Raw genomic sequence first — 288358 nt, 5'->3', positions numbered from 1 at the left:
AATGATAGAGCTGGGGCTGTCTACTGGAGAGTGCCGTACTTAGTTTTCATAGCTTCGTAAATTATAATTGAAACAAAACTACAAATAAAACTTTTGTAGACACATATAATTACAGTATTCCATAGTATTAAAAATTGTTTGTATAATTGGAATTTGAACCGCCGACCTCTCGCTTGCCAGTCCGACGCTCAACCATTAAATCTAAGCAGGCTCAACTCTTTTATATATATATAGATTCAACAGGAATATTTTTAGGAAATGAATATGAAAATTCTTTTCATTATGTACTTAAGATCAGATTATTATTTGTCTATATTTTTAAAGGAGTTGTTGATTGTCGAATATCGGATTACTATATCCCATTACCATAACAACAATTTAGAGAAAATGCTTCTATTTTACTATTTTCCTGTTCGGTTCCTGTTTAATTCGGAAAATTTAAGCTCAATCCTTTTTCCACTGCATACATCAGACTTCAAGCGGCTTTCAGAAGACAGCAAAGTATCCGCACAAACAATTAATGAGCAAACAGGCAACACACACACACTCACATGAACCCACACACACTCACGCACGTACACATACTGGCAATCCCCCCTCACACTTCGCACAGAAACTTTATTTTAAATTGTGTAGATTAAAAGCCTCATAGTTTAGTGCCCCATGTAGCATACGTAGATGGACTCTTTGGGGATGAGGCGCGAGTGCAGCAGAAAGAGACAGAGGCATGCGGTAGTGTGGCGAGTGTGAGAGCGAGAAAGAGAGAGAGAGAGAGAGAGGGAGAGAGAGAGTGAGTGACAACTGAAGCAGCTCAGACGACGGAGACGTCTCGCGCGCTGTCACTTTTGACAAATTGTCAGCGGCATTGGCAGCGACTTTGATGGGTTGTTGGCTGTTTGCTGAATTTGAAAGATAGCCGGACTGATTAATGTGATAGTTTTGGAAACCTCTTGAGCTTGTGGCGTAAAATTAATTAAAAAATTCTGTGGAGCTCGACGAGAACCCCGCCCGCCACCGAGCACGTGACGCACTAAGCTGAGCTGAGGAGTCAATAATAGTATTAGGGCAACAGTAAGGAGCACACATATCCTCTGACGGGCTGTCAGCGCCCGAGGGCACAAAACTGGCAACTGGCTACGTATCTTTTTATTTCATTTTTTATCCTGAAAACATATTGTTCGGTTATTTGTTTTTAACTATTTTACAATTCCACGTATTCCATGTGCCAAAATGTAACAACTGCCGAGCGACCGTCCGTCATCTTGGGTAAACAGCGTTCATTGGCAGCAACAACAACAATAACAACCCCTGAGATGGCACAACACAAAGACAGATGAAATTTAATAACACTAATAAAGCTATAGGGCCCAGAGCACGGGCAAGCAACAACAAGACTTTGGCGCAGGCGTATAATAAATCAATTAACGTACAATCAATGGGCTCTTGCAACAACAACAGCAACAAGAGTAACTGCAACATCAAATGTTAGATTAGTAGGGAGCAAGGGGCTCGGCTCTGGCTCTGGCTCTGGCTCAGGCTCAGTCGTAGGCTCAGGATCGTTGTATTTATTGTTTACAGTTCCGGCTGGACGAGCGTGCAAAGGACGCGCAACGCCGTGTATGAACCATGACAGACAGAGCGCGTCCGTCTAAGAAAATAGAGAGAGAGAGAGGACGCGAGGGCACAAGCAGGATTATAAGAAAGAAGCGAGTGCGGCAGTGTCGAGTTCGGGGTCGCCAGTTGGGGCTGGGGCGCATTGCACAGGAAATGGCAGGCGCCGACGTTGCGCACGCGCTTAAACAGTTTCAATTAGCGCCCGTCCCGGCATCGGCATCGGCTTACTCCTTTGTTGATCCCTTTTTATGCGTAGCTGCCCATATAGGACAACATCTGGCTCATATCCTGTGGCACCCGCACACGACGCCTAGCGCAAGGCGTGCCGCGAGCACTCTAATTTTTGCCAAAGGCTAAATGCTATATGTTAAATGTTATTTGTTTCCATTTCTCTTGGATTCGTTACCTAATTGATAAAGTTGAATACAAATTGAGCTAGCATATAATATATGCCTTCATGTTATTTCCTGTACTCATCGCAAATGGGTAGAAAGGGTATACCCAGAGTTGAGCACGGGGCTTCTCCGGCAGGTATGTATATTTTTGGTAAGCATCAACAGGTTTTCAGAAGCTATGAATGCAGCTAATTCAGTTATTCAACATCGTAATTTAAGTTCGTTTATGGCCTTTAATTTTTATATTTTCATGTATTGACACTCGTTTTGTAGACCAATAATAAATAAATAAAATAAACATAATATTATAATATGGAAAAATTGAAAATTAATTAAGAGTAATTGTGACTCGTGAAGATAATAACAATAAAGTACCGAATTATTAACCGTGCAGAAATAGTTCAGCATTCAGAATAAGTAAATTAACCAAGAACTTGTGAAACAGTAAAATCAACTCAAATTTCGAAAACCTGAAAAGCACTCAATTTTCACATATTGTATAACATAACATGCAATAACGCCTAAGAGTGCAAAAAACAACCCCCTACCACAGCGAGCGATGATCGCAACGCAAAGTGCTGCATACTTTTGAGCGGGTTTCAAAAACTAAAAGCAAAATTCAAATAAATGTGAACTGTAGATGGCGCGAAATAATATTTAAAGCCTACGAATTTCATGTAGTTTAGAAACTATCTGATGCAATTTATAATTTTACAATAGTAATACGAATTTCCATGCAATCTTTAATCGCTTTAATATTTAGGAGGATGTTCTAGTAAAAATTGTTGAAATAATTAAATCATTCAAATAACTCATTTTATCACTAAAAATTCATAAAGGAAATAAGAATTTTAAAGTTCAGTCAAGTATACTGATAATACCTTGAAGACAGTTAATGCTTGATTCAAGTAATTGTACATTTTTGCTCTCTGTGTAGGCGATAGATATTGACAATAAAGCTTGACAGAGTCTTCATTTTGACTACATCATAAAATGGTCACAACATACGCACAATCACACCCATACCCACACACACACACACACACACATACACAGATAGATAGAATTGAAACAATCGAAGCACTAATACAACTAACGAAGTGGACACAGGCCAGTGGCAGTGGTTGCAGCTTGAATCCCATATGACATGACGATAGCGACGACGTCCACGCGACCCTTAGTGAAAGCCTTGGCCGCCGCAGCCATAGTCCCGGCCATATGCAAAGTGGGCCGAGCGTGTGTGAAGGAGGGGCGGTAGGGCGAGCGGGCTTACAAATGAAAGCAAAAGTGAAACTATGCGATAGCAGGGAAAGGGGGGTACGGCTGGCCAGTGGCTGGGTGCGTCGTCGGTGGCTAAGTGGAACACCCATAAAATGTGATGGTAGCTACGTACAAAGCATGGGCAAAATATGGTCAGGAGTTAAATAAATGAACGGATGAATGAATAAAGGCCACCGCATGTTACACAAGAGTCTGTGTAGTCTCCGTGCAAGTTAGTGTGCGTGTGCGTGTGTGTGTGCTTGTGTTCACTCTAGTTTACTTTGGGATTTATGAATGCTTTATGGCGGATGTCTGGACAAGGTCTGTGAAGAAGGTCGGTGGATTCTGTGTAACCCAACTAATTTATTGCCAACTTCCGGTAAGGCGAATAATTTTGTTTAGTTTTTGGTGTTGATAATGAACGAATGTCCAACAAAAAAAGGCAGACGGACGAGGGCTAACGACAGCCCCCCATCCCCTCTCCACCCAAAAAACTCTCTTAAGCATGCGGTGCTTTTGAAAGGGTTGAAAACTGGACTCGCCTTTGCTTGCTTTGCTGCCTGAAGCTCACGACTTTGGTTTGAATTGGTCGACTGATTCTCATTGCCCTCGACTGCTGACCACCATTGACTTTTACATAGCAGCCACCCTTTGGGAAAGGGTTTAGTTAGCAGCAGCAAGGTGGGTGTGGGTGTGGAAGTGGAAGGTTGTGGGTGTGGGTGGATGTCCAGCTGACCAACCCCAAGCTTTTGGGTAATGGGCGCTGCTCATTTAATTTTCGGATATTTTCGCATAAAAGTTGCCATGAATTTATTGCTTTTTAAATAAATAAATGACCAAATAAAGTGGAGAAATGTGTGTGTGTGTGTGTAGGGTTGAGCCCAACGCTCAACATAAGGGAGCTGCCTCTTGTAGTTGTGGCGCAACTAATTGAAAGCCACTCAAGTGTGTGCCACACTAAGCGCAGCCTTTACGCCCGCCTTTGTCGGCGCGGCCAGATGTGAAAGAGGGGCGTGGTGGGGGTTGGGCTAGAGCAGCTGAACATGCTCTGCCTACTTGAAAGAATCAAAATAAATATTTAATTAAAATATGTATTGAAAGATGCCAAGGGGTTGCTAATCAAGCAACATTTTTCGAAACTTTCGCCCTGACTTGGTATTTTTGTAATTTTTGGCACATTACATACCCAGTGTGTATTCCCCAACCCTAGACACGAGCAGGCACACATACACACACACGCACACACACACGCACACACATACGCACACACACATGTGCCGTATCTTTCGTATTTGCGCTCTGTTGACTTACAGTAAAAAGCTTTCAGCAGCAGCGCAACCTCAAAATCGTCTGCCATAACTAATTAATGCTACACTAATAGTGAATACCCCCTGCCCGGTCTGCCCGACCCAACGAACCATCGCTCTCTGCCTGCCAGCAAAATTTGTTGTTATTGCATTTGTTTTTGTTTTTTTTTAGACGCCCCTAGAAGCTGAGGCAGCCAACCACAGCCACGCTGGAGGCCGCACCACCATCGCATCAAACCGAACCGCCACTAGGGGGCGCCACTTAGAGACGCGCCCGACGTAGCTGCCAAACAGGCAACAGCAAATGAAAAGCACGAAAACTTTCGTTTTTCTATTTTTCACAATTTTCATTGCATTGCATTTATTTTTGTTCCACCCCGCATAGCCGGTCCATGCCCGACCTACGCTACGAGCTGGAGTCTCTTCTATGTAGAAGGCGACGACCAGGATGAGCACAAGGACAAGGACGAGCAGGATTTTAAAGGGGGGGGGGGGTGATGATGGGGGCAGGGGTTGGCTGAAAGTCGTTGCTGTTGCTTTTGCACTTGCAATATTGTTGGGGGCAAAAAAGTCTGCGCATGTTCCCTACCAATTGAATACGTAAAAATGAAACAAAAACTAGAAGAGTGATAAAGCGAATGATGCTGCCCGCCGAGGAGCAGCGGGGTGGGTGGGTGGCCTAGACTAGAGCACAAAAATGGCGGCAGACGGCGCTAAAACTGAATGCATTGCAACGGCTGCTAAAGCCGCTGCAATTGCTGGGAAAATAACAAAAATAATATTTATAAAACATAATAAAATAAAGTATAATACAATTAAATAAAATATTTGCTAATAAATTGACAGTGAAACTCCAATACATATACGCCATGTTAGCCAACAAGAAGCTAAGATGCAACCAAAAACAAAGTGAGGTGTCAATGCATACACGTCATGTTGGCCAGACTCAACATATTTTCAGATTCATTTTAATCCCGTCATGCGGCGTATTCGATATTTGTGCTTATAGCTATAAATATATTATATAATATTTTAATTTACGCCTCACATTGGGATATATCGCATAGAATAACTACATCTTCCACCAAATGCTTCTTTGGTAGTTCCGTTGTTGATCTATTTTTGCCGAAGTATTTAAAATATCATACAATTTTAAATTGTTTAGTTTTGATTCACAAAATCAAAAACAAATAACTTCTTTCCACAATCATTCACTTTTCGCTCAATTGTTCCAATCAGAATTATATCAGAACTATTGTTCGTTTTTGGAACATTTTTTTGATGATTATTGGAAAATTTGATTAAAATATATTTTAAAATATTACTATTATTATTATTTTTATGTATTATAATTATTTTTTTTATTATTATTTTTTTAGTTATATTTTTTGTTTTTAATTGTATTATATTTATTTTATATTTAAACACTTATTTAAAAATAAAAATGTTATTCCGATCGATCGTTTCCATGTCTTTGACATCGGACGTCAGCTGATCTAGCAAAGCTTTAAAACTGAGTAACTGAGTAAAATTTAACTCATATTTATAAAACAAACTCATATAAATCGACTTATCCATACCTGTTCTTGCTGTTGTGCTATGTGTGGTTGGCAATTGTGAGCGTGCGCGACAAATGGTTTCTCTAAACTAAATGAACCCAAACGTAGCTGATGCTGCATAAAATAAGAAAAATTGTCACCCACAAGTATGCGCACAGTCGGCAAATGCCACACACCGCGCGTAGACGCCACCGAGTCTGTCAGTCAGGCAGCCAGCCAGTGGCATACGGCCGCAAAGTGCAGCATGATAGGTGGCCGGGACGGATTGGGAACTCTGGGGGGCGGCTGCCACCCACACAGCATGCAGGTCTCACCCTAAAAAAAAACTATCAAGCCTTTGCCGCACGTCGTCGGTGGCCCTCTTCCAATCAGCGGATCCCATTTTTCTCCAGAGTAGAAAAAGGCGCAGAAATAAACTAGAAAAACGACTGCTCCGCCCGCTGCAACAGAGCGTCCAAAGTGGCGTCGGGGGATGTGTGCGGCTCTCCGTCGCTATTTGTTGCAACTGTGTGTGCGGCACTCGGTTCAACTGAGCAAAAACAGAGACTAAGCAGGCGGCATCATGAGTGCGCCGAGCAATTTACTCAGAGCGAGCGCTCCAACGCAGCTGCTGCTCAACTGTGCTAGGGTTGTCACCTCTTCTGAAAATATACAAAACAATAATTATAATAATATAAACAAAAAGCAACTGAATTATCTAGCTAGGTTAAATAAGGGTCTTCGTTAACTACATTTGCTATAAATCTAAAATGTATTTCGTTACAGGGTAGTCAACGGCTCGGCTGTATTATTATGAGTAAACAGATGTTATATACATTTTAGTCACACTCAATTTATATAGCTTAAAAGCCTTTCAATATATTTTTATTGCGTTCAATGTATATTTTAAATAAAATGTGCGGCCAAGAAAAGTGGGCGGTGCTTGTGCCCATTGAATCATCGAAACGGTGACAACCCTGTTTCGCTGAGTTTATGTCAAATGCAAATTGAGTGCAAATTGTATGTTGCTCCCGTTTTACGCACTCAACTGTAATTGGGCGCATGTTCTGATTTCTGATACCCTGTAAGCAAAGACTAAAGGGTAAGATTGCACAAATGTTAAAGACAAAAAAAAATACATTTTATAAAATATATTTGATTACATATTTTACTGCCAAATACAAATGTTTTTATGCAATCTAATGCGTGGAGCAAAATATATGAAATTTTTTAAAGAGAATCGAATGAAAAAACAATTTTTTAAATTGTTTTTTAAGTGTACTGCAAATAATTTGCTTTAAAGATTTTTAAAGAAATCTTTAAGATTATTTTATAATTAAAAAAGAAAAATAGGAATCAATTTTAAAATCAATTTACAAATAGTTTTCGAAACTGTCTGTTACGGCTAATAGCAAAAATGAAATCTGTTCCGGTTAATAGCAAAAATCAAAAGAAATTTTAAAATCATTTGCAGCTTGAACTTTAGCTATGTCTTTTATACAGGATATTTTAAAGTCGTTGACACTCTTAGATACTTGCCTTAATCCGTTATTGTCGTTGCTGCATTTATGCGGCACGTGCCACTAAATGTAAACAAGCCACAAAATTGAAGCGCCTGAAAGCTCTACGGGCGGAAGTTGAATGGCAGAAGGCAAGTATTCCTGAAGACAGTCGGGAATGGATGGAATGCAAATTATAAAGTCCACGATTCTTTGCGCAATTCAGATCGGTAAAGTATGAACACTGTGTGGCATATCATAGCTGACTAAAGTCCAACGGGTATTTCCAAGCCCTTTAAAAGAGCCTTCCCATTTGCATAAGCGGCTCCAAGGGGACTGAGGCCCAAGGACCGTGCCTGGACCCCACATTTCCACAGCTGCTCATTTGCCTATAAGCCATTGAACTGAATCGAACGGAACTTGCCAACCTCATATGCGTGCGCGCGCGGACACGCAGAAACCGCCCTAAATGCCGCCCACTTCGCCCGACCCCCTTCACCGTCCCGCTGCTGCAGAGCAGCACACATCGCACAGCGCTTCACAGCTCGCACCTTGTCTGAGTTTTGGGTTTGGAACTTGCTTAACTGGTTTGATTTAGTCTAGTTTTCCGCCGAAGAAGGGGCAACCGGAAAAGCGAACGGCACGGGCGCACAGATCGCTCTGCTGTGTGAAAAACCATTTAAAATTGCTGCGAAAAAAGCAACAAATGTTCCAGCTGAAAATGGCGGAAAGGTTTGCTGGCATGGCAAGGGGATGGCTACACATACACATGTAGGACACGCAGGACACACAGGACACGTAGGACTCGCATCGCGTTGCGTTAAATTAAAACGCGCATGTTGCACACAATAATTGCCGGGTAGTAAATACAATAACAGCAATGCGGAGCAAGAGCCGGCCAAAGCTTTTTCTAATCATTAACACACACACACAGGCAGACACACAGACACACCTATACACTTATTTGAAAACTTGAAAATTAGAAATGCCCATCAGAAGTACGCGGCGTATGTGGCCCAAGCCCCGGCCCCGGCCAATTGGCGTCGCATCGCTCCCGCCCCTTTGGGCTGCTAAAGTTGGAAAAGGTCGCATTGACATCGGCCGTTTTGTGTGCAAGGATAATGCTGATGATGGTCTGCCTTTTGCTGAGCCCTGCTGCTGCCTTTCTCCGAAGGCCAAAGCTGAATTTCAAGCTCGCGCTGCCACGATATGGTAGAACGCTGAGTGGGCGGGGCAGTGGAGCAGTTGGTAGATTGTGTGTTGCTGCACATGTGAAAACAACCGCGTTGTTGTTGCCACAGTCGTGGCCTGACAACGGCACAGTGGTCCGCGCTCGTTGTCTTGGTCACTCAAAATGCCAGTGTTGATTAAGATTTTTAAAGTCGTTATTGCATATGAATTGACAAACCAAGGGTGGTCAACGCCCAAGGCACAAGTGTGGATCAGCATGTGAATTGCATAGAGATGCGTTGCTTAAAATTATGTTTTTTGTTTATCAATTAGCTGTGTAGAAGGGGAGTTATAAAAAAGTTAACTCCTTTTCATAGATCTGTGTAGAATCCTTTATTGTGAAGTGTTTAATCCATGCGAAAATAGGAAGGCTCTAGATTATTTGGGCTGAAGTGAAATTTTAGATCAATCGACATTCAACCCATTTTTTAAACTCTAAAGTTTTAAAACGAATTAATTAATTACAGAAACAAAAACAATATTTGTAAATGACCCGAATAACTGCATTTGGGTAATAAAAACACATTTATGTAGACGTTCGAGTGAGTGTGTATGGATGGACATTAGATATTTGTTCCATAAAGAATCGTTTCTGGATAGTTTTAAACATTAAATGAATCCAGAGAAATAGCCATATCTTGCATCTATAAATTAGTGCTAATGAGCACTAGTTAATTTAAAGCTCTCCCTACAGTGGTTGCAAAAAGTACTTGCACAAAATCAATAGCAGTGTATTTGCGTGCAATTAACCACTGTGCCGCACTTGTTTAAAAATAATACATATGTATATAGAAAATAAAGAACAATCAATTTAAATAGAGATGTGCTCGGCACTTGCATATTTAAGTACAGTCTCGTCTGCTCTCGTTCTCGCACACACGCACACACACACACACATCGACATATATATAGATATTTGTATATTTACATTCACATTTGTACTCATTCCACTCGATCCACATTCACTCACCTCCAATCAAAACTATCGCTGGCTAAGGACTAGTATGTTAAGCAATTCGTGTGGATGGGGCCGGGTGCTGTGTGTGCGGGGTTAAGTATGTGGTGGGTGAGGGGTGGGGCGTGGAGGGCGGCAGGCGGCAGGCGTTTGTCTAGCTAACGTTTGCAACTTTTGCTACCCGCAATGTTTCAAGTCGAAACACAGCTACAAACTAATGCGGCAAATGGCGCTGGCTATGCGATAGTTTTCCCAATAGTTTAAAATCCATTTTATATGCAAAACTACAACACGCACACACACACTAACACACACACACACACTCGCACACAGTCGCTCTCAACTCTCTGCTCAGCTTTTAAGTTGTATATAGTTTGAGCGGCGTTTTGTATGCTCTAAGTATGCATGCGACTATATATATGTATATGTGTGTGTATGGATGTATATATGTATAAATCTGCCAACTATGGCGATATATATATATATATATATATATATATATATATATAAATATATATGCATACATATATGTATGTATGTACATGCGAGCGTGTAGGTTTAAGCTCTGAATGTTTCTTGTATATTATGTAAAATGTTGCAGCGAACAATTTGTTGGTGGATGGTTGCCGTTGCCGTTGCTGCTGTTGCTGTTGCTGCTGTTGCTACTGTTTTGTTGCTGTTGTTGTTGTTTATGATAATGAGCACTTCGCTCATGTGGGCCACACACACACACACACATAGACACACAACTGGCGCACACATTAATATAGCCATCTCGCTTCATTTGCCAAACAGTTGCCCCCTCCGTCGACCATGTGGGCGGCTTTTTTGGGTGGTTTTCTCATCTCTCTGGCTGTGCGCTCGCACAACCCGTTTGATAATGATGCAAAATTTATGTATTTTGTGTAGAAATGAAACCTGATTTTCAGACCGGCCAAACTGAGTGAAAACTGTAACTGAAAACAGGGAAATGAGTTAATGTTGATGAGTTGAGCGCGCGGCGCACAACCCTTGACCAAGTGACCAGCTAAAAGCAAAAGGGGTTGACCATAAAGTGCCCCAATGACTGCTTGCGTGCCCCAAACGTGCGCCCCTCACCCCTTAGTCCACATACAAGTGCTCATTTGATTTCTAAAAATTTTGGGTTTTCTTCGCGCGCGCCTTTTTTTTTTCGCGGAGTCAAATCCGCAGTGAGTGGAGGTTTGAGCTGCCAGCACTGACCAAAGCTAGTCCACTCGTGGTTATTGCTGAGCATTTGGTTGCGTTTCCGTTTCCGTTTACAGTCGAGGCGCGCGCGCACGCACACACAGACACACGCACACAAACACACATATAAATTTATCGTCGCTTTTAATTGTTGCATAAATCTGTAAACACACACATGTAATCCGTTCGGGAGCGCTCGCTCAACATTTTTGCGCTCAAACTCAATTTCCCTTTTGAGTTATTTAAACCAAAACACACACATGTGTTGCGGCTCGGCATGCGTGTGCCTGTGTGCCTGTGCGCCTGTGTGCGTGTGTGTGTGAGTCTCCTGTATGTACGCCCACACGCATACACAGGCTGGCAGACAGACAGAGCGACGTTGATGCGGCGTCGCCGCTGCTTTGAAAATTTGAAAAGTTTTTTGTGTGAAAATTTCGAAAATTTTCACCGAGCATTCTGTGTGCGTGTTATCATTTGCAATTGTGCTGTTAACCGGTTCAAAGCGCACGCATGTAGCAGCAGCAGCAGTAACTCCACAGCAACAACAGCAACAACATTAACGGACACGGACACGGACTTGATCTGGTCGTGTGGCACACAGCTTCGTACTTCGGCATTTTGCAGCTCGTCGTGCTCGTTTCTCGTACATTGTTCGTGCGGTTCTCGTTGGTCGCGTGCGCCTTTTTTGAGGTGTGTGGGGCACGGGGCTAGGGCCGCTCGGCAAGTGCAACAATACGGGCGCAACACAAATCGGGCACGCTCAAAGCGGCTTCGTATTGCCGAATGCAGTTGGAGCCATCACGGGGCACCATTGGCCGCATCCGCATTGGCATCGGCATCGGCAGCAACGGCAACGGCAACGGCAAAGTCAGCATCGGCAGCATCATCATCAACAACACCAGCAGCATCTGGAGCTAGAGCTCCATGTGTCACTTTGCATTCTGACCACTTACTCGCCGGCCGCGTTTCCGTTCCGCTCCGGGCGTTTAATTGTCGTCTATTTGATTAGTCGTACATATTCGTAAGCGCAACAATATAAAGCGGCCATCAATTCAAATCAATTTTAACCGTCAATCGCCATCGCCAGTCGTCGACATAAATTACAATTTTAATATAATTTCTTTTTTTTTTGTCTCCCATAATAAACGCAATTGTGTGTGCAATTTTTTGTGTTTGTGTGCCGTTCATAAATGTTGATTTCTTGGTGGCCTGATCAACTAAAGGCAATAACAACAACAACTGCAACTGCATACAGTGCCTGCAAACAGATCAGCAGTCAGAAATCTTTCAACTAAAGTAACAAATTTGCTAGTTAAATAATTTGAAACGCATCAAAACAGCCTCAATCAACTTCAGCAAACTCCTGGCCAAAGGTGAGTTTTCCTATTTTCATAATTTTCTTTCACAATTAGCAAAATTTGCTCGATTGCACGCAAAAAGTTGAGAACTAAGAATTTACTTTGTTAAATTAATTTACTGTTTAGTTTTGCACAAATTCTGTGATTGAGCCTCAAATTTATAAAGTAGTCGCAAAACTATTTCGGGTTTTATGTTAGGTGCAGACAGTTATTCAAGCTCTCTTTTCTCTTGTTTTAATTTATTTTTAAATAATTTAGTTATATTTTATGTGAGTTATTATTTAAATAAATATTTCTGTCTATTTAAAATTCTTTTGGAATTTGGAAAATATTTGTTTAACTACTTTCATTTCAAAAAAGTGTTTCTCTATTGACATTTATGAATTTGAAATTTGTTAAATAACCTTTTTAATTTAGTTTCATTAATTTTCCTTTACCCAACATCACAAAAAAGAGTTCGACAATTTTGAATTTGATTTTGCTCGGTTGATTTTTGTTTTACTACAAAATTTCCGCAGTCAGAATAACTTAAATTACATTTATTGCTCACATATGTCACATAAATCCGAAGAATTTCGAAAGTTGGTGCTATAAATACATTGGAATGCCTTTATAGATATATGTATATCATGTATTTGTATATTATATGTTACTATATATTTATCGTTGCATTGGGCAGCATATGGCTGCCATATTGTGTGTTGGATCAGTGACGAATTAAGAATTTCAAAATAAATATTGAAATGATTTTTGTTGGCGTAAAGTGCTCATAGTCCAAAGAAGTCATATATAAATGAGCTAGAAAAAATATATATAAAGGTATTCGATCAGGCTGTTGGATTTAGCGTTTACTCTGTACAAATTGTGCCTTGTAAATAGAAATGCAGCTCGAAGATTGCCAAAAAGCGTTAGCCACACAATTAACTCAATGATTAAAGCAAAATAATAAAAAGTATGCATGTTATTTCATATTGAAGCCATTCAGATAAACATTTAATGACCCACTTCACATGTCAATATGCATACGCGAAATGGACGCAATGAACAATTTTTACTTAATGTAATTAATTAAAGTTTAACGTTTTCATTTCGGGCTGACAGACGGCCAACAAAATCAAGTACAAACAACAGCAACAAAATTGAATACAGCAGCAGCAGCAGCAGCAGCAGTCCGTTTAATATGATACCTTCGAAAACTCATCGGTGAACCGCACTTATGCACCGCAAGTTCTACCGCGAAATTGATAATTCAACGGTTAACCCAACGGTCAACCAACTAAAAAAATAAAAAAACGCAACAAAAAAATAAAAAAGCCAAAGAAAAAAGCAAATAACACCGAGCAAACCGCGGGAGAGCGCGCAAAAAATTGGCACGCTGGTGTAAAACGTTTAAATCAACTGTGTAGGCAGGCAACAACAACAACAGAGCAGCAACAAAATAAAAAAAACCCACGCAACAACATGATATATTTTAAAACAAATAAAAAAGAACAACAAGCAAAAAACTGGAGAATAAATAAAAATAAAATGCAAATACAAACAAAAAGTAGGCAACAAATATTATGCATATAATCAACACACAACAACAGCAATGGGAACGGGAACGGGTGAAGGGGTGGGGGAAGGGGAAGGGGATCATACGAACTCACCACTCAAGTTGTTTGTTTTTTTTTTTGTGCGAGGCGTGGGCGTACATGTGGGCGTGGCTCTGGCTTTGACTGTATTTGAAAGTGGTCAACCAACTCGTTGACCGCAAAAGAGAAAAAATAATATAAATAAAATAAACACAAATGCACAAGAGCACACACGCACGTGTGCTTGTGCATGTGTGGTTGTATGCGTGTATGCCAGGGCCAGTCAAATCAAAAACAAAATAAAATTGCAACAACAACAGCAACAGCAGCCAACATGGATAACGATATCATGGCCAGCGCAGCCGGCGCTCAAATGTAGGCAACACATTTTGTTGCATTGCATTCCGTCGGCCTGCTCCATACATAATGTTTAATTAAATTATATTTAATTTAAATACATACATATATTTATTGCTAATGCGCAGTTGTGCTCCAGCTGCCATACATTAGCCAATTAATGAATTTCATGCAGCTTAGAAAAGCCACAATAAAAGAATTTTCCTATGTTAGAAATAGTAAAAAAAAATAACATTTTTTTGTGATCTCTGTGCATTGAATTGTCCTCTAGGGCATAAATGAGATTTTGTTTCAAGTGTTAACTTAATTTGCGCAAAAATATAATTTACAGAGTTTTTAGTAGGAATTCTTTGGGTCTTGTAGGCATTCCGAATCATCGGTAAATCGACACTCAGATATTTTCTATATTAATTTTTCTGCAAAAGTTCATGTGTTCTGTGAAAAATGTTGTTTCCGGCTAATACAAAACTGCATGGAGTCCATAACTGATAGAGATTGAATATGGAGCTGGGCCTGGGGCTGGTATTGGGGCCGCTGAGGTGGAAAGTGTGCTGGGGGTTGCTTGCAATTTATTTTGCATTGTGTTGTTATTGTTGTAGATTTCGTCTGGTTTGTTTTTGTGCGAATGCAACTTTTATCGATTTAAATTAAAAACGCATTGCTGCAAATTGTAAAAATTATCTGTGCGTCTGTCTTTGTGACTGGGCTCATCATGTGACTGCGCATTTGTATGGGCGTGCATGTGTGTGTGTGTGCGTGTGCGTGTGTGTGTGTGCCAGGAAACGCCAACACATTAAGTTGGTAAGCCATTGGACATGGCCTGGCGGCTGTCGGTGGCCATTGCCGGCATATCCATGCCCATGTCATTGGCCGGAGCTGTGCGGAAAATCGCATTTTCTCATTTGGCTTCTGTCATGCAAAAATATCAAAAGCGCGCTGCGAAAATCTCGTTTATTTTTTACACGCATTTCTGACATTCTCCGTAGCACAGCAGACACTGCCTCAATTCCCTGATACACACACACACACCAACGCAATCACACACATTATCCACACAACACACATCGCGCCCAATGAGCTCAATTCCCGAGACGTAACCCAAACTTCAACAGAGCTCGAAATCTGACCTGAACCTTCTTAAATAGCTTACGAAATTGGCTTAAAGCTTATGCAAAATTCTTGTCATTTTTCGCATTTGGCATAAACAATCCCAAGAACAATTTAAGTAACGAAAAATGTCTGGAGAATTAGCAAAAGTTATCCGTATTTGGTGTCTAGTACGCCAAATGGGACTGAATATAATATAACATCATAATTGATAAACTTGAGCATACGTAGTTACAAATAATGATAATCTTAATATTACCACAAAAAGTTATTAATTTATTAGGAAAACCAAACAAAATATATTATATATATATATTTTGAATATATATATATATATATATATATATATATATATATACATAATATATTTTTTATGGTTTTCCTATTAAATTAATAACTTTATATATATATATATATATATATATATATATTAAATCACATCAGAAATAACAATACCAAGTTGATAGGCAATTGTTATTTTCCACATTTATGAAGTATGAGTTTTCTGGTGCTTACATTATTCTTTCATATCAAATAGCTGCTTTTAGATATTAAGTTGGAAAGATAACATTTGTCGATGTCTGTACTATACTTGAATTCAATATTTGAAATATTTTGGCATTTTCCATACCATTTGAAGTTGCTATTCTTCGACTGGAACTGGCTCCTTTAGGATGCGCTCATTCATACGGACACACAAACAGACAGACGGACATGAATAGATTGAGTGATGCTGATCGTGAATATATGTATATGCTTTATGGTGTCGGAGATGCTTCCTACTGCCTACATCTGCACAAAAACATTATACCTTTTTACTCATTTTCAATAGGTTCAGATTATAATAATACTAGCGGGTATAACCCGGCCTTGCCCGTGGCACGTATGTTATAAAATCAATGTTTTCTAAAAGCTTTGAAAATGATTTTGAAACTGATCGGACGGGAATCAAACAAACTTAAAATTCACCAAAAAAAACTTTGAAATGCATTTTCCACCGAAGGAGGTTAGGTTTTTTCGAAAAATGTGAAACACTTCTCAAATGATTTTTCTTATAGATCTTTGAAAATAAATTTGAGCACAAAACGTCATCCACCAAATCTTCGACCCCCATTTGCACCAAGGAAGGATGGATTTTTCGCAAAGTGTGAAACACCCCTCAAATAAATTTGAACAAAGATCTTTGAAAATAAGTTTGGGGCCGATCGATGGTAAACAAAAAACTTTCATACAACCGTTTTCCGCCAATTTACCTCTGTTTCGGGTGGAATTTCCCAAATCGCTGAAATACGTGTTTATTAAGTTCTTATGGAGAGCTTTGAAAATAAGTTTGAAGCAAATCGGTCACAACTTAAAACTTCGCCCAAAAAATCTTTGAATCGCATTCCCCCCGAAGAAGTTTGAATTCTGCGAAAAGTGAAAAACACGTCTCAAATGAATTTTCATATAGATACTTGGAAATGAATTTGAGGGCGAAACGTCACCCACCAAATTTTTGACCCCCATTTCCACCAAGGAGGCATGCATTTTCCAAAAAGTGGGAAACACCCCTCAAATGAATTTGAACAAAGATCTTTGAAAAGATCTTTGGGGCCGATCGGATGGTAAACAAAAAAGTTACATACAAACGTTTTTCGCGATTTTTCCACACTTGCGGGTGGAATTTCCCGAAACCCCGTCTTAACGTGCACCTACATCACATAAGGTAGCTACAGTGAAAATTTCAGCTTCCTAGCTCTTACGGTTTGGGCTGTGCGTTGATCACCAATCAGTCAGTCAGTCAGTCAGTCAGTCAGTCAGTCAGTCAGTCAGTCAGTCAGTCAGTCAGTCAGTCAGTCAGTCAGTCAGTCAGTCAGTCAGGACAAACAGTTTTATATATAGAGATTTATAAAAATTTGTAACCTATAAATGAGAATATTTCGGGAAGTGTTTTTATACATAGCTAAAGAGATGGATATACATATGTATATGTAAAGGTATTGGTATAAATATAGGTATTGGTATTGGCATAAGTATAGATAGATGCATTTAATAAGGATATTGTGACTGCCAACGATGTACAAAATCTATATGGACGCAAGTATAAAACAGAAGTGAATATCATAATTTGAAATGTGTGTCTGCAGATGGTTTTAACTTTGGTTAAGCAGTTAATGTCCTGTGCCTTAATGAGCAGCCGCTACGACGCCAGCCAGGGGAAAATATTGAATATTCACTCACACACACAATCGCACAGTCGCTGCAGCAGCAGCGGCAACAACACACAATTAATAAGAATTACAAGTTATACAGCCCACCCACACACGCACACACACACACATGGACACGACCGGCCTTCTGCATCCCAGTGCATGCTGCAAGCTCTGCGTGGGCAGCCGCCAACAGCAGCCGCACAAGTGCTAATGACTTAATAAATCATCGCGTGCGACAAAGAAATATATGATGGTCCTGTCGAATGGCCCTGGCTGCTGCTGCTGCTGCTAGTGCTGGTGGTGCTGGTGACCGCAGTCAGGAAGAGCGGCCAAAATGCATAATTCAATGAATATCCGCAAATTCCTTTAATCCTCAATATTCATTAAAATATGCCTGCTGGCAGCGATCAGCGCTGTGATTCCTCCTGCTGCCGTTGCTGCCGCTGCTGCTGCTGCATCCTTGTTCGTTTGGCGCAGTTTCAATTAAGAGAATTTAAAAAAATCACTTCGTCCACGCCGGCCCCCCTTTGACTCGTGTAGTTTATTAAGCGGCGACCAAAAGCGCGCTCCAAAGGATTCGATACTATCGCTGGTGTTGGTGGTGTTGCCGCTGTCGCTGCTGCTGCTGCTGCTGCTGGTGGTAGTGGCGGTGGCGGCGGTCATGTATACAGGTCATTACATCTTTATGTGCTTAAGTACATAATGTACACATACTTCTGCATACATAAAGAGTTGCAGTGCCGCATACATGTACCTATATACAATATATATGTGCAATATATGTATGGGTACATATGGCATAAAGCGGCCAGCTTAATCATCAACTTAAATGTGTTGTGCGGCAAAGGATTTAATACGTATGAGTATCCCTATCAAACAGCTCTTAATGCTGCTGCAGCTATTGCTGTTGCTGCTGCTACTGCTGCCACTGCTGTTGATGCTACTGCTGCTTGATGCGGTCATTTGCACGTTACAAAAATTAATTCGATTTGCTGCCTCGGCGGTCGTTTTAATCGCTTACCATGCGGCGCATTTAATGAAAGGACACAGACGCCAGGATACCTAGTAGACGGCAGTGTACGGCAGCCAGCCGGCAAATAAGAGACAGCATCAGGCAGCAATGGGCAGCGGGAGGGTAGAATGGGTAGAATGCAATTAAAAATGTAAAACGTGAGCAAAATGCATAATGAGCTCTCGAGCAACACTTCATTAACGCATTTTCTTTGCCTGCCAAATGCACGCCAAAATCCGGTAAGCAAGGCCAACAGCAAATCAGCGATTCACAGGCAAAAACGGCATCAGAGTTAACACCTACACGCGCACACACGCAAACACACGCACAATTGAAGCACCTGCTGCACAGTCCCCCTTCAAACAACCGCAAACAGATCAGCTGGCCAACGATAACTGTCAGGCCTTGGGTGCTGCGTCCGGACTGCGCATTGATAGGCGACAAAATGTTAACAAGCTGTTTAAAAATTGGCAAACTGGCCAACAAAAATCACACAACGCACATCAATGTGGCCGTCAAAATAAGCCCCATGCACCATGTTCGACTTGTGAATACGCTAAGAAACGTAGGATGAATCTTAAACAACTGGGAATATGTAGGAAAATGCGCGGGCTGCTCATTTGCCAAATATATAGCATAATAAAGTATGATATTAACATTTGAATGTGTCAAGAGAAGTTGTAGAACAATGCGTTAGGCTCTTTGCAGCTTGGGGAATGAATATTATTCTTCTGGGGCGGGCTTTATACTAATTAGAGCTGAATAAAAATGTATAAAAATATAAGCACAACAACTATCACTGCTTTTGTGACTTTAACGTCAACGAAGTGGATTAAAATTAAGAAGGAAATTATAAATGTACTTTAATTATTGTCAAATATATAATGCTGAAAATCAAAGTGCAATTCGCGTTAACTCCAGGCTGATACAGGGCCAATTGCACAAATAAGAAAACCCCGTTTCTTTATTAAAGAAACACAAATTCAAATTGAACACAAATTTTGTACCTTTACGGGCGTTTGATCCCTGAAGTTCGTGCCGACGCAACGTTGGTCTAGCGACCGGCTACATCCATGTTGATGTTTTTCATATAAACTTTGACCACGTAGGCCCCATTTGGAGTTCGAATTTTTCGGAAGCTAAAATAAACATTTTAGCTACCTAATTCTTGTGGCTTGGACGCTGCGCTGACCGCCAATCAGTCAGACACTTAGCCAGGACAAACTCTTGTCCATATATATATAAAAGACAGACAATCTATAAGATTGATTATAATCCAATTTTTTAAGCAAATGTAAACAAAAAACATATTTTCGAAGCATACAAAACAATCACTTTTATGGTTTTTTTCTGGGTTTTAGGTAAAAGTAACTTTGAAGCACAAGAAACACAAGATTACCGGAATATAACCCCGCTTCTCTCTATATTTTTGGCTGTCAAAATTCAACATGAATCGAATATTGATTAAATTCATATAGCTGATAAACGCGAACAATATATGCAGCTAGTGACCCTGTGAGTGTAGTGTAAAAAGAGGCAACTGGCACTACTTGACCAGCGTCATAAATTTACATGCCAAACAAAGAGGCCGACAAAAAAAAGGAACAAATGAAAAAAAAAAATGCAAAAACAAGCAGTAAAACCAGCAACAGCTTCTGTGGGCCGCGAGTGGTGATGTTGTTGCTGTTGTTGCTGTTGTCAGCGTTGGAAGGCAGCGCCGTTCGTGGCCTCAATGTTGGCCTCAAAATGCAAAACCTTAAAAAGGAACAAGAAGGCTCAAGCCCAGCCACCCCAGCCTGGGGCGCGGCGAATGTGAATGCGAATCAGCCGGGGACATGGGCCTTCTTGTAAGCGAGCATTGTCAACAAGTTTGACTGCAATGAACACGTTGAATGTTGCAAACAGCGAGAGGTGGAAAGGGGATATGGACGCGGCGGTGGCGTTGGCGGTGGGGGGCAAAGGGCGCGTTGCCTGAGTCCGGGTCTACGCGCCCTGCACGAGCTTGCATTTTTTATGGATTGCACTGCGTTTTCTTTCGTCTATTTTTTATTAATACCGTTTCCTGTTTCGCTGTGTTTTCTTTCGTTTCGTTTCGTTTTTTTTTTTTTTATTGATTTTTTGTGTTCATTTTGCTGCGCTTTTCGCACATTACGCATACGCGGCGTGTGCAGCGGAAACCAGGCGACTGACCAAACGCGTCCTTGTTGCCCCCGGTTGCCCCCGGTTGCCTCCTGCGCCTCCTGGCTTGTTTGTGAAGCTCTGCGTTTGTACAGCTGTCAGCCCCTCGTTTGCTCTCACACCTTCAACCCGGCTGTTGTCCGGTTGCTGCCGCTGTTGCTGTTGTTGCTGTTTCTGTTGTTGCTGTTGCTGATGCTGATGAGGTAGGCCGAACGTAACAACAGCAACAGGAACCGGGAACAGGCGCAGCAACAACAACGCCTGCTTCGGTTATTGTTATAGCAATGCTGGACACGCGCGTTGCCAGAGTGTTTATTATGCCACAACCCGTGGATTGCGGGCCGGACGGATGGACGGCAGGACGGCTGGACGGCTGGACTGTGCATTGTCCGTTGTTGCCGAAGACTGCAATGCAATTTTTCCTGTACCCTCTTTTTTTTTTGTATTATTTTGAGTCCTGCCGCTGTCGATGGCCACCGCCAAACAACTCACCTGAGCAAGGTTCTCCCCGGCACCACCGCCGCTGGCTGTCAATACAGCCGCCCCACTAATTGTGGCTCGCGTGTTTAATCTGATACCCTGTAACACAGAATAGGAACGTATGCTATTGCATTTCAAAGGAATGCAGTTTCAAGCTTAAATCTATGAAGAGTCTTTGATAAACGCTACAATGAATAATAAATGCCTTTCGTTTTGGTATCAGACTTGGCTTGAAGCAGACTGCTACGGGGTATCTGCTGGCTGTGCACACTCCACGTGTGCATTCGCAGTTGCGTTTTGTTTGCCCTTTTGTTGGTGGTAACCACATATTTGGTTGCTGATTTTTGGTTTCGTAATTTTTTATACCCGCAACTTTGTCCCTGTTGTTGCATTTGATTGGCGTTGTTTTCGCTTTTATATGTGTGTGTATGTGTGTGCTTGTGTGTATGGGTGTGTGTTTGCTGGTTTTCCCCCATTATAATTTTTTTCTCGCTGCCTCTACAAATTATAAACGTGTTCAGCATACAACACTTTTGTACACGCCGTTGTTCTTTTTATTTTTTTTTTGCTACTTACAGGGAAACTGCTGTGTAAATTGGTAATTTGTGTGTTTTTCATTGATCAACAAACACAATACAATTTCCTAAGCTTTAGGCTAGTGAAATCAGTATTAATAGTATCACAAATCTTAAGCTTGCCAGCTTAATGTTGCTTATTCTTTATTTAATTAACAACAAACACGAAGTTGTAAATATATAAAAAAAATCTAGATCTTAATATATACAAAAATAATAGCAAGGCTTAATTTTTGGCTTGCCACTCATTGAAAGCTTAAACTTGTTGCGATTTGTAATGCAAAGAAAATCTCTATATATAAAACTGTTTGTCCTGACTGACTAACTGACTGATTGGTGATCAACGCACAGCCCAAACCGTAAGAGCTAGGAAGCTGAAATTTTCACTGTAGTTACCTTATGTGATGTAGGTGCTCGTTAAGACGGGGTTTCGGGAAATTCCACCCGCAACAGTGGTAAATTGGCGGAAAACGGTTGTATGAAAGATTTTTGTTTAACACCCGATCGGCCCCAAACTCATTTTCAGAGATATTTGTTCAAATTCATTTGAGGAGTGTTTCACACTTTTTAAAAAATCCATAACTCCTTGGTGCAAATAGGGGTCGAAGATTTGGTGGATGACGTTTTGTGTTCAAATTTATTTCCAAAGATCTATAAGAAAAATCATTTGAGACGTGTTTCACATTTTTCGCAAAATCTAAACTCCTTCGGTGGAAAATGCATTTCAAAGAAGAGCTCGATGAGACTACCCGAGCGTCGGAGACTCCGATTCATATGTCACCACTTATCGGTCCCATCCACGTGGAAGAGGTAATCAACGCCGTCAAAGTTCTTCCTAGAACTAAAGCTCCGGGCCACACCGCCCTGAAGGCCCTGCCAATGCGCGCGCTCCTTTTTATAACCTTGATTTTCAACGCCATATTAAGGACGCAACACTTTCCTGCCCAGTGGAAGTTAGCGGGGATCCATATGATCCATAAGTCGGGCAAGCCGGAATATGACCCTAAGTCATATCGGCCGATCAGTCCCCTGTCTTCCTTGTCGAAGGTCTGGGAAAGACTGATTGTCGCCCGACTAGCAAGACGTATGGATCACATGGCCATCCTTCCTGATCACCAATTTGGGTTAAGGGGACGGAGAGCACGACACAGGAGACGCCCCAGAGTCCACCGACTACCCAAGTGACGATGCAGCCTTATTCAAAAAAGCCGCTTTTAACGTTGGTCCACGATAAAGCCTGAGGACTCAAAAAGGCTTGGCGAAACATTACCTAAGCCAACTGTGTTGTAATAAAAATGTATGATATTTTTGATCCAATACAATAAACAAACAAACAAAAAAAAAAATTTTTTTGTGAATTTTGAGATTTGTCCGATTTCCATAAAAGTTGTTTGATTCCCGTCCGATCAGTTTCAAAATCATTTTCAAAGCTTTTTGAAAACATTGATTTTATAACATACGTGCCACGGGCAAGGCCAGGTTATACCCGCTAGTTGATTTATATATGTACTTGCTAGCAACTATTCTATATGATATTGGCGCTTTTGGCTGTCTTGAGGTCAAGTTAAAGGGGAATTACAATTGCTTTCGAGACTTCTACCAATAAAAAAGGTGCCTTTTTTACAAGTCTGTGCAGCTTAACGTACAGCTCTATCAGATATAAGTATACAATAGTTCAGTACTGCATTCTAAAATAAGCTCTAAAATAAACTCCATTTCAATAGATTTCAATAACGCGCTGAGGTTTGCCTTTGGCTTTGTTATGTCTATAATATATAGTAAATGAATATGTTGTGTGTGTTAAAAGATATAAGTAGCAATTCGGTAAAGCTCGATTTTATTTCCATTTCCATTTAGGGCTATAACTGAGCTGTTCGATATTCCCTTCTTGAAATCTTGCAAAAATTTGTGGACAATATAATTGCCGCCACATTGCCATAAGTTGCATGAGTAGTAATATTGGGTCAATTAGTATGCAAAATGCCGAATATTAATTCTAATGTATGAATTTCTTGAAAGAGTGGCTATATTTCCGATCCGTCTCCTTCTAAATAAACTAATCTCTTAGATTAAAAACAACTGTTGAACGCTTTCTTTTAAAGTTCAAAGTTAAAATGAAATAAATTATAAAATATTGAATCGTTAGCAAAGGACAGAGCTGATGCATATTAAAGGAGACACAACTTTTGCTTTGCAGCATCACATACAAAAAAAAAAAATATATAAATAATTGTATTTCCATGATTTGGTCCTGAGGTGCAAGATAAAATTGAATATGTGTGAGTGTGTGCGGGTGTGCATGTGTGAATTGTGTGCCAAAAATCGACAAAATATTTACAACGAGAGTAGAAAACAGAAACAACAAGGGCAACAACAAAATCAAACCAAAGGCTTTTTAGGTCTACCAATATTATTCCACACAACTTCAAACCCACAAAACGTTGGTTAGTTTTTGGTAATAACTTCAAATCTGCACTTGCCACTTTGTTTCTGCCACAGCAATAGCAACAACAAGCAAGGGAAGCCCAAAAACCGAAATGCAGTTGGCAAAAAGTGCATGCACACACGCACGCACACACGCACACACGCACACACTGAGGCACCCATTTGTATAGGCTTAAAATAGAAACAGCATCGAATTTGCGTGTCGACATTTTGTTTTTGTTTTTTTTTTGGCCATGTGTGTGTGTGGGAGTGTCCGTGTGGATATGTAAAAATAATTTAACTAAAAATTGCACACAAAAATGTTGGCACCGGTTTGGCTCGGCCAGAGCACTGCACCGCACAATTCATGTCTCCCCCCCCTCGCCCATCATGACCAGGTTTATTTTATTTAGCGTGCGTGTGTGTGTGTGCGCTTTTTTTAGGCAGTCTGTTGGGCTCCTCTCTGGGGCAACAACACATACCGCAAAATGCTGTGGGCGGCATTTGTGGCGCAGTTGGTGCCACACGAGGGGTGGGCTGCTAATATTCGGAAAGGGGTGGCAACTGCGTGATTTGCAAAAACGAAACGAAATGCAGCGCAAAACATACGCAAAATCAGTGCCGCAAAAATATAAAACCAGGCAAAAGCAGCAGCAACAACAAAGCCCTGCTCAAATAATACAACAACAAAAATAAATAAATAAAAAAAAAATAAACAGAACCCAGCACCAAACTGACCACACGCACACACACACACACTCCCACACACACACACACTACTTGGAGCTGGGTGAATGCATAGCTGCACTGGGCCTGCCAGCGACGGGGGCGGAGTCCAATGGACGCCAACAATTGAGTCGAGTGCAAAATGGCAAATTGAGAGCCAGATCCAAAACGGCTCCAACTTGCTTGCAACCCTTGGCCGGAGTGAAATGTGTGTGCTCCGTGTGCACGAGCTTGTGGGGATGGTGGGGGCCATCGGGGCTGGGGTTGGCCGGGAATGCTTAATTTGCTAATTGAGAGACGTTGAGTCGAGTCGGGTCGCCGTTGAGTGAGTGACTCTGCGAGTTGAGTGAGTTTTCAGCAAATTAAAAACCAGGCAACTCACATCATGCAGATCACACACAAAACCACGCACACACGCGCGCGCACAGGAGCATAAAAAAATGAATGCGCCGCGTTAAAACTCAGCATCAAAGGCGGCAACGACTCAAACGGTCTACACAATTGCCCAGAGACAAATGTAAACGATGCTTTATGGCACACACTCACGCACACACACATGTTGAGTGTGGCATGTGTGTAATTTATACCGAGATCCAATGAAATTTTGGTTATCTAGACGCCGCAAACCTGGCGCTGTTGTTCCACACACACGCAACTCGAGAAGGTGCGCGAGGCAAAACGTGGCAGCGACTCAATTGGAAACGGAAACAGTAACAGCACACACACACACACGCACACACATGTGGCCGGACAATCACAACACACAGGCACACACACACACGCACACACAAACGGCAACTCAGTTTTAGACACGCGCGACGCGTTTGCAGTTGCGGTGGCGCCCCAAACAACGCCAAAGCCCGCAAATAAAATCAAAGAAAATAAGAAAAAAAAAGTTATAATAATAATGATAAATCAAATAAGAAATTTGTGCATAAAAAGTGTTTGCGGCAAAAGTTGTGCTGAGTTCAAAAAAAGTAAAAATATGTAAGTCCTATACAACTGAAGACACACGATGTTTGTGTAAACAGGATCTACTCAATATATAAAGACCAAAACAAAGTGAACAAAATGTCCTAAGAGTGTTGCATTTTCTGAGTAGTAAAATGAAGTGTGTAATGTTAATCTTACTATGTGAAGTGAGTAAAGTGTCGTATCTTCAATATCAAATTGTACAATAATCACAAAGTTAGCCTACGACTCACGCCCGGAACTCTATTATATAATACAATTACATGCCGCGGCATATCAGCGCACCTAGCGCAAACGGTGTCACGTTTAAAGTTGAAATACCAAAGCCACAATAAACATAAACAAATCAAATCTAGCTGGTATTAAGCGGCTTTGCCCGGGCCAAGTACCAATTATGTATGAGATTTCCAATTAAACGTATCTTTTCCATAAATGTTCTGCCCGCTGGTAATTATAATTATTGTCGTTCTGAGAGTGAGGAGAGTGGAGAGTGGAGTTTCCGCTTGAAGTTGCTTTCATAGAAATATTTGAAAATGGGATTAAATGATTTTGTGCGAAGTGTGACGTTTTAAATAAATTTACACAATAAAAATTTGCGTGAGGTCAATCGGCAGTTTTTCTTACATTTTCTGAACTGAATAAAATTTCATGTGCTGTAGATCATCGAAACATTTAGATCTTACAATAATTGAGAAACATGCATCATTTTATTTTAATTAAATATTTTTGAAAGGTAGTCTGAAACTAATGATAAGGTAAACAAAGAACTTAAAGGCAACAATTTTCCGCGAATTTTCCAAACTTGCGGGTGGAATTTTCCAAGACCCCGTCTTGGCGTGCAATCTCATCACATTAAGTAACTGCAGTAAACAAATCAGCCTCCCAGCGCTTAGGGTTGGTCTTTGCGTTGATCACCAATCAGTCAGTCAATCAGTCAGTCTGTTAGCTAGTCAGGACAAACTGTTTTATATAAAGAGATATAGATTAAGGAAAAAAAAACAACATTTTTACAGACAATCACAATAATTTGATCCTCTGTGCCGCCTCAAGGAGTATATTTTTGTAGTATTAAATTTGTTGTTTTTATGCATTTCTGTTGTTGTTTGCTGTTGTTGTTATTGATATTGAATGAAATTTAATTGCCATAAACAAACGTGGCTACCAGCTTACGTGAATGCGCATGAATCATGTGCATCTCTCATATTTTTGCCTTGCTGCCCCCGATGTGTATTTATAAAGACATAAAAACCGAAAGGCGCAAGATAAACGCCATAAAATCAAAATATGATGCATTTCAAAGGCGGCCGCGTGCTGCGTCGCAGCGTTTGCCATGCTGAAACCCGGGTGGTCCAGCGGTTCGGTATGCCGCTCCATCAGCCAAAGCTGGAGTCCACCGTTCAACTGCCAAACGGTTGGCAGATGGCAGCATGAAGACGCGGGGTATTTTTTCTTCTTTATTTTTTTTTTTTTTTTAAATTTTTTATGGTTAAACTTGTGCGTGGCAGTTTGTGGAGCACAGTGTGTGACTGCGTTTGACCATACGTCATACAAAGTGCATGGCACAGTCGGCCCTTCAACCACAAAAACAATGTGCAGCCCCAGCCCCAACTTCTGATTGAAGCCCCCAACGCCAATGCCAATCTCAATGATGGTGGTCTGTGGCAATGTGTGCAGCCAGGTGGGTGGGTTGGGGGTCAGGAGAAACTGATGCCTGGCAAATGCTTAACGTTGCAGGTGGGCGCCCAACTGCGGATGCAGAGGTCGAGCAATCAACAGCAATTTGGCAAATCCCAGACGCTGCCCACACCAACACAGGCTATGGCACTGGATTGCTGGGGACATCCGTGTCAAAACAATGTACGCACTAGAAGTCATTTAATTTGTTAAACTCGGTGATTTGGACAAACTCAACAAGCTTTCGTGTGTGTGCGTATGTGTGTGTGCGCGTGTGTGTGTGTGCGTGTGCGTGTTGGCATTAAAGTTGGGGAGAGACCCCAAGCCAGCCAAGGTATCAAGCAAGGCAGTAAAAGGCCAGAGTGTTGCATCCGACAATGGTGACAACATGCATATGACAATATTCACACTGGGCAACATGTTTATGTTTCGATACGGCTATGGAAAAATGGCTGAAGTCGTTCTGATGCGTGTAGTTGCCGTCGATTTATAAATATGTATTCCATATTCTTTCAGTTCTTTCAAGTTATTTCAAAATACTTTTCAGAAATATTATCTTTTATTGACAATATATCCGTAAAATAAATGATAATGAAACAATTTCTATAGTCGAATAGCTTAAAGATCATTAACAAGATCAAGTATGAAACACACGAATTTATAGGATTAAACAAGATATATCTATAATTGAAGACAACTAAATACATAAAGATAGCATCGGAAAACTGGCATACCAGAGTCTTATAGATAGATATTGTGATAGAAAGATAATGATCAAGAAAGATATAATAACCGAGACGATTATAGCAGACTGTAAGAGATGGCTTATCATTTGCCAGGCCAGAGGCAGAAAATGCAGATGTCCAGTGTTATCCAAAGGCGCCAGCAATCCGTACGGAACAGACACGCATCACAAAAAGGGGCTGGCATATGAAGTGGGCGTGGATGGAGGCAACAAGGGTTGCAGGCGTCTCGTAGCCCATTGCTATTGCTATCATTGGTGATGCTGTTGCAATTCAAGCTGCATTCATTGCATCATTTATGCATTTAAGACCCAGGGGCATATCGTAGGAGGAGGATGGCCGGGTGGGAGGTGTAGGATGAGGGGTCGTGCCGGGCGCCGGATATGCAAATTATGTTATGTGTCAAGTAACCGGAAAATTCATTTTAATTGCCGTAGAAAAACAATATTGCAATCACTCACAAACACTGACACACACACACACACACACGGAGAGACAGAGTAGAAGGAGGTGTGGGCGTGGCATTTCACATTTGACTACATCAGAGGGGCGGCGGCGGCAGTTGCTTGAGGTGCTAATAAACTGTTAATGGGCGTTACTGGTACCCAACCCGTATCCTTGGGTTTTGGCATTGGCTTTGCCCAAATCGCTTAAAATGCATTAGAAAAATGAACAGTGTTTGGGGTTATTTTGTGGGCGGGCATTCTGTATTAGGTGCCAGTGGGCATGGCTGGCTGTGGGTCCAGCCACATGCATGCTCACCGCAAACGAGCCACTCAACGAGTATTTCAAAATAACAGACAGCCGCAGGCTGGCTGACCATCAAAACCAAATGAAACCAAACCAAACCAAACCAAAGCCGACTTCATCAACAGTAACAGCAACAACAGCACTGAAAACAACAAAATCATCAACAAGTTTAGCTGCAAACTGCAAACTGCAATTGCAGCAACAGCAACACCAAAAGCAACACCAACAGCAACGGCAGCAGCTGCTCAAAATGCAATTTTTCACTTTACGCAGAAGCCTGTGCAAAATCCAATCAAGCCTCAAAAATGTTAAAGGCCTCCACCGGCCTCTGCTGGCTGCAAATGCGACTCCCATAGCTGCTTTGCCCTGTTGAAGGGCGGCGGCTTAAATGCAAAAGCCAAAGCAAGCTGCGGGCAGGCGCAAACAAACAAGAAGGACTCCAACAGTAACTCGAAACTCGAATCTCGAACTCGAACACGTACTCGGAGAAACAACGACAGCAATCTGCACTTGTTACGCCATTTAAAGCTTAAAAATAACAAACACAGCTGCCCAATGCCACAACTGAAACAACGCACACTTAACACCCTTCTTTAGGTTATCAGAATCGTCTATGGTCGAGAGTGAATCTTGATTATTGAGAACTAGGTTTTAAATCTTTAGTAAGAATGGATCGATAAATATGGCGGAGAGTGCAAAGTTCTAAACTACACATACTAACTAACTCTTACCTGGGTCAAAAATCGCTCTAACTTTAGTCAGATTCAAGCCGCTTAAATTCCCATGATACATAATTACTACTCTCATTAAATATATAATATTTTATCTTTATGGGGGTTCGATTCCCAAACTGCGTACTCAGAAAGCCAACTTAGTATACTTATTTGATGTTGCCTTTCAAATTAAAATCCACTCATTACCCTTAAATTAATAATAAACAATATAGATAATTTATATAATCCTTAACTGAAATGAACTGAAACTTATTCTTGAACTAAAAGAAAAGAATATTATTTGTTTAATTTAAGAAATGTGTGAAATGATATAGTTCCCAACGATGAGGAATTAATATCCAGCAACAAGCATTATTATTTCCAAATGCTTTTAAAAACTTAAAGGAATTATATTTTTAGATAGCCTTTAGACAGTTTGCATTATTTTAAGTTTCAATGATTGTTTTTTCAAACTTGTTTTTTAGTTGACTATGAGAAACGATTAAAAAAGCAATCTCTTTATACACATGCTGCATCACAGCGTCATTAGGCCTAATGTTGGTTAGGGGAGGAAGTCGGCAACTTGGCCAGCTAGTCAGCAGTCAGCAGTCAGGGGTGACACCGCTGGACACCTCGGCCAGATAATTCAATGGACACAAAATGTCGTCACATTGTCGTCTCGAGGCCAACACCAGATCCAACACCAGCTCCCAGCTGCAGCTCCAGGCTGGATGTGGCTGCACTTCGTTGTTACGTCGTGTGATGGCATCTCGTTTGGCATCGTTTTGTTTCTTCGTCGTTTATCAAATAGCCAACGGGGCCGCCGTTGGGCGACGCGTCGGCTAAGTGACAAGCAAAACCGCGAATTGACCAGAGAAAGTCCAACTCCAGTTGCGGCAGTTGCTTTTCGGTGTCCTACACGCGTCCACACACACACACACACATAGCACACCAAGGACAGCAAGGACACACACTGGAGACGGGCGAAGGACGAAGGATTGCATGCACACGCAGCTAGCCAGAACGTCAGCCACTGCACGTCGTTAATGGAGGAGGCACTGCACTGGACGAGCCAAAGTACCCGTGCCCGCAACGGAACGGGATAAGGGACCCAGACGAAGGACGAGGATGAGAACGAGTAGCAAAAGATGCGTGCATCGTTTTCGGCTTTCAGTTTTACGTTGCGTGTGCCTTTACCCCTGCTCTTGCCCCTGGTGGCTGGTGGCTGGTGTCTGGTGGTTCGACTGGTTGTTGGCGCCTGGTGCCAGCGAGCATTGTTTTGGCCCAAAGTTGACCAAAAACTTGGGATTGTTGGATGCTCGTTTTTGGTTTTCTGGCTAGCCAGCCGGTCAGCAAAAAGGGAGGGCGGCCGGAAGGATTGCATTGCAATGCATTGCACTGCATCGTCCCCAAATGCAGCAAGTCCTTTTTTGCTGCATTTTGGCCGACTACGTTAACCGGCAGCCGGTCGTAGAGTAGCGGCATGAGCATGGCGTGACTCAGAGGCGTCTGTATCAATTTATGGTTGAATTTGGTCTCTTCTCTTTGGCTGTTGATTTCTGCTAAGTCCTGGCGTGTGCGTGCCTGCGAGTGCCTGCGTGTGTGTGAGTGCGTGTGCGTGCGTGCTTGGATGTGCGTTGGATTGTATGTGTTGAAGTCTAGGAAATGTTCTCGGCATGCCGGAAATAAGTTTGCTGCCCGCAAAGTTAGTTGATTTAGGCATTAAAGCGAATCCATTGGTCCAGCCTCTGGCCAGCATCGTCCTTCGTCCTTCGTCCTGCAAAGCTCACAAGGCACTTGAGCGTTTATAAACAATGTATGGCTTAATTTGCTGTTAGTTAGTAGCAAATGTTGTTAATTTAGAGGCCGAGACCAGAGCCAGACAATATTAACAGATGCTCCTACAAGGATGCTATTTTAGATAATTTGTGTCTGTAGTTCCGCAAAAATACCAAAGGCCACAGCAACTTCAGATAATAAATTAAAGGATATTGGACGCTGCTTCCAAAAACTAGCCCCTTAGCAATAAGTGAGAATTTGATCCCGACCCCAAAGTTGGCACAAACCAATATGGTCAAATAACTCCAATAATGCTTTGGGCTTAAGTTACTTAGTTTTTGTTGCTGAGCCTACCTCTAAAGCTGTTTATTATGAAACAGGTGTTTTTGTAGAAAAATATGATTCGAGCTTTGGTTCGATTGCTTTTTGGGAAACAGGTTTGGATCCGAGTACACATAAAATTGAAAATTCTGGCTCGGAACAGTGAGATAGTCGACCCAAAAATCTTCAGTGTCTTGTTGGCATTTCGGCGCAGCACTTTCTATGAGTGTAGTTCTATGCCAATATAATGAGGGAAAAATACTATCTTGAGCCGATGCTCTGTCCAGCAAGACATCAAGGCCATGCTAGCTAAGTGTCACTTGCCCATTGGCTCATTGTAAGGAAATAAGAGCGAAAATCGTTAAAGGCTGTCTCGAGGACTCAATTAACCAAAACCAGAAGAATTCAATCAGACAGGGCTAGACGCATTGGTTACGTTTGAGGGCACGTTTTAAAAGGATTGATATGCTGCTCCTCAATATAGCTGGTGTTCAAATTACCCGTCATTCTGGTCGTTACAGCAACCGCTTCGCAAAATCCCAACTGTGAATCTGCCACATTGAAAGATCCCTTAACTTATGTTCTTTAAAGTTTACACTAAGCAACATATATAGCCTTCACTCTATCCTAGCAGTTAGGACTCTGCGAATATTCAAGTGATATATTATAAAAAGGTGATCGGAACAACGCAAAAATCTATATATTTTAAAAACTTAATTTTGTTCGATTAAGCTCTAATCAAGAAAGTCATTTGGGCTAGGAGGAGCATCTTCTCGTACCCTAGAAATTTCGTAACATAAGGGTGAATAAAACTTTCTAAAATGAAGATTAATTTGTGCTTGTGAACTACGGAAATTAAAACAAATCCAATTTGAACTAATACTTTGTGTTGGAATAACTATATTTTTACCTGTGCCACATTCAAATTAGATATATTCCAATAAAATTATATGAAACCGAAGCGATGTTAAGATGGATTTACTCTACGTTAAACCCAGTTTTAAAAATAAATTTAAATCTAAGACGTTCTTCATTTTGGAAATGTTTTAACACAATATGTTGAATTTCAAACAGCAAAAAACCTGCTAGTATTCAAAAACACACAAACATACTTTGTCTCTCGCTGCCTCTCTCTCTCTCTTATCCACACACATAGCTAAGCACACACGCATAAATGAAATACCACAGATGGGGAATAAAAACCCAAAGTCCAATTAAAATTTAACTACATCAAAGTAGCAGCAGCAGCCGCATCAGTAGCTGTTTTAGATGAGACATCCCCGACACCTACACACACACACACACACACGCATGTGTATATACAATATATGTATATATATGGCTATAATATTTAACAAGTTTTGTATTTTGGGTTCGGGTGCGGATTGTGTTCGTGTGCTCTGTGGGAGCACAACAGCTGGACACGGACATGGACATGCCAACTATGAACGAAAAAACGAAGCACGCTCACACCCACACATACACAATGACCATACAACTCACACACACACAAACACTAACACACACCTACACTCTTAGAGTATCCATGGCATGTCGAAATTGCGCAGCTTTACGGCAAATGCCGCAAATTGAAACAATTTACATGTTGTACATGTGTGTGGGGCCATCAAAGGGTTAAGCTTGCGTGTAAACCGTCTGTACATGAGCGTGTGTGTGCGTGTCTGTGTGTGTGTGTATGTGTGTGTGTGTGTGTTTGCCCGCTATTGATACCAATGCACGATTGAGCATCGCCGCCGTCGCCTCTCTAACAAAACCATGAATTTTGATTTAGCCCCAAGCCTGAAAGTTGCCTCTGACCAGAAAAAGCCGGCCAAAAAAAAGGACAGTCGCGCACAAAAAACAAAATAACAAAAAAGGACAATAGCAAAAACAACAACGAGGTGACAAGCCGCGCGTGACCCGTTGCCCAGCTTTCCAAAACTTGCAGTTACCCAACGTTGATGGCGACGGCAAGCTCGGATTATGGCGCGCTTCTCCAGCGGAGTTTCAGCTGCTCCTCACATTAAATTTTTTTCTTTTCTTTTCCGTTGGCCACAATTTAATAAAGTGCGGCTTGACCAACTGTTGTGATACGCTTCGCAATGGACACTAGCCACATGGGCCATAGCTTCGAAGCAGACGAACGATAAAATATCATCCATATGGGACTTTTCTTGCAATTGCGAGTTACTTTCTTAACTTTTTCACAATTTCCCAAACAGTATAAACCATTTTTCACTTTCTTTAGCTCTGAAGTGAGCCTTTGGGCTCCAACTTGACATCATCTTGCACTTATTAAATGTTTTTCTTCGCGTTTTCCTTGACCAACTATTGGTATTAATATTATTCCAAGCTGAAATACGCCTCTCTCTGCGATTTATACAACCTTCTTAATACGACAGTATATTTGAATAGCGCCTCTCTCTGCGATTCACACATTCTTAATAAGGTAAGGCCACGCACTAACAGATATAGTATAAGATGAAAGTAAAAGGCCTTCAGCTAGGAATCTTATGCCTGTTATGTTGGGCAGGTCATTAAGCACCCCGCAAGAGCAGACGCAACTGTTGCCCGACTGTCGCTGCTGTCTCATTCCGCGTATTGCTCCGTAATAACCTTTATAAAGTAAATTTACAATAAAAGGCAAATGGTGAATGAGGAATGGCGAGTGGCGGTTGGTAAATGGTAAATGGAGAGTGGAGAATGGAGCATGGAAAATGTCGGATGGCGAAATGGCTGCGACACGCAGCAGCAGCCTCCATTGTCCATTTTCTGCCGGCTTGGCTATTTTTTGCTGCCATTTCTCTTGCTGCTTTTTGGTGCTTTGCTGCCCACGCGCCGACACGTTTGGCTTCCGTTGGATTTTCGCCGCGATTTCCTTTTGCGCTGTTCACGTCGCGCAATGACCATACCCATGCCCAGTCCCAATCCCAATTGCCAGCTGTCGTTTTTTGTGCTCGTTGGCCAAAAGTCAACCCATGAGCTGTGGCATTTTTAAGTAATTTTTATCGTCGGACTGAGGTCTGGGGAAATTGGGGGAAAATCGGGCCAACTGGACAGTTGGATATTTGGACAGTTGGGCAGCTGGACAACTGTTTGTGGCGTCGTTGGGGGCGTGGTTCGCGCAAAAGAAATCTGCAGCTAGGAATTTTAAAGTTGTTACACGACCAGCAACAATGAAAACTCCGCCTACAAGGTCAGCGGATGCGGTCAGTACACTTCCTACCATCCGCCCAGCCTGCTCCAGTGCGTACCCGTTTGAGCTGGCGACGGGGTGTGGCACACAGTGCAAAAACTGGCAGTGACTAATGATGATGGTGATGTTGGGTTGACGCTTGGACAACGGGCGAGCAGAGTCTAGTGTCGACAAGTGACAAAATATGCAAGTATCAAACCACAAATTCTCACCCGTGAGTCCACAATCATTTTGACACTGGTTACTGCGAGGCGCAGTGCATGTGAATGCGGATGCGAATACGGATGAGGACTAGATTTGCGTTTGGATAGTTGCATGCCACAGCTAGCCACATGTCCTGTGCCAGTTCCTGTTGCCGTTCCTGTCTGATACCCCCGTTGCAACGTCCTTTGTCGCGTTGCAGGAAATTGAAAAGTGCAACGCAAATTGCGTTCCGCTGAAGGTTGCACGCTCAACGTTCAACGTTCCACATTCAACGTTCAGCATTGACCATGGCGCATCCTCATGGTCGCCATTGCCCTCGCGTCGAGTGGTTGACAATTGATTTGTGTTTATGTGTGCTGTCCGGTCTGCTCACTTGGATGCCGCACAGCCAGAGCACGGATTCGCCCGGACCAGGCACCGTGGCCCTAGCCATGGCCATGAAAAATGCCGGTTGACTGTGATTTAAAGACATTAACATGATGGGTCCGCAAATTTCATGGACGGCACAAGCTGAAATTTAAGTCAATTTAATCCCACTCCATCCCCGGCTCTAAGATACGCTGCTATAGATGGGCCAAATTTGCACACTATTTGGAATTTTACAAACTTAAATGATTGAATCTTAATTATCATATCTAAATTTCGTAGTGTTATACGTGCTTGATTTTTAGAATGATTTATAAATATATTTGTTGCTGAAAGCTGCTGGCGATAATTTAGTTAGAAATCCCTAGGAAAATTTGTTGGTTCTTTAAATTATTATGTGGTTTATGTAAGTGCTACCAGAATTTTACTGCAAAGATCTTTTCTGGTATACGCCTTTTCAGTTTGACCACATTTTGGCACACTTTCCATTGAACTTTTATTTATTTCTTTAGCTTTATTCTTTAGTTTTCATTCACGCGATGACCATGTTTGATCCTTATTAATATTTCACGTTGTTAAATTAGTTTGGGGAATATCTGCTTATTTCACAAGCAGTGCTACTAGATATTGTCCTACAAAAAATGTTAAGTATAAGTACATAGTTAAATAATGAATAATATAATTAGTTACAGCGCAGGGAAGTAAATTTTATATATGTTTTTTTAGTGTACCTACAAGATCGATCTGTATCTAAGATATTTTGTTTCGTAATACCAAAAGTCTAATCTATGGCATTTTATCCGATTGTTTTGTCTTTTTCAGCTGTTTAGTCAGCGAGCGAATTTTGTTAATCCAACCAACGTTTGGGCAAATCAGACAAAATTGTTCGCCTAAAAAAAGTGCAAGCTCACGCTCAAGGACATCTGGAGCAGTTTGAGCAGGAGCCGCCGCATTATACGCACCAACACTTGCACCACTCGCAGCACCAGCAGCACCAGCAGCACCACTCGCAGCAGCAGCAGCTGCATCACCAGCACCCCTACAACAACCACTACAGCACACAGCAGCATCACAGCAACAGCCACTACAACAACAACAACAACAACAACAACGGCCACAAAATGCATTTGACAACCACGAGCAGCAATTCGACGGCATCGAATGCCAATAGCAACAACAACAACAACAGCAACAACAATAACAACAATAACAACACAGCTAACAACAACAACTCCAGCAGCAGCAACAACAACACAAGCAACACAAATGGCACCAATAACAACAACAACAACAACAACAGCTCAAGCAGCAACAACAACACCGAACAGAACACGCCCCCAACACCCGCCCAGCTACTAAACGAGGCATACACCAAAATGACCTCGGACATATTGGCTGAACGCACCTTGGGCGATTTCCTCACCGAGCATCCCGGCGAGCTAATAAGAACAAGCAGCCCGCTCTTCGTCTGCACCGTCCTGCCACCGCACTGGCGCTCCAATAAGACGCTGCCGGTGGCCTTCAAGGTCGTCTCTCTGGGTGACATCATGGACGGCACCATGGTCACGGTTCGCGCTGGCAACGATGAGAACTACTGCGCCGAGCTGCGCAACTGCACAGCCGTCATGAAGAACCAGGTGGCCAAGTTCAACGATCTACGATTTGTCGGACGCAGTGGCAGGGGTAAGTTTCATGCCATATCCATATATATCCATGCAATATAAAAATAAATGAAGAACAGGCAACGGCCAACGGACAAACTTTCTGACATGTCATGCAGCCAGTCATGCACGAAAGTCAACAAGACAGGTCAAGGATCGGCCTTCGGCTAGATCTCAGAAAAATTCAATGAATATTCAGTTTTTGCAATACAATTCTGCAAAACGGTTATGAGCCGAACAGGTGCGAGCTCGGCATTCAGATTTATTTTGAACAATTCGAAAAAAACCAACCCTCAACCCGAAGTAAGCCTTAATTTCTCACTCATGCTTTATGGAACTTTGCTTTAGGCAAATATATCTGATGGTTACCTATTTTTCATTTGAATAGTAGTATAGAAAAATGAATCGGATAATCGGATTTATATGAAAGTCTGTACAATATTCTCTGAAACTCTGTCTCTGAACAGTTTGCCCACGTCACAATAATTTGATGCTCATTTCCCTCGCTTCAGTCATTTCGTGACCGAAAACTATTTTAAGTGCTTCTTTATAAGTGTAACATAAATATAATATATATAAAGCTGAATACATGTATTTATAGAAGTCAGTAGCCGCTGGTTGTAGTCGGGGCTTTCCTTTGTGGCTGAAATGCACTCGAAACAATTTGTTCAATTATCGCCCCCCGTTCACGCCGCTGTCCGCTGAGTGGCAAAAGTTTTGAGTGTGCTCTCCATCTCTTGTCCAAGTATTATTCAGCCACTTTTTGCACTCTGGCATCGTTTTATCTTTGCCTTTTTTCCCCGACATTTTTTTTCCACGCAGCTATCCTTTTGTATCCTTTTCTAACCGCTTGTAAAACGCTGCACAAAATTGTCAGCAGTTCATTAGCAGACGAGTTCCGAAGACTTGACATCAGTTCCGGGTGCCCAGACCCAGTCCCCCATCCACGAGACTTTACCTTAAAGTGTTTAATAGACTGCCAGGCGAAATGGACTGTTAACTGTGCGCGGGTTATGTCAGATTGAAGTTAAAAGACGACTTTTGACACGGCCAGATAGTCAGCATGGGAAATTTAATACATACGATTTAAAGAAGCCATAACTTGTTCTCGCTTGAGTCAAAACAATAAAGCAATGGGTACCGTAATTGTCTTAAATTAGCGCCAACTTCAGGCAGATACATCTTAAATCTTCTATCTTCACCTCGTTACGATAATATCAATGCCAAAACAATACCATTAAACGACTGAAGTTGCCCAAAACTAAGTTTGGGCTGTGAGTGGATCACCAATCAGTCATTCGGTCAGTCAGGACAAACACTTTTATGTATTTGTATAGAGTAAACTTTATAAATACAGGCATAAATGAAATGGTGATTTATTCAAACGAATCAAAACGGAATCAGCTAAACTCTGTTTGCATACAGACATAGGCAGACACTGCGGAGCTTGAAGAGATACAGATGAACAGGCAGAAAATGAGAGAGAGAGAGAGAGAGAGAGAGAGGGACTTACGCATCCGCTGCTGTAAAACCGCAAAAACCAAAGCTTTAACTGCGGCATTTGTGACAGGGCGAGCGACGTTTAACCGGGACCTGCACCAAAGTCTGCCGAATGTGCTGCAGGATTCATGCACTGTCATTCAGTGGGCATGCCAATAGACGCGTCCGTCTTCTCATTTCTCACATCCGTATATGGATTCGCATTGAGGCGTTTAATTGTAAATTTCCATTCATTTAGGCCGTCTGGCAGCCCGAGAGACGCAGAACAACGTCAACGTCCTGGCTAACAAGCCGCTGCGTACCGTGTCGTCGATGCTCGCGCAGACGGCTTGCCCCGTGGCTAACATGAACTAGCTTTACGCATTCACGTTCTCGTTGTGACAGCACAAAACGGGGGGGAAAGTTATGTGTTTCATTTGATTTGCATGCCCATTGTTATATTGGATTCCTTTTGTTATAAATTGGCGACTGTTTCTTTTTCGTTTGATTAATTCGCTGCTGACGCTCAGCATTTCTGTGACAACCACAACACAGCTCTCACACTGAAGTGCATAATCGATATTCTAAGATTCAGTTGGTTACTTTGGCTATTAATTGCAACGGTTGTGGTTTGGTGCTTTGTTTCTGGTTTTGCTTCTGCTTCTGCTTCTGCTTCTGCTGCTGGTCCTGATTCGGCTCGGCAACGCTGCGTATGATTGATTTGTGTGTTTGCATTCCGCTAACCGTTGGCTGCCTGGCTTCGCGGCCGCCATTTTGTTTTAGCTTCTGCTGCTGTCGCCTGCTAATTACAATAGCAAAATAGGAAATGCACATCCACAAACTCACCCCCTCTTCCCTACCACATCTGCTGGTGTTTTCTCCTACCCTTTGGGTGTATCGTGTGCGCGCGTCATGCAATTTAATTACCCGGGCATCGATTTATTTGGCCCCTGCGCTCTGCACTAGGCTACACTTTTAATTAGCAAAGTGCCATGCACATGCACGCAATAACACACACAAACGCATACACACACACGCACACACACACATATACACACACACGCGCACAGAGCATTCGGGGCAGAGGTGAAGGTTGCGCAGGGGCTGTTGGTGCCAGTTGGCGATTGTTACGAGAGTTGCCGCCAAAAGCAAGTTTCGCGTCGATAACTTCTCCATCGCATCATATCACAAAGTGACGCAGCACAGCGTACCGCACCACACCGCACCGCACCACACCACGCGCACCACACCACTCCGAACCACATCAACATTATCGATAAAGATAGCATGTTAAGCTTAGGGTTCGCAGCGTTGAGGTTTTTATTTACACAACTTTCCCAAGCCATTTAAGACAGCCGCAAAATGAACTGCACAAGCCCCCTTCCCACCAAGCCAGCCAAGGCAAACAATCGAAAGTGAAAGGCGGCGTTTCCCCAAAAAATTGTATAAAAAGACAAACGACAAAAAGGGCGCACGTTCCGAGTGTTTGGCTGTGGCCCAGAGTTCGGGGCCGAGACCCAGGCCGTGTCTGGAGTAAGCCAAGACAAATGCCTGGCAAAAGTCAAGACCCCAAGCTGTTAAAAGAAGGCGGCGTTAAAAAGGCAAGACACAAAAATGAAAAGAAAAACAAAAAATAATACAATATACAAATAAAAAAACTTCTACGAACTGACACCTTGACTGCGCCAAGGCCTGGGTTTCAGGATCTGTGTGGAGAGGCGCCACACCCCATTCGTACATTTTTGAATGCGTACACCCAATTTGTTTTTGGCTTTTGGGTCCTTATTGTTGTTGTGTTTTCGTGCTGAAAATGTTGTGGGTAAATGTGCGGCGATTGAGTTTTGGCTTTGGAGTTTGAAGAAAGCAACAGGCAGGCATTAAACTGTGTCACACTCAAAATGAACTCACTTATAGAGATCGCTCTTTGATAAGGCGCATGTTAATCAGCTATATACATTTAAATTAGACGCATATACAACAATAGTTTTAGCCTTAGGGCTGAGCTATTCAAGGCAATTTTATCTATATAGTGGGCTCTAAAAACACACAGATTTAAAAGATAACAACAATTTAATTGCAGTTATACATGTATGTATTTATATAAGTATATAAATGCATATTTGTAATTTTGTACTTACCTGTAAATTCACACGCACGCTCATTTCACCGTCATACATCATTAGGCGGGAGGCATAAAAACAGAAAAACAGAGAAAATGTTTATTGCAGTTTGCTTGATAAAATACATACATACGTACATACGTACATACACACATACATACATACATACATACATACATACATACATACATACATACATCCATACATACCCACACACACAAATACACACATATATGCACTTTCCCGTGGCAAGTCTTATACTTACAATTTTAGATATAACAGTTTCATCCAGCCCGTGGAAAATTCAAACCTTGATAATCTTGATATTTGAAAAAGGTTCAAAATCCTTGAAATTAAGAACAAAAAGATGCAATTAACTGCGTTTGCGCATGTTAGTCTTGTGGTGATAAACTTGAAGCCAAAAACTAAACTATCGTTCGTTAAACCTTTGACCCGAAATTTCCCTTCAAGAGCGGCGTATTTGGCAAAAAACGTATCAAAGCTAATCGAATGGTAAACAAACGCCAATTTGCCACTGTTTTGGATTGGATTCCCAAATTCGCTGCAGCTGCAGTTTGAAGCCAATCGGATAAAACTTACAACTTCCATATAATATCTATGAATCGCATTTTCCACATATTTTAAAATTTTACTATTTATGATCTATGTTTAATTATTTTAATGCATAATATTACATTCAGATTACTTTTCCTTCGGGTATTTAAGTGTTCCATCCACAAGGGAAGATTATTTGTTCAGCTTGTTCAGCCACCTCTCCTTCGAAGAGTAGGCATTTTGTGTGTGGCATTAAAATCAAAGCTGTTGACAAATAACTGAAATCCTTGTTGCAAATCCTTGGCAATTTACAGAACAAGCGTCATAAATCAATTGGGTAAAGAAAGGCATACAAAGCACACACGTGTCGTGCGAGTAAGTGGGGGTCTCTCAGCGTGCCGGGTGTGGGCAGCAAAGACAAAGTGAAGTGGGCCCACACACACACACACACACACACACACCATGTCTCTGCCTGTCTGTCAATGCGTGTGGCTGTGTCACAAATCACAAGAAGGCACACACGCACACACACAGACACGCACACAAAGGCAACTTGGGCACATCATCGTTTTCGTGGCTTAAAATTACAATTTGCAGATTATTTGCAATTAAATTTTTGGCTCATCTCCAAAAGTTTCAATATTTTTGTTTAAATATTTGCCTCGTTTGTCATATTTTGCCTGTCTTGGCAAACTCACGCGCACACGCACGCACACACACACTCTGCAGGGGTACATATATTGGTTTATCATTTTTTTTTTCGTCAGCCATTTGAAATTTCTCTTTACTTTGTGTTTACCTGTGTACACTAAGTCCTTAAAAGCTTTCTGAGCCTTCTAATCCAGCCAGTAAGTCGGCTAACACAAAAACGCATTTGTGGCTTATTTGGTTTCCCGTCGAATTTTCCTCACGGTTTTTTCTTCATTGTTTTTCTTTTTTCTTATTGAAAATTGTTGATTTATGAGGCTTACAGCATTCAATAAAAAGTGTTTTGTTCACCGATTAGGCATTGTTAGGGGTCAACAGCTTTGGGAAATTTATCAGAGTAGATCCTATCAAATCGAATCTATAAATAAAATAATTCCCCTCGCATTCATGTGTGTGCTGGGGTTAAACTTAAAATATTAGCTGAAATCAACTAACCTGTAGGGTGTTTAAAAAAATAAAAATTTTAATATATTTTAATATGACTTCACAACAATTAAGTGCACATCATTTATAACATTTATTAAACTAAAATTTGCCTGCTCGAAAAATAATTATGAAAATAAATTTAATTTAAAATAATATTGAATAAAATTGATTAGTCATTAAATAATATTATATAATATTGTAATTGAACAGTATATTAAATTTAAATATGGGCAATATTGAATTTGAAATATGGCAATCTCATAAATGCTGCAAGAAAAGAATAGAGTTAAGCCTTTGCTTAAAATATCTGCACAAAAGTCTTGCTTATTCCAAGAACATTTCAGATCTCTGATTGTGACAGCTCAAATCGATAAACCACTTTCAAGTCTTTTTTTTACCGAAATTGTATTTGTTTCAAATGCTTTAATCGTTGTAAAACCCCCAAATGATCCCACTCCGAATTAGATTATAAAAGAATTGCCGAAAAATAGCACGACAATGAACAAAACTTGACGGCAATAAAGACAAAGTGTCATAGGACAAAGTGCAAAAGCATTTTGCTGCGGCAGGGCAGTCGGACAACGGGGCAGAAGGGCAGTGGGCGTCGCCACTAGAAATTACTGCAGACAGACTCTAGATGAAGTTCATTTTTTATGGCAAGCATCTAGCCCGAGAAGCTGCTCGAAACTGGGAAGCAAGATGACAACCAGGCAGCTTAAGAATGAAGAAAAGTGCGACCCCAAGGCGGAGATTAAAACCAAAATTAAGGCGGCATTGTTAGCAATGGGCGCAGTGGAGTGTGGCAGCAACATGTGTAAGCCTCCGACGCTGTGGATCTTGGGGTCTTCGCGTGTGTGTGTGTGTGTGTGTGTGTGTGGTTTATTGTGGTGCGTGCCGAAATGATTTACGCTTTGTTTGTCAACTTAAAAAGCAAACGGCGGCAACAGGCAAAGCCCTTGAAGACATTGCACATACGCCGCGTTGTCATTGACAGACAAAACAAAAAAGGCAAAACGGCTACGATTCAAGTGCTAGGTGGGGTGCGGTAAGAAGGTAAAGGGATGGTGTGGTGTGGGCTCCCCCCACAAGGGTGACAGTTTTCGCAGTTGTTAGTCGAGAACAGGAGTTGGCTGAAATGCTTTTAATTGAATCGCAGCATCGTCGTGGGCCTGGCAACACTTGACAATAGCAAAAAGAAGTCAGCCAAGTGGCTGGGACAGTCCTTCTCCAAGTCAGGCTGGTTAGGTAGAGAGGTAGGCGTAACAAGTTAATTAAAAGAAAACTGTGTGGCACAAATGAAATAAATCTTAGCTTTCAACTGCCAGTGAAGCGACGTGTGTGTGTGTGTGTGTCATGTGTTGTAGACAATGAGTTCGAATTGTAATTAATTCTAAGAAGGGAAGAGGGGGTGGGTGGATACCAAACGCGATCTATTAATAATAAATTAATTTTTAAATCATATGATAATAAGTATAAAGAGGTATATAATATGAATAAAATACGCTCAAAAGCAATTAGTATGCAATACATATGGGAAAAGAAATGTCTATGTGAAAATTAATTGAAGACATAAATCAACAATTTTATATTGTTAAGAATTAAATCGATTAATTGACTAATTAAACAATTCGGATAAATTCAAAATGCGAAAAAGGAGTGGAAAAATGACAACCAAAAAATAAAAATAAATGCGACAAACTTGATTGGCACGAAAGAACCTCTAAAAACTGGCTGACATGTGCCTGTTAGAAGCTAATTTCCGGTCTCCTCGGAGCCCGCCAAGCCCTGTTGTAAGTCCCATTTAATCTGATGCTATGATCATTAGCCTTAAATGCCAGCCAGCCTGTTTATATTATTGTGCCATAGTAAACAAATCGCTTTGATTTTTACGATGTGACAATCGACCGATGTTTTGAGGCCGTGAATGTGGCTACATGCGTGTGTAGAATACATTCGAAGAGCTGCCAGTCATAAATTTGTTAAATTGAGTTTCGTTTTCTTTTTGTGTGTTTGGCCTCGTTCCAGGAAAGAGCTTCACATTAACCATCACAGTGTCAACGAATCCACCACATATAGCTACATATAACAAGGCGATCAAAGTAACCGTCGATGGGCCCCGCGAGCCGCGCTCCAAAACCAGTAAGTATAAATAGCAGTCAATGGGCCGTGCCCGATAGGCCGTGCCCTGTGGCCAGGAGCATACTTATTGCACTCACTACACAAGCTGCAAAACTGCAAGAACAAATTAATTTATTTTAGCAATGAATGAGACTTTATTAAAGCACTCAGCACAGACATACACACAAGAGCACACCTTTCACCTCGTTTGTTCATTTTTATACCCTGGACTCATTGAAATTTGGTAAATAAAAGGGTATACTATTTCTGGGCAAGTGCATGTAACTGGGTACAGAAAATATCTCCCACACCATAATATATATTCTTGATGAGCACGATTTGAATTTTGATGTATATATATTTATAAATCTTATCTAGTTTAACTTTTTATCAACGTCTCACCCACTTTCATAATACTGATATATATCGATTTCGAAAGAAAAGTTGCCGGGTAGATCTCAGGAAATATAAGAGCAAGAGACTTCTAATTTGGTATGTGTGCGTGTTACATAAGATTGGAACTACAAACACAGAAGTTAAATAAAGCACAGCCGCTGTATAGGAAAAAGTACGCATGTTTGTAATGGCAGCTCGGCGCTGAGTATATGATATCTTCTAGTCGGGCACTCTCGGCTAGCGCGCTATTACTTGTGAAGTCTGTTGTCGTTGCAGAGTGTTCAATATGCATTGTCGACTCAACGTTTAGCATCTGCAAATGCATATTTATAAGCATGCAAATATTTTACTTTGCATATGTTAAGGCAGACCAGCTCAGACTCGGATCCAGACTAACAACAACAGTTGCAGAAGTTGTAGTTGTTTGTCTTGTTGTCATTGTTGCTAGTGTAATCTGTTGAGTCCGAGAACAACAATTCAATCCATGGCATGATTTATATCCTTAGCAGCCAGACTGCAACACTCTGGCCTCTGGCTGCGAAAACACAGAGACCTCAGGGCTCTGCGGCATAAGCACGCACACAGTCGCACGGGGGCACACACACGCACACACATATAAACGAGAGTTAGGTTTAAGCTGCTGCTACCAACATCAGACAAAAGGTTATTATTTTATAATGAATACAATCTGCCGTAGAGCTGCATAATGGGAGACAGCTCATAGCTGTAAAACAAGAGCCCAGGCCGAGTGAGAGAGACTGGTAGAAAGAGAGAGAGAGAGAGGGGAGAGGGAACGTGAAGGTGATAGAAAGCGTGCAGCATAAAACAGTATGACCAAATATGGCTTTCAACTAGATATCTAACACATATTTTGTTTCTATAGGCACTAAAGAAATGTAGTAGAGACTAATAGGAGTGAAAAATACCCAATGCATAGCTGCTGTTGCAAATATTTAAACCTTCTTCTATACCTCTATACACAAAAAAACACATCCAAATGCACATACATATGAAGTAGCGGGTGGGCTAGTTCTTCGTCTGGGAACTGCAGTCTTTTTAAATCCTTTTTAAATTTTCAGTACCTGCTAATAATACCAAAGCGGATGGCGCTACCTTCAAAAATGAGTTTTTATCATTTTATGCGAGACTGGGAAAAGGAATTTAAAAATAAAGTATTCTTAATCATATTCAAGAACCTACATACCAAGTTGGTTGTATTTAACTCATTAAATCTACCAAGTTTATAAATCGATATTTATCGATATTATGAAAATGGAAGGATAGCTCTTGCATGCCTAGATCGACTTAGTTAATCGTACTAATCCGTTGTATATACTTCAAGAAGGCCCCTTTGTGCCGATTTTCAATGGCTTCCCGGTGTGTTAGGATAAGAAAGTTTGCAGTGAGGTAAACCCGACTGGACAATACTCTGTTCACAGTTCGATAGCAGCTTACCAATGGTGGAAAGGAGTCTTGTAACTTAGTTGCTAAGTCAAAGCCTTTTCTATTGGCAAGCTTCTATAAGAAACCAATTAAAATGATAAGACATATTAACAGGAGGGTACTTTTTAACAGTATGAATGCATATCTATCATCAACATTTTGGGTTCTTTTGAATTGATTATTCATGCACACATACACACACACATAAAATAACTACAAAAGAACATTAAGTTAAGGACAGAAAATTAAAACTGAAAAAAACTTAGTGTTATCCCTTTTAGGGCAACAACAACAATTTCACTTTGCATTTGGCCAGCGACCGTTCCACTTCTCCACGGATCCCCTATCCGGCTTCCGGATGCCGCCAATTGGCAACTGTCAGAGTGAGTACCATCTAACCAATATCCTGCATACATTGTAATTCATAAACTTGTCTCATCATTGATGCAACTTGCATTTTGCATTCGTTGTTGAACATTTTGTTTTCTAATTTTCGGTTTTTCATTTACCACTCTGGGGTAACAGTATATGCAAAAAAAAAAACAAAAAAAAAAACCGCATGCTACCAAAAAATACATGTTCGGTTGAAGGTGGGTCTTGGGCAAAAGGTGAGCTGTGTGGACTGTGTGGTGTGCCCCAATGCAACCGCACAAAATCACACGAAGCGGTTAGGTGGCAGGCTTAAAAAAAAGGAACAATAACACAAACAACGTCAGGTTTTAAACTGCGGCCAGACAAAACCAACAAAAAGTGTTACTATAATTAAACCTATACAGTTTAATGAAAAAAAAAAACACAACTATACAATATATAATAAAAATAAATCTTGACATCAATTTTTCACGCTTTAGGCAACTGAATTAATTGGCCGCTTAATTATATATATTAATATTTTTGTTAATAAAACTTTGCGTGCGCCAAAAAGTTGGCAACAAAAACAAGAACATTGCAAGCAGTAATTCGCGACTGCTTAATGCTCTGTTCACAATTATATGATACCAAACTTGGTTACGAATAGGATTCAGAGAACTTTAATTTCATCTTTCTGATGTCATGTTATGATTCGTAGACGTACAAGCCAGAGTTGTGACGCTTACTTAACAACTGTGTTGAATGTAGATTGTTGGCTGAAATACTCTTTATTTACTAGGGCAACAGGGTATTGTCGTTGCAATTGACATTTCGCTTTACCTTGCCCTAAATTATTATTGTTGTTGCTGTTATTGCGAGCTGCGCTGCTATTAAACTGTTGGCCACTTTATTTAACCAAAGTTTACTATACAAACAAATAAACGTTGGTCAACGCCAACAACAACAGTAACAATGACAATCGACAAACGGCACAAAAAGCAGGCGTCAAAAATGTGTATAACTCGTGTTATTTATCTGTCTGTGTGTACGTAACTTTAACTATGTTTGCCTGCGCGTGTGTATGTGGGTGTGTGTGTGTGTGTATGAGTGTGTTTGTCGCCATTTTGTATTGTTGTTTCTGTGCGCGAGTTAAAGCGCATAAATCATGGCACACACACGAATTATTATTTAAATTCAAAGCAACAAAAGCGCTAACAAACATTGTACACAGGTATTTATACCTATACATAAAAAGGACTGACTGACTGGTTGTCTGACTGTCTGACAGATTGCTGTGTCCTTACTGTCCGAGAGGAAAGCCCTAAAAGCAAAAGTTGAAATCTGCTTTCTTTTGGGACGAAAGTCGGCTTGAGGTAAATGAAAAACTTAAAGAACAACGCAGCCACAGAAGCCCAAGCCTGCTTGGCTTGGTTGTCTAAGCGTCGGACCAGCACAAGATGGATCGCCGGTACAAAATAAGCAGCAATTGTCATTATTTATATTTCATTAATATGTGGTTACACACAGATAAAACGATATAATAATACATTGTCGCCCGACAAAGTCGATTGCATAGCATAGTAGGCTTAAGGTCTGTACATTGAGCACGATCTTTGCGGATTGAACCCCCGCGAAATTTGTTTAAAAAATAAAAGAGGTTTTATTTAGATATGTTTCGTTTGATCCGACCGACGCCGGGTTATTTCCTTTAGTACATATAAGTGGGTGAGAGTCATAAATCAATAATTAAAATTGTGGGCAAGTTTTTTGCTGTGTCTGCATTGTTAGGGTATTTAATTTAATAATACATTTAAAAATGAATTTATATAAAATTTGATGTTTCAATTTAAATAGAGATTTAATTGGCGTACAACAACGACAAAGCCTGCATTTAATCGTTAGTCAAACGTGACAGTAACTTAAATTTAACCTTTTTTCGTGATATTTTTTATATATTCACTTTTGTTCTATAAACTGAAATAATTACCAGCGGTGCCTTTAAACAAATATCAAATGCAATTCAATCAGCATACAAAATGGCCTGCCAATGACTGTCAATTTGCACTTGTTCTCAGTGGCAGTACCCCTGCAGTGCCCGGCAGCTCCTGCCCCCTGCCACGCCCAGTGGCCGGTGTCCAGGCCCCAAGCCATACCCCGCTTGTCTAGCGTGAAGCGCACAAATCAAAATGCAAATTACGCGATTTACAGGCTGACATTTGCCAGGCGACATTGCAATCTATGACTGTTACTCATTTATATGCACGTATATTTATAAATATATACATAAATATATATATACATATATATATACCTTTATGTGCATATATGTACTTGTACATATGTGACTGTGTGTATATTTGTGTAGTTGGCCACACTATATGCAATGAATATATGTGTGCGTGTGTAAATAATGATTACTGAAAGCGTCTGTTGTTACTGATTACCCATAATTTAATTGTAAATATGCAAAAAGCAAAATAACCTGAATTATTTATTAACAAATTTTATTGACAGTCGCTGCTTGACTTAATTACTGGCATATATTTTATTAATTTCGCAAAATACAAAATATAACGATAAACATTAAAAATCAAGTTACGTGCACACACCATCACACATTGTCAATGGCTGGTAAAGAGCGACGTTTCCTAGAGTTGGGAAAATACCAGTCCATCAGAACTGAGAACTATTTATAGTGTTCCTTATGAAATGTCAACGTTAAATGGACTTATGAACTGACTGCCTGCTAAACGTTCAAAGTTTTTCTTAAGGTCTTCTTATTCGCCGGCTGATTTCTATAAAAAATTCAAGATTGAGCGGGTAGTAGCCAGAGCAGTAGACAGTAAAAGATCGAGATACCACGCAAATCGATTTGTATTAAAGATTCTTGGTCCTGTTTGGCATCGCAAAGCATCTTCTGAGTCGAAAGTGAGCTAAGACCGGACCTTCGAGTGAGAGAAAGCCAAGCGTCGGATCAACAAGCGAGAGGTCGCTGGCTAAAACTGAGCTGCAGTTTTTAATTTATATACTTGTTTACTAAAGCACCTTTAAATGTCTGAAGTTTGCACGAATGTGTATTTGAAATACATTGAAATTTTTAACATAATTTAGAAATATGCGGGCAGCGTCGGGCTATTTTTTTTTAAGAAGGTTGGAATTTGAATAAATCATAAAACATTTTGAGACTTAATTAATAAAATGTAAACATGATAGTCATTAGCTAAAATGTGTCCGATAAATCAATGCAAGAGCTAAGTACAGAGTACAATTCGGGTTAGCTTTCCTTGGAAGTTGACTGTAGTCGGCATATATTTGCGAAATACCCACATTTGGGTTGGCTTTGCGAATGTATAAACCGTTCTGACTTGTTAATAATTAAGTAACAAAATTTGCGCAGAGAAAGTCAATCGGTGTGACAACAAACATCAGACAGCAGACCGAAACACCAACAACAACAAGCAACAACAGCAACATCAACAGCAACAAACTGTACACAAAAAGCAACGTAATTAATGGAGGTAGAAGCATTTAAGCCAATAGCATTAATAAAGCCACCACAAAATCAATATCCGGATACGAAAATGCGCCCGTCGCCTATAAAAACTAATTAATAATTTCCGAATGGGCTATTAATTAAGCCTAATTATCTGTGCATGAGTCTGGACCCGCAACGTGGTCTGTACATCATCCGTAACCCCAGTTATCCCCTTCCCTCCACGCCCCCTCCATCAGCCCTGCCCACGATATGGGCCTAACATTGGCATTTTCGGGATCGTGTCCACGCCAAGCGGCCATTGCGCGCACCTTTTACGTTTACATTGAAACCATTTTGGCCGCTGACCGTCGCATCAGAGATTCGTTTGTAATTTTTATGCACAGCTCTAGCTGAAGTCCCGCATAATGGCCATGATGGAGCTGCAATTAGCGGCCCACATGTGCCATAAATTTGAAAGCCGTAGACGCGTAACACGGGCGACCTTTCGGGCGATGGCCGATGGCTGGATTGGGGGTTCACTTATTGACAATAATTGTATACAGTGTGGCGAAACGATAAAGACATTTTTTGCGAACCGATTCGCTTACCCGCTTCGGCTCGGTTTGAGGTACTTTGTTGCATTTGATTTCGTTTAGTTGCTGATTTTGCCATCGATTTCGGTTTGCACTTTTGAGTTCTGCACACATGTCGTATACTTCATCTGCTGAGTATTCTAGTTTTTATCACGTTCTTCTCTTTGTTTGTTTTTTCTCATCTCACGCACACACATAAATCTAACACGTATATAAAAACATAAACAAAAACAAAAACAAAAAAATCAAAATCGATACCAACAACAAAGATATGTCCCAATTTGGTTTAGGTGCCAGCAACACGCATTGGGGCTACGGATCGGCGGCATCTGCATACTCGCCGTACTTAGCTAGCAGCGGACTATCCTCCTGCACTACGCCCACCTCAGCGCAGTTTAACAATCCAGCGTTGGGCTTCACCTGTTCCTCCAATGACCAAAGCAACAATCAGGACTTTGGGGGCGCCACCAATCGCGACTGTGTGCCAAGTAAGTCAATAGTTTTTTTTTTCGATTTTTTCATAATCGATATATATCGAAAAATGTCAATATATATCGATAAAATTATTTTAATTTAATTTTCTATTGTTGAATCAGTTGCTTATTAAATTTGTATTTTATTTATTTTTGATTGCCAAATGTCAATGGGGCTCATTCTAGATTTAGATTCGATGTGAAAAGAACATTTATATACTTTTCGACTCCTTTCCGTTTTGGTGTTCTTGAGTCCGAGTGAGTCCGAATCGTTTTCAAATAATAATTATTGAGTGTCCCAACGAAAAACAATTACTTTTAGCAGCCTCAATTCAAACTAGAACGGTTTCATTTAAATAGTTTTTGTTATGCTTGTTCAAGTTTTTCTTGAACAATAATTATGCAGGAAAGGTTACTCGCTAAAATAAATATCATGAAGAATGAAATGAAATTTATTTTACAGGCTTGTCTATATATTTTGGTTGATTTTACCAATTGCTTCTCATTCCTTTAAATAACGACTAGATTGTATGGGAAGCGAAATAAGGAACAGACCCGTATATAATATTTTTATATTAGTTAGTGTTTCAATAATCTTAAGTCTTTAGAGTGTAAATCAATAGATTAAGTCTTTTATTTTCGTCTTCCAAGTCTGAGATAAAAATTCATTTTTTAAATACATTTCTTTCCTAATTTCTATTCATACTTACTTTGTTTATTTGGCGCAGTGCTGCCAGACTCGACAGCCAGCGATTTGGATCAGCATCTCAGTAGTCTGGTCGGATCCTCCAGTGGCCAGATGTCGCATCATAGCTTGTTGGGCGCCAGTGGCCAGACATCCATTACATCGACGGTGAATGGGGCGGGCGCCGGCAGCGGGGCAACCGCTGGAAGTGCAACGGGCGCTGGCGGCGGCGGTGGTGCCAACTCGATTCTGGTGCCACGATATCATACCAACGCTAGCAATGAGTACAACGTGCATTCCAGCCAGAACGGGCCGCGCAGCCTGAGTGACAGCTCGCAGGCCGAGTCGCCGGTGCAGGAGGATCTGCTGTCCACCAATACACCCAACCTGGGCAGCGGCAGTGGCGCCGGTGCGAGCAATGGCGGCGCCGCCAACGGTGCTGCTAGTGCTGCTGGCGCTGGCAGCGGTACCTCAGCAGGTGCATCGGCTGTCGCTGGAAATCCCGCCATGCTGGGCGCCAACCAAAACTTTCCGGGCATTGTTAACCAGGCTCAGCATGCCTCTGCCTCGGCCTATGGCGGCGGCGTTGGTGTTGGCGTCGGCGGCGGGCATGGCGGCGGTGCTGGGGCCACGGCCGCCAGCTGCAATGGATCGCTCTACCCGGTGCTCCCGGCCAGCCTGCTCTACTCGCAGCTATATACCGCCGCCAATCAGTCGGCGCACGGCTTTCATTCGCACACGCTGCCGGCGCATGCGTCGCCCAACTCCTCCGTGCATGGGGAGCTGCAGAGCGTAATGGATCACATCAGCAATGTCGGCGTACGGCAGCAGCATAACATTATGACCGGCGGGGGCGTGGCGCATCCAGGCGATCTAACATTGATTGGCAACTGCGGCGCGTCGGTGAGGAACATCGAAGATGGAAACACAAATCGTCAGGTGGCCGCGCTCGCTGCCCATCGCGGCCACCATAACCCAACTGACAACGGGGGCAGCGTCTGGAGGCCATATTGAGGTCAGGTTCTGTGGTGCGGCTCCGCAGTTCTTTAGTGCCACGAGCACGTCGAGGGGCAAGCGGCGGAGAAGCAGCACGAGCATCTGCAAGGCAGCGGGAATAGGGACTTGGGTGGGGATATGGGTGGGGATGGGAATGGGGCTGGAAGTGGAAGTGGGAATGGGTGTGGGGGTGTGGGTTACTGAGTGTACATTTCTGTATATACTTTTCTAGGCCGTACGAGACATAATTATTTTTTTTTGTATGCCAATGATAAGAGAGAAGAATCTTTTAGTAGAATTTGTTGGAGTTCTCAAAACTCAAAACTAATATAAAAAAAAAACTAAACAAAACTTATTTATGTTTGTATAGCGCACCAGTATAGTCAAATGTTAAGCATGAAAAGAAAACCAAAGTAAGAACCACTATAAATAATTAAACTAGCAAATGGATGTTGCGAAAAACGTTTTTAGAATCGCTTTCGTCTCAAATTCGCAACGATTTCGACCCGATTTCGCTACTAAAAAGCTTGATGTCCTGTCGAAATCGTTACGCGCTTGAGCAGCTAAGAATGTTTGCAATAGATTTTTAGATACTTTTAACTACTCGTCTGTAGTTCACAGATGAAACTACATTTTAGGCAGCATTGGGTCTGCGCCTCCCAAAGAGAAGCAGCAGTCCCAGGCCCACGGATTTCCCGAGCCATACAACTACACAGAAGCTAGTCATAGAAACGAATCCCCGGAAAAAAACCACAAAGACATTACGAATTCTAGATTCGTAAAGCAAAGCGAATTTGAAGCAGTCGATAGAAATGCAAGTATCTAATAGAAACGATGACAATTTTTCTCGTAGTTCTCAATGTTTATGATATAGGACGTCTTAAATTTGATGTGTTTAGTTTTTCTTAATCTAATTTGTTTTTTTTTTTTGGTTTTACAAATGTAACATACTGTATAGAAGGGATTAGAAAGAAACAGATAAGGTGGTTAAGAAGGTAATGCGAAGAGCCGTTGTATATGAGTTCCTAAGCCGTAATCCATGTTCGTGAATTTGTTTACTGTTTTCATGTGCTTCGATATGCGTGTATGTACTTTAAATGTGTATAAATCTGTGCAATGTAAGCTAAATACTATTTAATATATATATATATATATATATATATATATATATATATATATATATATATATATATATATATATATATGTATACGTAATATATATACAATTAATTATGTCATACTTGATGCAAAACCCAAAACTTTGCAGCACTTATAAATAAATGTAATAACTTTTTTTTGTCTAGTACATAAAACTTTACCAAGTAAGTGAACAGCAGCATTATTGGCAAAAAGTTTCAGAATTACTGTTTTGATGATAATGACGATGATAACGATGATGATGCTGGTGATGCTGATGATGAAGAATCAGCTCCATTTACACTCGCTTATCAAACAAGGTGTAAGAGATCCAAAGAAACGATTTCATTACGATCTGATGCATCATAGTATTACACAGAACTCAGACACATACACATACACACAACGCACACACACACATACACCATCGCGATCTTTAAGATCTTTAAGATCTTCTAAAGTTGTCCAAAACAAAAAAAAAACATTCGCCACATAAGAGCCACAACCAAGTGGTATTAGTCTTAGAGATCAACTTATTTGCAAATGTCCAGTAGCACTTTTTTTTTTTAAATCAAAGTTGAAATTAAATGAATATAATATTAAAAACTGATCGTAAAGTACGTATAATTGATGTATACCAGCATGAAAAAAATAGCAATAAAAACAACAAAAAAATAACTATGTGTATAAATAGAAAAAAAAACGATGTAAAATCTGCTTAAAGAATTTGAATTTTGCATACTATAACTATATATGTACACACATATATATATGTATACCGATTTTTGTGCAGTAACATTTCCATGTAATAAATTGAAATATATGTAATGCAAAATTTGATTTCAAACAAAAGATTTCAAGAGAATACAAGAAAACAAATTGAAGACATAAACAAAAAGATCACGACAATTTAATTAAACGAATACATTAATAAAATCATTATGGAAATTAATAACAACTATGTGTTTTCTTTTAAGGGGTGTGGCTTATTGGAAGGGTTTTTGGTATAGGGCATCGGGTGCAATCGACTGCGCCATACTCTGTTCGCAGTCGAAACAGACGAAATGAGTGTAGCATAATTTTATGACAGACAATTGGGTTAAATGATATTTTGCCATCCTAGTTGGGTCCTTCAGGTCTTTTCAATTTCTGGCACATTAACATTGATTTGATCTACGGAACAGGTTTGAAGTAGTCTAGCTGCAAAATGTTGTGGACTTTAAAGCTTTAAACTTTAAACTGTGACACGCAAAAGCAAAGAAATAATTGGAATGAGGGCTTTATTTGGTAAAGCAAAACCGTTGAGTCTGGCAGCTGGTTTCGTACATCCTTACGAAAGGTGTGCAATACAAATTGCTTGCCACTTTTTACGACACAATCGGGACAATTGGCAAAGGTAAAATTATATTGAGGACGGTGCGCAGCATCTAGCTGTGGTTTAGATTGGCGGGCTACGTAATTTTCCGCTCAATTTATTTCACATTGCGGCATCCAATTAAGCTGCAAACCAGCAGCCAGTCGTGACCAGGACCGGCACCCGGACCACCGAGCCAGACAATGGCTTATGGGATACGCTTTCGCGTTTATTTCTATCTTCTGTTCGCCATGTGCGCTCTTTGTGAGTCCATAAGAGGCAGCGCGCAAGATACGCGAGCGGAACGCGATTGAAGGTGTGGCTGCAGACGTAGGTGGAGGCGCAGCTTTACAGATGAGTGGAAATCGAGCCGAAATGGTAACAAGTATCAAGAAATAACCGCAATAGGTTAGTTAGCTCTTGCCCCGACTGAGACTCCGATACGGAAAGTGCTCACAGAGCAATCTCTACTCCATATTCCAAACGCCATGCAACAGACCTTGGATTTTACTTTATTTTTGTCTGGTGCAACTTTTAATTATTTTATTTGTGCCTACTTATAAGAATTCTAAAGATGGCTTGCATAGCAAATTAGCAGTCAGGCGGCGCCTTAAAGTATGCAGCAGCAACTCCCCCAAATGCTATCGCTGGGTATGTGTGTGTGTGTGTGTGTGTGTGGGGGGTGAATAATTAAAAATGTTACCCATTACTTGCGTCGCTTGATAAAATTTCAAACAAGCACACATATACACACGCATTTGGAGGATACTCAAGAGTAGCTAAGCTGCCGGGAGACTGCGAAACCACTTGAGATGCTGTCTGCGAATCCCCCAGCAAGCAAATTTCTCATTCAAACTTAGAGTGATACGCAACCCCCCCTCCCCACACTCAGTACATTTTTCTCTCTCTTTCGCTTTTATTCACTCTGCCCGTCTTTATCGTGTCTCGCATATTAACACTTTTCATATGAGCAACAAAGAGTCCCTTGGCAACCGCATTGACTGATTGACTGACTGAGTGACTGAGCGACTGAGCTGAAGCTGAACGGCGCTAAATAACTGGCTCACTGAATGCTGTTTTTTGTTGTCATACAGTTAGACTCAGTTGAGTCTTTAGTAGAGAGACGATATCGTATTACTGACACATTCATTTAAAACAAAGTTTTAAAATTGACTATATTTATTGTCTTATCGACGCATCGGTTCCAGAACATTTACCAACTCGAGGTTCTTGATTAGCTTGTCACTGTTTTTCAATAATATTTGAAATTTTTACTATAGATCAATTTAATAAAAGAAGTCATTTATTCGTAAAATTCAAGAGCCAAGTCTACTCCGCGCATTCCTTATTTCTGAAAGTTCCGGTTGTTATTAAACATTTGATAAATTGTCTTTTTATAAAAATGTATGAATATTTAAAGCTCTCTGATAAACATTATAAGCTTCCAAATCATTAAAATACACAAAATAAAATTCAACTAAAATACTTAAAAAATATATTTGATACATTTTAATTTGCTTTCAAAGCATTTTGTAAATGTTTCTTAAAGATAAAGTTTGTCACTTAGCTAGAGCCTTATAAAGGGAATATCTGAATATATTGTTGTACATGACCCACAAGCCAATTTATATTTTCGGCCGCTTTATTAGGATAAAGACGATGCCGAGTGTAATTTGACACAAAGAAACAACAAAAATATACATTTTAATTGAATAACGGAGTAAAATAGATGAATATGTTAAATATAACAAGTACGTTAATCAGTAAAAGGCTTAAAAAATGTTGTAAAAAACAACAACATCATATGTCTAAATGGGGCTGTTGAGAATTTGCTTGAACAACCCTCAGGTACTTAGCTTTCCATCATAATGACGACAATCATCTTTTTGAGACGCTTCATTTGCCGAAATTTTGTTGTGTCAATTATGCAGGCGATGCGCATGTTTGTGTGTGTGTGTGTGTACATAAATTTTATTATGATACCAATTAAAACCACTCACATGGCAGCTCATGTGTGTGTCTCGCGTGTTTCTTGAGGGAAGAAACCAGGCGCTCGCTTAATTAGCAACACCTACAACAAATTCCACGCACACACCCCCCCACGCCCCGAGTCTTAGCAGCGCATTTAAAAGCAGCAAAACAAACTTTTTAATTATGTGCTAATATATTTAGCTTGTTTATGTAGCAACCACCCACTGCGCTTTCAGTTCGCATCATTGACGCAGTCGAACTGAACCGAAAAAAAGACAAATATAAAAATACATAAATATACTTGTAGAGTGTTCTAGTCGGGAGTGCCCGACTAAGGGATACCCTAAGCCTGGCTTCGAGCTGCCGTTACCAGCATTTGAACTTTCTCCCGTACATATATTCACAAAAGCACACACATAAGTACATAAGCACACGGTGCCGACTTTGCACTTAACGCTGCCCTTGAGCTTCGTCTTCAACCAGCCACACACTTTTGGTCTAGAATATGTAACTACTGTGTTTAGAGTGAGATCCTTTTCAAGATTTCATGGCCCAAATATGACATGCGACCGCGTGAATATACCTAAGCGTATGGCTCTACCTTCAAAATGAGTTGTTCTTCAATTTTGAGTGGAGCGGGGGAGGGTATGCAAAAAGTAAAATATTTTTTTTATTATGTATATTCCATCAAAGAACTTACATATTAAGCTTGGCGTATCTGGATTCTATATTCTTTGAATTATGCTTTAAAACTCAAGTCTTAAAATCGATATTTATCGATAATCTGATAAAAAGTGAACAATTCGTTTTGAATATGGTAAGCTATCTAGCTTTTGTAGATTTCGAGATGTATACGTTTTAATGGAGAGCCGGACAGACAGACAAAGCTAGATCGAATCAGTTCACCCTCCTTTGCAAGATGCTTCCTTCTGCCTGTTACTTACACTTGCACAAAATCATAATACCCCTTTTGACCATTTTCAATGGGTTCGGTGTATGCAAAAAATACAAACAAATACTTGAAAGCCCACAAACAACAACAACAACAACAACTAACACATGAACAATGCAACTAAGGAGAAATCTCCCGAATGGCTACCAAATGGACTCTGATGCAGGTGAATGGCCAGCAAAATATTGCAGTGATTTTGGTCGGCACAAATTATGCGGCAGCTCGCTCGTCTCTGCATTTGTAAATCTGTTGCCGTTACTCTCAACGCGCAAATATTTAACGGCTGCTACATATTTGCACCCCGCCGCATACACATGCAAACGCTCGCACACACACACACACACACACACACACTCGCACGCAGTACAGGCTGCTGGCTAAAAGGTATGAAAACATTCTTTGCTGCGGTTTCCATTGTTTTTCTACATTTCCGTTTTGTTGGCGTGTTGCATTTTTGGCATTCGCGCTTTGATAGCCTCCACGTGTGGCAATGGCAATCGCAGGACGCAGGTCGCTGGTTTTTCGGTTCACCGTTTGCCAAATGAAAGGATAAATGAGCTCGGAGTTTAATTTCTCTGTGCATTATTTGCTGTATCTGGCATTTGTCTTTGGTTAAATCGAATGCCAAATTGCAATTCAAGCAATGCACAAAGAAACCCCACGGTTTATCCCGGAATATACGATAAAGTTCAATCATATCTGTCTGTTCATGTAATTCATGATATTTTTAACAAAAAATTCTAAACATTTATATTTTATTAAGAGCTCAAACCATGACCGCGACGTCAGCAATCTGCAAAAGCGGTTCAGCTTTAAAAGAGTTTTGAATGCTTTAAAACAAAATAGAGCATTTACTGTGATGTGAACTTGTGAAGTTCTGCTGCCAAATGTAAATATATATTTAGCAGACCCTACTACAAGATATCTGGGCCTTATCCTGGGCTTCCAGCTAAAGTTTTGCAGCCTGAATAGCTGCAGACGAATGGGTTTGGCATTTTGGAAGACGCAGCCGTTTGTCTCTTCATCTAAACAATTTATACACAGATCAATACCTCGGTTTTGCATTATGGTATTCACAATTGAGCAATTTCCATATTGGCTATAAGGCACTTGTATCGATTTAAGTAATATATATAAACACATCAATATCAAAGCCTGGATCAAATTAACCTTTAAATAGCATCACTAGCATGGAAAAGGAGCCTGCACTCATCAACCGAACGCACCTACTAAGATTATAAACAATTCCTTTATCAACTAATTGAAATGCAGTTCATCTGCACATATTCTGTTTATCTGAGCGTCCCCCAGCCCGGCCGCTTGACCAGTCGACAAGCAATCATCGGCCACATTTGTGTTTAGTGTTGGCATTGCAATTTTTCGACAGGGCAAATAGATGCGTCAAAGGAGGCCAGGGCGGGTGTTGGGTGGTGGGAGAGGGTAGTGCTGTGTAGGGTGTAGGGTGTGGGGTGTGGACAAAATTGTCAGACAAATCAAACTCAACTCACAGCGATTGGAGCACGTTTTCAATATGGTTTGTTAGTGTGGCCACCAGTAAGGCTGGCGGCGTTGCTGCTGGTGATGCGGATGATGTGGATGCGCGCTGGGCCATGTGTGTACGTGGTGGGGAGGGAGTTGGGTGTCACCCTATTTAGAGGGCTGCTGATTTGGTTTTTGGTTAGTTTTTCGAGCATGGCCCGAAATGCCGAATATTGATTTGAATCAATTAATTCGTGCGGTTGTCGCTGGAATTACTCCCTCGAATCTAATTAATTTTAATGCACGAATACATACACAAAATTATACACATCAATACACAGACACACGCACACCCACACATACACACACACACACACACACTCGCACACGCACACTTGCACACACATCTGGGCGACACTTTGGCAACATTTTAGTTAGACGCAACGAACGAAAATTTATATTGAAGTCGAATTATGCAATTTGCTACTAAATTGATTGCATTTGCACAGCGGCAGGTTTGTTTGGCAAAGAAAGAGACAGGCTAACAAGGGAAACAGTGAAGGCAGATAATTGAATGTAGGATACAGACTAACTAACTACTTATATACATATACGCTTAGAGCGAGATGCTATTTTCATTTCAATTATTAAATAACAAACAAGAATACTCCTGTCGAGTATGCCAGAATAGGAGATACCCTGAACCCATCGCCAAGATGCCCTTACAAACACTCGAACTGCCTTTTTCACATTCACACACACACAAGTGTGGGAAACGCATTTAGTATTAACATCGGGGTTTTTAATCCGATCCATACGCAATACTCACAAATGTCTCACCCAAGTGTGTGTATATACTTAGCAAAATACTCTACCTTAGAAAAGAGTTAGTGTTTCAAGTATTGCTGGGAAATCTGTTAATACTGAACGAAAATATCTAGCTTTTTCAGTTTCCCAGATCAACGCGTTCATACAAACAGATGGATAGCCCGACATGTCAAGCTCGACTCAGCTCGCGGTTCAGTTCCAATCCAGATTATACAGACTTAATAGGATCGGAAATGCTTTCCTCTGCCTGTGACATTCACATGAACAAAAATCTTATACCCTTCTTAGACATTTTCAATGGGCTCAGGGCTCAGTAAAAAACAACAACCGCAGACAGCATGGGAAGGCCTTCAACATTGTTTGTGTCTTGAGTGTTATGATTTTATTTTTATTAATGCAGATCAGGTGTGATATCTGAATATAAAAGTGTTCAAATAAAATCTTAACCAAGCTTGTTATTTTGTCGCCCATTCAATTATCTGTTATATACCATACACTTCACCTGAAAGCTATCCCCCTGTGGCTTTCCCCTCTTTTGTCTACGATAATGCAACCGTGAATAAAATGAACTCTCGCCGACTACAGTAAACTCTTACTGCAAGCAACGATAATTTGAATTTGTTTTTGTTATGCAACTGATTTTATGTCATATATAACTTTTTTCCATCTCTGGTGTAGTGCTTAATGATTCTGACATGTACCGTCCTTATAAAATATACAAATTCAGTATCAGCAGCCGAGCCGATATGCATAGCCGGTTCCGTCTGTTGGTTGTCTAAACTTGGATTTCAGTTTAAAAGTTCTCGTGACGAACACGCATAGGTCCGTCCGGAATGGGCCAGATCGGTTCCCTATATCATATAGCTGCTATTGGAATAAGCGAAAATTGAGTTTTTGCATAGAAAAATTTATATCTTATATGTAATGTGTGTATGTACATAAAATAATTACGCGTAATTACATTTTTTGACAATAACATATTTACATGCACATCTATATAAAAATAAGAATTCAGACCTGGGCTCAGCTTAACTTCCAGTGCTCGGCTTTGCACGGTCAACATGTGTTTCTTGCCCAATCAGCCAGTCGGCTTCAGATTCATCCGAGAATACAGGGTATCTTCACTCGTATAAGCTCTGTCGATGGTTATTTAAAGGAAACAAAGTCCACAGACATTCTTTTTGCGCATTTTATATTTTAAATTGGCGGCAAAATTCATATTTCATATTTAATAAAATGCGCTGCATGCATTATTATTATATTCATTATATTAAGCATATTTCTATTATTTTCGGCCAGAGGCATTCAAACAGTTAAACATTCAAAGCGCTGACCACTCCAGCCAAACGCACAAAAAGCGAAACTCGTTTCGCTCACCACACAAAAGGTTAACCCACACACACACACATTCACAAGCGCGCGCACACACATACACACGCAGCCACAAAAATACGGCAAAACAAATATTGTTGTTGTTGTCCATGTTTTTGGCAGCTGCAGCCGCGACTATGGCACCAAAAATGATTTTGATTTTTGGCAATTGCGAAATAAATGCGATCATTTTAAAACAAAATGGCAACAAAAATGCATGAGTGTGTCTTTGTGTGAGTGCGTGCGTGTGCGTTTATGTGTGTGCATATGTACACATATGTGATATGATTTGAATACATTTTGGGGACCCAGGCAGAGAATGATTTGAAAATCGTTTTGCGGTTTTTACGAGTTGCAAATCATTTTAATTAAAATATCAAAATTAGAAAATGGAAAATGATTACATTATTCATTAGTTTTCATTACGCATGTTTATTTATTAGCAAACATTTGTGGCTCGTTGCACTTTTCGATGCGCTCACTGCAGCACGCCTGGCGCCATCTAGCGGCGCCTGTTGCGCACAAATAAAAAAGCCAGCTACAAAAAAAAATTATAAATACTTCACGATTTTCATAAGCAGCCGCATCGAGAAAAGCTTGCAAAGTTTTCTTAACTTTCCTTCGCTCGAAGAAAGCGAACCAAAAAAAAGATAATAATAATGCTTGCGAAATGCCTGTGGGTGGCCCGTTTGTGTGTGCATGTGCATGTGTTTGTGTGTGTGTGTGCGTGGGTATTTCAGCGCGTCTGCGCATAACTTTAACTTAGACATTCACCCCCTTTCACCCGGAATCACGACCCGTTTGGCTTCTCGGCGCCCCAAGTCGAAGACGTTGGCCAAGGCGGCAACTTTGCGTCGTTGGCGGAATTTTTTTTGCATCTTCCGTTTGCTTGCCAGTTGAGTTTTTCCAGCTCTGTTGTCGCGGAAAGCTAACAGATGGCGCCAGCTAAAAAGCTTTGCGCTGCTTCAATTTTTATATAAATATTTTTCTTCGTTTTATTTGCTTTGTGTGCATATATTTTTGGCAAATATATCCATAAGAATTAATAACTGATTGTTCTCAAATATCGCCATTATTTCACACACACACACCGACGCACACACTCATGATTCTGTTAAGGGTAAGTCGCACACACACATACACACACTCGCTAAGTAACGCCTCATCTCTATTCGAGCGTAAGGCATTTCGACCAATTATAAGTTGTGGTTAACCGCAACATTTATTCAAGAAAATGTTCAGCATGTGCCTGACTGGGCGTGCGTGCGAGTGGGCAGGCAATAGTTCCAGAGAGCCGGGCTGGGTTGGCTGAGCGCGCTGGAATTGGGTTTGAGGTTGAGTGAGTGTCTATGGAAGCAGGTACGGGAAAATGGGAAACACCATTGGATTTCACAGAAACGCAGGAAATTATCATAAGGGTTTCTGCTGCTAAAACATCAAATTAACAAACATATGAAGTATTTTAACGCTCTTAAATATGAACTTAAGATTTTCTATTGAAATTGGAGAGTTTATTTTCAGCTTGATATGAAGGATAGCAGGATTAACGGGCACGAACATCAAGACGGACTTGACGCTGTGAACGGAGTATAAAATGTTTTTGGAAAATGTACTTGCAACAATGTCTCATCTGCTGTCTGTTGGTATGTCACTAAGTAACTCATTTGAACAAGTATTTGGCACGAAAACAAAAGCGTAAGCGTCTTAGCTCACTGACGGGGTCGCCGCCATGGGCCGCAGACAAGCTGCATGGAGCTTGCTGTAAAATTAATAGTTTTTCAAGTTGAAACGAATCGCCTTTTAAGTCGGTAACCGCCGCACAATATGTCGGCAGACACTGGTGAACGTTAGTTTGGCAAAGCCGAACCCAAGCAAACCAGCCCCAAGCCCGCCCAGCCACATTGCTGTGCTTTGCACTTGGGAGCAACGCTGCGACATTAGTTTAACGTTAAATCCATTAAAAATCCATTCTAATATATGTCAGGCTAAGGCAACGTGCAGCATGCCGCAGAGCATAATGAGTGACGGGTGGCTGAGTGGGTGGGTGGGTGGGTGGGTGGTTGGTTGTTGCTGTTCTCAGCTGACAGCTTAAAATAAGATACCACACACTCTTTGTGCGCTGTCTTTACACTTTTCCACTTTTCCACTTTACCTTTTGGCTTAAGTGCGACGACGACGCCATTTTTCAGAGTGCCACAGAGCAGAGCAGAGTGCAGGAATGGAGCGAGGGCGAGGGCGAGGGCGAGTGGTTGCCACACTAATGAAACTACGAGATTGAGAGGCGAGCGCAAAGCCAAAGCAGCTTGAAGTTCGCTTACCCGCCAAATTCCGCATTCTCATCAAGTAGCTTTCGCGGGTCTCGCAGCACAGCAGCCCGCACTCCGCTGCATGTTATGGCCGCCGTTTTTTTATTGATTTCATAAAATTTTTATTAATAAACATTCGTGAAATATCCAGGCTTTGGAAAATTGTAACACTGTGGAATTTTTTAATAGAAGCAAAAGCCAACCAAAAACAACAAAAAACCAAACAAAATTCAAACCAGCAACAACAGCAGCAACAGCAACAACAACAACGGCAATTGCGAGTAAAACAAGCGAACTGCACAAATCAGCGTTATAAAATGTTTCCAAAAGAAGAAGCAGCAGCAGAAGATGATGATGATGATAGGCATGAGGTAGAGCAAGAGGAAGCGGAAGGACCAGCAATTAAAATGGCGCTCGGCCCCGTCAGCCGAAAGACTTCAAAAAATGCCAAAAAGTTCAAATACTAATGAATTATCCTTTATTAGGATAATGTATGATGTGGTTCTCTGAAGAGTTTGCCTCTTCACGCAACAACAACAACAACAACAACAAGAGCAACAAAAACAAACAGCAGCAACGCCCACAAGTCAAAAATGTTTCGCTGGCTTTTGCACACACTTACTTCAAGGGGTCAAACCGTTTTATAAAGCAGCTTGCCAATTGGTCAGGCAGCAGCTGTAAATATCTAACCTATATATATATGTATATAGAAAATAGTATGTGCTGACTAGTCAGTCAGGCACTACGGCTGTCAGATTCGTGATCAATACATACTCTAAAACATCATCTTAAGCAGCGAGGTGGGCAAGTCATAGGCACACTGCGCACGAAGTTTGGGGATCGGCTCTCTGTAAATATACTTATATTTTTTAATTTCAAATTTAAGATATTTTAATTTATTAAATTTTGATTAACAACTTCGTGGTTACTTACATTTTCAACATTATTCACATGACCCGGACTAAGTTGGGTTATTTCCTCTAGTATTTCTAGAAATCACCTAACGTTGCATGGATTGGCTTGGGGGATACCAAAATAGAAATAAGAAGTGTATATATAATGTACCTGAACTTGTTATTCATTTACAAGTGTGTTTAAATCTCGTTGTGCCGCAAAGTGCCGACTTCTTCAGTTGTTTTGTAATGTAGCTGGGTCTGCGGACTTATCTCCGCCTAGGGTTGCATTTGGTCTTAAGTGTGGGCGGTGGGTGGTTAGGCAAAATGCGGCTAGGATACTGTTGGCAATTTATGAAAAGAGCCAAATTAATCAGACTAATAACGAAAACACGCCGACGAAAAGGCGGCTGGGCAAAAAAGAAATGGCCAGAAAGGGGGACGCGGCTGCGTGATGAAGGCAACAAGAACAACAAGAACAACAACAAGCGGCAAAAACTTATGCAAAGTTTTCTTAATGAAAAGATTTACGATGGCAATACTCAAAATTAGCAAAAACTGAGGTTGTGGTAAACAATAAGCGCTGGGACGAGCTGAAAGCTGGAGAGTCAGAGAGCGGCCGAGAAGGTGGTGAGGGGGCGACTGTTGCCGTTGCTGGACTACAACTTGGCTACAGCTATACATAGCTGTTGCTCTTGGTGGATACTCTTATAAACTTTTTACTGCCGGTGCAGACTCCACCCGCCCGGTGGTTGAAATAACAAACTTTACGAGAAATTTGCAGACCTTGTTGTAGTTTTTGTTCCTCCATTTGTTGCTGTTGTTGTTGTTGTTGTAGGTGTTGTTGTTGCTGCGGAATATGCTGTAGGCAGTGAGCTGGGCCACTGACCAGGGCTGGACTCATTTTTGTGGTCTACTGTAGGCATTCAATAGTGCGCACCAGATTGCCAGCCCAATTAGTATTCGTATTCGAATTTGTGGCCCTCACCGAAAAGAAAAATCAAAAACCCAACTAATTGCTGTGCTAGTTTTATCCAGAGATTTGAAATTAATAAACTGCACGCTGGCATGACAACTGGCCAACAAGCCGAAACCAGATTGCAGATTGCGGACAACGCTTTCAAAATTAACAATCAAATCCGCAAACAGCAAGTCGAAGATGCAGCACACTCAAGCAACTGGCTCATTGTTCTCTAAAGTCACAACACAGATTATTAAAATAATTCGCATGACATCAATTCTGTAACAGCAAACAATGAAGTAAGCCACCTCTAGTCGGGAGTACCCGACTAGGAGACACCCTGACTGACTGAACCTATACTATACGAGAAATAGCATACCAAGCTTTTATAATTTTCGAGCTATGTTAAAAAAAAATACTATTTCGTATAATGTCATATAGTTCTTCTACACACGCACGTATATGCTTCTTATTTATTCAGCTATAGGAAATGACATTTAGAAACTTTTATGAAATATCCAAAAGTCGACTCCAAAGTACACCTTTTCAATTTCTAGTGAGAGAGGGGGGGGCTAGTGACTAGGTACTCTCAGAGATAGAAGGACGGACAGACAAAGAAACATTGCTAGATTGATTCGGCTATTGGTGTAGAGCAAAATGATATATACTTTATGGGATCGGAGGAAGCTCCTTCTACTTGTCAAAACACTTAGTAAAACAATTATAATAAAAGTAACTTGGCCGAGTGTAAATTAAATTAATTTGTGAACTTTGGTTGGATTAAGTTAAACAAATTGGGCAGGACGTGCTTGGACTGATCCACCTCCCACTTTACCAGAGACCAAACGAACGATACAGAGAATACCTTGTCTGAAATGCATTGGGGTCCATCCTCGGAGGGATCTGATAAGTCCAACCGGAAATAGGTTTTAAAAAATGGGATATAGTTTTGCATGGAGCAAGGATAGCTGCATATAAGAGTTGAAATCGTCGCAAATACTGCTGCAGAAGTCGTTAATTTGTATAGTCACATACAATCAATATTGATTTTCGTAGGTATGTAGGGTATATGCAACACACGACATGCTTCACAATATGCCTCTGAAGCATAAGCATTAATATTGTTAAGTTATATTATGGAGCTATTATGTTTAAAGTCGCAAGAGTCTTTTCAGAATTTTCTAACTGCTACATATCGAATTCAATTTTTTAAATCGATACCATGGAATGCCACAAATGCCACTTCCTTTTGCTCCGCTCCAACCCCTTCCGCACGAGCAGCAGCAGGATAAATATATATGCATATATAGAGCAGCAAAAAAAGGGTTAAAACAATAGAAAATGTTGCCAGCGACAACGTGGACAAGAATAAGGACGAGCGGACGGGTGGCGGAGACGGAGTTCGGGCTGGAGTTGGAGTTCAAGCTCCGCAAAACAATTCTTTATGTGTATTATGCTGGGAACGCTTTTAACGGCCCGTTCAGCTGTTGTACTATATGCCAGGCCGGGCGGGCACAGCCCTCGACTACCCTTCCCAGTACCCACACACACACAAGCCAGCTCCTGGCTTCTCTTCTCTGGCGGCTATGTGAGCCAAATCATTATTACAACAACAATGAACTCTAAGCGCTGCTGCTCCGTTTCTGTTGCTGTTTCTACTTCTACTTCTATTTCTGCATTTGTTTTCGCTGCTGTTTTTAGCGCCGTAAGCCGTGCGCCCCATTTGCTCGGCATTTTTCAACTGCTGCAACCGAAACCCCCCCTCTAGCTGCCGGCAAATCCAGTGCGGACATCGAATCCTTTCGTTCATAAATCAAGTCTTTGGTTTAATTAAATCTTGTGTTGGCGGTAAAAACGCTTAAAGAAAAAAAAGCAAACTACAATAAGCAAGCAATCGCGTAGCAAGACTATAAGATACCCTGCACATAGGCATTATCGGAATAACTCAATTCCTAAATTCATATATTGTGAAGCATCATCAATTGGCAGATTCTTGTTGCCGCTCATAATATGCCCTGCCCTATTTCCCCTTAGATTGCAGGGTATTAAGAGGCGAGGGCTATGAGCGGTTTGCCGTCTACATCCGGCCAAAGTGAAAGCCAAGTAAGTAGGAGAAATTTGAACCAAATATTGTACATAGCTGCAGGCGCTCCAGTCTCCAGTCTGTCGGGAAGAGGGGGCGAGACAGTTGGGAGCCCTGTTAAGGGCAAAGCAAACGCGTCACGTTATAAAATTTCGCCGTGGTTGTCCTGATGGTATTTTTTTTTAGCTCATTTCCGTTTTCTGGCTTAGGTCGTAGGTTGTAGGCCCTGGAATTGATCGCAGTTGCATAAATAACAAACGAAATGAAATTTTATGCCCTCAGTGTTGCCAGCTGAATTGACCTTAAATAAGGTTGAGAAGCTGGCTCAGTTCTCCAGGAAGCCTCTCAACAAGACTATCAGGACTTTAGCAGTACCTTAAGCAGGAGATTTTCATTGGTAGAGCGTGACCAAAAAATTGGGCATTAAAGTTGACAAATTATGTAAAGGGCTTGAAAATAAAATAGAAAATTTGCCTAGTAAAAAAAATACTTTGTCTCTAGCTTTTCTTTATATATACTTAAATGAGAGATTTGGAACTCATTATTTATCGATCTGTTCTATCTAGTTCAGCATGCATATAGTTTATATGCAACATTTTGAGGTTTGACTATACATTAAAAAAAGCAAAATCAAGAAATACATTTTGGTGGTTCTTTACTGCACAAGGCGCGTTCACAGCTAAAAACATGCAGCCCAAATAATTAGTAATAATGTTTCCCGTAGACAAACTATTTTTGGAGCGCTCTTTGGAACACCTCATCTTTATCTTTATCTTAACTTTAGATACACATCTTAGCTCTTAATGAGACCAGGATGTATATTCTAAAGTATAATATCTCCAACATTTATATGAAGAGACGGACGGACGGACAGCAAGACAGGCATTGCACACAACCTTTATACTCTTTTGATATCCTGAATCCTTTGTAAATGAGTAGAAAGGATATACTGGCTTTGGGCGTCGGTAAGCTTGAGATGTGAAACTTTAAAATATTATTTTTGGATACCATACCCATATAATTTTATTTTTTGTTATATCATTCCACTCTCTTAAACAGCTCCCCCCAGTCTACCCAAATTTGGAAGAGACTCACGTTTAAAGCTATCTTTAAAGCCTTGTGATTTGGCTTATGCCCATATTTGAGCCATTGAGGACAGGTTTGCCTTTGTTGTTGCTCTGGCAAATCGTCAAAGAGCACAGCGACAGCAAACGGTAGAAAGATAAAGGGAAAAGCGGAAAAACCGTAAGCATTTAAAGTCGCGTAAGTTCGTGAACTGGATATGAGAAACCAACAAGGACAACAAGTGAGGAAATATAGTATAAAACCGAAAGGGAAACACGTAAAATTGAATGCAAGACACGTTGCAGGATTTATTGCCAAAAGAAGCAGCCGCCAAACGCAGACTAATAAACACTGAGAGCGAGAAATTAAAAACAGGGAGATAGAGAGAGAGAGAGTTAGGGAGAGAGGGGGATAGGAGAGAGACAAGGCCGAGACACGGAAATAGTAAAGTGGCTGTGAGAATGTATAGGCAAATGCCAGCGGCATTTTGGCCAAGTTCTACGTGATGCAATGCGCTGACTGGTTGCCAATGGGACCGGGAACTTGGATTTGGACTTGGACCTGGCGGTTGACTTGGCATCGACTCGGCCGTGCGGCAAAGGGCAAATGAAACGAAACGAAACGAAATGTAATGAAATCCTTTACCGTAAGAATTTCATGCACGTCAACACGTGCTGACTGCGACAGCGGCGTTGACAGCACACTCCAACAGTCCGACACTCCACACGCCCGCAGTCACATCCAAAATCCGTATCTGAAGCATCCCATTCCTTTCCATCCCCATCCCCCACCTCCCCATCCCCCATCCACCTCCTTCGCCGCATCAGAAACTTGTAGCAATTTCTAATTCATATGTTACCAAGGCAGCCCGGAGCACAGCTCGCCCCGAGCTCGATGATTTATGGTGGACGGACGCGAATACGAAATGAAAGGCGCTGCCACTCCTACGAGACACAGTCTTACAGTCGCCACTTCCTTGGACTTGGGCTTCGGTTACAGATACAGCTACAGTTACAGCAACAGCTACTGCTTCAACTCTGGCCTGGCCGTTTAATCATTCAATAGGCAATTTGTTTGGCCGCTTTCTGAACGGCATCGAGCTGAAATGAAATGTTTTACACATTATAGCAACGGCCACTTGCACTTTGCGGATTTGGCTCTGGCTCTGACTCGGTTGCTGGATTGGATCTGGCTATGCATCTTCAGCAACCATATTTAATATCATTTGTCTTTCCAACGGTCCAGTGTGCGGTTTGAAAGGCCCAGCACCCCAGCATCCCGGCTTCCCAGCACCCCCCAGACACCCCCAACCAGTCTTCTCCAACGCCCATCATTTCCTTCCCCTCCGTCACGACATGTGTGCGGCGGTCCGGGCTCGGGCTCGGGCTCGGGTCGTGTTGTGATTTATGATTATCAAAGTATTTGTTACCTTTATGTCCAAGTTATTTGCTCGCACATAAATCATTTCGCTAGCCCAACTTTGGCGCTTTGATTAATTTCTTCAATTGCTGACGCGATTGGCGCCTGCGATTGGCGGCCTGAGTAAGAACCCAACCCGGCTGCTTTTTGATATGCCAAAGTGTTAACGGGAAACATAACTCACGAGTGGTCAACAGGCTACGCACAAATCAGCGCAGCAAGCGCATGGAAATTAATTATTCAGCCAATCTGCTGGCCTACATCAGCAGGCAACATAATATTGCCTTGCATATATGTTGCAACATATTATTTTAATTTCTGAAACAAGCAATCAAAAATATGACTTGACTCCATATATACTCTGTGTGACGACTATACGACGCCTAGAACAATTATTTAAGCCTCGTCCAATCTTTTCTGTTTAGGTTAATTGACAGATTTAAATATCTTTGAAGTTTCCGGTGCTGAGCCAGAGTCTGCCAATTTAGCAAACCACCTGCCCATCACAACCTTAAGCCCGATCTTGGAAACTTTAAGAGTAACATATGTGCAACTTGAAATATATATCCTCCCATACCATTCGCAGAACGAGTTGATCATATACACAGCAGAACAAGTTAAATATCTTTTGAAACCTGTTTTCTTATCAAAATTATCGATAACTATCGGTTTTAAGACAAGGGTTTTGATGCATAACTAGAAAATTATATGAACTAGATATGCCAAGCTCGAAAAGTGGGCTGTCGCATAGTAGAATACACAGATTAAGAAAGTCTTACTTTTTGGATAGACAAAAGTCATTATCTATGTGTGGAACTAAGGGACGAGGAGTTAAATACGCTGCTTGTGTGCATGTGTGTGCTTGGCTCTGGTAGCAGGGTATTTCCTAGTCTGGCACTTGAGCACTCTTACTGCCCGTTTTCATATACCTTATCAAAAAACATATTTATCACATTAGTGTAGTGCGTAAATCTCTAGGCATGGTTGTGTACATATAATTCAGTCACTCGCTCAACTGGTCAATCAGCCCCTGGCTTGGGCTTGGGCTTGGTCTGTGTCTCCGCAAGTAAATCCTAAAAGTAAACTCTGCCCAATGAATTATATATTTGGATTTATTTGAGGCCAAGTAAAACAAATGACCCCAACAATCGTCGCCGCCTTCGGAAAACGCGCATTAAAAAAGGTCGAAAAAAAACAGCAACAAAAAATAAAGAAGGAGAAATAAAGAAAACAAGTAAGCGAAAGTAGCGTAAATAAATAAACGGCAAAACACAAAGCATATTAGGCTAAGCTACTTGCGATTTCCGTAACATGCCCGCCGGCCGGGGAGGCAGCTCGCTATAAAAATGCGGAAGCTGATTAGCCGTCCTTCCACCCACCCAAAATGAACTGAGAGCTGCCAACCTGGCCGGGGGGGAGGTTGAGTTTTATGGGGCACAAAAATTAACAACGCCTTTGGGGTTGTCTTGAGGCGGCTGGCCCAACATCGACGACGACGACGACGACGACAAAAAAAGTTGCCAAGTCTCATAATCGAAATTGGTCACAGGTGGCCCCCAGCAGTTGACCAATACAATGGCGCCGGGCTTGGCAGGCGACCCCAGTTCTTGACTTGACTTATTGAAATTAAATGTGCTGGCCAGCAGATAATACCCATTTAAGGCGTGTTTAGTTAAGTTGAGTTTGATTTGGGTGTTTTTCGGCCCGCTGGCCCTTCCATCGCATAATTTGGCATTTACCTAAATCGAAGCTGTAAAAGGAATATCTGTAGAATGCTGATTATTGCGCCGTTTAAAGTTTGAGGGTAAGCCCCTAAATTAAACATGGCTAATAGTATACTTTGAATTTAGAGTTTAACTCAAATAAAGAGAATTATACTAAATCAGCAAATGATTAACGACTATGTTTCCGATCTGGTAAGAACGGGCTTCTAATATGCTCCAAAAGTCAATATGTCTTTAATTTAGAATTAAATTAAGCACAAATGTTGATATGCTGGAGGTTTGAATACATAACTAGTAGGATTAAGACCCATAAAACATAGACTTGATATTAGTTCAATATGTTATGAGTAAAAGAAGCCCTTAATTATCCTGTCTAAACACAATTAAATGTGGTTCGGTCTGAGAAAACTAATACCAAATATCTATCAAGTAGAAAGTAAAGTTAGGATTTATTGAATTTGAGATGCTAACTACAATGAGGAACAGTCTCTGAGTATACACTCTTAATAATGTACTTTCTATGGCTGATATATTATGATAGAATTATTAATTATTTAACTGGTTATAAAGATGTACCTTCTGATGCTTGGCAACCCTGATAGATCTGTATTCGGCTGTTGTCCAAAGGCAAGGCATAACCGGCAGAAGCGGAGTTTAAAATCTTCCCTTAACTGCGTCCGTGCAACTTCTACAGAATGTCTTTAAGCGGAGCTAAAGAGTGAAGGCATCTGTGAGCACCTGAATTAATACTAGTAAATAAGCCGCAGTAGAGTTCAATGTTTTTTATTTTATTTAATAAGTCTCAAATTGTTCTATCCTGTCCAGCTTCAAGCTGTGGCTATAGCTTTAACCTGTACATAAGTCAATACGAAATACAGGCAGGCGAACAAAAAATGTAACTCAATATGGACGAAGGGCTTTTCAAAATGGCCACGAAGTCCGAGAGATAGATGGATAATTCCCTTACAGTTCGTCAACGGAGACTTTGTCCACTAAACCAAACTGAACTCCGCCCGACAAGCTGACACAGAATGTGTCAAGTCAAGCTGAAGACGGCCTGACATGCTGGGCGCTCGTCTCTGTTGTAAATTTTTAATCAAATCTGTGAAACGACAGCAGTCATTAATTTTCCTTCCGTGTCCAAGATTGTGGCCATTTTTCTTTTGGGCTTTGTCACTCCCGTTTCGGCTACCTTTTTCACATTTACATGTAAGGCAAAAATCCTTGATGTGCTAACTCAGCTCGCAGACAAGAGTGACCGCAAGTTTTCGCAGGACGAGCGTTGAAACGAGACACTTTCAGATCGTTTATCTCCAGAATGGAAAATGGGATGAACTACTCCACGCTTAGATGGTGGAGTTAAAGTTTGACTTCCTTAAGGAAATTAACATTCCTAAATTTGCTTAATAATATTAAGATGCTGCAAATTCTAAGACTTATAGATATAGGTACTCATATGCTGATTCTTGTTGCAGGAAACTCTAGGGTTCGCAAATATCTATGCTATCTTTGGAAGAACTGCAGTTCGTTTCGGTAAATAGCTAAAGATGTGGCAGGAAATCAAATAGAGATTGCGCTGCCGTCGGGTCATCTTTAATTCAGTTGTAAATTTGGGAATCGCATTAGCCGCATTGACATTACTTACGATGGCCAAATAGTTTTGGGCCAAATGTGAAACATATGCCGCTGACACATAGTAGTAAATCCGAAAGCTGGCAATATATGAGGGGTAAAGCAATGGCGTGGTGGCTGCAGGCGGGGTTAGATCTCTGGGGCCTGATGTTAGCTGGATAGATGGATGACGGCGTCCGGACATTGATAAATCACATATGTGTACTTTTCTATAGAAAGCGTGGCCATGGCTACATGCTCTACAGGCGCTCTATCGCGGGCTATTTGAAAACGCGACGTTGCAAACAAACCAGTCCTCCCCCCATCCAAGCCTCTAGGCACCAACATATTGCACTGCTGTCATGTGCTGTGCTCACGCACACACTTGGCCAAATTCAACAATTTTCTGCAGCGACATCAAATTACGAACTCATTATTGTTAGCGACGACAATGGGCCTTGGTCGTGGGTGGCACGTCCATCGGCCATGGATGCGTCCATCGTCCATCGTCCATCCAGGTTCGTTGGTGTTTGCGTTGGCGCGAATTTTGCCAAAAATTCGTTAGAGTCGCGGGGCGGTGCGGGTCATGTGCTATGTGTTTTTTGGGGGTATTTGTTGACGTTGATAGCGAGCATTTGGGCGAGTGAACTCCTTTTTTTCTTTGTTAGCTTCATTTTTATACCCTTCTAGAGGGTATATTTATGTTCTGATGGAATATGTAACGCTTTCATAGGGGATATCTCCAATGCCATTAACTATAGATATTGTATCAACAACTAAGTCGTCTCTCAGTTTTACAAGTGTCGAAAATTAATAAATTAATAATAATTAACATTTTTATTTTTCAAGACATATTATCCTAGCTGATCATTTTCTAGTTTTCTAGTGCTCTTCTTATGTGTGATAAATTTGATCAATATCAGATAACTATGTCATATTGCTTCCATATAATAATCGGTATTTGTGTGAATAATCTATATCTGGACATATCGGCATTTATTAGTTTTGCTGTAGTCCCTATATATATATATGGAAAGTTTGAAGAACATCGGGCAACTAAATAAAATAGCTGTCATAGGAACGATAGGTGGCAAAGTACCTTGACTTTATCTTGACTAAGCTCGGCATTTATTAGTTTTACTGTACATCTTACATATAGGCAAATTTTAATCAATATCGGGCCACACCATATCTTATAATTAAGTTTCTGCTCTAAGAACATTTGCTGCCAATATATATTTTTTAAGAAATTTGTTTTATTACCTTCTGATCTTTACCAAGCGGAATACTATGAATGTGGAGCATATATACAACGCTGCATTTTGGTCCACATATCTTTGAAATCCTCTTCTCATATGTGCAGAGACGAATGCCTACAAGGGTATTTAGTCTTCGGCGTGCCGAAGATAGCCGCTCTCTCTGGCTTTTTTTTCTGTTTTCCATTTCTTGTTTTGTTTCGGAGCTGCGCGTGTAAATCGCATGCTAGAAACGTAACGACACCCAAAACGAACCCACATCAAACTGACCAAAATGCATGGAATGCCTATGAAAATTGTAAAGCGCTGTTGTTCCATAGCTAGTCAGGCCCAAACTACAATCAGCTTCCTGCCCCCGCGGAGAGAGCTTCAGCGAGGCGCTCATTAAATGACACTCACAGCGAGCCAGCCAAAAATTGCACGCTATAATGCACACAACTCGCGTGTGCATGTGCGTGTGTACGTGTGTGTGTGTGTGTGTGTGTGTGTGTGCGTGGGGTGGTGGGCTGTTATGGTAGGAGGCGTGGCGTTGCATAATTTTAGTTGCGCTTTCGTAGGCGCCGAGAAGCCACGCCACGGCACCCCTGCGTCCACCGCGGCCCACACTCTTTACCATTTCTATTGCTTGTCATACGCACAGCGCGGATGGGAGCTTTTGTTCTACGCAAAAGCCCCCACCCCTCTCTTACACGCACCCTTGCACGCACCTTCCCTTTTGGCCGGGCTATATGCTGCTCTTGCTAGGCTTCTGCGAGAGCAAATTGGTTTGTCATGAGGAGAACTCCACCAAAGCTAGAGCTAGACTATGAAAATACTCACACCTGACGCGTACAGGCAGTAGTATATCATATGGAATCTATCTAGATATATATAATTTGGGCTAATGTTAGGGATCAGCATTTTTTTAAAATATAGGTAATTTTCTAAATTTAGAACTCAAATTTTTTGAAGTCGTTGGCGAGATTTTTTACTGTAGAAGAAGAAAACTGCAAGTATTTGATAGTTTCCGATGATATCCCACCGAAATACGAGGTAAATACACACAAAGCGGACCAAAGCAATTGGAATATCATATGATATACATATAACATATATATAACAATTAACTGATATATATATATTATGTTTAACTAGCTACTGCAACAAAGGACGCGCTATCCTACCTAGATTATGGGCACACATAGCGCAATATATACTACAAACATGTTTTCTTCTGTTATAGAAGTTATAGAACCCTGATTGCAACATAAGTAGACACATATCTTGAATCTGCCCTTTCTGGTTAAGTTAAGGGTATTTGATGTGCGCTCTGCTGGCAATCGCGATTTTCTTCTAGTTTAGTTTTTGGCATCCAGTTTTCGTTTACGTATTTTCGTTTTTCGTATTTGCGAAAAACCGTGAAAATTACATGCCGCTGATGCAGCGGCGCCGTCACTCATGATGAGGCTGCTCGGTTTTTGGGGGCCGGTCGCCCATCGCTGCCACCACCCAGCCCACATCCTCGGCCAGGACTCGCTGCTGCTGTTGCTGCTGCTGCATTTTTATTTTCGGTCATTTTATTCGCGACGCGCTGATATGGCACGAAGTTGTCCCTGACCGCAACATCGCATGTTGTAGGTGCGCCAATGACGCTGATTTTGTTCCTGCGCACGGGCTACACATTATTAACAGTTCCTGTGACAAAGCGCGACCCCGACTGCTGGAACAGTGTGGGCGCTGTGTTCGGCATGGATAACTCTGCGCTCGGTTTGTGGAGAGATTGGGGCACGGCCATGGCCACCTGTCATATTACGGCAACGGGCAACGGGCCACAGGCAACGCGGCATCCAGGCGACGTTGTCGTCGTTGTTGCAGTTGCCGATGCTGTTGCTGTTGCTGTCCTTTGCCGGCCGTTTGCTGTCCAACAAAATGTTTTGTGGTTCCCGTTGCCCGTTGCAAAGTTTGTACCTCCGGCTGGTTGTTTATTTTAGATACGATACAGCGACTGCAAGTACAACTGGGACTCATTGCCAAAATGAGCCTTTAATGGGTAGCATAGACCCTGTAAGTATCTGTTGGGGTGTTGAAGAAGTCAACTCGAGATTGCGAAATATCCTGCTAGCTGATCTAATGGAATCTTAAAACGTTTTCGGTAGAGGTAGCCGAGCATTGAATACAAATTTAGCTGTGTTTATGGGGGAAAAGCTGTATTCTGTTAAGGCTTTGAGCAAGTTGCGCCTTAACTTTTTTAACTTTAATTTCACAACAAAAGTTACATATAACCTAGATGCCCATCCACAAGCCCTATCGACCCAATCAAGGGACTCGTTCCCAATTTCCAAAAGCTCTAATCAAAAATTGCTCAAACCATAGCGAAACACGGAAACATAGGAAGGCTTAATATATGTATATCTTCTATATTATATAAATAATATGTTTAGTACATTCAAAAACCAGCAAAAACCTTTCGTACATCAACTCATTTATTGATCGAACTTGGAAGATAAGATTGAAGCTGGTGTTTCTAAAATCTCACTCATTTACAACCCTGGCGCTAGATCTTATACAAACTGCAAAACATATTTTTCAACCTATTTTTCGAGAATAAGTTTCAAGGCGATTTTGTTTTAATAAAAGAATTGGTGTACAACCTTTTTCCGCCAATTTTCCGCAGTTGCAGGTGGAATTTTTTCACCACAAAAGGTAACTATATAAGCTAATTCTATATCTTTCGTTTTTGCTTGTGGGTTAATCATCTATCAGTAAGTCAATCAGTCAGTCAGTCAAATAAGATGATAAATACATATAAAAAAGTATATGTTAAATGGAATCTCAAATAATCTGCAATTCACGATTACTGATACGCGTCAAAAGTCAATTAACTGTTTCAAAGTCCCTTTTGGGAGGTACTGGTTGAGCCCTACTTTAATCATAATACGCAAGTATGGCCAGCTCTATGGTAATACATGTGTCCGTGGGCACATGTGGTTCGCACCCCCAAAAATTAGTAAATAAGCGAGCCCATTTGGCAGGGGATATGTTGTGAATTTTATCTAGCGTGTAAAAATTACTAACAAATGGCGCAAAATTAAATTTGGCTTATGAGTTGGAACTGACAAATCGCCAGCAAAGATATCGTAGTCTATGTCGTTAAAATACGAAATTAGCATACTAAAGTAAATGATGCCAACCCTCCGTTGCCCAAAAAACACACACACACACACGTGTAGCACAACATTTTGGGCAAAAAGTGTAAGAACTTAGAGGTAGAAATTAAAAATGAATAACATAAAATAAGGCGAACTTGGGTTGAAAATGGAATTGGAATTGGGTTCAATGGGGTTTGAGTCACGACCGGTTGGACCTAAATGTAAGCAGGCTGTCGGAAGCAAATCAACACATCTCGTTCGAGCCCTGTGCTTGGGTGTGCTTCTGTGGCAGTCGATCTCCGTTAGAGCAGTGAGTATCCTGCTTGGGGTGGTTTCATGTTAAATTGGTTGTCGCCGTCTTTATGTCACCTTTGACACCGTCTGGTCATTGGCATGACGAGGCAGACAAGGCAGAGCTTCGGGTCGGTCGCCAGCCTCAGCATGACCATCGAAATTGGATTGCCTGCAACGGTGGCTGCTCTGAGACTGAGAGCTACGACAATGACGTGCACGAGCACGAGCTGGAGTCGTCCTAGCGACCATTTAGCTCCCAAGCTCACAATGACGACAGTAAGTTGGATGGCAAGGCCATCTTAAGAAACGATAATGACAACCTAATAAACTGTTGCCCCCGACAACAGGGCACATCAGACGCTCCTGCCGATGCCGATGCCGCTGACTACAGAAGGAAATTTCGTATCAGTTTGAGGTTTAAACAGCTTCGAAATTCAAGTATGTTCACACACACACAAGCATACCAGAACATACACACACACACAGACACACATACTTGGGCGAATGTCGTTCAAGCGTTAAATAGAAAACTTTATAGCTGCTCGGTAACTTGGCAACACTTCCCTTAGCCTTGTCGACATCAATTGAAGCACCTTTTGGCACACGCACACACACACACGCGCACACACATCGACTGCAATAAGTGGGCTTTCAATTAACATACTGGCACGCCCCCTTCCAGCCCACATATGACACTCGGCGCGTAAGCAATTTGACTTCAGGTCATTATTAACGCCTTCAGCTGGCGCCTGACAATGCGTTCGCCTCGAGCTTCAAATTCAGCTATCACAAATATTCTGTAGCTGTTGGCGCCTGCTAATTATGTCATCATTAGAGAAGCACACACACTCGCATACTCGCATACTCGCACGTAGACGTGCAATAAATTGAAATGTCATTGTCTCCGTTATGCGACAATTTGCGTATAGCGGGGGCACGAGACTAAGTGATGTGTCCTCTGCCACACCCCCCGCAGTTTGGGACATGTTGTTTGCTGTTTATTATGATTCCGCTGTCAAGCAATTGGCTGTGTGTGCGTGTGTGTGTGCGTGTGTGCACAAATCTTTAATTGTCAAAATTTCGCACACCTATTAGATGACTTTCAGCGCTAATTGCTTCGAATTATAATAATATTTGAGCAATTTAAAATAGGTTTTAAACAATATATGCTGATTATAAATATCTTATTGAGAAAATATGTCTACACAGGTCCATAAGAAAGGTTATCCTATTAGCGCTAATGTGTGTGTGATTGCTAGCTAGAATGTATCGGCTTTACTTCCACACTCTTCCGCCTTTGGAGCGCACTTACCTACGATTTAAGTATAAATGCAATTAGCAATGAAACAGTTCAATGCACGCTGGCAGCTTGTAATTCTCAACAAGTTAAATCTTTGAAAAGGGGAAAAGGAATCGAGCCACAGACTCTGGAAATAGCTTTACAGGCAAACTGCAATTTTTTTGGTGTTCACACCTTGTTGTTTTTTTTTTATATATAAACAGAAGCCAACAATAACCTTGATTCGGTCAGCTTTATATTAGCAAATTTCTTTATGATTAGCATAAGCCAAAACTCCGTCCTACTATTTACTTATGTACATCATAAAAAATAAGTGGTGTTTGTACTGGTCTGCTAAATTAAGTAAAGAGGCGATCAAAAGTATTCTTAGCATGTCTGGCTTCCCGTTAACATCCCAGTTGATAGTATATACGAAGAACTTATTAAAGTTCTGAGTTATTACATTGATAAAATATGTTTCTTATGTACAACTCTTAAAGGCAATCTACAAGCTTGGATTTTAGCGCCCAATCTAACCGATCATCCGGTCTATAACTAACAGTCTGATTTCCTTATGCAATTTGTGCAGAATGCAGCTAATTTTAATAATATATGTACATTTTTCGCATTATCGGTTCGTTTTAATTATACAATTAGTTTTGTTATCACAACTTTTCCTTTATCGATTGTTATAGTTTTAAAAGTCTCAATTTCATTCATTTAAATGGATAATAAAGAAAATGATTAATGTTAAATGTGACAGAGCTATAATTAAAGTAACGGTAATAACGATGATAATTAAAAATTGAGCCACTTTCGATAACTATCGACAATTATAATCGTGCAACACTTATATATAATGAATAAATATTAGGAACATAAAAAGTGGCAAAATATAAGTCGCTTTGTGTAAACATCATAAATCAAAAAAGTTTTTTAAACTTGAGCTCAATTTTTGACAGATCCTTCCCATGGCAGCCAAGTGATTAACCAAACCGATCGGGGAGACTTCGACTAATGCCATACGGACAGAGACAGAGAAACAATTCAGATTGTTATCCGCATCTAGAATACAAATCCTGATGGCGTCGAAGAAGTTTTCCTTAGCACAGTTCATGACAAAATTATATTAAACCCCAGCAAGTGCATAAAACTCGTTTACTTTCAAACCGTTTTCTAAACATAGTTTTGTTTTATAGAAAACTGGAAAATTGAATTGGCATACAGACTGTGTAAAGGAATTATGTACGTGAACATCTGACAGCATTCCCCAAGGCATTGCTCACTTGCATCAACTGCTTTGTCATGATTATGATACTTTTTTTATTTCTGGGTTCTTTGGCTAATTATGTGATTTATTTGAATCTGTCAGCGTCATTTAATATGCGCTTAGCACTCATCCATTAGCCTTGCCGTCTTGAATAAATTGAATAGGCCAAAGTGCATGCAAATGCCCGGAACACAGATGCGAATACGGACCCCAGAGAGGGACCCAAATACTCCAAATATGTTTATGCCCTTTACCGGTCGCATCAGTTCGGTTGGTTAAAGACGGTCTTTTTAGTAGCTGGTTTGGCGTTTTCGCTTTCAAGTTTGCCCATTAATTTAAACTTTTTATTTGCCAGCTTTCTATCTATGCCAACTTCCAAGAGCCGGCTATAAATTCGACCGGCCCGTTTTAACCCCTTAAATGCGGGTTGGGGGCGGAGCTGCGGGCGAGCGCACTGCAAAAGTAAAGCGAATTAATTTTCTTAAAAGCTTTTCTTGGCGTCGCTGATTATCTGACCGGCTCTTTCTCTTTCTCTCGCTCTCGCTCTCTCTCTCTCTTTCTCTTTTTCTTTCTATTCTGCTCTCGTTATTCCCTGTCTGGCTTCCTGGGCGTTTGCCAGGAGCTGCAGGTCCTTATTATTTCATTTAATTTATTAACTTTTATTCATTTTTTGCTTTTAGTTGAAATTTTATTAACGAAACTTGGCACGCTACTTAAGAAACTATATACAATTTTTTTTTCACTGTGCTTAAATTTATTTTTAATAAATTTCTCAATATTTTGTGATTTATAGTTTAAATATTCATTTTTCTTTTTAATATTATATTTGGTTTCGTCTATTTTCAAAAAAAAATTGTTTGCCTTATTGACTTAATACGTTAGCAATATTTATGGAGCATAATATGTTCAATTTCTCAATGTACACAGATGGTATCTCTCTCTAAATTCTATATAATTATTGCCCAAACATTCACCAGCCGCACCTCATAATGGGCGCTGCTAAGTACATTTCTTATTTATATTGGGCAATGCTAATTAGTTTAAATTCGATATGTGATCCGGCTTAACTTGGAATTCTAAAGAAAAAAAAAGTAACAGACACACTGTGCGAGGATCGTGCGAAGAGTTTTAAGTTTTAACTACAATTAAATTCTTATTTCTTTTCTTTTTAGAAAAGAAAACATTCGAACAATTTAATGTCGCGATGAGTAGAATTTAGGAATAGGAAAAATTAGGAATAATATAAAATTGAATTTATCAAGTCCAGTGAAAGAAAAAATGGTTGAAAGTTCTCTAGTCGAAGTGCCTGGAGATATCCTGAGCCCCGCGCCAATTTATCTTTACAAATATTCAATTTATACAGCGGCTGTGCTTCGTGTTGCTTGTTTATGTATCTATGAAAAGCTTCGTTGCTCATACTCCGATTTCTATGAAACTTTTAAGACACTATTATGGATCCCAAATGTGTGTAAGTACCAAATCGCATGGTTCTGGCTTAAAACATTTGTATTTTTTTTTAATTTTCGTATCTAGCTCTCATCATATTTGAGTTATGTTTCATATAACATGTCTCAAAATCGATATTATGGGTATGGAACGGAATATGGACAGGAGAATGGCATGTTCGTTCTAAGAATGGAGTATAAGAAGATATATATTTCAAATGTCAAGTCTCTGGCTTATGTAGTTTCCAAGATCGATACGTTCACTAAGACGGACAGACGGGCGGACGGACACCCATGAGAAGATTGATCCAGCTCGTCGTCTTGATAAGAAATATATTTACTCAAAAGGGCCGGAGACGCTGCCTTCTGCCTTTACATACATTTGCCCAAAACCAGTATACCCTTAATACCCATTTTCAATGAGTATTTTCAATGCAAATACTGGGTATATATAAATCAAAAGTACAGTTAAATGAAATAAGTTGTTAACATTTATCGTGCAAATACTTGAAACTCTTGTGTGAATGTGCTATCAAATACTCTCTTCAATTCTAAGCAATATGTTTGCTGAGAAACCCTCGCACCCTGCGATATGATCTAAATTCATAATGGAGCAGCCGCTCAGCTGGCAGCTAAGCACAGCCTACGGTTGCGCCCTCTGTCTCTGTGGAAGTCCGTGTCCGTCGGTGGCACGCGCCGCCAGGCAACTGCCCAGCAAGGCGGCCGCCAGCCGCTAGTAGGGACGCCAGACGTCCGCCGTCGGCTTTGGCGTACGCGTGCGTATCGGTCCGCCAGCGCCGCTGGAGCCGCTGGCCGATCTCGATGTGGTGCTAACATCATCAAGATCAATTGTCTCCACGGGCGATGGTGAACGGCGCGAGGAGCTAACTGGCGGTGATGCGTTCGGATTGGCGTTCTCCGCATCTGGCGGATTGTGCGTAATGAGCGTGACACAGCGCTTAATGAGGTTGACGCCGTCGGCATCACTGGCTACCGCTGGTAGAGCCGATCCTGGCTCCTGCTGCTGGGGCTGCTGTTGCTGCTGTGGAGCTGTGTTGGCCACCGCTGCAGCTGCCGCACTTCGCAGCCAAGGTAGATCGCTGTAGCTGCCGTAGAGCTGCGTGTAGAGCCACTGGCTCGACTGCGGCAGGAGCGGACTCTGAAGGAAGAGCTGAGCCGCCAACGCTGGGTTGAAGCTGTGCGCCGTCGGCGCAAAGTGGCCTGCACCGGCAGCAGCGAAACCGCCGAACAGCTCGCTGGGATTCTTGCTGCGCTGGATGAGCGCGGTGAAGGCGCCGCCGCTGCCAGGTGCCGGATCTGCAAGCGTTGCCACACTGCTGGCATCCGCGCTGAGCAGCGTGGGGCTGCGGCTGCGTCCCGCCTCCGGATCCGGCTCCTCCTCGTCGTGCGTCAGCGAGCAGATGCTTTTGCGCGGCGATCCTGTCACCGAGATGCTGTCGCTCTCGAAGCCCGCATCGATATTGCTACTGCTGTTGTTGTTGTTATTGTCGTGGTGCTGCATGCTGCTGAAGGTCAGCGGCGGCGAGCTGCCCGCGCTGGCATTGCACGCCGGCGGTTGCACAAATGCGCTCAGGGTTGCGCTCGTCGTTGTCGTTGGTGAGCCCTCCGGGCTGGTGGTGCTATGCGCCGCGCCCACTGTCGCCAACTGCTGCTGATTGTCTGTCCAGCCGAAGGAGCAACAAAAAAGAAGAAGAAAGATCACTTAAAAATCTGTTTCGGTAAAGGAGAAGAGATAGGAGATGCCTTACCGCTTAGGCCACGCAGACCGCTGGCCGCTGCACCCGGGAAGGTCGCTCCATGGTGATGCGCAAAGAAGGGGCCAGCGGGAAAGCCCGGACGTCCACCTAGCGCCATGTGTGCTCGCCAATCGGGCGCATGCAGATGACTGTGCATCCCAACCAAATGATGTGCGAATCCTGGGAACGAGAAAGGAGGAAACGAATAAATCACATGTAAGGGAGCTCCAATCGAGAGTGCTCGATTGGACGATCCTCTGTTCTGCCGTAGCATACATTAGAATTTCCTTTTGTATATATATGTATTTATGCAAGTAAGTCAAGATAACTTCCACTTTTTTAAAAAATAACGTGCTTTTAAATGTTGCTCTCCTTTGCGATTCTCATGAGTTTAAATAGGACTTGCAGGCCGTTATATTTTTGGATACATTAATGTGTTTATGTATGTTTGTTTTCTTATGCTGTCCTCTGCGACTCACATGCATTTTAGTATATATGTACATTCACATATACATATTAGGAGTTGAACAAAATTGGGCACATCATTTTGGTTTCCATACTCTTATAATTATTTTTCTGCAATGTTTGTCTCTCCATGAAAGCAATATTTATTTGACGGTATGGAAACCAGAGACTGGAAACTAGAAATATGTATATATAAGCTCGTGAATATCCGGACCAAACAAATTGTTCACATTTTCGGCCACGCCCACTAGGCGACTGACTGCGAAATTCAATATTTCCTTATTAGGCATTCTTAGATAGACTGCTAATGGGATTAAACCCTGTTTGTAAGAAACATAAGCTTAATAATTTTCATACAAAGGAAAAAGATAATCAGTTTGTAGACTATAATAACAAGAACTTAAATCTTAAATTCCTTGATTAGCGAGCAAATTCCAATAGCTCAAGGCTGAGGAAAAAAATAAGACCAGCGTAAGCCAGGACCAAATTATGAGTTCACGTCCAAGTCCAAGCACAAGAACATAAGCAAGTCCAATGCCAAACCCCAACCGAAGCCCACCAGACCACATATAGCCCACTATGCAAGACCAAAAACGTTGCCGCACATTTTGGTCGCTGCAAAACAACACTAGGCAAAATTCCCGCCCACTAGCCGCCGCCGCCGTCGCCGCTGTCGCCTCCGCACCGCCTTCTCCTATGATGTGATCAACAAGCCGCCATATTGCTGCTTATGTAAATGCATCTTTGTCTCCCCTCAAGCGGCGGACTACTCTGTATGTGCACGCCCAATGAGAGTTCCACCTTTGATGGGACGAACGGAGCAGACAGGCAGGACAAACGGACAGTCAGGCTGGCATTCACAGGCCTGGATGCTGCTTGGCCAAATCTGGCAGCGAGAACGAGAGCAAACGGAGCTGCCCGAGCAGCCAGAGCAGCCAGCAGCAACGAGGCGAGCTCAAGGTAAACTCCTAAATAAATTCATTAAAATTATCCCAGTCGACGATGTCGTTGCTCCGTCTGGACGCGGCCGTCTCACTCGCCTCGACCCTTTTGGTCCAACTCCTACGGCGTTGCCGCTATCAAGTGGCAGCCCACATTTGTGGGCAAGCGGAGGAAGCTGCTCTGGCTGCAAGCCATTGGGTCGACAGTCCTAGCATGGAATGGGCGGGGAGGGGTCGGGCATGTTGCAGCTACCAAACAGCCTCAAATACCAGGCCGCAGTCGCACATAGTACGCGGTCGACGGCGACGCAGGCTGAAGATGCTGCAAAGTAAGGCACAGTTGACTCATTGCTGTCTATGTATGTGAGTATGCCAGTGCGTGTGTGAGTGTCTGTGTGTGTCTGTGTATGTATGTGTTTGTTTTTTTGTGTGTGTGTGTGTGTGTGTTTGTGTGTATGTGAGTAAGTCGCACTTAAGAAAACGCCAAGGCAACAAACATTGAGCAAATCTTGTCTCGCTTAGCTCCTCTCGCTTCTGCTCGCAGAGACGAAGACGAAGACCGACCACAACACACTCACACATACTCACACACACATACACACACACACGCCGCCCACATGCGCGCTCTCAACTGCAATCGCTTTGGCTCTCTCCGTCTCTCTCTCGCCCATTCTGTCTGTCGTGCTCTGCGTTGGCTGTCTCTGTCCCGCTCTGTCGCACTTGAGGCCAAATACTTGGCCAAGTTTTGCCAAAGTTTGCAACCAAAATTTCACCGAAAATGTGACACCAACAACCCACCAACGAACCAACCAGACCAACCAGTCGTCAGACAGGGACAGGACCCGGCTCAGGAGCAGGAGCAGCAGCGTAAACGGGATCGGGAACGAGAGCGGGAACATAGTAAGTAATGCTGGCTGCGACACTGTCTGAGGCAGCACACAAAGAGCCATCCAAGACACGGGGCACACACATTCACATTCACATTCTCAGAGACAGGACTGGAGCCATATTTGCTGCTGCTGCATAACTTGATTGGCATGCTGCGTTATCCTAATCCCTTGACATACTTACATAAGCATAAATATGGCTACAATAACTACTTAAACTATAACAAGCTGAAGTTGAATCAAAATCATATATGCCACTTGATACTCCTTCTAAGTTCAAGTACTTTTATGTAGGTCAAACAGCTGTGCTGCATTGTTTGGCTGGCGGTGCGGGAATGGTGCGGGAATGGCGCGGGAGTCTGTCTGGGATTTTGATGAAAACTTTTGATTTTTACAGCAGATAAAGCAATTCGCCGTAGTCGATAAAATTTCCATGCATCGCCATTGCCTTTGTCCTCTCAAGGAATTCGCTTATGAATGCATCCGTTCAAATTAATATTGACTTTTATTTCCATCTATTATCTGCCGCAAAAAGCTTCAAGTAACTAAATGTAAGCCCAACATTACAGATTGAAAAATTGTTTTAAATATCATTTTGTTATTATTTTTAATATATCTTGAAGCCGCCTTAGAATTCGTTTTGTGACTCTAGTTTACCTCATCCATTAACCCAGGTTTGTGTTCAGACCTTGCTTTCTCTTATGATATATTGCATTTTTAAATGCAACAAATCAATTTTTAATTTATAAGTGATCGTTCTGCTGCATGTTCTAGATATTTTCATATACAACTTTGGTTTCTATCCAAGTCTAAAGGTTGGGGCCCAACATATTTAAGAATCGAGAAGAATTTCGGTTAAGGTTCGGTTCATAGGTTAAAATATGCCGGAATTTCGGGTTCGATTCCTTAAGTTTTGTAAGATTGCATATTTAAAAATAAATGTGAGATATTTAAGTTTCTTTTAAAAGAGCTAAGGCTAAAAAAAAATAAACCTAATACTATTGTTTTAAATAATTAATAATTTTTTAAAAACTGGCTAAACTTTTAACAAAAATAAATATTAACAAAATATTAATAATTTTATTTATTACAGGTAATATTACTCATTAAAATACTAATAATAATTAGACTCGAATCATTGACAAAATTTATAATAAAAATCAATATTAATAATAATCGTAATAATAATAAAAATAATAATAAAAGTAATAATAATAATAATAATAATAATAATAATAATAATAATAATAATAATAATAATAATAATAATAATAATAATAATAATAATAATAATAATAATAATAATAATAATAATAATAATAATAATAATAATAATAATAATAATAATAATAATAATAATAATAATAATAATAATAATAATAATAATAATAATAATAAAAATAATAATATAATTAATTATAATAATAATAAGTTAGATGTCATATTAAATAATATAATATCATTGAAAACTTTTCCAATAATCTCTCAAATATTGCAATGAAAATATATCACACTTTTCGTACTTTCTGACGTTTGCTATTGTAGATTTTTGAATTAAAAAAATGGTATAAATATTTGAATATTAAAATAGTAATGAGAAAATATAAAACTATGCCTTAGTTCTCAAACCAATAATTATGGCACTTGGCTGTGATACATATATATATACTAGCGGGTATAACTCGGCCTTGCCCGTGGCACGTATGTTATAAAATCAATGTTGTCAAACAAATTTGAAATGATTTTGAAACTGATCGGACGGTAAACAAATAACTTTCATACAACCGTTTTCCGCCAATTTACCACTGTTGCGAGTGGAATTTCCCAAATCGCTGAAATACGTACTTATTAAGTTTTTATGTAGAGCTTTGAAAATAAGTTTGCAGCAAATCGGACACAACTTAAAACTTCGCACAAAAAATCTTTGAGTCGCATTCCACCCGAAAAAGTTTGGATTCTGCGAAAAGTGTGAAACACGTCTCAAATGATTTTTCTTATAGATCTCTGGAAATGAATTTGAGCGCGAAACGTCACCCACCAAATCTTTGACCTCCATTTCCACCCAGGAGGAACGGATTTTCCTAAAAGTGTGAAACACCCCTCAAATGAATTTGAACAAAGATCTTTGAAAATAAGTTTGAGGCCGGATGGTAAACAAAAAAGTTATATACAAAAGTTTTTTCGCGATTTTTCCACACTTGCGGGTGGAATTTCCCGAAACCCCGTCTTAACGTGCACCTACATCACATAAGCTAACTACAGTGCAAATTTCAGCTTCCTAGCTCTTACGGTTTGGGCTGTGCGTTGATCACCAATCAGTCAGTCAGTCAGTCAGTCAGTCAGTCAGTCAGTCAGTCAGGACAAACAGTTTTATATATAGAGATATATATATATATATTTATATATATATACATATATATTTTGGATGTAGTTTTTAAAGCAGAAACTTTGCGTTTTAGTTTCCGTTCTTTCTCTTCTGCTATAGCTTAACGTGCATTAGCACTCATTATAGTATTTATTTTAGTTTTATATGATTACAAAGTTCTGAATGTGCTCATGCCATTAGCATTTGCAGTGCACTAACTGGTCCTTTTTATGTTCATATATATGTGTGCGTATGGATATATATGTATATATGCTTATATATGCAGATTGTACCTACATACATGGAAATAAATATGTTTATATGTATGGCGTCTGCTATGTACAGCTGCCAGCTGGGGCATAGGGGCATAGTTGTTGGATTTTAGTTGTCACACAAAATGGCAGCAGTAACAGCCCACAAAACTGCGACGATCACAAGCTCACACACACACCAATGCAGACACGCCCACGCTCTCGAGAGCTATTTGAAGCCAGCAGCGACAACCGACGGTGAAGCAGCAGCGACGGCGGCGGCAATGACGACGACGACGACGGCGACTTCCATGCGGCGGATGCGGCGACAGACATTGAGCAAATTGTGTTTCCATATAATATAACATCACGTCGATTTTGGTAACCCAAACCATGTGAATGTGTGTCGTTGTGTGTGTGAGGGCTTGGCCACTGCCCGCAAACATATACGCATCTACACACACACACACATGCAAAGAGAGAGAGAGACCGCATGAAGGCATACCAAGGATGGCGACAGTGAAACCCCATAACAAAAACCTAAATATGCGGTCCTGTAAGGAAACCCTATGTGCGATAAAGGGTTAGCCGCGCTTGGTGTCAGTTTGGGGTCGGGCTTTCTTCGGCACGCCACGTAACGGTATTCGTCGGAGTCGGGCCGTTCTCGTCTGGGCCGGTGGGCTAGGTGGGTGCCATGACAGGGTGAGCAGAGAGGGGTATGGGGTGTGGTGGCGTCCATAGCCCAGCCCCCATGCATGAGTGAGCGCGTTCTCTATGTGTATATGTGTATGTGTGTGTGTGTGGGTGTGCGAGTGTGTTGGTGTGTGTAGCGGGGCATAACGCGGTGCTATTGGTGCGCCACAAAAAGCTTTCATGCGTCCAACTTCCCACGCTTTTTTCGCTCTTGTTTTTGTTTTGTTTCGTTTTTTTTTTTGTTTTTTTGTAATTTTCTGGGCACCACATTGCGGAAGGATTCTAGAGATGGGGCATAGTGAAGTGCTTCTGGAACTGCACTACAGCGTATATGTGGGTGTGTGTGTGTGTGCGTGTGTGAAGCAAGATTGCATCCGCATCCTTTAAAATAATCAGTTGCGCTCTGAGTATTATTTTGGCTACGTTTTGGTTAGGAAACGATCTTATATAAGTCATGTGAGTATTGGTTAGCAAATCAGTTTCCATTGCCAGGAAAACAAGAATCTTTACCGTTATAGCGCACTTGCCGTCGGCCAATACAGCGCTAATGTTTTTCCGACGGCATTTTCACTCGGCGCAGACATTGGCAGTATGCAGCTCCAATCCTCCATCCATTCAAAGCGCCCGCAATGAAAACGAAAGGCGCTCAGGCAAAGCAGCAAAAATAAAAATAGAAAATGGCAAAAGAAAAAAAGCAAAAACAAAACCAAAAACACACTCAACGGCGCGCAACAATTTCTCACCACAAGACGCTGTCTTGGAAAAAACGTCGTCGTGGCCGAAGCAAGTTGCCTTCTAACTCACCACAACGTGTGGTGGGTGGTGGGTGGCGGGCGGCTGCTATGAGCGGCGCTAGCGGGGTAAGCAGCAACCCCCACACACATGCACACATTTGAGCGAGCCAACGAATCAGGGGAAATAGCTAATGTACATGGCCCTCAAATCACTCGACTCAATTTCGCAAGTCGCTACAATTCCACTCAGAGAGGGAAAGCGAGTGCGAAAGCGAGAGCGAGCGTGAGCATTCTTGCGCTCATAGTTGACGCCTGCGCGAACAGTTGTTGCCGTCGACGTCTGCAGGAGCAGCGCCAGCAGCAGCAGCAGCGCCAGCATCGAGCAACGAGGCATTTCTGTTGCCTACTTTTCAGCGTGGCCTCGGCTCGGCGGCTCCAAATGCTCGGAAGCTGCCAACGCTGGTTACTTTGGTGCGCACTTTGCGGTAAATGTTCTTTTTTAAAATTCGGTCTTTTTTATTTATATTTTGTTTCTCGTCTTGCTTTTTTTTTTTTTTAATATTATTGAGCAATCAGCAAAAGTGGCTGTTAGAATTGAACTCAGGGCAACAGCACCTTAAAGCTCAAAATAATAATGATAACCTTGATGACTCTGTGTGGCAACATTCACAATGTCTAGCATCTAGATTATAAAATGTGCAATGCGTGTGTCTTCGAGAACATGGCCTAAGCCTTTTTATTTTAGGCATTGTGCACAACTTCAAGATAGTTTTATACGTCCAATTTTGGGACAAGCATCAAATACGTTATTTATTATACAAATCTTGAGATATATATGTGTTTTACTCAAGTTCATTTTGTTTCTATTAATGAATAATAATACTTAATTAATTATTTTCTCTTTAGGAAATTGTGAATAATATATCTTGTTAAAGCTACGCCAAAAACTCAACTATAAATATAATATTTGTAATCTTTTAAAAATTCTGGACTACAAGAAAAAGAAAGCTTTAACAACCAAATAAGTTACAAAATTCTTTCACAATTTCTATATCCCATATTTTAAAAACCCATCTACCTTTTGAAATATGTATATTCCTTTTTCTCAATGGCTAGTTAAATGAATAATACGAATATTACATGATGTTACGTTTACTGCTGAACTCCATTCTACTGAGGGTTACGTGTTTATCGATAGGCAGAAAGCAAACAGCTGTTTGGGATTTTCTTTAATTTGCAGTCCTTCTATTTAAATTTAAAATGATAATATTGATAAGAGTTTCACAGATATATTCTATTATGTGCAAATACCTTGCACAGACATAAATTCAAGTTAAAACAAGAGATGAAAATCGAAATTATAAAACAATGATCGATATATTGCACCAATCGATGCACTATAAGTGCAGCCCAAAGACTCTAAAGGCTAAGTTTAGCTACAACAAAAAGTTTTCAAGTAGTTAAGCAGCACATAATATTAAAATTAAATTTGTTAAAATACACATAAGTAAATAGGCGACTAGTTATCAAAATCTAAGTATATTTTCAAATTATACAAAGTAATTGTATATAGCCGAGAGCCTCAGCAGTCGGTGCCATATTCAATCTCTTTGACAATAGCTTTTACCTAAACTATACAAAATAAATTAAATACTAAATAAAATAGTTATTGATGTATTGCTTCGCCCCCTCTCGCCCCTTTCACTCACAAATATAGCTGAATTTCCACAGTCCAAACTGTTTTCACTTAATAAAGACATTCAAGCAGCTGTGTCTGCCTGCAGTCAGCACGCAGTCAGTCAAACTGCTTCTATTTTTAAGCTCCGCCACAGGTGAGCTCAGACGGTGTCTCCGTCCCCGCCTTCGGCTGTCTGTCTTTATCAATTTTTTAGCCAGTTGTTGTCAAGTGCCTGTCATATCAGTATTTACACGTAAGTATTTGCTGTAGATTTGCAAATTGTTTTGGCAAATTTGCTGATATTTTGTAAGGCATGCCAAGAGCTTAAAAAAGACCCCATTTTCGATACGAAAGCCCAAACCGAAACATACGCCACCTTATCCCGACCCCGATTCCGACCCACACCCCGACCACGATCCCCGACTCCTCCACACGCACAATACGCACAAATTTACCGTAACACAAGTGTTGTCAACACATGCGAGTTGTGCTGGGGGTTGAGCAATTGGCGGGGTTGGCGTAACATACATTCCAGCCCGCCCACACACACACACACGCACGCACACACATACGTATGAGTAACAGGCCGCAAGTTATTACAAAAAAAATGGGAAGGAATGAAAAACGTAGCATACATTTTGGGGCGCGCCAAAAAGAAATTGCAAAGCGACGCAGGCTACGGAGTTTTTGGCATTTGGCAAACATATTTTCGCAAATGTTATAAATAATTTTAAATGCACACCTTGCCCAGGCCGCCCTTGCCCCAGCCAGCGAGTCGAGCTGTGCCACATGTCAGGCCGCGGCGCGGGTCAGGGGTCAGGGCATCAGCAGCTTTCCGCAAGAGCCACGACCCTTGGCGTATTAGTGTCGCATTGACACGTAAATTGACATGAAATTGAATCAATGCTGTAATATGTCCTTGGGGGGCAACGACACACACACACACACACACTTACCCACACCCCACAAAGCCCACAACCCCCACAGCCAGGGCCACGGACAAGCAAGGACGATGACTTTAAAATTTCCTTTTGCCAGCCAAATTGAGCTGTAGGCCTTTCCCGTGGGCACGACTGCTGCGAAAGCGACTGCGACTGTGACTGTGCAAATTTGTCTGTCTGCATGTTTGATTATTTGTACTAAATCATTTCGTTTTTGCAAGACATGCGCCTGGCTGAGAGGGGGGAGCGCATGCGAGCGAGTCTATCAAGTTGTTTAAAGACACAACGCTTAACCCTTTTGGGCCTCTACATTTGTGTGTAGCCGAAAAAAGAAAAGAAAAAACAAGGGATTGGTATCTGCGGAATGCTGAAGAGTAAATACTCTTGCAAAGATATGCTTTCATAATTCTCATATGATATGCTGAGACACTGTTATTAAGCTGAAATACGCTCTTTGTTGACGAACTTGATCGAGATATATGAGAAGATATATAAGAAAAATGAGATTATTCCGTTACGAGCCATATACTATAGTGGTCCGATCCAGACTACTCCAACAAAACGTCGCAAACATTAAAGCTAGCTACAGAATTTGATTCAAGTGAAGAGTTGGACAAGGGACAGGCCTATATGAAGCATACAGATACGCTTAATAGGGCTGGCGATGTCTCCATCAATGCTTATAAAATATAAAATATCGCAGAAAATTCGACGCGAAATTAATTTTGGAATAAAAATAATAAGTAAAATTTATAAACAAACCTGCATAAATAAATTGATAAAAATCTCAAGTTGTTCTCTAAATCGACTTATCTCAAGAAACATAAACATTTGAAAAGTTCCTTCCTATGTAAGTTATTTCTGCACTCAATTAACTAAGTTTTTGCAAAAGGAACAGCTATTTAAGCGTGTAGGAAAAAATATGAAATCAGGGACTTACCAAATAGATAAATAAAAAAAATTCTTATTAATATGCCCGGATCGGAAGGTTGTCAAAATTGTTAAAATAAAATTATTATTATTATTATTATTATAAATGTGTGTAGAAATAGTTTGAAGAAATCAATATTTTTAGCAAAGTTGCTAGGCATTATTAACAACGGCTTGTTTTTAAACAAGTGCATCCGCAATATTTACTTAATTCCCCTTGATTAACAATTAAAATATATGAGTATTTGTATATTAAAGTATTGAAAAGAGACTTGATCCCTGAATTATGTAAATTTTAATTAAATAATTAATTTAATAAACTTTGTTTTAATTTCATTGAAATACTGATCATCAACAAATGCCTCGTACTTACGAGTACGCTAATATAGGCTCACAGGCTTAATGCCCCAAGTTAATACATAATAAAGCAGAAAAAATAGGAAAGATGTATGTGGCTGTGCGTGTGTGTGTGTTCGTGTGTGTAATTGTGGAGCGTGGTGCGCACTTTGATCTTTGCCTTTGCCTTTGCCTTTTGCATTGCTTTTGACGAGCTGCCTCGTGTAAAAGTCCTGTCCTGGCCGGGCCAACAACACACAAAAAGGCTGACGGCAAAAAGGGTTTTAAATAAATACGAGTGCCCGAAGTCTTAAATCAAATGCGCTCGCTGTTTTCGTGTATATATGTATATATATGGGCTGATTGAGAGTGCGGGGCTCAAGACAATGCGCTGCAATGTGATTTCAAGCTGAAAATTCATTTAAAACATTTGCACCGGCACACTCATACACACGCACGTACACCAGTAGCTATGTAATTATGCACACATGTGTCTACTTTCAGATGGGTTTTATGACATAAATTACATCAAGCACAAAATTTTAATATAATTTTCACTAAAAACGCGCGCGCGAAACTTTTTTAGTTGCTGCTGTTGCTGCTGATGAAGGCAACTTCAAAAGGATTGGCAACGCACACACGCACGCACACGCACGCACGCACACACACACACTCACCCAAAGACGCGCGTTTCTGGAGTGGGTGTGCGTGTATGAAACAGGATATCCGTTGCGGAAGTTACAAATTTTCCACTTTCCACACATTCGTGACTTGGCCCCGGGGCACCTTGCACTCCAGCACGCAGCGTTAGCGGGGGGACGGGCTAGAGGCGTGGCACTAATGTGCCCTGCTTACGACGCCATTTAATATTTATTCCGTTCCATCAAGAAAAGCACTTGGCTTGCTTTTTCACAGCCAGCTCAACTATTTCGCCAGGCAGCAGGCAGCTGGCACCAGCGTCGAGTCCTTTTAATCATTTGGCAAACTTTCTGTGACACGCAGCACTCCAGTGTCAACTACATTTTGTGTATGCCAAAACTACTCCACACACACACACACACACACACACACACACATATGCTTGGTGCCTTTTAGTTTTTAATGTAATTTTGAGACACTTTTTTGCTGCTGTTGTGTCACTTTGCAGTTTCGGCTCGCAAGTGCAAAAAACTTTTGGGGCGTCAAAGTTTCTAGAAAAAAAAATCATTTTCCCCAGCGGATATCGAAACATTCTTCAACAAAACTAAACTCATTTGGCAACTAAAAAGCAAAAGAAAAAAACAAAACAAAGGTTTCTAATATGATGTTGTTGCTTTATAATTGTTGGCATTCCAGTTTTAATAAAATAATGTAAATAAAACGAATTAGTTAAATATAATCATCGTGCATGTCGAATTGTTTTGAAAATGTCAGAGAATGTAAGGACTAGCTGAAGCAAAAAATTTAGCTAACAAATTCTGATTGGAATAATCGTTAGTTTATAAATGTAATGAAATTTGACACAAAATAGACCATGCATTATAATTATTACGAATACTGTAATTGTTATTAAAGTAAAGAAACAGGAATTATTCGTTTTGTATTCACGCAAGAGTTCAGAAATTTAAACACAAACTTTTTTGAATATCGATAACAAATCAAAATTTATATGCTATATTAATTCTGTTGATAAAAATGTAAAATATTGGTTTACATTTCAGATCTGATAATTGACTTACTTTAAAATATATATTTATAAAATTTTTGAATGCTTTATCTTATCCGAAATTCAAGTGCCTAACTTTAAAAGACAGTCGTATGGACAGACACTGAACTAATATAGGTCTACTTTTAACTTGTTGAACGAAGTATAAAAACCAAACACGCTCCATAAAAGAAAATCTTCCATCAAGAGTTGATTATTCCATTATTTTCTCGGCTATTTATTGCTGCATTTCATATACACGAAATATTAAGTTTGTTGCAATGCAATTGAAAAATAGTTTGCATATCGAATTGAGTACTTTGAAATTTTGGTTGCGAACTTGATATTGAAAACATATTGAAAGGCAACTTCGATTGGTTTAGTTAATAAGAAACTGACGCAAAAGGGAAAGTGATAGAGACAGTGGCAACGGTGGTGGCATCCACATCCACATCGAAAACCACATCCACATCGACAGCGGCAGCGGCATCGCACAACCTAGCTTTGGGTTCACCCACTTGTCGGCTCATAAATTTCATAGCGAAATTGTTAAATTTTAATAAAATCAAAGCGTATCAAACGGGATTTGTTCACCAGGCGACGATGCCGACGGCGACGACAGCGACGACACGACTTTTCGCCGTCTTCAGCGTTGTCCTTGCCATCGTTATCCTTGTTCGCAGTCTGGTTATATCGCGTGTTTATTGTTGCAACAGTCGCGTCGAGCGCTTTAAAATAATTTAAGGCTACGCCTGCTGCTGTCAATCAGGGGTGAGGAGTGAGCGTTGTGGGGTGAGGGGTGAGGCAGTTCGCGGCTTGCTCAGGGGTTGCACCCCAAACCCATTGATGCTCAATCTGCTCATCCTCGAGGCGCGCTGCCGTTTTGTGACTCGTTAAAGGATTAAAATCATTTTAATGGATTTTTCAAGCTGTTGTTTTGTTATATAATTGTCGCCTCTATTGTGACACTGTGTGTGTGTGAGCGCGTATGTGTGTGTGTGTGTGTGTGCATTATGGGGGCATAAATAGGGCACACAGATGCACTGGGATTTGACAAAAAGGCAGCGCGAATCACTTTGCACGCCTGTCGAAAGGCCTCTGCGCCTGACTACGCAAGCATTTGTCATCGTCCTTATGCTTATGTCTTTAGTCTGTTTAATGATATCTAGAGTTCTGTTTACAGTTAGGAAATGGTTAGGCTAAAAATTATAAATACTCGCACTTCCAACCTCAGGAAGTATCGAGACTTTGTGTCTCAATGTTGCTGCAATTTGCCCACGATAGCCCGATAGCTCTTAAAGTTAACTAAATCGATAGTATGATACTCTTAAATGTTTTGCATAGCTCTATTAATATCCCAAATCTCAAACTTAAATTTACAAGAACAAATAGATACATTTTAAATATTTATATGCTATGATTATTTTAAAACAATTTAAGGAATAGAAATATTCAGAAATGTCAATGAAATATGTTGATGATTATATAAATCTATTCCTAACCTGAGCCATTCGAAAATGTGTAAAAATATTATGACGATTTTATGCAGAATCAGTCTAGTGGGTGCCCACATTCATAAAAATCGCTTTAATTCTGGTCAAGTTATGGGCAGCTTGAAGTTTGATGGGGTCACTTACTAGAAACTTGCCACTTGCCACAAGCTAAAATTTGTCTAGTTGTTGGCATGATTTCTAATCGGAATACTGCCCCGGAATCATTTAAAGATAGCGTACTTAAATAACTTTGAAACCTATAATTAATTTAATTTAAATTAAATTAAGAACTAAAATAAAATGAAATGACTCCAAGTCAAACAACTTGTTTTCTTAAATTAAAAATGTGGAAATTATGATGTCCATTCCGACAGGAATATATTTTGATATTGCTCTTAAAATGTAGTTCTTTTAGGTTCTGAGGTCCTTGCGTTCATACATACGGACGGACAGACGGACACACAAACGGACATGGCTAGATCGAAGATGTTTCTCTCTAGGCTTTATCCATAAGTAACTTCTACTACAATCTTTATGTACACTAAAGTTGACTCACACGAAATATTTCGAGTATTTAGACAAGTTTGTTGTAAGGAAATCCTGACAGACATATGTACACGTATATTTATTCCATCAACAGTCGAGTTTAGTGGTAAGGTAATTTAATGCTTATAATCAAATCATTTAATCCGAAAAAGTGTTACTGCCTCTGGGCAGGCGACGTTCGCTTATTTAACCCTTATAATAGACATGTTTATTTACAAATAAGAGCTTATCGTCTCTAGCCGCCAATCCATCTACTTCGCATCGACATCAATACCTGCCCTAACGAGCAACTTGACGCTTGGGGCAATCCATTTAATGGAGGGGGAGTCTTGCGTTTTGGAGTATTAAATGAGCGCGGCTTACGTACCTGGCAACTTGAAGGGCAATCCGGCCATAAGTGGATCCGGGCCAAAACGTTGTGGTCCAAATGCGAACGGGTGGAAGCCCTGATGGCGCACCTTCGAGCGCGGCTCGCGTGGGCCATCCACAGTTACCTTGATTGCCTTCGTGTAGGTGGCGATTTGTATGGGATTAGTTGAGATGACAATTGTCAGCGTGAAGCTTTTACCTTAAAAAGAGAAAGCGAGTTAGAGACAGCGAGAAAGAGAGAGATAGAGAGAGAGAGAGAGAGAGAGATACAGAGTGAGAGTTGGTTATGAATGTGAGTGTTTAATTAGCCCGCATTGTCACCTACGATCGACAATAAAGTCAGCAATCGAAGCGTTGCATTTGATTCAGTTCAATTTAGTCGGGGGTTCTACGTATCATGTAAATTCAAGCTGTTTGCTGTGCAGCAATTGGCAGGGTTGTCAGGCGAATGGCGCACACCGAAATTAAAGTGCGGAATTCGCGAACAGAGCTGCATGCGGCATGCGCCACGCCAAATTAACCCCAGCAGAATTGGCAAAGTTATACAAAATTTGCGGGCAATCATTAAAAATGAAGCTGGCACGCAGACATTCAAATGAATGAATGAATGAATGATTGAGTGACTGAATGAATGACTATTGGCATGAACAGAGACGGCGGCGGCGTGGCCATGGCGAAACGAGTGTGTCTGAAACAATCGAATGCAATGCTCAGAGACTGCACTGAACAATATTAAGTAGCATGCTGCGACTTTGACATGGCAACTCTATGGTGGCTGCCGCCCAGGGTTGCCATAACAGCGAAACGTCAATGGACTCCACTGCTCGCTCGCTCCTCGGCCAGCAGAGACTTGAATATTTGGAATATTCATAAAGCGGCGTGAACTTTCAAAATGTGAATATGGGGGTATGGAAACTCTGAAACCAACTCGGGGTCGTTCACTCACTTTCTGCTGGCTTTTTAAAGGGGCGCGAATACAAAATTCATGGGGGCAAACACTTTGAATGCCAGGCGCTTGAGTTAATCAGCAAAGTTGAGTGTACCGTGAGTATTTCGGCCGGATTGAGAGCTTATCGCAGCCTATACAGATACATATATATGTATATGTTTATTATATTATTTTAATTGACAAGCTGATCATGCCGAAGGTGGCATGCCGAAAGTAAAAAAAAATGTTGTGCAAAAGTTTTTCGGTTTCATTAAAAATACTTTATCAGACTATTTAACGAATTTTCTGCAGTTTATTAAAGAATCATTTGCTAACATCTTCCAAATTCATTCTATTTTTTTCTTAATTACTATGTTGCTACATAAGACATTTTATAAAAAAAAATTATATAAATTAAATATTTAGTTGAATACATATAGATATAAAACTTGATAACATGGTTAGCTTTTATTTAATTTAAATTATATTAATTTATTTAAAATTGATATAATGGTTATCTATTTAAATTGCTTATTAGTATTATTATTTAATGGGTGATTTACAACAACTTGGGTAAATGTAATTTTTTTCAGAGTCTAATTGGCTATTCAATATATTTTGAACCCAATAAGTCCTGACTGGATTTAACTTTACTAATTTATTTTAAATTTTCAAAAAGTCTAGCATTTGGCTTTAGTATTCATCTATGGCTATTGATGCCTTGCTGAGATATGTCTAATATCAGTAAATATATAAGTGTTATTAAAAGGTGTTTGCTTTTATAGAAAATTATTATAATTATTAATACGGCCTTTGGCTAAGGCAATACTAGATCAATAAACTCGCTTGGAACTCGAAACAAGATTCGCCTCGCTCAGTTGCCTGAATGGTACTGGGTCACTCGGACAGCTCATCTACCAGAGACAAGAACTTTTTTCAAGAACTTTCAATCAATGATTTTACTTAAAGAAGGGTTCAATGTTTGCACAGTGCATAATACTAGCATAAGATATGAAACACATCTTTAGCGTGTGGGGTAAGCTTGCGTTATTCACTTTCCACTTCTTGCCCCAATGGGCAAAATACGAGTATCTCTTCTCAAATTCGACTCATGATGATGTAAATTTTCATTCCACACAGATCTAGACAGGCATACAACGACTCTCGCATTAGAAACATGACGAAACCATGGCTCATTTGCAAGTTTCTAGTCGAAGTCAGCGCCAACACGTGAAAGCAAACAAAGTTCTTAGATTAATATTAAATTAAACGAAGCATGCAAAAAATGCTAGAAGAAGGCGGCAATCATTAGGACAAGGGCGGCAACAATAACAACAAGACGCCCAGCCCAGCCCAGCTCAGCCCAGCTCAGGCCCTGCCCGTTTAACCAAAACAAAAATATTGCCAGCTTCGAGCATGCGGCATGCGGCATGTGGCAGGCGGCACTGAAGAAGAAAACCCAAGAAAACCTACACAAGAAAACAAATGAACATAAACAGACGAAACGAACCAAGAAAACCAACAAAATGAAATGAAACTTTTTTAATTATGCGCCCTCAGCTCCCAACACAGACGAGCAGCAAGCATGGATCAGCAGTTGGTTAGAGGCGTGGCGGGTGCTACATGGAGCGCTAGCAAAACGTCAACAAACTAACGAGGTGGTAAGAGAGGGGGGCAAAGGACGCGGCGCGACGGGCACAAAGTGGCTAAGACAAAAGACTCGACGGCGTTTTGCCAAATGAGCAAATATTGCAAATAAATCTGTTGCTGTTAGCCATTTTGTGCAGTGTCGTCCAGAGGCGTGGGCGTCGGCGTGGGCGTCGGCCTGGGCGTGGGCCTGGGCGTGGCAGCAACAACAGCAGCAGCAACAACAACAAAGCCAGCGGCGGCAAAGAACTTTGCTGCTAATAAGATGAAAACCATTAAAAGTCGACACAAGTCGCGTCCGTTGCAAACCAAAGAGAGCTCTGTAAAGGATGAGTAGCGGCTGGCGCGAGAGGGGAGCGGGCTGTGCAGGGTGCCGGCTGCCGGTTGCCGGGTTCTGGGCGCAGGTCACAGGGCTGACAGGCAGCCAGAAGCCGAGTTAAAATGTTGTAATTTTCGCAACAAAGCAAAAATTATCACCACTTTGCAAAAGGCGACAACGACGAGAAAATTCTGCACCCTTTTCAAGTCTGCCTGCTGCGGGTGTGTGTGTGTGCGTGTGTGTGTGTGTGTGTGTGTGTGTGTGTGTGTGTGTGTGTGTGTGTGTGTGTAGCAGACACTAAGTGATTTTAAAACAAAGTTTTTCAAACGTTTAACGTTACAATTTTGCCAAGTGTAATAGAAAATGTAACGTTTGCTGGCTCGTCTGCGTTTTAACTTTCGATGCTGATAATGAAGCAAGGAACAGGCGCCAGAGCCGGAGCCAGTGCCAAAGCCAAATTCAAAGCCAGTGCCAAATGAGTGAGCTCGAGACAAGGGTGCGCATAGGCAATTTAATGGCAATGTCTCCACCAGCGCACCACCGAGCCACCCAAAACTCAGCCCCCAGCGGGCGTAACTGCTTCTGTGTTAATGTCGTTAGTAGCATGGCGCCATAATTATAATTTGACATAAGACAAGAAGTCTGAGGTTGACAACAAAATGACATTTTAAATACACACTCGAAAGGCAGCCGCCTTCAAATCGGCATTGAATGGACAACCCTCCAGTGCTTCAACCAAACGCCCATCCACAACCATCTCCACCACCAGCATCTATTAAGCAGCCGCTCATCTTGCCTCTGCTGTGCGTATTTAGACACTTAACAGATCATAATTTTAACACTTTGCCTAATGCCCATGGTACGTTTAATGGAAGTTAAGCCCAGTATAAGAGAGTTTCCCTCAAAACGTAGCTCTGTAAAGGATTCAATGAGAGTTTGGGCACTTACTCGCATATTGGGCAAGAAAATTAATAGATAGAGAGCCTCGTCAAGTTTTTTGTGAATTTCCCAGGTGTGAGTCAAACTAGGACTTAGATATTGGCTATACTTGAATACGCTTTTTTATTATTCCATTTAATGTCGTAATAGATTTTGCGAATAGCATAAATACTTCAAAGCCTCATTAAGCACACTATATTTCGAACCCAATAAGATCTGATTAACTTTTACTTAAACATTTGTCTTTAGCATTCATCTGAGGCTGTTGATTCTCCGCTGAGATATTTCTTATATTAATAAATACTAACACATTTTGCTTATAATTCTTTTTAGAAACAGAGCCATTTGTGAGAGATTTCTTTTATAGAAAACCCTGTTAAGACTTAACAAGAATTTGTCTCAAGTATTTAGTCAGACAAAGGCGTTAGAGCCAAGTGAGTTCCGGCTAAAATTCCAGCTATATAAAGACATGTATACATGTTAACTGAAATTCTACTCTTTCTTGCAATCTCTCTCTTTTGTTTCCTCTCTCTCTCTTTTTCTTCTCCTGGCTCTTTCACTCTCCCACAAACAGTTTTCCAAGTAACATTTCTGAAAATCGCATTTTAAATCGCTTAAAAAATCTGCTCGCTGCAAAAGTCGAGGCTTTCCACCGCTTTGTCCTGTCCCTGCTCCCAGACGTGGCTTTCTGTCTGGCATAAATATTCATATGTTTATTTTATACGTTTTGCCAACAAAAACGCTGCACTTTCTTCGACCGCCTCATCCCGCCCGCTACACACTACGTACTACCCAGCTGAGAGTTTTCCACACCCACTAACCATTTGCTCTTTTAGGAACTGTTCAGCGGGTATTCAGCTTTTGTTGAGCAACGTGTAACACATAAATATTGGCATCTTTTTATAAGTTTATATTCATAAAATGTAAATATTCTGATGGATATTTTATATTAATAAAGTTTGGAATAAAGAGAACATTTGGCCAATTAGAGGAGAAATTCCATCACTTTGAGACTTTTTTTTTCCTAGTTAGAAAATCTATTTCACTTTTTTTCACATTTTTATATATTATTTTTCAGGAAAATAATGAATTATTCTTAAAAACTTTGATATCCCAAAAATTGAAATTAAATGAAAAATCGTTGTGTAATTAAGATTAGGATAATAGTTTCGAACAATTTTTATCGAAGAATATTTTTTTCTAAACAAAAGAGAACTTATGTGAAAATTTAAAAAATGTAATCGAAAATGTATAAAAATTTTGTAAAAGTGAAGTGTACAGGCAATCTGGCAAACATTGAGTTCCTGTGGGAAAACATTGGTTAAGCATTCAGTTTTTGAATAAAAATTGTAAAGCTGGAGCCCTTAAAGGCACAATCGGTCGATATTCATACATTTTCCCTAAGATGTTAATCCGGCTGCTATAACAGCTTCAATTGGAGGAATCTGATTTAACAAGGTATATTTTTGGATCGGATCCTATATACCCTATCTTAGGGTATTTCCAATTCGTCATAGGGTTACCAAGCGTTTGTTCTGTTTCTGTTTGGTTGGCTCATGATACATTTGTTGTTTTCAGCTTTTAGCATTTGTCGCCGCTTTGCCGTTGGCTTTCACTTGTGCGGGCGTGTGGCATGGGGCTGGGTTCGCAGGGTTCAGAGCATGGTTTAATAATCATAAATTTTAACCCTTTTTAGCGCGACATTTGCCGTTTTTGTCCTTGTTGTTGTTATGTCGACATCCGTTTTGTTCTTTGGCAGCCGTTTAACCCGATTTGTAATACATGGCCCAAGGGCAGTGTCAGTGACGTTGACTTTTGGTGTTGCCGCTGCCGCTACCGCTGCCGCTACCGCTGCCGCTGCTGCTGCTGGTGCTGCTGCTGTGAAGCTGCCAATGATGGGAACGCGAAAATGCCACCACAGACGAACTGCAACAGGAGCAGCAACAGTAGCAGTAGTAGAAGTGGCAGCCGCGGCAGCAGCCAAAAAGGAAATTAAATTTCCAGCAAAGTCAAAAATTATATTGGCAATAAATGAAGACGCAGCAGACGCGACGCGGCGCTCCCTGCAATTACGGTGGCCAGCATCAGAAGCAGCTCTGTGCTGTTGGCGGTGGTGGTGGGTTTTCCACTAAATATACGAGTATATATATGTATATATATAAAGCGGGAGAATGCGAATGCCAAACAGGAAGCCGGAATCGACGTTTATTAAAACGGAAACTCGAGACAACTGTGCGGCGGGCAAAAGAAAGCACAAATGCGAGTTCAGCGATGAAGGCAAAAGGCAAAAAAGTGAAGACGCAAACGCTGGCAATGGCAAAGGCGCTGGCAAGGACATAATTCTGTCTCTGGCAAACAATGTCCTTGGGCGACGGTTGTACTGATGCTGCCTGACTGATAAGCCCGCCCAACCCACAGCGCGACTTGGCCCTGCCGAAAATGTAGATCCCCAGCGTGAGCGTCCCGAACAAAGCCTTCAAAATGACCAACGGGGAGTTGTGGCAAAAGGCCGCTAAATTGCAATTTTCAAGATTTAAGCGTGAACAATAAATGTCACATAATCTGTAAGTAGCTAAATAAAAGCGCCCGCAGCCAAGTGACTCCTTGGTTTTGGTCCTGTTCCTGGTCGAAATCATTGCGCCGCTTGCTATTTAATTTAATTTATCGCATTTTAAACAGACGACAAACAATAAAGAAAGCGACAGTTCCCAACAAAATAATACAACAAATTTATTTGTTGTTTGTTTCCTTTGGTTGGTTTTTAGGCCAGACGCACATTGATTGCGGCTTTGTCTCTTGTGGACCCCAGCCGGAGGGGCTCGCTGGCAATGGAGGAGTCACTTGTCCCATGAATCTATCGGTGCCACATCGCAATTTGTAGACGCTTCATACGATAAGCAACTGCAGCTATGTGAAAGGAACAACGGGATAGGGATAATGGCAAAATCGTGGAAAATATATGTGTATACATCGGGTCTGCAAAACCAAAGCAAATTTTCGGCGGTTCGGTTGACAGTTCGAACCAACTCCCTGCCTTGCCGTTCGGTTCGTCAACCAGTTTCCTATGTGTCCATTTACCCAGGGTTTGATTTTGTCATATATTTTTAAGATTTAGATGCATCTATTTATAGTTGCTTGTTTTATTAGAAGTTGCGGGCCAAACTTTATTTCTATTCCAAATTAGGCAAGGCTGGAGCTTACTTTATTATACTTTGGGGCTGAGTCTCCTTCTATAATAGATATAAGATATTATATAGATATAGATATAGATATAGATATTATAGTTTACAATTCCTCGCCAAACGATTTTTGAAATAATATGGTTCGTTACGACGTACGCTTCGGCTGTTAAAAAGTTTGGTTCAGGATTCGGTTCATAAAATATAGATTTGAAAATATGGAGTGAATTACATGCCCCAACCAAATCGGTTAAAACCCGCTTCGCAGCCTTGGTATACATATTTCTGGAGCACAATAAAGATGTTTAGCTCGGAATTCTATGTTCTTGAAAAATAATACAGACTCTTGAATGGGTCAAGCTCTGAATCACTTCAACTTACAGTAACTTACTTTACGGCATTAACTTTTACCCTTAACGTGATCAGTTGAGCAGCTGCAGACAAAATGCACAATCAATAAAGGTCTCGCTTTCGGATTCAACTTTTGCCAAGAGCAGCCAAATATGTTGCTTAAATACAGAACAATTTCATGCGACTTAGAATGAATTGATCAGCAGAAAGTATTGTTTATATAAATTTAATAAAATATAGAGCAAATTAGAAAAGATCAATTAAGGAATTCATTGGTGGCATTTTAAATAAGAGCCGCGCTTCTTGAGGGACCCAACATTTTTGAAATTTTCTCAAATTTTACTTAGCACTTGGATTTAAAGTGGTACGCTGCCTAAAACTGGTTCGGCGACCGGCTTGAAGTAGTTCAGAAACAAAGCCTATAGAGGCTTCAGCTTTATCATGCAGGCCCGAGCGACAACTAACAGCAAGACAGCTGTCAAAAGCAGCCGTGTCTCTGCTGCCCTCTCTTTCTGTCTCTATATATATCTATCTCTATCTCTATCTCTATCTCAATCTCTATCTCTGTTTGGTATTCTGCACTCCTCGCCACCTGTGACCCGATGCGGGCAAGAAAAGCCTATGACACATTTCATTATACAAATATCAATTAAGCCCACTGCAAATACTAATTGTAAGTGTAGGCGAAGGACATTTGCTTCCACCACCGGCACCACCACCACCAAAAATAGCAACAAGATGAAGCACAACAAACGACCGAGCGTACGACCTCGGCCGCCCAGCCGCCCAGCCTCCCCCAGTTGTCAGATACACATACATATGTACATGGGGCATAAGGGCTGCCTCAAGGCTGCAAATGTTAATGAAAATTAAAAATTCAACATCAAACTGAGCGACGAAGGACGAAGGACGACACGGGATTCGTCAACATCAAACGGAGCCGAAGAACCCAAATATACTTGATGGCAGGAATGGGTCGGTGGGAGGGGGGGGGGGGGACTTATCCAGAAAGAAGTGTTAATGTGTTATCTGATTTATTTATGTTAAGCTCATGTGTGTGAACGTCAGTGTGTGTGCGTGCTTGTAAATTGCTTAAATTTGTAGAAATCGTGACTTCAATTAAATTCCATTCGATACTCAAGGAATTTTCAACTGATGATGCGCAAGTAATTTCGGAAATTGGATACTGTATGCCAACTGCAAACAAACAAACAAGCAAACACTCACACACACACATGTGTGTTTGTGTGCATACGCGTGTGTGTGTACTTTTGTATTAAATCAAATTTTAATTGCGCATACTTGTCCCTCGGCAAATATTTGCAGCGAGCTCGCCGCCTTTGACTCGCCTGCCTCTGCTAGCCAAAATGCTAAAGCGACAAGGAATTTAAGGCAACAACCAACCGACCAAGCACACACCATAACACACACCAGCACACACACACACATTCAGTCACCAATGCTCTGCAAACAAACATTATGAGCAAACAAACAAACAAAACTGGAATTTTAATATACCACACAATGACGCTTAAATACCCTGACCAATAGATATTATCATCAAAAACTTCTTAGTTCTACTAACTAGCTCCCTCACATGAAAATGTAACTTCATATGCTTTGAAGCCCCTCTGATAGGGTTCAAAATTATGTTGCATACCTTTTGTGCCATGCAACGGAATATCTATGCTGAAAAACAATCGAAAGTAGTCCCACATGGCAAACACCAGCGATTAGCTATACAAGTTTTCTTGAACTAATATAATTTTATTTTAATTGCTAATTTTAAAATCTGGCTGTCTCTATGAAAGCGTCGATCTTAAGAGACTACGAGAGTTACATGAGAATATAGTATACCACATCAATAGTTAATTTCGAGCTATCGATAACTTTCGCCATTTTAACGATACTGATATGTATCGATATTTTTTGTCTCTCTTTTTAAGCATAACTCGAGGATTTATTACTCAAAAATTTAAAATAAAGCAAAAACTAAAGCACGTTAAGAGGAATCTTTTCTGCCTTCTTTAAAACATAGCAAACTTTTAGTAGTGGGACACGAAACTCGAAAGGTTTTCCACTATTATTATTTTCTCAGCCTGGTATTTTGAACTGGTTATGGAGTATCTTCCTGACAGCAGTCAGGCAATAGGTCACGCTACTTTCTAGTTACTATCGATATAATAATCGATATAATCGATATAATATAACTTTAAAAACATTTCAAATTGGTTAAATTGGTTATATATGAAATATGGGACACAGGGAAATTAAAAATTATTTAATTTAAATACATTTTATTAATATATAAAACCAAATGCTATATAAGAGAAGTATTAAACATAAGTAATTAAGAAAAAAATTGTATCAGTACCTAACACAAAATAGGTGCAAAATAAATTTGTTGATTATAAAAAAAATATAAGCAAAATAATAAGTAAGTTCTTCGATGTTTACCGACGGTTTCTTTGATAAATTTGGTAAGCAAGCTATTCAAAATCTCTAGAAATTTTTGGATGCCAAAAAAAAGTTTTTGCTGGCTCGAACAATCGAACTGCATCGAACTGGCACTTAAATAGTCGCCAATAGATTTTTGAGCAGCTTTTACTGTGCTGGAATTTATTAAAGAGTTTCATGACGCCGCTTTATAAAACTTCAAAGTACTTGCCACTAAGGACCCGACTAATGCCTGAATGAGTAGAGAGCTGCTTGACATAATATAAGCTAAGCGGCTGCGTTGCAAATCTGAAATGTCAGCATTAGCAGCGGCGTCGGCGTTGCCGTTGGCTCATTAAAAAACAAAAAAACAACAACAACAACGAGAAAAGGAGAGCAGCAGAAGAAGCAGAACTGTGCCGCAGTTGACTGCTCGATGGCAGAGCGTTCTGCTCGGCTGTAGCTGACACCTGGCAAAACTTTGCCAGTCGCTGGGCGCACAAAATGGCGACGTCGGCCTCATTGCAACCATTTTGGCCGGGTGTTTATCACATTGCTGCTATTAATTAAGCTTAACGAGGTTACCGTTCGCAACCACACCCAGTCAAGCCGGGGCGGCGAGCGGGTGTGAATGCGGACGTAAGGTGGGCTGGTGGGTTGGTGGGTTGGTGGGTTGGTGGATGGGCGGTTGGGGTTAGGCTAAAGCCAAAGCCAAAGCATCTTGGCCTGGTGCCGTCGTGCCAGTCCCCAGGCAACTTCATAATGAAATTTCGCCCTCATCTCATTAAAAGTCTTAAGCATTTTCCAGGCAGCAAATTGATGCGTGCTATGCTAAAAGGGTTCTCTGCGCAAGAGGCTGGGGGCTGTCGCTTAGGATCAGGAGCAGATCAACCAGCCACGCCCAGCGCAGCCAAGCAGCTTTTGCTACTTTTGCAACACAAAGAAGCCAAAAAAGCAGCTGCCAGCCGCCAGTCGACGGTCGCCAGTTACCAGATGGCAGCTGCCAACGCTGTGGCGCATATTTAATTTTTAATGAAGTTTAATGGATGCCGGAAGCTTTAAGATGCGAAAGAAGAGCCAACGTAGCGGAATACGCCCCGAAAATAAGTATGCCAACATATTGTTTACTTGCCAGCAGCCAGCTGCCATTTGCCAGCGCATTTCCGCAAAGCTACAGCCTGTACACATTCCTATGGAAAGCCCGTACAAATTGTATAGCCAAGCCCATTTTATTAACTCGAGCATATACACACATTTGCTTTGTCTCAGTCTGAGTGGTAAATTGAATCATCTCTATTTCATATGAATAGCGTTTTCTTATAAAATTTCAAGCTAGTCGCATAAACCACAACATACAAATATGCACTCGAAATTGCGGCAATTATATTTAAGCAAACCATATTTTACAGTGGATAACTATATCATGCATAGAAAATACATAAATGTGTTTTATGAAAACCAACGGAATTCATATTCATCAAGAAAAGGTTTTTATGTTTTTAATACTTTGCGTAATTGTTATATTTGATTATTATTTCTTCTCTTCCAGAATTTAATTTTTAAGAATCAATCTAATCCATGAACATAGAGCATTTTTAGAAAATTAATCATGTGGGAAATGCGTTTCGGAAGAATCATTCAAATTTTCCTGCTTAAAACTTCTTTATAAAAACTTACATTATAATATAGAAAATGCATATTTCCTCGATTTCGATAAATGTTAAACTTTTTATCAATTTGTTTTCCTTTTTTTAAAACTCTACATCAAAGTTTAATAAAAGTTTCACCGATTTCGGAAAGTTAAATGTTCAGAAAATGGGCGGAAAACTGTTGTTTGCAATTTTCATTCATTTGATGATTTCAAACCTTAAACTTGGACTTGAACGTGTTTCTTAATCTAGTATCTAGATCCTGCTACCACGTGCTCGTGTCACGTACTCAAACTGAGCACGCGCCCATCTCTAGCCAGAGGCACTTAAAATTGAATACACTTGCCTGCATATGAAATCGTTTTATGTGAAGCACATGAAATTGACTATATGTTGGGAAATTTTGTCTATGTTAATTTGCATTAACCCTTGAATGCCCCATTCATAAACTTCTTAACTTGCGTAAGTACAATAGACAAATATTCGGACCTGTTCCATTGGCTACAAATGCACTTAACTAATGAATTGCAGCTCATACATGGAGACATACGCATTTGGGGCTGCTGTTTTGGCCATGAAGCGGTCCTTCAGCTAGTCACGCCCCCAGCCACAGAGCTGTGCGTCGGCATCAAAGCACATGGCTCAAGTGGCAAGGCGTTAGGCATCAACTGTGCGATAAGCACGGCATAATCACAGCGAACGCCAACCTCCAGTTAATTAACATATTATCGTAAATGCAGTAGCAACAAGAAACTAAGCTGCAGTTGCTTCTGCTGGCGCTGCAGCTGCTAATGCACTTTAGTAATGCACTTCAAAGTGCTTACACATCAATGTGCAACAACCAGCCGTGCAACATGCAGAGCACATCTCATTTACATGCATACACATACATATGTATATGGCAACAATAATTACATATGCTCGGCCTCCCCATTTCCGTAGCCGTCCAGAAGATTTTAATTCATTAGTAGACAACGGCCAAATGCATTTCCCATGTGTGTGGATTATTCAGTTTCCGCTTGAATGCAACTGCAGCTGCTGCCGCTGCTGCAACAGTTGCAACAGTCGATGCCACCATTTTATCTAATTGCGCCCACATTACGCATACGCAGCATAGAACACATCATTAAAATTACGAGTGCACAAAAATGCAAAAGCAGCTCCCAACCCTGAAACTCAAGCCCAGCCCCAAGCCCAAAACGTTGCTATTGCAGCTGCGAGTGGTGTTTCGAAAGTTCCTATAATATTTTTACTTAAAATATAATACTAGCGGGTATTGCCCGGCCTTGCCCAGCTCATATTTATATCGCTTTTACACACATTATTTCTCTGAACGCCATGTCTCATGTTCAATCAAGAATTTTCCAGCCAGTTCGGATGGATTTTGAGAAAAGTGTGAAAAGAGTTGCAAGCCATTTTCGCGATTTTTCCACTCATGTGAATGGAATTTCTCCAAGACTATGGCCCGACCTTGGGAAATATCGATTTTTGCGTTTTATGAACGTGTGGCCGCAATATTTTGGGCAAAATCTCTAAAGAAGGTATGAACTTTCCAAATTTGGGAGGCTCTTGCAGCAAAAATGTCAGAGGTATAGATTTGCAATGTGATTGACTTCGTGAGCCGAGTATTAATATATTTATTCTGTGCAAAGTGCAGCTCGCGCCACGATTAAGCCCAATTTTCTGACATTATATTGAAGTTAAAGACTGCAAACATGATGAAATTCGTCCAAATTACGTTAGCTTAAAGAACCGCCGTCGTGGGGTTGATCCCTTAGCTTCGTTTTGACTAGTTAGAGTTATCCAAGGAGCACATATGATAATATTATAGTTGAGAATAATGAGCCGGCGACCTTACGCTTGTTATCGTTAAGGCTATGCTTTGATCACCATCAATCAGACAGTCAGTCCGTCTGTCAAAAAAACTCTTTTATAAATATATATCGATTAATTGCCGCACGTTTTGGGTACCTCACCAAGGTGTTGTCCAATTTACGGAGCAGCCCACGCTAATCGGTTGAATGTCTATTGAAGCACATGCTGCGCAAACATAATTCGTAGCTGACCAAGGGGCATTCGGTATCTGCAGCCTTGACAACTGCAAGTGGCATTAGTTGTAGCAACAACAGCAGCAGCAACAATAACAACAACAACAATAAGGCAACAACAATTGCACGCATCACTTTTCTAGTACAAGGGATTTGCATTTGTTTGCTAATTGAAATTAAGCAAATATTTACAAGCATGAGGCGCGCGTCGGGCTACCGTGGGCGGGGTCGGACTTGACCCACGTAATCCTTTTGTAGCACATTAAAATTCATGGTAAGAGACCGAAAAAGGGACCAACAGCGGCGCCAGATAATTTAAATCCATTTGTACAACATTTGCCGCTGCTTTCAATTGCAATTGCGAGCATATTTTTTTCCATTTTATTTTTCTGGTAATTAGTAAGAAAAGAGCCGGTCCGGGACGGGGCCGGTCCGAGCTGGGCCGGCATGGAGATCGAAGCGTAACTGTAGCCGGGTCCCATAATCAAATGTTTAAAAAAAGATTTGCAAGTAAATCCCAAGGAATTATTTGCCACTTGAAACGTTTAAAAATGCCAACAAGAATCTGTCGATGCTGATGAGGGTGACATAAAAAACAGAACAGAACCGAGGGGAAAAAGGCCAAAACCAAACCAAGCCAAAGCAAAGCAAAGCAGAGCAAAGCGTAGCAACCCCAGACCAAGTGCGTCCGTTGGGTTGGGGTCAGACAAACTTAATGAGCAAATTGTCAAATGCCGCTGCAAAGCGCGCACTTAAACATGCCGGGCTCTAGAAAATGACGCCCCCTAAAAAAAAAAAAATGGAAAAGAAAAATAACTTGACGAAAGTAGCAACAAAATGATAAAGATGGCAAAGAAAATATCCAAAGGACGACAAAAAAAAAGTAAAAGTTGCCGTCGCTGTTGTTAGCCATGTTTGGGGATTTGAATAAACAGTTACGCTGATTTAATTTGGTTCAGGGCCCAGGCCCAGGCTCAGGCCCAGGTCCAGAGACAGGGCCAGGGCCAAGGCAAATCATTGGCGAGGAAAAAATTCTATCACAGTATGTCGTCTGTCACCCTCGATTTGATTTTTAAATTGCGTTCGTGATAAATTGACGAAATGAACAGCAATAACGCCACCAAAAAGAGACGCGAAAAACACACACACCCACACACACACAGAGAGACACGCACACAGGAGCAGGAAAAAATATGGGAAGAAAATTGACAATTGTCAAGGCGGCGCCCCCTGAATAGACATATAAAAATTAACTACAGACTACTTATCTTATTTGTTGACGCAGTCACAAAAAAAAAAAAAAATAGGAGAGAAACCAGGAGCTAAATCCCAGACAGACGCCAGCAGAGGCCAACGCGGGCCCATTCACTGCAATATATGAACGGAAGCCAAGCAAAAAAGTTTGTCCGCCGCTTTTGATGTATGCGGCGGTGTGCGTGGTGTGCGTAGTGTGCGTGGTGTGTGTGCCGCGATATGGATGCGCATACGCCGCATTCTAGTGGCAATATGCTACAAGTATCCTGGGGCGTAGACAGGAAGCAGACAATCAAGCCAAATGATACGCTGAATGGAGTCTGCCGTGCGCAGAAGTTAAATGCTAAGAGCCTCTCTTCAACTTTCAACTTTGCATATTCCTTAGTTCTGCTAATGAGCCCCACTTAGCAGGTGTTGTGGCTAGAAACTGGACGAGCAGCGTAAAACTTGGCTAAAACTTAATTAATTAACATGACAGTTGATATACCAACTAGACCAACTAGATCGGATGGAGCACACCTAAGTATTAAGCCCTCTAGCCATTGAAAATTTGCTGAAAATTGGGTAAACTGGTTTTGTGCAAATGCATGTTACAAGCAGAAGGAATATATAGGTATAAAATACATATTCTTGTTCAGATATATAGCCGTGTCCTTCAGTGCATCTGCATGAAATCTGAGCAAGAGCAAAAGACTTAAAATTAAAAATGATCCATGTATATATATATATATATATATATATATACTAGCGGGTATTGGAGGGCGTTGCCCGTGGAACGTTTTGTGGTAAAAATTTTAGATATTTCCTTTCACCCACCAAAACGTTGACCCCCATTTCCACCAAGAAGGAATGGATTTTTCGAAAAGTATGAAACACTCCTTAAATTAATTTGAACAAAGATCTTTGAAAATGACTTTGAGGCCGATCGAATGGTAAACAAAAAAGTTGCATACAAGTTTTTCGGGATTTTTCCACACTTGCGGGGGGAATTTCCCGAAGCCCCGTCTTATCGAGCATCTTCATCACATAAGGTAACTACTGTAAAAATTTCAGCTTCCTAGCTCTTACTGCTTGGGCTGTGCGTAGATCATTAATCAGTCAGTCAGTCAGGACAAACAGTTTTATATATAGAGATAACGCAGTTTCAGTTAATGCTTTTTCGATACCTTCCCTTTTTAACAGCCAACTCGATAAATGTCTATTTTAAAATAAGGATTTTTAAGCATATCAGGATAATTGCTGATTCTCATAGAACCGCGCGGCCTACTTTTTCGAGATTTTTTCTTTTTTTTTCATTTGTTATTAAATAAAAATTAAAACCAGCCCACATTAACCTATTGCCTGATAGCTAAATATAAATACAATTATTCAAATCAATAATCTATACATACAATATTGTTTTCAAACGCAGATCAATAATAGTTACATACAAAATTACTGATATAAGTTTCGCATAGAGCTTTTTTCTGCACTTTTATGACGATGATTCCCTTAGCTGATCAATATGTTTTCTCTGAGAAAACATACAACCCGGTGGAGTTTTCTATCATACAAAGAATCGTGAGTTATTAAAGCTTTATGGAGCTGTGTCATCTAGGGAAAGGAAAGGAAAACTTCATTGCTCATGTAGGAATTTTTTAAGATTTAGCTTCTTATAACCTTGTAAAATGTATGGTATTTTTGTCATGAAATATGTGACGCAAAAGAGTAGACAACTTCGACCACATAAAATATATACTTATAAGTACGTTCTTGATCGGTGTGAATTGCCGAGTCGATAAAGCCATGTTCTTCTGTCCAGCTGACTGTTTCTATGCTAAATATTCTCACAGTTTTAGAGCTTTCCTCCAGAAACTTTTCATCGGTTGGTTTTTCTGTTGTCGGAACCGGAAGGATCAGACCAGTATACCAGAAGGCTGCCATAGGAAAGATCAGTCGGAAATTGGGCACTCGAATAAACAACTTTTTATTTTTAGAACAAATTCAGTATTTATTAGTTTGACTACACCTCTTATATTTGATTCACATCCTATTAGTATTGCACCACTATATATAACTGCCATTGGAACGATCGGTCGGAAATTAAATTATTGTATGAAAAAGCTTTTTGTTTTTCCAGATATCAAAACCAAACTAAGCATATGTGAGTTTTTCTATGCGCCTTACATATTAACCAAATCCCATCAATATCGGTATGAAAACGTTTTTTGTTTTTCATGATATCTTAACCAAACTTAGTATATACAAGTTTTACACACGATTAAAATCCTATTAATGTCGGACAACTATATGATGTAGCTCTATATGAGAGATCGGTCGCAAAATGGGTTTGTGTATGGCGAAGATTCTGTTCTTTCAACATATCTTCATTAGGCTCGGCAATCACTTTTCTCCTCAGACATCTACAAGACCGTTAGCCATAAATCCACAAGGGTATTGAAACTTCGGCGTGCCGAAGACACGCGTGTCCCCTTGCTTATTTGATTACAGTTCGTACTCACCCCTGCCGCTGCGTCCAACAAATCGCAGATCGTTGAACTTAGCTACCTGGTTCTTCATGACGGCGGTGCAGTTACGCAGCTCGCCGCAAAAGTTCTCATCGTTGCCGGCGCGTATTGTGACAATGGTGCCATCCATGACCTCGCCCAGTGCCAGGACCTTGAAGGCAATGGGCAGCGTTTTATTGGAACGCCAGTGCGTGGGCAGCGTCGTGCAGACCTGAGTGCAGAGTGTGCATGTTATCCAGTTGAAGGATGTGGGAGGGAGAACCTTGCCAAATACTCACCACGTGCGGTGAGCCCGTTTTGACAAGCTCGCCAGGATGTTCGGCTAGCAGAACATCGACGGTGCGCTCGATCAGATTCTCGGGCGTCAGGTACGGACTTGTATCCACGGGTTTGTTTTTGCTGCTGCTATTGCTGTTGTTGTTATTGCTATTGTTGCTATTGTTGTTGTTGTTGTTATTGCTGTTGCTGTTGCTGTTGTTGTTGTTAGACTCTGCATTGCGTCGCTTCGTTGTGCTGCCCGTTGTTGTTATTGTTGTTGTTGTTGCCGCTGTGTGCTGTTGCAGCTGTTGCTGTGTCGATTGTTGCTGTTGCTGCTGCTGTTGTTGTTGTTGGTGGTGTTGTTGCTGCTGCTGTTGCTGTTGCTGGTGTGTTGTTTGATTTGAGGTGGTCGAACTGACCTCAGCTGAAATGTGCATTATTGCCAATAATTCCGAGAGTTTATGTCTTTGGTTTTAGTCAATATTTATTTTTACTGCCAGCTGTTTTATAGATTCGCGCACTTGGTCATCTGCAAGGAGAGACGCAATCTCATCAATCTATCCGATAAATTTATTAATTTTTATTAATTTATTTAATGCAGTACACTTGAGCAGAGAGCTTAGGCTTCTGAAGAGACTGACTGCTGGAATATGCCTTCTGGACTGCTCTATTTTTGGCTCCACTTCAAGAATATATAATTAAAAATAATAATTACACTATGCCACAGAATTTAAATTGATGTAAGCAAGTTTGATGAAAGCAATACATTATCTAGCTATTTGAGGTCCTTTAAGTCGCAATGGATTTAAAATTTTCTATAAGCAAGGCTTGTATTTTGCAACTAAATAATTAAATAAATAGATAAAACTTAATAATTATTTATAGCCTATTTATACTTTCTGCACTTGTTTAGAGTTTTTCACTATCTTTGCATATTTTTCAACAAGAGCCAAGTCTATAAATAGTTTGGTTCAGCACATATATGAGTCGATTTGTGGCACGATCGTTTCTCAGCAGCTACACTTGCACCTTAACAGCTTTGGACACGTTTTAACTTTTTGCTGATCATGTCAAGTTGTGTTTTTCAAGCGCATTTCTCAGCGTTGAGGCACACGTGACGTTTCTAAGCAGTTGCCCGCAAAAGTATGCAGTACATTTTTCGAACCACTTTATGTTATCCAGAATTTTGGAAACGTTGAGCACGATATCGGCCTGGCCTGTGTGTGGATATGTCAAACGCTTTGCTTATGGGCCTTTTGGCCCGCAGGACAACCGCGCACCTTTGCGCACAATTTGCATTTAAGCCTCCGCCGACGAGCGCAGCTCAATTAAATATTAAAAATCATGGCCAATACGCAGCGCGACGGGTAGGAGCATTGCTCAACTAAGATGGATGGCGAGCTGCAGATGCAATATGTGCACGCGGATTCCCCAGGACATCAGAAATACAAATACAAAAAAAAAAAATGTGCACGGCAAAAATTGTCAGGGAAAAAATTGTATATAAATAAAAAAGATAATAATAAAGCGCCAGCTGTTGCCTGTTTGTGTTTGGCCACCAAAAAAAAAATCAACAATGTGCAATATACACTCGCACGCACATACGCATACGCATACGCACACACACGCGCCCACACACACCTTTTGAAGCTGCATCGACTGCGTATAAATAAAAAAGTTGCGCCTGACGCGATGCGTTTTGTTTTTGCAATGCTTTTTGTGCCATTCGACAACTATTTTTGTTGTTGTTTATGTACACACACACACATGCAGTGTATCTGTGTGGGTGTGTATGCGTGTACTAGCACAATCTGTAGGTAGTATATGTACTCGTTTTTTACAACTTCCGTTTGAATTTTTGCATACACGACGGGCGCAGCTGGGCAACAAATGAGCTCGTCCAGTGACTATGCGGCGACATATGTGGCCACAGAGACGGGACACGAGACAAAGGACCTGGGCCCACAGTGGACGGTAGACAGTAGGCGGGCAACGGGGGAACAGTGCACAGGCGACAGGAAAATGAGACAATGGAAAAATTGAATTTGGTCTGGGTTCGTGGACTTATTGTCGAGTGCATGTTGGGGCAGGTTCCTATGAGCCTGCTGTGAAGGCTGACGGGCTAAATAGGCATTATGAATATTATTCTTGCAATTGAAATTCTCTAAGTTAGTTTATATAGTTCCCATGCAGTCAACATGTACAAGGAATCACAAAAAGAATTAATCAAATTTGGAATGTTGCTTGTTAAAAAAATCCATGAATTTGTCTGAAGTATTTTCAAGTATTTTAAGCCAGTCACATTCCATTGATCTATCTTTGACTAGCTCCTGTATTATGCTGCTCGGTTTTTATGGACATTTTGTAACATAAACTATATAAATGAACATATCCTTATCAATGATTTCTGATACGTGATGTACGAGCTGATCTGGAGTTTTAATCAATATGAATCCTTATCAATGATTCGTGATGCACGAATTAATCCGGTGAATGGGCAACAAATTTATCAGGAGTTATAAATCAATTATCTGTTCTAAACACGCCAGATCAATCCATTTACGATCGTCTCCCCAATCACAACTCATATCTGATACTCTATATTATTTGCTTTCCTATTGAACTATAATCAAGTATACGCCAAGTAGCCCAACTCAATCGTTGCTCAGGTATATAGAAAAATTAACTTCATACAAATTGTGTCCAAAACTCTGTTAAACTTACATTTCTTATAGCACCATATGAATATTCCAGTTATTGGAGCAATAAAGTTTTAGCTTTTTCGAGTAATTTATGTAAATTTAGTTAAATTTGTGGCACGCAAAAAAAAAAACTTCTTGAATTATATCACAAATGTGCACAGTAAAAAAATATCAATTATAAATTGTATTAATAAAAACGATATTCGATATTTAACAATTTGTTGAGTACACACACAGCACACACAATACACAACACACACACACACACTGCACTGATTGTTAGAACCGCTTGAGATTGAGCTCCAGATTGAGATATGGCACTTTGTCGCTTGTGTGCTCGCTTTGGATTCTGGGGCTGGCGATCGAATCAAACGACACGGAGATATTAAACTATTTTTTTGCGGTAACCATGAACGCGACCACTATGAGCGGTTGGCGACGCCGACAGCGAAGTCAACGGCGCGTCATCATAATGACGACGGTGGGCAAGGACGAAGGCGAGTACGAGTACGAGGACCAGGACGAGGACGAGGACGAGGACGAGGCTGCGACGAAGCAGCAGCGACGTCTATGTGAATGTGGATGTGGCTACGGCTGTGCCTGTGCCTGTGGATGCTGGATGCTAGATTCAGAGTCAATGGCTACCGCCTTTGGAGTGCGAGTGCCGCCTCTTTTTGCGTTTTTCAAGCAACCGCGTTGGGTATATAATTCTTTTTCTTGGCTTAACATTTACCACGAGAACCAGTAGCAGTGGTTTTTACTTGTGGTGTCCCAGCAGCGACGCCAACAGCGACTGCAGCGCCAGCGACTGGCAACGACGCTGCAGTCGGCGACAGCGGCGACGACGACAGCAGCAGCAGCAGCAGCAGCAGCAGCGGCAGCGGCAGCGGCAGCACTGACGAACCGAAAGCCAAGCCAAAACCGAAACCGAAACCAAAAACGTCAACTACACCACAAGCAGAAAGGCCGCAACGATGTCTTCAAGTTGCTGCCCCAACCACCCAAGTCGCCTGCCAACCTCCCAGCCGCCCAGCCCTCCAGTGAATGGGGTTGGGGGCTGCTCCTGGAAACGAAAAAAAAGCGCTCAATTTTAGCGCTCGCAACACCTTCGCGAGCTGCTTAGAGACCAGGCGGCCGCTGGAAGCAAGTGGGGGCACGGCCGGGGGAGCAGCAAAAAAAAATTGAGTTAAATTTGGCAGCTGGAAGCTGCGACCTGCTGTTCGACTCATTTTTCTATGCAGCTCTTATGGTATTTCCCTTCGTTTTGTTTTTGTACTTCTTTTATTTTTTTTTCGCCTTCCATTTTTTCTTCTTCTCTTTGGCGCTAGCAACCCCCGAAAGACGTCTTGGAAGTGCGCTGCGACGTCTTCTGGCTTTGACTCAAGCGAAAAAATCTCAACAGCGTGGTAAATAAGGCGCTGTCGACTACTGTCCCAAGACTCCGGCACGGGAGCGGCGCTCAGACCTCAGAATTGCAAGTCCGAGACGGTGGCCAAAAAATTGAAACCGGCGCGCAGCTTTGCGGCGAGCCTCTACCTAACCAGAGAATGTGCATAGACAGGCAGCAAGGCAGAGCGAGTGAGACGGGCAGCCAGGGCGAACGGGATGGCGAGCGTGCCGGAGCGAGATGGCGCATAAGTGTGGGCGGCAAAGCGAGGGAGAGAGAGAGAGAGCGAGAAAAACCGCGAGAGAGAGAGAGAGAGGCAAGTAGTGGTGGTACGGTAAAATCTTGCGGCTGTCATTTGCGGCCAAAGACGAGGCGATTTAATTTTTTTTTTTTTTTTTGTATTATTTTTATTTTTTTTTTCAAGCTAGGCCCCGAATCGGGTGCCTTGAGTGAAAAATTGCAACAGTAACCACATGAGCGTAAGACGTCCCCTCACTAATACACACACACACAGAGCCAGACGCACAGGAGATGGATTCGTTGAGTTCTTTTTGTCACCAGGGCGGAGTTTTCTTGCCTAACAGTGCCGACCTGTCGGCATATAAACGTTCAACCCTCCTACATTTTGCGGTTTTTGCATGTACCAACAAGACGCGAATGCTGCTTCCAAGGAGAAGGGCTGCTAGTGGTGGTGCTGCTGCTACTGTTGGACGTGCTGCTGGTGGTGGTGGTATGTGTTGTCAGTCGGCGGTTGCGCAGCAAACATGTCGAAGGGTGTGTGGTTGGCGTAATGAAACCGCAAGAATTATTATACGCTGCGGTCGATTACTATATCAAAATGCTAATCCAGCTGACGGCAGGGCGGCCCAACAGCCAACCAAACTGCGCCGCCGGCAAGCCAATGAGCGATGCCGCATTGTAAATTAGCGACCGAATGGCCCAAATCTAATCTAAAATGGTGGTCACTCTTATTAGCCAGCTTCGAAGCCATTTCTTTAAGTTCGTATTGCTTAAATGGTGCACATATATTAGGTCTATGTCAATAAATTTGTGTGAATGACTGCCTCGAACACATTATAATTAGCCCAACACCTGACACAACACCATTTACATGCCAGGACACTTTTCCTATGTAGATTTTCGCCCTCAAATCATTGGAACTCACTTTTCAAAAGACTGGATGGATTTTGAATAAACTGAGAGACTTATCTTTAAAAAAGTGCAATTTCACTATTTTAAAGTTAGTTAGCTTTCATAATTTCACGAAATGTAAATATAGAAATCCGATCAGGGTCAGCAGCGTCATAAAATATGTCTATAAACAGTCCATCCCTCACAATATGTTTTTCTTTTTACATTTTTTTGAGCAGGATAAAAAAAAATGAATATCTGTGATCTGTGTACTAAGCTCTGTGCATGTACCTCTAAATAAGGCATTTAAGACTATTTCAGTAGAATGAAACTGAATCCTATATTTTACATATATATTGTACTAGCGGGTATACCGCGGCCTTGACCGTGGTACGTATAAAATAAATAAACATAGAGCCAAACCTCAAATTTATCTAGAGACCAAACCATGAAGAAAAAGCCAAGTCTTTTGAAAATTGGTTGCGTTTTGACCGAGTTAGGGGAGTGGGAAATTTTAACCTTTGTCTATATAAGATACTAGCGGGTATAACCCGGCCTTGCCCGTGGCACGTATGTTATAAAATCAATGTTCTCAAACAAATTTGAAATGATTTTGAAACTGATCGGACGGTAAACAAATAACTTTCATACAAACGTTTTCCGCCAATTTACCACTGTTGCGGGAGGAATTTCCCAAATCGCTGAAATACGTATTTATTAAGTTCTTATGTAGAGCTTTGAAAATAAGTTTGCAGCAAATCGGACACAACTTAAAATTTCTCCCAAAAAATTTTTAAATCGCATTCCCCCATAAGAAGTTTGAATTCTGCGAAAAGTGTGAAACACGTCTCAAATGATTTTTCTTATAGATCTCTGGAAATGAATTTGAGCGCGAAACGTCACCCACCAAATCTTTGACCTCCATTTCCACCCAGGAGGAACGGATTTTCCTAAAAGTGTGAAACACCCCTCAAATGAATTTGAACAAAGATCTTTGAAAATAAGTTTGAGGCCGATCGGATGGTAAGCAAAAAAGTTACATACAAACGTTTTTCGCGATTTTTCCACACTTGCGGGTGGAATTTCCCGAAACCCCGTCTTAACGTGCACCTACATCACATAAGGTAGCTACAGTGAAAATTTCAGCTTCCTAGCTCTTACGGTTTGGGCTGTGCGTTGATCACCAATCAGTCAGTCAGTCAGTCAGTCAGTCAGGACAAACAGTTTTATATATAGAGATTTGGGTACCATTTTAACATAAATTTTAACCACAAATAATGTTGCCAGATTTTGATACCAAATTTATCTAGAGACCAACCCATGAACAAAGAACCATACCTCGTGGAAATTGGATGAGATTTTACCGAGTTATGGGGGTGGGAAATTTTGACCTATGTTCTTATAGGCTATTTGAGGGTTCCATTCTTACATGAATTTTTACCTCAAATACTGTTGCCAGATTTTGATACCAAATTTATCTAGAGACCAAACCATGAACAAAGAACCATACCTCGTGGAAATTGGATGAGATTTTACCAAGTTATGGGGGTGGGAAATTTTGACCTATGTTCTTATAGGTTATTTGAGTGTTCCATTCTTACATGAATTTTGACCTCAAATAATGTTGCTATATTTTGATCTAGAGGCCAACCCATGAACAAAGAGCCAAACCTCGTGGAAATTGGATAAGATTTTACCAAGTTATGGGGGTGGGAAATTTTGACTTATTGCTATATGAATATTTGAAGGTACCACTATTGCATAAAATTGACCAAGAATAATGTTGCTAGATTTAGATTCCAAATGAAAATTAAAGGGTTCAAATATATATATGAATGCACTATCCTTAAAATTTGCAGGGAATTGGGGAAGAATTTCACAAAAATATCTATTCACATGTGTATACTATACGAGAGCCTACATACCGAGTTTAATTTTTCAGTTATGCTTATGAAACGAAATCTCAAAATCGATATTTATCGATGTTTTGGATATCGGAGATCCTACATCCCGAGTTTAGTTTTTCAGTAATGCTTATGAAACGAAATCTCAAAATCGATATTTATCGATATTTTGGATATCGGAGATCGACAAAAATATAAGCTTAGTTATTGTATAGTATAGAAGAATATATATATTTAGGGCTCTATTCTACTCATATAAGACCTTTACCCTTTACAAAAGGGAATTCTATTCAATGTAAGCAATATATCAGTGTAATATGAATGTATGCATGTATTCGCACGCGTGTTGATGTATTTGTGTATTTATCATTAGCCTTATACAAAGCGATTGGTAAGTGGGCAACTGGTGTACCAGAGCTCTACGTCGGGCCAATTAAGGCATAACCCAAATACGAGAACCAAAACAAGCAAATAGAAGAAGGTTGCTCGAGGGCTTGGCAATTCTTGGCACATTGGAACCGCGAAGAAACACCCCGAGAATGGTGGCGGGCGGCGACAATTATATGTGCAACAACAACAATTGTAGCTGCAACAGGGCAAAGTCCAATAAGATGAAGAAGAAGAGCAAAAACTGTTAACTGGTGTTGCACTCAAGGCGCCGCGCCGGGCGCTGGGGCAACAATCAGAAACAAAAGCAAGAGATTTTGTGCAAATAATTTAAGAGGCAGTAAAAAGTAAACGACTCGTCGAGCTGTTAACGAATATATAGCTGAGGAGGGGCAGGGTAGGGTAGCTGGTGCGGTAGGGTGGGTAACGGCGCACACACACACACACAGAGACAAGCACACTTTAATGGCCAGCACGGCGATGACAAGCGACAAAAGCTGTCGGCAGTTGACGGCTCTTCTGGCAGCTTTTGTGTGTTGATTTTTCTTTTAATTGTTGCGGATTTGCATTCTGACACATTTGTCAACCTCAACCTCAGCGCCGGCCTCAGAGTCGCGCAACGTAGCCAGCGACACACACACACACACACACACACACAAGGACACACGCAGAAGGGTTGCCTACAAGGCGTGTCTGGGTGTGGGTGTGTGTGTGGGCCTGGGTCTGAGATGTGGCCGGGAGGGCGCAAACCTCGTTTGCACAGGTTGTATGAGCAGCGTTTATTATTTATTAGCTGGCATGTCTAATGGTGTACATGAGTGTGTGTGTATGTGTGTGACAGGAGGTGAAGCCTTAAGCCCGTTGGGATAATAATAAACGCCGGGGCCAAGTCATTTGTTAGAGAGACTCAACAACAACACCTACCAGCAAACTTTGCATGTGTGTGGGTGTGTGTGTACAAGTGTGTTTTGAGTGACATGTGTCAAAACTGAAAAACTACGCGAATTTGTGTCAAATACCCTTGTCAGCGCGTTTCAAGTGCAAGAAAATACTCGAGAAGGCACGTGTTGTCATTGGGTACGGGGAAGGGGTGGAAGCAGGCGGACTACAGTGCAGGCGTGACGTACACAGATATACATATATGCGCTTGAGCCGGGGGACTGTCTATGTGTCCGTCAGTCCCCAAAAGAGTAGAACCCCACTAAATGTATGAAGCGGCTATTTTAGTCGGTATTCAAAATACGAGAAATGCTCTACATTCTCTTTATATAAAACAGTGCCCTGATTGACTGACTAGCTGACTGATTGATTGACTGATTGACTGGTGATCAATGCAGAACACAATCCGTAAGCGATGATATTTTTACTGTGCTTCCATTATGAGACGAAGATGTCGCTAAGACGGGCTTTTTAGCTTTTTAAATTCCACCTGAAAATGTGGAAAAAAGCGAAAAACATTTGTATGAAACGTTTTTATTCACCATCCGATCGACCTCAAACTCAATTTAAATGTTCTTTGTTGAATTTTATTGGAGAGGTGTTTCACACTTTTCACACCCCTCCTTGGTGGAAATGGAGGTCCATGATGTGGCGGGTGAAGGTTTGACTTCAAACTTACTTTCAAAGATATTTAAGGGAAAATGGGATTTTTTGGACGAAATTTTTTTCATCTTCCGGTCGGCCTCAAGCTCATTATAAAAGAGCTTTGGGAAAATTTATTTATAACGATATTCGCAAAATTCACTACTTTTGAATGAAAAATTCAGGTGAAAGTATGCATGAACAATATTTAATTTTACGGCTTTAAGCTTCACACAAGGGGACTTATATAGGCGGTAAACTTTGATTTAAAATGTTTGTTCTTAGTTTCATCGGTTTTAAACAGATTTTCAAATATCTATGTTAAATGTATCTTTAGACATTGAGTTTGAGATAGTACGCGGTGGGAAAGGGGTGGAAATTGATGTCTAAGATTTTAAGCTAAAAGCTTGTCATACATAAGTATATGTGTCTGCACATATTAAATACATGCTCAGCCTAAACTGGCCAGAAAATGGGCTAGAATTACCCGGCTTTGCCCCGACAAAGGAATTATAAACTTCAAACCAAATTTCCACCCGTTAAGAAACGTTTAATTTACTTAATTTTTGAAAAAAATTGCTTCAACAGCTTTCAAACTACTTCCACAATTGTTCTTGGAATCTCCAAGAGTCCCATCTTAGTTACTTACTAACGACAAATTCGACTTTCAATCTCTTATGGTTTGATTTAAGCGTTGACCTCCAATCTGTCAGTCTGTGAGCATAAACAGCTTGTTTTATTTCAAATAGCTATCGAAATTATATTCGATTTGGTCGCATCAGTGTAATAAAGAGACAAACGTTTAATGGATTAAACGCAACTCGTAAGCCCGATGAAGACGACAGTTAAGTCTGCCCTGTCACGACTTGAAACTACTTGTGAGGGGTTGTTCCGAATATTTCGCAAATTTCTTATGTGACTTCGTAAAAAAACGAAAACAAAAAAAAACAAATTGCCTTTGATCAATGAAAACAAATCATAAAACGCGGTTTACAGCTCCCATGTGTGTAATCGCTGACATTTAACGTTTGGCCTTCCTTCAGGCTTATGGCTTGCACATGAGGGTTGCTCGAATGAAGAGAAGCAAAATCAAACACGAGTGCTTTACTCGAAAGTGCACGGCTGGAATGTACCCTGTAAGCAGCGGCCAGCACATGCACACACAGACTTTTAATTAAGTATCAATAGTTAACATAATGTCCGAGAAAAGGCGAAAAATCCAATTAATCGATGTTAACTTTCGAAAAAGTAAAAGTTTTACCTAATATGTCGATTTTGGCTTTCAAGTCTGTAGCTTATAGAGTTTTCAAGATCATATGGCAAGAAACGCAGATATACCTAGATCAGCTCAGGTCGTCGCGTATAAGCGTATAAATACATTTAGAAACATACATACATACATTACACACATTTGCACAAAACCGACATACTCTGTCTTAGACATGTTCAATGTGTCTGTGGTATAAAACGGACTAAAAAAAAGGAACAACCTTATTGACATGCGCTGCGCCACAAAACATCTGCCGTGGGAATCTGTAGTTAAGAAAGTTAAAAATTTGAAAAATGTTCAACAATCTGAGATTTTGGCTTATGTTTTGATTTCGGCAATCTTTTACAAGCCAAATAGCATTTGAAGCGGCTTGCAAGTGCAACCCTTGAAACTGATTCGATTACGGATAAGAGTTCTGAGTGAACTATTCAAATTTGCATGCACTTCAAACCGGGGGCTAGAATTTTTAGTTAGGAGTTGGGTTTGGCTTTCGAAAATCAATTCCCTCGTTACAATTCAAAAAATGTTTATCTTTATACAAAAAAAACTTTTGGCCTGATCTACAAGTGATGGCTAAGGTTTAGCATTAAAAATATCCACCAACAAATGTGGAAATTTCATACACATTTTCAAAGACATTCGCACATTTTAGTTAAAAAAGTGTTTTGGCGAATAGATAAACTTTCTCTTGTATGTGTGTGTGTGTGTGTGTGTGTCTAAATGTATGTGTACAATTGTGTTTGCTTGTGTGCCGGCATGCATGTACACATGCAGGTGTGCATGTTTGCATGTCTGCATGCACATAAGTAAGTAATTATATGTAGTACGTATGTGTTTGTATCTATGTATGTTTGCATGGATGTTCATATATGATATTCTAAACGCAAACCAAATTTACTTTACTTTTTGGATAACTCTACTTGCTGCGCTATAAATAAAATAAAACGTAAAATACCCCTCTCTGCGATTTTCAAGAACACAAAAAGGTTCTACAGGTTGTCATGCTTTGATCATAAATGTTGTGTTAAAAATGTGTATTGGTGAATTATATATACAGATGTGCATGTTGATGTGTATGTATGCTTATGATTGCATGTACGCATGTGTACATGCATATTTGCACTTGTGTATGTACATATGCATATATTTAGTTATGTGTGCATGTATAAATATTTATCATACCAAAAGCAGACAAAGATTACTTCCCGCTGCTTTTGAAATTTAAACAAAAGGCTTGTTTTAATATCGCCCTACAATGCAATTCTCATGAGCCTTACTGGCTTGCATGCTTTGTTATTAACAAGTTGGGTTGGTAATTAAATTCCTTTTATTTTTGAAAAATGTCGTTCATTTGGAATCAGTAAAATATGAAATAAATGGTAAAGGAATAACCAGTAAAAACGTAATCTGTTTGCCAGGATTAAAGGTCTGCATGCCACAAAAAATGTTTTCTCCTCGCTTAAACGGTTTATATATACTAAGGTCAATCTATAAGGGGCAAATTGAGCTTTCACTCAATGCATGGTGCAGTTAATATAAATTCGACTTTGCAGGGTTTGCTCAAACACAAGTGAAGAAATAAATTTGTTAGCAAAAAAACATAATCCATAAAAATAAGAAAGTTAAGTGCAAAAAGTGCAAACTTTCTGGACTGGATTGTTGCGTGCGGTGCATAGTTAAAAGCCATATTTGTTTTAATGGTCAGACATGGACACACACACACACACAAGCGCGCGCACAGCCAATGGCGACAGTGAGCGTAAGGATAAGGATAATAATAAGTGACTAAGTGAGTGAGTAAGTGAGTGAACACGGCTACAGATAACGATAACGTAAATAATGACCAAGATATAAAAAAACATAAAATGCGGGGCGTGGGCGTGGAGGGAAAACGTGCTCGATATTCAATAACCGCACCGAGGGCTCAGATCAGCCGAAGGACATGGCGCACACTTTCAGGCGGCGGCTGCGTCGCAGGCGAAAAAATTGAATTGAACATTTCCGGGCCGACGCTGATGGCAACCATGCGGGCAAGGACAATGACAGGACACAACACAGCCCATTGGCATGTCCATGACTGACCCATTCAATTAAGCATGAAAAAATGACCTGCGTGCGGGGGCCAGCCGGCCTACGTGCCATGATAGTCCTGCCTGTTGTTCATAACAAAAAAAAATAAAAAAAAGGACATCACATGCGAGGACGAGTAACAGCACTTAAGGAGCCAGCGACGGACGCTGCCCGCAACAAAACACGCATCACTTGTCACACATACTTAGCAGCACAGAGCAGCCTGGCGAGAAGGGTGAAGGGGAGCGGGCAACCACCACTGGGAGTCAGAGAGATATACCAATAACGCGCCCAAAAGGACTCACTTATTGTCATGTCCTGGTGTTGTTATTGAGGTGTAATACAATTTTTTCCATGATACCCATAACAATGGCGAATGAAAAAAGCCAAATACACAAAAAAAAAAAAACAAAAAACAAAATAGAAATAAAATGAAAACGCCATGCCGACGCAATCAGAAAGGATAACGAGCCATCGTCGTCCTGGTCACATATGGCGGTATTAGTTTTAGCAACAATAGCAAACCGGAGCGTTTGGGTCGAGGCAGAGGGTGGATTTACTGCGTCCGGCATTGCATAAACTTGCAATTGAGCCAATTTGTAAAGTGCGGCAAGCCCATTAACGAGCAGAGCCAGCGAGCAACTACTCGTTACAGGACAATGCCCAGCGCTGCTGCCAATCGAACGTCAGCACCTGCGTCATAAGGCGACGACAACGACCCAAACGGCAGCCAAAGGCTGAGGCGCTGGTCGCCCACCCGGGCTGCCGGGTGCGGGCGTGTCAGACCGGGCGGGCACCCCGAAACTTTTCGATGCATATCCCTTTTTGGGGCGGCGAGGACGACTACTTTGCATTACAAGCGCCCACAGTGAAATTAAAATAAAGTTCTTTCTGCTGGCTATCTGGGACGGGGCAGAGTTTTGCCTTTTTTGTGCTTAACTACAAATAAATCTAAAACTCGCACATTCCTCAAAGCCTTGACGTCGCTGATGGGCACCGCCGGCAGACAAAGCGCTCAGGATACGCCAGGATACGAGTTGGCCACAGTTGGGCAACTCAGTTTTATTTTGCATTTACATGCCCACATGCATAATGCATATATTTGTTTGTGTGTGTCGGCATGTGTGTGTGTTTGTGTGTGGTCCTTGGGTCCATTGAATGCTCTAACATTAAATCCTTTACAATATTTAAAAGCACTAAGGAATCAATGGAAACCTCGGTTTGGAACTCTGCCCAGCACGATTTAAGGGTGCAGAATATTAGAGAAAAATATTGAAGTTGTGGCCAAGAGTTTGGAAAATTTTAAAAGTATTTTTCCACTGCTTCTCTATAAAATTAGAAAATCTGAAGGTCAAATGTATATGTATGTACCTCTTAGAAGTAAATATTATCGTACTGATCTTATACGTGTAAACTGACAAAACCTTATAAGAAATTCCATTTTATTTATTTCACAATTACATTACATAATTATATAATTACAGCTTTGTTGAACCTATACTTAATTGTTAAACATATATTCGTGTTTACATAAATATTAACAGGTATTACCCGGCATAGCCCGTAGCAAATTTGTAGATATTACTTTTTCCCCCTGTTTCCGCCCGTGGAAAATTTAATTTTGCCTATCTTGAACTTCACGTGTATTTGAAAATTTTTTGAAAGATATCGAACAATGAACCACAAGTTGGGATCAGCAAGAAATAAACATTCGTTCATTAAACCTTTAAGCCGTATATTCCAACCAAGAGCAATGTATGTCGTAGTTAATTCATTTTGACAAAAATGAATTTGAAGCCGATCCGATGGTAAACAAGAAAGATGCATGCAACAGTTTTTCGGCAAATTTCTACAATTGCGGGCGGAATTTCGAAAATCGTGGAAACACGTGTTCATTAAGTTCTTATGTGGGGCTTTGAAAATAAGTATGGGGCCACACAGACAAAACTTAAATCGCATTTTCCACAGAGAAAGCTTAGAGCTGAATTTTCAAAAAGCCCTACTTGAATTAGTGAGAATTGCGAAGTAGAGCAATATTTATAAATACGTTTCATTTTTTCAGCTCAGCTCAGCATACACACATATTTAAATACATATACACATGTATGTATTCCAATAAATACAAAATAACATGCATGCATACGCTTGTAATAGTTGTTACTTTCGTTTTAAATATTATAGGCATAGTTATGTTAATAAGAAGAACCAGTTTTATCAATGCCACATTTTAAATTGATGCCCCCTCCTCCGGCAAAGCCAGAGCCACCGTCTCCTCCACAGTTCCGCCGTCTCTAACATAAAGCCATTGCCTACTCAATTGATGAAGCTGCCGTATCCTTCATAGTTGAAGCTGCCGTCACCTCCAAAATTAAAGCCGTCGCACTCTCCATTATTTAACCGGCACCTCCTCCGTAGTTGAAGCTGCCGTCTCCTCCACAGTTGGAGCCGCCGTCTCCTCCAGGGTTAAAGTCGCTTCCTCTACTTGAAGTGAAGCTTAAGGGCTAACTCGAATTCATGCGAATCGAGTAGTAGGGCATTATCGAAGAATACTTTTTTTTCTAATTTGCAGCGCAGTTAGCGGTTAACTTGGTCTTGCATATAAACATACAAAATATATGCATATATTTATTTACATATATAATATATATATATATCTACATGCATACACACATGGATATACATATACATGTATATTTACATTTCAACAAACATTAATTGTTTTATACATATATACAATACTTTCATGCAAGCACACTTACACACATACACATATACATACATACACACATACATACATACATATATACATATATACATACATACACACATACACACACACCTACTTACATACATACTTACACATACATACGTACACTCACATACATACATACACACATATATACATACATGCCTATACACATATGTATATACAAAGAAACGATCATATATACATATAGCGGGTACTCCCCTGCCTTGCCCGTGGCTAGTTTTATGCTTACAATTTTAGAAATAATATTATCATCTAGTTAACGTACGTGGTAAATTCAATTATATCCGTATAATCTTGAACTACTGCAGCTTTTTTCCTCACAGATATTTGAAAATAGGTTAAAAATCCACCGAATTTTACTATCCAAGAGGGGCGGATTTTGAGAAAAGTGTGAAACGCATCTCATATAAATTTGAATAATGTTCTTTGAAAATGATTTTGAAGCCGATCGAAAGGTAAACAAATAACTTTTTTACAACCGTTTTCCGGTAATTTAACACAGTTCTGGATTAGATTTCCTAATTCGCTGAAACTTAAAGGCCGATCAGACGAGTTCTGAAACTTTCCACGTACAACCTGTTGCCGAAAAGTGTGAATTACGACCCTAGAAATGTTCTTAAAGATCTTTGCAATTGAGCTTGCGTCCGAAATTTCGCCCATCCTTTGATCCTTTCATCCGCATTTCCGTCCAAAACGGGTGGATATTGCGAAAAGTATGAAACACGTCTCCGATGAATTTGAAGAAAGATCTTTGAAAATGATTTTGCAGCCGATCGTAACAAAGAACTAGCATACAACCGTTTTCCGTTATTTGCTTCAGTTACGGGTGGAATTTCCAAAATCGTTGAAACATGTTTTGATACAGTTTTTATGCCGGGCTTTGTACTTAAAATATGAAGCCGATCGGACGAAACTTAAAAATTCGATCGAATAATCTTTGAACCGCATTTTCCACCGAGGAATCTTGGATTCTGCGAAAAGGGTGAAACACGTCTCGAATGAATTCTCATAAAGAAATGATGCTGCGAAACTTGTGAAACACATCTCAAATGAATTTCCATAAAGTTTTGATTCGATTTATTTTTGAATATTGTCGTTTAACGTTCTTACGTAAATAATTTATAATTTCTCTTATTCATTTTCAGATAAACGAAAATAGTGTATTTATGCTTCGATATGCTGCCCCAAGCTCTTTCTCATTTCTTGCTGGATTTTTTAGTTTCAGTTTTTCGCCCTTCTAGTTCTCTGCTTTTTTTTTTTTTGCTTTTGCGAAAGACTTTGGAAACAAGGCGCAGGCTACAAAAAATAAAGTATGCAAAAAGTAAAACAAAAAACGTCGGACACAAAGGATGCTACAATAATATCCTTAAGCTACAAATGCAACATGAATTTGTCTTTGCTCGACCCGAGACCCGAGCACGGGTCTGAGTATGGTTGTACAGCCCCGCCCACAATGGCCGCCCACTTAGCCCGCACTCAACAATTTTGTGTTGTTGCTGTTGCTCTTTCTTCGAGTTGCCTTGGTAAAAAACACAACAACAACAAAAATTAAAAATAAAGGATACTCGAACTTTACAAATGCATGCACATTAGAGCGCCAACCCGGGCGATTTACATGTGTCTGTCCGTATGTGTGTCTGTGTGTGTGTGTGTGTGTGTGTGGCTGAGTGTGTCTGAGTGTGTCTGTGTGGGAAGTAATCTTATGCGTATCATGTGAACTCCACATATGCCTTGATTCAGCTCCTATATGTTTTCCTATTGCTAGTCCTTTGGTCCTTTTTGCTGCTTTTGCTTCGACACTTATTTTAATTTATTTCATTTCATTTATGTATGCTACAAATGTCCTTTGTGCGTTTGTCCTTCTCTCGCCTACCTTCTTTTACTTTCTGCTGGGCTCTTGCTCAACACTAGTTAAAGTGTGTGTGTACGTGTGTGTGTGTGTGTAATTAAATAAAAACGTATCTCAAGCGACTTAATACACACACGCACACACATCCGACTGTGTCTATGCATGTATTTAAATATGTGTGTCTGTTCTCGCTTCCTGAACATATTTTGCAAGCTTTTATTTTAATTGCACATTGAAATTAATGTGTTACTCTCTCTCGGCAAAGGAAAGAGAATCTTAACTTGTATTTCTTGCTGTTGTAGATTTTTATACCCTTATATACCATTTAATACATTGACAAGAAAGAGACCCAACTAGTAGACACCCAGCACCCAGCGCCGAGCTGCCGTGTGAAAAATTCGAGCTTTCTTTTAAACTCACATATGCCAAAGCATACATAGACACCCATACACACACACACACATGCAAGCACACTTAATCCAGCAGCACAGCTTCTTTTTCTCTTTTCCCCTATACTTTGAGAAGTGGATTTTTGAATAAGTTCGGTCTTTATAGTCCGATCTATTTGTTTCAGATATTTATTATAGCATCAAAATGTGGATGCTTACGAAAGCGCAATGTGATATGAAAATAAGAAATATTCCTACTTATATACAAAGTTGGCAGCACTAGCTGTTCTATATTGTTCGATGTAAAGGAAAATAATTTCGCGTGTAAAAATCGAGAAGAAATATTCCAAATTTCAAGCACGTATCCAGTTCTTAAAGCTTCTACTCCTAGTGCACGGCTGTGTTTCCTTCTGCCAGATACACACATTTAGCTACCCTCTAATAAGGTTATCAAAAGTTTTTTTTTTTATTTCCTATTTATATATAAGCCGGTTAAAACTGAGATTCATTTTCATCAATCAATTGCTATCTTTAGAATAGTTATACAAAAAAAAAGTTTGAAATTTAATTTTGCCCAAAATGAAGTAAGTCAAAATTATTTCTCATCCAACCTTTTATCTAGGATTCGAGTTCTAATTGAACTCACTTGTAGAGAATTGCTTAAGAGTTTTCATATCATTGTAAGCATCGGCCACATGATTTGTCACAGAGTAGTCGACCGTCGTATCCGCCGTGCCGGTTGAGCCTGTCAAAAACTGAAAGGGAACTGCAGGCGTGAAGATAGACTCAGTCTTGAATTCGTTTCGGTAAATGTCCTGCTCGTCGCCAGCCGATTGCATTTTAATGAATGTTTCCGCCTGGCTAGCTTCAGCCTGATCTTTCATCAGCATTATTTTGTCCGTTTGCTGGCCCTGATCATGATCCATGGCTTCACCCTTGTCTTGATTGCGACGCAACAGCTCCCAATAGGAGACATTCGGATGAAATAAGGGCTGATACTTGGGCGGCACCAGCACCTTGGTAGCCTTGGGAATCAGCTTGGTCACTGGACGCACATAGTAGCCATCTCCGGTGGTACCATTGGTAACTCTTAGCTGGGCCAGGCGGCTTGTTAAATGGGTATCATGCTTGGCTGTGAATACACATGGGATTAGATTTTCGATTCGAGGTTCGAGATTCCATCAGCGTGTGCCTCACCTATGAAATGCTGCTGCTCGCGCAGCTCGCGCTCCGGCATCTCCATGGGCATTGGTGTTGGATAGTCTGTGTGTGGCCCAATCTTTACCTGATCGCCCATCAGCTTGCGGGCGCGGCTGGACACGGAACGCTTGCCTGTCACCACATGCTCAAACCCCGGCGGCGGAGGCGCTGCCATTGCACCGAGTTGTAATGAAGAGAATTCGGGAGACAATCAGATTGAATACTCACGTATGGGATTGCTGGGATCCAGCTGGCTACGATTGGGATCCAATGGTTCCCACACCTGCCGGGACTCGCAAACTGGCTGCCACTGCGTCATATCGTATTGGGAGTGGGACAAAGTGACCTGGCAACGGGAACGGGCGCGGGGCGAGACACACGCACGTCGCCCCTGCTGGTTATCCCCATCATGTGCTTCATAGTTTTGTTGATCCAGCGGCACAGATTCCTCATGGATATCCGGCATCGATGGCCTGTACTGCTGCTGCTCCCAGTTGTTTGCGACTGTCTGGGGCTGACCTGGCTGCAGAAGCGGCTTCTGTTCGATGCTCAAAGGCGCCGGCATACGCATCGGTGTATAGAATGTGGACAACACGCGCTTCTCCGGCTGCATTAGGTTACCGTAGCCAGCTATCAGTGGCTTCATCATAGGTCTTGGACCACGCGGCTGCCAGTTCATCGGCGCAGGGCAGCGTGGATGCACCTGGCCCGAACTCGTGCCGTAGGGACAGGCGGTGCGAGTCCGGAATTCGTTATGATGGCGACGTGGCCGATAGGTGCTACCCTGACTGCTGGATCTGTGATGGTGTCGATGGTCAGGAAACGGCGTCGGTTGACGTGGCCACACGCTCCGAAAGGGTCGGCGGAAATCATTGGACGATGGAACCCGATTCGGTGAGCTGTGCGCAGCTCTTGGCGTTGACGTTGGCATTGGAGGCTTCAACGGTGCCGGCTTCGGTGACGTATTGCCAACCACCTGCTCGGTGTTCTGCGCCAAAGCTGCTGTCGGGGTGGATGTTAGCGGGATAGCCGGCGTTGCCTTAAGCGTCACCGTCGGCGAAAGCGTCGTTAAAGGTGTTGCCGGTCCCGCTGCCGCTGCCGTTGTCTTTCCCTTTGCCGTTGGCATTCGTGGCATCGGTTTCGGAGGCCCAGGTCTTACATTGTTCGGCAACCGCAGCGGCTCATCGATGATCCCAGTGGCCACCACAGATGCCCAGGAAGTTGAACGCCTTGATGACATGGCAAAAGGATTAATGGTTTACCTCTTAGCCGTGACAAATACCATTGAGTTGCTTGACAAGCGGTTCGCTCCCTAGTGACCCGACCACTAGTCTTTAGCTATTGATAGATCCCTGAGCTGTGTATCGGGTCAATTGATTTGCACAAAGCTGTGACAAACTATGTTCGAAATGTACAAAAGAAATAATGCGGCATTTGACAGGAATTTCAAGGCCTGATATTCAAATGTCACACGCAAAGTCTGACTATTATTTTGTCTACGGTCCTAAACAGAGCCAATCTGTGTTAGAAATGGGAAATTTGCATAGGGTTAGCATATGATTGGATTTGACATCATGAGAATCCAATAAAAAGGCGATCCTGCAAAATGGGCGAGTGTAAGAGAAGAGATGCCAGATTGTATTAGGGGATTGATGGAGCAAGAGGTGACGATTTAATGGAAAAATAACAGCGAGAAAGAGAGAGGGAGCGAGCGAGAGAGAGACAGAGAGACAGAAAGTGGAAGACGGGCGCAAATGTTAATAGTAATTAATAAGGTGAGAAAGATGGAAGATACATTTTTGAAACGTAATATTGAAAATAACAATAATATCATCTTATATTAAAAAAATATAATTGATAGGAGATTCTTTATATATAAAAAAGGTCTTAATTCTTGTTTTCAGAGCTTTAAGTGGCAGGATGTTTTTTCAGTGATTTAAAGTCAAGATTTTAAAATTTAATCTTAAACAGAAAGCTTTACTAAGTGAAAAAAGTATTTTAACCCTTTTGTATTTACACCCTCCTTGAAGCTTTAATTCGTAGAGCTTTAAGACCCAGCGTATGGTTAATGAAAACAAGCTTACATGAATTAAAAGTTTAATTCATTTAAATCTCCCAAAAAGCTTTACGTCGAATGTTGTAGCGCCATCTAGTGTAATAATTGACTAAGCTTACCAACAAGATCCTTGTATTCTTTAGAGCAAGGGAGCTTACATTAAGCAAAAGCTGTTCATAAAAATCGTCCAAAAAGCTTTACTCCGACTATTGCAGCGCCATCTAGAGTGGTATTTTCAAAGTAATTGAAGCGAAATATCAAGGTTGCAAACACAAATTGCTGGTACTTCATCCGTTGCCCAAAATTCAAAAACAGTTATTGTTTTGTCTTTTTTCTCAGTTCCTTCATCACAGCTGATGCACCTGATGTGCTTTATATGTATGTGTGTCTTGCATGTTTGTATGTGTGTGCATGTATGCATTCATTTCATTTGTTGGTGATTAATATAAGCCAATAATAGTGCAGAAAGACTACAAAAAAACATCTAATTCAGAACATAAAATGCAAATATTTCAGAAAAACATTGTACAATTTTGCTAAATTTTAAATAATTGCTTAATTGATTATTAGTTAAGTAAAGAGCAACAGCCACACAGAGCTATGTACATATGCATGTAAGAATGTCCACAATCGAAGTCAATTTCGCTAGCCAGCCCGAAACTTAGCCCAGCAACAACCAACAATCAAGACAAACGACTCGACAATGAAGAAAATAGACAGTAAGTTCAATCCTTGCTATTCCTTTTTGTTTTGGGCTACAACCTATGATCTAAGCTACTGCACTCTTCTAACTCATTGTAGTGGTTTATGAGCACTGCTATGTCTGAGATTCGCAGTCCCAGTGGCTTCGTTTGTCCCATTTCTTTGCACATAGTTTCCTATGCCATCGATATCTTGCACAAGCATCTAGGCTATCAGGACAGACGAAAAACGCATTACGGGGTTTCATGCGCACTGTTGGTGTTTGGCAAGTGATTTGTTGTTGCTTTCTATGGTGAGCTTGATTTTTATGCCCTATATAAATTAATATTAATTACTCTCTATCTTCATCACACACAAGGCAGAGCCCCAATTTGTACCATTAGTTGTGAAATTTTTCAAAATTTTAAGCCAAGCCCACAAATACCTACCTTTCATAGAACAAAACCATGAATTCATTTTCACGAATTTATTTTCATTTTTTTTAGCACTTACGGCAGAGATATTGAGCTAGGCGACGACGCCTATATGCTTGCTGCGTTTTCAGATTAGGCATATAACCAAGCATTGTTGGAAATGTCATTTATGTACATGTTGGACATGAGCCAAAGGCTTTCATCAGAACTATCGTCGGATTCAACGACACCAACAAGGGATAGCAGCTGTTGCTTGTCAATAGTAATGAGCGCGAAGCGGGACAGGGATCATCCATAAACAGCGAAGTTGATCAGTTTGTTGCTGAAATCGCCGCTGTAGAAATGCCTGTAATGATGCATAAAATGAGATAGTTTCTTTATAAATGTGGAAGTGTTGAAATGCCAGACAGTTGTTGCTTACTCATATCAATCTGAGGTACACAGCTTAACTTCATTTTTGTTGGCAAGAAGTACAAGTAAAGTGAAGTGTGCTGGTCCAGCGATGTGGCAGTTGCTCCGTCTCTCGGTCCAGCGATATTTGCGTAACTTTCATTGATGCGGTAACTTGACTTCGCCCTCTTTGCTAATTACTGGCCTTGTGGCTCAGCAATGTGATTGTAAGATACAACAAATGTTATTTTCGGCAGCGTGCCGGAGTAATGCAAGTTTATTCTTAAACGTCAAATACAAAACTGAACTGTAGTATAAAATTGAATTGAAATTAAACCTAAAAGCTGGACCCATAAGCTACAAGACTACAGCCGGCAAGCCGACTAAGCATAAGCGATAACGCAGACACTTGCAGCATAGTCAAGTATCAGGTTACCGCTGCTGACTATTGCGGTCGGGCCGCTGAACTCATGCGTCAGCGGAATATGTTTGGAGCAAATGTGTAAAGATAAGTGCTGTGCAAGTTTCTTATATAAAGTTATTCGTGTGCAATTCTTATGTGTTAACTTACATAATCATTGGTCAGACCCCTTTTACCCGAAGCCGACGATTTTTAAGAGACTCAGTTCAATGTTTCCGCTGCAAGCAGTACTCGAGCGCCTCAAGACTTGGCGATATCTTGCAGCTTGGCCAGATACTCCTTGACCAGCGATATTGATTGGCTATTTGAAAAGGCGCAGCAGTCCATCTGCAGCGCGAGCCCATAGCTGCAAAGCACCAGATAAGTTTGGCTGCCATCAGTCGGATAGTTGCTGAATAAGTATGCATTGGAGTTGCTACAGTTTCACATGCTTCAAAAATCCTCAGTGTGCGCACAAATAGCGATAGCCGTCTCCCCAGCATTACCCAAATGCTGTGATTTGCGATTCCTATTTGACACCTTGCTTTGGGAGCGCAGTTTATTGAGGCTCCGAGAAGTTCCTTACCGGCGGCAATTGTTAACGACATATAGTAAATGTATGCGCAGTTCCACCTTATTTTTTACTAAATATAAACATGGCAACGACTTTTACATGCTCCAATTATAACAGGCAGCATTAATCATGTAGACGGCGGCACAATAAGTTTTATGTTGAAAATAAGGCGGGAGTCTGGTGACATGTTTGTATTAGGGTTGCACAGACATTGAACATCGGTGTGTTTTCAGCTGTTTTTCTGAAGACGATATATTGGTATTAATCGTTTTTTATGCCACCACCATCGCCCACTTTGAGCGGAAATTTGAATGCAATGGTAACTTTTGCTTAATTTAGAGCCAGCAACGAAATAGAACAGCCAAATTTATAATGGACCTTATTTTGATGAAAAATGTGGCAACGATGTCACAGTATTTTTCTTTACCAGCATTTACATTTTATCATAAATTTTATTATAAACAACGATTAATACCGATATATCGTGTTCGGAAAAACAGCTGAAAACACACCGATGTTCAATGTCTGTGCAACCCTAATACAAACATGTCACCAGACTCCCGCCTTATTTTCAACATAAAACTTATTGTGCCGCCGTCTACATGATTAATGCTGCCTGTTATAATTGGAGCATGTAAAAGTCGTTGCCATGTTTATATTTAGTAAAAAATAAGGTGGAACTGCGCATACATTTACTATATGTCGTTAACAATTGCCGCCGGTAAGGAACTTCTCGGAGCCTCAATAAACAGCGCTCCCAAAGCAAGGTGTCAAATAGGAATCGCAAATCACAGCATTTGGGTAATGCTGGGGAGACGGCTATCGCTATTTGTGCGCACACTGAGGATTTTTGAAGCATGTGAAACTGTAGCAACTCCAATGCATACTTATTCAGCAACTATCCGACTGATGGCAGCCAAACTTATCTGGTGCTTTGCAGCTATGGGCTCGCGCTGCAGATGGACTGCTGCGCCTTTTCAAATAGCCAATCAATATCGCTGGTCAAGGAGTATCTGGCCAAGCTGCAAGAAATCGCCAAGTCTTGAGGCGCTCGAGTACTGCTTGCAGCGGAAACATTGAACTGAGTCTCTTAAAAATCGTCGGCTTCGGGTAAAAGGGGTCTGACCCAATGATTCTCGCCAACAAAAATGAAGTTAAGCTGTGTACTTCAGATTGATATGAGTAAGCAACAACTGTCTGGCATTTCAACACTTCCACTTTTATAAAGAAACTATCTCATTTTATGCATCATTACAGGCATTTCTACAGCGGCGATTTCAGCAACAAACTGATCAACTGCGCTGTTTATGGATGATCCCTGTCCCGCTTCGCGCTCATTACTATTGACAAGCAACAGCTGCTATCCCTTGTTGGTGTCGTTGAATCCGACGATGGTTCTGATGAAAGCCTTTGGCTCATGTCCAACATGTACATAAATGACATTTCCAGCAATGCTTGGTCTTATATGCCTAATCTGAAAACTCAAGAAGCATATAGGCCTCGTCGTCTAGCTCAATATCTCTGCCGTAAATGCTAAAAAAAAAGAATATAAATTCGTGAAAATGAATTCATGGTTTTGTTCTATAAAAGGTAGGTATTTCAAGTTGGTTGCAAATCTCTTGATACTCGTTTAGTATTCCATTAAATATGAGTTTCATTGATTCCTACGGCCTATACGATATTTTTTTTTGGAATGAATTTAACAGGTGTGTTTGGCTTAAGGATTCCTCTGCTGTGGATAAGTCTGACGCAATTTTCAACAAATTTCACAACTTATTTTGAAAATTGATCTCTGCGCAATGAAGAAGTTCATGAGCTTTTAAATATGAATTTATAAAAATATTAAATATACTATACATGTGTGTATATGTATAACTATGATTAGCATCGATTAGATATGGTCTGAACTGATTAATCAGCTTCTTAATTCTTTCGAACCATGCCCTCAACCCATATGAAACACATTAGGCATTGTTGTACATATTTAATACTAATTTTATTCAATTTAAAATTACTTTTATGCTTTTTTTTTTGTGTACCATCAATGTTTTCGTTCGTATGTAATTTATTCATGTGTGTGTATTTGGGTATAGGTGTGGGTGTGTTCGGTGTGTGTGTGTGTGTGTGTGTGTGTGTGTGTGTGTGTGTGTGTGTGTGTGTGTGCATGTGTGTGCTACACTCAAAGCGATCTGCTGAGTGAATGCGTGAGTTATTTGCGCTCGGAAATAATTTGGTATCTAAAATGCGACAATGATTTAAAAATTGCTTACAACATTTGTTGGGTCATAGCTCCGCAAAATTCATTTTCGTTCGTTTTCATTTTGTTGTTGTTATTATAATAAATATTTGTATTATTTTGTAATTATGTATTTATTTATAGTTAATGGTTATGGGAAAATGTATATTAAATGCATGTAAATTTCGCTTAATGCTTCCATTTTGTTTTTGTATATATATATTTATATGTTTGTATTGATTTATTTCGATTTTTTTTGTAGTTTTACTTACTGAAATCTTTATATGTACTTATACATGCATATGCAAGTATACATATATATACATATATACTTTTTCTATATATATATATATGTATATACTCATATTTGTAAAGATATTTGAATGCTTTAATTCTTCTATATATTTATTGATCTCTCTGATTTCATATAATAATTTGTTGTTGTTTTGGGTTTCTTTTTGCTTGTGCGTTAAGTTTTCCATGAACTATATGTAGTTGTTTGTAGTTGTGCGGTTATCCCATGAAGCGATCTTTTCATGCGTTTGTTTTGGTTTTTTTTAAATACAGATACATAATTCCATTATGTCTAGACGCGTTCTTTGTTAATGTCACTTATAAATATACAACTTAGTTGAAACATTCAATAATTTATGTTGTAGTTATTAAAAATACATAAAATATGATCTTATGTTAAACTAAATATTTTAAGAAAAAACAATTAGATATACGCATATATATATATTTGTATTCATGATTTCCTTTTCCATTCCTTTCGATTTGCTTCTCGATCTCGCTCGCGATCTCAATGTCTGTCTTCTTCATTCACTGCTTATCAATTATATGTATGTATATTTATTGAATATTTATACTAAAAGCTACACAAGTACATGTTTAACTGAATTTGATTCGCCATTGAAATGCTTAAGTATAATCCATAAATAACTGCGCACTCGTAGATGAAAGAGAGTCGACTGAACTACTTACGACTTGACTACACGTTATATTTGATTTTATTTTGAGATTTTAGTGGTTTTTTTTCTTTTTCGTGTATAATACGTATTATATAACTCTATTGACGAGTACGAAAGTGCGTAAATATACGTCGTATTCCGTTTGGGTATCAAGGATTGGATTTCTGATTTGTATCTGAACTTGGATTGCTTTGATCACGTATCGCGCAACGCCACATGCATAATACTTGTCCACGTATATATAGCTATGCGTGAAATTTATATATATATAGAGATGTATATATATATATATATTGGTACAGTACAAGAGACGGCAGTGTATATAAATTGCCAACAAAAAACATGCACACACTAGCTATATTATGTACTCGCTATGTACTTGCAACGTATGAGCTCAAAATTTGATATCTTCCTTTCGAGTAGGAAGTATCCTTTTTTATTTTATCTTTGGGTATTTTTTTATTTTCTTTTGGTCTTTGGCAACTGGTAATCCCGTATTTTGTTGCCAATTTTGAGCCATATTTTAAATTTTTTTGGTGTTATAAGTAGTTATAGTTGTTGTTATATTTTGAGGGACGGGGCGGCGAGATGCATCGTGTTTGCCGCCCTCTAAACGCGTTTATTTCCATATAAAACTTTGAAATACTTTGAATTTGGTGGGTTAGTATACATATATTTAAAGATATACGTTGCACATCTTTAAAAATGGTTCTTAGCTTGTAATTGTAAACGTTTATCTTTATCTTCGTGTTTTTCTGTCATTTCCTAAATGCGTTTCATTGTTCGGGGATTCAAGAAGTTTTCCGGCGAACCACATGCGACAATCTCATTGTTTGTTTTGCTTATTTTGTGAGCTATTACATACAAATTAAATTATTATAATTACTATTAAGTTTTTGTTTCGCATTTAACATCACTACTAATAATCAAAAAATGGACATTTATAAACTTTATTTAAATATATATATATATATATATCTATATATATATATATATATATATGTATGAATGTATGTATATATATAAATATTAAAAATGTTTTTCTATTTTGTTTGGCTCTTTGCTGCCACAACATAATTTTCTTGTTGATCTGTTAGCCTTTGTGGTGGTTTACAATTGGCCACGAAGTTTGGTTGAACGCATTTTCTGACTTTTGTGAATTTCTGTGTTAAAATATATTAAATTATGCAATGCAACTGATAAATTAATTGGTATCCAAAGTCAATAAACAATATAATTCATCACAGTTTGTTGTTGTTGTTAGTGTTTGTCTTCGGCTGTTGTTTTGGGGAAGGGAAATCGAAAACCTGCACAAAATGTGTTTTATGATTTATGCATTCTTAAGTACTCGCGTCTTACAACAACACATTTCATGGCATTCAAAATGTCTACAGATATTATGACCCATATATCTATAAATATATAGGTACATACCTGCTCAGTTCGTGTATGTGATCTTTAATGCTGTCTAAAAAGCGCTGCATACTTTACGGCGCGGCGGCTTTTGAATTAATTGTCGAGCTGTGTTAAAGTACTTTGTTTTTTTGAGCACTCGTGTACTCGACTGCAACGCGAAAAGTAAACAACCCTTTTGTTTATAAGTTTAATTAATTTTTTTTTGCTTAATTTTTACATGATTTTTAATTGATTTGCAGCGGAAATAAAAACAAAAACATTTAAATATAAATATGTAAAGTAAAACTTTTGGTTACAAACACATTGCAGCGAGTTAAGCAATAATAATAATAATAATAATAATGCACAAATTAGACAGAAATAATAATAATATGTGTCTGTATGCATATAGAGAAACAATTAAATTAATAATTAACATACCATGTGCTGAATTTTATAAAATACTTTTAGTTTTCTGACTATTCTTTAAAATGAAAAAAAAAAGCGAGGAGAAAAATGTTTTAACTGGTTTGCATTTGCTTTCAGAAATGCATTTGAAATGTAAACGCTATGACTTAGTTCTTAAGTTTTCCATGTTGGCGATTGCAGCTCACATGTCACAAATCAAAATTCTAAATATAAATATGTATATATATTATATATAAAAAAAAAATATAAGACAACAAGCGATTCGCAAAGCGTTCTCTGACATTTGCTCAATTTGTCAACAATTTTGTTAAATTTTATCCAAAGAATTTTTTTCTCTGTTTTCGTTCTTCATGTGATAGTTGCTAGTTGCTTAAACTTTTGGTATTTAGCATTAAACGTTTAAACATTTCAATGTACGCTCTAAAGTTTGGTTTATGCTTTCGTTAACCACGCACATTGGTCCAATTTCTTGCTTTGGGCTTTAGCTCACGTTGATGCAACTCGCATTTTTGTTGCACTTTCTAAATGTTTTTCTTTTTCATATATATTCAAATATATTTTATGGGTTAGCTTTGTTCTGTTTTGGTATTTGGTTTTTGAACTTAGTTAACCTTTACGTACGCGTAACTAAAAACATACATTTATATATATATATGTATATATATATATATATATATATATATATATGTATATTTTATATGCAATAAGAAACTAACATTAAATTTACTTTCTTTGCGTTTCGGTTCGCTATAATTTTTTGTTGCTGTTTTTCATTTACTTTCATTTCGCTTTTTTTTATTACTTTTTGTTTATGTTTTGGTGCATTTTATAACCTCGTTCGTTTTGCATTGTTGCAACAGCTTATTCCAAACGCGCCTTGTAGGTGGTCTTCCAGATCTCGGCAAGTGTGACAGCGCTGTGGAAACGGTGGAAAATGCACAGGGGCAGTGTTATGCGCTGTATGATGGACCAGGGCACAAAGCCATAGAACTCCAGTTGCACCTGTGTTGGTTTTGTTCACAAGAAAGTTACATTAATTAGTTAGCAGATAGTTAGTTAGAGCATAGACTATTCCCAATAACAGCATGCATCAAAGTCAATAGCTATTTAATAATTTAAAGAAAATGAAAAATATTCGCCATTTTCCTAGATGAAGTAAATCTATTCATCATCGGAAAGGGAATAATATCGTATATTGATGTCGATTGACAAAAGATTTAAACATGCATTCGAATCAGAGCTGCGAATTACTAGATAATACAGTCTGTATTTAATTTAAACCTTTAATTCCTTTAAATATTTGAATTCTTTTATTATTATTGCTCCAGCTGGAAGTTATTATAGCTCGGCAATTATAATTGTATGCAAATCGTAATTACAACGACTCTGATATGAATTTAATTACAACTAGGACACGTTTTCTTAAGTCTCTGTCAAAGTTATTAATACAAATTTTTATCAGGGCTGCAAGAACAGAGAAAAAATGGTCTGTATACAAAGTTTATGCTTCGATTCGACATTTTTTTTCCTCAACTAGTGAATGTTTAGTTTCGTTTCATGGAGAAAAGTAATTTGCAATTTAGGGTTTGAGCCGGCATGGTTTAAACCCGACATGCAAACCTGGTTATTATCAAATTTAACAGCTTCACAGCCGACATGGACCTTAACAGAAACATAAAAAGACGCGCCCACACATACATATATACAATATATATTGATGGTTATACGAAATCGAATAACAAATAACGAATAGAACGAGTAGAACAAACGAGAACGTTAATCGTCTTACTTAACTCAGTCTCGCTTACGTACATATCTACTTACAGGATTGGCGAATACTTTTTGAGCTTCGAATGTGTAGATGGCGAACATGGCCACATTACAGATGAGTAGGAAGGTGACAATCTGGCGGCCGGGCTTGCTGCGATCATGCTCCGGCAAGTGGACGCGACGGCGCGATACATCGGCTATGAAGAGCAGCTGCAAAATGACCTGGAAGACGGCAACGCCGCCCGTGGTCGTTACCAGGAGGCTGGGCTCGCTCTCCAGCACCTTGATGCTGCCGGCAATGATGCTGAACACGGAATAGGTGAACAGGCCAAAGGCAGAGATGCGCAGCAAAATGTCATTTAGATTCGATTGCTCCTCGCAGCGGAATTTCAAGTTCTTGACCCTGTCAGATATTTAAAAAATGAATCGGAAACGGTTTAGTATATATAAATATGATGTGGATGGCAAATGAACGTTTGATTGCTGAGAACGCACCTGATAAAACCGATAATTATAGCGAGTATGGCAAAAGCCATTAGAATGCAGTGGCTGGCATCGGCCAGGTAAATGGCCAACAGCGAGAACTGCTGATGACGCACCAAGACGAAGAAGAGTATCAAGCAAATCAGCGCGCCAACCAACAGCAACAGACCAAAGAACAGACCCTTTGACGAGCCAACGCAGTCGACGCGACCGGAACGTGCCTGCTGCGCCATGGCAACGGCTCGACGGGACAACATCACCTCGAGCCTATGCTCCAGATCCTCGTCGTTCAGCCTGCCCGGATAGCGACCGATGTGCTTCCACATGACATACAAAACCACAGCGCCAATCAGTGAATACTCAATGATAAACGGATACAGATACGGCGCCGAGTCATAGACGATAGTGCCCATTATGTCAATGCGTCCACAGGCGGTGGAGTTGAGTGTGCCAATGTTGGAAGACAACGCCGCCGGATAAATGTTGTCCAGGCTCTCCAGATTCTCGAAGGCGATCAGGCCGTTCGGCTCATCATGCGATATATCCGAATACGTTTGGAAGCTAGTCTCCATGCCGGGGCCAAACAGATTGTTCATAATATTCACGGCACTCTCGGTGCTGCTGGGGCTGACGCTTGTGCTGGGCGTGGACGTAACCAGATTGTTAAAGAATGCGGAGACGCCGGAGGTTGCGGTGCCCTCGGCAGCAGCGGGCAACGTTGACCCGGCCACATCGACAGGCGTCAGGCTCGGAGCAGCGCTTGAGAGGATGCGCTCCAGGCTATTGAAGGGCGTTTCACTGGTCGTGCTAATGACGTCGGCGGCCGTTGCAGCGCTGCCAAATGGAATGCTAGTGGTTGATGTGGTGCTGGTGGTGGTGCTGGTTGTGCTGCTGCTGCTGCCACCCACAGTGCTGGTGGCAGCGGTGGTGCTTGTGATAAACTTCTTCAGCTTGCGAGCCATAGTAGTGCTGTGCCATTGATAGCCAGGCGTTGTATATGGCGCCCTTGTCGTGCTGGTCGTGGTGGTGGTGCTGCTGGTGGTGCTGCTAATGCCGCCACCCATGCCCAGGCTCTTCGAGATGCCATCGACGGTGTTGCGCACCAGCTTGGACAGCACATTGTCGCTCTTGTACACGTTCTTCGGCAGCACATCCTCACCGTCCAGCACCTCGAACTCGCTGTTGGGACCAGAATGGGTTCTTAGCACGGTACCGGCATGACGCAGCGCGTGCTGCCTGATCGAATGGGCAATGGACGAGGCATCGGGGTCGGCTTCGCGCTTCTGGTGATAGATCGTGATCTCCAGCAGCGACTCCTTAACCAGGGTGCGTATCCACACACAGATATTGGTGGCCACCACATGCATCAGGCCGAACCGGGCAATCACCTTGAAGCGATGTATGTTGAGCTGCAAGCGATGCGCATTGAGAGACAACGATCAGGAAATATAAAGCGAGGTGGGTGTGGGTGGGATTTGGCGGGGGGAGAGAGAAAGTAATGCGCAGGCGCAAACTTTAGTACGGAAACAGGAAACGCGTTTACATATATAGTTTGTAGATACGTGTGTATATATTTACAAAAATACGCAAATAAGTGCTTGAAAAGAAAAAAGTGAAAATGAACTTCGCCGCTCAGACGAAGTTTCAACACTCTTGCATATACCCCATATAACTTTTGATAAAGCAAGCTTCCCTTGTTTTCGACCGATTGTTTCTATATAATCTATTTTGTGAGGTATCGTATGTAAGAGGAGTAGTAAAGATCACATTTGCTGGGTTTGGTGAGGATATCTTGCAAGAAAGAGAAAAGTTTTTCATACAAGCATTTGAATAGTTGACCAATTGTTCCTATGACAGCTATATGATATAGTGATCTGAACCGGAGTTCAAACAAATAAAATAATCTTAGCAAAATCCCGTTTTTAAAATAATGAGATAGTAGCAAGCATAGAAAGAGATAGATGACTATAAAGAAGCGAAAGTTCTTGCAGTTCTATGTATATATATCCTATTAAGCGAACACCCGTCTTGGTCCGACATTTTCTCCCAACTTGATGGCCGCTGTGCGCCCAAGAGAGTTTTCACTGTACTTTGTGGGCATATTTCACGACAAAATTATAATTCCTTATGCAAGGCTATTCAAATCGGATACATACTAAAATGATTCAACTAAGAACGAACTGGAATACCGTGCAAGAGTATTATAAGTCCCACTTCCGATACCCCTTAATATATAAGTATATATACGAATATGTTTAAATAGTTTATATTAAGCTTAAGCTAATGATATATTTATTATAATATCACACATACATATATCTGAAACGTGTGAGAGAAATGAGCGTAGGGTAGAGAGTAGAGTAGAGTAGAGTAGTAGAGTAGAGTTAGAAAATGATTTGTATATCGTACCTGAAATGGTGGCCTAGTCTGCGATCGCGAATGGGGCAGAGTTGTGGGGATTATGTACACAAAAATGGTTCATTAAAAAAACTAAGTACTTAGCACAATTTCGAAATTTGTTTTAAAAATATAATGATGATGACATGAGTTTGGGTTGAATAATGAATGAATGCTTAATGAATGCGTGTGTACGTGTACGTTCTGTGAATGTGAATCATGTGAATCTAAGCTGCTAAACATGTAACCTTCTATCTAGCTAAACACTGGATTTGGCTTTGGTCTGAATGAGCTATTCGACTTTGTGCCGAATGTGAGCATAATGTGCCGATAAAATGCGAATGAATGAATGCGCTTCAGAACTCATTTCCGAGCGCAAACACTCATACTTTATTCAGTTTCTATGGCAATGTTGCATTGTTGCATGAATGAAATGAAGCAAAGCGAAAACAAATAAAGGAAAATTACAGATGATGATGAATGTTGATGTACTTAAGAATGAATCAATGCAAATGAATGCGAATGAATGCGCGAATCAATTATAATGAACTAAACTGAACTAACAGCCAATTAACACGCCAATTCGAACGAGCGTCACAGACGTAAACAATAGGGAAAGTAAGAGACAGAGAGAGAGAATGAGAAAGAGAGTAATAGAGGTGGAGAGAGAGTGAGAGAGAGACAGAGAGAGGAGAGAGTGACCGAACCGAGCCTGTACTGTTGTGATGTGATCGTGACTAGAGCATGGATATGGCACACGATTGTCGTTAGGAATATCGTCAAAGCCTCAATCATAGACGGAATTTTGAGATTTCATAATATTCAAAATGAGTCTTTTACGATTTCCAGCAACACAATTGCCTACCCTTCTCCATTCCATGGCCAGCGAGTATATCGTAAGCTTAAACTTAAAACTAACCTCAATTAGACTGTTGAAGGACTGGGACTCTGTTGTCTTTCTGTTAAGTTGTATTTAATTTTCTGTGTGTACTCGTGATTGTCAACATACAGTAGTTTAAGTAGTAGTATTAGATAATAGCAGGTAGTAGTATATTGTATTTAGTAGTAGGTAGTAATAGGTTACAGTGTTTTTTTTTTCAGACAGAAAGTTGGGTTGAGGGTCAACGCCGATTGCGGACTGAATTGACTTACCCGTGCATTCATGAATATAAAGTACATCTGCATGAAGGTGAAGATCATCTGCAGCAACGGATTAACGCCAATCAAAATATGATGGCAGGGCGAATCGAATGGTATCTCAAAGAACGAACCGAATTCCAGGCCAATATAGATCATTGCACCAAGTCCAAATGCTAAGAGGCATTAAAGAAAACCAGATTGTGGAAAAGTACATGCGCGATCATTATTCAGTTAGCAATACTATATAGATAAAATTAATGCATAAATCTGATGTTTTACCGATGGCACCAACGCGCAGAAAGAAACTTCCATGCGTGGGATCGCTGTGCGTGGTCTTTCGCTTGCGCACGTTCTTCGGGGTGACGGCCACCTCGGCATCCACGGGTGCTTCCTGTGCATGTAAAACAAAAAAGAAACACATTTACATTTCGCTTTGGGGTCATATAGCATGATAAATATTATAAATGTACATATATGAATTGGCGAATGATGTGCTCGTCACTGAATCAGCGCTTGGCAAAAATTCATACGGCCACCTTAATTGGCGTGGCCTTATCACTTGGCATATGTCGTCACTTAATTAACGGCGAACTGTTAATGTGCCCCCATTGAAAGGTGGCATCTATTGTTATGTGGCATGTTCAGCCAGCCGGCCACTAATGCCGCCCGCCCAACAACCCTGGCACAAATCAAAACTAAATTTGCTTTGATCAATTTGAAAAAGAACTAATTTTTAGAAAGGAGAAATACTCTTAGGAGAACTTCTCAAAAGCGTTCAGAAAGAAGCAGCAAAAAGTAGAAAAAGAGATCGTAAAGAGAAAAGCATGAAATCAGTAGACACCGGTCTTTCCGGCTATACTTTTCTAATTTCATTCATATTTAAATGTAAAAAAAAGAGAAGCAATTAGAGAAGTATGACTAAATTTGCCTTGAAAGATTTGGAAAAGAATTCAATTTTAGGTATGAAAATACTTCAGAATACTTTAAAGAGAACTGCTCAAATGCCGCTAACTTCAAAACACAGAGAAGCAATTAGGGAAGCATGACTTAATTTGCCGCGAGAAGCGTTCAGAAAGAAGAAGCAATAAGCAATGTAAGTTGCATGTAAAATATCGCTAGAAACGAGCAATAAACAGGTAGGCACTAGTCACGTTTAAATGTTTTATTAAATTACTAAAGAGATGGAAGAAGAAATTAAAAAGCTTCTTGCGATTAGACTCTAACTCAGAGTGCCGCGGACTGATGACGATTTTCTATGTAATTATATTTTTTAGAATATGGCGCAGTTGTTGCAAGCATTTCACGAACCTGATATGCGGCGCCTTTGACAGCTTTTCCAGAGTCCTTAGAGCCTTTCGCATCCTTCGAATCGGCAGGATCTGCATTCTTTGTTTTCTTCGATTTCTTCTCTTTGATCTGTGGTTTCGGTTTGCTGCCGCCATTGCCGCCATTACAGCAAGAGCTCTCTGCGAATGGAAGATGCAAGCACTCACATAAAGAACAACAACCTGGCCTCTGGCTGTGTGAAGCTTACCCTGCAGCAAAAAACAAAAGACATACAACAGGAAGAGTATGCTGGTGCCGTATAGGTATGTGAAGAACGTCTCATAGTAGAGCACCGGCAGTCGGTGTGTGGTCACATCGCTGATTACATATGCAATGCATACTACAATCAAGAGAATCGCATAAACCAGGCTGGTTACAATGAAGAGCGATGTCCTGTGAAATCAAATGTCAAAAAAAGACACGTAAAATTAAAATTTATTTTGCCGAAATAAAGAAATGCTCAATTCCTACAAGTGAATGTGTGGGTGTGAGTGTGTGTGTTGCACAATACGTGTACATGACCCAGTCCTAAATCGAACATCACATAAGTGAGTGTCTGAGTGTGTGAGTGTGTGTGTGTGTGTGAGTGTGTGAGTGTGTGTGCGAGTGTGTGTTGGTTAGTGGTTTCCCTAGTGTCAGTGGCAATTACCTATTTTACTAATACTTAACAAGGCTCTATAATTGGTATCATTCACTGTGCTAGTATTTGTGTATCTGTGTGTGTTTGTGTGTTTCTCATGCATCTTAAGAGCAGCGCTTGACTGCTCGAAGTGCACCCACATGCATACCTAATTAGCTATCATCAGACACCCAACTGTCCCAATGGCAACTGGTCGGCTCTCGATATTCGATGCCAATCAATGCCCTTAACGAGCTACTTAGGCATCAAAGTACGCACAGTGGGATGATATTCAGAAATACTTTTGCAAATTTCATATGTTACAAATCAAATATCACATTTGATAGAAAAGAGTTGAACTTCACTCAGGATTGTTGAAGCTTCAACTAAACATTTCTCGAAATTATAACTTTGTAAAAGCATTTTTAATTTTAAGCAGAAACTAGAAATTATCTGAACTAATATCTTCTGAGTAGATTTGTATTTTAGTTAAGATCTCTCTTTATATGTTCTTTTGCAGAAACTGAAGATTTTTCCAACTGAAACTTCGGATAGGATTTGTTTCCATTTAAGACCTCTTTCAATTTATTTTTCTGATATTGTAGCATAATTAATTTATTTTAGAAACCGAAAATTTCTAGTACTGAGAACTTCGAAGTAGATTTCTTTGCGTGCTAAGATCTCTTTCAATATACTTTTCTAATGTACTAGCATAATTATTTTTTACAGAAATTAGAAATTTCCTGAACTGATCAGATTCTCATTAAATTTCTATTCGAGTTAAGATATCTCTTTATATGTTTCCTTATGTGATAATATATTTAATTTTTTGTAGAATCTAGTAAACAGGAAATTTCGAAGATGAATTGTTTTCAACCTCTTTCATTATTTTTGCTATTGTTGAATTCAAATTAATTCGATTTTTATTAACTAGAAATTTCTCGAAGTTAAGATCTCGTTCAGTATATTATTTGTAGTAGTTTTAAGCAGAAGCTAGAATTGCTATCTGCGGAGAAGATTTATTTTCGAGCTTAGATGTCTTTCATTTTTGAAGTAATTGATGCGATTGTTATTTTTTGCATATATACATATGTGCAAGCCCTTTTTGGCCCACTGTACTTTTTGTTGCATGCAACTCATTTGCACTATTTGACCCAGTTAGAAACATTAACGCTGCTTAGATCCTTATCCCGCCCACTGGCAGCACTCAAATCAACCATTTGTATATGTATTTGGGCTGCTGTGTGTAAGCCGCACACACACATACAGCCTCATTTCCACAGAGGAACACAGATATCGTGTTGACTGAAACTGTCTGATTGGAATTTGACAATGTTGAGGACTTCGCTAGAAGCGTTATACCAAAAATTATAATAGAAAACAGAAAGTAAAATAAGCAATTCTCATATATTTATATCGCTCCCATATAACTGAGTGTACGCTGGGGCGGCAGGGGGTTGGTAATGGGCAAGTTAGGAAGCGGAATATTTGATGGTTGCATTTTGTATATTACCATAGTTCGATTGGTCCCGTTATCGGATTTGTTTGATATGTGCCCTGGACCGTTATTTTCGCTGGCATAAAACTGTGCTTATTTGGATTTGGCTTGAACGTGTAGCAAACCCTATAAGACGACAATCGGCAATTGACAATTCAGAAAGCATTCGTTAAAATAGTCAACAAACGAGTATTACGAATATATTCGGAATATAAGGTGGAATCATATTGGAGGATTTCAATTTCAATTTCGGTACCTTGGCGTTGCAATTGTAATATGTTAGTTAGTACTGCTATTAACTAAGTTGTGGAATGTGGAATACATAGAAGCTTTCGTAGTATATACAGCTTAGCTTACTACTACATACACATACAGACATATGTATATATATACATATATATATATACATATACACTGGAGTTTTTGGGTTTAAGCGTGTGTATCTAGCTGTTATACGAGGTATATGTATGCATGTTGTTTGTATCTGTGTGTGTGCGTGTGTGTGTGTACATGACTGAGGGCCTGGCACTTTTGGCGGCCTTGAGAAGCACACAGTGCCCACCCACTTTTGAGAGCTACCCCGCTCCCCCACACTCCACGTCCCTTGAAACGCTCTCTTGTTTGTCTTTATCATTCTCTCGCACACACATACTCTCTCTCTCTCTCACTCAATCTTTCTCGCACTCGCTCTCTTTCTCTCTCTCTCACTCCGTCTCTGTCTCTGTCTCTTTCTCATCAGGCAGCGAACCTTTGTAACGGCTGTGGCATTACATTCTTCAGCTCCATTTCCTTGTTGGCCGCATTGTTCTTCTCGGCGCTGTCGGTGCTGCCGGCGGTATGGGAGCGGGATACCGGCAGAGTTGCCATATTGTCGCCGCCCTCCACATCGACGGTAGCGACCTTCACTTCACCGCCGCCCATTGTCTCTGATTCCGTCTCGGTCTCCGTTGTGCTGGCTGATGATCCTTTCTGCTTGCACTTAGTTAATATCGATACCGATATCGATACCGATTTTGTATGGGTTTTTTTTGTTTTTGTTTTCTTTTTGCTTGTCTTTTATCACTTGCTACACTTTACTATTTACGGCTGTTATTTGGCTGTGACGTGAAATATTATTGAAACAATTTGCAGCTGGTATTGCAGGCGACGCACAAAAATATGCAACATTTTGTTGTTTGTTTCTCTCGCTCCACAACGGATCTCTGTCTGTGTGTGTGTGTGTGGGTGTGTATGTTATGCTCTTTGGCATTTTGTGGAACGCATTTGAAATGCATTTGGCAAATGGGCAACTGAGGCGTGGCCAAAATGCGCGAGCCTTGCTCAAAAACTTAAGCCGCACTTGATGCGTTAATGTGGCTGCTGTTGCTGTTACTGTTGTTGTTGCTGCTGCTGCTGCTTTGGAATGCGTCCTGGAGCGACCTAGTGACCTCTCTTCCACGCAGCCAGCGCAAGTAAACAACTCCAGCCAGCGAATTCAACCCTCGCTCACGCATTCCGCTGCGAGAGGGGAAACACAAAAAGTGCGTGAGATTAACTTAGACTGCGTGTGTGTGTGTATGCGCTGCACAGTTATGTATAAATACATGAAATACATGTACATACATATATTTATGTACATATTGCACACAGCTTAATTTTAGCTGGAGCTGAAGCTGTGGCTGGAGCTCGAAGCACTTGAGAGTAAATTTGCGCACTCTCTCACACAGCGAGGTGCTGTTTATGCTGTGTAATATGCTAGACTATATGAGCGAGTGTGTGTGTGTGTGTGTGTATGCGTGTGTGTATAGCTGCCCGGTGCTATCAAAACCAGGAGAGACATTCAATAGCAAAATCTTTAGCGCGCCCAAGACAGCAAATTGTTTCACAAGAATTTTGCAAAAGCAGCAAAAGATTCAAATTTTCATTTACGAAACACTTTGAACTTATTAAAGTTATATTTATAGCTGAGCTGTTCTCACATAACTGTTTGATTAGCGATTAGCTCTTCGGTGCATCACTTTTCAAGATTTAACTTTTGGCACTTTTGTCACTGGCACCAGCTTTTGCACAGCTTAATCAAAAAATAAATTCAAAAAAATAAATGTATATGCATTTCTATGGGCTGACTGATTGCTGGAATTGTTGGGCTTTCACTCTGTAACTCTGACTGACTGACTGGCTGGCTGTGTGTGCCTTAGGCTACCTTGCGAACGCTGCATAGAACACGTCCAGGACCCTTTACTATCCAACTACAACTGAAAAGGCTCGTCTCGGGCCAAGTTTCTGTGCGTTTTGTGTGTGTTCCTCTGCAGCAGCCGCCCCTGTGCGCCGAATCTCTGTGTGTTCGTTCGCCTCTCCGTGGCCGTGTAATTGTGTACTCACTATCTCCATCCTTTTCTCTGCAGCAGCTGTCCTGCTCGCTCTGACTGCAGCGAGCGCTCTCTTTGTAGGATGCTGCCGCTGCTGCGGCATTGCATGGCCAGGATGCTGACTGCTGTGGAAGCCTTTTGCGACGCGTAGGGGAAACGAAGCGCTGTATGCCAGAAAGTAGGACACATTCTGTGTGGGTTTTGTGCGTTTCTTTTTTATTTTTTGCCCTTTTACCTCATGGCTTTTTGCATTTCTGTCCCTTTCCTGCATGCCCATTTATAGCGGGCTTTATTTGCATAAAGCGTTGAATTTCGTTTTTCCTCTCTTTATGTTTCTCTTTTTATTATGTTTTTTTTCATCTTTTTTTTTTGAATTTGATTGGAATGTTAATGACTTGTTTGGCTATGATTTCAGTAAGCCTCGGATCTCCACTTGCCCAGCCAGAGCCCTGAAAAGCGTTTTAGTTCCGTTTACATTTCGGATTTGCCATTTGAGCGTAGGAGTGGCTGGTGCGGCTCGTGGCTCTTGGCTTGGTGGCTTATTCCTCTGGCTTCATTGCACTCTCATTGCCATTTGCCCTGTTGGTTCATTGAAATTATGAATTGAAGACTCGGGCTTGCAGATGCGCGGCCTGCTATCTATGCCTATTATACCTAAACATATTTTCTCTTGCCAATATAATCTTTCTATAGCAAAGCTTAACACATTATTTCCTAATTTTTCGACACATCAAATACATTCGATTTATTTTTGAGAATCTTCTTATATATCTTGGAAGACCAAAAAAAGTTGTTGACAAGTTTTGTCTTGTTTTTTTCTTCTTGAGACTCCAGATTAAAAAAAAAAAAACATGCGCTCAGAAAGGGGGTCAGTTGAGCTGGGAATGCAAAACGTATTTCATTTTCCCAGCGACCAGGGTGAGTCCCACCCCCGACGGGCTGGTTGTGCAGCTTCAAAGTGCAGCCCAGAAAACACAAGCCGCGGCATTCGCATCAGAAAATCATGGGAAAAAGGGCCAGTTGTCAGTTAACCGAAAGCAACAGCCCAAAACTCAATTACTCAATGGCCGACTGTGTGTGTTGTGTCTGCCTTTGTGTGTTGTGTCTATCTCTGTGTGTGTGTGTGTCTGTGTGTATCGTGAAAAGTAAGCACAGTGGTTGAGATAGTGTAAAAGTAAGTGAAATCTTATTGAAAAGTGTACGATATTTGCTGAACTAATTATTGGCTAAATGAAACAAAATTTATTGTGAAAGGTATGTCTTCTATTTAAAAATATCTTCTAGAAACAAAATTAACAAAATTCTTTTTGAAGGAAAATAACGTCTATTAACTTCACTAAAATAAAAGCCTTTAATCTGCTTCCATGAATTAAAGACCCTGATTCTTAGCTTTATTTTAAGCGGCATTTCAAAAGTTGTTTTATACATAATTTTTTCTCTATTTTGCGCTAAAAAAATCACATTTCTAGATTGTTTACAGCTAGTGTCTTGATATACAGTCCGAGCCATAGGAAAAATAGTGAACGCTATTCAAAAAGTTAGTTCGGTCGTTTGTTTATTGGCTTTAAACACACTTTCAAAGACCTTTCACAATAATATTTTTAAATGCACAAAAACACATTTTGTGAATGGAGTATAAAAATAAAAATTAAAATGACATCTACGCAATTTGTCGAAAAATGGGCGGAAAACAAAGATACTGAACTATTTTGTTATGTTTCTTGAAAATTGAAAAGTTTTGTCTAAAATCCGACTTAAATTAATGTACATATATAGTTGTGCAAGCAGTTCCCTGCCTTAATTGTGTATTCATTATTTGCATGCTTTGCTCCACTGTGCGTTTACGATAAAAGCGGCAGCGACGCCGCCGTCAACGTTGCTGCAGCGCATCTAATTCAGTTCCTTTCGCAGTCCATTTTATATCGTAAGTATTGGTCGGGCGGTCGCTTCGCACGCGCCTGTTGTGTGTGTGTGTGTGTGTGTTTTGCGTAGTTTTGTTTTGTGCGCGTTTCACAACAACCAACAATCGCATTCTGTTTTGCTTGTCCATTCGGCATACAAAGCCGGCAGGACCTGCTCGTGGGGTGTACGTAAGTGTGCATGTGAGTGTGCGTCTATCAATAAGCCGAGTCCGTTTGCTGCAGGGTACGTTGCCCGGAATGGGGTTGCATTTGGCCAAAGGCAGAAAAGGATTTGCGTCGCGTCGCGAGCTGCCAACAACTGCGTCGCAGTGCACTGAATGACATGTTGAAGAGGGGGGTCAGGGGTGAGGGGATTGTCAAGTGGGAACGAGAAAAAAACCACACACAATCCGACAACCGCACCAAGAGTCAGCCAAAAGTATAAGCCAATAAAAAATGGGGCACAGTTGGCAAGCACTAAAAGCCCAGAGCAAACAGAAGTTAACTGATAGTAATACATAGATGGGCCATAGCTTTGGATTCATCGGGGTGGTTGAAACACTTGACTGTTTAAGTATATATGTATATATCCATTTATATATATATATATATATATATATTTAATAATAATACTATGTCGGTATTAGATTCTTTTGGTACAGTTGAATCAAGTTTCTTGAAACGAGCCCGTTCGAGATCGGAACTCAAATTAACTTTTATCTTGCTTAAAACCTGTTGCCCAAAAAACTGTAACCCGAACCAAATCAATTTTTCTCTAAAAATAGTTATTTTTAAAGTAAAAAACTTCTGAATGAGAGCCAACCCCAATGCTTAACTAAAGCTGATTGAAAATATTTCATTTCTCTAAGTTTTAATTCGTAGCGTTTCCCAAACAAGATTCAATCCAAGGATGTTCCTAAAGCATATTACTTTTGTTTTATTTATTTAAATATATCTGCGGGCGAGGTTAGCAACGTGTATTACGCAAAGCTTGTATTTTTAGCTCAATTTAATGACCGGCAGCAGGAAACAAGGACTAGGGTGGATTCTGAGGACTGTTCGGCGCTGTTATTTATAGATCCTTGTTTTTGCCACCCTATTACCAAGGTGCTTAGGCTTAAAAGTTATCCGTGACCATCGCGAGTTTAGTTCTATTTAAAAAAATATGAAATACAAAAAGTGAGTTGCTTTATGGCAAAAGCCTTGCTTAATTGACGGTGGCAATCATTAACCTTGTGCGCATTTATCTAATCATGCGTCGCATTTGCCGAGGGGTTGAGCATCTACAAATAGGTATTCGACTAATAGAGAAGAGGACAAGGTTGGGGCGAAATCAAATCGATAAATTGACGCCAATATTAGAGGTGTGCTGAGATAGTCAGAGCAAGCGTTATCGACTATTGTTAATCAATATTGCACAGAAATTGAAGAAGTGGCAACTTAACAACAGATCGATAAATATACGCCAATATTTAAGTATCGATAACAAACAATTATAATTTAAGAGATGGTGTAAGTGCTGCAGGGTTCAGGGTACTGAGCGTATACTTAGCGTGCACTTAATGAAGGGCAGTATTAGAGGGGAGAATTTAAGTATTGATAGAAATCGATCAAATGTTATCGATATTGAAACAGTTAAGGGAAGTGTTATCGTCTAAAGGTAATCTGTATCGCTATGAAATGCAGAGAAATCGCAGGAGCTGGATAAATGGTAAAGTACAGCAATATCAAAACTTAACAAAGCGTCGATAAATATGCACCAATTTTAGTGGTAACCAATTAATTTATCGATAATTAGAAAGGTTAAAGCAATGTCTAACAGCAGCGTATATTTCAAGCTATACTTAGCGTATGCTTAATAAATGAATACCGATATTAGAGGTAAGAGTTAAAGTATCAATTTAAATCGATAAAATTTAAAAGACATTGTAACAGCGGGAGGATGAGTAAGTCCCTTGTACTACAACTGACAGCTTGGCTGACAGTTTAACAGCTTGTTTCCGCCTGCTGTATAGCAAGCATCGATAGTTTTATTCGACTTGTCGCAAGTCTTGTTGTCTATTTTGTGTGCTGCATGTGAATGTAGGTTCGTGCAATGACACCTATCACTGAGGCATGAACAGAGGCAAGAAGATGAAGCAAGTCAAAGAGAGAGAGAGGGGCTGCCAAAGAGTTTACCAACCTAGTCAGCACTGGAGCAAAGATCTTGGCAAATGCCTCGCCGACAGCTTAGGCCCAGGGTTTGCTTGTATGGGTTCGTCGGCTATTGGCGGGGCTTTGGCGGGTTTTGGCGGGTTTTTGGTGGCCTGCCTGCTGCCTGCTGGCAGTTGTCATGTTGTGTAATTTGTTTGCAACATCTTCAACTTACATGCTACCCGCCATTGTGTTGCGTATTATATATACATATATATAGTTTTTCTATTCAAAGCGCTGTCTATTTGTTTCATGTGAGTGGGAGAGAGAGAGTTTGGAAGAGAAAGGAGAGTGAGTTTGAAAGAGAGAGAGAGAGAGATTTGCAGATGAAAATGCATGCTGCTTAACAATGCCGGCATAATCGGAAATGTAAGGCAATGTGCCTGTTGTGTGGCATGAGTTCATTGACATTATAATCTGTCGTGTTGATGACAGACAACAATCCAGCCATGATATTTGGCAACTTCGCCAGTAGAGGCTGGCTGTGTTTATGCGGCATCATTAAGTACTACATAATACATTAGGAATATATCTAGTGATTAGCTGGGTTTCCAGTGTTAGTCCATGTGCTTACTATGGGTTCTACGCTAAAGCACAATGCAGTGAAGTCAACAATTGTGATCATAGTTTATAACTAAGTGTGGGCAAAGCAAATAAAAAATGTAGATTTGGCAAAGAGATCGAGTTTGGGTTAGGATTTATTAGAAGAGGATAGTAGGAAACTAAAAGTAGTTTAGTGGTAAGTTATTAATTATCTTATGGATATATATTATTATATATCGAACATTTATGAGTTTTTTTCGAATTGAGTATATCAAATCTGACCTTTTCTGTGGTTTCGTCAGAACCTGGGGATGATTACCGCTGCAAAGGATTCTTGCGTATTAGTTCAATGATTGTTTTTTTTTTTTAAGCTACAAGTACTTAAAATACATATACTATAAACAAAAAGCAACTGTGGTATCAATGATAATCCGCAGCTAAGAAGGGACTACGCTGCCTGTGACATGATGGTCGGGTCATATTTAGATGAGAAATAAAAATCACATAAGCTGTATAAAATACAAGCAGCTTTAGCAGTGATATAATGGGCTGCATGATATATCTTATTAAGAGGGTATGGAGAGCATGAAGTATGTATGTTTATGATGTTATTGGTTATAATGGACAACGCATAGAACGAAACACATTTAGAACGGAGTTAGGGTGTAAGATATATTGCATATTTGTATTATACTTATATAAATATAATGCCTGAATGGAACACACTTACTTGGCATTTTTTGGTCGTCGTGCATCGATCGGAAAGTCATCATCGAAATCCAAGTTGAAATCCTCGCCCAGATCATGCGGCACTAGCGGCGTCCTCTGGTGAGCGGGACTCGTGTGATATCCATCGCCCTGTATCTTTAGTTCAGTTGTGATCGAATGTGAAAATTGGAAGATTAGTTCCCTGAACCTCAAATCAGATATTTAGAGTCACAACAATAAATTGGAATTTTGTATGTACAGCAATATAACAAAAACACAGGTATGATGTCAGCATGGGCTGGCATCATTCACAATGGCATTGCGCTAGTGTAATCACACAGGCTTTAATTGTGAATGACGCGCGCGTTAAGATCGTTAGATAATTATTTAAATAGAGTGCATGCATTTCCATGTCGCATATTAAAGGAAAAACAATTGATAAACAATTCCAATTTATTGCCAGTAAACGATAACAAAAAAAAATGGTATTTCATAATTTGTATATTATTTTCGAACTCAAAGTAAAGGGCGAATCGTTCCGTTACTCGTGCAAGGATTTGGTTTTTTTTTATATTATTTTTTTTTTGGCTTTAGGCGTGTCACATTTTGGAGTTTGTTTGCTTTGATTCATATCGAGCTGTCGGGCGATCATGATCAATCAATCAATCTGTCGAATCAATCAATCGAGAGGTATTTAATTTCACATGGTTAACTGAACTTTTCTATAATTGGAAAGCTTAAACAATAACGGATTAATGTAAACATTTTCTATATATAGAACACAACTAAAATGCCATCATCAATATTACATCATAATATAGGTATATCAATATTTATATTCATATATGCGGGTAATTAAGTTTTTATATTTGAAACTCATATGCAATATTTACAAGCAAGTCGTTTAGATGTTTGCCAAATGGCTGAGGTATTTGTACAGTTCTTCGAATGTCATTCATTTGTACAAATATATGAGTTGTGAGTGTGATTGTGACTGTGACTATGACTGTGAGAGTTTGTTAGTGTATTATGAGCGACATATTGCATATGATTTGAATCCTTGTTACGAGTACATCCAACAGCCCCTACCTTGACCACGGTGCCGACCTGATTCGACTCGGTTGCCGACTGGCGATTGTCCAGCAAATTGGCACGCTCCATACTCTCCAGCTGCAGTGTTTCCCTTGGCTGATCCAATAGACGTTCGCGCATCTCATGTAGATAGGGACAACGCTGCATTCCTCACTCTCCGCGCCCGCTTCGAACAGCTAATGAAATCCCTGCAAGCCTGGTTTGCGGTCACTTCTTGTTACTTTTTAGTTGCTTCTTTGTCAATGGATTTGAAAGCTAGCTACTTTAATGCCAAGCCCAATACTAAATATAGTAAATGATTTGATATTCCCGCATATATGTACGCTTAGGCTGGTTTTTGTTTATGGTATTGATAGGTATAAAGTTAGTTAGGAGGTATATTTTATATGTTCAGAAAAATCAGTCATTCGGTTTGCAGCAGTTTAGTTTTAAGACTTTTAGTTAGCAAATTGGTCGTTCTGGAATGAGAAATGATATTAAACGTATTATAAACAATGCATGAATATTCGGATATTTTTGAATATCTTTTCTTAAATACTATATAAAAATGTCTGCCCTTGAATCGAACAAGTGGAAATTCCATTGGCAAAAAGCACGCACAATCTTCTAGCCATATGTAGAAGCAAGCATGTCAGGGGCACAGCATGGGAATGGGTGTTGGGTGGCGGAGGGTGGGGATAGATTGGCAACATTGCCATGCTTGATGGACAGCTGACTGGCTGGCTTGCTGTCGTTATTATTTTGTTTTTTTTTTTTGGCTCGCTTGATATTGTTTATAGCGAAAGCGAACAGATCTTTTTAGCGTCCGCAGCGTAATCTACATGAATCTAATAAAAATCTAGTGGGATCTCGGCGATCTTGACAGATTGATGAGGGTCATGCGCCCCATAGACGCACGCCCGTTGAAATGGCAGCTTGTCGAGGTTGCGCCAGCTGAATATCAGATCGTGTAATTTATGTATATGAATATCCACTTTATGATGCACCATTTGTTATAATGAGCTGCCACACTTTGTTGCTGGCTGCTGGCCAAAAACTAAACGCGCACAGCCCACCCTCGATTCCATTCATGCGTTGGAGCCCCATGTGGCGTATCCGGAGAGCAAGTGCATCCAGCAATCGCTCGCTGCACATTGTGATCGAGTGCTCGTATTGCATTTCGTGGCGAGGTCGTGTGCCATTTCAGTTTTTGGCCAGCTGTCTAGGCATATTTAACGCACACAGCAGAAAATCGCCAGTGAATTGCGTGAAGAATGCGTTCTAAAGCAAACATTGCCAAGGAAAAACAAACGCAGAGCCAATTTCCATATGAACAACGTGCCTGACGAAGCACACAGTCTCGGCTCTAATGGCCGAAAATAACTTTCATTATTTTTATTAAAACCTATTAAAGAAATATCGAGGATTTCTTTTCTTTCTGTAAGCTTTAAATTTGTGTATTTAATATTTTTAAAGCAATCTTTGTTTTATTCGCAGAGAATAATTTATTTATTTTAGATTCATTTATAACTCAGAATAATTTTTATTTAAGATATATTTTTATCGCAGTCTGTGGTACATTCGCAGTGTACATACAATGTATCATATCGGATACATTTTTATCCAAATAAACATTTATTCTTAAGATATATTCTTACTTCAGATACATTAGTATGCCAGATACATTTTATTATCAACAACATTTATAAATCAGATACATTTTTATTTAAGATTTATTCAGATCTTAGATACATTATTATCTTTTATCGATTTGTATCTCGTATAAAATTGGATCTCAGACACGTTTGATAAACGCATTCGTATCTCAGTAAAGATATATTTTGATCTCAGATGCAGTAGTATTTTAGATATATTTGTATCTCAGACTCATTTCTTTGTCAACAATAGTTGTCAAATATAGTTTTGCTTTGAAAAAATATATATATCTTTTTATACGAAGGAAAGTATCTCATCGATTTATTGGTGTCAGATGACGTCCATCAAATTTGTATTGCAAAGATGCATTTGTATCTTCATTTTTATTTAGTATCTTTAAGATACCAATACATTTAACATAACTTTCAATACTTTTGATTTTCTGCACTTCTTTCTGGGCCATCAATTTTTATAGTTAGCTTAAGTCTCGACAAGATCTTCGTAACTAACAGGTTCTTTAGTATCTTTTACAATATTCAGCCTGAAAACTTTTAAAAATCTTGCAGAATGACGCAATCCCCAATAAAAGCTAGTTGTCTCTCCATAGCGGAGGATTTTGCTTTTAATCAAATCAAAATGTTGCGCAGAGGTTGCTACCTCATATAGTATGTACAGGGTGCTCTTATGGTATATGCCCTTAGGTATGCGGAATGTACGCTGACCATTAATGGACTGGCCCGCATGCAACCTAAACCGCAAAAATGCAACGAGGCGGCAAACATAAAACGTTGTTTCCATGATGTTGGCCCAATCGCATTTTGCTGCTGTTCCATGGCCAGTTGCAAGTGACGCCTAATGCTGATTGTTGTTGTTGTTGTTGTTGTGCCGTCTCGTCCCCCCACCTTTGAGAATTGTCGCCTGGTCTGGCTGCCTCGGCTGGTGGCGGCAGTAGCTGCATTAACACCAACACAGAAACTTAAATTGAAAGCTTGCTTAATGCCATTAACATTTGATGGCTAACGACTGTGGCAAGACCCAGCCAAAGCGGCCCAAACAGCAGCAACAACTCTTCTGTCCAGTTATGGTCTATATAGAAAATCGAGTCGAGCGCAAAACTAACGCTCGCTCGTTAATTGCAACGTCTTGAATACCCTTGTCGAGGGTATTGTAATTTTGTCACCAAATGTGTTACACAGATCGAAATACGTTTTCGACTCCATAAAGTATCTAGATTCTTGATGAACATCGAGCAGGCAAACTTGTCTCTAGTCAGGGCGGCTCTTATAGATATACCACATGTTCTTGTCTGAACTAAATTTTGTTTTCTTAAGAAATCTTGACCACATGAACAAAATTTAGTCCACATCGGAGGTACCTGGGCATTTAGCAGAAGAAATGGTCGACAAATTAGTTTCTGTTTGACAAATATTTCTGTTTGCGACATCGTCTTCATTTAAAGTCAGCACTTACGAGCTTCTCTATTCTATTAAAATATTTAACTTATATTTAAGACCGTATCAAATCGGACAACTATATCATGTATATTATATAGCTTCCATATAAAAAAAATCCACCGAAAAAAAAGCTGTTCCGCATATGGCTCTACCACTTTCTGAGCCTGAGCTCCGGTTCGTGAACCTGTTTTCCTCGAGCTTAGCTTTTAATTCAAATTCTTGACTGTCATTCAACTATTCAATTCTTTACAAAAGAATAAATGCCCGTTCTACTGAAAATATTGCTAGCCGTAGCTATTTCCATATAGAAGTTGGAAGCTAGATTTGATTTTCAAGATATATCCAGTGGTACGTCCTCCTCAAAAGGTTTCTGCTTTGAACCAAAACTTTCTTGCGACAAACCGTCGGTTCGGTTTTCGGTTCAACTTATTTTTAGGGCAACGGCTTGCTTTGAGGTTCAGTTAAAAGTTAAAAACTGAATTGGTTCGGTGCAAAACCGATTTGCAGCAGACATGGGATAGCTACGAGGGTATTTTAAATTCGGCGTGCCGCTTTTCAGCTCTTTCTTTTTGACCTAAGCACTGGACATGATCACCTTATCAGGTTCCAACTAGCCTTGCCACATAAGCGCCTCAAAATGTTGGCACATGTGGCATGGCATGCTATGTTTACATTATGGTAGAGCATGCTTCGTTTGTGCCCAAACAAATCTATGGCGGGATGTTCAATGCACATCTCTATTGGCCGATCATTGCCGGAGGCACTTATTATTTTTGTTATTATTTGTTGTTGTTGTGGTTGTGGTTGTTGCTTTTTATGACAGTCGCACAAAAGGGTCCGATGACAGATTAGAAACAAACGACAGACAGGCACTCAAACCGCACCCAGAACCATCGCAGACTTGCGGATCGGCGCCACTGGCGGAACATTTAAAAACAGACGCATTTTTTTGTTGTGCTTTTTTGTGCAGATGCATTTCTGTGTGCAGTGAAGAGACGGCGCCCACATTGGGAACCGGAAAGGCAATTGTATAAAATAGCTGCAAACGCATACGAAATTGGAACTGGGAACGGGCATACGAATGGACATGGGCATGGGTATGAGAATGAGGCGAGCTGTGGAGCAGATGGACACATTTTGTCTCTTTGTTTTTTGCCAGACGCCACATAAGTATCCAAGTTAAAATAAACAAGCCACCCTGCACAATCTTTCAAATGCAATAAATCTATCAGACTTAATCTGAATCGCACGGCTGCTAGACTAGAAAATATCCTGTATGCTGTTTAAAATTGCAATCAAAACAAATCGCCTTCAGTTCTTAAAAGCTGCTCATGATAGAAAAGCTGAAAGAAACGTGTACGACTAGAAGACACTCTTCAACAGTTTTTCACTTTCTTTAAATAGAATATAGAATAGACAATTGAAAATAGAATCTAGCACAACATACAGGCACCCTGTTCTGACTTGCTGCGCAACCTTTAACAAAATTCACATAAGACTTAAAGACACCCTGCACCGAGGCTTTAAATATCAGTAGAGCTTGTGGCAAGTTCTTTAAATGCTTATATCTTATATTCTTATATATGATTGAAAAACTGCTAGAAGACATCCTGTAAAAAGAGCTTTAAATTGATACCTTCTATAAATTGGGCCCACTTCAGATAATACCCCACATATGCACACTCAGTAACAGGGTATTAAAACCAAAGCATGGCAAAATAGGGTGACCTTATAAGCCGAAACAAAAACAAAAAAACATCAACAATTTCCAAAGCATGTCTGTCAGCGATCCACAGCTGACGTTGACGTTTCGAGGCGGTGGATGGGTGGGTGGGTTTTTGTTTGGTTTGGGGTTTTTTCCTGGTGCGCGTCTTTGGTCAGCCTTGAGTCGCGGAGGGTTGAGCGACAGTCAGTCGCAACCACCCCCTTTTTGGGCTGCAATTTGATGGTATTGTGCTTGCAAATGCAACGCGTCTCATTAGCTCAATAGATATATGCATATTTAATGCCCTATGTCTGGTTCTACAAACTGAACAAGAGTGCATTCGTTTTGTGAAAGTTTCGCCCACATTTATAAAGAGCAGCTACTTTAAAGATCGGTTTGACAGTCACAGCTTTGCGGTAACAGTCTTAGAGTCGTCCAGGCGAAAGTCAGGTGGACTCTTTTTGACAGATTTAAGTCGTAGATTCATTGTGCACAGAGTATTGCCCAGTCGGTTACAGCCGACGGCAAAGATCTTAGTTATTTGGATTTGCGCTATGCCCACGCAAACCAACCACCGACAAAGGGTCAGTGCAAAACACACCACCGTTAGAAAGGTGGCACTTTCAACCCTCGCATGCTAAGAATGCATTGACAGAACGTTAAAAATATGCAAAGCAAAATACAAGTTTCATAATCGACATGAAGCAAACATTTTTCGAAACAATTCAAGGAAATATAAAAAAAATTAAGCAGAGCCAAATTTCGTATAGAGACATTAATTTCCTTCAAGATTCTTACTAAAGATTGTAACATTTATCATTATACAACACTGGCAAACGGAAATTTGATTACAATTTCAATTTCTTTCTGTAGACCTCAGATTTACAACTCTATATGATAAAAGCTGTAAAAGGAATCCATTCTGAACAAGTTATTTGATCTGTCTAATAGTGGATATACGATAGATGTACGATATCAACAAACATTTTACAACACTATATGATAACAGTTGTAAAATGAAATAATTTGTTGATCTCTTTCCTACTGTTCGATAGGCTAAGCAAACCCAAGACTTTGGCCCATTTACGTTGACAGTGTCTGCAATCGTTGCACAACACTGCACATTGATTTACAGCTGTAATATGATTCTTATACTGTAAAGCACCGATCTATCTGACCCAGTTCTGTGGCCCATTTAAGTCGTCAGCCCTGCGGTTAACGATTTCAATTTCCATTTCTTTTGCAATTTACTCGTAACGAAATATCTGTTGTCTCTACATTTTATTATTTTGTGGCACTTCTATGGGTTTCGCAGTGCCAGCGAAGGTTGCAAAGCAAAAGAAACGCTTATAGTGGACCTTCCAATGTCTTTCTAATGGAAGACCAAGAAATGTGAATACAAATACGCGTAGATATGTATGTACGTATGTATATATACTATGTATACGTGTGTGCATGTAGCCCAGTTATGTGGGTAACGAAGGTAACTCAAGAAGTCGCTCAATGTTCTGAACTGCGAAATATGTTATTCACAAAAAGAAAAAAACAAATTTTTCTATTGGAAAAATACAAGATAAACACATCCATATTAAAATAGAACTTACTTTTCGGGCTTCCTCTTTGTCACACGCTTCTACTTCTTCTGCGCCTTCTTCTGCGTCAATTCTCACATGGAAGGGCAGTTGCGTCTTTGTGTTGTTTGTTTTGTTACGCGTTTCGCATGTCGCTGTCACGACTTCGTCCTGCTTTCAGTGCGGAGTTATGGCGAGGGGGGTGGGTTGGCACGAGACGGACGTGTGCGTGGGCGTTTGATTGTTGCGCGCGCGTTTGCTTTGCTTTGCTGTTATTGTTGTTGTTGTTCTTGTTGCTGTCCTCGTATCGACTGCCTTTGCGAAAAATTTGTTGCGTTTGCCGAAAATGGAAGGAGCACAAACACATACGCACTCAGACACAAAAGGGACGACGCGCAAACAAACCGTTGTTGCCCTCCGCTTGTTTTATGTTATTTTTATACTGTTCTTATTGTTATTCTTATTACTATTGCATCAATTATTATTGTTGCTGTTGTGGTATCAAAAGCTAACAACTTTTACAAAAATAGTTTGGCTTAACACTGTACGAGAAAAAAATTAAAACAAAAATGAATGCTAGCGCAACGACAGCGTCAACGCAGCAACGAAACGCAACAGCAAAAACAACAATGGCAACATTGTCTAAAGCAACAATAATTGCCACAAGTATTTAATTCGTATGACTACTCAAGCGAATTGTTCCGAGCTTGAGTTGAAACTTGGCTCGATTCTAAAACGGTTTCCGATTGCGTTTTCATTACTTTGTTTTGCTATTTCTGCTAATGTTGTTGCTGTGTTTGTTGCTTGCGTTGGATTGTTGTTGGCAGGCACCGTATTGACTCTTCCATCACTCGTAACAGTTCGTTTATGACTGAGTTCGAACGCAACTAACAACTCAAAACGTAGAACGCACACAGGCCAACAACGAAAAAGCGCTCTGCCGGCGTCAACGCTGCGTCGCCGTCACAGCAGCAACAGAGGTCGTCGGTATGCGTCGCAACTACAGCAACGTCGCGGTCGACGTCGCGTTGCGACGTGATGCTTTCTGTATATCGTAAGCATTTACGATATTCCCACATATGCTACCGCCGCTACTGTCGCTGCTGCTTTTTCCATAGTTTCGCAGTCTGCTGCACACGACATTCGTTGCGCGAATCCAAAGACAAAATGAAATATATATAAAAACAAGATGATGATTGACTGAATAACGGTGACCGTCTGGAATAGTAGCACGTGAACTCTTGCGACCGCATCCGAATGCGACAGATTGCATAATTCAACAGCTAACGGGTATATTGCCGTTAAAGGGTAACTTCGCTATGAATTCCTTGTGCGAACAACCATTATAATGTTAAAATATTGTCTCTACATATAAAACTGTTTGTCCTGACTGACTGAATGATAGAAAGTCTGACTGATCGGTGATCAACGCACAGCCCAAACCGTAGGAGCTAGGAAGCTGAAATTTAACTGTACTTACCCTGTGTGATGGTTCACCTCTAAGATGGGCTTTTGGGAATTCCACCCGCAAGTGTGGAAAAATCGCTAAAAACGTTTTTATAAAACTTGTTTGCTTACCACCCGATTGGCCTGAAAGGGCTCAAATTAATTTCTAAGAATGTTTATACAAATTTTGTTGATACGTGTCTCACACTTTTTGCAGAATCTAAGCTTCCTCAGTTTGCTTCTGCTATTAAACGATTATTAGGCCGAAACTTTAAGTATGTACATACATACGTACATATGTGTATGTATGTATATATGTATGTATGAATGTTTAATGTATGTATGTATGTATGGATGTATGTGTAATGTGTTTGTGTATGTTAACTTGTTTATATAAATGTATATATGTATGTATAAAAGAACTAATGTATGTTTGCATGTATATATGCATGTGTGTATGCATATATAAATGTATATATTATATATTCATATATATGTTATTAAATATATGCGTATATTTTGTATTTTCATATGCAAGACCAAGTTTACCCCTACCTGCGCTGCAAATTAAAAAAAAAAACCTATTCTTAGCTAATGCCCTACTACTCGATTCTCATGAATTCAAGTAAGTCCCATTGGCTTCTCTTCAAGTAGAGGAGGCGGCTTCAACCCTGAAGGAGACGGCGGCCTTAGATATAGAGGAAACGGCAGCTTTACTATTGGAGGAGACGGCGGCTTCAACTATGAAGGATACGGCATCAATGGAGGAGGCGGATCCAACTATGTAGGAGACAGTGGCCATTGATTAAATTAAAATAACAACTATTACAATCGTATGCTTGCATTTTTTGTCTTTATTTAAATACATAACAAATACATATGTATGTATTGTAATGAAAATTCATTTAAGACGTGTTTCACACTTTTCGCAGAATCCAAGCGATATCGGTTGAAAATGCGATTCAACGATTTTTAGGGCGAAGTTTTAAATTTTGTCCGATTGGTTTCAAACTTATTTTCAAAGCCCTACATAAGAGCTTGATGAACACGCAACTTCGAAAATTTTGGAAAAAACTGGATGGTCTTCATATATGTATATTTTTTTCAAGATAGTACGGGCAGATTTCAATTTTTCATGGGCGGGAACTCGATGAAAAAGAAATATTACAAATATTAAGCACAAAACTTTCCACGGGGCAACGCCGGAGTACACACCCTATATAAATATATTTGATATACATATACACACATAATGTTACTTACGTTTAATAGGATTATATGCTAATCTCCTGCTTTCGTTGCCTCAACTTATCCGATTTCGGTGCACAAAACACTTTTTGGGTTGGGTTTTTTCATTGTTTTTTAAAGTTGGGTATCTACAATTTTCTTTTGAACATAGTTTTTGGAATTTCCCCAAGAATACCCCACATAGGAGTGTCACTTCCTAGATAGATCATTTTGGTTATGAATGTGACAAATTAAGAGACTACTCTAGTGCTTGATTATAATATACCCTGTACCCACAAATTAAGGGTAATTTATTCTTAAATAACTTCGGTGTTTTAAATTTAATCTCATATGCTCAGGGCTTAAGTAGGGTATCCAAATGTGTGTATTTACACAGGCGCTCGGAAAATGATACTATTGTTTTCAGTTTTGCGGTGGAACAGGGGTGGCATATACTTTACGATACCCTACATGTATTTAGCTTTTTTAGTCTCTGAGATATTATATAGAAAGCCCCCTATTTCTAAGCCGATATTTAACAATAAAAAATAGTAATTAATGCTTCTAGCTTGATATACTAAAATATTTTTATTAGAGATCAACAAGTTTATACAGACGGACAGCTAGTGGGAAATGTCTCGATCGACTCAGTTCGTCGTACTGGAGCTTTGGAGATTAAGATGCTTCATTCTGTCAGTTGAATAGAATCATATAATACTCCCTTTTAGCCCATTTTTAATGCGAAGCAGACATATAAGCTGAAAATAAAATATATAAAAACAAATATGTTACTCACATTTTAAGCCTTATCTTAAGAACCAACATTTTTATATAGACTTTTATTTTGCGATCATCGGAGCATATCACAGCCGAGCTCTATAGAGAGCTCAGACTGTGTAGGGATGGGGATTTTTAAGGGAACCCATGGCTGATCGGGGATATTTGCCTGTTCGTGATATCTCCGTTTCTTCTAATGGGGAATTCGATACAAGGAAGAAGCGGCCTTTAATGCGAATTTCGTGTTTGGACAATTGCAATAATCGTCCGTCTATGCAGGATTCATTGGTTGCTTGGGTCTGCTGCATTTCTTTTTCTTAATAAGTGCCTTGTGGTCACGGATCACGCAGTTACAAATTTATTTGAACAAAAATCTTCATACAACCTTTTTCCACCCATTTTTCACAGTTGCGGGTGAAATTTACTTGCATCACATGCATCTTCTTAGCTCTAAAGGCTTGGAATGTGCATTGCTTACCAATTAGTCAGTCAATCAGTCACTTAAACATTCAGACAATCAGTCAATCAGCTAGACTGTCACTCTATCAGTCGTTCAGTTCAGTCGCTGCAGAAAGAAAAACATTTTGAGAACCGTGTCTTGATGCTGATGATTGACCAAAAAGCCCGTTGCTAGGTGTGAGCTCGGGCACTTTTGGCCATGCGTCTCAGAATCCCTTTGGATGGGAGTGTGTGCTGACACGTTAGACTGTCGAGATTGTGGTCCATAAGGAGCTAGTACTTGTGCGTGATTATGCGTGTCTTTACACAGGGATAATAATACATACACACGCACACACACACACACACACACATTCATATTCAGGTATGTGCTTATGAGGACACACAAGTGTTCCAGAGGTGCGACAGAGCCAGGACATAAAAGAACGAGCAGGCCAGCTGCTGCTGTGCCTACTCGCTGGGGCTGTGGCTGTAGCTGTAACTGTGGCTCTGGCTGTGGCAGTGGCAGAGTCTCTAGCTGGGATTTTTGTGGCGCATGCGTGTAAAATCAGGCAAAGGACATTCACCTCTTGGCTTAAGTTTGCCGCCAAACAGGGTGCATTTTGTGTAAACTTGTTTTTGTATCTAATTGCAATGTGGCGCGCCCACAATAAATGCTGCCATGGGTGGGTAGATGGGTGGCCTATTTGGGTGTAGGTGGTGTTGCTGGTGGTGCGTAGGCATACATAGGTGTGGACAATGCCTGGGGATGGGCCGGTGCAGGGGCAGGAGCAGGGGCAGGGGCATGTGCAATGGTCAAGCTGCAGGCCTCGCTGTGTGGGTGTCCGAATGTCCGCATATCCGTGTGTGTGTCGTACCCCAAATAGAACACTAATTGAATTAAACAGCCAACAAGGCACTCGTCCCGTCCAGAAGCAGTCGACGAGCCCTGGATTAACAGCAGGTCCCCGGACCCCCGGACTTCGGTTGTATTTGTAAGTCAACAAAAGAAAAAAACAAGGCGATAATAATTCCAAATATATAAAAATGTAGAATAAAAACGAACAGAAATGCTAACCTAGTTTTCGGCCAGCTCAGTTGGCCAGGGCGTGGTTCAAGTCCCGGGTAACCAGTTGGTATATGATGGTATACATATGTATATATGGCACGCATAGGTACATAGGCCGCACAGCGCCTAGCTAAACAGCATCCACAAAACTGCAGCATAAATCAGGGGCAGCGCGCACAGCATCCACAGGCGAGACGGCAAGTCTGGCTGGCAGAGAGCGGGATGGCTGGTGGCACAGAGCAGGAGCGAGAGAAAGGGAGAGAAAGTGTGTTGTTGGAGTGAAAGCGTAGGCCAAATGGGGAAAGCATTAATGCTGCAGCTCCGTCAAAATGCAGAGCCCACGATTTTTGGGATGCGTCCGGGTCCAAAAGATACGCATAATTGTTTGTTTTAAGTCTCTTTTTTTGCATTATTTTAGCGCTCTCTCTCCTCGGCGCGCTTGCAACCCTTAACCGGTTCGTGTGCCTCTCGCCGAGCCACAGATACATGCCCATTTGAACATACAAATGCGAGAATATCAATTTTTTATTTTCTATCATATTTTTTTTTCCCAGCTCGCCGACTGGGCTGCTCCCATTTCGCAGCGAGGCATAATTATCTGACGAATTGTTTAGAGAACTGGAGAACCGGAAGTGCTGGCTGGCGCTAACTTGACCCAAATGAAACAATTAGCAAATGTGCGTTTTCATCGTAATCGAAATCGTTTTTATTAATTTTACTGCATATTTAATGCTTATCTATGATCTGTTAAGGGGCGTGGCCGCAGGGGACTGGAGTGTCTCTTAAGCCAATTGTGGGAACTAATCAAATATTTATGTATTTTAGCTTAATTTTATTCAAATAAAACTAAATTAATTTCTAATCTACAAATGCTGGAGAGAAAAACAAGGCAGATTGAAGGAATATATGACTATTTATTAAAAAAAAAAAAATAACATTTATATTGCAATTTATGATTGTGTTGAAAAAACACTCCAGTATTTTATTTTTCTTTGTTGAAGATTACAAATACATTAAATCGAAATTGCAACTATTATGGTTTTTTGTTTTTTTTGTTTTAGTATCTGTATTTTTATTTAAATGTTTATTTATTTTATATGGCAATTTAAAAAAGTTTTTAATGAAATGGTTATAACTTTGATGTTTACATTTATATAGTTTGATTTCTGTTTCTTTGACTACTGGAATAGGAGCTTTCAATACACTTTTTATTTAAATATAGTACGAATTCATTTCGCAAACTAGTAACTAGTTAATTAAACACTATTATTACTTTTGTAAATACATTTCAATATTTTTGGTTTGACACTTTCGTTTATGCGCTTTTCATTTCGTTTTCAATTTATTTTGAATTCAGTTTTTGAGCAGTGTCCAATTCGGTGTACAATAAATACATGTAAGAAAATGCATACAAAGTTATAGTTATGCTAGTTAAAAATTTAGTTTGAATATAAAATTGAGATAACTAAGTTATGCATACATATATATATAATTATATGTATATATATATGTAATTCTAATTTTATACTTTGATTTGAATTTTTGGTATTGTTTTTTTCTGTTTTGGAAATTCTGTTTTCGGCTTTAATAACGTGAATATACAATAAAACTTCAGACTTGCCTTCAAATACGAACTCAAATCAATCAATCACACATACATTAGCATATTTGATTATGTTGTATATGTATTTGTTAGTTAATATTGAAAGCAATTTTAACTTAGGCTAAGTAAAAACTCTTTGGCATTGAAAAATATACAAGTCAATGTTTCGTAGATGAGGGAGCGGAGAGTACACAAATACGAATATTTTAGTAAAAACTTATGTTTGTTAAACGCTTAGTTGCACCTACACACATATATATTTATATATATATATGTATATATATTTACTCTATACCTTTATGGTAGACAAAAAAAAAATATTTTGGTTATCATTTCTTAAAAGTGTTTTACTCTTATGTATTTAAAAGTAGATTACATAGTTAGTTGTTGTTGCGTTACTTGTGCGTCTCTTATGCGATTCCCGTGAATCTATTTTTATGATTTGTCCTTCTATCGTTTGAGCTTACTCAATACTGAATAGTTAGTATAAAAACTCGTAAGTCTTAGCTATGAATTTGTGATGGGACTCGTAAATGGGAGGGGGGGGGGGGGGGGGGGGCACAGACAGACATACTAGTTATGTTTGCATGTGTATAAGTAAATTATCACAAGAACCTATAAATAAGGGTAAACGAAGCACTCAACAATTATTTCAATGCTTATAAAATAGTAGCCAATAGAACATCTAGTTTTCAATTCAAATATTTCAATTCAACAAATACAAACTCAGTGATTCATCGGCTAATGGCAACGAGATACGATTAATAAACGAGGAATTTCAACAATTAGGGGATCATAACTATTCGAAATTTACTTAAGAGTGCGGCAGATATTTAAGATCTTACTTAATATAAATATATATATTTATATATATATATATATATATATATATGTATATTTATGTGAATGTATATATTATATATGTATGTATATAGTTTGATATCAACAAAAATGTAGTTGTTGGCTGTTGTTGATCATGAACATTGGCATGTATATGTATATACTATATTTTATATTTTATAAACCTTTCTATATCATATGCTACTATGTAGTATAATATAGTTAATACTTTTCGTGGTTGTTTGACTTTATCGCTCGCATTTGGTGGGGTTTATGTTTTTCTCGCTTTATATTTAATATGCAAGTAGATGTATTTTGATTTCAATGAACTTAATTATGAATACGCAGCAATGTCTACGATAATATCCTTTATTTTTACTTTCATTATTATTATTATTATTTATTATGCTTTTGCTCGAGTATATCCATATAGAACGTTTTCAAACTGCACGAATGCCAAATATGTAGTTTAGTATCATATTATGTCGTATCGTGTATATTGTTAAATCGAACTCTTTAGGTTATAAGCATACTATATTTGCTTTACGATTCACAACTCGTTATGCGGCAGCGCCTTTCTCGGCGCTTCTCAGTTGAGCTACGTTTGTGTTATGTTGAAATTTCGGGCTGGTCATTAAGGATAAACATTCAGTCTCTTTAGAGTGAACATAAGTGGTATGAAAACTGTATTGTGATTCGTTCAAGTCTGTCATGGAAATTGAATATGGTGCAAAACTGCAAAAGCTATTGAATTTTTGATTGTTTTTACTGATGGGCAACTTTTAAGATCTGTTTTGGAACTTGTTATTTTAACTTTATGCATATGGGGCGCATCAACACACCATCATTTTAAAATATTAAAAAGATGCCCATTGTGAATAAACATGGAACTAACCTATGGGTATACGTGTATGTAGATATCTATTAAACTGATATCATTAACGATTCGTAACATTGTGATATTTTACCATACATACACACCTTAAAACACACGCAAACAGACAGACACATAAGAATGGAAAGGCCTTGCTAAGCATCCCAAGCATTTGGCTGGAGAGATCATAGAATCGCTCCAGAGGAGGCCCTTCTTTCATTTTTCGCTAGATGAAATTTTAGAGGAGGCCCCTCTACCATTTCATCCTAGATGAGATTCTAGACCAGTCCATTTCCCTATAGAGCAGATCTTTATTCCCTTTTCCCCTAGTCGAGATTCTAGATTGAGTCTAAGTGGCATCTCCTTCGCGTTTGCTCCCCGCAGAGTAATCGTAGAGTGGATGATAGGCAAAGTGGTTGAAAGCCCCACACTTTTCACGCGTTTAATGTGACCCACCCCATAAAAAAAGAGAAAAATAAAATACCCACACACAAGTTCTTTAGACACGAGACTTTAGCTTTGATTAGAAAGGACTTCACATTGCTTGTGGGGCTTCCTTAGCAATTTTTGTGGAATATTCGTTTAGGAATGTCTTTTAAGGGTTTACCTGCAATTATATACGGATTTCTATGTATATATGTATTACATCTTAAATATATATGTTTTCATTGCCATTTTTCCAACTTGCGGATATGTTTTTAGGTTTTCATTTTCATTTTAATTTTCTTGTTGTTGTTTTTTCTGTTTGGGCTAAATGACTTTTGCACCCGCTCAGGTTTAAATATGTTGTGAAGTTGACTCTCCGATGGTGGGTGTTGCTGTTGGGTGGTGTTTTTTTTCTTTTTTCGTAGTGGTTCCCTATGCTTGGTGGGTGGTGGTGGTGGTGGTGGTGGTGTTGGTGTTGGTGGTGGTGGAGGTCCTGCTGCGGGTGCTCAAGCGCTAAACAAAGTTGAGCTCATGGCCGCTCAATGCGTCAATGAACTCAAAGTGAGCGTAAACTCATTCGCCGTTTATGACGTAGACCGGACAGAAGGCCTTATCGGTGTTGAGGCTTTGCGGCGACAGCGCCCGGCCGTGGGCCCGTTCCAATCGACTGGCTGCGCTGCCGCCGCCCTGTTCGGCCTCGTCCAGCTGGACACGTGCATCGACATTAACGGCATTATCTGTTCCTGCTTCAGCGATGACATTGGCTCCGTCGCTGTCGCCGTTCTCGTCACCGTCGCCATCGCCTTTACCGTTGCCGTTGCCGTTGCCGCTGCCGCTGCCGCCGCCGCCGCTGTCCACCTCGTCGACTGTCTCGAGCTCGCCACCAGCCAGAGTTGTGGAGCAGTAGCAGTAGGATAGATTGGTCTTGAGATCCTCGCAGAATTGTTGCTGCTGCGCAATACTTTGAATGCGCGAGCGGGCGAGTTCTCACATATATGCCGGCTTTAGCTTATAGGCCCGCTTCCAGATCTCGCACAGGCACACTGTCGAGTGGAACCGATAGAATATGGCCAGCGGCATGGATACATGTGTTATTATGGTCCAGGCCCAGAGTCCGTAGAAGTTCAGCTGTATGGGATGCGATTCGGCTCGCGATTTCTCCAATGTGCTAATCGCCCACATGGCCAGATTCACCACCAGCATAAATGTGACTATTTCCCGTCCCGGCTTCTTGCGTATATGCTCCGGGCTGACCGCCTGCCGCCGGCTAGCGTCCAGTATGAACATGGTCTGGCATGCGGTCTGCACAATGGAGGCCAGCGCATTAATGGGTACCAGCATGTCATCGCTGCGCAGAGTAAAGTGTCCGGCGATTACCGTGAAGATGTTGTACAGAAACGAGCCCGTCTGCGCGCCCACCAGCAGGATGTCATCCAGGGAGAAGCTGCGATAGGCATCGTACTGCAGATGTCGGATCTGTATCATGCCCAACAGGGTGGCTATGGTCGCAGTGCCATATATGAGCAGCTCACAGATGGTTACCTCGGTGACCGCGAGAGCAACAAACTCCGGTCGAGAGATTAGCACAAAGAATATTATCAGCGAGATGATGGTCAGCACGAGGATCAGTATGCCCACAAACAGACCCTTGTGGGCGCGGGCACAATCCACGGAATAGTGGTGCGGTGAACGCTTCATCGGTGAGCTAATCATGTCCGGTCGTTGTGGAGTCGCTGTCTGAGGACGGGAAATGCTGCGCCACATCACATAGAGTATGGCGGCACAGATCAGCGAGTACTCAATGGTGCAGGGGAATAGAAAAGGAGAGGCGTCCTGCACCAAAGTGCCAATGATATTTGTGCGACGGCACTCGAAGATCTGATAGGGACCCTTCAGGCCACGTGGCACACGCAAATGTGCCGTCGGATCCGGAGCAATGACAGCATGGCCGCGCGAGTGGCCCGGTATGCGATGCGAAATGCGCAGCGTACGATTTTCCGGATTGTAAAATGTGAGTATTTCGTGCTTTGTCTCCTGAATCAATACGTTCAGCCAAACGGCCAGATTCGTGCCGATCATGTGCATCAGGCCGAAGCGTGCGATGATCTTGTAGCGATAGACCTTGATCTGCTCGTTGTTCAGAAAGATGAAGTACATCTGGATAAAGATGAAAGCCATGCGGGTCGCTGGCGTCAATGCGAGCAGCACATTGTGGCACTTGGTGTCCGGATTCAGCTCAAAGTACTGGCCAAACTCGAGGCCAGAGTAGATCATGCTGCCAATGCCAAATGCTGCAAGGTCCAAATCAAATGTTATACACCTGCTGCTCAACCTGCCTTCCCCCCGGCCAGAGGGTGGGAGCAATTGGAGCTGAATACTCACCCACAGCGCCCATGCGCAAATAGAAGCTGCCGTAGTGGTGCTGCCTGCCAAGCGGCGACAGCAGCGACGGACGACGCACTTGAATGGGCGGCGGTATGCGGCGATGGCTCGATGTGCTGTCCGTATCCGATTCATCCATGCTATCCGAGGCGTTCACCTTGGCCGCCGACTTACTGGGCGAAGTAGCTTCAAATGCCAAAGGTCATTAATGTCATGTGCGCCCAGATCCTTTGATTCTCACTTACCCATCGGCACTGGCAGCTTGGGACGTCCCCAAAGCAGTGTGGCGTACATAAAGAGCAGAAAGATCATGCTTCCAATGTACAAGTACAAATAGTAGACCTGGAGGAAAAGAAAAACAATCCAACCGGAAGTTGCAATTACATAAGCTATTGAAGGGATAAACGGAAGATGAAAGTTCAAGGAAAATATTTCAGATCAAGAGAAGAGCAACAGGCAAACAAAGAGCTATGAAATTGATAGCATAAAAGCGAAAAAAAAAGTATTAAGAAAACTAGAAAGAGACTACAAAGAGAAACGGAGTGGAATAAAGAAAATACTAGAGTCTTCGAGTGCTAGAAAAACTTGATAAAAGCGGAATTTACATATATGTCCTTCTATAATAATAATAAGTATTAGGAAACGCAGCCTCCAAAAAAGTTTTTGGTGAAAGGGGGAAAGAAACATAACCTAAGAAGGTTACAAAATAATAGGGATTACAATAAATACAAAGTAAATGAACGTAAAGTTGTTATGTTATTATGTTATTCTATCAATAATAAATGAACTTAACAATGGGGAAAGCACAAACTCACCTCATAGAAGGATGGCGGTATATAGGTAGAAATAACTTCGGCCATGGGAAAGGCCACGCCCATGACGACCAGCAGTTTGCCATAGAGTGCTGAAAAGAGTGTGGCCAGAGCATCGCCGCTGCCAACCAGATATTGATAGGGGAATGAAAGGGAAGATATTGATTAGACTTAAATGAAAATATTAGCCACAAAGTAACCGCTACTTACGCCTTGACGCGCGGCATTGGTGGATAGACAAAGGAGGGGCGATGGGTGCGCTTGATGGCCGGCAGCACCGGATAGTTGGTCAGCTGATGGGAGTGATACATAAGTGCCAGCTGGCCACCCTGTCGCTCTCTATCTGCATTGCTGAGCTGACATTCGGAGCTGCTGCCAGGCGATGAGGGTGGCTCAGAGCTGTCGCCACCGTGATCGCCATCACCATCGCCATCGCCGCCGACCAATATCAGGCCACTGGGTCCGGCGGTCTCCACATTGCTCTTGTGCGGCAAACTGGACTCGTCGATGGTAACGTGATGCTGCGAGCCGGAGCGTGCCGAAAGGCGGCCCGGCGATACGGCTGCCGCCACGTGTCCAGCCTCTACAGGAGCGGATAGCAGCGAACTGCTTAGTATGGGCGCCGCTAGAGGCACTGCGCGTCGCATATAGCTCGGTGAGCGTCCATCTCCATCCAGAGCTGATGCCGCCGACGACGATGGCGTATAACTGCTCGGCACTGTGGGCGTGGGCACGCGAACACTGTGCGTATGATGATTCTGATGATGCGGATGCTGGAACTGATGCGGCAGATGGTAATGATGATGGCTGCTCGTAAAGTGGGCACGCGGCTGGCTGGTCACCACCACGCTGGCCGGCGGAGTGGTGCCGGCAACGGAAACGGAAACGGGCTCCGAGCTGGGCAGCTGCGTTTTCTGCTCATCCTGATAGCTAAGCGTGGCCAGCGGTGGCTCCGGGGCGACAATGCTGTTGCTGCTGCTGCTGCTGGAAATGGAAATGGAAGGCATGGAATGTGGATCTCTGGATTAATAATGCCCGTAATAGATGTGCAGTCGCCGTCGCGCTGAGCGACATCGATTGACTGAATGCGCCGCCAGTTGCTGGATTTGCATGAGGCCCCCGTGCCGTTCTGTGAGCGCAGATTCGCGCAGATATTCTGCAGGCGCACACTTGGACGCAACAGCCACAACAGTGGCTTAATTAAATAATGGACCCGCTGTTGCCATGGGGTAAGCCAGCAGCTATGCATATATACATATATATATATATTATATATGTGCACATTACTAAATGCCCGCTATGTGCTATGTGAGCGCTTGACCGTTGGCCACTGCTCATCATTTCGGGTGCCAGACACTTCCGTCGTCGTCGTCGTCGTCGACATTGTGTGGCACTCAAGCGCAAAAAAAAAACAGCCTCAATTATACAGATAAATCAGATCACTAAGATCTGCACTCAGATCAGATAACATTTAAGAACATATCTTTGCTTCCATTCCCGAACTCTTGCTGTTCACTCCGATCTCTCAGCTTGCTGCAGGCCACTAAATCATCCAATCCATGAACTGTGTCATTGTCATTGTCACCATCTGTTTCCAGCGTTTTTTTAATTCTCCAGTCTATAGACTCCCACGCGCTAGCAATGTTTAGTGTGCGCCTAAATTGTGCTTAATAACAGCAGCAAAAAAATAGCATACAAAAAAAGAACTAATGAAAAACCCCCTCCATAAACCGCAGCTGGGCTGCCTACGTTGGCAATTGAAACTAATCTCTATATGCATATGTGTGTATAAGGTATACATATATATATATGTATATATATATAAATATTTGATATATAGCTAGGTGACGAAGCTGCCCGATTTATTCTCTCAGGCCTGGGGCGGCGACTCAATATTTGGGGCACTCCTGCACGGCGGGCGTGTAATTAAGGCTTAATGAGGCTGTCAGACAGGTGCCCAAATTCTTATTAATATTTTCCATATACAAATTATTACGACTAAAATTAAAATAATAAAATGAAGCTAATTTATGACGTCTATGAATTTTAGATAAAAACAGCGAATGCTTCCAAAACTATATCCTATAAATATCTCAAATACTAGAACGAATTTCCCTGCTGTATTTGAACCGGTGACTTCAGACTAACTAGCCCGACGCTCAGATACCTGAGAGTGCTTAAACTGCCAGCATGTTTTTCTCTTTGTGAATACAAACCAATTGACTACACAAACAAAACTTCTGTTGGATTTGATCCGGCGACTTCACACTAACTAGCTCGTTGCGCAGACACCTAAGCTCATCCACAACCTTTTCTCTGTGCGCACTTTCGAACCAAAGGAAAGTTTCAGTGTAAATTTTAGCTTCGCATCTCTCAGATAGATATTCATCAATCTCGAGTAGATCTCAAGCCGGCATAGTTAGATATAGACACAAAAATCATAAATTCATTCACTACCTTGTCTGAGGTTGTTCACACGAATCTTTGTTACAGGCTGCCATTCATTTGCATTCGCAGACACATTCACACTCGCCCACACATGCAGCGAACTTGCCTTTGAGTATGAATGCAACGGAATGGATTCATATGCATGATTTGTTTATATGAAATCTAGATTCAAGATTGTGTTTGAGTTAGAGCTTGAGTTTGAGTATCTATCCGCTTGGCACTCGAAAATATTGTCGAGCACAGCGGCACTTTAGTGGGAACTCATCCCATTATGGTGCCGCACTTGGTATTTGGATGAAGGGTACATAGAGCTCATACATTGCAACAAGTGTTGCAGAGTTTTGTGCCAGAGCTTATAAATAACCTTGACATCGGGTTGACTCTGGCGCGCTTCCAGTTGACGGAACACAGGCGTCCATCTAGCTGGCTGGCTGCCAGCCTGCCTGCCTGCCTGCCTGTTTTTTTTTTTTTTGCCAACCGGTGGTGGTTACTGTGGGTCATGCACTCAATCGCTCTTGTAATACGATTTCTATAGCGTGCTGCATACTTTATGGCGTTTCTGTCGGGGTTGTTAACCTGCCCGCAACTCGGCTGTTGCATAAATGGTTGTGCCTGTGCAGGAGGCAGGCCCACGCCAACCCCAAGCCGGAAGCCTGCTGGGAGCGGGCATGCATGTGGCACTCGCTACAAATGTTGCAACGTGCTTGTGGCACAGAAAAGTGCTGTAGATGAATGCAAGCAGAGGAAATTTAACTAATTCAGTGGTGCATAAAACTTATCGATAGTTTGAAGAAGACAGAAGTTTGAACATTTCAACTGTTATTCACATACTAATTAAAAGCACTCGTGGGGCATTCGAACTCGTTCCTAACTCATTCGTTAGGCCTTGTAATGCATTCGTAATGCATTCGTAGAGTGTTCGTAATGCATTCGTAACGTATTCGTAATGCATTCTTAAGGGATTCGTTAGGCACTCATAGGGTATTCGTGAGGCATTCGTAGACTATTCGTAGTGTATGTATAAGTAATTCAAAAGGCATTCGTAATGCAATTAAATGGCATATTTATGGCATTCGAAACGTATTCGTAATTAATTCATAAAGCATTCGTGAGGCATTCGTAATGTATTCGTAACTTATACGTAATGCATTCATAAGGCATTGGTAATGTATTCTTTAGGGATTCGCAAGGCATTCGAAAGACATCCGAAAAGCATTCGTAAGGCATTTGTAATGCATTCGTAGGGCAATCGCAATGCATTCGCATGGCATTCATAAAACATTCGTAATCTGTTCATTCGGCTTGTTTTACTTGCCGTTATTCACATGCCCATTCACAGAATATTCCAGTCTCGGGCATTAATTCCACACAAGGCACGCGCTGGCCTGGAAATGTCCGACTGCCGTCTGGGCAAACAAAACCACGCGAATGGAATGAAGTTGCTGAATGGGCAGCTATTTCCGGGTGACCAGCAGCTGCTGCTGCTGCTATAACGCCCTTAGCACAACAACAGCAAGTTTGAATTGACCCATTTTGGTTTGAGCTGGACTGCTTCAATATGGGGGCGTGGCAATGGGCAGATGTCGCCGCAATTGTGGCAATGCGCCTGCCGACGACAGCAGGTGACAGCAGCGGAGGACAATAACCTACAGCAACTTCTTTGTTGCGCAATTTGCTCGTGGCGAGCCAATCTACGCGGCATCTGCAGCTGCGGGCAACATGGCGTATGCGCATTAACCAAGTGCCGCAAACGCCGCGTGGGCCCTGTGCGGCCTCAATGCCTTCGCAACTTGTCAGGCTGTTGCACTGGAAACGTGATGTTTAATTAATGCAAACTGTAAAAGCGACTACGCTGCCATGTTACGAGCGAGCTGCCATGCCCAGCGAGGCGCTGGCTGCGAGCTGGATGATGGCGCATTTAGATAGCAGGCGTCAGACATAGGCCCCGGGCAACAAGCGCTGCATGCAACATGCGGCAAGTGTCGAGTGCACGAACTAAACAGTTTTGCTCGGCTATCAACAGCAACTAATGGTTGCAGACAACAAGCTGTCGAGAGCCTAGGCAATGCTTATGCAATTGACAAAGGTGCAAGGGAATGCGGCGATGCCAGTTTTATGTAGAGGGTGTGTGTGTGTGTGTTTGTGTGTGTGAGTGTGAGTGTGTATTTGTGCATGTGTGCCTATATGTTACTTAAAGTGCTTGGCAAGCAGGCAGGCTCGTCATAATAAAACCAGAGCAGAGCAACACAACAGCCAACAGATGGTTTAGATAGATAGCTACCACTCGAGACTAAAATCGAGAGCCAAAGTTATGGAGCGCAAAATATCAATTTGTATTCCTTAACAGTCTAACGAAGAAGATAAAAGAAATGCATATTAGTATACCAGGTGACTGGGTAACCGAGCTAAATGAGTTATGCGAGTAGCGCGGCCAACCTAATGAGAAAACCGCATCCACAAGCGTGGAAAACAGGTGGAAAACGCAATCTACCTGACGTTTAAAGCCTGGCTGGCTGACAAAACTCTTAAAGTTGCCTTCATCAAGGTTCCATTTTGAATTCAATCACATTTGACTACATATGTTCATGAATACAATCATATTCAATGTAGCTCGGATTAGAATTTGAAACTTTCCTTTGGAATTGCATCCCAAGTTAACTTTTTAAAATGGAGAGGAGCTAGTCCTTACAATCGGTGACGATAACCCAAGCATATGGACCAACTCCTTTTTAAGGAATGAAAGTTAAACTGTGTTACCTTACGGCCAAGAAGAAGACGTTAATGAGACTGCTTCGACCTGGGGAGTCATAGCTCAATGTCATTTAATGGATTCTTGTAGGCAACTAAGAGATCTTAATATCGCCCCATTATGTTTATGGATAGTGAAACACTTTGCAATGAGACAAATCCTAATCCGCTTATTATCTCTTCTTCGTCTCCGGCCAAAGGTTTTAATGAATCTATCATAATATCTTCAATTTTAGTATTGTGAAGATTATTATGATTATTTTTATTACTATTATCAGAACAGCCAAATTGATAAGTAGCATCCTCTTCTATTTATAGGCTATGATGGGACATGGGAATTCGGACCCTAAACTTCGTTGTTGAGGTATTTTACAAATTTAATCTCTTGGAATGTAGCATCCAAGTCGCATTTATTGCATTGGCTAAAAAGGATATATTTTTAATAAGAATATGCGTCAGGCAAATAGCAAAAAATAAAAATGTTTATAGAATATAAAAATTTTGTGGAAGTCTTTTTTCTTGCTTTTAAAAAAGGAGGAATTTTTTTTTTGCTGATTTTTTTTTTAATGATATAGAGTCTTCTAGTCGAGCCCTCTCAACTAGAAAGAATGAATATCGTGAATGGAATTTATGGGGTTAAATGTGGTTGGAATGTGTTGCGTTCCAAACATTGAAGCGGCACTCTGCTTACCTGGCCTGGTTCTTGGCCACGACTGGCACTGTGGCAACGGCTGCTGCGGCTGTCTCCGCCAGCTTTGGTGGACTGCTGACCAGCGGGGGGCTGCAGACGCGCGGTGGCGTTGTTATGCGCGGCGGACTGTGCATTTGCCGCGGTGGGCTCTTGGCCAGCTCGGGCGGCGAGCTGCGCATCAATGGGGGCGAGGGCATGGCTGGTGCGCTCTCGCCTGCGGGCGGGCTCTGGACGCGCTCGGCGCTGCGCTGCGATGACCTATGCGATAGCGCTGGACTCCTCTCCGAGATCGAGGCCTGCGATTTGTGCGATGTCTGTGACTTGAGCGATGCTTGAGGGGAAAGCACCGGCACCACGGCTGCAGCAGCGGCGACGGCTGCTGCAGAGGCAGAGGCTATAGAACCTGTACGGGAGCCGGTCCGTGACCCTGCGTGCGAGCCCGTGCGTGAACCATGCTGGGAGCTAGTGCGGGAGCCAGCATGGGAGCGCTGACTGCCGCTGCGACTGGGCACACGGCCGTCTGACTTGGGCGACCCCAGACCTGCGTTGCCAGCGGCCATGGCTGCTATGGCGCCAGTGGTGGACATGATGCCACCGCTGGCAATGCTGGCGGCTCGGGGGGAGCTGATGCTATCGCCTGGCTCATCATCGTCGGCATCGTCGGCGTCGTCGTCGCCCACATTGGGAGATGTTTTGTCCATGGACAGTTCATCGGTTTCAACCTTGGTTAGGTCTTCTTCATCAGCGTCGAGCGACTGCAAATTCTCTTGCTGCTGTTCATCACGTTCATCCGCATCCACATTGATATCCTCCAGACCTGCCGGCGGTGGCGGTATGAAGCCATGTCCCAGACTGTCCTCGTCCAGCTCGGCAAAGTGCTCTGGCGGTGGTGCAATTATCGAGGATGCCGAGTATCCATTGCTGGGCGGTGTGGTAATCGTTGTTGACTCATCCTCATTGTCCAGGGATCTGCTGTACTCCTCGGTGGCCAACTGCTGACCACCGCTTACCAGCTGCTGATCCGGCTCTGGCTCCGGCTCCGGTTCCGGGTCTGGTCGTGGTTCTTGATCTTGATCCTGCTCCATTCCCTGGGGTTGCTGCCTAACAATGGGCTGGGAATTTGGCTGCGACTCCTCTTCGCTCTCGGACGAGGGCGTTAGGGGTGGTATCTGACTTACGTGTTGCGCTGGTGGCGACACTATCTTGCAGATGTTCAGCTCCGGGCACAGCGGTGGCGTTGCCGGCGGAGATGGAGATGTCGATGGTGATTTAGTTAAAGGGGGCGTGACGCTGCCCTGCACATACGATAGATTCGAGGGCAGTGGCGGCAACGGTGGTGGCGGTGTCGATTTCTCCTCGTCCTCATCTTCTTCTTCCTCGTCATCATCATCATCGGCATCATCATCGGCATCGGCAGCATCTTCCTGCTCCTGCTGCTGCTGCAGCTGCATAGCTACTGATGGCTCAATGACCGCCTCCTCGGCATCGTCTGTCTCCTCACCATCGTCGTCATCGGTGCGCAGTCCAGCATCATCCATGGGCGACAGTGGCGGCGGCGGTATCAGCTCCAGTTCGAGCACAGAGTTGCTGGGCGAGCCGGGAGGTGAGTTGGCCTCCATGCTGAGCTGCTGCTGTGGCGGCGGCGTTGGTGTTGGCGGCATATCATCCGTCTCCGTTAGCGTCGGCAGCGGCTGGCCAAGCAGCGTTGTTGGCGGCGGCGGTGGTGGCGGTGCCACCAACAGCAGCATCTCCTCGCTCAACGGGACTGTGGGCAGCGGCGGCGGCAATGCCATCTGGATTCCAGAGCTCGAGGCGAGCGCATCATCCAGATGTGTATTGCTGTTGTCCACATCCTCGATATCCGAATCGATGCCCTGCGCAAAGTCCATATAGAAATTGTCGCGTGAGTCGCTGGAGCCGCGTCGCAGTTTCAGCGACAGCGACAAATCCGGCGAGCTATCCATGCTCGCTTTTCACTGCCTGTGCCTGCTTCGACTGTTCCTGGTCCTGTTACTGTTCCTGTTTCTGTTCCTGTTTCTTCTGTACCCCTGTCTCTCTCCCTGTCTCTCTTCACTCTGCTTTCAAATTCCTTTATTCGAGCTGTGAATTGTTTTTGTTTGCCCTTTGTCCTTTTTGCCTGTTGGCTTTTGTTATTGTTCCTGTTGATGACGCTCTTCACTTTATAGCGCTAACGCGCATTTTGTGTATCCTGTGTATCCCTAGAAATGCAAAAGTTACAGCTACACACACGCACACATACGCACACGCACACGCACGCACACGCAGGAAGAAAAAACTTCGTCAAAAGCCTCTCTGTGTTGCAGGATCGGGGCGGCGGTGTGGGGCGTGGCAATTGCATTTGCTGCGCATTTGGCCTTCTACGCCACAACTGCTTTGCGTATTCGTGTGTGTGTGTGTGTGTGTGTGTGCGTGTGTGTGCGAAAGTTCGTAATATGAAAGACGCAACAACAGCAACCCCGAAAGGGCAAGCGGAACTGCTAAGCAGACAAAAATATTGTTGTTCCTTGTACGTTTGCTGTTTGTTGTTGCTGGTTTACGCTTGTTTGGTGCGCAGTTGTTGTTGACTTACTGACCAAATACACACACATATACACACACACTAACACACTAAGGCAGCTACCGATAAGCGATAGCTGTGGCTTTTGAATTCTAACGGACAGCACAAAAACTTTATGTATGCCAAATGCGAAGCCGAAGCCGACGCCGACGCCAACGCCAACGCCGAAGACTTGGCAGCGCCTTCACAGGAAACCACCGTGCGTCTGTATGCGTGTGTGTACACCAAAAATAATGCGTATGCCTGCGTGTGTTTTTGTAGGGCAGGGATTTGGCTTCTTGTAAACTTTTTTTGCACAGCAAACTAAAGCGCAACCGTTAGTGCAGCTAACTTGAAAATACCGTTATTTAATATTTACTAACAATTTTTTGTTGTTGTCTTTATTGTTGAATATTTTAAATATTTCAGTTTTAGTTGTATTGCAATTAAGGTTGCCGATACCGTTACACATTCACGTTAGCTTCGTTTTCTCAACGTTTCGGTTCGGTTTGTCTCGGTTCCGGGTTTCTGGAGGCACACGGAGCGCGCCTGACGCTGGGATTTTTCGATTCCTGCTGCGGCGGCACTTAATTCTAGAATGAAACGCCAGCACGAGACAAAGCTGCGCCACTGCCGTTGTCATAGAAAACAGATGCCACAGCCTCTCAGCCACAGCTAGTGCCAGACCCAGAGCCCGAGCCCGAGCCGGAGCTGTAAGCAGAGAGAGAGAGTGAGCTCGACAAATGAGAGCAAAGTGGATGGAGTAAAAAGAGAAAGAGAAAGGAGGAAAGGAAGCGAGAGAGAGAGAGAGAGAAACAACGAGAGTGATAGCTGCTGTGTACAATGGTTGTGCTGAAACGAATCATGAATGAAGAGTAATGTTCATGGAGCATCCACATGAGCGGCCCACTGTAAGTTGTCTATGGTCTCTCAACCTCTTCGATCCGGGAGCATGTTAAATGCGGCACTGCGTAGTGACGCCTCAATTGAGAGCAGAAGTAATATGAAAAACAACAACTACAGCAACTACTTGGTCAAAGCGTATGTGCGCACGCCTCCAGACCCTTGTAAAGTGTGCCGGAATTTCGCAAATTTTGCGCGCGAGAGAGAGCGTATTTGGTGTAAGTAGGAAGCCGTCATGATGGTGTAATACGCTTTTAAATTATTATTAATCAAATAACAAATAAAGAAAACTATTATCAAACTAGTTATTTTCTAATATTTGATATATGAAATATACTACCTACCTGCTAATTGTAAATCAAACCTCGCGCCAACTTAGTGTTGCAAAACACGATTTCAAATCATATCGTTTGCCTTAAGTAACGCATGTATCGGTAACTTTGCCGATATTTTTTGGTACATAGCTAACTTTTTAGCGCTTAAGTCTTTTTATCCCCCTTTTGAGCTCCATAATTAATTTGCTGCTATTCGTTTTTTATATGACAGATCCATATTGGAATATTAATTAAATTAGTGCCGCTGTGGTTGTGATGTATCCCATATGTTTAATGGCAAAAATTCTCAATACTATCAGCTTTGATGCCTGTCATAATTATCGACAAGCCGCCACAATTTATCGGCGATTAGCGTGCAACTCCTCTGGACAATTTGACAAAAAAAAAGAATATATATATATATATGAAAATAAAATCAATTATAAAATTCCAAGTGTGTCAGAATAACTCAATGTTTCGGAATCGCATATTAAATTGCAAACGAGTGGACCTACAATGAGTTCGCGCAGAACGGGTGCTGGGCCCACGCTCAACTTCAAAGCGGTGCTGCTAGGCGAAGGTGAGTAAACCTCCAGTCGCAATTGGACGCCTCTATGGTTTTTATATTTGTAAAGCGCTGCGCATTTTGCAGGCTGCGTGGGCAAAACATCGCTGGTATTGCGATACATGGAGGACAAGTTCAACACACAGCACCTCAGCACGCTGCAGGCTTCTTTTGTGACCAAAAAGGTAACACTGCCAGATGAGCAACGCGCCCAGCTCAATATTTGGGACACAGCCGGGCAGGAGCGTTTCCATGCATTGGGGCCTATTTACTATAGAGGCTCGGATGGCGCATTGCTGGTGTATGACATCACCGATCACGACTCCTTCCAAAAGGTCAAGTCTTGGGTACGCGAACTTAAACAGATGCGAGGCAGCGAGATTGCGCTGATTATTGTCGGCAACAAGACTGATCTTGAGGACCAGCGCGCCATTAGCTATGAGACTGCACTGCGCTATGCGCAGACAGTTGGCGCACAGTACGTAGAGACGTCCGCCAAGGAAAATGAGGGTGTCAACGAGCTGTTCGAACTGCTTACCCAGCTAATGGTGGAGCATTATGGTAGTAAGCAGCAGAGCGATACCAATGCATTGCGATTGCAAAATTCCAGATTGGCGCCCAATGCCGGCGCCATCAGCATCTCGGATGACGCCGAGGCGGATCAAGAGAATGGCCACGCAGCCGCCGCACACCGATCCTGCTGTGGCATCTAGGCTGCCTGTCAGTCGTCTATTGTGATAATACATATGTACTAGTAGATCTGTAATCGATGTGTATTTGTATATAATACGTGTATTTATGTATCCCCTATACCATATAGTACCATTTACAATGTGTTGGCATGTGTAGATAAGTACGATGTTATGAATTACCCATTTTGAAGGAGCACCCAAAACTATGGTTCAGTATATTCTTTTTTTGTTTTTGTGTAACTCGTTAGTTTCACTCTTGTTTTTTTTTTTGTACTTTTGGAAATTGTTAATTAAATCTTTCTGTATGCAACAGTCTCTTAATAACTTGTGAATTTGTAAATTTCGTGTGTCTGCGCGTACTTTATATCTACAAGTATGTAGCGACAAGAAGGTTGAATAATCTGCAGGCGCTATTAAATTCACAAAGCGTCTCGTGACTTTTCATAATGGTTGCCATTTGAGACAAACAGCTTAAATACTCTGTAACAGGCATTGTAGAAAATTGATTTGGGGTTATTTAGTTGTATTTTAGGTACATTATACAAATATATTATACATAAATAACCTTGAGAGCTTATTAAAATGAAATCATTTTATAAAGGTACTAAATATATTTTAACTATTAACCTAGTTGAGTAATGGACTTTGAATTAAAGCCCGAAAATGTTTGTTTAACATTTTATAAGATTTAAAAGTACACAGATTGTACAGGTATTTCTTAAATTTACTAATTATTGTTTGTTAAAATGTTCATAATATGATATAAGTGAAAAAGAGCAGTCGAGTATTAGGAATTTCCAACATAAATTGAGCGAACAAAATTAAAGATTCCAAGAAAGTTAAGTTATTATATATGCATTATAAAGAGTTAAAACTAATTGAAAAAAAAAACAATATGAATATTTACTGACATTGTGGCCAGTGGGCCATCATTGGGAGCTAATTTAAAATTCTCCTAATTGCATTGAAATGTTTTTGCACAAGGTTGAAATGAATGCAATACATGGACGACAGAAGTCCATTAGGGTAATGAACTAATGTTGTCAAAAGATTGCGCTTCAATTAACTAAATTCGTGGCTTACCAAATTAAACACGCTTTTCCACACGGGCATGTCATTTAACTAAAATGCGATATAACATGCTATTTGTATGTACATGTATGTATATATACGGCATAGAAAGCCTTGTGTTCAAATTCTCAACTGTCTTGTTATTAATGCATAGTCAGCTGCCTTTTCATTTGGTGCGCTTGTTACAGGTGAAAAGCGCCTACCTAGCCGCTAATGGAATTGCTGTGGCAACTGTTTTTGAAGCACGCGGAACGTCGACACTGCGCCAAAGAATTAAGATTCAATTTCTTGGGTCCTTTTCATTTACTTGTAATCATTGCATGGAAAATGAAGCCGCTGCTCCTGATCTTAAAAACGGGTCTTGTCTATGGATTCGTTACGCTTTTCGCGCTGCTCTCGCACCTGCTGAAGAGATCAATTCGGGCGCTGCACTCACTGGGCCAGCCATGAGCCAGCACAAGCTGCGAAATAGTCCCAAGTAAATAATCTAATATTTTCTGTGAAACTTATTTTAAAATAAATATTTGCATTTACTAGATTGTAAATTGCGAACTCAAGCTATTTGTTTAATTAACTGCGCATAGGTCATATTTACTATAATTTAGAATATAATTTATTAAACTCAAATGATGTATAAATTTAAGTGTACTTATTTTTGTATGGAGAGCCTATAGCTATGTATTTGAAAAATTTGGTATCAAAACATAATCAGAGCCATGTTTTACATATGCAACTAAAAATTGAATACTACTTCATACGCTTTCGAGGGATTCACCCAAAGGAGAGGGCTGCGATCGAGATCCCCGATAAAGTGCAGCAGTACATTTAAGGTATATACTGATACATATCTATCCACATATCCATTAGATAAGCTAGTCTTAAGTGCTTTAGAATGGAATAGTGTTACAAAATATCAGTCTAACATTCTTTTTAAACAGCTCCGGTAACATAACCGTCTGGATGACACCTGCACACACGGCTCATCTGCTATCGGGGCCCGGCATAGCTAGCTATCAGCGCCATGTCGCATATAAATCTTTTTATCAGCTATCACTGTGCCGGCACATTGGGCCAATATGTGAGTACATTTGCTTATTATTGGCACAGCAATCAATAATGCCTAATCGTCAACACGTTCACAGGTAGACTGCGTCAGACCGCCCGACCACGATAAGGGCAAACACAATTAGGCCATGACACCAAAGAGGCACACAGGCGAGAACGGCCACTAATCGCTGTTAATCAATTGGTGGGGCGCGCACTTGGGCCTGGGCATGCTATCTAACGACCATGGCAATTGCCGATGACCGTTCGAGCGGGCTGGTTGTTGGGCCAACTAACGTGGCCGCAGAATGCGCCTGCAAACGCGCCGCACGCTGACGTTGCTGTTGCTCTGCCTCTTCCTGTTTGGAGCGCTGATTTACAAAATAACCACCTCACCGCTTGTGGATCAGAATGGCATATTGCGTGAGTATCTGGAGAAGAGGGCGGCCACGCGGCCAGCCACGCGTTCCATTTTGCTCTGGAGCAGCTTCTTTGGGGATAGGCGTTGGAAGCTGCCGTTTGATGCGCTGGGACCGCAGCAATTTCGGGATGAGCTCAAGTGCCCAGTCTATCAGTGTGAGCTGAGCAATCGTCATGACTTCCTGCCCAGCCTGGAGCTCTACGATGCCATCGTTTTCCACGTGGCACAGCCGTTTCCGCTGCTTAAGCCGCTGCCCGCACGGCGTAGTCCGCATCAGGCGTATGTCTTCGCACTGATGGAGCCACCGGGCGAGACCAAGCACCAGCTAAGCGATGAGCTGAATTTCTATAATCTAACAATGACCTATCGGCTCGATTCGGACATTGTTTGGCCCTATGCCCAGCTGCTGGATATGGAAACGGGCGCACCAGTGGCGCCTAGTCTACAGCCGCATTGGCGTGAGCCGCCGGCGTTGGGCAGCTGGAATGACAGCACCGTGTGGCGTCTGTGGCCAACGAAGACGAAAATGGCCGCATGGTTTGTTTCCCACTGCAAGACGCTGTCAAAGCGCGAGCAGCTGGCTGCTGCACTGCAGCAGCACATCCAACTGGACATCTATGGCAGCTGTGGCAACCTCAAGTGAGTATTCAACTAAATCCAATGCCGGCATAAAGCTAATCCAAGTCTTCGTTCAGCTGCGCACGGGGTGATCCACGCTGCGATGATATGCTGGACACGGATTTCATGTTTTACCTGGCCTTCGAGAACTCGCTGTGCATGGACTATGTAACCGAGAAGCTATATGCTGCACTGCAGCGCCACATTGTGCCCGTCGTGTTTGGCGGCGCCAACTATACACGCTTTTTACCGCCGCATTCGTACATCGATGCGGAACACTTCGACAGTGTGGAGCAGCTGGCGGAGCATTTGCGTTTTGTCGCCGGCGATGTGCAGGAATACATGAGCTACTTCTGGTGGCGGCAACACTACAAACTAGCCAACAGCTCGCCATTCTGTGAGCTGTGTGCTCGGCTCCATCATCCCAGCTGGACGCACAGAACCCAGATCTATGGCGATATACGGGCCTGGTGGTTCAACAGTTGTCGCCTCTCGTCTCACATACGATTCTGAGGAGCGCAGCAATAGCCGCCACATGAGACTGAAAGGAATGCAGCTATATGTGTAGCAATTTGTGCAAGCGAGTCGGAATGATAAGATAACGATTAAGGATGGAGCAACAAATGGATGGTATTTCGGTATATCGTTATATATACTATGTATGGCCATAATACCATTAGCTTTAAATTGCGTGTCAAAGGCGTACTTCACACGCCCATTGTACACACAATTCTCTCCAACTGGTTAATGCTGTCTTTGTTTACCTATCACGTCGAGCTCTTGAGTTTCCATACATATGTACATGCATAGTTCCTTATCACTATTTATACACTGATAAGAGGCATTATTTACACACATGTATATAGGTATGTACATATGTATATACATATGTTGTTATTTTGGGGTTGTAAAAACTTGCAACTAATGAAACTATACCTGACTTTGTATACCTGCTTATTAGTGGGGTAAACTAGCTCAGTTGAATATGATACAGCATTATCTTTTATGTATATCTGTGCGCCATAAAGTTCTACTTGTATGGTAGAGATAAATATATACATTTAATATGCCTTCGACTGTTATTCGTATAACTCATCTTAAGTCTATAGTATATATACTTTGGTAGTTAAGTATAGAAAATAATAGTTAATAACTTTTGCTTGCCTAAAATCCAAATATTTACTTGCATATAAAGCAAACTAAGAATATACAATACAATAAAATTAAGGTCATAATCAAATAAACCTTCATATTTCAACTGAACTTGAATATTATCCACATCCTGTTGCAATACAATATATTATTTGATATATTTAGTTATAATAGTAATACAGGAGGTTTATTTATTTTTATTCATCCATACAGTTTTTTTATCTTTTATATATGTGATGTATAGCCAGGATTTTTAGTCAGCCTGTAGTTCGGTTTATGGCTCAAACCAACTCGTTGCCTTTAGGTTCGATTCGAATTGCTGGTATTACACATCCCGGACGGATTTTCAAATTTAAATAAAACAATTCAATTTCAAAATTTATAACTGTTCCTTCTACTGAAAACAAACATAGATTGTTAGATATATGTTCTCCTGCAGAGTCCCAAAACTGTGGTCTACCACAGTGATCTACCACATGATCAAATATATCCAGTTTGAGAGCTGAGACTTTCTCAAAAGTTGTTTAAATTTAAGAAAATCATATCTGAAAATAATTTGTTTCGGTTTGGATTTTTTGGGCAATTTCTTTGGCTTAAAATATAAAAAAAAATTAAATGGATTTCCGGCTTTCAACAGGTTCGATTGAAGTAGATACTTTTAACCTAACCTTTAAATAGCAATTACCACTTGGTAACCTTGGCATTTATCGGAAACGAGCCAGCTTAAATAAATCACCATTAAAGTGGAGAAACATATTCGATTCCTTTGTTGAAGCTTTTCGAATTAATTCAATTTAAGCTGTTTTTCCGCCTCAGGGCTGCGCAATGCGGTTCTGCTGCTTTTGCGTGACTCACGAGTAGCTCACGGGCTACCAGTCACGAGTCACGCGCACGCGCCTGATCAAATGTCAAGTGTTAAAACCGATGAAAGCGACAACAATGACAGGACTTGATTTGTTTTTGTCTCTGCTGCAACCCCCGCATATTCTCACGCTCATGCTTTCGCTCTCTCTCACTCTCCCTCTCTCTCTCTCTCTCTCTCTCTCTCTCTCTCTCTGCCTCTCTCACTCTCGTTATCTTTGCGAGCGCGAAAGCTTCAGTTGTTTTTGTTAAAGAAGCTTATGCCTTCGGGCTTATCACGTCACAGCTTTCTGGCACAGCAGGACCTCCCCACAGGACAAACGACGTCAGCTGTGTGCATGTGTGTGTGTGTGTGGGCACGTGTTCTTGTGTATGTACATGTTGAAAGTTTTTGGTGCGCGCTATTCGCGCAGCTTTTGCGGCAAAGCTTTTGAAGGATACCGCTGCGTTTGGCAAAAAAGCATTTCCTATGAGTTTTCTTGGCATTCCCATTCATTCTGTGCTTGATTTCCCGATAGTTCGAATCAGAGGTAACAGAGCAAAAAGCCATTCAAAGTTAATATAAATAAAATCCAGCAAAAACCGAACCAATACCCAAAAGCCACAATTAATATCTAAATAATAATTGATTTGCTCAATTTGGAGCTCAGAAATAGTTTGTTTTTTTAATTGTTCTTTAAACGTGCGCAAGAGTGAGACGTAAGTTGCATAATTTTCAAATCGAAAGAGAAACAAGAAGCGAAGGGAGTGGAAAAATCTAACCAATTTGCACGGTGCAGTTACAATTATTTTCCTTTATTTATATTTTTTTGTCAAGATTTTCTTTGGAAATTGTGAGTGATTGAAAATCGCTGAGAAAAGCCAAGAAAAACTATCAGAAAACCGAAAGCTGATGAAGGAAAACTTTTTCATAACGTGTTTGACATGTGAACAAAAAAAGAAGAGAAAAAAAACGTGTAAAACGTACATTTGTGTGCGATTGTGTGTGTGCGAGATGTGTGCGTAGGCGCGTTCTGCTCTGGACAGTACTAGTGTGCACTGAACATATCGCTCTCTCTTCCCTTCTTCAGCAGCGTACCACATACTATATCTTTTTTTCAGCCCTCCGCTCTGAGTGCGCCTCAGAACCATCGATTTTTCCGAGCTTTAACAAAAACGCCAACAACAACAACAACAGCACAAGGAACAACAACGGCAACAGCAAGAACAACAAGTATAAGAAAAAAGGTACTACTGCCCCCCATTTTCATTGACGTTTGTCCTTTTTTTTCCGTACTCTTATTTTGTGTAGCTGCCCCCCCTTTGACGCATGTAACCAAGTGGCCTCAGCACCTTTTGCGTATTTCGTAATATTTTTAATGCCATTGCCTTTGTGCTCGACAATTTCCATTAAACGAATGTTGACAATTAGCCCGGAAATCTATTTGCTTCTGTACACCCTTGAGGCTTACACTCCAAGAAAGTGTATCTCAGTTGCAATGAAAGGTATCGCACTTTCAAGATCAGAGCAGAGAGTGTATTGGTTAGTGAAATGCTTGGTTCATCAGGCTTCAGAGCTTTTGACTAATGGTGTGGATATCTTTTAAGATAGGATTTTGTTTTAGTTTTATGGGTGGAAATCAAATATTCCTCCTTATATTTATAAAAATTATCACCATTTTAAAATGTTTTCGTTAAAATATAAATCGTACAATGTTTGTCAGACAATCAGACAATTCACATTTGTGATAATATACAAGGTTTATTATAACATCAATAAAATTGATGAAATTTAACTTCAATCTGATTAGCTATTAAAAATTTGTATGATGGTTTCCCTTAAGAAAAGAAAATAGATAATATATAGGAAAAATTTAGTTTTTTTCAGAAAATCGTGAATTTCGAAGTAAAACGTAAATTTTCTTATATCGTAAGCATTTTCTCAAGCTCGGGCGGTACTTTAGAAAAGATAAAAGATATAAATGCCACTCAGATGATTAATGTTGCACGCTGCAGGGCGGCGCAGGTGTCCAATTTCGTTTTCATTACCAACTGACCATGGACTACTGTCATTTTGCCCAGTGTAAGATAAAGCTGTAATATTGTTGTTGCTGTTGGTGTGTTTGTTGTAGCTGCTGTGGTGAATTGTAGTGTGGTGAAAAAGCTTTACCAAGTGGCAAGTTCATGAGTAGGTACACAATTGTGTCAATCCGCTGCTCGAAAAGTGTCCGCATGTATGTGTACGCGTGTGTGTGTGTGTGGGCGAGTGTGTCCAAAGAGCGTTTGAATTTTTCCATGCAACATTCGCAGTGGAAAGCCAATTGAAACAAGCTAATAAAATATATCAAATGTTTAATGAAAACGCACGATAACACCAGGAAAAGCGTCGAAAAGTTTTCGTTAAGTATTTCGGCAAATATTCTGGACATTGCGAGGGGTCAACGGTGCGGCGGTGAGTGTCTTCGTGTCTAACCCATTGCCAAATAGCCAAATCCCTATTACTCATTCAACACATCGATAGAATTTATACAAATATATATATAGTATATATGAATGCGTAAATTTGTATACCCAAAAGTAGTGAGTGTGAACAGAAAGCTTCCTTCAGTTATTGCGTACTTTGAATACTCTACCTGAGATAAGATGCTGTATCCGTTTTAATCGTTTACTGTATATATGATTCGTAGCTTACATAATTATTAATGCTCGCGCCAGTCCTCCTCGCCCTCCTGTAGAGTACGTTTCAGTTAGATCCACATACACGCATGCATTATATGGACGTTTGTATGTATGTATGTGCGTATACACAATTTTGTACTAGATGTTTGTATGTGTGCCGGTGTGTGTGTACATTTGTATTTGCAGACCGATCTCGATGTCTCCGCAATTAGATAATGCTTAAGTTACCAAAAGGCTTAAAAAAGAAAAAGAAGAAGTCGAAAAAGGACCAAGAACTCTTCACCGAAGAGGAGCTCGAGCAGTACAAGCGTGAGCTCAAAGCCAAACAGGAGGCTGCCGCCAACAAATCAGACGCTGGCGAATCGGACGCAGCATCGGACGTCGAGGGCGCAGCAGCCACATCCAGTCGATCACATACAGTTTCGGCAACCACATCAGCCTTTGCGGCAACGGGCACTGCCCACGAGCAGCAGCAGCAGCAGCAGACCGCTGACGCTGGCGACGAAGAATGGGCCAAGTTTAAGGCGCTAACCTCAGGTGTCGATACTATATTACACAAGACACAGGACGAGCTTGATCGCATCAAGAAGGAATCCTTTTATCAACGCCTGCCCTCGGCAGCCGAAAAGAAGAAGCAGGAGGAAGAGGAGGCCGCTCGACGTGAGGCGGCAAGACTCGAACGCGAACGTCAACTAGCCGCTGAGCGCGAGGCGAACCGTGACAAATTAGCGGAGGCCGTTGTCCAACTTTCCGACTCGGACGACGACCAGCAGGACGAGGTCGATGACATCTTTGCCACTGACTATATCGAGGCAATTACCAGCGGTGAACTGCAACTAACTGCCGTACCCGATTCACCCGTGCTTGACCTAAACGACGGACCCGATCCCTTTGATACCGCTTACGCGGAGAAGGTCATTGTTGGCGCCGACAAGGCCAAGGGCAACAAGAAACTCGTCAGTCTCGGCGCCGCCGTTGAGGTGCTATCTGGCCGCGTCGATCGCGAACACGCACTCGCCCTAGCCAATCCCAAGCGGAAGCTGCGCAAGGGCATACAGAATCTACTGCTCAGCGAAAGCGTTGAGCTAGCCGATCCCGAAGCGGATCTCTTAGGTGCCGAGCCCCAGCATAATCTACTCGACGATCTCGTCGATGACGCGCCCGAATGTGTAGGGCCCATTGACTTAAGCGTTTCGCTGCACTTGCATTTGATAAAGCCCCAGAGAGTCGACGAGGACGAGGAGGAGGGCGACGAGGGACTTGGCCAGCTCAATCCCGATCTAGCCGAGTTTGATGCTCTCAAAGACGAGGAGGACGACGAGTTTGCAGAACTAGCAGCAGAATCTCTAACCAAAAAGGAGGAGGTTACCATAGTTAATCAGGTTCTGCTGCCGCCTGCGGAGCTACTCGCCGAAGCCGCGGCAGAAGCCAGTTGGGCAGAGTTTGAACCCGAGCCTGAAGAGCAAACATCAGGTAAGCGCTCACAATCTTAAGCATAGGCGGTACGGAAATAAATATTGATTGGCTCTCGAAATACCCTTTCCAAGTCTCCTTTGGAATGCTCATTCAATGACATGCAGACAGAGAATCCTTCACAAATGAAACGTTCCTCTTATCCTTATTAATTATGATATTTATCTAAACTCATATCGTTTCAGGTAAGCCGAAACGTCCACCGCCACCGGGTCGTCCTGCCACTGGACCGCACATTGTGCCCGGCGCTATCTACGTTAGCGACGACGAGGCCGACGCAAACCTAGACGACGATCCGTTCAACACTTACTACGCAGAACAGGTGATCAAAAAGACAACTGTACTCGAACAGGACGACGATTTCGATCCGCGTGCCGAGGAGCCAGCTGCCGATTCGAATTCACTAGCGGCACCGGGTCGGGATCTTTTGGCTGGCAGTGCAACCGATCTGAGCAAGGTTGTGCCAGCGCCACTTGCGCCCACGCTAAGCGTCGATCAGCAGGAGGAGGACTTTGATCCCTTCGATACATCGGCCATCAACGCACTCGTTCAGCCCAAGGCCACAGAGCTGCGATTTCTGGAGCGTGAGTTGCTCAACGAAACCGGCTCAAGCCTAAAGCACTCGCTAAGCGATCCGGACTTTGATCCGCGTGCAGGCCAGCCGGAGATCGTCGCGGCGCCAGTGCAAGTAGCTCAGATTTCCGCCCCGGACCCGGAATTCGACTGTGCACGTCGCAAATCGTCGCTGAGCCTTAATATCCAGAGCAAGAGCGTGGGCTTTTTGGTGCCCTCGCAGGATTTGCTAGCCGCCAGTAATGACGGTTGTCTTGGTGCCAATAAGAAGCCACTGACACCTTACTACGCACCTGCCGCCCAGCCCATTGCCGAGCGTGAGTCGGAGGATCCGTTTGACACGTCGTATGTGCCCGAAGCCAAGCTCAGTGACATTGAGCTGAAGCACATTGAGGCCGATCTAATCACAGAACCAACATTGAAGCACAGCTTATCCGATCCAGACTTTAATCCGCGCGCACCGCCCACACCCGTGCCAGCTGAGGTTCTGCTGGCCGTCGAGGAGAATATCAATATAAAGGTATTGACGCCCGCTCAGGAGCGCAGACGGCTGCCAAGCAACGTGCAGCTGGACGAGGACCTGGAGCTTGATCCATTCGACACCTCAATCGCAGCCAATTTACAGCCAGGACAGACAGAACTAAAGCTGCTCGAGAACGAGCTACTGCCCGAGAGCGCCAAGCAGCCCATCACCGGTGTTCTCGATACTCAGAGCGACGCACAGGAGCTGGGACTGGGCGATAAGGTGCTGACGCCGTCGCTGCCCGACCGCACAACACAGGAACTGCTAGAGCAGCAACAGAATATTGATCCTTTCGACACTTCCATAGCGGAGAATCTAGCGCCAGGCGAAACGGAAATCAAGCTCCTGGAGAGCGAGCTCATCGAGCGCTAAGCAAAGTCTGGAAACACAAACAAATCAAGCGGAAGCAAACAAAAAAGATGGCCAATCCGTTTTTGATGGACGACGACCTGGATAGTGGCGATGTGGCCGTGAATCCGTTTTTAGTGCAAACCGAATCCGAGGCGGGCGAGTCGGAGAACCCATTCGGCGAGGCTGCCTCTAATCCGTTCGCTTTTGGTGGCGATGAGCTGGAAACGGAGGCAGAGCCTGTTGCTGACATCGATGCAGCCATGAGCTTCTTTGGCACCACCATCGAGGCCGAGGACGATGCGCTAAGTCTCAAGTCAGCCGCCGAGGAGGACGATGAGGGGAAGAAGGCGGCTGCGCCACCACCACGTCCACAGCCTCCGCAAAGCACGCAGGAGCTAATAAACACCGTCTCCAGCCAGTTGGACGAGACCAGCTCGGAACTCTTGGGCCGCATACCGGCCACCCGCTCACCAAGTCCCGTGTCCATGCGCGACCTGCACTCTCCCAGCCCGACGCCCGACTCTGGGCTGGCCGACCTGCTCGATGTGGATGTGTCGGACAGTGGCTCCAGTGCACATAACCAAGCCATTGAGGCGGATCTCATGGGCGGCAGCATAGGCGCACCAGCAGCTCCGTCGCCGCTCGACAATCCCTTTGGCGTGCCAACGGCGGTACCCAGTCTGCAGGCCATGACGCCCATGCCTTCACCGGCCAAGCAGCAGCCACCGCGCCCGCCACCACCGCGCCCGGTGCCACCACGGCCAACGCCGCCAGCTCACATACAGGGGCATGGACAGCAGCAGCCAGCGCCGCCGCCGCAACGTCCACCGCCACCATCTGCGCAGCCGGCTCCCGCCGCTGCCGATGCGGATGATCTGCTGGACATGTTTGGTAGCAGCAGCAAGCCGGCAAAGCCACCGCCGCCTAAGACCAAGGAGGATATACTTAGTCTTTTTGAGCAGCCAGCTGTGGCACCAGCGGTAGCTGCCAAACCAGATTTGCTCAACGATGATCTACCGGAGTCGCAGGCGGGCACTGAGCCCATCTTCACCTCGCTACTGATTCGGCCCGATGACAGCACCCATGACATTACCTTACAGCCACAGCCGGCCACTGTGGCCACGCTCATAGCGGCTTCACAGGAATCACTGCAACGGCAGCGGGCGCCCACGCCGGACATTGAGATTACTACGGTTGAGGATTTGCCGCGCTCCGATGACGAGGAGGAGCCGACACCAACGCCAGTTGCCCAGCAGCAGCCGCAGCCACCAGACGATCCCGAGCCGAAACCGAAACCGGAGCCGGAACTGGGACCGGAGCCGGAACAGGAGCCGGAGCCGGAACCGGAACAGGAGCCAGTAAAGCAACAGCTAGAGCAGGAACCGGAGTCCGAGCAACCAATTGCCATAGAGTCGGACCAAAGCCCACCTACGGAGTCGGCGGCCACCGCACAGATCGTACACGAATCCAACATAGTGCTGGGAAGCGATGAGCCGGAGCAAATGGACACTGGTCTCGACTTTCCTGGCCTGGCCAGCGGTCAGCTGTCTGCCAATCCCTTTGCCAGCCCCGAGGAGGAGGACGATCCGAGCTTTAGGCCGGTGCCGATTGTCAGCAACATCTTTGCTGTGGGCGAGACCGAAGTGGAGATGCCGCCAGAGGTACAGCCCCGCGCTGTGCCACCAGTTCCGCCACCAGCTGCCAGCTATGTGAGCAACATCTTTGCAGCAGAACCGGATGAGTTTGATGCATTCTCGGCCAAATTTGACTCGGTGAAAAAGGACAACATCAGCATACTGGACGGCTTCGGAGGTGGATCAGGCGCCATAACACCCACGGGTGGCGATGGTAAGTAAACGAACCACCCGAGTCCATGGCTTTTGTGACTCCGTTGATTTATTGTCTCTTGCAGCTTGGGGCGACAGCGCCTTTGGTTCGTCTACGACAACGGCGAATGCCTTTGGCGAGGTCAACTCGGCGGACGATGGTTTCGGCAATGAGGATGACGATTTCTATGCCATGCAGGCGCCGGTCCGTGCTGACTCCGTGGAGTCCGTGGACAAAGAGTTCAGCGTGGTCATCAGGCCCAAGGTAGAGGGCGCGTCTGGTGTGGCACCGCAGCTGGCGCCACCACCGCCACCGGCGCGCACAGTGGTGCAGGCAACAACGGAACCGACAACCATATCGCCACCAGCGGCGACAGTGAATCCGTTCGAGGATGTTACTGGTTTCCCGGCACCGTCGGCCACGGAGGGCAGCATAAAGCGCACAGACTCGCAGGACACGCCACAGACGCCTCTGTTTGACGAGGATGTGTCGCAACCACTGGAAGAATTCCCGCGGCTGAATTACGTCGGCCCCGGCTGGGAGATGCAGCTGCGTCAGCCCAACAAAAAGAAAATCACGGGTCAGCGTTTCTGGAAGAAGATTTTTGTGCGGCTGGTGGTGCAGAACGATGTGCCGGTGGTCCAGCTGCTCAACCAGGCCGGCGACAAACAGCCATTCCAGGAGCTGCCGCTGCAGCCCTCCTACTCGGTCTCCGAGATTGGCGCCCAGCAGTACGATCAGTTTGGCAAGATCTTCACCATGAAGCTCCAATATATATTCTACAAAGAGCGGCCCGGCGTCCGACCCGGCCAGGTGACCAAAGCAGAGCGCATTACCAACAAGCTGACCAAGTTCGCACAATATGCCATCGCTGGCGACTATGAGGGCGTCAAGGAGTTTGGCAGCGATCTCAAGAAGCTCGGCCTGCCTGTGGAGCATGCGCCGCAATCGTCGCAGCTCTTTAAAATTGGCTCCATGAACTACGAGGACTTGAAACAGTTCTCCGTTTGCATTGAGGAGGCCCTCTTCAAGCTGCCAGCACTGCGCGAGCGCGCTCTCACCTACAAAATGGAAGAAGTGCAGGTGACGGCAGTCGATGAGATCACAGTCGAGCAGGACTACGAGGGCAAGATACTGAAGCAGATAGCGCGCGTGCGCCTTTTCTTTCTCGCTTTTCTCACGGGCATGCCCACCATTGAGCTGGGCGTCAACGATATGTGGCGCCAGGGCAAGGAGGTGGTTGGCCGACACGACATCATACCCGTGGCCACCGAGGAATGGATACGTCTGGAGGCTGTCGAGTTCCATAGCGTTGTCAATCAGCAGGAGTACGAGCGCACACGCACCATCAAGTATGTGGTAGTATGGTAGACACTTGTTACCACGTTGTCTAAGTCGTTTGTTCCTGTAGGTTTCAGCCGCCAGATGCCAACTACATTGAACTGCTGCGCTTCCGTGTGCGTCCTCCGAAGAATCGTGAACTTCCGCTGCAGCTAAAGGCCACCTGGTGCGTTACCGGCAACAAGGTGGAACTGCGCGCCGACATACTTGTTCCAGGCTTTACCTCGCGTAAGCTGGGCCAGATACCCTGCGAGGATGTCTCAGTGCGTTTCCCCATACCCGAGTGCTGGATTTATCTGTTCCGCGTGGAGAAGCACTTCAGGTGCGCCTCGTTATCTGCTCGCAAGCGATTGTAGCTCCTATCTAACCTTTGCATTCACAGATACGGCTCCGTGAAGTCGGCACATCGACGCACTGGTAAGATCAAGGGCATTGAGCGCATATTGGGCGCTGTGGACACGCTCCAGGAGTCGCTCATCGAGGTGACCTCCGGCCAGGCAAAGTACGAGCATCACCATCGCGCCATTGTCTGGCGCTGTCCGCGTCTGCCCAAGGAAGGTCAGGGTAAGTAGTGGACCATCAATTGGCCCAGTTGCTGTCCATGCTCAGCACTTGAACTCTTGACAGGCGCCTATACCACACATCAGCTGGTCTGCCGCATGGCACTCACATCGTATGACCAAATACCCAGCGAACTGGCGCCATACGCATTCGTGGAATTTACAATGCCCGCCACGCAGGTCTCGCATACCACCGTGCGCTCTGTGAGCGTGCAGGACTCCGATGCCGATGAGCCGCCGGAGAAGTACGTCCGCTACCTAGCACGGCATGAGTACAAGTAAGTACCAGATGAGCTGCTGACTAGAGATGGGTGCGGACCTTGCTTTTTATAGGCACGATAAAGCACGAAAAATAGCTAAGTCGATTATTGGGCAATAACTGAGTATAGCAGCTAATCTTACACCTGTATCTGGGGTTTGTCCCCATGCTTTTTATATCCAGTACCAAAATATAATATTAGCTTAAAGGTACAGACTTTTTTGTATTAGGACATATTTCGTGTTCGTGCCTCCGTGCCCATCTCTACTGCAGACCAACTAGTTATTGTGATCTAATTTTGTATCTCTACCTCTCTCTCTCTCTTTCTCATATTTTAGAGTTGGCATCGAGACCACGCACGGCGAGTCCACGAATGCGTATTTGGCGGCAACGCGACCCATACGCGAGGAGCCCGCCCCTGTGGCCACCAAGCCGGCTGCCTCGCCGGTGCCACCAAGTGACTCGGACTCGGACTCGAACTAAGCAGTTGCTGAGTGCCAGTTGAACGACTTGGTGGTTCAGTTCCAATAATCAGCGATTTTCTGTAGATATTTTCCTTGAGCGCAAACAACGCCAAAGCACTCCAGCCTCAACATCCGGTATTTGGTTTTCTTTCGTGTTCTCATCGTATGATAATTTAATTTGGCATGCTCCCAGTGGACTCGATTTGTATCAATTGAGTGCACTGCGAGCAGTTCAAATATATATCTGTAATAATGATTAGTTGACAATAAATACAGGAAAAGCAACACAGACACATGAAGATCGCGTGTGGAACGGCCAAGGAAATATCAAGAATTAATAAGATGGATGGTCAATGGAAAGGTATCGAGCATATAAATGTAGCTGTGTTTGAGTCCTATTGAGTCTTCGGTTCTATATAACAAGCCCATACTAACCATTATACTTACCTATATGTAATCATACCAAATAATTAACAATGTTAATCAAGCGACCAAAGCGAGCGAGACGATCGTATCGTGCGTAAAGTCAACCCATACATATGCATAGGAATAATGGTTAAACAAAAGCACCCAAAACAAAATATACATATACATGCATATATACATGCTTATATATATATATCTACTTCTATATATATATATATATATGTATACATAAATCGAAAGTTCATAGTTATAACCTATAAACAGATGTTACATACATATACATACATATATACCTTAAGCGCAAGCAACAAGACATAAGAAATGAAAAACAATTTCGCAAAACATCGTTCAACTACGATTTAAGATTACGCTGAAGAAATTATTCCAAGCAACATCAGCAAGATCAGCAACAACAAGAGAACTTCGCTAACTTATGAGTGAATGGAAATCTACCAAAACTGGGTCAACAAATGGGTGTATGCAAAGAGCCGGCAGGCCAAGGCACACACCTATAAAAACAAAACACTCTCACTCACGGACACACATACTCTTATACACTGAACAAAATAAACATACATAATTAAAGCTTCGTTTAAATTAATGTGTTAACGCCTCAAAGAATAGTTGAAATTAAAGGAGCATTCGAGTGCAGCAAGGACATGCCGATGTTGGAAAATACTTTGCAGCTTGGAAGTTTCCAACACCAATCGGATGGCAACTCTAAGCAGCGCATGATCATCGTTCAACTAAGCTCATCAAATTGCATACTAAGCAAACTGCAACGGCACCTGCAACTGTAACTGTAAAACTATCCATAGTATATTTAAATGTCAAAGCAAAAATAAACTTAGCTTTATAAAACCAATTGATTTAAATTTATAAATAAATTCAATTTAACTTCAAGCAAAACGGAAATGCATATTCAAATGTTATTGTTGTGAATCAAACTAAATTATATATTCAAATAGATAAATAACTTAAAAAAAAAAAATAAAAAAACAAAAAGATGAAATGATTAAAGGAACGTAAACTAAATGCATATAGAGAAAGCATATTTGTTAAATGGAAGCAAAAGTTTATAAACCAAACTACATACATATATGAAAAAAAAAAAACAAAAGAGTCAAACGAAAAACAAAATATAAATAAATATATATACATACAAAGGATATATATACATACAGTGCATATTGAAATTTAATTGAGTTTAATAGCTGAAATTGCAAAAAAGATTTGTTAATTTAGTGTTTAACGAATATACATACTCAGCTTTCCAGACACCGATCTTCATTTAACTCAAAATCCTGCCTCCCTCCGCCAACACAAAAATGTATTCACAAATTTTGTTGCTTCCTTTTTTTTTGTTTATCACAAACAAATTAACTAAATACACACCCACACACACTTATATGGAAAGCAGAAGAAGAAGAACAAGTTGCAAAATGAAAAACAAATTAACAAAATTTTGAAACGACTCTCAATGGACATTTGAAATCATGCTATATAAATATACACATATACATATATTATAATATAAATTAATGCCCCCTATATGTATATTGTGAGTCCCTAGAAATTATGAGCAAAAATATCTCATTTATTGTATTGTATGTTATTTATTTTACCTACGTTTAAACTTATATATATATATATATACACATAATATATATATATATATATATATATACTTATATGTATCATAAAAAGTGCAAGAAAAATCAACAAAATCCAAATGAAAGGCAAAGAAAAACAAGACAAACCTTCCCCCTAAACACGGAATGACAACTTTCACATGTTATATATTATATATACATATACATAAATGGTATTATCCGATGAACTAAATTCAATATACTGATTATTATTAGCAGAAATCGATGCAAAATGCAGCATGATGGAAAATTATCTAGTCAAATGAGAAAATAAATATTGAGAAACCTACAAATTTAGCCATAAACTTGTTTTCAATTTAAACCGAAACTCAAGTGCGAAGCTTGTAAGTATTATACCATTTGTAATAATAATTTGATAAATATATCGGTTTATGTAATTTAATTTTATTTTTTGTGAGCGTCCTTCGCTGCAGTTGAAAGCCATTTATCATGTGGTTGGCCCTAAAGCCCAGCTAAATCTGGCCAGCATCTACGACTGTTGCAATCAGTGCACATGTGCACAGATTTACCACTCGAAATCCTCGTAAAATATTATGCTCAACTTTCGTCTAAGCATCTCAAGTGCTGACCTCACAGCCTGTGGCTCCCTCCACGGCACAACTTTGACTTGGACCATGGAGAGTTTGTGACGTGCCTTTGTGGCCTGTTTGTGGGGCTCTCTGTGTTGAATGCTAATCATTTCTGTTTGAGCATTGTTTACTCGCCGGAGGCAACTGAACGCAAACTTAGCCAATTAAATGCACTAAATCTGTCAGTTGAGCCACACTGCGTATGAGTAATATTTTCCTTAAACCTTAAATGGGTCAATTGGGTGTTAGCAGAAATATGTTGCAGGAAGAGGACACTATAAAATTTATGTTTATACGACTGAGACTCTTACAGGGACTTCACTTAACTTAAGTAAGCTCTGTTTTATGTTTCTTTTACTCAGTAGAAACGCAGCAATCGAGCTTAAATGACTCTGCTCGCCTAAGTCTGTCAGATAAACTCGATTAATATAACTCTCTATACTTAAATTTATTTTAGGCACTCTTTAATAAGCTAAACTTACAAATAGTCATAAATGAAAATAAGTAAATAACATGTATTATTGTTATGGGAAGACTGGGATCGTAAAGCGAAAGCTAGGCATTAGTGCGAACCGTAGTACCGATCCACCGACAATATCGAACTTGCAACATGGAGTTTAATCATTTATCTTAATAATAATCTATGTTAAGTAGAGAAAGAGCAGGCCAGATCGAGACCCTTGTAAGCCAGTTAGAATATCATAAATTGTCTGCCTAATTCGCGTTTACTTTAGCTCTTTGCAGTACAAGTAGACCTGTCCCAGCTTTAACTTAATCGAATAACGTTCTGGCAAACGTATTGAGACCTGGCTGTCCTGTCGAGTTGAACATCGGAAGCACGTGATGAAAACTCTACTGTCCGACAGTTGGCAGTTAACGTCAAAGATGCTGCTGCAAATTGTGGCAGAAAGGTGGGATGGGGAGGGGGGGGGGTCCGGCAATTTTATGAATTCACCAGCGTCTGGCATAACTGAGTTAGCCAATGACCAAGGCTCAAAGCCAAATCCAAAGCTGTTCATGCAGATACCACAGACCAGCACAAAGTATGCTTCACTTGCTTATTGCTGTCATAGTGGGCCCTCGGCTCAATTCAATCTGTCTACAAAAACGTGCGCCGGCTTTTGCTGAGCTGACAAACAAACAAGTCCCGAATGAATCAATAAATGAGTTGAATAAGTGACACAAGCTGCCGCCGACGAAATGAAGATGTTTACAAATATTAGATTTTGACATCTGGCCACAGCAAAACGATTCCATATTCAATATTCAATAATAATCTGCCAAAGATTGACTGGCATTTCAATTCCATACATATCAATGGAATCGCTTCAATGATGATGAAAATGAGAATTTATAGGCAGAAAGTTAAAGTAAAGTATCGCGCCTACAGCAATAGGAATCATGTAGTGAAAATCTTATTCCAATGATATAACTACTTATTATAAGTATTTATTATTTGTAGAGCAGTTCTTTGGTATCCGCAAGATACTTTTGTTTAGATACATAGATACTTAGTTCTTCCTGCACTTGTCTTCTGCTTTTACTTCGTCCGGGATTTGTATTTATCTAAAAGGATTTGGAATATTGATTCCCGATTCTCACTGTAACTTTCTGAAATCTTACTATGTTAAATATCTTTACTCTGATGCAAGTAAAAGTCTGATTAATTATTTTTCAATTCAACAAACAGATGCACATAAGGCAAGCCCAATACCTAACACACCTTTTATTTGGCTCCAATCTTAAAAGCAGGCGTGGGCTTGGGCTTTCTGCTAGGGAAGCCAAAGAGGTCTTCAAATTGTTGTTAAACCTTTATTAAAACATTTTTGGTAAAAAAAATCGCAGGGAATTTGTTTTGTTTTTATTTAGTGTCTGGATAAAAATTGCTTTTTTATTGCCTTGAAACGCTGCCAATTGCAATTGTTTCTGCTAACGGAAGCACCTGCCATAAACTGGCTGAAAAAAAAAATAGAAAAAGAATCCGGATTTGTGTTGCTCAGTTGGCAACTGACTAAAACTAATTACTGGCGAGCCGCAAAAATAAATTCCATTGCGCATTAAATTCGAATCAATCATGCGGCTTCCTGTGCCCAGGACATTGTCGGCATTTGCAAATCCGACGCATGGCGGAAAGGTACAAAAAGACTAAAGCGATTTGGCAACAAAGTCGTCCCTTGGTTTGCCTTCGGTTAACACAGTTTATGTGAAACATTGTGTGTAGCACTCATGATGCGATTTGCCGATTTTTACGGCCGCCATAACAACGTAAAGTGGTTGCGGCCCCCCTAACTCCATTACCTCCTCCCATCGCTGCCGTCTCGCATCAGCGCATCACCTGCCAGACCATAAAATCCATACGAGCTGGGCTGAACGCATAAAGTGGCCAAATAGCCTAAGGAGACCCCAACCGACTGCGATTTCGACTTGGCCAGATGCGCGCATAATTATGCAATACGGAAAGGACGACGCATTTGGCAAAATGGCTGCCCAGCAAGAGGGGCAACAACAAGCTGAACAACATAGTCCCGCATACCCCACACACACACACACGTTAAGGAATGCTGCGTTTGACGCCTTCGAGGGGTCATGGCAAATGCAAATGGCGCGTGTTCCTGCACCATTCGGTTGTATCCTTTACAGTTGCTGTTGCTGCCAGCACATGTTCTTAGCCTACACACACACATGTGCAGAGCTGCATAATTTGTAGCATATTCTTTCGTGAACGGCTAAAAGGGTCTTCGTTGTCGTCTGGGCGGCATCTTCTGTGCAATATCAAACGAATTAGCATAAAAACTGCAAATTTGAATTATAGCCAGCAGTAACAGCTGCTCCAGCTGCCTCCTATCGGAGGCACCTCTCCCCCCACACACCTCACTGTAAATGCGGTAAATTGGCGCATACTCTTTGTTTCGCCCTCTCAAAGAGCATACTCTGAAAATACGAACCAATGCTAACAAAACGTTTGCGCTATTTTCTATTGATTAGCGAGAAAAGAATGAAATCCGACAAGGTACCTAGAATATAACCATCTAATATTCTCATAAAATCTTTCAAATTTATTTGGTGAATTTATTTATTTTTCCCTTGAATGATATATGTTATGCATTATACATTATTTATAAGTACATTAATATCGATTACCAAATCGACTTTTTCAGATATATGTATATATATGTGGCAACAGATGAGTAAAAAAGACTATAAATTTTCTATGGTGAGTCTTTTTGAAAAACATAATATATCTAATAATTATAATATTATTATTATTAACTGTTTATTTGTTATTTCATAAATATTGTTTTTTACAAAATAAGATAGTTGAAATAATGTAAGTTGTTTTTGGAACAATTTCATATTGCTTTTGATAACCAGAGGATGTGCTACATATATGTAGCTACAGATATATGGTTACTAGAGAAAGAAACCTTGGGTTAATATAGCACCATACTAGTAAGCCGAAGTCAGAAATCTGATTTCCAGAAATACTTGCATGCTACCACGTTCCAGTGTGAGTCAATAGCAATTTTTTTGTGCAAACAGCATGACCATGTTATGCATACCCCATAAAGTATGACGGGTGGACCTCACTTTGCCAATTTGCATGTGCAAATGTAGCTGCAAATGCACATACATACATACTCGTATATATTGAACTATGACCAGTGGCAGCTAAGTAAGCATAACTTATGATATGTAGATGAATTCCTGCATATTGTATATATGTATGTGATGCGGCTCGTCGGTTCGTCTGGCCGTGCGTCTAATGCGCCTAATAGAGCCGGTGTTTGCCCCAAGTTTGGCAGCCAAGAGGATGCCTCGGCTGTGTCTTGGTTGGGCCACTTGTCAGGCGGCGTTTCATTGCTCATTGCTCGTTGCGCTCTCTTCAAATACGTAATCAGTGAAATTTTCATGCACATTTTTCTTTCGTTTTTCTGGGTAAACAAACGGCTCTTTGAGCTGACGCTCAACTTGAAATACGTTTCCCAATTTCCATAAACACGTGTGCAAATAACACGTGTGCTCAGGCTCCGGCATCTGTTGGGCTGGGCGGGGAATGTTCGGGGCGTTATATAGGGGCTGGTTGAGTGTACCCTTAACATTAGCTAACTATTGCCGGCATTTGATTGAAGGCGCACTACGTAGGGTCTACGTTATTCTTATTTGAGTTTCGGCGCTGTCAAATGCGCCTCAAATTGATTTTTATTTTCATTTCAAAGGAAAACTTTTCTGCAGCTGTTCAGCTTTTGTGTTTGTTTTTGCTTTTGTTTCAAGTCTTTATTTTTTGTTTTATTTGTTGCCTTCATGTGTGCAGCTGTGACAAACTTGTGCCCTACACCCTACCGTCTAACCTCTAAGGGGCGCATACCCTTTGTACACCTCGCGTATTGTACACGTATTCTCTCTTCATGGAATTTCCATTAAGCTATTAAATACAAATCGACCTGCAAACTACCATCTGTTTTCCCTGAACAGCCGACAGGCTGTCGTGGCAGTTTTTGGATCTACTTATAAAAGATATATGAGCTCCACTCGGCTTAATTTAAACTTCTGTTGTGGTTATACGTAAACAGCGCGAATCGATTAACTATTTAAAACATTAAATATTCAATTTATGCTTCTATACCCTACCGGGTTCTATACATAGCGTACATGTGTTCTGTTTAAATTCAGATCAATATCTTAAGATTGTTCTTTCAATATGCAATGACATTGGGTGAAAGTAGGATTTTTATGAGAAAACAGTGCTGCCTAGCCATATGTTTTAAAAACCAGTGTTGGTAACGGTAGGTGTAAGTGTTATATCTTTTTAAGTCAAATTAAAATATTTGGATTGTTATTTCAATATGAAATGACATTGGGTGAAAGTGGCATTCATATACGAAAACAGTGTTGCCAAGCAGTACTTGTGGTAAAATGGCATTTATATTAGAAATCAGTGTTTGTAAGCAGTAACACCCACCTAGTTAATCCTATTGCTTGCCAGCGCTGCTTTCTATTAACATTGAAAATTCACAGAAATAAATGCGATTTGTTAACAAAGTGACAGCTGCTGCTCTCATTGCTTGCGGTCTAGACTCTACGCTTGAAGTGATCTGCAGTCACAGCGAAAGCTTATGCAATTGTTGCAGCTGCTGGTAATCCGAGAGCAGTACAGAATTGGAAATCGATGCACTTCCCACATGGGCGCCACCGTGGGGACAGCAGTGAGTGCTTTGAGAGAAGACTACGCCAATGGCTAACCGCGATCAGTTGGCGTTGAGGGTTTCTTTGGGACTGGCGAACAAGTGAAGCCCCATTCAAATGGCAACCGTTGGCATGGAACGTTGGCAGAATTGCATTGCTGTGGTGACTGGTGCCAGTTCAGGCATTGGAGCTGTGCTCAGCAAGCAGCTTGTTGCTGCGGGCGTCATCGTGGTCGCCTTGGCTCGGCGGCTGGACCGGCTGGAGCAGCTGCGTCAGCAGTTGCCAGAGGTACAGCGCGCCCAGCTACATGTCATGCAATGCGACGTGACGAGCGTGGAGTCGGTGAACGCCGCCTTTGATTGGATCGAAGAAGAGCTGGGTGGTGCGGACATCCTGATTAACAATGCGGGCAAGCTATCCGGTGGTCAACTGGTTACCATGCAGTTGGACACAGTGCAAGAACTGCTGCAAACAAACGTGATGGGCGTTGTTTACTGTACACAACGCATTTTCCGATCGGTACGGCAACGCAATACGCCCGGCCATGTGGTGCTCATCAACAGCATTGTGGGTCACTATCTGTTCAATCCGCTGCCCGGCAGCGTTCAGGAGCTGAACATGTATCCGGCCACGAAGCATGCATTGACCGCCATGACAGAGCTCTTCCGTCAGGAGTTTCGCGACCTTAAAAGCCACATAAAGGTCACGGTAAGTAGCCATCCGATTTTGCATTAAGATGAGCTAAATGTGCGCCGCCATAGAGCATTAGCCCGGGCCTGGTGGATACGGATCTGGTGCCGCAGGCCTACAAACGACTGCCCATGCTGCAGCCCGAGGATGTGGCCAATGCCATCATGTATGCTCTGGCAACGCCACCACATGTTCAGGTGCACGAGCTAACCATAAAGCCAATGGGTGAACCGTTTTAGCAGCGTGACATCTGGAGAATACCAGGTTGATTGTAGCCTTAAATGATGTTATATGTAAGCCTCATATACAGGTCTTTACTCTATTTGTATTACAGCATTTTTATGAAACTGTTAGTAACATATTATAAAATGTTAAAAATGGGAATGTTTTTATATATTATATTCAGTTTTTCTTACAGATTTATGAATGCAGCTTCTTAACATAATATTAAATGTTGAAAACGAGCTCTGCTTTATTTAACTTTTCCACTTTTGTATAGCTCTGTATTTTTTTCATGAGAATGCCAAGTCGGTGTCAAATGCTAAGCTAAACCATTTTCATTCTTAACCAACCTGCTTCAGATGTTTTGCATTGATCAATTTCAACAGTTTTTTATTCCTCCCAATAATTGCGAGTAACATTTTTGGCCAAATGCGGAGCTGCCCCTTTTAAAAATCCATCTCAATTTATGGGCTCGACCTATGTAGATGCAAAATCATAAAACCTGCTCTGTTGCCCGGCAGAATATTAATATTACTATTTAGGTAGAATAGGCTGACAAATATGTAATTTGATGGATTTATTTATTAATGGTCGCCAAAACGACTGTCATTAATATATAAAATTTTAAAGCTAAATGCCTATGCAGAATACAAAATGAGGGTTTTTTATTTGCTCGACCGGCCAGCTATGCCCCTAATCACAGCTTATTTTGTCCGTGATGTAAGTAGAATCAATTGCTAAAGGGGAAGCTTTTAGTAGATATCCAAGTATTCTTAAGTAGTTAAGCTATTAAGTTAAAATATATTCTAATTGGAAGAAGGTATAAAAGAGTAGTAGAAAAATGAAAAGGAAGAAAAAGTTGTTGATAAAGACTATATACATGTGATATAGAATAGACAGTGTGCGCCAATAATAATTTTGAATTAAATAAAGTAAGAGATAAGGATTTTTTTATTTTATTAATTTGATCAGCGTTTTGAGATCTTGAATAATATTTTGTATTAATATTCGCCGGGTCTTACGTGCTGTTGTCTAAGATTGTGTAAGAGCTTAATTAATTAATAAAGGCAGAAAGAGAGAGATGGGAGGATTTCTTAGCCTGTCTCTCCTACTTATAAATGGGTGTGCTCTGCGAGTTCTCATAGTCAGCCTGATAGATTTTAATAGGGGGAGAGAGAGTTCAGTGGAGAGCACAAGCGATTGCAAGCTAGGCATAAGATCTTATGCTAGATGTAAGAGACGAACGCAATTTCTGCCTTACAAAGGTCGTATATCAGATCAAGCTTTAAGCTACACAAACTTGTAACTAAAGTCTTTTACCTACTAGAGATCAGACGCTGATCGATTTAAATAAATCAAAAATGACACACCAGTTTGCCAGCTTTAAAAAGTAACGTCAGTTAGGCTTTACATCAAATGGTTAAATAGCTAAATAGTGGCACGTGCTTCCCTTGTTGGGCTACAGTATTTGTGTGGGGCTGATTTGTGTGGCTAATTTAAACAAAGAATGTTGCCATCGGCTGCGAGCGACTGACAAATACTCGTTCAAAGTCGAATAACAGCAGCCACTAAATATATAAACAGATATTCGATTTGTTGTGAGCGCGTTAATTGTTGATCTTAAGAGCAGCTTATGCGTAATCTTCAGACGAAATTTATTCACTCTCGCTGGCAAACTTTAATGTGTATAGAATTTCCACATAATCTGCTGGGCATACATCAGTATAAATTTCAAACAGACAGACGGAAGCACAAAACCAATATACTCGCTACACTCTGTGAACGGGTATTAAAATTCCACAAATTATAATTGTCAAACTGGCGAATAAAGCGACGCGTCGCTTAATTATTCAACTGTGAAAATGGGCGTGAAGCAGCAGCAACAACTATTCAAAAATTCAATTGCGAATTTAAGCGTGTGCCCCAAGCACTTGAGGAGCGGAATGTGCGGGGCTGGGCGTTGGGCAAGCCCAATATAATAAAGGCCTCAGCGCGAACCAGACTCAGTAGCGAAATTGCTCCGTTCAGCGGCGCACAAAAGTCAAATAAAGAAGCCAATTGTTGCGGAATCCCAAAGGTGAACCATGGAACGCTGGCAGGGTCGTGTTGCGGTTGTGACTGGCGCTAGTTCGGGTATTGGAGCTGCTGTGGCAAAGGATCTGGTGCGTGCCGGGCTGGTTGTGGTGGGCCTGGCGCGTCGCGTCGAGCGCATTGAGGCGCTCAAGGAGCAGCTGCCGGAGGAGTTGCAGTCCCAACTGCATGCGGTCAAGTGCGATGTGGCCGATGAGGCCTCAGTGGCGGCTGCCTTTGACTGGATCGAGGAGCATCTGGACGGCATTGATATACTGGTGAATAATGCGGGCTTGCTGTACTCCGGCCAAGTGCTCACCATGCAGCTGGATCAGCTGCAGCATGTGCTGCAGGTCAATTTGATGGGCGTGGTTCACTGTACGCAACGCGCCTTTCGCTCCATGCAGCAGCGCGATGTTGCCGGCCATGTGGTGCTCATCAACAGCCTCACCGGTCACCACATCATCCATCCGCCCAGCGAGGAGCTGCAGTGCCTCAATATGTACCCAGTTTCGAAGCATGGCATCAGTGCGCTGCTCGAGATATTCCGCCAGGAGCTGAACGGCCTCAAGACGCAGATTAAAGTGACGGTGAGCAACAATTCGCATTTCCTCTGCTACATGCTAATCTGAGCTTGAGCTTACAGAGCATCAGTCCGGGCGTGACCAATACGGAGATCCTGCCCGGCGACTATAACAATCTGCCCATGCTGCAGCCGGAGGACATATCGGCTGGTATTATGTACGCCCTGGGCACACCGCCCCATGTCCAGGTGCATCAGCTGACCATTAAGCCCATCGGTGAGCCCTTCTAAGACAGCTGCTAAATTAAAATGCATTGCTGAAGCAGCGGCTGGGTGGGCGTGGCATCTGGCCGCACACAGCTGCTTGTCTCCGAAAAATGTGTTCTTTATTTGAAAATAAGTTTGACAACAAGATGGGCGGGCTGTGGATTGTGGGTTGAGGGTTGTGGGTGTGGGTGTGGCACATCCGGCATGCTGCAAGGTATGCCAAAATACGAAAATAAGTTAACATTAGCTTGACATGCCGACGCAGCCGCCGTAGCAGCCACCCCCTGCCCGGACCTGGATCCGGAACAGGTGGCGTCCCCATCCGTTTCCGTGTCTCGTGCTGGCGTCTGTCAATATTGAAAGCGTGCGCATTTGACATAAAATGTAATATAGTCACAGCCACACACACCACACACACACTCACACACACACACGCACGCATTCAAGCAGCGAAACTGCCAAAGATGCTGCACCAGCTCCGGTAGGTTTATGCAAAATAGCTCCTGTCTGAGATGCTCTACTCCGTATATGGTATACCATATTAACATACGCTGTAGTCTCAGAGTTTGCCATCGAACCGCTAGAAATATGCTCAAATATCATATACCAAGATCCTCAGCTGATTGAAAATCCTAATTAAGTCGAATCAATTCAGGCCGTTTATCGCTATATTTTTAGATTATAATCTATTAATATTATATGAGGCTTCTTTTTAAAATTTGTATATTTATAAATATACACAATCCCACCTCCGAATCAAGTTCTAAGTTTAAGCACAGCTTAAACAACTGTCCTAATTAGTCCAATTATTAAATATAATGATATGTGGCTTTAGGGTTTTATTTGCTGCTGATTAACCGATGTGCGTGGTCGATCGATCTGCTTTCGCAGTTTCGCTGGCATTAGCAGTGTATTTTGAATTTTGCATAACTTTTTAGATATTCAGCTAGCACAGCTAGACGCCCAAAACGGCGACAATCTAAGTCCGAAAACTTTTATGACTTGCCTGTGAACAGCAGCAGGAATATTGGTAATAGGAATGCTGATGGTAACGAGCTACTGCTACTGCTGCTGCTGCAGCTTGGCATCACTCGCGTCACGCCATGTTGTCAATGTTGCATATAAACACGGCGTTGTCAATGTTGCTGCTGCGCGTGTTGTGTATTGCTGGTTGCTGCCAGCAATGGCAATGGCAATGGCAATGGCAAACTCTGTGGCAGGAGCAGCGGCAGCCGCTTTCCTGGCGCGCGTAACTCGTTTACTTGTCTGTTTCAGTGGCAGCTTTTTCAGTTGTCTGCCTTGTGCCTTCTGCCTTTTGCCCGCTGAAATAGCTAATAATGTCGCACATCCATTTCGGTGCCCCAGAGAGATACACGTTGGACCAGGCGCAGGCCGCGGCTGTTGTTGACTGTCGAGTCTTGCTTGACAAGTCTCGATATTTGCTCTATTCCTCTTTAACTGGAGGCTCAGCAGCGACCAATCCTTTAAAGTTTCTACAATGCCACGCCCCCTGCTGTTAGCTGGGCGCCAAGTGAAGCGTTCATGCAGCAATCGTTTTGACCTTCAGTTGGAAGCGGTTAACGTTTCAATAAACACCTTTTGGCTTCAAGTGCAAGTCGAGCACGAAACAGCTCGGACAGCTGCTGCGCCTCTGGTCGGCATTTCCGTTCATATTCCATTTCCGTTTCCTCATCAACACACTTCGGCGCATTTAACTTTGCGCTCTTGGAGCCTGCTGTGGCTAAAGCAGCTCCCGCTGGAAGAAACTAGCTAAATTTATTTAATACTAAACCGTACAACTTTTGCTCTACATTTTACGTTTTAGTTTTTATTGGCTGCGCATTGTGGGAATATAATAAAAGAGTAAAGTAAACTTTGTCGTTTGGGAGACAGGATTATATATAGCGGATTTTTCCCGGCTTAACTTACCTATAAATGTAAATTATAAATATCACTTTGCCATTAAATTCAGTTTTCCATAAGAGTTTGAAAATGAGATTGAAGTTTTTCAGACGAGACACAAAAGGTCGCCATCAACAGCTTAGCGATAATTTGTCGCCCGTGCGGTGGAATTTTCAAAAACGACAAAACACGCATTCAAAAATAAAACGTTCGCCCATAGTCCATAATATCAGATCATAGGGTGAGGGGGCTGGTGGAGGTTTATTTGCTGCATAGTTTTCAGCGCGTCAGCTGAAAATTGAAATTAGGCGGGCTGTCGGCCTATGCTCCGACTACGCTAATCAGCATGTGTTGGCGGAGGGACCGTTAATTTGGCTGCTCCCGCCAGCTTTTTAACTTTTATTTTTTTTGGCTGTAAGGGCGTCAGGAAACCGCGCGGATTGCGGGGAGCATACACTGATTGATTTGCGGCGACAATTTGTCGGCTGCGCTGCCTAATTAGCATAACGCCGACAGCTTTTAATAAGTTGCCAGTGGCAGCAGCGGCGGCAGGTGCTACAAATGCTACAAAAAAAGAAGCAACATGGATGCAATCGTTTGCCCAATGCGAGGCAGCAACTCGTGTAGTTGCTTTTAATTAAAACTTCAATAGGAGGCGCCGCAACGCAACGTTGCGTGACGCGCTCAGCTGCGACTCAATGCTCAATCCTCAATCACGCGGCGCACATCTCTCCTGAAAATCTAATTAAACAGCCCCGAAGGTTTCAAACCTGGCGCCCACAAAGCGACAGGCTGCAAAGGTAAAAATCTTCATTATTTATATCTATATTCTTATTTGTGCATAGAAGAGAAATGGAAGATGTGCTGTGCTAATATTTAAAAGAAGAGAAAATGCAGAACTTTTTCTTTGAACCAGTTTGGAATTCCAATTTTTATTTTATAACATGAACCGAACCTAACTTAAGCCTAGCTGAAAAACATCCGAATCATATTTTGCAAAAATGTTTTGGTTTATGAAAAACTGGGTTGGCCATTTTAAAAATAAATAAATGTATAGAATGACAATTCCAGTTAAGTCGAACACTTTAAATACGAATTTTCCCAAATTTCGATGCAGGGCAAAGAGTATGAACCGAACTCCAGTCAAATTAGCCTACTAAAAGCCGGATGATATTTTTTAAAAAACAGGTTGGTTTACAACAATTGTTTTATTTGGCTACTTGAAAATTTTCTTGTTTTCCAGCACTGTGAATATGAAAATAAATAAGTTTCGATAAATATTCATACATTTTTGAGATATATAAATTAAATCCTATTCATAATTGTAAAGAATTTGAGAACCCAAGCTTGAAGCTGAGATCTCAGATGTTAAAATTGAAAATAATAATAGAACATATTCAAAAAGGAAAAAAATGTTCAGTGTTGTAAAGGCAAATTTTATTGAAATCGCTGTTTTATAATAACGGTTTTAGAACATTTTCAATATAGACTCATGTGTAATTCTGGTTAATCGGAGTCCGTATATTCTGAATTCATCCAAATGTCTGCTGTGCCGCGTAATATTATCTAATAGAGATGTGAGTTTCTCGTGCTATCATATTAGTCACGTCTCTCTGTAGTCTATGCATGCACTTATCTGCATGTCTTAGCTGGAGCTGGAGCTGGCGCTAGAGCTGCACTTGTCTTGCAGCTGACATGGTGTTACATTGGGTCGACATTTGCTGCGTGCTATGGACCCTCGACCCAGCTGAATGTGCCAGCCGCTTAACTTACATAATATCCGCAGTGCTTTCTCTCGTTTTTCCGTTTCCTGCTGCGCTGCAATGCGTCGCGACGCGATGCGATGCGACGCTGCGTTTTCTTTAGCGCCGCCCTCATGCCAACTAATTATAAAGTTGGGAACGGAAACATTTACAAAACATTTAGCGAAAAATGCACATTTACGAAAAACGTGTGCGGACTCTGTAATGGGCGGCGTCCCATAGGAGCGGGTCGAGCAGGAAAAGGGCGTAGGAGTCGCCGAGTTTCGCCTAACGAAATCAAAGGGCCACGACCACGCCTCTACACCTCCAACTCAAGAGCACGGACACGGATACGGACACGTTAAATGGCCAGCCGGGCATGCAAATGCCGTCGACGACGACGTCGACCGCAAACGAGCAGCGACGGGATGTCAGATCCCCTGGGCCCCACTGCCCCTTGTTGCTTCACGCGCCTCTCCACATATGTGTGTGTGTGTGTGTGTGTGTGTCTTGGTGTGCGTATGTGACAACGTTTGGAAGACGAAAGCGGCCACAACTTCATTTTGGGGCCAAACCGGCAGATAATAAATGTCAAGCCTGGAGAGACGTGGCCATTGTGGCTTATGCGCTTGAAACTTTTTAAACTTCATGCATTGCTGCATACGTAATCTCCGCATATGCTCCATCTCGCTTGCGCCACGACTCTCGAGTGCTGCCGCTCTTTGTCTCTCGCTTTCGCTGTCTCATATATCTGTCTGTGGAACTGGCCGAGCACGTACGTAGGTGAAGGAAATGCGGCATTTTGTTGAATTGAGCGGAAAAGTGCGGCTCTTCATTTAACGCCGCGACTGAGCACAAGCACGCGATCATGGAAATGACGATTCGGGCTCCTCCGGCTACCGATTTTAATAGTTGTCATGCTCCATGACTTGAGCCCTAGGACAAAGAATACTAAGCAGCGACTCGTTCGATGAAATCAATCGATTTTTTATGGACTTGAGGACCCTAATAAAAAAATGTTGTTTATTTTTTTTAATTTTTCATTGGCAAGATTTTAGTTTTTTTATTTTAAACTTTTGAAACTTAACTCACCTAAATCTCTACCAATTCCATAAAGATTACTCAATTGGGGAAAAACCAGTGTAACCAGTACCTTGATGGTAGAATATATTCTTGTTAATTCGAACTATAAGATTTGACTTGATTTGAAAAGAGGTGCCAATTGCCTCCGTCCCAACTGTCACTGTGTAGCTCACGTGGGCTGAATTTTTTCTAAAAAAACCAGTTCCAAATCACATTCCATCAAGGAAACAACACTTCAACAAATTGTTTAGTCTTAGTGTTCTTTTCAAGGGACTAATATTTTTTATATTCCTAGTAAAAGAATTTATAATTGGTAAGTACAAGTTGGGTTTTATTGACGCTGGCTATATGTGTGATAACGTCTTCCTTCGACTTCTTTAGACTTTATACCATGGATGAGAATTACGCAGATGCAAGTCCTAGCAATGGGTCATTGGGCAGCGCAAATGAAGACTTGCCATGCGAAGCATTACAGATCCCCGAAACAGAAGTAGCGTCGACTACAGCAGAAGCGGTAAGTGCCGTAAACGAAACGCCAAGCTAGAAATTAAAGACATTAATTTCAAAATTTTCCCAAAGGCCAGCTCCTTATTCACCGCTACTAGAAAAGCTAGAGGGAGATCAAGGTGTTCGGGATCAAAGTTGAAGTCGGCTTCAAAGCCCAAAAACTCAATTAAGCGAAAGAAGCCCAATTCAAGGTCAAAGTCCAGCACGCGCAAGACCAAGAGCACGCCGGCAGCCAGGTCGCGCGATAGGAAGACCCCCTCATCGCGTCTCAAGAAACCCAAATTGAACTGCGTGAGCCGGAAGCGTAGTTCTCGAATTAGCATTAAACACAATAAATGCTGCAAGCCCAATCTAACTATGAACAAAGCATATTTGCAATTTCTACGCGAATATTGCGAAAGACCACAAGAGCTGTCAGGACCGGATCTTGCACAAAAGGCCGCGCGCGCCTGGTGTCGCCTCTCCGATGTGAAGAAACAGAAATTTCTGGTATTTGCAGCCGTAGTTTGTATACTTTGATATATATCTAAATATTCCCAATTTAACATAGGCACGGCGCACAAAGAAAATATGTAAAAAAGCCCGATTTTGTGCAATTCAATAGAGCTGAGCTGTAATGTATGGTGCTGTGCTGTGACGATCGCAAAAAAAAAAACGTCTATCGTAAACTGTTTCGGATCTATTACAAAAGCCACAACCAATTAAACTTTAAAGCAACAAAAAAGCTACTTGATTTTAGTGTACAATGTGCCCCTTAACAATTTAGAAGTGTATGCAATAGCTGGCAGATGACTTTTTCAGCCCAATGTCTATTGGTGTTGACTTACTTAAGATTTCGGAGGTTATACGAGCTAGATGCCTTAAAACTTGGAACGCTTTATGCAAGCCCAGATAAAACCTATTTCAAATCGTTAGCAACTTGACCCATTTGCATCGATCTTCGAACTGAACTTTCTGAGCCAATTTCCCAGATTATTCTCAGTTTAGTATACACAGCTCTCTATAGGTACCTCCCTATTTGCTATTTCTTAAATACGTCTCCAATTTTCCCTAAAAGGTATTCAATAATTTATCTTCCAAAATGTGGAACTGAGACAAGAAGAAGCACAGCTTGTATGAATATTTGTGTACAAGACGAAAAGTTCATGCGTATTACGGCAGCTGAGTTCTGGGTACAGGCTATCTACGGGATGTGCATTTCAGAAAAAGTCACGCTAGCTTATTGATATACTAATTTGAGTATAATTCAATTAATTATGCATTTTCAACAGAAAGCACAAAATTTGCAGATAAATTCAAACATTGGACAAAACTAGACCGAACAACAATTTTTGTTGCCCAGAGGCGTTTCAAATAAAACGAAATATTGATACACACAAATGATTTGAAAAATAAAGCTATTGTCGATAGTCAGCTGAAACCGAACGTAATGTTTAATAAGCGTCTGTCAAATATGACTGCAAGACTTAAAATAATACAAAACAATAAACTATGCAAATAATAAATGCAGCTTACAAAATAGCACTTGAACTAAAAGATCCAAATTAAAATCAAATGAAGCAATTTTGTCTGTCCATTTAAGTCAGCATCTAAGTTAAGCATCTGGTTTATTGACTTTTTACAATACAATTTCAATAATTTTATAATTTGTCTATTCAATAATATTGTTTTGCAAATAATTGGACTTTGGACCAAGTCTTGAACTCGAACACAAAGCGCATCCTTGCATTGACGCTCAACGTAATATTTTCGCTGCTTAATGAACCCTTGTAAAATTTAAACAACTCCATTTACGCACACATAGACGCACACAAATCGAAGCAAAGCGTTTGACAACGGAAAGCTGTATCTATGGTAAGGATTGAATTCAGTCTCAAAGTGGGAGCATGCCACTACGAGTCAAAGCAACAGAAACATTTATACACCCAATGTGTGGACAGTGTGGGTGCTTCGGGGCGGCAGCAAAGCTTGCAATGCTTTACAAAGGATGCGTAAATGGGATGACTACAAGAGCAACAACAATAATAACAACAACAACAACTTTAACTGCAACAATTGGATGAAGGCTTACAATACCACCAAATTATGGTTGCCAACCATGCCCAAATCGGTAAATTGACCATTGCCAAGAGCAGATCGTTGCAGCAATAAGGCGCCAATAACATTTCCCATTGCCAATTCCCCTTCTCCCCCTACCCCCCTGGCTATCATTTCAATTCTCTTTGAAAAATTCTGCTTAATCGAGCAGGACTTGCACTCAGAACTAAATACAAGCAGACATTTATATGCGCATCTTCCTTGACTGGAGCTGAACGTTCCAAAAGAAGGTTGAAAATATGTTTTTTAAATGCTGTTTAGCTGTGTTTATATTTTTACAAGTCTGGAAAAACTAAATCTTCAAGATGCAGCCAATTGTTTTCGTCAAAGCCCATATGTAAACGCGTTAATCGTGGAAAAATGGCTGTTAGTTCAGTTCACACCGACTTACTGCCTGAAGGTTCCATTGGTGAAGCCGATTAGGCACATTCAAAAAAAATTTTCAAAATTTAATTCTATTTGATATTTGTAATTGCCCGTTCCACTGAAAATATTGCAAGTCGTCGATATTTTCTAAGGGCTAGATTTTAACTCGAACCAATATTGGCATCTCCCAAATATGGTTCGATAATTCTAATGTTCGGGACTCAAGGCTTATATCTTCTGGGCCTGAGTCCCCCTCAAAAGTATTTTTATTTTGCAACAGAAAATCTTTCAAAAAATTTGGTTCGGTTCGGGTTTTGGTTCAACTATATTTGTGGTTCATACTAATTACATTAGTTTTTGATATTTAAGTTTCAGTTCATATTAAAAACTAAATCTAGAATTGCGGTTCAGCCGTGCCAATGCACATGTCTAGTAACCAGTTTAGTCAACTGAACCGCACCGAACCGCGTCTAACTGAATCGCAGTGTGGCGAATCGATGACAGCTCAGCGACCATAGATGCCCCAATGAATGTGTCTGAACATGTTATGCAATAAATACTCCAGTTTTATAATAATCCAATGACATTTGTGGGCGACCATTCGCATTTCGTTAGCCCATTCGAACTCTCCTCTAACTTAAATGGCACGGAAAGTGCCAACAACCTCTAGCCGCTACCCATACCCTCATGGGGAGTACTAACACCGGATAGCTGCCAAATGGTACATTGATGGTAAATTCTGGTCGATGGTCTGTTGAATGCTTCAGTGGCTGCTGCTCTGCTGGCGACATCAAAGGCGAGACCATCGCACTGAGAGACTAATAAAAATGGCAACGAAATTATGCAATTAGTGGCGTAATATGAAGCACTTTACGGGCATTGTGGGCGTTCTCGTTAATAACAGTTGTGCCCAGTGTCCCTGTTGTTGTCCCTGTTGTTGTTGCTGTAGCCAGTAGATATGCTTGTGGCTGGAGCCTGGGGGTGCAAAGTATACTTCAATGGCTAACGCAAAAGTTGTTCGCCATCCATGACGACGCTGCCGATGAGAATCACAACGAGATTGAGGATGACAATGGAGTAAATGGCCATGGAGCGTAACGCAATGTGTTAGCGATAGTTTTGTGGATGAATGGATATTAAGCATTTGACAGGTGTATGAGAACCTGTTCCGTGCTTAATTCACTTAAAGCGATCTCACCAAGTGTCCTGCTGAGTCAATTAATTTGCATATTACACATGTGATATTTAGATAATCTTGGGCTGTCGCGCGTTCATATTGCTTAATAAATATTCGAAACAATCTGACTGTCAGACAAGTGTCTTATATTCTTGGCTTCCAAAGCCTAACGAGCGCACATATTTCATCTAGTTTTTATTTTTTCTTTACATATTTTCATATTTTTGTTTTTTATTTTTCTTGTTGCAGCGGCTGCCTCATGCAGCCATGCAACCAATGGGTAGCCAAGAAATTGTGAACATTTCCATTATATGCTTTGTCTTAGCGTTGCGACTAGCGTCTATAAACTAGCGCTGTGTTCGTGTCTGTGTGGGTGTGTCTTCTCATACTTATATACACACACGCACACCCGCACACACACTAATAGCATGCACATATGAAATATATGGGCGAGTAGCGCTGGTAACCTTGGCGTCGGTTTCTTTTGCTGCTTAACGGTTTGCTTTGCATATCGTGTTGGGAGAGGAGACCGGCAGGGGGGCCGTTGCAAAAGTTGATGTGTGTGCTACCACAGCCACGCAGTCGCTGCGGCAGCCGCAACACTGCAGCATACAGAGCCAGCACAGGTAGTCGGTGTGTGTTGCATGTAAATACTTCGAAGGTGGGCAAGATATTGCACTGCAAACAATTTTGAAAAACGTACTGCAAAAATAAGAAAAACACTTTAATTCAATGAATCTAATTCCATTTTTAATAAATAAATATACGATTAGAAGGGTTTGGTTAGCTTTAATGAGCTTCCAAAGTGTTTTTTTACAAATCGAATGCCTCGTATTTAAATATGACTTTCAATTAACATGAAATAAAAATAATTATATTAACACTATATTCTTATTGAATTGAATAAATTTCTTTTTTAATAATATTTTTAATCAAACCAAAAACTTGGACTGGTTCATGTTGAGGTTCGGGCTGTTCTTTATGCATATAATCCAGTTTAGGGTTCGAACGTGTATCGTAAGTTTGTGGTGAATTTTCCGCAGCTTTATTTTATGCTTAAATATATAAAAGTGAAAAGAAAAATTTTAGCACCTCAGTATTTATCGGTATTTTGACTGCATTCAAATATAGATACAGACGAGTCTGAAGTGAGTTTCCAAAAGAGAAGCCTTTCGATGATTTTATGCCTGATCGCTGAACAAAATAATGGCATGAAACAAGTACTTATGGCTAGATTATTATTTTTTGAGCTGACTCGAAATTTATTGCTGTGCACAATTAATTCGCTGTTGGCGAAAAAATGTCATAACATGAAGAGTGATATTCCACGCTCCAATTACGAGCAGCCGTGCCAGTGTTCCAACAGAAAAATGAGCAAAGTGACGGACAGGCAGAGGGTCGGGCAACCAGCCAGCGCTCCTGCTGTGGCATGCCTCAGCCCGGCTGAGTCTCGGCCCGTAATGTCCTGGCCTGGGCTGGCCTGGTCTGGCCTGGTCTAAGCTCCGCTCTGCTCAGTTTTGTTGCAGTTTGTGCATGCATTTGCGCTTATGTAACCAATGTCATCGTTATTTTTAACTTAATTTACATGCTTAACTAAAGTTGTCAGAAAATTATGTTGACGCATGCAGCTTTCAATTATGTTGCATACACGAGGGGCCCTCTGCCGCATGCTCCCGCCAGCAACATGTCCTTGTGGACGCGCAACTGCCGCGGGAGTCGCAATGCTTGCGCATGTTCACACCAACATGGCGGGCCAACATGGCGTATGAATTCATCGTTTGTCATGTGAACATCACATTATCATAATTTTTGGCATGTCAATCACGCGAGGTCGCTACAAAAGGCTTTCACGCACACATACGCACGGTTTTCGAGGGCACATGTGTAATTACAGCAGTTAATTGATCTATGTACAAATAATATTCATCCAGCTCAGGTATATTGAACAAAAATTTACTTTCAGTGCAAAAATTCCGAAATTAATATCGATTCTTAGCATCGGATAAAAAAAGGCCATGAAAACAATCGATGCCTATCGGAATAATCGACATCGATTCATCGATTTTGTCTACAAGTTTGTCAATTTGTTGAAATATTTCTAAACATGCTAACAAAAAGTTTTAAACTTTATTTTTACTTATCCCAATCCCATAAAAAATCTTAAAAAATATTTGTTAAGAAGCCGACGTTGTGCGGTTAAGGCGCTCGTTTCAAATGTTGCCTGCCGCTGGAAAAATGTCCGTCGACTGGCACCGAAGTTCCAAGAACTACCAGCTATTTTGCAGCAGTTTGGTATGAATTTCCCATGCCTGCAGAGGACAGTTGCTAAGAGCTGCCAGAGAAAATATTAAAAATTCTTTGAGTTGTGTATTGTTAGCCTCAGCAGGCTTCCCTTGTCGGGCAATTTGCTAGCCTTTCAAAGTATTAAATTAAAATATATACATAGGCATACATATATATACATATATACATATATATATATTTATATATATGTATATATATATTTATATATATGGACACTGATAGTATTATTATAAAAACATCGTTGGGCAGTTTCTATGAATTTTCTTTTGCACGGCTTTAACTTTTATTAGAAATGTCCGATGTTTTTTCAAAAATCGAAGCATTGAATATACAAACATGGAGTAAAAATCGATAAAATTGGGGCTTAGTGGACATCGATATTATTTATAATTTATTTAATTTTCTTATTGTTATTTTAATATTTTAATATTCTTTTAACACCCGTGTTGGTTTAAAAACTTAATTGGAATAACATTCTGTTTCTCAGCATATGAGTAAAATAAGATTAAAAATATTTAAATATTAATATGTTTAAAAGCTCTTATGATTTTAAGCAAGTGCATAGTCCGTATTTCTGTAATTTTAATTATAGTTCAAGCGCCCTCGATCTGGTTCTTGAAAATAACAAATATGTTTTCCATTCATGACTTGACCGTGCCGTAAATGCCATTGATAGCGTTCGCCTCATCGCGCAGATCTGTATGTTTGAGTGCCTTTGAATGCCATTCATTTCATACGCACCCAGCACACATTCATCTTAATGATACGCTTCTTCCCTGTTTTTTTTTTTCATTCGATTTATTTTTACTTTTATTTTGTGTGGGGAGTGATGAACGCAGCGCGACAATTAAATTTAATAGCAACGCAATTAACTCTTAATTTCTATTTCGGCAGCGTTTTTGCCGATGCTCCTTTTTTTTTTGGCAGCCTGCTGACCCATTGTCTGCAGACTTGAATGCGCGATGTGGAGAATCTTGGGGGGGAGTGCAGTCGCTCTGTGAATGCCAAAAAGGCGACACTAAAAAAATGTAGAACTGCGACAGAGCTCATTTTATTAATTAACCAACAGGCAGAGATGCTTTGAGTTTGATTGGATCCCGGCTCGTGTCTGGGTGCCAGCCAAAATGTGTGGCAAATTGCGTGAATTATTTCAGCTGTGTGTGACTGTTGTGACTACCGTTGGTAGTTAAATTAAAATAAAATGCTCGCCCCAACACGCTCATTCCACTAACCCCAAAAGATGCCCTGCCCAACACCCCGCCACCTAGGGTACCTTTTTGACCCTTTGAATTACTTCATTAAATTTGCATATTAGGTGAGGATTTGGTTGCCCTTTACCGCACTTTTTTCCAGCTGTGCCATTCTAGCACACACTCGCATTTTTTGTGCCCATAACTGCTGGCCTGTGCCGCAGAGAAAAAATTGCCATTACAGCTGTAAACGCACTTGATAGATATGAGGCAACTGTTAGACCTGGATTTTTTTATTTGAGTAAACGCCAAGCATTTAAAATGGGAACTCGGTTTATATTAAAGTCAGAAAACTGTATTTTGAATATTAAGGTAATTGTGGGTTAATATAAGTAAGGTAGCTTTAGAAATTAATATAAAACCCGGATCGAATTTTGAGGATTGTTTGATCGAACAACTAAGCTGGTATTTAAAGGAAATTCAAAATCAAGCTTTAGTTTTTTTTGTATCGGACATTAAAATCCAATTAATTTATAAAGAAATTTACGCTAAGAATTTTTTTGGAGTTCTTATGACTTACTCAACTGAAAAAAAAGAAGTTCCAATAAAAACCGTTTTTTTTAACACTTTTTACACTTGATAGTTTAATATAAAATCGAACAGTTAAAGAGAACTTGGCTGATTTTTTTTATATATTTAAAGAAAAACATAGCCACAATTTTATATTTTAACTGAAGTTAGGTTTGCCCTTCAAAAGCTGCCTGCTATGCGCGCTATGACACGCGTCTTGCTAGCGATCTTCGATCCTTGAAATTTTAAATTATTCAAAGGTCTTGCATAGTGCAAATGCTGCTCGACCTGCACAAAGCTCTGTCAACTGACAAGCTGACCCTTAAAGGCAGCATACCTACCTTTACCCCCCACCCACCCGCGCCACTTTGCCCCTTGCAGCTGTTAAGTTCACGCGGTTAACGGCACAAATGAAAATGGCAGGCGGCTAGACTATCGCTATTTCGCATCGCCATCATCATTTAATCATCATCATCTTTATCAGCGCCATCATCCCGATTATCATTATCATCTCGACTTGGCTTCTATTGTCAACGTGCTGCAGCCATGGGCTATGGAGCGGCGCAGACGCCGCCGCCTGATGCCATAAATTAGAAAGTGTCAGGTTCGTTACGTAAATTACCTGGCTATAAAAAACGAGAAGAGGCGACGGCGTCGGCATCGGCGTCGGCATCGGCGGCGACTGGAGCGCCACCTGAGGCAGAAGCTGGCACAGTGGCAGCAGCAGCGGCAGCGGCAGCGGCAGCGGCATAGTCCTGGCATAGTCCGGGCAGCGGCAACTGCGATGCTCACCCACAAGGACAACGACAACGAATTAATGTCTTTTTATTTGCGCTTCGCGCGCCGAAAGGGCAAAAAGATTTGTCAAGGATATTTACGGCATGGCGGCGGCCAAGTGGGTGGCGCCGCTGCGGGGTGGTGTGTGGCGGTGCGCCCAGTTTTGCTTTGCATGCGACAGCGCAACCAGCAAGACGAGTACAAAAGACGCAGGCAAGAAGACAGAGACAGAGACAGAGAGAGAGAGAGAGCGAGAGAGGGAGAAAAAAAGAAAACAAAATAAAATAAATAAATAAAGATGCTGACCCAGAAATAAAAATGAGATTAAGTGTGATTAACACGCTGTCGAGCTGAGATGCCGCCATCTTCCATAACATGTTTATGTGTGCGTGTGTGTGTGTGTGCGGGTGTGTATGGGTGTACGGATGTAGCTACGTGTGTGCGTGTGTGCATGTGCTTTTTGGTCAAGTATTTTGCGTTATTTTCACTTTTGCATCGCATTCAACTTTCAGTCCAGAGGCCGCAACTCTCTTTTTGTATCTCGCATCTCGTTCGACTTTTTTTCTTTTTTATCCGCGGATTCGCTGCTGTTCTCTTCCAATTTCTTTTAGTGGGGCCGGCCCGCTCCCTCTGCCGCCCTGCTGTTGTTCTTGGTGGGGTAATTTATTTGGTTACAACTTGATTTGCATAAAAGAACATTTACTTTTTAATTAGGTGTAAAATTTATGCACTTCACTTTCGCTTCGGCCGTTGTTTTGTTAAGTTTTTTTTTGTTCCCTCATTTTTGGACTTTCTGTCGCTAAAAGTTGTTGCGGTCCTTTCAGCGGGTTGGTTCTGAGGTGTTTGAGGTGGATTCTGAAGTGGGGGTAGTTAGCAAGTTTCATTTATGACTCGCCCGGGTTACCGTTAAGATTCTCAAATGCCGATTACCGTACTGAGTTCAGATCGCAAGCTCCTTGAAAACTAAGTTGATTTTGGATTTTGTTAATTGCTTTCGTTGAGGTTGTGCGTCCGTTTCGCGGAAAGGATGTTAGTCAAATATGTTGAATATATTTATTTATATTAATTTTTTTTTTATGAATCATTTCATGCTTTGAGCATTTTAATTGCAGGAAGACTTAACCAAACATCAAAATGTTATGAAGCAAACTTTTTTTTTATGTCGTTGACGGAGATTTTTAACATTCAAAATTATAAATTATAAATTTATAGGATTCAAGGCATTGCTTACAAAACGAGTCCCAGTTTGAATTTCATTTGGCAAGTGTGTCGATTATTGGAGTATTATCTAAGCCGATTGTTAAGTTGTCTAGGAAATGCCTTTCGCATCGCGCACTGCCCTCACAATGTGGTATGTGGGGCACCCGCTTATAACCCTTCATCGTCAGGCCTATTCCACTTCGGAAAGGCTTTCGCATTACTTCAAAGTGGGGTCTATGTCCCGCTATGCGCTTTCGTCTCTTTATCTGCGTTCAGACTGTCCTGTTTATATCCTCGTTATAATAATAATAATAATACTTATAAGCATAATAATTATCATAATAATAACCCCTACGACCCATACGACCTCATAATATAAAAACTCTAACCAGAAACTCGACGAGCTCATCCATCGTGTACGTCAGCAGTACCAGCACCTGGTAGCGTTCTAAACTGACCTAGGATTCGATTTCTTTCCACCCCAACAACCTCAAGTAGCAATTGCACAGAAAATTGTGAAATATGTATGGAGTTTCGCAATGACGTCAGTTAGAGACTGTTTTTGCACGCCAGATTGGTCGCTGGCTGTTGAGCGTTCAGCGGGAAGGATACGAGTGCCCAGAAGCCGCAGCACGTTCAAGATACACATTTGCTTCTCTCAACACGTTGCTACTTCATCCTTGCTGCTGCTGCTGCTGCCGGCTGCCCCTCTGCTGGCTGCCCTTCTGCCGTTCGCATTTATATCGCTGTCGGTATGTGAACATACTTTCGTGTTGACGTTGACGCTGGCGGGTAGTTAATCGGTCGCTTGCAACGCCAACGGTGACTTACTTGCCCAACACTGCCACACCCCACGACACGACAGCCCACCCCCTGGCTCTGCGGTGCCAATACACTGTGGGTGGTGCCAGGTGTACGTAAACGTGCCACAGGCCCACTTAATGCAGCACACTGAGGTGCGATAAGGAATTTCCAGATTTCTTTTACTTCTCGCATATACATTTCAGTAGTCAGTCAAGTACAGGGTGATCCAAGCTGTCCGACGATGCAGCCAAACATTGAATGGATGCTCTAATGAGCATTTAACTCTCGAATCGGGAGTTTTAAAGTTATGAGCTCGTTTTGAAATTGTTATCAACAAAGCTTGAGCGTAACCTAATGGCTGCTATGGTATATATACCATATAAACAAGGTGGCTCGGCATTGGGTTTTCCATATCTCTTATCCCAGGTTCGGGTTCGAATTGATGCATCACATTTCTTACCATTTTCATTAGAATCCAATTTATTATAAATATAGTATTATTTTGTTCGTATTGGGAATAATGAACATTTCGTTAGCGAAAAAATAACTTTCGGTTTCGATAAAGGTTCGGCTGTTCCTTATCCAACTTAAGGGTTTTCTTATGCCTCCAAGCACCCTGTAGATTTAAATGCGTTTCAGTTTTTATTTTTGCGCCTTTATTCGGGCAACTTTTGTTGCCACTTTTGTGTTTTGTTTGCACATTTCTGCGCCAACAACTGTCAATCTTTTTTTTGTTGCCTCTGTGGCGGCTGATGAAGCCTGCTCCAGTGCCACGGTCTACGCCTTTGTCGGCATCCCCCCTTTGCCCAAATTCCGTCTTTATCCAGAACTTAGTCTCCGTGTCCGTCTCTAACTCGCAATTCAGCTCATGTGTTTTGATACACATATTGTATCGTTTTGTGCCGCGCAGCCAGCAAAGGCTCGTACGTGTGCTTAATGGTTGGGGCTCAAGGTGTGCTGTGTGTGTGCGTGCGGGTGTGTGTGTGTGTACTTTAGGGGGTGGTGCACGCCATAAGTGGCTGTATAAAAAGAAGTCGACATTTATTTGCGAGCATGCTGTAAATTGTAAATTACATTTCTAATCTTTGTAAGGCGCCTCACACACACACACACACACACATACACATGCACACGCACATACTTACCACAAGCTGGGCGCTACACTAACTACACTTTAAGGCTGCTGCAGCCTGTCCGGGAACAGCCCAGGATCTCCCCCATCGACGCACACACACAGACAGCAAGCTGAAAGACAGAGACAGAGCTAGAGAGCGTCACGCACTTTTGCTCATTTGTGTTTTAAATTTCATTTGAGATTACAACAAAAATAAATACGAGCAAAGTAATGTTAAGTAGAGAAAGTTACAATTTCGGTTGCCAACTTGAGGCAACGTCTTCCACGTCCCTCAAGGGACTCGGCGCGCTGCATTGTGCCTTTTATGCTCGCCGTGATTTGTGTCTGACTGTCTGTCTGTCTGCCCGTCTGTCCCTGAGTCTCGCTAGCTGTCTGTCTCCCGCTGTGCTGTGTTTTGCGTGTGTCGCTTAAAAAACTGCGGCAGTGACAATGTCACGTTTTGTGTTAATTTAATTACAAGAAACCATTTGTAAATATCACGACGTGATTTGCAAGGCACGCATGGCCCCACAGCAGCGCACCCACTACCAAAACACACACACACACAGATACTCGCATGGAGACTGTGTGCTCGTGAAAAATATATAGAATTTTCAGCAGTTTTCATTTGCATTTGCAATTCATACGTAAGCAAATTGTCTTTGCGGCAGCTTCCCCACGCCCCACACCCCCACTCCCACTCACCCATTCCCTTGCCACTTGCCGCATCCCTCATCATCATCAGCAGCAGCAGCAGCAGCGCCTGCTACGGTTGGTCGCAGCGTCGTTGGCATTCTGCCTGTTGGTAGCCACAAAAATGTCCCTTTTGGCGGCTACAACCAGGGCAAATGTGTTGCTGCTGATTCTGCTCAGCGCAGCGCAGCATGTTGCCAAGCACCGAACGTTGCGCAACATGTTGCCGCTGAATCTGTGCGCCGGCAAATGGGCATGACTTTTGTTTATGCTTTTTATGAGTGAGCCCCACCTGGCCGGCTCCTTCAGTTCAGCATGCGCAGCGCATTTAACGTAAATCCACCGTTGAACAGCAGTTGATGGTAAATTATTTCAATAGCAGATAAGCCGCTTAATGTTCCCATTTAATTATTGGCAGTAAACATATTTAGAGACAAATAAGTACACGTGTGTGTGCGTGTCTGTAGCTCAAAAGGGTTCAGTGTTAATGAACAGCACACCCCCGCATCCCATTACACATCAGCAACATACGACTGACAATTAACAGTCAATAAGTTTAACTGGCCATAAAAAACAAATTGAGCCACAAGGATTATGCGCTTAAGCTGCACTTAGCCAATCGCTGAAGAGCCAGGAAAGCGATTCGAACATAGGTGAGACATGCGGATTACACGTTTGTTGTACTTAGCAGGGATTATTGGGGCACTGCAACTAAATATCATTAATAATTGTAGGAGATATAGCAAAAGATATAAATGTATCTGCAAGTGAGGCCACGTTCTTATCGCGCAGCTGTCAACATGTGCTTAACGTGAGATCCTCGGATTACTTACAGTCTTAAAATTAAGGGTACTGGAAATAATCATTATTAAATGTTGTACGCTATATAGCTTAAGATACAAATGTATCTACAAGTGATGCTTTATATTCTCCAAGGATAACTTACACACCTATACTTAGCAGATATAATTAGAGTACTGCAGCTAAATATTATTTAATCTTGTGCAATATATAGCTTAAGATACAAATGTATCTGCAAGTGAGGTCATTCACGCTCATTGCGCAGCTGCCGACAGGTACTCCAACATTAATGGAGATTCATGGATAATTTACATACTTATACGTAGCTCTTAATTTTTGGGCACTGCAAAAAAATATACATAGCTTAAGATACAAATGTATCTGCGAGTAAGGCCACATTGAGATCTCACACGTTTATCGCGCATGTGCTAATATTCCGCCAAAGATCTGAACAGTAGATACGAACTAATATCTCAATAGACTCTTACCGAGATGAAGCATAAGTATAAACAAGTTTTGCTTCAGCTGGCCGCTTGGCAATTGCGATTTCGTGGCAGCTCAAGCAAAAAGCGCCAGTCATTAAAAGTTGCAATAAGAAACTACTTGGAGTGCACTCTGGGTCGCCTCGCCTATTACTTGTCCTAATGGCGTGCAATTTAAGCTTGGCGCCACACTCACGTGTGCCACAGGGTCAGGTGGGGCACCAGCAACAACAGCAGCAGCAGCAGCAAGTAGTGGGGGCCATGTGGAGGAGGAGGGCGCGCGGTTGTTGCGCACTTAAATTAAACACCCGACAGCACTTTGGGCAATTCATTTCATTTTTGCAACATGGCAACAACATGAGGCTAGCAAACAACACGGAAAATCTTCAAATGCAACATCGTGACAGCACCACCACAACCTCCATCTTCACCTCCGTTCAGTTAGACAGAGAGCTGGTGGTGCCTAAAGAATGACCAAATGAAGTACTTTGAACGTTCTAGCTGTCTGACAGCAGATTCTAGAGATGTATTACCAAAAGTGCTGCTTTTGATATTTTTGTGGGTGTGGGGGTGTGTGCGTGTGTGTGTCCCTGTTGCCTCATTCAATCTGAAGAGAGAACTGGGATCTCGTAGAGTGTCTAAAATAACCCATCAAAAAAAAGTTATTGTGAACTGATTAGAAAAGAAAAAATTATTTTAATAGTTAATAAAAATAAGACAATACAAATAATGAAATATTTTTGGTAATTAGTCAATAAAAGTTGAATTGATTCCCATCCAGTTTCAACGATTCTGTTTTTATTTTTATAGTTCTGCTTTCATTTTATATATTACTTCTCAATATTTTATTCTGAGTAATTTAAGGTTGCAAGAGTTTTGGAGAGCACCTTATTATTTTTAATGTTTTCATTGATGCTTTTTGCTAACTCTTCAATTCTTTGCTTGGCTTCTAAATTATGTTTATTATCATTGGGGAATCGCCTTAGAGTTATTTTTATATTACCTGCAATGCCTTGATTTTGTTTTTCTATAACATTATTGTCGTTCTTTATATGATTTTGCGCACTTTGAGTTATCACAATTAGTTTATTTTCATAGAGGTATTCCTTTGGCTGTTGATTAACAATTGTTTTGATATTACCTGCTTGGCTCTCTTTAAGATAGCCGTTCTTCAAACCTGATGGATCCATTAGAGCCTTAAAATTTTGCTGCATATTTGGATTTTTCTTGATATTGCGTGACGTATCTTGAACTTGTTTTTCCCATTTTTGACTACACTCGTTCTTCACATTGTTATGCTCCAGAGTCTTTTCATTTGCTTTAATTTGATAGAAGTATCCTCTTGGCCGTTGAATTTGTTCTGTACCCCAATCTTGATTTTTCTTAAGATAGTCGTTCTTCATAATATTTTGATCTATTGGCTGTGTATTTAAAATCTTAACTTTACCTTGAGCTTGATTTTCTTTATGCGTTTGATTTGGAGTAGTTTTCACATTTTGTACCAAATCTTGAATTTGGGTTTTCTGAAGATAGTCATTCTCCATAATATTTTGATCCTTTAGAGGCATTACACTCTGTTTATCCTGCTGGGGTAGTCCCCTTGGTTGCACATTTGGGAATATTTTGACATTATTATTCTTTTGCTCTAGTAGAGTTTTCACATTTTGTTTAATCGGCTGGGAAAGGAGCGGCAGCTTTTGTTTTTCAATCGTTTTAACTTTAGGAGCGAGGCCTCGAACTTGTTTGGCTTTTGGATTCTTTATATCACTACTACTATTATTAGGCACAGTAAGTGTGTCCAACTCTTCCTTTCTAGGATTGATATTTTCCCTAAACTTTTTCGAAGCTTCCCCAGCAGAAGAGTGGTTGTTCTGTGGCGCATACTTCTTATTTTGAATTGTCACTGCCTTTAGAGGGGTCTGCTTTCTATTGTTATTATCGGGTTCAAATTGTGTTGGGCCTTTATAAGAGTCCGTTAATTACACCAGCATTATGTATGTATGAATCAGAGCTTTACAGCCTCAACTTACCCGATGGCTCAGTCATTGAGTGAGGATTTTCAAGATTAGTTACATTCTCATCCGGCTGGGAGTTTCTAAATTTGTTTAACTCTGCTGTGTATAAGCCGTGATCCGATATGACGGTCAGCAGGGTATTCCTCTTTTCAATAAAGTACTTCTTATAGTACGGCGGCACAATTTCATGCGGCTTGGGTATATATTTATGGCCATCGCTGATGCCAAAGACGCGAAATGGCGCCAGCGTTACGGTAGATGGGGAATCGCGCCAGTTTCTTAGCACTATAGTGCGTCTCCTCAGCGTTGTGTACGGATAATGACATTTCACTTCGGGACTGAAAGCATTTATTTATTATACTTATAGTTGCATCGAATATGTTTAAGCTTTTTGCTCACGATTCTGCACGGCTTTGCGCCATTTTTAGATTTTTTCAATTGATGCTCTTTTTCTGAATAAAATTTCACTATCTACACTGTAGAAGTTCTTTTTATGTACAAACACTAGACAACACTGGAGAATGGCAGTCGCTGCTTTTGTAATCAAAATAATAATTAACGACTAGAGATGAGCAGTGACCCAGTGACTAGGCAAGCGATTGTTATAGGTCACAGTGAGTGATCACGCATTTTTATTGAAATGAAGACGACTTTTTTATGATTAAGTCAGAGTTTCGTTTATCACGAATACATTTTAATGTATAGCACTCGTTGGTGTTCTGTGAAAAATGAATTATTAAAAGTTAGAGATGAGTCGTAACTCCGTGACTAGGTAAACGATTGTAAACGGTCTTAGTTACTTATCACGCTCTCTTATTCAAATGAAGACGACCCAAGTTTTTCTTTTAATAGGCTCTGCGTTCCGGTTGTTAAAAATACGCTTCTGTTTATGTTTTTCGCTCCTTTCAATTTATAAGCAATCCATATATGATAGATACCACATCAATTTGAATGGGACAGTTGCTTGACTGATTTAATTGGTTTGATATTGGTAGACAAATAAGGTGTCTCTTGCCAGTGCTTTAGCATTCCAGATTACATCACTCCTGAATTACAATTCAATCACAAGTTGACCAATAACTAGCTATCGGCGATATATTGCATACAAATATCGAAAATTCGCCCGATTAATGATTGGTACGGTTTGCCGACGGTTGCGGCACTGTGTCGAGGTCATTTGCGCTGCAATCGCAGCGTTTTATCACATTGGACAACGCCCAAAGGTGCTACTGGGGGACGAGCACAGGGTGTAGCACATTAGTTGCCAACGCTAGTTTCCACGAGTTGCAAGTGTATGCGCGTATCTCTTCGTCTGTGTCTGTGCATGTGTGTGTGTGGCCCGAAAGCATTGATTTTCTTGGTTTTCGTAATCAAAAGTTTTGTTCCCACGGCGCGTTCTCACTGATATTCTTTGCACACACACACACATGTGCACACACATACATACGCTGCTTAATTTGCTGCAGTTTGCGAGGACGACGACGGGGAGTCGTTGGAGTATAATAAATTTTTGTGTGTTACCAACACTCTGACAAATTAATTAAAATGATTGGCCTGCTTCAGTCCTGATGCTGGCCCAGCCCCGCAGGAGCTGCCCCGACCACGTCACACACGCACACCCGCGACGTTATGTAGATAAGCGAATGTTTGAGTGTGTGTCTGTGTGTGTGTGTGTGTGTGTGTGTGTGTGTGTGTGTGTGTGTGTGTTTGTGTGTGTGTGTGCCTTGGAGGGGGTGTAACATTTTCACATGCGCTTGCACAGCGCGCGCCGCGACGCTGGCGACGTGTCGTTCGCAATTAGCAAAGTAAGCTTAATGTGGTTTCACTTGAATTACTTACGAGTGTCGCTGCGGTGCACAGAGAAAGAGAGAGAGAGAAAGAGAGAGGCAGAGGGTGAGGGAGAGGGAATGGGGAGACAGAGAGCTAGAAAGGAGCATGCTTTCCCAACTGCTCATCAATTGCAGTGCCAGCCGAAGCAGGGCCAAATTCAAGTTCATTTCGCTTACACAAATTTCCAACTGCAACGAACGCAATTACCAGCAGTCGCAGTGCCGCAAATATAGGGTATATACAACATATATGCATACATACATATGCATTTAGTGCTATCCCAAACTGGTTTCACAAATGAGATACACGCCTGCCATTTATACTTATAGTGATACGATCCGATACGACGTGCTCGTGTTAAGTCGAAGTAACACGTGCGAAAAATATAACAAATTATTTAATTATAGGTTTATTAAGTTGTTTATATATATTTAAATATTTATTTATGATTAAAACTCTGCTTGACCAAAAATGGTTTAAGACTTAATCAAATTAGGATGGAATATGAAAAGCTTCAATTTTTTCTGTTTTGATGAATAAATATTAGATACTCTGCATACTTATCAAAGTATCGAAATTTAAACTTTATCCATAACAATACAATTTCTAATATCTATAAAACTTTTTTAAAAATATAATTATTTGCCATTCAAATTAAAATCATAATAAATTGAATAACATTTTGCATTGTAAGCAAACTGTGTATCACAATAATTTAATTTAGCTGACGACTTTTTTAAAATTGGACTCCGTTTTTTATTGATTTCTTGTTGTTATTTTCACTGATTGTGTATTTGAATACTATTATTATTTTTCAAATTTCATTTCTGATAGAATATCTTCCTTTTCGCCACGCGTATTAATAATATTATTTTCATTGTTGTTATTAATATTAGATTTAATATCATTGTCTATCTATGTCGCTTATTTAATATAAAAGTTATTGACTCGAATTCGTCAGAACTGCTGCATTGCTTCGACCTGTCAAACTGGTACTGAAATATTATGATATATAAACTATATATTATATATATATAAACCAAATTATATGATTAAAATAAATTAAAGAGCATGAATTGATTCATTTAAAATAAATGAGCAACAGTAATATAATTATTTGTAGCTACAATCAAATCAACTAAAAAGAAAAGTATAAAAAAGCTGGAGCATTAATTTATTTACATATTTTTAGGCGCAATTGAATGTCACTGATTTACTTTCAGGGGCCGGCAATTCACATATTGTCTCCCAAGGCACACACACACACATACGCAAACAGGGCCAACACCGAATGCTGTTATCGGTGCAGCAATAGCTTCAACAAAAATATTAAGTTTTGATCCAACTTAAAGTTCATCTTACTTTTCCGAAATAGCCCAGCTCTAGAGCTCGGCTAGGTCCTTACACGTTCAGGCACATTATATACAGATATGTGTACAAGTGTGGCTTGCGTGCTTGGCAAGTCCAATGCAAGCCCAATTCAAGCCCAACGGTACTTCCGGTGACTCTAATGAGCCATCAACTCTTGTGTTCGACTGTTCATTTGAACGAATAAAGTCGCTTGATTAACGTTTGTACCAATTTGTGTAAATACCGTCGAAAGTCGTCGGTTACGCATCGCCAGGTCGATCAATTTTCGATCAGAAGCCACTGGCATTAAAATGCAAATTTCAGAAGTGCAAACACAACTTGAGAGAAAGTTGAGAGAACTTATATAAGCGATATGGATATGCAAAGCAAGGCCAGACGACGAAGACGACGTCGACGACGTTGACGATGTTCTTCATTAAAGTTCTTGGTCTTCTTCAGAGCAAGACTAAGTGAGAGTTTGGCATGGCGAAGGGGTTTTGCGTTTGGGTTAAGTCGCTTCAACAGCAGCAAATGAAACACGTAACTGGCAAAGTTGTGTGTCCAAGCTGCAGACGTGCCAACTCCTTGGCTCTTGGTCCCAAGCGGTATGCAGGCGCCACCAGACGCAACCTGGCGGCACTTAAAAAGAGGAAAAAAATTCTTCCTGCCCTTGTCGCTGCCATTGTTGTTGCATGCATAATAAGCGAGCATGAATAAGTGACACAGAGCGAGAGACAGAGAGATAGAGAGAGAGAGAGGGAGAGAGAAAGAGAGAGAGAGAGAGAGAGAGAGAGAGAGAGAGAGTGAGGAAGAGCGAGCACGAGAAAGAGAGAGTGAAACGGCTCAAGTGCTCTTATGCGACAATTAGAAAAGTTTTTTTCGGATGACTGACTGACGATAAGTGAGAAGTGGCAAATGAATGTAAATACGTGTCACTTTTGTTTTTATGCTCTATACCCCGTTAAGATGCGTAACAAGGGTATATGCAAATGTGTGGAAGCATAACAACTCCTTGTCCGTCGAGATATTACATACGCTTCTATCCCGGAAACTACAAGAGCTGAAGAGCGCAATTTGACATATATATAATTTTATCTTTGTATTCTTTATATCTTCCCCCATTTCCATAATATGGAAACCTGATATATGATGATAAGGCATATCTCGTATATTATACAAGCTCAATACAAATTTAATATGTGAAATCTTATATAGAATATTTACCACCCCTTTCTTTCATTGGTATATCCCTACGCTTGATATATACACAAATTTGCAAGCTATATTTAAGCCCTGAAATCTTAAACGAATGGGAATACGAGCACCGAAGTTTTTCAAGAATGAATTTTCTACAGTTTGGTATTGTTTTTGTATATCGAAGTAAGTTAAAATGTCTGTGGCGGCAGCTCGTCGCTGTGTACAGGGCATCTGCATCAATGAACTCTGAATTTATCCTGGAATTGCAATGCTTTAAGCAGCTGTAGCAATCAGCTCAGACGCACAGCACACATGGATGCGACAATGTGGATGCGTATTGGTGCGCTCGCCTGGCAAATTGATGGCCGCTTTCAAAAGCTCAACCTTACAGAAACATTATGTGCTGTCACACAAAACAAAAGTCATAATTTATAATGGCTTTATGGGCTCGCTCAAATTGATATAAAGGTCAAGAGTGTGCACGTGCTGTCGTGGTGGGCTTCCCTTGAGCATGACCAGTGTGCAGCATCCACGTTAGCTGGCCACATTCTGACGAGCATAATGCCAGCGAGTTTCAAACGAGGCCATTTTGCTGCTTGCCAGCCTGCCAGCCTGCCAGCCTGCCTGTCAGTACCCCGTAGCCCCGATTCAGTGGGGTGAGTGTGCCTACCACGGCCCGACATTCATTACTGGCCCGAGGTTCCACTGCCCATGTGGTGCATTGCCACCTGGTTAAAAGTTTGCCAACATTTTTGCGAATGAAATTAAGTGTGTTGCAGTTTGAGTGGCTTCTGGAAGAGATTAAGGTTAAGCTTTCAAAACCAGCTGGCCAACTTAAAATTTTTTGGCCAGCTGAGTACCCCCCCACTGGCTATAGTCGCACTTAACCAACTGCTTTATTAAACTACCTGTATTCCTGTAAACCGTCAGCACATCAGCTTATATATTTCTGTTTATACATATATGTGAGTATGCATATGTGTATTTATATTAAAGGCTCTGCTTCTGTTATCTTTCATCCAGATGGACGGTGCTCTCCCCATCATCCGTTTATTAATCACATTGAGCTAGAAGCCGATCTGTGGCACTCTTGCAGCCTTTGTGCCTCTTTGCTCAACAAATGTACGCACACACACGCACTCATACACACGCACGCACACACATTCACAGACACATTTACGCACACACACATATCGTAATCAACTCATAATCAGTTATAATAAGTGCGGTCATTGGCATATACTCTATTATAAAAGTGATTACCACCGCAAAAGTAAACCTCAAATGTATGCAATTTCAATAGTATTTTGTTAATTATCATCGCATTATTGATAATCATTATGATGATGTTACCATTGAAATTAGCATAAGCATCCTTAACATCTTGTTTATGGAGAGCGCATCCCAATATCGGATGACTGGTTGCGCCTTTACAGATTGCAAAGATTTGATGGCATTTGCAATTAGCTAATGGCCGTTGTCCTTGTTGGTAATTACATATGCATGTGTGCCCCAAGCTAGAGATGGGCACGGGCCCTGTGCAACGAGCACGAAGCAAGTCCATGCCAGTACGGACATTTTATTTAATAGCCCCGAAAAATATGCTACACTTTTTTATATACTTTTTTATTTTGGCAACGAACTTGAAATTTTTTGTTGATTCATTTCTATTTAACAAATATTTTTGCTTTTTTTTTGGGGTTTGTTTAATATATATGTGCAAATGAGGCGTGTCTTTCATTTATTCGGTTCGATATTTCGAGAAAAGCCGATATTCAGATATTTGGCTCAGCTTTTTCTGTGCCTTTACCATACCTTCTTGAGTTTTAAAGTGTCTTTATTTGTACGTGCTTTAGAGGGGAGACCCGAGACGAGAACAAAAAACACGACACGCGCACAACACTATTCCTAACATTTCAAATTTTGGTTTCATTTATTAGGTTGTTATTTGTACAGGTGTGTAAATAAGGGTTTGCCTTTTACAACACTGTCTATTATGTGTGGTTAATGTGTTGGGCAATGCTTAGGTTAGTTTAGTTTAGTCAAGCTTCGGTAATATTTTAATATAATAGGTTTTGAACATAATATATATCGCATTTTAAACAATCGTTTATTGTCTTACGTAATATGCCTTTCTTGTTAGACAATGAATTTCTATATATCTTCTCATATTCAATACTTTTATCCAGCCTTAGATTTTGGTCGTGCAAATGTTGATGAATGCATACTCAGTTTAGTACGCTGAATCCGGCTCATCTTTTTCGGCAATTTGGGCTGTGGGTCAAGTGGGGGATACCACAATACTTCTCGCATGTTCTTTTAATGATTTTAAATAGTTACTCGCGTACTGCTTTGAAGACAGAAATTTTTGAAAGCCGAATGACCTACCCCGACTCGGGGCAGGGAAAGGGTAAGAGAGAAGAAGAAAAACATACAGAAAGAAGGGCTTCCTCCATAGTCCATAGTGGTGTTATGGTCACCCCATGTTGGGATACAGTGGACGGATACCACGGCCTAGCATGGTCACCAGGCTGCTCGCCTATCTTACGATTAATGGTGACCCCTTTGACACACTATGGCGTTAATCTTTTAACGACGCCGTACTTCGGTGCGACATGATTTTCGGATTAAAACGGTAGTTTATTAAAGATTTATTTTTTTCGGAACAAAATTTTTCATACCGAAAAATATTAATAATAAGGAAATTCAAAAGATACACTAATTTACAATTAGTTTACGATGTAATGATCTTATATTAATATACCAATTATATGCATTTTGTACATATATATATTTTTTTTTATAATTGATTTAACGTGAAGTACATCGGTGGCCATTACTTTAAGCCCGTTCGAGTTAACTCTTATTTCGGGTGAATCTAATATAATGGAGTTAAGGAAAATTCTTATAGGGAGTTATTTAGTATACACATTATTCGGACCGCGACTGTAGTTTTAATCATTTTTTTTTCTTACAACATATGGATAAGCTAAGGCTAATCGATCAGCACCTTGAAAATGTAAGCAATGAGAAAAAGAAGAAAACACTTGATCACTCAAACGATCGAGCCTTTATCTGTTGCTGACGGAGCTTGAAGTGCAGTTATTTAAGAACGATTGGTTATGTGTATATATAATCAAGGATTAAACCCATTTGGGCAATAGCCAAAGAGAAAATAGGAAGGTTTGTCGAAAGTCATTGCCTAATTTTAGGCATAGCGAAAGTTCAAGTGACAAGTGCCACAACAACTATTAACAATTTAATATACATCGTTGGGGTTATTTAAACTTTATCTTCACTTTTTTATTGAATTAAATTAAAGCACCCATAGAGCAATTTTTAAAGAATGAACTAAAGACATAGTATATATGTATGAATGCACAGTAAACGCTATGTCTGGCAATTAAAGAAATTCCGCTGCTCTGCAACCCAAACTTGATCAACTCACATGATGCAGAAAAAAGATGGCATTATGATTCCATGGTATTTACCTAATATGAAATGTGAACACATTCAGCGAAATTTTATTTGAATCGAAAAGGCTTCTCAGTGGCCGTGTGTGTGTGTGTGTGAGTGTGTGTGAAATGGAGCTGAGTGGTTGAGGTGTGCTGGGGTTGGTGGCCACCAAAACAGCATCAAGAGCGTCAAGAGCAGCGGCAGCAGCAGGAACAGCATCGCATTTGGGTTAATCTGAATCCGAGACGAGGTTGTAAAAGTCATTCAGTCAGGAAGCAATAAAATGATTTTACGCCAATGCCATGAAAATGCTGAATTTGAATAAAGGTTTGTGGCGCTGTTTTGCCACATCCTCAAACGGCACCATCAGCAACCACCAACACCACCACCACCACCACCATCACCATCACCGCCAGCATCATCAGCAACATCCCATCATCATCATCATCGTCGTCGTCTTCGTCGTCATCGTCGTCATCGTTGTCGTGATGCTCTAACATGGCTATCGATGGCGTCTTGGCGGTTGCTGTTGCTTCCTATGGTCCTTACTTGCCAGCGACTGTCCGCCTGCTGCTGCGGCTCCACAATTTTCTGCTGATGCAGCGGCCAACGTGACGCAGCTGGCGACGGCTGCAGGACTTTTACGCCAATTATGCGTATGTGTGTGTTGGCGCATATGTGTGTGTGTGTACGTGTATGTGTTTGTATTCTGTGTGCGCGCATTTACGCAAAACGAACTGGGCTAATGCACAACGCATATTGAAGCAATTTGACTTGAAATGCTTATCCATGCCATTGCACAAGAATGCGTGTCTGCCTGCCTCTCTGTGTGAGTGTGTGTGTGTGTGTGTGTGTGTGTGTTTGCGTATATGCTCGTACTTTTTTGGACGCATGCACACCCACACACTCGCACATAAGTCCTGCCATTGACAGCATCAACTTTCGTCTTTAAAGCAAAGAAACTGCCCAACTGCCCTGAGATGGCCCCCCTACACCCTACCACCCGCCCGCTGTGTGTCCCTGGTCTTTAGGGGCTGATGCTGCTAGTGGTTCTGCTGCTGGTCCGCCTTTCCGTCCGGCACTTTGCATTGCTCTCGTTGCTCTGGCTGACATTGTCGTCAATTGCATTGCAATGGCCTGGCCCAGGCCATTGCCAGGCAGGAGCACTGAAATAGTTTTGAAGAGAAGCGCCCCCATTTCAAGCTACCCTGTCAGAGTCAACGTCTAATGTCTTCGTTTCGGCTTTATCGACGTCTTCGTTGCCTCGTTTTCGTCGGGAGGTGCTCTTAATATAATCCCAGTCCAGCTCTGACTGCACATTCGCCACATTTTAAGCATCCTTTGCGTATCAATTTTGTCTGTGGATTCCTTGCATCAGTCATTTATGTTATTTCATTGGAGATTCAAACAGATCTGTGCAACGTTTCCCTAACTTTGCTTTGAAATGCTTCAATGCTATATATGTGGTATGTTAAATAGGTTCTTAGCCCTTCATTCATACAATATTCATATTCGCTGCTAGTGTATTTCTAATTATTCGACATAATTGAGCGCTAATCAGATAAGTAGTTAATCCACTTACCAATCCCAGGACTTCGCACAGCACCTCCCTCTCGAAAGGTCCTGTATTTTTGTTGCCGCAGCTTCTCACTAAATCTTGTTCTCCTTTTTTTTTTCTTTTTGGTAATGTTTGTTCAAGTCCCGCAGCGTGGCATTGCAAAGCGCTCCCATGACTCCAGCGGTTGCCAGAACAGACAAAGGCAGCGAATTCCACTAACCTGTTCGAGTTGCGGTTGTATTTGTTGTTGGAGTCTTTTGCCTTTAAGCCACATCTGGATGATTTTGATTATGCAAACTGTTTGTGGGTAGCCCGCAAGGAGTGGAGGTCAAGCACTAAATCTAATAGGGATTTGTGCTTGCTTTCGATTTCCTTATTGTCCTGGGCATTTAATTGAATTAAAGTAAAGGTGTATTCAGATTTAATTAAACCAACAAATAAACCAAAGGTGCGACGAGCACCGAGATTTGCCCAAATATATAAAAATATTTACGAATTGGTATCTGTGCAAAAAACTCGTCTAAAATATAAAAAACTAATTTGTGTATTTACTATAGGTTAGCAGGTAAATAAATGCTAAAAATTCATCTTCTTAATCTTCCCTTGTTATTTTTATTCAAAGGCACACACACGCTTAATAAATATATTAATTTAGCTGGTACATATGTATATCTTCATTTTTAAATCAAAACCACCTTAAGATTAGATCACTATTAAAACTTCTAGCAAACTGATTCTTTTGTAAGTGCAACACTGAGTTAAGTATTTGACAAGCTGTCTGTAAAAGGCGAACGCGTAGGTGCAACGCATATTAGGGCATAGAGAGCGAATCACAGGAAACGCTGACCTCAGCCAACTACTTAAAACTTAAAGTATAGACAAATATACCGAAAAAATTAATAATTTTTTCAAGATATGTGGAATGTAAATCGAAATCAAACGGCCAAGCCAAAGTGCTCGTCATCAAAGTCGAAGTCGGCTGGTTGACCTGAAAGGCGAGTTAAGCGCAAGATGGACAAAACAAAACCCAAACCAAAAGCTAAAGGTAAGCAGGAGCAGGAACCAAAGCCAAAACCCAAGCCGACATGTAAGTCGAACAACTAACCTTGCAAACCTCGACCACGTCGGCATAAACGCAACCCCATGTCTATCAATAAGTCAAAAACTAACTGCGTGACGCGTGAGTGGAAGGCGCGTATAAATATAAGGAGAAACAAATGCTCCAGACCCAATCAACCACTGAGTCAACTTACTTACAATTTTGAACCGCATGTACAGATAAAAACTGGAGTTATCCAAATGGGAAGCTCGTATTAGGGGCCGCGAGAAGAAACGTAAATATAACGAACAGGTAAGTTTATCAGATCAGCCATTAGGTGAGCCTATTTTAGATCGCCATACAAGTACAGACAAAGCGGACGTCGGACAGCTCTAAGGAAAACCCCTCTTTATTAAGCTAAGCTGGACACCAAAAAGTATAGCATACTTTTGAGCGTTTTATTTCTATTTAGGGAAATGTATTTCTGAAGCTATTTTATTTTGTGCGATTGGCCATAAACTTCCTTTGCGTCAGAGGGAGGAAGTTGTAAAAGTGAAGTCAACAATTGGGGAAAATAATAATAAGAAATTTTTCCAAAAGAATCGTTAGAAAATGATGATGTATTTCATCGGGTTCAATATGATTGGTCCGCGTGCAAATTTTGGAGCCGGCTTTCAGCTCATCAGGTGTGGAATCGTGACTGTTAAGTCAACACATATGCATATAGCCCCCCCGTCGCCCATGGCCCGTAAATCGCCCTTTTGTGGCCCGTAAAAGTTGGGCAAAGTGTGCAAGTGACTTAGCTGCTTTGAACTGAATGCAATCGCACGGGGGGTCCCTGTCCCTGTTTGGCCTTTTTTGTGCGTGCCCATTTGGTTTTTGCTTGACCAAGCATTGGGTGTGGCATATTGGCCATGATAATTGGCCACAAAGCGCATTACGGAACATTTTCATTTGCTGCTATTTTCGGGGAAGTGCACGCTTAACCAATACTTTGGGATTTTGTGCTTGTTGCTGCTGCTGCAACTGCTGCTGCTGCATCTGACAGTCTGAGCCAAAAGAAGCCAGAAATCTGCTCATATGCATTCATTTGTGTAGCATTTGCTCGCATTTGCTACTTGCCAGCCATACCACGCTGCGTATGAGTAATATTTGCTATGATTGATGTCGGCTATGGCTAAGCGAAGCTATAGCTGGCCATATATTGTGTATGCATGTATGTTTGTACATACAAACATACAGATTTGCAGGCATTCATGCCGTTCAATACAAGCGCGGCGGATATATGCAAATTTTTGTTCACTTTTTCTTCAGCTTTTGATAAGTTAATTTGCAGTTGTCGTTTCACGCCCATGACCACGCCCACGGCTAGCAATCGTTGTGTGGCCTGTGTTAATAATACCGTGTGTGATTTTATTTTACCCTTGCTGGAGCACTTCAATTACTTTCATTATGCTCAGATAGCCCCGTAATAAGATGGATGAATGTCATGTGCGATTTAATTTCTTAAATATTGCATATATAGTATACCCTGTTATACAATAAGTATTGGGTATGCCATGTACACATAGGGGATTTAACATTTTCTTTAAAATAAGCTCTCTAAATTTTAGCTTTAAATATTCAAAGGAGCTTACCTATATATTTATGCAAAGTAATTATATTTTCTTTGCTCTCTCTCTCTCTTTGCTTTGTGTAATATTAAACAGTAAGACATATCAAGATTACGTATACGTATTTCTTTAGCTAGGTCCCGTTGTCCTTGTATATAGCCTTCACATGCTGCTTGGCCACAGAAGAGAATTTGTGAATTTGATTCCTTTTGTTGTACGATGACCACATTTTGGTTATGTTTCTGTGGTTTTTATGCTTTTTAATTTACATAGATCTGTGCTTCATTTACAATATTTTTATCCCACTCCCCCTTCAGTACACAAACACAGACACACACACACACATACAAGCAGAAAGTCGGAATATGAGGGGGTGCACACTCAGAGAACAGACAGTCAAATGTAATTTGCTTTTTACATCGTTTTTCAGTTTCCGTTTCCGGTTTGCATTTCGTCGTTGCGACCATTTTCGATATGCCTGCAGCGTGGCCAAAACTTTATTGAAATTGTCTCTTTTCATTTATCGTTTATGCGTTTTCTGACTTAACAGTGCCACAGACACGACCAAAATGAAACTGTACACAATACAATGGACCCTCTTTCCCTTTCTTATCATTTGCCAAATAGTTTATGTGTTGGCATTTCGTGCCAAGGTACGAGTAAGAGCCAAACAAATCTTCGATTAGTATTTACATCCCAATTTATTGTTATTCTTTTACATTTCTGTCCCATTGAGAGTCCAATAAATAAACTCAATTTGTAAAGCTAAATAAATAAAATGCAAACTAAATAAGTATGCATAGATAAAAAAGCTAGTCAAACATGATATACTATCGTATATTATCCAACTTGTCCGGTACAAGATATTTCTGCCAACTTTTGACATGACTTTCATACAAACATTTCACACCAATTTGAAAAATTAAATTATCACTTTAACATAGATATGTATTTAAAAATTAGATTGCATTAAATCGTACAAAAATAATATTATGACGCAACATTTTTCAGCCCAATTTTCGCTTGTGTGGTATGGTTTTGCAAATTGGCAAAACACCTTTAAATTTATTTTTACTAATGAAAAGCTTAATAAATGAGTTAAAAGGGAAATGGAAATAATATTAAACCGCACAATATTGCACCCTGTGATGAGCTTTGCAAAATAGTTGAGGCACGTCTTAATCGTATTTTGACAAAGAAAATTTGTTCATCAATTTTGAAGCCACATTTGCGGCTACAATTTTTCAAGTGCCCGTCTATGTAATTGACGGAGAGACGACTCGAGCGACATGGATTGACCCATGTGCGTCGGAGTTGCTTTTTACTTCATGTGACATACATTTACATCAAACTATTATAGGCTATTGCACATCAAGTATAGGAAATGAAAAAATAATACGGGAGCTAATATAAATCAAAAGTAAATTGAAATAGAAAACTCAAAATAAAATCAAATGGAACGTAGCATATTTTAAATGAATTTTGATAGATAATCTAAGGGCTTGCTTTGATTAAAAATAAAGCTAATAATAAAGCTAGTTAGCAGTTAAGCATAATAAAACCTGTGTACAACCGCATTAGCCGAAGGCGTATAGACAGGGCAGGAATTTTCCAATTATGATAAGATATTATTCACATATACTTAATCAGAGGCGTGAGGAAATCTCTATAATATCGTAAAAGTAAATCTCGAGACGTTTCTTTATTTGGGCAAGAGTTTTCAACTGGAAACCAAGCGTTTGTTTATTAACCAGGCAATAATTCCAAGGGCAGACCTTTGATATGATGATACTTAAGTATTTTGAAAGCTGCCAATTCGAACAGAGGGAGAAATTGCAGAATGAGAGTATTGTGGGCAGGGGAGGGGTTGTCGTTCAATTGCAATAATTTACATGCAAATGCGTTTGGCTATAAATGTGCCAGCAGCAGCGACAACGTCAGCAAGTGAACGGCATTGGCCTCGGCGTTGGGCGTTGGGCGTTGGGTGTTGGGCGGTGGGCGGTGGACAGTGGGTGTGGCTGTAGCTGTGCAGTGCTGGAGTTTCGGGTAAATCGAACTAAAATTCGCAAATACAGGCATATGGATATGCCAAAGAGTGGTGTAATTCAAGACGACGCTGAAAATGAGCTCGCGAGGAGCAGGCGGTCACAGCTGTTGGGTATTTGGAGTTCTTTTTTTACGGGCTCTAAAGGGTGTGGCCGCATTTGAATATACATTCGTTTATTTAAATGTGTGTGTGCGAGTGTGTGTGTGTGTGTGTGAGTATGCGGTGACGTGGGGATCACCCTGTATAGTCAGCGCATTGACAAAATGTGAACATGACAGCTCGCTGACTTCAACAGACGCGGATGCGGCTGCGGATGCGGCTGTGGCAAGGACATTTTGATGGGATACATTTTGGTCGTTTTCGACACAAAACGAAAATCCTTTTGACATTTTATTTACAAAACGCATTTGTCGCCAACGGAAATTGGCACAGAGCACAATAATAAAGCCACACAGGAGGAGGCAAACAAGCGCCAACAAGCGCGAAACGACAGGCTAAAGGAATTTGCAAAGCGTCTGTCACTTGACTACAAGGATAACAGCAACAGCAACAGTAACAACAGCATGCCGCAGAATTGGCCCAAACATATCTGGCAGTCTTTGTAATCTTCAATACTAGACTCTAACCCATATTCAACTATTGTGCGCTCTAATAAGTTCAAAGAACAACCACAGCGCGCACAGTTTGTAATCAAGTGGTTGGCTGCTGGGGGACCTCAGAGATTGACAGGAACAGGCACTAGCTAATATAATGCCAAAGGGAAGAAACATCTATTGACATAATAGCGAGGTGGAGCAAGCCGATCATAAAACTAATAAGTAAAAGCAGGAAATACCCTACACCTTGAGGAATAGTCTTAGTCGATATCGATATCTTTTAAATATTCTATAAGTCCTACACCTTGAATACTATACAGTTTTGTAGGACAAGCCTCTGTAGAGTTATTTTAAAGCTATCCGACAGTAGGTGTCTATATACATATATTCTTAATCAATGCAAAAAGTCGTCTTCATTTAGTTCTGTTCTTCGATCTGATCAAAATTATTATGGATTTCTCTTAGATAGTTATAAGTCCTTTCTCCACGTATTAGCAATCAAAGCGTACATAGCCGACATTAAAATATCCTACACCTTGAAGACTAACATTTGCAGATCCTATGACAGCTGTACACCGGATACTCTTAAAATGGATATATTTCAAGTAGGTAAGACTTTCCAGTTCCTAAAAAAGGATGTCGAATGTGACTCAGAAATCTCTAGAGATTTTTGGGGATAGCTTGCTTTAAAGTCTCTCATTAAATCTTGGAGAGGTTTCATTTATCGAAGTTCTGTTTTCGATAACTGTGGCTTATACCTGCCAACCAGCAGCACTTGCCCTTTTATCAGCTTTAAGAATAAAATACATATTAAATTTCAATTTTAATTAATTGAGAAAGAGTGTATGTGTACATCCTTAATTTGAAATCAATAAAACAAAATTTCATAAAATTTTTTTAATAAATCAGAATATGCGGAACGCTTAGAGAATCAGAGAAAATATACTTTTCATTTATTCATTTTTTTTTATTTTCTCTCTCTTGACAAAATACTAGTGGCCTATAACCAACCAAAATTTACTATACTCCCGTGTCACCGAGCATTGACTTTGGGTCGGAATTTGGTTGAAAGATATTTCTATGTCAAGCCAAAATTTGTATATTCATAATCATAAAGGAAATGCATGCATAAAAAGTCGACTTCAATTAGTTTTGTTTCTCTGTCTGATCATAATTATTATTGATACACAGATAGATAGACAGATAGACACATAGATACCAATATAGAGAAAGACTCATTTCAAGTCAAATTTTAAGTGCTCTCTTTTGATTTTTGTGATCTCTGATGACAGTTCTGGGGAACAGGGCATTAACTAGGCGAGCTCATTTCAGTTATGTTATTCTGTATAGTTGCTCACATGATAGCAGCGTATTCAGCAGTCTGGTAGGGCGACTGGTCGCTATTCCTCAGACTTAGACAAAAGTATATTGCAAGGCAGTCGGCACCCCGCGGGCTGTGCTTGCGCGAAGGAGCTGGTCATCAAAGTTGGCGCTGCAGGCAAAAGCCGCAAACTACTGCTCCCGGCTGCTGTCATTGATACGGTCGCTATGACAGTGTTGCAACTTCGCGTCTGCGGGGGCAACACAAATCTCAGCTCATGCTGAAAGTGTGCAAATCAATGTGGCAGGCTGAAGGTTGAACGAGGCTTACTGCGGGTTGCATGTAATGAGGGCGCTGCAGATTTACATGGCAGAGCTGATGCTGCCGTTGTGGAGGTCTGTCTATGAAGCAGTTGCTTTATTACTTGTATGCAAATTCCATAATTGAATTACGGGCGAGACAGGCAAGAAGCTATGTCCGTATATTCCCATATATTCTTGTATGTGTACATCGATATTTTTATTATTATATTTATAGTGCGGGCGAAAGCGAGCAGCAACGACAGACACAGCGACAACAACAAACGGCAACGGCAACGGCAACAATAACAACTATGTGACGTTAGACTAATGTGCGACAATGACGATCAATCAATGCGACAATTCGTCAGGCGGTCAGTCAACCAACTATCCAGTCAATCAATCAATAATGGATGACCACAAGCAGCCCCGACTGCGTGTGAGTCTGTGTGAGTGTGTGTGTTGGCCATTTTAGTTGTGCGGGCTTTGGGCCAAAAATCGTGCAACAATCAATAACGGCGAGCAGTGAGCCGCATGTGTATGTGGGCGTAGCTGCATTTCCGCTGTTTTGTCGACCATAATCTGTGCCCTATCTTTTGCAGTTGTGCACACACACACACATACAGATATTTAAAGTTGCGCTTAAAGCTTCGCTGTCTGCACATAGTTAGGCCTGAGAGGAAGCTTGGCAAATCCTGTGGCTTGCTATCGTTAGATATTTTAATGCCCGACAATCTCTGTCTTATTCGCACTTGCTCTCCCCTTCTCCGGACCCAGTCGCTGTCGCGTTCAAAGTATTAAAAACTTTTCAACATTTCTGTAAGCTCAAGAAAGTGCAGGTTGCTCTTTATTGCGTTAACCATTTTCGCTTTCACAAAAAGTCTATCTACGATTCCTAAAAATACACACACACGCACACACTATCGGCAGCTGCCACGCCCCATACAGACGGCTGCTTTTTCCCTGAGCGCTGTAATTGATTTATGTGCGCGAACGTGCGTAGAACGGCTGCTTACAATTTACACTCAGCTGCCCCTGCGGCTGACACTCCCACCCAACCACAAGGTTCACTTTGTACTGTTAAAAAAAAAAGAATAAGAAATATGTGACAGCGACGGTGACCACAACTTGAAGGTGTCCTTGTCCTTGGAACTGGGCACTTTTGGCCTCTTTCGATTGGGTTATGCAACAGAAATACATATAAAGAGCTCATAAATTTGCAGTCATTTTATTTCCTTAAGATAAAGTTTAAAAATGAAAATGTTCTTCCATTTAAAAGAGCCTGAAGAGAAATTTCGTTTAGCTAGAAATAACATACGATTACGCTTAGTTTATCATTTGTTTTTATTTTGTGGATTTAAAAATTTATTACCTTTTTAAGCTGCACGTTCATGGATATATTTTGCATATGGTATATCAAAGATACTTTCATTTCAAATTTACTTATTGGTTTTCTTTGCAGCTAAATGTTAGTTTTGCATCTCAAATGCCTATCAGGTTGAGCTTTGTGAATATTTTTTATTAAACATATTTCAGATATTACAAAAAGTACACACAGCATATTTGTTGTAGGTATATTTTTGTATTTCAAAGATACCTTTGTATCTTATATATATTTAATTTTTATTTATACTCATAGCTATTAATAGATACATTTATAGATACTTTGATATCGATTCAAATATATTTGTAACTAGATAATTTATATATGTAGCTACTTCGGGTATACAGGTATACTTTTTTATATTGGATTTCAGATTTGATCGTTAGCGTAATTATACTTCTGCTACTTAGCGCTCTTCTAGCTGGCTGATAGCTTGATATAGACTATTGTGAGTAGATTTTATGTATTGAAATTGCCGCAGAAAATCAGTTTACAGCTCATCAGCATCTGGCTGAGATCCAGATACCGATGAGATTGGGCATGATGATGATGATGTTGATGATGTTGCTGGCTTTGCTGACAATGCTTTAATTTATTTGCGCCCTATTTGATGACGCCGCTGGCTGCTTATCTATGCGCCCGTCGACATCGTCCAGCTACTGATGCTCATCATTGTCACTGTCATCCGCTCACCTGGCAATGCAATCAATTTGCATGCGTTCCTTTCAGCTCGTGCCAATGGGAATCCCAGTAGATGCTGCCCATCAGAATGGCAGACAAACAATTTTGCTGGGGCTTAAGGCGGACTTTTGCTGTGTGGATTCTGTGTGCAATCATGGCCCAAAAGAAGAGTGCTTTCCGCAGCAGAAGCAGCGCCCATAAAACTGACCAACGGCACCACCTGCAGCAGAACCAGCACCAGCAGCAGCAGCAGCAAAAGATTGAGCTTGAGATTGAGTTGAGTAGAAATAAAAATTTATGGAGTGGTCATTTATCACAAGACGGGCAGCTTCTGTTTGTGTTTTCACGTTAGCCGAGCTACCAACTTTGCTATCTGTGTTGTAAGTCTGTTGGCCGTTTTAACTGTAAGCAGCTATAAAAACAGCAGCAGCAGCAGCAGCATCCAGAGAAACAACAACAAACAACAATCCCACCAGCACAGGCACTAACAATAACAATAACTGGCACGCTGTTGCTTGTTTTTATTGTTGCTGTTGTTGCTCATTTGTTGCTGTTGTCTTTAGCTGGTTGTGGTTTATTTTGCAGTTTCTGTTGATTTACTGCCGCTGCCGATGCTGCTGCTACAGTAGCTGCTGCTGCTGCTGTTGCTTCTGCTTTCTGAAATTTAAAACTTTCATTTTTAATGGAATTTCCTTGTCAAAGACACAGTGGCGATTCCCTCGATGGGGTATCAGCACAGCGTGTTTCCTGATAATCCACTAATGTTTTTATATTTATTTTTTTTATTATAACTGCCACACAAACACACATTCACCCAGCTCCTATCTGGTCACGTGTGCTTTCGAAGCTATCTAAAGCGATTCGGCTATGAGCACAGCGACGAATGTCCTTGGTGCGGCTGTGGCACGACTGAAGAGACCCAACACACAATCTTTGATTGAAAGCCATTCAATTCAAATCGTGCATTTGTGGAGGTACCTACATATGTGTTGAGGGCGTGGGCAAGGCGGCTCATTAAATTGAAAGATAAAGCTTTAAGGATAAAAGCTTCACCCGGGCAAGGCCCACTAATACCTGTCAGTCTAAATTTACTTAAAATTTTTTACAGTTTTCCCGCTGTAAATTTGAATTAAATCTTTTTTCAAATAACTCCCTTCTATGGAATTCTCATGAGTGAACAAACTGAGAAAATTGACTGACCTACTATACTACCCTACTATGCGATTCTCATGAATGCAAGGCGTGATCGGCAATTTCGTTAAAGAAACATAAGTTATCCCCCTTTTTTACCTTGTACAACAGTCGCTGTAGAAATTGTCGCATTTTAGCTGCATCTGCTAACAATAAAAACTATGTGCTTTAATTTTGCTTTCTTCAATATTTGCATGGACAACACTTTGCTTGGCTCGGGTAAATTGCGCAATTAGTTTATGCGAATTTCAATTAATAACTCCGTTTTTTGGCATCACTTTTAACACCCCAAGCTCATACAAAATGGCAAAGAGAACAACATTCAGAACGCCCGTGTATATCAAAATAAAAAACTAGCAGAAAAACAAAAAAGAATCCATACAAAAAGTTGCCAAGGGCCTCCAAACGAAATTTATGACAAAAATTTATACGCAGAGCGTATGTTTTGTCATGTGGCCATTCATTGCCCTCGCGTCGCCACTGTCCCAGTCCGACTGTCCGTCTGTCCGACTGTCTATCCGTCTGTCTGTCCGTCCGTCTCCACCGTCTGTCTTTGTACACAGCTCCACACGTCTCACTCCGCAACCCTGTGACGCCATGTTGGTGCAGCTGCCCTGCCACCAGCCAGCAATTGGCTTTTTGTTCACTCCCCTTTTCTATTTTTTCCAAATGTTTTCCGCAACTTTTGGTGCATTTTATTTTTTAATATTTTTATTATTTTTATTAGTAAAAAGTGTAAAAACTAAAAAAATCGAGCTGTCATCATACATAAAATGCATACATATATGTATATCTATGTATATATGCTAGTCCGGAACTGGAAAGCGGCATAGGCGTTGGGGAGGGGAAGAGTGCTCCCCAACCAGCATTTGTACCTAGCTAAATCGGATGACTGTCTGCAGCCGCGTGAATGCATTTTGTATCCCTTAACACTTTTCAACATGGATTCGTCTGGTCTGCCTCTGCGTAGCCGGCCCATCAATTAATGATATATTTTATATAAATCCACGCTTTCTATGCGGAAAAAACGCTGCCCTGCACAATCTATATGTACGGCAAATCAAAAGTTTTGACTACTTTGGGATTAGGCGTGCGCAGCTTCAATGACTTATGGAGATACTCGTTCCCTCGACTTGATATTATCGTTGGCGCGAATATTTTGTGCGCTTCATTGATTTAATGGAAAAACTTTTCGGTCCACAGTTTGTTTGTCTAATATTCTTCTGCTTTTTATCTTTTTTCGGCTCTTTTCCACAAATCGACGTTCATAAATCGAATGGGTGGTGGTCAGTTTCAGTTTCAAATATCCTTGTTATTGTTGTTGTTGTTGTTGTTGTTGATGGCCAGCCAAGTCAATTCCATACGGTTGCCGAAGCTGTTTATAGTAATTTTCAATAGTTTTGCGGTGTTCATGTGAAAAATATGTTCCGCTTGTTTCCCCTCCGCATTTTCTGTTGTCGGCATCTGTTTTGTTTTGGCATCATTTTGCTAGCAGCTCTTGTTCTTGCTATTGTTATTTTCACATGAGATACTTTAGTTATGAGGTAAGTTAGGTGACACTGATTCATGCCCTATTTGTCCTGCACGAATATTTTTCAATCGTTGATAAAATACATTTTTAATTTAAAAATCCAAAGAAGTCAAGCGACCCGACGCTACTTCTGGCTGTAACAGTCCATAGGCTCCTATGTAAAGAGTGTCCTGTGAGGGGCTTCAATTTTAACTACCCACACAGTTGAAATTAATAGGTAATTGGAATGATCCGATTGCGACTTGATGATACTCTATACTCAATTCGCCCCACTCATTTTTTGCCCCCTCTGTTCCCAGAAATGTTTAAATAAATGAAATTATATTTCAAGGGACTATCTTCAAAATTGTTTTAGTCTGTCAAGCTCCTTCTTCCAAGCAGACAGATAGCATCGAAATGGGTTGTTTTCTGTCTGCTAGGCGCATAGACTCAACTTTAGTTCAGCCTGAGTTATATTTGTTGAGCATAGGGTATGCAATAATACACCCGCATACTGTTAATGTGCCATGTCATCCATGTCCTTGTCCTTGCCATGCAATTAAGTCGAACCCGCAGCGACGGCCAGACAGACTGTTGACATCCACGTCGTCAAGATGATGATGAAGATGACGCTGACAACGACGACGAGGACGACAATGACGACTTCACTTGGCGTAACTTGACACAAGTTGTGGTCGTTGCGAGTCGCAGTCGCAGTCGCAGTCACAGTCGCAGTCACAGTTGCTGTTGCAATTCGCCCTCAAGCCCAACAAAGTGTTTTCCTAGTTGAGTGGAGCAGTGGTCGGGATGTCGATATTGTCATGTAACTTTCTTTCTCTCCAAATACACCCACACACACACACAGACACACACACACACACACACACACACACACACACACACACACACACACACACACACACACACACACAAAAAAAAAAAAACACACACACACACACACACACACACACACACACACACACACACACACACACACACACACACACACACACACACACACACACACACACACACACACACACACACACACACACACACACACACACACACACACACATACACACACACACACACACACACACACAGCATCACACGCACGTGGCGCAGAGCGGCCGGCAGGAGGAAATTTTGCCAATTAAAGTTTGTTTTAATGAAGCAACTTACTTAGCTACCTACTTATTGTTGCAAGTAATGCAAATGGAAGCACCGCCCACTGCCTAGACAGCTGCTCTAGCTGCAGCTGCTCCTGCTCCGGTTGCAGCATCGTCACTCACTTTGGGCAAACAGCTAACATCCTTGTGCTAACATCTCAGTTTACTAGCCAATTTACATTGGAAGCGGTGCTGCATGCAGTTGCATACGGCAACTATCTGGCTACGTGAGTTGTTTCAACATTAACAATAGAATATTTTGAGTCGGAAGCTTTATACAATTAACTAGCTGGTAATTCCCGGTACTGCATTCTCCACCTAGGAAAACTTGAAGCTCAAGTTATAATTAACATAGATATTTGAAAATGAGTTGAAAGTCCATCAAATCAAGAACAAAAGTTGAAATGTGCTTCCATTTTAGTTTTGTTGGGTGACCCGAAAAAAAAAAACGTTCGCTTATACAACCTTTCAAAATCATTTTCCATCCAAAAGCCTTTCATTTTGCGAAAAGTGTAAAACACGTCTCAAATGAATTTACATAAAATTCCCTGGAAGCCCGAAACTTCACCAATCAAGTCTTTGATCTCCGTTCCCCCCAAATATAGTTGGATATTCCGAAAAGTGTGAAACTGATCTTAAATGAATTTAAAGAACATTTAAAATGAGTTTAAGACCCATCGCATGGTAAGCAAAATCGTTACATTCAACCGTTTTCCACGATTTTTCGACATATGTCGGTGGAATTTCCGAACACCCCGTCTGAACGTGGACCTTTATCACATTAGGTAACTACCTTAAAAATATCAGCTTCCCAGCTTATACGGCTTAGACTGTATGTTGATCACCAGTTCGTCAGTCAATCACATAGTCAGTCAGTACACACAGTTTTATATATAGGAATTATATGCGCCATTTATTATATATCGAACCATCTTTTGCTAGAGTTCAAATTTTCAACGTTAAAAGATTAAAATTGCAATCGCTTTATTGTTATTTTGAGAATATCCAAATTCTTAAGATAACCTGGGTTGAAAGCCCGAACCTTAAGACAGGGAGCCTTTAGCTTGAAAATAAATTCGTTTGTGAATTTGAATTATGTTACCCGTCTGCAAGGACAATTCGAATAACTGTTGATAATTCGCTCGGGATTAATCTTACGCCTAATTCGCGACTGCAGGTAATGTCATTGCCTAAAATTACTGGCGGTGCTGGTATTAGTTATCCTGGAAATTGGTGTGAGTAAAACAGAAGAAGCTGCCATTAAATCAACTTTGGTGCAGACCGACGGACTTTCTGTGTATCTGTGTGTGTGTGTGTGTGTGTGTCTGCCGTGGTGCAGTCAATCGGTTGATTGTGTATGGCAAGTCCTGACGACACATACACACACATCCCCATACACACTTCTTGCTGTAGCCCTGCATTGAGCTTGCCGCAGGTGCACGCCCCTCTGCCCCTCAGCCGTAACCGCAGTGCTAGCTCAACTTTTCCCTTATTCTGTGGGAGTGCAAGTGTGTGTGTGTGTGCGTGTGAATATTTGCGAGCCTAATTAGAATTCCGCATTGCATTTAATGCCGTTGATGAGAATACGTGCTCCAGTCAACGGAAATGTCCATTTAGTTAATATTTTATAAAAAATATATATAAGTATATATAGATATGTAAAAAACCACAACTTAGTTGATATCTGCAGCAGTGGGTTAGGGGGATGGTGGAGGGGGCATCGAACAGCAGACAGGACTGAAGGGAAGCACTCGAGTGAAGCCCAGTTCCTCTTGAGATAAAGCACAACTTCTTGCAATAATTTATTGTTAAATTTCGTTTGTCATTTATTTATACTTTAGTTTTTGTTGCTTTCAATACAATATTTATTTTGTTTATAATAATTTCATTTATTGCATTTGCTTTGTTTATGTTTTGTGAATTCTGTTTGCATTTGGCTTTCAGGTTCTACATAAGACTAGAACTATTTTTTGAATATGTGCGTGTGTGTGTGTGTATGTGTGCGTGTAATCCTGGCGAAGGATATAAATGTTGCTAAGTCCCCAGCTCAGAGGGCATAGATAATACACACACTCACACACACACCGCAGAGCATCTGAAAAGCTTCGTTAATGCGTAGATACTCATATAATTTTGTTTTTTTTTTTATTTATTCCTTTGTTTCGTTTCTTGCAATTTTATTCTTAAGTTCGATTTTTGATTTTGACTTGCATTTACCATTATGCGTAGCTATTTTGAGTTTGCTTTCTTAATCAAGCCCTTATTTTTCGGGTCTTCCTGTTCTGATGGCCGTTACACATACCTCGTATAATGCCCATGCACACACATATTTGTTTATATGCATATAAGTTAGCTATTGTTATGCAGTTTTTATTTTAACACAAGCATAGGCTGTTTGAGTTGAAAACAAATACATGAATGGGCTGCCTACACCCACATTTGTTGGGGGTTGGTGGTGGCGGTTATACGGAACTGGACTATGCATAAATTAGACAACATTTCTTTTGATTTGATTTGTTGTTTGTCTCTTTGTATCTTTTCTTTTGCTTACGGTTAGTTTGCTAGCATTATTTGCCTTTGTGTGTGTTTTTGATTTTGCCATTATATAAATTTTTGCACTTTTGTCATAAATGGTTTTATGATTTCTTTGTTCATCCCTTTTTTGGTTTACACTTAGATTTTGCATTTTTTGCTGGCTATAAAGTAATTGGTATACTACGCAGCTCTTTGTCACATAAATATGTTTGTTTTTCTTAAATATAATATGCCTTCAATTTTGTATTTTTTTGTATATTATATCTAAATCTGTGACTAACGCTAAAGGTATTTATTTATTAGTAATATTTTTAAAAAAAATTGTATATGTATTTATTGTATTAGGAAAATTATAAATACAAGTTAAATTCAAGAGAAAAGAAAGAAACGAGTATTGCATTTTAAAAATGAAACTCTTTGAGTTTTTGCCAACAATTTTGCATGTCGCTTGCGCTTACTTAATTTCATTAAATTGTTTTATTAGATTATTAATTAGTTAATATGTTTCTCTTGCAGTTTGATGCTACTTGTAGAGATTATTATACTTATTCATTTTCCATTTACTTTTGTTTCTATTTGCTTAGTGATTCTTAATTACCGCGCTGCTTTCAAAAAAAATTCCATTGATTAAATCTAAGTTTTTTGGGCTCAAAAAAAAACAACAACATTGATTACAGAGTTGTGTCCGTGCTTATGTACCCTACACACATGCATATGCATATGTAGCTACGCAATGTACACAGATGTGTAACTGGCTTTTTGATTTATCTCCGACATTTTTTATAGTTCCTTTTATTTCAATATATTTATCATTACTCTAAAAACAGATTTTTCTTATTTATGTATTTTTTTTTCCATTTGTTTGTGAGCTGAGTTTTAATTTTGCTTCAACTTTTATTTACATTGAAAATCGTTTACTGTGTGTATTATTGTTTGTTTTTCTTCTTTTGGATTTTCTCCTCTATTTTTAAATTGTCATAACTAAACGAACGTTGAACGCATCATGATGATTATTATCACTAACCTAGTTTTTTTTTTTTTTGGTTTTTATTTTTATGGTAGTTGGGTTTTTTTTTTTTACTCATAAATTAAATGCATTTTGGGCCACATTGAAAACATAAAAAATGCTTTGGCATTTTCTCTGATTGAAAAAGTTTTCATGGTAAATGAATTGAATGCCGCATGAAATATGAAATTGTGCGAATCGAGAGTGGGAGTGTTTCGCAGATCAACAGAGAGTGCATCGACACACATATTGAGGTCCGCCAAAGGCGAGCCAGGGTGCTAAAATGAATTATGTTGAATCGAGTAACCTTTTGAGCACTGCATATCACTGTCTATGCCGCTTGCATGATTGGATTGGTTATTGCTGCACACATTCCTGGTGACATTGACAATGTGGAGGGGAGTGGAGTGCAGTGTATCCATTTTTGATGGCCATTCGGATTGAACTTCAGCATAATAGACAACACACACAGGTCGCAAGTGGGAGCTCTTGAAAAGGACTCTCATAATCGAATGCATTTGAATAATTTGAAAAAAAAGAAGGCGTTGAGTAGCTAGTGCGACTAACAGACGCTTAGATGATTCGTATTGAGTACCACGCCAGCGGCCATGTAACCCCCAATGGCGCCGTTGTTTGGACGATGCGCCACCTGGTGAGGGTTGTGACTGTGATTGTTGTGAGCGTTTCCTGCTGCCGGCGAGACGGTGGAGACGGCAATCACGTTGCCGGCGGCGGCGGCGGCATCGCCGTTCTCCACAACGAGACCCGCAATGCCCACAATGGGACTGCGACTGCCCGACTTGGCCATGGGCAAGGGTACACCACCAATGGGCGTTGTGGCCGTGGTAGTTGTGGTGCCGGTGCTCAGGCTCGTGCCGCTTATATGTGCGCTGATGCCGCTTGGCACGCTCGACATGTTGTGTGCGGCAGTTGACGGGGCTGATGCCGCAGAGGCAGCTGCTGCCGCGGCTACGGCGCTGTTCACATTCGCTGCGGTTCTGGTGAGCTCCTCGTTGGGTATAGAGAAGTGGCGATAGGAGATGTACTCTGGTGGCATAGCCGCCTGTCGCTTGGCGTTCTCGATGCGCTGCTTCTTGAGCTTCACGTAGCTGAGCACCGATATCATCACTATGAACACTATAATGCCCAAACAGCAGCCGACAATTAGGCCCAGGCGTCGCGTCAATATCGAGTGTATGAAGCCGTTGCTGGACAGGCCATTCTCATCGGTAATGAGGCTTGGGGTCGAGTCCAGCGTCTGTACGTCCGTGCAGGCCGAGATGTGCGAGTTTTTAAGCACCTCGTGCAGCGCTTTGTCCGTTACAATGCTGTTCTCTATCAATGCCTGCTGATCCAGCTCCTCGACCGCACCGCTCAGGTGCTGATACGGCGAATAGTTGTCCGGCAGTGATGGCAAGGCGGCCACATCCCCAAACCCACCAGCATAGGCAGAGGCGCCACCCGTCATGGACAGCAGCAGCTCGTCTCTCGTCTCATTGTAGTGCAGCCTTTGAAGCGCATTGGCCAAAGGCTCTGAGAGCCAATTACCGGTCCCGATGACGCAGATGTGATAGCGCGTGTTGGGGCTCAATTTCGTAAGCTTTGTCGAGCTGGCCGTGCCGTTTAGCCGCTTGCCGTGTATCTGTGGAATAAATTAACCAAGTTTCAAGATTATTATTGCGTTGCCAACCTCAGCCGTATACCCAGACCCCGATACTCGTCATCATCGTCGTGTCGTTTTTATTAAAATTTTCTCTCGCGGCCTGCGGCCACAATTTGACTAACTGAACCGGACAATGGGGTCACGCTAGCTTCCAATTTTATTATTTTGCTAAAAAATATGTTATTCAATAAAAATATCAATTACTGCTTGACCGGTCAATAGCAGAAGCTTTAAAATCCAAGCTCAATAATTCAATTACTTATCCGTCAAATTAAGCGATCTCCAACACTAGAAAGCTCACTCGATTTTCTTTCGATAACTTATCGCTTTGCTTGCTCTAAACAATATTATTTATGATTAATTGTGATTTTAGCTAAGAACTGTCATTTTTTGTCATCTACAGAGGCTAATAAAAATAAAAACATAACTAAATAATTCAATTACTTATCGATATTTAAAAGTCACTAAATTAATAGCGATTACAAACACTAGAAGCTCAATCGATTTTCTCTCAACGCTTTGCTGGCTTTTTTAAAAAAAAATTTTTAACGCTATTTAGTCAATGTTTGCCAGTGACTTCGTTTTTCAAGCTTTCAATCGATTTTTATACACATTATCGTGCAGCTTGGCCCACTGTGCTGTGGCTGGCATCTTAGTTAGTTGAGGACCCGGGGCGACGTGTTGCTTAAATTAAATTTTGTATGCACAAAGTTGCGCAGTTTATCGCCGATCGAACGAGGCCACATGGCTCTTACCCGCCGCCAACCATCCTGTAGCCCTCTAAGCGTTGATTAAGCGTTTATTAAAAGAAAATTAGGGGCCAGGAGGCAAACATGGCCAGCTCGATTAGCGGCGGATGGTCAGCTCGGATTCAGCATCGAGTATTTATCATCGAATTTCTGTCAAATTTGGTGCGTCCAATGTCAGTCTGTTGTTTGGTTGAGCAATCATTGGCCACTCACCTCATCCGTAGCAGCAAACTGCGAGAGGTGCTCTCTATCTCTGTCTCGTTCAAACTCGCGGTCTTGGTCGCGCTCCAGGTCGCTGTCCCTTTCTCGCTCGCGCTGGCGCACGCCTTGCCGGTGCCTGTCCTGGTCTCGGTCCCGTTCCATTTCCATTCCGGGCTCGCGTTCGCGGTGATTATCACGGCCTCTGGTCTCGTCGCGGTCGGTTGGGGCCGCAATGAGTCCATCGCCGGTGGCATGGTAAACAATTTCAAAGCCAGTGAGGCCCAAATGGTCGCGACTCTGCCAGGAAACGACCACCGAATATGGCTGTATGTCCTGTATGGCCATTTTGGGTATTAATGGGGCATCACAAAATTGCTGCGGCTCCATGCGGCCAAACACCTTGCCGCGCAGCTCCGTTGGGTGTTCGCACCTCAGATAATTAATGTTATCGCCGCCCGTTGGCGAAAGCGACCATTTCCGATGATCCCGCAGCCATTCCCAGAGCTTTTGTGCATCGCAGCTGCAATGCAGTGGATTCTCTATGGGTGCCCGTATATGTGTCGTTTGCGCGCGCGTGTGTGTGTGTGTGTGCGTGGAGAAAATACAAATGAAAATTGCCATGAGAATAAGCAGCAAATTAGGCCCAGACCGAATTTACGAACGGTTACTTACCCTCCAATTTCAGGGAACGCAAATTCGTTTCGAGTGGCCTCAGCGGCTCCAACGGCACCAGCTCAAAATAGTTCTTGCGCAGATCGAGCAGATGCAATTTGCGCAGATAGCGGAAGCCATCGTTGGAGAGCGCCGTCATCCGATTGCCCATCAGCAGCAGCTCCGTGAGGCTGTGCAGATTGCGGAACGTCTTCTTGGAGATGCGATCCAGCTGATTAAAGCTCAGGTCCAGCGTTTGCAGTTGTGCCAAGTCGCCACTGAACTCGTCGAGATCCTTGAGCGTATTGTGCGATATGTTGAGCAGTCGCAGCAACCGCAGACCTTGCAAACGCTCCTTGGGCAGCATTTCCAGTTCGTTGACGCTGATGTCCAGGGTGAGCAGATTGGTCAGGGTCTTGAAGGCGCCGGGCGAGATGCGCGTAATCCGATTGTTGATCAAGTGCAGATGCTGCAGCGCCTGGAAGGCTTCAAAGTCCTTGGACGTGAGTATGGACAGGTTCGTCTGGCAAATGTACAGCTCCTTCAGATACAGGTAACGCTCCTCCTTCACCGTATAGATCTTATTTATCGGGTTACCAGTCAAATTGAGCCAGGACAAGCGCGGAATGGACACGTCCGAGAGCGCCGAGCTGGGTATCTGCAGGAACCGATTGCTGGACAGGTCCACGCGCTGCAGGTTGATCGAGTGACGCAAAAAGTTGGCCGGCAGCGAGAGCAACAGGTTGCCGCTTAGATCCACATTGTCCAGCTGCGTCAGATTGACTGCATTGAAGCCGCTCAGCGAGCTGATCTTATTATCCCGGAGTATTAGCTGCCTCAGATTGAGGGTGCCGCTCAGCTTAAAGAAATCAATGGAGTTCAGCTGATTCTTGGCCAGATCCAGTGTCTCCAGCGTGCTTAGATTGTACAGTGCAATGTGTGGGAACTCGACCAGATTATTGCGGCACAGACGCAACTCCTTGAACACGTTCAGCCCGTTGAAGATGTTACGGTTCATCTCGGTTAGCTGATTATCGCACAGATCGATGCGCACTAAGTTCGTGATCTTCGCAAACAGCTGATCGGGTATGCTGCTCAGGCTGCAGTTGGCCATGGACAGCTGCTGCAGGGAGCGAAGCTTGTCGAACATGCCGGACATGATGCCGCCAAGGCTGCCGCCGATGCCCACATGACTGAAGTTGTTGTGGGACAAGTGCAGACGCCGCAGGCTGGGCACATCTAGCTTCTGTATATCCGCCGGATTCAGTTGATTGCGCTCGAGATTCAGCTCGTTCAGATTCTGCATGGACTTGAAAGTGTTCTGCTCTAGTTTGCGCAACGAGGTGTTGCGTAGATTGAGTGTGCTCAGCGGCAGCTCATCCAGAAAGATGTCGCGTGTCAGCTGCACCAGCGGATTGTGCGACAGATCCAGCGACTTGAGCTGCTTCATCCGGCTAAAGGCGTAGCCGTCAATGGTTTCGATTTGATTGTTGGCCAGACTCAGCTCCTCGAGACTGTGCAATGTGGCGAAATAGTCGCGTCGCAACTGTCTCAGCTGATTGCCACTCAAATCGAGAAACTTCAGCTGCCCCAGGCTGACGAAGGTGTCCTTCTCGATCTCGCGTATGTGATTGTTGCTCAGGTAGAGCCGGCCCAGATGCGGTGTGTCCACGAACAGCGAACGATCGATCTTCGGCAGCTGATTGTCGCGCAGCCACATGATCTGGATGCGCTGCTGCTGCCGGAACGTGCGCTGATGGATCTTGCGCAAATAGTTCGACTCCAGCTGTATGGAGAGCAGCGAAGAGTTCTGCTCTGGAAATATGTCCTCCAACTCGGTCAGTTGATTGTCCTGTAGATTAATGTGCTGCATATTGGCCAGAGTATGAAATGCGCCAGGCTCAATGTCCTCAATGTTATTCTTCTGAATGTGCAGCTCCTGCAGCGCCGGCAACGGCTCAAAGACGCCCTTCCGCACACGACGGATGCGATTGTTGTGCAGCCGTACCTCGCGCAGCTGCTCCAGCTTGCGGAACATGCCGATCTCCAGATCCTGAATCTCGTTGTTGTCCAGCGACAGCGACGAGAGCTTCGTGCACTTGTCGAACAGAGTGACGGGCACCAACGGTATGAAATTGGAGCGCAAATAGAGATGATCCAGATTGGCCAAAGTGCTGAAGACGTTGGGATCAATGTGCGAAATGCCATTCGATTCCAAGTAGATGACGTCCACGTTCGTTGAATTGGTGAAGGCATCTGCCGGCAGCTCCAGCACATTGTTCTCCGACAGAAAGACCTCGCGCAGCTGTGGCAGGTTGGAGAAGACACCGCTGATGGCGTGTATGTGATTGTGACTCAGATCGACCGTTTGGAGCCGCTTGTTCTTTTCGAACACCTTTGGATCTAGCGTAATGATGCGATTGTGCGACATGTCCAGCGACATGAGTTCCTTGAGGCTTCTGAACGCCTCGGGCTGCACGATCTCAATCTGGTTGGCATAAAATGAGAGCGTCTTCAGCTGCGGAAAGGCGCGAAAACAATCGTGGACGATCTCGCTAAACTGATTCGAGCTTAGATCCAGCAGGATCAATGAGGGCAGCTGCAGTGCGGCCGCTGTTGCCGCTGCCGCCGAGGCATTGTTTGTGGCCAGCTGAATGTCCCCATAGAATGTGGATATCTTATTGTTGGACAGCCGCAGGATGCGCAGGTGATCCAGCTTGCGTAGCGCCATCATCGGGAATGTTCGCAATCCATTCTCCGATACGTCGATCTCCTGCATGCAGTCCTCCAGTCCGGCAAAGCCGTGCTCCGGTATGCCCTGCAGTCGATTGCCCTTAATGTTCAGCTTGGACACTCGTAGTCCATAGAAGCTATAGTCATCGATGCGCACGATCTCGTTGTAGTCAAAGTCCAGGGCGGTTAACTTTTGCATGGAGCTCAGTGCTCGTGAGGGCAGCTGCGCATAGGGAGGGGATTAAGAAAATAGAGAAAGGTTAAAAAGTCAGGCTTATATGCGAGATGTTATAATTGATATATATATATATATATGTACTGAGGATCTATTGTGCATTTTTGCATTTCATGAATATTTAACTATTTGCTTGGGTAATGTCTTCTTATACCTTCAAAGAGAAAGGGCTCTGCGTGAGCTCGTGCCACGATGGCTCAAGCTGACGATTCCTATTGCAGGCTTGCAGCATCCGGGAGCCGGGAGGTCCATCTAAAACCTTTTTAAATCTATGGTTCACGGCACCCGGCAACACCTCTATCCACATTAGGGTGTAAAGCCACAATCCTGCTCGACGGGCCGCAACCCAGAAACGGACGGACAGCGGGATATGGTTTGCTCGTACTAACAGACCATAAGACTCTGATCAGACCTCGCACCAGCAAGATTATTTCAAAGTTTAACTCCTGGTGATCCCGAAGTAGTTTCCTTCCTCCTCCTACTCGTTGATCACAGATCAAACCGCTGGGCGGCCAGCAATTGTCTTCAACAAGTGCCAAGGCCTATGGCAGAGCTCAAAGAACCAAACGCTTGTTTAATCGGATCACTTCTCTGGTGAAAACTCGTACGCCGAAAGGATACTTCTAGTATGGCCCAAGTTTTAAAGAAAATATTACAGGTTAACTTCTCAGAACCAATCGAGTGCGTCTATATTCTTGATTAGTTTGAACAGCCCAGTCGGTATACATGTCGGAGTCGGGTGGAACAGAAAACTATAGCATATAGCTACCAAGATCAGATGAAAGTTTATCCCTAAGAAGAACAACCTTTTCGCGTATTAAATATCTTAGCCTGCTAAGTGGGCCCATTAGGCCAACTTAATGAAGTGTCGACTTATAGCGGTACATTAATTTGACTGCAGGAATATCGTCAGCCGGGCACTGCCGATAAGGTCATTCTAGAAGTTAGGGTAATGCAAGTTAATATGCGTGCGCTGTAATTAATGGCAACAATTGTGCAATGCTCGAGTCGCAATCAAGCTTGTTTAATAAATAAAAGTAAATACACGATAACAAATTAACGTTAACAAAATGCGTAATTTTGCGGTCGGGCTATTATGCAATATTGGATTTTAAAACAGTTTTATTTGCTCCTTTATTCATGTATTTACTTTTTTTATTTATTATTTATTTATTTGCACAGCTGGCTTCGCTCAAATCACCTGTTATGACGGGGCCCCATAAAATATTTAAATTGTTTTTAATAGCAATTAATTGAAAAGTTCAGCAACTATAATTGCGTTAAAGTACGCCAACAACAACAATAGCACAGAAAACCTGATCAGTGCCACGGAGCTCTAAAGAAACGGAGAAGCGAATGGGAACGTGACGAAAGCTTGGTTCTGGTTCTGGAGTGGGAACAATGGACTATGGAAATAATGCCCCACGAGCTTTTCGGCATAGTCTGGTGTATTAACAAATTGTTTACGCTTGTGTTTTCACGAAGTTCAGCTGAATTTCAAAACAAAATTTCAACTGTCATTAAGTTATCTCTTGCCAGCTCCAAAAAAAAAAAACTGGTACCGATAGGTAAAGGTGAGTACCTTATATGTTATTCTATAAAAGTCGTCATTGATTATATCTACAAATAAATAAACCTAAACTGGCAAGGAATCTATAATAACCTCTTGTCGACTCACAACATTAGTTTCATACAAATAATCAAAGTTGACTAGAAATTAAATTAATCATTTACTTTATAAAATGATTAACAATCGCAACTGTGATACATATGTATCTGTTTAACATGTTAGTGTGTGTATGTTTCTTATAATATTTAAATGCGTCAAGTCCAATATTTATCAAAAATACGTCCCTACTGTATGAAATTTTTCGATATTTATCAAATTTTTATGATCTTTCATATATTTTCTTTTATATATGTCTATATATTGATACATGTCGGAAACTAATACAGTGAAAACTCTCCTAACGGACACTCTTATTGGGCGAACACCGTTCTTGTGCGGATCAGGCCATACCCATTCCTCTTCTATTGGGCGTACACTCCGTTTGAGCAGACAAAATTACTTGACGATAGCTGTCCGCCCAGGAGAGTTTTCACTGTACATCTGCTTTAGAAAATATATTTATAGGTAAGTCGTTTTTATGTCGTATGGAAAAAATGTACAGAAACGCAGGAATATATTTTCTAACACTAAATACATGTTATTAATGTGAGCATAGGTAGAGTGGATAGGATATATCTGCCTATATAAGATCTTTCGTAGGTATCTCTGATGTCTCTGAGTCTGTTTATCAAAATAAATCATAGAAAATTATAGTTAATTTCCTTAAGCTGTAACATTGAACAACATTTATATTATTTCTACATTGACATCTAACTTTCGGACTGTAGATGATGGTAAAACTAATTAATATTCCCTTATAAGATGCCTTTGCTGTTGCAATTACCGTTAAACCTGGTCCCTTGCATTAGAATTAAGGCGTATGTTTATATGCACTTATCGATTTGATCACATGTTAAAATCGGGCATATATCTATATTTTTTCAACGATGAGCATTCATTTGTTCGACAATCATCACAATTTGTAGAAAAGTCTTATTTGGAGAAGTTAGCTTTTGTAAACGAGCTATCAATGCTTTGACTCGATAAGAGCTTCAGCTGTCGATATTTCGTATCGATAATTTAGAATCAAAGTTGATTTTTATATTTGTTTTATTTTCATTCATTCCTTATATAAAATCAACACGGATTGTTTCTGTTTGACGGGGGGATTGAAATTAAAATGTAAATGATTTACACAGGGGCTTGAAAAGTTCAAGTATAAACGTAACTTCTGGTCCGCCGCCCATCGATTCCAATTCAAAAGCGATTACGAATGTTGAGCGGCGAGGGATAACGACGACGCATGGGAAAACGGAGCATGCTCTTCTCGAAGGGGGAGACAACAATACGCTGGCCATCGATCTTGCCGCCGTCCATGTTTTTGAGTGCGCACTCGCAGTCCTCGGGATTAGCGTACTCGACAAAGGCGAATCCGCGCCCGGCACGGGAATATCCGCCGCGATAGAAGTGATCTATGGGAAAGTCAACGTTGGTCAGGGGCCCGAAGCTGCCAAAGATCTCCACGATATGCGTCTTGGTCACCTGTCGTGTCAGGCCCTTAATATGCAGGCGCACGGTCTTCAGATCGTGATCGTGGGAACGCAGTGGACTTGGTGTACCATCCAGGCTGCGCCGACGGTAGCTCATCGATGGCGTCGACGATGAGGACGGGGAGCGGCGAATGCGGATCCGAGCACTTAGGTCCGACATCGAGCGCCTTTCCCGGGAACGGGGAGTTGGGCGTGACAACGAGCGCCAGTTCCTGGAGCGCGACGTCGAACGACTCGGGGCGCGCTTTCCAGCTGAACGAAATGGGGTATAGTGGCGCTTCTCGCTTGGAACCGTGGTTGCGCGGGACAGCATGCGTCGCTGCCTGTCTCTTGAGGCTGAACGCGACGAGGACTTTCTGTCTTTATCTTTATCCTTGTCTTTATCTTTGTCTTTGTCTTTTGCTTTTGCTGCGACTGATTTGGAGGATGGCGTCTCCTCCTTTTTCTTCTGCGATTTAGGGTCTGGCTTCCCCTTGTGCTTGCTTGAAGCCGATGAAGACGATGGGCGATGTTCCTTATCCCTTGATACGGATTTGGCAACTGAAGCCGAAGCTAAAGTCGAGGTTGAAGCCGAAGTCGAAGCCTTTTCCACATCCTTACCCTTGGCAGTTGTGCTCCTGTCCCTGTCCTTGTCTTTTTCTTTGCCCCGCGACGATGGCCGCTCGGCTGGGCGCCTCTCCCTTTCCTTCTCCTTCTCTTTCTCCTTGGACTTTGTGGCTGCAGCCGGCTGGTGCTCCTTATTGGACTTTGTGGCCGCAGTTGTGCTCTTGTCCTTGTCTTTTGATTTTGATTTTGGCGGCGATTTATTCTTGGATTTTGGAGTTGGCGACTTTGTCGAGTGCTTGCACTTGCTCTTGGATTCAATGCCCGGCAGCCCAGAGCGGCTACGATGGAGAGTGCGGCCGCGCTGCTTGGAGCACGGAACCGGAGACCAAATCTCTATTGCTGGCGCAGCTTCCTTCGGTGTTGGTGTTACTGGTATTGGCATTGGTATCGGCAATGGTATTGGCAATGGCATTGGTGCCGAGCTTGGCGGTGGAACCGGTGCAGGGACTATAACTGGCAGGGGCGGCGGCACGGGAGTCGGCACGGCCGCCACCACAGGAGCCCTTTTGCGCGAGCGGCTGCGCTTCGATTTGTATTTGGAGTTCTTTGAAGATTTTGTTTTTCGTGAGCGGCGATGACGGCGCTTCTTTCTTTCCGAGTCGCTCTCGGACTCGCTCGACGATGAAGAGGAGGAGCTACTCGATGACCCACTGGAGCAGCTGGTGGTGTCGCTGTCGGTATCGCTGCTGGCCGATGATGCCGGCGAGGGCGTCTTTATCTTCTTCTTCGCAATGTTCGGGGCCAGCGGTGCCTTGGATCCGGCCTTCTTATCAGCCTTCTTGTCCATCTTCTCCTTCTTGGATGACGGCTCGCCGCTGTTGTTGCCTTTGCTTTGAGCTGCCCGACGCATCTTTACGTAACGTTGCTTTAACTTTTCCTTACCAAACAAATGAAAAAATGTAATTTTTCCTTTTATGAATTTTTATTTTATTGGAGCGCTAATATTTTAGCTTGTAACTCAACGAGATTTGCTCTGAAATGAATATAACCAGCCTAGACGTATGCCGATCCTGAAACGCAAAGTGCTATGCACACTTTGATAGCAACAAAATCTACTTTAAAAGGCGACACGAACAGCCATTTTGGGCGAACAGAGTTGCCAACCCCTTTCCCGAAATAAAGCTTGCCGCCGGCTCCAATGTTCGTTTCGTTCTCAGGTTCCTCTAAAATAGTTAAATCCTATGCATCCGAAGTTTAATACTGTTTAGTACATTTATTCATTTGATTAATAAGCTACGAGATTGCCGGCTCAAGTCACAGGTCGTAGTAATTGTACGTATACTGATTTTTATTAAAAATAAATATTAAATATAAAATCAATTTAAAATAAAAGAAGAAAATAGAACAGACAGAGAACGATATTTTGCTCATCGTAGCTTAAATCTCTTACAAGATCTTTGAAGAGACTCGGAATATAATTTGGAGAAGAAAATGACTGATTAAAATGAAAAAATCAAATCAAGCCAAATCGAAAATCTTATAAAAAAATAGTTCACCAAATACCAACAATTATTAAATGTCTTACTTAAATGAATCTGAGCGATAAAGCGAGCTGATCTCAAGCAATATATTTTGTATTTTTTATGACAGCCGTAAGATATTTGGTTAGTGGAAATATATTTGTTTGTAATATACATTTTCTTACATTCGAAACCATGTTTCTTTTTATTATTTTTTACAATTTCTTCCGGTTTGCAATGTGTCATCGAAGTCTTCTTCCTATTTGCTACAAGCTATACCAGTTCGATAAAAAGTGCGATATGTTCAATAAGGTATTGGTAAATTTGAAGCAGATGACAAAATGGCCCACACGTGACTTTATATTTAATTGATGCTGCAGCTGTATATATATTAAAGCCATAAACAAGTTAGAACTAGTTTATACAATCTCGCTTCTTATAAATTAATAATAAAACGGTTTAGTTAGGCGGACTTGATCATTTACTAAACTAAGCAGGCTTAATTATACACCAAGGATAATTTTGGTCAATTGTATTACCGCAGTGAGCTAGACCAAACATTGGGAAAAATGATCCCACTCTATTCTAAAGGTAATTATGTTAAAGAATATAAGTCAATTTGATTGTGAACCGGGCCCTAAACAAAAACAACCGAACAGAAACCCAAGTCGAACCTAGTTTTTCTTCAATGTGTTTTGGTTCTTAATACAAAACTTTGAAGAGGGGCTGGCCTCCAACCATTGGATTTCTTTAACCATATTTGGTAGAAGCCAATTATGAATGAAGATAAAATTTATTTGCTGTCAATTGTAAATTAAAAATTCAATTGTTGCATACAATCATGAGCTGTGAGCCAAACCCTGGTCCCATGCAAATGGAAATCAGGTACATGAGCAGAAGCCCAAAGCAGAAAGCCGGTTCGAACCAGCAAGAATTTGTTTGAGTTTCGCAGCCCTGGCCTTAGCATAGCCCCAAATCTGAGCTATAGACAGTCAAAAAAGGAGCAGCTCGTGTTGCTGTCTAAGGATTTGAATGCGATGTGGCTATGCGATCCACTATCCGCAAATGAAATGAACACGTTTTCGTTTTCGGACTGTTTGGCTTTTTAATTGCATTAAATTACAAAATTTCCGCTACAACTGATCCAGCCTGTGGGCGGGGTGCCGAGCAGGTGACTGCACACGGACTGGACAGAGCGGAGTCTGGGCCCTGTGACATGGCCAAGCGAATTACGGGCTTTTAATTAATGTACTGACATGGAAATTTATGGCAGTCGATTTTAATTTATTGAACATTTGCGACGCCGCTTGGTCCGCTCGGGCCGCTCAGTTGCCGCTTTTGGCTTGGCGCCTTGAAGCGCGCCCCAGTAAATTTATGGCCAAGTCATGCGAGGAGCCAGCGCCTGGCCAGCGGCTGTGGCAAGTGCTGGGGAGGGGTGAGCTAACATGGTAGTGGAGCAGCAGAGGCAAGAATAAAAGCAGAACAAAGAAAAGCCTGCCATAAAATGATATTTATTTTTATTGTCGCAACATTATGAAATATTTACGAGCGTTTTGAATTTGATGCGAAGCAACCAAGAAACAAAAAAAAGGGAGAAGTAGGTATATAATAAAATATATATACATGGAATATATATATATATATATATATATGCGGATATCGTTGTTGTCAGCGTGCTTAGCCCTTGATGACGGGCGCCTTTGAGCGGCACTGCACGTCGTGGATGCGCACCAGCTGCAACCGCGGGTTGTTCCAGTTGATGCAGTTCCTCTCCCGGGCATCGCAGAGGCTCAGCCAAAGGTTACGCCCATCTCTGGTGCGCCAGCAGCTGTTGGGCAACAGCTTGTTGCAGGACTTGTCAATGCAGCTGGGGCGTGGTATGAGCACGCATCGAGCGGTGCCGGTGCTGCTCACAACATTGGCGCACTGCCCGAGGCTGGTCTCCCTGAGCGGCGGCCGGCCCAGACGTCTCAGGGCGCAGTTGCGTTCGCGCAGCCGGCAGGGCAGCATCTTGGTGCACAAGTTCGTTTTGGCATCCCGAGTGCACACCCTTCGCTTGTCATGCAGATCCAGGATGTGGCAGCGACCCACGCACACCGTCGAGGCGTCCGTGTTTGCCTCGGCGGAAGCCAGCACCACGACAAGCAGCAGGCAGCAAGTTGTAAGCTTCAACATCATTCTACTCGATTGGAACTGCAGCTGTTACCGGGAGCTAACTAAAGTTGTTGATGATTGCCAACCGATCGGGCTGGCTATTTATATGTGGCCAGCTCCAGTCAAGCGGGCCCGTTAACTGCATTGTCTACTTAATTGTGTCCCCATTTATGCATTCATTTTGCCACGCGACACGTGTTTCTTTCATCCTATCAGTATGGCAGACAATCGAATACTTTCACCGATAATTCATGTTGAAGTCTATGAGTTATTTCTTATAATTAAAACAATGAACAGATTTGCTAAGAGGATACATCTATATAACTTTAATATCAATTCATGCACAACTTTAAGTATATCCTGAACCCATTAAAATGGGTAAAAAGGGTATAATGTATTTGTGCAAATGTATGTCACAGGCAGAAGGAAACATCTCCGACCCCATAAAGTATATATATTCTTGATCAGCATCAATAGCCGAGTCGATCTAGCCATGTCCTTCTGTCTGTCCGTCCGTTGGTCCGTCTGTCCGTATGTATGAACGCAAGGATCTCAGAACCTATAAGAGCTAGAAACTTTTAGCTGTAGGTCCTCCTAGTCCCCGCGCATATCGAGTTTGTTTCCGATATTCGATAACTTGCCCCGTTTTCAAGTAATCGATAAGAATCCATATCAAATCCTGTTTTTTTTTTTAGCAATTTTGGTAAATAATAAGAGCTAGAGTCACCAAACTTGACCTGCAGCTTCTAGAATAGTATATATATCAAGTATCTTTCATTGTATACCTATCGCCTGTTAGAAGAAGAGGGTGTAGGGTATCCCCTATTCAGGAGCTCCCGACTAGAACCTCTTACTTGTTTAGCTATCGCCTGTTGGAAGAAGAGGGTTCAGGGTATCCCCTAGTCGGGAGCTCCCGACTAGAACCTCTTACTTGTTTTACATTGTTGAAGAGAAAGAAAGCGGGCTTTTAAATTAAATATAAATAATTTATCTGAGGCACATGTCTTTAAAAAAGAAAGATAAAAATCCTATAAATGGCTCCAAATCATAATTGACAGCCTAGATTACAAGTTCTAATCAATATCTATTACACTATGCAATAAATTTAGCCTTTTTTCAGCGGAGGGGATTTTTTGCTTTTACTTTTTTGTTATCTGACCACGCCCCAACGAAAAATCACTTTTTAGCAATGCAGAACTCTTTTGAACATTTTTAATATTAGCCTTAATAATTACAATTTAATTAAATTTTTATTTAATTAATATTTAAAAATATTTATAATTGAAATAAGCTCAAAGCCCTAGCCACATGGCCCATAAGCTAATTAATGAATAAATATGTATATTATAGTAAATTAATTATTTTTGCTACATAAATATTTACAAATTGATAAAAAATTAAATTATTGAACAGTTTGGGCTTGGGTTAAATATAGAGTGGAGGGAATTCGACGCGGAAAGCATGGCTTTTATTTAATTATCTATTTTTGCTTCTAATTACTCAATATATTTTAACTCTTTTTTAAAGCTGAAACCAGCCTGCAGATTTCGCCCATTTGCCTCCAAATAAGATTAAATATAAGCTTTATCTCTATATATAAAACTGTTTGTCCTGACTGACTGACTGACTGACTGACTGACTGACTGACAGACTGATTGGTGATCAACGCACAGCCCAAACCGTAAGAGCTAGGAAGCTGAAATTTTCACTGAAGTTAGGTGTGATGTAGGTGCACGCTAAGGCGGGGTTTCGGGAAATTCCACTCGCAAGTGTGGAAAAATCGCGAAAAATGTTTGTATGTAACTTTTTTGTTTACCATCCGATCGGCCCCAAACTTATTTTCAAAGATCTTTGTTCAAATTCATTTGAGGGGTGTTTCGCACTTTTCGAAAAATCCGTTCCTCCTTGGTGCAAATGGAGGTCAAATATTTGGTGGGTGACGTTTCGCACTCAAATTCATTTCCTGAGATCTATTAGAAAAATCATTTGAGACGTGTTTCACAATTTTCGCAGAATTCAAACTTCTTCGTGGGGAATGCGATTTAAAGATTTTTTGTGCGAAGTTTTAAGTTGTGTCTGATTTGCCTCAAACTTATTTTCAAAGCTCGCAATAAGAACTTAATGAATACGTATGTCGACGATTTGCAAAATTCCACCCGCAACAGTGGTAAATTGGCGGAAAAGGGTTGTATGAAAGTTTTTTGTTTACCATCCGATCGGCCCCAAACTAATTTTGAAAGATCTATATTCAAATTCATTTGATGGTTGTTTCATACTTTTTGAAAAATCCATCCCTCCTTGGTGCGAAGATTTGGTGGATGACGTTTTGTGTTCAAATTTATTTCCAAAGATCTATAAGAAAAATCATTAGAGACGTGTTTCACATTTCTCGCAAAATCTAAACTCCTTCGGTGGAAAATGCATTTTTAAGATTTTTTTGGTGAATTTTAAGAGTTTTCCGATTTGCATAAAAGTTGTTTGATTCCCGTCCGATCAGATTTAAAATCATTTTCAAAACTTTTTTGATTTTATAACATACGTGCCACGGGCAAGGCCGGGTTATACCCGCTAGTATACTATATATAACTAAGTTTTGTCTCAAGACCTACTCCCCAAAAGGCACATAAGCTGTCATTCAAGTGCTTCATTCTGCTGTTAAGGTCAATGGCATTTACAGTAGTCAGACAAAAGACGACGCATGGCAAACAAAGAATGTGCCGACTGCTGTTTCTATCATTCGGCAGCCGGTCCTTTGTTTTGCCTAGATGCAGGAGCTATAAAAACGTTGTGCGAGAAGTCCAAGCCAACAACTTTTACACCAGACACGGCTCACATACCAACATGCAGTTGACCAGGTTAATTGGTAGGTGCTCTCGTCAGTATTGTAGCCCTGGGGATTGGCTAAGGCGCCACTTGTCCACTTGCTTTTTGCAGTAATTGTGCTCAGCGCGCAGATTTTGTTGCTGCTGTCGTCGCCGATCGACGCCCGGACGCCCACATTGGTACCCACGCCGGGACCAGTCACCATTTTGCCCACGCGTTGGCCGCTGTGTCGGCTGCCCGCTGTTTGTGCTGCGCGTAGTCCGCGTGTCTGCGGCCGCGCTGAGGATGGGATGTGCCGTCGCTTCAGGAATATTTGCGAGCTGTTGGAGCTGAATCGCCCGGATCTGAGCAGCAGCAACCAGCTGACTTGGACGCACACGCAGGAGCGTGACTGCCGCACGGTGCGCGGCGTGGGTGCGGCATACGCGACCTGGTGCCATCAGGACTGTCCCAGGCGACCGGTGGCCTGTCGACGCACGCCCCGCTCCCAGGAGATATGCGTGCGTTCACGCAACCATCAGCAGTGCAAGGTGATGGCCAACCGCTGCCAGCTGCTAAACAACAACTGCCACTCGCGTCCACGCAACAGTAAGTGCTGCCAATCCCCAGGTGTCCTACTTCACAGCTCACTCGTCCTCTCGCTCGTTTCTTTGCAGATTGGCTGCCGGCAGACAAGCGCCTCTGCGGCCAGATGCAGCTGGGTGATAAGCCGCGTGCCTGCGCACCGGTGCCGCTCACTAGGAGGCCCGATGTGACCATTAGGCCAGTGCTGCCCCAGCCGCCATCTCGGACAACGACTACCACCCGCAGACCCAGGCTTGTGAACGTCACACTAACAGCTGGCTAAGGAGATTGCTGCAAGCGTTTTATTCTTCTACTGTTGCACCTTTTTCCTTTTTTTTTTTCTATAAATAAAACCAACAAAGTGAACATTCTGCAGAATATTTGCTGCAGTATTAACTATTTAATTGCAAGCAGCGTCATGGCGAGCAGGAACCAATGCTGCCACGCCCATCGCCCACCTCTGTACACATGTTTCCAGCTGGATGCCTTTTGCCAGGCAGCCGCTGCGGCCACCGCGCTCGGCGAAAATTATTATATTGAACGCAATTGTTTTTAGCTTTGGATCGTTTGTTATTCCGCGGCGGCAAATTACTTTTTATGGCTGCCCAAGTGCCGCTTGTCGGGTTCACGTTAACGGTGGATGCCGTTGCCGTTGCCACCGTAGCCACTGTAGCCACTGTTGCCACTGTTGCTGCTGCTGCTGCTGTGGCGGCTGTTTTTCCAAATTTAATGGCTTAGAAAGCCATTTGCATTTTTTTCGGTTGCCCAACTTTGTTCAACATTATTGACGCCGTATGTTGGCGCCGCTAATTAGCTTTGGCTGCATCACCAGCATCAGCCCCAATCACACCGTCAAAACCAACAACAGCAGCAGCAGCAGCAGCAGCAGCAGCAAACAAATACTTTACCAGTTATGTATTTTATTATGCAGCTAACAATCAGTTTTGAGCGCTCGTGACTTGATTAAATTTTGCAAAATTTAAATAAACATACGTTCAGTCTTAGTTGTCACAACTATCGAGGGTAAGTTATGGGTTTGTTTAATTAACAAGAGTAATTTATATATTTGTGTAATAGGCAACTGATTATCTCCACGCCAGAGCCAAGTTTTGCACCCGACATTTTATTAATGCAGCCCGTAAGTAAGCAATGAATTTTCGACAACCGGAAATGAGAGGCAGCTGCCCACGGCCGCCATGTTAGAAGCAGGTAAGATTCCATAGCATACTTTTGCGCGGTCTTGAAAATCAATAAACCAATAGGAAAACATTTTGAATAAATGCATAAAATTATCAAGTTAATCAAAACTGTTTGTGTACCATGAACTGGACCGAAAGCCAAAACATTTGAATATATTTTCATTGAAATGTTTTAGTTCAAAATAAAAAAACTTTTAAGAGCGACTCAGAAGCAAATCTTTAACAACTTATTTCATTTATTTAATCATGACTGCTAGATGTGAATTGTGTGAAGAGATCACAATAATAATTAGAGAGCTCAATAAAAGTATTAAATACTAGATTAAATAATACATTAAGGTCATCAAGGTTTGAACCAGCGCCTCGGTTCATGGATATGTAAAACCAAATGCCAGGTACCCGAATTTGGGCAGTTGGTTCAAGTTGTGATATTTGTATTTGGTTGATAAAAATTTATGTTCCAGTGAGTGAAATATCTTCATCTTCTTCTTAGTGATATTTGTTAAAACCTTAAACTCATGTGCATATATAGTATACACCTTTTTTTCACACTTCAGTCAAGTGGGCCATGTGGCTGGCACACATTAATCGCCGTTGCTGTTGCTGCTGCCTTTTGTGTGTTGTGTTGTTAGTTGACAGCCAACAGATGATTGTCACACCGTTAGTTAGGGCGTTGACTGTGGGGCGTGGCTGGCGCTGGCATGCCACATGCACACGGTTGCAGCGACAGGCGGCAGCAGCAACAGCAGCAAAATGTAAAGTGCAATACATTTGCATGCAATTATTTTTGGTGTCTGTCGCCTACGTTGCGTTTGCCCCACTTTTGCTCAGTTTTCACTTATTTTGCTGCAGGCAACGCCCCCGAAAACAGGTGCCAGCGACAATAGTGCCACTTTGAGGTAACCTGCCAGCTCAACTTTGTCAGTATTTGCGTTGTGCGTGCGCTGGCAAAGGCAAAGTGTTGCACATGGCGTATACGCAATGTAATTTTTTAGCCGCTTACCTGCGTTAATTTGCCATTGACAATGCTCAGAGACTCGAGACTGCCGCGCACATTACGCAGGCTGTTCTCCTTGAGCGCCTCCAGGTGCGAGTGCGAGAACTGCAGGTGCCGTATGTGTACGCCCGGCTGTATAACGTCCTGCGAGAGTGATGTCACGGACCGATCAAAATCGTAAATGGACAGCGAGTGTATCGGCGCCGAGATGCGTTCCAGCGTCGAGCGCAGCGACAGCGCCGTCGTGCCAGGACACTCCAGAAACAGGCCTGCGAAATAACAAGCACAGAAATCCAATATCAATTATAATTTCAGTAAGCCAGCCCCCAGCCCCAACAACGAGCAGGGTGATGCCACTATGACCATCAGTTGCTGTAATCTATATTATTCTCCTTGCAGGCGATTGTTATTAGTTAATGATGCCTCGAATTCCACCAGGCAAACAGACACAGCTTGAGTAAGCACACGGACGGAACGACACACACGGCTATAGCGGTGCCTTCGAGTGTGGCATAAGTAGTTCAACTTGCAAGTGTGTGTGTGTGTTGCTCGGCATTTTATTTGCTCTTAGGATTTAAACAGAAAAATAAATAATCAGCTTAAGTAACACATAATGATATCGAAATTCTTGCAAATTGTACGCATTCGAAAAATAAATGCATTAGAGCAATGTAAATAATCAATAAATAGAAACTAAACTTAATCCTTATGCGGTAGAAACAGCCAATCCTGACTGTACAGCAGTCAATAAAAAGGAGCCTTTGCCAAATTTCTGGCACCTAAGCCACGAGCTTTTGCTAGGCATACTTTAACAGATCCGTTGAGCTATTTTCTCTTCTACAAGCACTTAATCTGATTGAAAGCTTATCTAAATGTAAAAACTCTTAATACCAAACGATTTTAAAGCCCGTGAAAGCTTTGATCTAACTTAAAGCTCGTCCAACTGCTCAGAAATAAAAGGATTTATTGTGCTTATCAAACTGGCATCACATAAAAACTTAAGTCACAATATAGATCTGTTTTCAGAGCTTATAAGGCTTTAAGCTTTTGTTAAGCAAATATTGTGAGGCGCTTGAAAACTAAGGCTCTTGCTTAAGAAAGCTTTAGGCAAGCTAAGCTATATCGAATTTGATGTAATTTGAATGAAGACTAAAAGATCCGTTTAGCTATTTTCTCTTCTACATAGACTTAATCTGTTTAAAGCTCATCCGACTGATCGAATAAATGAACATAAACATCTTAAGAAAAAAGCTTTGAGTTAAAAGATTTTAAAGCACATAAAAGCTTTGGTCAGACTTAAAGCTCGTCCAACTGCTCACAAAGAAAATCGTTGATAATAATCTAATCTACTATAATAATAATAATAATAATAATAATAATGTTAATAATACATAATAACAAGCAAAGACTTGCGGCTTGCCTAGTTTCTCGTGATCTGCAGACAATACTTGATTTAATTGACTCGATAACAATGAATACATGTGAGTACTCGGTGTGTGTGCATTCGTATTCAAGTGGTGTCTAGTCTGAAATGCTGCTCTACAGATGCTCTCTGGTGTCAAAGTAAACAATCTTTGCATGCACACACACACACACACACACGCACACACTTGCACACACACTTAAGGGCGGGTGCTGTCGTGATATGTTATTGTGCCTGTCCACACGTTTTTGGGTGCAATAAACCTAGCTCTGGTCGGCTTTGATGCGTTTAATTAGTTTTGCCGGGCTGGACTTACCATCTTCGAACTTGTAGCAGGGGCAGGCGGAGCTATCATCGAAGCTGGGACACTCGATGCCGGCTGCTCCACCGCCGCCGCCACCGCCATTGCCGGCACCGGCGCCGCTGTTCAGCTCGTAGTGTAGCTCTCGTGCGTTGCTTTTGCCACCGATAAGCCCGCTGCTGACGCCGCTGCTCAGAGTCTTGTGGCCGCTGCTCAACGAGCGGGCGGAGCGCTGGGCAATTGTCGACATAGTTGGTGTTGCTTCTGGTTTGGCTGTTGTTGCTGCTGCTGCTGCTGCTGCTGCAGTCGTTGCGAGCGTCAACCACAGGACAATCGAGAGACAGCTACGTTGATGCAGCTTGAACTGTTGCTGCCGCTGTGGCTGCTGCTGCTGTTGTTGCTGATGCTGCACTCTGGCAACATTATTGCAATGTCGACGACGCTGTTCTTGGTCTCGTCCAAATTCGTGTTTCTGTTCAAGTTCTTTGGCTGGCGCAATGGCGACTGCCTCACCAATTGTCCCCGTTGCCATTTGCTTTATTTGATGTCCTTGTTCCTGGCGTTGTTGATGTTGCCGCTGATTATGTTCCTGCTCCTGCTCTTGCTGCTGCTTCTCCTGCTGCTGCTGCTGCATGTTTTGATGTTTGGCTCCCTGTTTTTGTGGTTCTTCTTCGTTGCTGCCGCCTGCCGCAGCTGCCCCTAGCATGCGCCTCTGTTGACAGTTGCTAGCGTTGATGCTGCCAATGTTGCTGCCGTTGGGACCGTTTGTTGACTTTGTGCATTTTGCTAATAAGTTTGTGAGCTCTGTTGCAGTTGCAGTTGTCGTCGTCGTGTTTGGCTTGCTGCTCTTGCACATTTTCGATTTCTATTTATCCAAAATCTACGAAACACACACTCTCTCTCCCTCTTCCCCTTGCTCGCTATATCCCACTTGCTCTGCTCTCTCTCTCTCTCTCTCTTTGTTTTTTTTTTTTACCAGGTTTCTCACTTGATTGTTTCAATCAGCGCACGGCTGCAGCTCCGATTTTTTATTAAATTTTTTGTTTTTTTTTTCCCTCTGCTGTTGCTGTTATTACATAACGCTCAAGTTTTCCGCGTGTTTTAGGCGCGCACCATCTGCAAGTGAAAGGAACGGAAATGAGTTGAAATCGATATCAGGCCTGATGATAGAGTTGCATAGAATAAACATAGACATTTGATTGCAGGCACGTATTTAATTTGATTTAATAAGGATTGCAAATACACTTCGTCTCGATATTTATATTTAACATTTGTTATCTCAACTTTCACCCCTGATTTAAGTAGGCGAAGTAAATGAAGACTTGTTTAGATATTGAGATAAACTCGTTGCTCAAACTAGAATTGTTTCAACCATATAATTGTCTCCATTTAAGACCATATTTATTTTATTTCAAGGTGGAAATGAGCTTAATGTATTAAGATAATTTTGTTCTAAGTTTTAAGATTAGTAAAGATTGATTCGATACGCTTTCGTGCTAAAAACAGATCAGCACGGCTTAAAAAAATTACAAAATAATTAAATAAACTTAATTCGGGTGTTGTTCATACTTAAGAATTTAAACTTTAAATAAGAATTTATGATTAGGTTTCAGTTTGGTGTAGGATTCAAATTTGCCAAATAAAAAGAGAGAGGGAGCGACAGTAACAGAGAGAGAGAGGGAGAGAGAGCGAGAAAGAAGTTAAGAGACAGAGAGAAAGTGCGATTAGGAGAAAGAGAGAGAGAGAGAGAGAGAGAAAGAGGGAGTGGAAGAGAGAGAGTGAGAAAGAGAGAGAGAGAGAGAGAGAGAGAGAGAGAGAGAGAGAGAGAGAGGGAGAGAGAGATAGAGGCAGTGGGAGTGAGAGAGTAAGAGAGAGAGAGAGCAGAAGATTGAGAGAGGGAGTGATAGAGAGCTAGAGAGAATGAGAGAGAGAGAGAGAGAGAGAGAGAGAGAGAGTGTGTCATAGAGAGAGTCTGTGAGTGAAAGAAGTCATAATTGAATTAAGCAAACCCGGTC

At 41.5% G+C, this 288358-nt stretch overlaps 17 protein-coding genes and 6 long non-coding RNA genes across 39 annotated transcripts; 13 read left to right on the top strand and 10 right to left on the bottom strand.

Annotated features, from left to right (window-relative positions):
- Nucleotides 1-36826: 36826 nt before the first annotated feature.
- On the top strand, nucleotides 36827-53412 carry RunxA (Runt related A). Its single transcript, XM_064699703.1, has 5 exons — nucleotides 36827-37388; nucleotides 44680-44793; nucleotides 46893-46994; nucleotides 51321-51518; nucleotides 52232-53412. Exons 1-5 carry the CDS (start codon nucleotides 36827-36829, stop codon nucleotides 53200-53202), a joined length of 1947 nt encoding a protein of 648 aa, XP_064555773.1. The 3' UTR covers nucleotides 53203-53412.
- Nucleotides 53413-67615: 14203 nt separating this feature from the next.
- On the top strand, nucleotides 67616-69982 carry LOC135440617 (uncharacterized). The gene is made up of 3 exons (XR_010438325.1): nucleotides 67616-68539; nucleotides 69304-69484; nucleotides 69579-69982. It is a non-coding gene; the product is annotated as an uncharacterized LOC135440617 (long non-coding RNA).
- Nucleotides 69983-83390: 13408 nt separating this feature from the next.
- On the bottom strand, nucleotides 83391-117100 carry RunxB (Runt related B). Its single transcript, XM_064699824.1, has 5 exons — nucleotides 116616-117100; nucleotides 116332-116548; nucleotides 99079-99279; nucleotides 84780-84947; nucleotides 83391-84690 (listed from the first exon to the last, which is right to left on the bottom strand). Exons 1-5 carry the CDS (start codon nucleotides 117030-117032, stop codon nucleotides 83744-83746), a joined length of 1950 nt encoding a protein of 649 aa, XP_064555894.1. The 5' UTR covers nucleotides 117033-117100; the 3' UTR covers nucleotides 83391-83743.
- A 2038-nt stretch (nucleotides 117101-119138) lies between these two features.
- On the top strand, nucleotides 119139-119385 carry LOC135440427 (uncharacterized). Its single transcript, XR_010438299.1, has 2 exons — nucleotides 119139-119264; nucleotides 119331-119385. It is a non-coding gene; the product is annotated as an uncharacterized LOC135440427 (long non-coding RNA).
- Nucleotides 119386-134630: 15245 nt separating this feature from the next.
- On the bottom strand, nucleotides 134631-136668 carry LOC135440636 (uncharacterized). Its single transcript, XM_064699917.1, has 3 exons — nucleotides 135464-136668; nucleotides 135233-135403; nucleotides 134631-135167 (listed from the first exon to the last, which is right to left on the bottom strand). The coding sequence occupies exons 1-3, from the start codon at nucleotides 136473-136475 to the stop codon at nucleotides 134668-134670; spliced, it is 1683 nt and encodes a 560-aa protein (XP_064555987.1). The 5' UTR covers nucleotides 136476-136668; the 3' UTR covers nucleotides 134631-134667.
- A 1113-nt stretch (nucleotides 136669-137781) lies between these two features.
- Nucleotides 137782-138767, top strand: LOC135440603 (uncharacterized). Its single transcript, XR_010438322.1, has 3 exons — nucleotides 137782-138010; nucleotides 138093-138285; nucleotides 138479-138767. It is a non-coding gene; the product is annotated as an uncharacterized LOC135440603 (long non-coding RNA).
- On the bottom strand, nucleotides 138445-138876 carry LOC135440604 (uncharacterized). The gene is made up of 2 exons (XR_010438323.1): nucleotides 138828-138876; nucleotides 138445-138752 (listed from the first exon to the last, which is right to left on the bottom strand). It is a non-coding gene; the product is annotated as an uncharacterized LOC135440604 (long non-coding RNA).
- A 1610-nt stretch (nucleotides 138877-140486) lies between these two features.
- LOC135440413 (uncharacterized) lies at nucleotides 140487-141581 on the top strand. The gene is made up of 3 exons (XR_010438297.1): nucleotides 140487-140952; nucleotides 141028-141360; nucleotides 141477-141581. It is a non-coding gene; the product is annotated as an uncharacterized LOC135440413 (long non-coding RNA).
- A 970-nt stretch (nucleotides 141582-142551) lies between these two features.
- Nucleotides 142552-170048, bottom strand: OtopLa (Otopetrin-like a). 14 transcript variants are annotated; one of them, XM_064699539.1, is made up of 13 exons: nucleotides 169946-170048; nucleotides 169218-169726; nucleotides 162817-163277; nucleotides 161750-161883; nucleotides 161302-161340; nucleotides 154050-154160; nucleotides 152126-152310; nucleotides 151900-152057; nucleotides 150871-150982; nucleotides 150604-150764; nucleotides 147067-148463; nucleotides 146614-146974; nucleotides 142552-145803 (listed from the first exon to the last, which is right to left on the bottom strand). In XM_064699539.1, the coding sequence occupies exons 3-13, from the start codon at nucleotides 162964-162966 to the stop codon at nucleotides 145663-145665; spliced, it is 2949 nt and encodes a 982-aa protein (XP_064555609.1). In that variant the 5' UTR covers nucleotides 162967-163277; nucleotides 169218-169726; nucleotides 169946-170048; the 3' UTR covers nucleotides 142552-145662. The 14 variants fall into 14 exon arrangements, with proteins under 14 accessions (XP_064555609.1, XP_064555613.1, XP_064555611.1 ...); XM_064699543.1 differs by having other exon boundaries at nucleotides 162835-163277; XM_064699541.1 differs by having other exon boundaries at nucleotides 146626-146974; nucleotides 169946-170041.
- A 6640-nt stretch (nucleotides 170049-176688) lies between these two features.
- On the bottom strand, nucleotides 176689-190129 carry OtopLc (Otopetrin-like c). Of its 2 annotated transcripts, none has more exons than XM_064699483.1 (7): nucleotides 189906-190129; nucleotides 186966-189184; nucleotides 181289-182062; nucleotides 181082-181199; nucleotides 180512-180608; nucleotides 180267-180452; nucleotides 176689-180175 (listed from the first exon to the last, which is right to left on the bottom strand). In XM_064699483.1, the coding sequence occupies exons 2-7, from the start codon at nucleotides 188927-188929 to the stop codon at nucleotides 178872-178874; spliced, it is 4443 nt and encodes a 1480-aa protein (XP_064555553.1). In that variant the 5' UTR covers nucleotides 188930-189184; nucleotides 189906-190129; the 3' UTR covers nucleotides 176689-178871. The 2 variants fall into 2 exon arrangements, with proteins under 2 accessions (XP_064555553.1, XP_064555561.1); XM_064699491.1 differs by having other exon boundaries at nucleotides 181289-182059.
- A 2-nt stretch (nucleotides 190130-190131) lies between these two features.
- Nucleotides 190132-194152, bottom strand: LOC135440396 (uncharacterized). Its single transcript, XR_010438295.1, has 3 exons — nucleotides 193602-194152; nucleotides 193080-193528; nucleotides 190132-190233 (listed from the first exon to the last, which is right to left on the bottom strand). It is a non-coding gene; the product is annotated as an uncharacterized LOC135440396 (long non-coding RNA).
- On the top strand, nucleotides 191157-192214 carry Rab21 (RAS oncogene family member Rab21). Its single transcript, XM_064699513.1, has 2 exons — nucleotides 191157-191319; nucleotides 191392-192214. The coding sequence occupies exons 1-2, from the start codon at nucleotides 191256-191258 to the stop codon at nucleotides 192015-192017; spliced, it is 690 nt and encodes a 229-aa protein (XP_064555583.1). The 5' UTR covers nucleotides 191157-191255; the 3' UTR covers nucleotides 192018-192214.
- A 126-nt stretch (nucleotides 194153-194278) lies between the features above and the next one.
- On the top strand, nucleotides 194279-196215 carry FucTC (alpha-(1,3)-fucosyltransferase C). Its single transcript, XM_064699503.1, has 2 exons — nucleotides 194279-195171; nucleotides 195228-196215. Exons 1-2 carry the CDS (start codon nucleotides 194420-194422, stop codon nucleotides 195661-195663), a joined length of 1188 nt encoding a protein of 395 aa, XP_064555573.1. The 5' UTR covers nucleotides 194279-194419; the 3' UTR covers nucleotides 195664-196215.
- A 1932-nt stretch (nucleotides 196216-198147) lies between these two features.
- Nucleotides 198148-202790, top strand: LOC135439982 (protein stoned-A). Of its 2 annotated transcripts, none has more exons than XM_064698925.1 (3): nucleotides 198148-198390; nucleotides 200008-201294; nucleotides 201480-202790. In XM_064698925.1, the coding sequence occupies exons 2-3, from the start codon at nucleotides 200037-200039 to the stop codon at nucleotides 202760-202762; spliced, it is 2541 nt and encodes an 846-aa protein (XP_064554995.1). In that variant the 5' UTR covers nucleotides 198148-198390; nucleotides 200008-200036; the 3' UTR covers nucleotides 202763-202790. The 2 variants fall into 2 exon arrangements, with proteins under 2 accessions (XP_064554995.1, XP_064554987.1); XM_064698917.1 differs by lacking the exon at nucleotides 198148-198390 and adding an exon at nucleotides 199184-199594.
- Nucleotides 202791-202809: 19 nt separating this feature from the next.
- Nucleotides 202810-209567, top strand: LOC135439977 (protein stoned-B). Its single transcript, XM_064698904.1, has 6 exons — nucleotides 202810-204589; nucleotides 204654-205920; nucleotides 205980-206231; nucleotides 206292-206473; nucleotides 206537-206747; nucleotides 207067-209567. The coding sequence occupies exons 1-6, from the start codon at nucleotides 202810-202812 to the stop codon at nucleotides 207209-207211; spliced, it is 3837 nt and encodes a 1278-aa protein (XP_064554974.1). The 3' UTR covers nucleotides 207212-209567.
- Nucleotides 209568-215161: 5594 nt separating this feature from the next.
- LOC135440547 (farnesol dehydrogenase) lies at nucleotides 215162-216118 on the top strand. The gene is made up of 2 exons (XM_064699790.1): nucleotides 215162-215752; nucleotides 215806-216118. Exons 1-2 carry the CDS (start codon nucleotides 215162-215164, stop codon nucleotides 215971-215973), a joined length of 759 nt encoding a protein of 252 aa, XP_064555860.1. The 3' UTR covers nucleotides 215974-216118.
- Nucleotides 216119-217957: 1839 nt separating this feature from the next.
- Nucleotides 217958-218927, top strand: LOC135440548 (farnesol dehydrogenase). Its single transcript, XM_064699791.1, has 2 exons — nucleotides 217958-218616; nucleotides 218673-218927. The coding sequence occupies exons 1-2, from the start codon at nucleotides 218041-218043 to the stop codon at nucleotides 218838-218840; spliced, it is 744 nt and encodes a 247-aa protein (XP_064555861.1). The 5' UTR covers nucleotides 217958-218040; the 3' UTR covers nucleotides 218841-218927.
- Nucleotides 218928-223696: 4769 nt separating this feature from the next.
- LOC135440549 (protamine-like protein 99C) lies at nucleotides 223697-224774 on the top strand. The gene is made up of 4 exons (XM_064699792.1): nucleotides 223697-223856; nucleotides 223925-224057; nucleotides 224123-224539; nucleotides 224601-224774. Exons 2-4 carry the CDS (start codon nucleotides 223935-223937, stop codon nucleotides 224652-224654), a joined length of 594 nt encoding a protein of 197 aa, XP_064555862.1. The 5' UTR covers nucleotides 223697-223856; nucleotides 223925-223934; the 3' UTR covers nucleotides 224655-224774.
- Nucleotides 224775-238402: 13628 nt separating this feature from the next.
- Nucleotides 238403-240138, bottom strand: LOC135440550 (uncharacterized). Of its 2 annotated transcripts, XM_064699795.1 has the most exons (4): nucleotides 240040-240138; nucleotides 239656-239978; nucleotides 238629-239585; nucleotides 238403-238574 (listed from the first exon to the last, which is right to left on the bottom strand). In XM_064699795.1, the coding sequence occupies exons 1-4, from the start codon at nucleotides 240060-240062 to the stop codon at nucleotides 238471-238473; spliced, it is 1407 nt and encodes a 468-aa protein (XP_064555865.1). In that variant the 5' UTR covers nucleotides 240063-240138; the 3' UTR covers nucleotides 238403-238470. The 2 variants fall into 2 exon arrangements, with proteins under 2 accessions (XP_064555865.1, XP_064555864.1); XM_064699794.1 differs by having other exon boundaries at nucleotides 238403-239585.
- Nucleotides 240139-265842: 25704 nt separating this feature from the next.
- Nucleotides 265843-287259, bottom strand: LOC135440401 (chaoptin). The gene is made up of 5 exons (XM_064699524.1): nucleotides 286359-287259; nucleotides 284626-284888; nucleotides 268711-271645; nucleotides 268051-268577; nucleotides 265843-267067 (listed from the first exon to the last, which is right to left on the bottom strand). Exons 1-5 carry the CDS (start codon nucleotides 287197-287199, stop codon nucleotides 265988-265990), a joined length of 5646 nt encoding a protein of 1881 aa, XP_064555594.1. The 5' UTR covers nucleotides 287200-287259; the 3' UTR covers nucleotides 265843-265987.
- Nucleotides 274359-276404, bottom strand: LOC135440649 (serine/arginine repetitive matrix protein 1). Its single transcript, XM_064699935.1, has one exon. It carries the CDS (start codon nucleotides 276270-276272, stop codon nucleotides 274524-274526), a length of 1749 nt encoding a protein of 582 aa, XP_064556005.1. The 5' UTR covers nucleotides 276273-276404; the 3' UTR covers nucleotides 274359-274523.
- LOC135440585 (uncharacterized) lies at nucleotides 278553-279104 on the bottom strand. Its single transcript, XM_064699837.1, has one exon. It carries the CDS (start codon nucleotides 279058-279060, stop codon nucleotides 278560-278562), a length of 501 nt encoding a protein of 166 aa, XP_064555907.1. The 5' UTR covers nucleotides 279061-279104; the 3' UTR covers nucleotides 278553-278559.
- Nucleotides 281660-282706, top strand: LOC135440552 (uncharacterized). The gene is made up of 3 exons (XM_064699796.1): nucleotides 281660-281899; nucleotides 281971-282447; nucleotides 282516-282706. The coding sequence occupies exons 1-3, from the start codon at nucleotides 281701-281703 to the stop codon at nucleotides 282704-282706; spliced, it is 867 nt and encodes a 288-aa protein (XP_064555866.1). The 5' UTR covers nucleotides 281660-281700.
- Nucleotides 287260-288358: the final 1099 nt, after the last annotated feature.

Source organism: Drosophila montana, unplaced genomic scaffold, assembly GCF_035044405.1.
Source record: "Drosophila montana isolate Dmon_TW-CO22-7 unplaced genomic scaffold, ASM3504440v1 contig_1624_1, whole genome shotgun sequence".
NCBI classification, from domain to species: Eukaryota; Metazoa; Arthropoda; class Insecta; order Diptera; family Drosophilidae; genus Drosophila; species Drosophila montana.
The sequence above is the reverse complement of the archived record's forward strand: the minus strand, read 5'-3'. Positions and strand labels throughout refer to the sequence as shown.

Excerpts from the sequence above, each read along its gene's own strand:
- RunxA (XM_064699703.1), top strand. The coding sequence starts at position 36,827 with ATGCATTTGACAACCACGAGCAGCAATTCGACGGCATCGAATGCCAAT. Across the intron at positions 37,389-44,679 it reads TGTCGGACGCAGTGGCAGGG|GAAAGAGCTTCACATTAACC; the intron begins GTAAGTTTCATG and ends GCCTCGTTCCAG. Across the intron at positions 44,794-46,892 it reads CGAGCCGCGCTCCAAAACCA|GGCAACAACAACAATTTCAC; the intron begins GTAAGTATAAAT and ends TATCCCTTTTAG.
- RunxB (XM_064699824.1), bottom strand. The coding sequence starts at position 117,032 with ATGCACATTTCAGCTGAGGTCAGTTCGACCACCTCAAATCAAACAACA. Across the intron at positions 84,948-99,078 it reads ATTGCCCTTCAAGTTGCCAG|GATTCGCACATCATTTGGTT; the intron begins GTACGTAAGCCG and ends TCTCGTTCCCAG. Across the intron at positions 84,691-84,779 it reads CGGTCTGCGTGGCCTAAGCG|ACAATCAGCAGCAGTTGGCG; the intron begins GTAAGGCATCTC and ends TCGGCTGGACAG.
- LOC135440636 (XM_064699917.1), bottom strand. The coding sequence starts at position 136,475 with ATGTCATCAAGGCGTTCAACTTCCTGGGCATCTGTGGTGGCCACTGGG. Across the intron at positions 135,404-135,463 it reads GGATCCCAGCAATCCCATAC|CGCCTCCGCCGCCGGGGTTT; the intron begins GTGAGTATTCAA and ends GTGCAATGGCAG. Across the intron at positions 135,168-135,232 it reads CGAGCAGCAGCATTTCATAG|CCAAGCATGATACCCATTTA; the intron begins GTGAGGCACACG and ends GTGTATTCACAG.
- OtopLa (XM_064699539.1), bottom strand. The coding sequence starts at position 162,966 with ATGCAGCGTTGTCCCTATCTACATGAGATGCGCGAACGTCTATTGGAT. Across the intron at positions 161,884-162,816 it reads AGGTCGGCACCGTGGTCAAG|ATACAGGGCGATGGATATCA; the intron begins GTAGGGGCTGTT and ends ACTGAACTAAAG. Across the intron at positions 145,804-146,613 it reads CCAATCCTGTAAGTAGATAT|GTGCAACTGGAGTTCTATGG; the intron begins GTACGTAAGCGA and ends AAACCAACACAG.
- OtopLc (XM_064699483.1), bottom strand. The coding sequence starts at position 188,929 with ATGGATAGCTCGCCGGATTTGTCGCTGTCGCTGAAACTGCGACGCGGC. Across the intron at positions 181,200-181,288 it reads CCAATGCCGCGCGTCAAGGC|CGGCGATGCTCTGGCCACAC; the intron begins GTAAGTAGCGGT and ends TCTGGTTGGCAG. Across the intron at positions 180,453-180,511 it reads CAAGCTGCCAGTGCCGATGG|CTACTTCGCCCAGTAAGTCG; the intron begins GTAAGTGAGAAT and ends TGGCATTTGAAG.
- Rab21 (XM_064699513.1), top strand. The coding sequence starts at position 191,256 with ATGAGTTCGCGCAGAACGGGTGCTGGGCCCACGCTCAACTTCAAAGCG. Across the intron at positions 191,320-191,391 it reads AGCGGTGCTGCTAGGCGAAG|GCTGCGTGGGCAAAACATCG; the intron begins GTGAGTAAACCT and ends CGCATTTTGCAG.
- FucTC (XM_064699503.1), top strand. The coding sequence starts at position 194,420 with ATGCGCCTGCAAACGCGCCGCACGCTGACGTTGCTGTTGCTCTGCCTC. Across the intron at positions 195,172-195,227 it reads GGCAGCTGTGGCAACCTCAA|CTGCGCACGGGGTGATCCAC; the intron begins GTGAGTATTCAA and ends GTCTTCGTTCAG.
- LOC135439982 (XM_064698925.1), top strand. The coding sequence starts at position 200,037 with ATGCTTAAGTTACCAAAAGGCTTAAAAAAGAAAAAGAAGAAGTCGAAA. Across the intron at positions 201,295-201,479 it reads GCCTGAAGAGCAAACATCAG|GTAAGCCGAAACGTCCACCG; the intron begins GTAAGCGCTCAC and ends ATATCGTTTCAG.
- LOC135439977 (XM_064698904.1), top strand. The coding sequence starts at position 202,810 with ATGGCCAATCCGTTTTTGATGGACGACGACCTGGATAGTGGCGATGTG. Across the intron at positions 206,232-206,291 it reads CGCGTGGAGAAGCACTTCAG|ATACGGCTCCGTGAAGTCGG; the intron begins GTGCGCCTCGTT and ends TTGCATTCACAG. Across the intron at positions 206,748-207,066 it reads CTAGCACGGCATGAGTACAA|AGTTGGCATCGAGACCACGC; the intron begins GTAAGTACCAGA and ends CTCATATTTTAG.
- LOC135440547 (XM_064699790.1), top strand. The coding sequence starts at position 215,162 with ATGGCAACCGTTGGCATGGAACGTTGGCAGAATTGCATTGCTGTGGTG. Across the intron at positions 215,753-215,805 it reads AAAGCCACATAAAGGTCACG|AGCATTAGCCCGGGCCTGGT; the intron begins GTAAGTAGCCAT and ends GCGCCGCCATAG.
- LOC135440548 (XM_064699791.1), top strand. The coding sequence starts at position 218,041 with ATGGAACGCTGGCAGGGTCGTGTTGCGGTTGTGACTGGCGCTAGTTCG. Across the intron at positions 218,617-218,672 it reads AGACGCAGATTAAAGTGACG|AGCATCAGTCCGGGCGTGAC; the intron begins GTGAGCAACAAT and ends TTGAGCTTACAG.
- LOC135440549 (XM_064699792.1), top strand. The coding sequence starts at position 223,935 with ATGGATGAGAATTACGCAGATGCAAGTCCTAGCAATGGGTCATTGGGC. Across the intron at positions 224,058-224,122 it reads CGTCGACTACAGCAGAAGCG|GCCAGCTCCTTATTCACCGC; the intron begins GTAAGTGCCGTA and ends ATTTTCCCAAAG. Across the intron at positions 224,540-224,600 it reads TGAAGAAACAGAAATTTCTG|GCACGGCGCACAAAGAAAAT; the intron begins GTATTTGCAGCC and ends AATTTAACATAG.
- LOC135440550 (XM_064699794.1), bottom strand. The coding sequence starts at position 240,062 with ATGGCGCAAAGCCGTGCAGAATC. Across the intron at positions 239,979-240,039 it reads GCGCAAAGCCGTGCAGAATC|TCCCGAAGTGAAATGTCATT; the intron begins GTGAGCAAAAAG and ends AAATGCTTTCAG. Across the intron at positions 239,586-239,655 it reads CTCAATGACTGAGCCATCGG|GCCCAACACAATTTGAACCC; the intron begins GTAAGTTGAGGC and ends ACTCTTATAAAG.
- LOC135440649 (XM_064699935.1), bottom strand. The coding sequence starts at position 276,272 with ATGCGTCGGGCAGCTCAAAGCAAAGGCAACAACAGCGGCGAGCCGTCA.
- LOC135440585 (XM_064699837.1), bottom strand. The coding sequence starts at position 279,060 with ATGATGTTGAAGCTTACAACTTGCTGCCTGCTGCTTGTCGTGGTGCTG.
- LOC135440552 (XM_064699796.1), top strand. The coding sequence starts at position 281,701 with ATGGCATTTACAGTAGTCAGACAAAAGACGACGCATGGCAAACAAAGA. Across the intron at positions 281,900-281,970 it reads GCAGTTGACCAGGTTAATTG|TAATTGTGCTCAGCGCGCAG; the intron begins GTAGGTGCTCTC and ends TGCTTTTTGCAG. Across the intron at positions 282,448-282,515 it reads CCACTCGCGTCCACGCAACA|ATTGGCTGCCGGCAGACAAG; the intron begins GTAAGTGCTGCC and ends GTTTCTTTGCAG.
- LOC135440401 (XM_064699524.1), bottom strand. The coding sequence starts at position 287,199 with ATGTGCAAGAGCAGCAAGCCAAACACGACGACGACAACTGCAACTGCA. Across the intron at positions 268,578-268,710 it reads GCGTTCCCTGAAATTGGAGG|AGAATCCACTGCATTGCAGC; the intron begins GTAAGTAACCGT and ends GGGCACCCATAG. Across the intron at positions 267,068-268,050 it reads AGTTTGCTGCTACGGATGAG|ATACACGGCAAGCGGCTAAA; the intron begins GTGAGTGGCCAA and ends TTTATTCCACAG.